Source organism: Macrosteles quadrilineatus, unplaced genomic scaffold, assembly GCF_028750875.1.
Source record: "Macrosteles quadrilineatus isolate MER2022 unplaced genomic scaffold, UCM_ALF_1.0 Scaffold_3__2_contigs__length_128488019, whole genome shotgun sequence".
Lineage (NCBI taxonomy): Eukaryota > Metazoa > Arthropoda > Insecta > Hemiptera > Cicadellidae > Macrosteles > Macrosteles quadrilineatus.
The window spans coordinates 106,082,696-106,305,812 of NW_026542596.1; the positions used below are offsets into that span (position 1 = coordinate 106,082,696).

Here is a 223,117-nt window from a genome sequence, read left to right on the forward strand (position 1 = left end):
TTGCAATACATTGGACAACATTGGTATTCCTTATTGTATTCTATTGTAGAAAATGTTCCATTAATCATGTTACACATAAATAAATATTGTTACTTAATATTAAATTACAATTTTCTAACAATTATCATTTTTTATCATATTTATGATAGTCAACCTTTTGTCCATTATCGCCGATTTAATAATGTATTGAAATTAAAGTTAATTTTCAAGCTTAAGAAATGGATGTGAAAGCTTCCATAAGCTATGATATCTTTCATAAATAGAAAAAATACAATCAATATGTACATCAGATTTAGATCCCATAGTCAACAGTTTGTTATAGAATGTTACCACTTTGGAGTCAAAAGTGTACATTGTTAATTGAGCGGAGCGAAACGAAGCTCTTATGGATCGGCTTCAATACAAACTAACCAAATAATATCACTCAATAATAATAAACATTTTTCAGTCGAATTTACCAAAGTTGTTAAGATGAAACCATCACAATTTTTAACGATGCTTATATAGATTAAAAGTGCTAGTTAAAGTTTCTAAATTTTAACATTGGCCTTATGGGCTGTCATAATGGTTACAAAATAATGACGTAAATGTAAACTAATAATCATAGAACACTTGCTTGAAAACGATGTGTTTCATTATGTTAAACATCTGGTAATCAATTGGATCCATGCAGTATTATTTCTGCGTGAATTTGACCAAATTTGGCCAAGTTTGGGAAAATGTCGATTAGTCGGGTTAAACCAGAACTGTTGGTTCACCAGACATTATCAAGCAAGCATAGAAAAACTACCGATACAAAGTATATGTGTGTGAAGTCTACATCATCTTAACTTATGAAACTTGTTATGGATTTTGATTGTTGTGAAACAAACTAAAAAATTAAATTGATTAAATAGTTGTATTGTATCCATAAACATTGTTTTAATTTACTGTATTACTTTAATAAAAACCTTGAAACATGATCGCTCCGCTCAACTGGCTTTCACTGATATGAAAGCAATCTTAGTTTATTTATGTTTAACTTTTTTTTATTGTTTCATAACACCCTGAATGTTTCAAATATTTGAATAAATTATTGACTTTAAAATACATCCAAATATTTTTATTTAATTCATTCCCTTATGTTTTTTTTCACACTATAGATCAACCAACAATTCAATTATTATCAATTGATTTATCAATCAATCGAGATGGGGACGCCACCTAGGTGCGTATTTTAACACAAATCAGTGGAGGATGAGTGTAGAATTGTGTAAGATGATCTGTGTAGCTTTGTTACTTATTAAGATCAGCTGTTTCATTAGCTGGATCATTTATAAGTAAGGATCAGGAACAGCTGGGTCCAGTTTCGAAACATCAAAAAGCTACTGGCTTTTATCAGTATTGAACCGGTGACCTAAAATAACTTGTCTATTATCTTCTTTTTTTCACATAAGTAATTTAATATATTTAAACGTACATGACTATAAGGTTTTGAAGTAGCCTATTCAATTATTTACATGAAAACAGGATCATTTCAACAACCTTGTTCAAGCTATCCAACATTAGTTTGCAAAGCACTCGACGAGTCCATTGTAAACTGACTAAGCTAAATTACTGGGTTCAGTCTCGCTCCAAAACAAGTAATCCTTCGCACCATCAGCTGTGTAAAACCACCAATTTACATTCTGACATTGTACTGGAATCTGTTTCATCTTTGTTGAAAACATAGACATATTAACTGAAAAAATACATGTGAAAACTAGTTTATCCACAATTAAATATAGCTGTCGGCTACTATCTCATAATCTTTAAAATAAAGGGGTTTCACAATAATTATAGTATGTTGAGGTTCAAGAATGTGCAGGAACCTTACTCAGGTAACTTACTAAGAGCAAAGTAGGTTTGAATCAAATGATATTTTAGTCAGTTTTCAAATTTAAATTATTCTAATACTGTATCGCCTTAGCATGTAAAGCATGTCGTACTTCTTGACTAATATATTTTGAGATTGAGAAAATAGTGTTGGGGAGAGATGCCTTGATTATCATAATTTACAATTCTCAAGTGGTTTTCTGTGTCACACTTACAAGAAAATAAACGCAGCCACATCACTTATACAGTTGTAACGTTAGCTACATGACCCTCTGAGGCTAATGAGGCTGACAGGTTCACGGTAAAAGTTCTAGTTACCACAGACAATCCAATTTCTTGTGCAATACCGTTTCGGTAGCTTCACATTTTCTCGTTAAACGTTATTTCCCTTCTAGCCCTGGCCCATTGAATAATAATCATTCATTTGAATACAATATTTTATAAATACATACTATAAATTCAACAACCGTTTTGATCCCGTACCTAATGAATATTGCTGAGAATAATTTGAAAACAACATAATATATTTAGCTATTTGCACTATTCAGGTCAAGTGAATTTAGTGATAATTAGCTGAAAGTTGTCAATCCCACATAACATTTCAGTGTAAAAAATATGCTTTGCAATGAATAAATTATTAGTAATACATTTGCAGAATAAGCATTATTCACGTATAAAATTGTAGTACCGGTACCTACGTTGGTTTTAACCCCAATCACATAACATCATAATCCCGACGTAAGAAATAATTTACTTTAATTTTTTGTCAAAACAATACCTATAATATGTTATAAAGGAAATTAATTACAATAGAAAACACTTATTGATTAGTAAAATTTTTATAAAATAATTGTGGGCATATTAGCAAAAACATATTTTTATTCTTCAATAAGCCTGTGTTTCTGTAATTCTTTATACGCTTGGTTAAATAACTATTTTTACCCAAATACTTATCTTTAGAGGAGGTAAAGGGAAAACCAAAAGAAATTTACGGTTGAATCTAGAAGTCTTAAGTTAAACGGGAACGCCCTCATTGTTTAAAACTTAGGAAGAAAATATTTGCGGATTCTGGTTAAGAAATTTAGAATTGAATAACCACCTCTGTTTTATCTTCCTGACATTAATTATTTGAACTCAAGATTCTAACCATAATTTTCCTGTATGATGAATAGGCCTAGACACCGGAAAAGTTAGTGTTTTCCTTAGTGTTTTACATAGAAAAGTTGGTAGTATATTTTTAAAATTGCATGTAAACTTACTAGTGTTAAATGTTAAAACTACGATCACAATTTCTGATTATCATACTGTATTTTACCCAAATTATATTAATGTACATCCTATATTAATAGGCAAGCATGTTTCTTGAAAGCCTTTTTTCTCAACTTATGTGCATCACAAGGAAAATCTAAGCATACTGTTAGAAAGCTATTTACTTGTAGATGTACAGAATCTCTTTATAAATTATAATAAGCTAAAAAATAAGCATAAAAATAAACTATACACTTAAAAAATAATAACATTGGCCTTATGGGTTGTTATGCTGGTGACGAAATAACATAAAAAATAAACAGAAAATCAAAACAAATTAAAAACAATCCAATCACATGTTTTATTTACAGTGTAGGGTATCAATAGAGAGGTTTACACAATACTTACATACATCAAGTCATATGAATGTGTTCTTGACCTCGGGGCGACCTCTAGTTTATTTTAATACCTTGCAATTAATTGATTAATTAATTGCAAGACAGCAGTGAATTTGCGAATTTTTTTGTTCGAGGGATCCGCGTCGTTTGTCCAGGTATATTATTAAAATTGGCAAAAATGCATGAAACTTGTCCTTTAACATGACAGAAGAATTGAGTCAATATTAGCACACTTTAAATGTTATAGTGAAACACGTCATAATTGAGACCGGCTTCTGCTGTTACAATACGTTTTCCATAGTAACAAATTTTATATTCTGACATCACACCTCATTGTCGACATTGATCAAACTACTGTGCACTAAAGATGAACAAATTTCAGCTCTGGTTCTCGATTCTAATGAGTGCCAGATCATCGTGGACTGATGAATAAGAAGAAGAAGTTGTACATTTCCGTAACAAACCACTGAATGTTAAATGGACTGGATAACTCCCGGAGCTGTACAGTTGGCATAGTTAGAGTTACATCACTTCCAAGCCTTCAGATACAACTGTAATATGGCCTACACTGATTTGTTAGACTGGAAATTGGGATGTTCCGTTTTTGACCCTATAAAAACAAAACTTTGCAATTTATTTACAAAAATTTTAGAGTTTAAAAAACTAAAGCGGCCCACACACTAGCGCGCATGTGTATTGCGTGGCTCGTGGTGAGGTGACTGCGAGCGGCTCTAGGCACATGTGCGATTCAATTGGTAACCACACACTAAAGACACATGCGCGCGCACCACCGTCTTTGGCGATTCAAAAAGTGGGCTATAACAGCAAATTCAACATATATTATATGTTTTATTGAAATCATTCTAATAAACCCCTTTGTACCACCCCCATGTAATTTTTACCTACTATTTGTTTTTCATTTTGGATTTTTCTTAACAAGGAAATTTTTTTTAAGTTGCAAGCAAAGTCACTAAAGAATCAAATTTGCCTTCAAATAATACATTAGACGTGATTATACTTCAATTGATAGGGTGAGTTATTAGTTGTATGTACTGTATTATGGTTTTTGTGTTTACAATAAGCTTATGGGCCTAAAAAAGTGAGAAATAAGGTATTAAAGAATATGAGGGTTGTATTATTTAATATAAGGGTATAAGGGTCGTATTTAGAGTAGCCTATTAGGGTTATAGACTTAGATTTAATTAGTTTAATTAGTTCTAATTAATTGGTTCACATCGATATGAAGCTCTCAAAGAGTTGATTTCAGTCTCCACAAACGTATCGCCACTGTCAGGAAACACCCCCTTGCATTTTGTTATTAATAACTCCTTAATTTCTTTTCTCATGTATTTGTTTCAAAAGTTTACACTTTTCACGTCCCAATAACACGTTTGTGATCTATAAAGCTCTATAAACTCAGACCAAAACTTTCTTATGTCATTACAGGACATCTTAACCGCACAACAAAGAAGTTCATAACCTAAAAACAAGGACAAATAAAATACAACACGTGGGGCAGTTAATGTTACACTGTGCCACTCAGGCGCAGACCTTGTATTTCCCGATTTACAGTATATGCAGCTATGGTTAGTACTGCTAGCTTGCGAACATATGCCTCGGTTTCCCACAGACTGGCGCGCATCATATCTCGCGCACTTGTGACGATGCTCGAAGGTCCGGCGGCAGGCACCAGGCACCTCGCATGCGCGTCGCGAGCATGGGCACATTTACCCACACATTGAGGCGCATGTGCGTAGAGCTGTTCGCGCGTCACATGTGCGCGCACAAGCGCCCCAGTGTGTGGGCCGCTTTAGTTATTGTATTGACGCCTTTAGATGTACTTGATGTACAACAAACATCAATTCTTTATCTTGATCTATAGTCTAGGCATATTAGTGGCAGTTAGCGGAAAGTTTAGGTACAGTCTTAATCATCACTTTTCTTTATGTTTTTTGGGTCGCTGAACACGAATATGAGGTTTGCTGACAGATATTATGCCCAGAACAATGTTTATTTTGTAAAAAACCTAAAAGTTTGGGCACTTTTTTAGGTTTTTGGGGTAAATGTCAGTAATTTTTTATTTTTGAGGAGAACCTGCTTTGTAAAATTAAAGAGGACAAAATTTACTACAAGTTTCCTATATAATATTTGTTTCTACGACGAACTGTTACGCCACTAGAGCACGCTAAAAATGGCCAGAAGAACAAAAAATGAAAATAACCCTAACCGTTTTACAAAGGTTTTACATTAGGTTCCCATAGAAACAACCCATGTTAAGATAATTTTAACTATTTATTCATGATAATGAACTGAAACACACTTGTATATTTCTGCCAAGATGTATGACTGGCTGCTGGAACATTTCCCGTTCCCACAAAACCCCAATTTATTTTCTCTCAGCACAGGGATGTTGCTGGCCAAGGGGTTTACTGCTATAGTGTTTAAGAAAAAAGGATGAAAGACATTGAAAGAGTTGTAGATAACTTTAACTTTGGTAACGTCAAACTCAAACGAGCAGACCGTGTCCAGCCACTTGCCATAATAAACAACGCGATGAAAGTAGAGAATTCCTACCCGTAAACCCCACTACATTGTTTCAACGTATCAGCGTCGCTAAGAATTCTGATGAAGAACTAAAACACGTCTTGTCCTATGACCTGGGTCCATACTCTTTCTCGTTGTTTGATGATAAAGGTTTGCGCAAAAAACCAAATCAAATATTTATAGGCCTAAAGCACTTGTCCCCATTGAAAACAAGCACTTCCATAGTCAAGTGCAGTATGTTACTGATGGTGGGTTCCTACTACACACAAGTTATGGCCAGAGCATCAACCTTTCTCTAAAATATGTAACAGATACATTGACAACATTATAACCAAATATAGGGCTCAGACAAGTTGTTTTTGATGGCTACCCTGAATACCTGCAAGGTGGAACAAAAAGTTCCAAACGACTGAAAAGAGCAATAACAACTACTTCTGTAGAGATTCTCTTTGATGAAACTATGACCCCAACCACAACGAAAGAAAAAATCTAGCTAACCCTAATAACAAGGAAAGGATAATTTCCATGATAACAAGTAAGACGATCTCTTAAAATATATCTTGGAAACAACATCTGAAAATGGGGACATTGGTAGTGACAGATGCCCTGTCATTGGCTACCACTAATGAGAACGTTGTCGTTGTTGGAGAGGATGTTGACTTATTGATTATTCTAATCAGATTGTGTAAGGAAAAAAGTTTTCTTCTTGAATCCAGGAAAGGGATAAACTTAATCGACAACATACCCTCCACTCCTTGCTGTAACGAAGAAAACTGTAGAATATTCAAAGAAAAACTTGGTCCTCAGTTTCTTACCCTTGAGGAAGCCTTATAAGCAAATGAGGATGTGGAAGAAGATGCTTTTTCTCTCCTCTTGGGCCCACCAAAAAGGGATGGATGGAATGCCAACCTTCAATTGAACCCAAAGAGAATGAATTACATGATCCTACCAATCAACCTATTGCTATTCATGAGATTATTACCATTATAAAAACAAATATTGTCACCATTTTCTCCAATTTAATTTTAAAAGACGGACATTTCTTTAAGGTGGAGGCTAGTGGTCAGTGGACACACTAGTTTCTTTATTTTTAAGTGTTTTCAATTATTATCATGAATAAATAGTTAAAATTATCGAAACATGGGTTGTTTCCATGGAAACCTAATGTAAAACGGCAGCATTTAGCGATTGTTTTAATTTTTTGTTCTTCTGGCCATTTTTAGCGTGCTCTAGTGGCGTAACGGTTCGTCGTAGAAACAAATATTATATAGGAAACTTGTAGTAAAATTTGTCCTCTTTAATTTTACAAAGCAAGTTCTTCTCAAAAACCAAAAATTACCGAGATTTACCCCAAAAACCTAAAAAAGTGCCCAAATTTTTAGGTTTTTTACAAAATAAACATTGTTCCGGGCATAATATCTGTCAGCAAACCTCATATTCGTGTTCAGCGACCCAAAAAACATAAAGAAAAGTGATGATTAGGACTGTACCTAAACTTTCCGCTAACTGCCACTAATTTTCCTAATATGCCTAGCCTACTATATTTTTATATGATTTTTTAATTTTTGTGTGAAGCAAATCGACCCCTATATATTTATTTTTATAGTCATATTGGGTATAATTTTAAAGCTCTTTTCCTTTAGATGTGCCTTTTGCAGGTTTGGATGATATCCCGTGAAAGCCCTGTTGTCCTATGGGCGTTTAAAATGCATAGTTTGTGCTAAATTCTGTTGTCAATCATATCTGAATTTTTTTCAAGTTTACAAAACAGATGGCCATGATATAGTTTAGTTTATGATGAAATCAGTGAATTCAAGTAAAATTTTGAAATGCTATTTGTGTAAATGTAAAGAAGAAAATTACTTACCCGTACCCCGTACGTTAGATTTTGTGTTTTCATTGTATGTTTCATTGGTGTTTCTGATTTTTCCAAGATTCTGAAGATATCGCGCACGCAATGAAAATAATAGGGCTCGCAATGCAAAAAATAGGGATATGATGAGACATAATAGTTTTCACCCTTATATCAACTATATCAAATATATCACAGATTTTGAAGTCACGTGACGCTGGTTGCTAGTATGAAATAAAGATTTTTTTATTTGATTTGCTTGTTTGTGAACATGTTGATCAAATTTGAAAAATACATTAATTTCATACTATAACATTTCAGGTTCATTGTTTTCCCTGTAGCAGCAAACCTAAGTACTAGATGAACGAATGATATTTAAATAGGAAATAAATAATGACGTTTAAAAAAAGATTTTTGCGAAAATTCAATCAAGCAAATTGAAATTCTCTTAGTCTGCAGGTTTGCTGTGGCAGGATATTTTTCATAATAGTGTGCTTATTACTAATTATTTTACTGTACAAGAATCGTCTTTGCTTAAGAAGAACTTTAAGCAAAACTCACTGGTCTCGTTAAATTAAAATATATTTCCCACTTACCCTCCGAGACTATTGTAAATATTCAAAGGAAGAGTTTTGCCCTTCCTTAAGGACTTAACAACTTTTAATTGGGTGCTTTACCTAAAATCTTATAAGAAAGTTTTCGATTCTGGTTGTTTGTGGTTTCTTTGTTATAGCTTGTGGGAATAATTTTAAACATGATCAAACTACCTCTTTTCAGTAAGAAAGACTTGTGGGTTTTTTTTAATAACATCAAAGTATTTATAGTTGCAATGTAGAGAAATATTCATAATTTCCTGTGGTTGATTGGATATAACAATCTTTAGTTAAATTGTATAAACCAATTGTCCGTGCAGATTAAAAACTGGGGGAGGAGCTATTTACTAAACCCTGACACCCTGGAACCGCAATAACAAGCAGCTCATGGGAATTATCAAGTAAGACTTGTTATGGGTTATCAAAGTCGCTTCTTATAGAGGTAACATAAACATATTATTAGGGGTAACATGAAATCAAGGTAATTAGACAATAACTCTCATCAAGGGTGACTTATAATTGAAGGTCTTGTTTTGTAGTTCCACTTAACTAGAATAATAATTGCACAATTGATTAGTTAAACCTCGAGGATAAGAAGAATAGCTCTTACCAGCTATTTTTGTTTAGATTAAATATTTCAAAATCATAAAGATTCACAAAGTTAAAATGGTATATTATTTGCATTTTAAAAGTTCTGGTGTCTACTAAGTATGAACACAGACCTTTTTGAAAGTTAACTGTCAGAATACTATTAGGTTTTTTTCATATTTAGAATTTATAGTTATTGTAATAATCACAATAAAATTGCAACTTCTTAATTAATGCACCTATAATTATTTGGGACAATAATATTCATAATAAATTATATTTCAAAAAGTGACTTAAACCTTAGTGTAAAAGTACATTAATTAGCTCTGGGCAGTCATAAATATTCAAACGCAGATTTGCACCTTTCTGGCGACTTAATTGGCACCTTTAACGGCAGCGTGATAAGTCTTTTTAGTTTTCTCGTTCACTAATCAAAACTCTCCTTTGAGGGAGCTTTTAAAAGACTTTCAAAGCGATAATTTCTTAGGTAATTAGAATCAAATGTAGTGGCCCAAACTAATTTAAACTTAAATCTAGTACCTAAATTGTGATTAAATGTAATAAATTTTAATTTATACAACTTATTTTTTAACTGTTACCTGGCATGTGAAATAGTTACTATATCCTTAATGTTTTGTGTATTATTGAAAAATGCTTTTTAGTACTGTAATTATTGCTGAACATAATACTAAATTTATATTTGGTAATCATACCTCAGATGGTAGTTTTTATTAAATTATTCTCACACAAAGAGGAGTAATAAAGCATCATAAATGTGTCCATCAAGGTATTAGAACTTTTTCAACCTTTTTATAAGTTAACAGTCCAATCCAAGAACATCCCTAATAGCGACCTATTACACGATTTCCTACATTAGTAACAGTAAAGATATTTGTTAACCTATAAAGACCACTTTGAACTTTGCTATCAGAAAGTTGGATATTTAAAATAAAATTAAAGCAATAGAAATTAAAGTAGAGGTCTGCTTTGCTTTGAGATATACAAACTACAACAAATTGCCAATTTAATAAATATTCCTTTTCTATTATCTTCCCTGTAGATCCTATCATTAATTAGAAAGGAGTTTTGAAAGTTGTTGATTGCTACTGTATTTGAACTTTTATGAGTTAATTTGATAGGAAAAAGGATTATTTCTCTAATTTGCATAATGCCTTGTTCAATTAAGTTATCCAAAATTAGTTTGCAAAGCTATCCATGAGTCCATTGTAAACTGACTAAGCTAAATTACTGGGTTCAGTTTTGCTCCAAAACAAGTAATCCTTCTTAAGTGGTTACTTAAGTACTGTGTGTACACCAATAAGTCCTGGCCTCGTAAAGGAGAGAAAATGTCCAGGTAGCCCCATCCAGGCCTAATCAGCTGTTGTCAAAACATAGCTACATTTTTTTTTTTTTTTTTTTTTTTTTTTGTTCTAGGACGCTAGGCACTAGCCTGGGATTGTTTTCACATTACTTCAGGCTAGACCTAGGGGTTGCGGCATTATCACATAGATAAAATCCATTGGTGACTTGGCGGGGATCGAACCCGGGACATCAGGGACTGAAGTCCCGCGCTCTAACCACTACGCCAGCTCGCTCCCCAAAGTTACAACATAGCTACATATACTGTGAAGCCGAGGGGCACGCTACATGTGCTCCTGCGAGCTCCGAACCCAAATATGTCCCACCATATCCGAATTCTTGAGTGACCCTTGTAGTCCCCGGGTGGACCTGAACTGCGCCAAAAATCCAGGCCTTGTCTAGGACACGGTGCAACTGCGCAGGTGATTAAGAAATTAGTAATCGGATTACTTTTGGGCCTCGAGGTGTCGGTTATGCACGGTTGAACGGTTGTTCGCCCCTTGTGCCGTAAATGGGCTTTTCGTCACTCTTGGTCAGTCTGGGTTGAACATGAAAAGGGATTGTGTGATACAACATTTATACAGGGTGGCTGAAAAGTAACTTGCACCCCTCACCTTAACTTTTCAACCATTTGAGATATTTGAAATCTGTTTGCAGCAACCGTCATTTTCAAAACTGACCCTAATATTTGTAGCCCTTCATATCCAAACAAGTTGCCACAAACCGATTTCAAATATCTCAAATAGTTAAAAAGTTAAAGGGGGTGCAAGTTAATTTTCAGCCACCCTCATGGTTATTTGGATTTGAAACGTTTTAGGGCGCCATTTTGTTATTAGTGGGCTGATTTTGGTTTTCTTTATGTCAATTTTTATGTTTCCCCAAGACCTGTAAAATGATACCAAACTCGACTATACTTGTTATTTGAAATTTTTGAGCTACCCCCTACCCCCACTACCCCTATGGGCACAATTTTTAAAATTGACCATAATTATTGTAGCCCCTCAATCTAAGAAGGTTGCCGTAAACAGATTTCAAATATCTCAAATGGTTGAAAAGTTAAGGGGGGGTGCAAGTTACTTTTCAGCCACCCTGTATAATTGATATTTAATTTTATATATATTTTTAAAATTGTTAAAGGAGTGTAATTTTTTGCCTAAGTTTTGCCAATGCGAACACGATTGTTAATCTGGATCAATAAATGACACCCTGAATAAAGTGCGAGTGTATACGGTTGGGAATGAAAATATTACACCTACTAGCCGGTTTTAAGCACTGAAATCTTACTTATTATGTATTCTGTGTTTTAAGTCACCTCTAAGAACGGCAGTTTCATGTTGTATGGTAAGGACCGCAAAGATTTTACTTAACACATTCTTAAAAATTGCCTATATTATAACAAATCTCTATCCCTATATTCTATATTCTTATTTTGATACGAGTAAGGTTTGCGCAGACAACAAAAAAAAAAACTGCTATGCCCAAAAAGTACTTCATAAAATGCCATAAAGGTGTGCACGGGTGTGTTATATATGTGTCCGTTAGCGTGATAACTAGAGCAAAAATGATCCGACTTTGATGAAATTTGGTACAAATGTGTAAACCTATGTTTATCTTAACGAGCTCGCAAACCAGCATAATCGGAACATGGGAACGGGGGTTAAATGGGGGTAAAAATGGATTTTTTCAATTTTTGACCCTAAAACACAAAATGTTATAATTTCTTTCCAAACCATTTTGTAGAGCTTAAAAAAAGAAATAATTTTGTATATTGAAGCGTTGTTGAATGCCTAACGATTATGGAGATAATTAAAAAAATTTTAAATTTAAAATGCCCATGTTATTTTTATGGAGAATAAATAAATAAATCTAAAAATTTGAAGGGAATGTTTTAGTAGAAATCCAACTAGGTAAATGGAAATACGCTTAGTCTGCAGGTTTGCTGCGGCGGGGGTATTTTGCATTCATGACAACAGCTACTGTAATTTGAACTGAGAGCAACAAAAAGCTGTAATATACAATGAGAACTGTCAAAGTAGGATTTTTTACAGTTATGTTTATGTTTTAATGTAATAATTGGCGACAAGCATTCAACATAGATACTTCGATACTTGGAGTGTGTTTGAAAATGATGCAATGGAATACCACACAACATTAGACTGTTTAGACAATACAAATTATTTAAAATATATCAAATAGACAGAGCACACTGCGTGTACTGCAGAGCTTTTAAACGGAAATATGAGCCTGCTGGAATGTTTTGTTTCGGTGGAAAAGTTTCTTTACCTGTATTAGAAATGCCGATACAGCACAGCTATGAAAGAACTATACTTGGAGAAGCTGAAGAGTCATGGCATTTTCAGGTTTAAAGATTTTATATTGTAGTGTTTTGTAGTCGGAGATTAAACAAATGGATTTAATATAGTTTTTAATTTTAATTTAATCGCTGTAGAATTTTTAATCGTAACATGATTTTTTTTTTTTACATTGCAAGTTGCATTGAATAATGATAATATCTTATTTTTTTGGTGATCGTTTGCAAAGCCAATATGGATGATTATTGTGATACTCTGTTTATTTCTTATTCTGTAGGTATATTATTTATGGTAAAACCATAGCAGGCGAAGCCGGGGATGCAAGCTAGTAATTTATAAGTTAAACAAACAAAAGTTATAGTTGGGTTGTTGAATAAAACTGAAGGCTTTTATGCTATTTTAGTTTTATGCAGATATTTTACCTAAGTTTCAAATCAATCAATTCATATAATTTATTGCCGTAAAAAATTTACAAAACATTTGTATGGCATTGTCATACTTTACAATAAATTGCTATTTACATAACTGGACACCTTTAAGTGATAAATTTGTCAACATCATATACCTACAAACGTAATTCTATCAGTGGAGATTTCAAATGCACTTTGATTTTTTTATCATCTAAACATTTATGCATTATGTGGCAGCAAATTAAAGATTTTCTTACTGAATTCAAAAGTAGATTTATTGGTAGTCTGATAATTACATTGGTGAATTCTGATAAAATGGCTCTTTCTGGTAAAATATGAATGCACTGAATTGTTAGCAGGAATATTATTAAAATTTTCTTTAATGTACAACAAAGAATCCAGTAAATATAATGAAGGTACACACCAAGTTTTCTAAACAAAGGTTTTTAATGAGTTTTTCTTTTTACTTAACATATGATTCTTAAAGGTTTCTTCTGCAAAATCAGTAACTTTTTAACGGTGCTGTCATATCCCGACACTACAATTACATACAATAGGTGACTATGAATGTGAGCAAAGTATATTGACAGCAGAACATCAAAATCAACAATCAACCTGCGAGACGTCTAATCATAAAAATACCTTTATACAATTTTTTGCACACACTGACAACATGATTCATGAAGCAAAGAATAAGTGTGCAATCAGTATTGCACTAACCCACGACATTACAGCATGCCTCAATTGACTGTAATGAAGATAAGATTAAATGTCGGTAGATTTCAAGTAAAAATATAAATATAAAACAGCTATTATAGATCTAAACATGAGGTAAATTAATTTTCCAAATGGTTAACAAAGGGTGGCGCAAAAAGGATGGTCGGATTCAAACTGCGTAGTATTAGTAATTGGGGGAGGTTTGGGTCCACTTCCGGCCGTCTGCAAAGTCGACCATGGTACCCAATTTGCAGCAATATATGGTGCAGTGGACGGTCGAACACTGCATTTTAGCTGTGGAACAGTTTTTTTTTTCTTCAGAAACAGTGAATCTTTTTTTTCTTCGTAACGGCTGTTTCGACAACATTTTGGCGTAGCCCATATGGAACTGGTTCCTGATCGCAGATCATATCACGTTGGGTGACTGCATTTCGGACAACAGGGTCCGTCGTGGTAAATCTACTGGACGGCAGTTACTCCACAAAACATGGAGACCGTATGAGCGTCAGTACTTCAAAGTCCGCTACGTTCTATTTATTAATTTTTTAATTTTTTTATGGTTTTATCAACATAGCCTACTTTGCAAATTTGTAACTTACAAGGTTATATTTTGTAATAGGGAGTTTAAAACCGACCATCCTTTTTGCCCCACCCTGTATAACCGCACGTATATTGAACCAATATTATCAACTAGGCAATTTCCATAATTAACACTTAGGGGCTAACTTCTTAGCCACTTATAGTCGTGAGTGAGAAGTTATGCTGAAGTTCTGATCAGATACAGACATTTGTATTGCAAATTAACTCTCACAACAGTTTTTTCAATGACACCAGAAACTGGGGGTATCCTGCGAGTAAGTATTGCAAATTAACTCTCACAACAGTTTTTTCAATGACACCAGAAACTGGGGGTATCCTGCGAGTAAGATGACTACTGAAAACTAATAATTAGTTTTCAGTAGTATATTAACCACCATATTGTCTAACCATATGGTTAGATATTTTTTCAAAGATCCTTCAACCCTTTAAAGTGCAGTTTAACATTTGTATATGCCTACTCTTATTGTGTGTATTTTAATTTGAAAATAGATTAAGGTGAAGTGTAAAAAGAATCAGATGATTAATTGTTACTGACCAAGACCAGCTGGTCCTATGATCCCCAACCAACAAAATATTACCATTATGAAAAACTATTTTTGTTGGAACAACCTAAAACAACCCGTGTGAAACTGTACTTAAAAGGCTCTACAACCTCAAGCTTCTAACTACCACACTAGGGGCATTTCAAAATTTGACAGTGGTACCTTTGACTTTTAATACAACTTCAGTATCCAATAGTCAATGGTAGTGTATATGGTATTAGAAGCGCTCCAGAGTAAAGGCATTCGACTGATTGATTGATTAGTAGCGTTTGAAAAGAAAGAGGTTGGCACCTTTGGCGGCAAGGAGTGAGCTGGTACAGTACAAGGGTGAACTAACTGTACCGATATCAAAGTAGTGGCAGGTTTGGCAGGTACCAGGTACCAGATTTGGACTGCACACAGCATCACTGCCTTTGCCCCCCTGTGTTATCGACGCTATTGATTGACTGAGCATCTACCCACGTATAACCTGGTTTATAAACCTATAGATCTTTAGTTCAGATTAATGTCCTAACGGTACGTCCAGAGTGGGCGCCGATTCAGATTCAGATTTTCGGCAGCAGGAATGGCACATGCATTTAAATGGATGTGTCCATAGTGGCCGCCGGTTTCCGAGACGGCGCGCAGGCACCTGCTTACCGGAATGAATTCTTCATTCTGGTTTCAGATTCAGATTCAGATTTTGCTCGTACGCAAATACTATTTAGTTATATAAATTATACTATTTAGTTAAATTAATTATGTTTTATAGTCAAATATTTATTTTTTTTTATTCTTACTTTTAGAGCTACCACTAAACGGTCTTCAGGATTTTTTTTGTTTATGTAGGATACTCCAGTTTCTTACAATACGATGTCCAATTTTAATAATACGTTTCAGTATGGTTCCCACTCAACGCAATATAGAAAGAAGCTATATATCATTTCTAGCTATAGTAAAAGAGATATATAATATCATGAACACCATTTTTCACTGGCTGTACTGCACCATTTTTCACTGGCTGTACTGTAACTTCACAAAAGTTTGAGACGCTATAATTTCACACGTTAATTTCTCATCTGACAATTCCATAACGATGACTGACTTGTTTCTTTGCTACCGAGTCAGTACCGGTGGCGTATTTATTCCTGCTTCCACTGTGGCCACCAACAAAATATCTGACTCAGATTAACCAAGCGCCGAAAATCTGAATCTGAATCTGCTTGCACTCTGGCCGTAGTGTAACAGTGGCAGCATGCATTGCAGCTTGAGGGCTCTCAAATGCTGTTCTGATCAGGTCTGACTGGTGTGCAAGTCATTAGAAAGTGATCGGTCTGTCAGTGGTAGAGCTTGGCGTGAGAGGCCCACCTAAGCCCCTGTCACACGGAGCTGGTTCCAGCAGCTGGTTCTCGCTGCGAGATCCAGCAGCTTTAAGGTGCATTGTCCCTGAAGCGACTCTTGCGATAGTAGCTGAGCGATAGTAGCTCAGCGATAGTAGCTGAGCACTGGTTAGCGTTGTTTCAAATGGGACCATTGTCCTTGACGCGACTGCGACTGGAGCGGCTAGCGGCTGAACACAGCGACTGTAGCGGGTCTGCTCTGAGGGCAGTCAGAGTCGCAGTCGCTGAGCGATTCGTGTTGTGTGTAGACTTGTTTTGCTCGTAATGTCTTCAAAGAAAACAAAACTGTTTTTTACCCATAAAGAAGATATCAGATATGTACGTAATATTAAATCGCTACTATTATAAATTATAAATGAAAATACTTTTTAAAAATGCAACGTTTTTAAACGCACTATAAAGTAAAAAATAATTTATAAATATGTGGGGAGAATAAATACTTGTAAGATTAAAAAAAAAACGTGGGCGCATGCTGATTTACAATTATCTTTACCTATTGAACTATTACTAGTGAACCTGTGCGGCTCAATGCCCCGCAAAATTACATATGAATTTAGAAAACAAATGCATCGTGTTTATATTGGCTCAACGTTAAAAATTAAATACAGTAATAATAAATTATTATTATCAATTATCAATTATTTAAATCCTTAGAAGAGAAGCAGTCCAGCCATTTCAGCAGTTCTAGCTGTATGTGTATTTTATTTAGTAAATTAATAAATGTTCAAGTATGTTATAGAGCTGTTATTTTTAAAGATTTTTAAAAACACATTTAACAAAACTTTTTATCATATCAAACCAATAGGCCTGTGTAGCGTATTTTGAGGGTCATAAAAATGCTGCTTGAAGAAAACACTTTTAAAAATAAACACTAAAAAACAATATTTTAACCACAACAGCACTTCCATGAACACTACGATTTTAGTCTTGAAGTTACCTTCAGGAATATTACCCTCGTCAAAATTTCCCATAATGAATATGTGTAACCTATTAAAAGATGTAGCCTTATTTAAAACAACATATAATATAGTTGCTCATGACTGAAATTGGTCTGGGTGCTGATCTTTAATTAAAGTGCTTAAGTTACTTGGCTTGGTGCTTCATAACTGCAAACCCACAAGTAAAAAAGAATCAAGTTATTGGTTGTGTAACCTACATTTTTATAACCTACTATTTTTGTGTAACAGCATTATTCACATGAAGTAGATGATTTGTTTGATTTGTCGATCAGCTGTTTTGTTTCAAATGAATTAATAATGTCAAATATTTGTGATTTTAAATACATAAATTATTATAGTAAAGTTTTCTAAATCGTGGTAACTTAATCTCAACTAAATTTTACTATTCCCGGAATTAAAATAAAGTAGTAATATCCATTATGATTAAACTTTAAGGTATACAATCCTTGATTGAAATGTAGTATACATTAACAGTCATAATTCACAGCAATTATTATGTAGTAGACTTTGACTATGTTCAAGTAACAAACATATGTTTCTGTAAATAAAAATTATCTCCTATGTTATCCTTATGGGGAAATACAAAACTTTAAAGGGCGCCAGGGCCTCACTCTCTAATTATTTCCCTAAAAAGAAAGTTTCTTGCACAACTTCACGTTACGCCCTTTCCAATGACACCAAAAACATGTCAATCGGTTCAGTAGTTTAGGAGGAGTAATTGTCACAAAAAACCTGCTTGCGTATTAAATAAGTATAGATTATCTATTGCATGCACCCCACGTTTTTAGTTTTAAATATTTTAAGTATTTCCCTCCACATATTTATAAATTATTTTTACTTTTTAGTGCGTTTAAAAACGTGGCATTTAAAAAAAGGATTTTTATTTATAATTTATTTTCTACTTTTTAGTCTTTAATGTGTAAATATGTTAAATCTATTTTATATGGCCTGTTAATACATACCAAACCCTTATTATCTGAAGTCATATGTTTTATATTTCCTTTGAACTGCTTATTTTATATTTAGAATCTCTCGGGAGCAGAACCTGTACCTCTAAGCTTTTCGAACTGTCGAATTTAAGTATTCACTCGCTTCCGCTCGTTGCACAACATTCACCTGCGTGATGTAAATGCGCTCTTACTACACTTGTAAGGTAAATAGCTATTACATTCATTTTTCTGATTGCGAGAACTAGCACGATACTGTCAGACAGAGCTGGAATGATGCTAGAGACTACAGCTGGGTGGTCACATGACCTGCTAGTGACTGTTCAAGCGCTTGTAATATTAAACTGTTTAAAACCTCCAGCGGCTGGAGATACCAGCTCATGCGAGTGTTACTAGCGGCTGGAGAGTCAGTCACACGATGCTGGTTTTCCGCTGGTTCTAGCTGCTAGTTACTAGCGGCTAGAAAACCAGCTCCGTGTGACAGTGGCTTAACAGACAGTTTAGTGGTAGAGCTTGACGTGAGAGACAGTTTAGCTGGAGATTGACAAGATGGATGGATTATGGATGGATATTTTGTGATTTGCACATCTCATCAAGCATTTCACTATTTGTTCCCATCCTTCCTGAGTGTGTGTCCACCAAAAGTTCTTTGAAGAGAATTATGTTTTTTTTCTCGTAGGTAAGTTAGGAGAAAGCATTACAAAAGTAAGCATGGCTATAGGTTGGACATAGTTAAATATTAGAATTATTATAATTCATGGGTCTCAGAGTTCATAGGATTAATTATAAGCATAACTTTATAAACACGAATTAGACATTAGACAAAATTCTTTATCAGTAATTTCCTCGAGAAATACTTATACTTTTCAATGAAATGGTAACCATACAAAGTAGGTAAGCCAAGTATGAATGGAGATGAGTAATACAATGGCGTCAGGTTTGTTTCGATCTATTGCTTCACAATTCAAAGTCATTACCCTTTATTCTGTTTAGTTGGACGATTTTCCAATGAGAAGTATCGTTTAAACTGTTTTTTACTGGAGTTTTCTACAGTTACCATCATAGACCAAATTATTTCAATATATTAGTGAAAATCAACTTTTATGAAAATCCTAACTTAAAACCTTAAATCTTTACTTTTATGAAAAACCAATTTAAAAATAAATTTTTATCAGGGTACAAAAGAAAATATTTGTTACATCAAAATTATTTTTTATTTATAGCTCTAACTTACACTTAACATTAATTAATAATACAACATAAAAAAGCACTTAATAAATAATACTCTTTGGTTAACAATGCCGTGTTATGTGTTCACTTCTTGCTGGTAAGAAAGTCGACCATCCCTTTGAATGCTTCAACCCCCTGTTGGTTGACTTCGTAGCCGGGAAGGGTAGTCTTGGACTTGGCAAGCCACGCTGCTACATTGGGGTACTTGCTGACTTCATAGCCAACCACCTGAGAATAAAGTTCTTATTAGACCTTTGAGCTCAAATAGCCGAAATATCGGACAAAATAATCTCTTAACCAATTTTTCCTTACACTAATTTGAGCAAAACTATTTTTTTTTACTTATAGGTAGACTGGTATGTGCTGCAATCTATGAGTTTAAGTTTAGATCCACCATGCTTGTGCTTTAGGTCAACCAGGGTATACTGTACAGTACTGATATTGTCCACCACTTAGTCTTGTGAATAGTGAATGTAATGCAAGATTTTAGTACATGTCTGCATTGTCTGCGATGTTTACAATATTGTTAGGTTTACAATTTCAACTACTTTTTTATTTCACCCTGCCTCACAACTGGTTAAAAATAAATTAAGTAGAATATTTTGGGAATCTAAATTCTTCCCATTTAAAGTTTATTTAACTTTAGATTTTAAAGTTATTTAATCATGAAAAAATAACAAATTGTTTAAGCAATGAAGGCAGTTGTAGCTGTGTTTTTGTGCAGCTTTAAGAGGATATTTTTTTAGCTTCACACCGCGTTGCAAATTTAAAAGATACTATTTGAACATGAAAATAGGTTTCCAAATAAAACTCTTGAAGCATTTTCTGAAATAAGACATGAGCAATTTGCAACTTTATTGTTATCATATAGTATCTTACCTCAGCAGTGGAGACAGTGACAGCTATGGCGATGTCTGCAATAGTGATGTCATCTCCAGCAACCCAGCGGGTCTTTTCCAAGAACTGGTCCAGGAAACTGAAGGCCTCATCCAACTTCTTTTTCTTCTCCTCGTCAAATGGCACGCCGGCGAAGAAATTTGGGTACTGTAAGAGATAAAGGATAGTCAAAATTTACAGGTTTATTATTAACATTTCTTAAGTTTATATTTGTCAACATGTTTTCAAACTTAAAGAGGTAAGGTAGGAACACATTAGGTGTTCAAGCAACTTTTAAAGGCAGATGATGAGAGAAACACTTTGCAAATTAACGGTTCTTTAAAGGATTAGTTTGGAAAAGTGTGGGAAATTATTCAGTATCTTAAACAATGAACATCCCTGCAAGACCTAATAATATTCCACCGCCGTCTGTCCTTTAACAACTTGACTGTGCCACCGAAAAATTAAAACTTAATATTTGACTGACCTCAATCCTACTACAACTTTATTCATTTCTCAAGCAAATGCATAAGAACCTACTTACATAGTAGTCAGCGAATCTCTGGAAAAGAGTTCCGGCATCAAAATACAGCCTCTGGTTGACAACGGCTCGCTTCTTGATGCAGCGAGGGTAGAGAGAGTCATCTTTGCCGTACTTGTCTGCCAGGTATGTGATGATTGCTCGACTACAAAAGGAAAACTTTGATTAGTTTGAATTAAAAAACACCAACTTTAGTCCATCCTCATCTCTCAATATGCTCAATAGGACAAATTGATGGGTGAATAAATTATTGCACAGTGATGTAATTGTGGCAAATGTCTTTTGTCAACTATGTGGCTTATGGCATATGTTGTGGTTTTGAAAAATTATTTTTTGCCGTGAAATTTTCTATATTTAAATTCACTGCAGCTGAGTTAAACAAACTGCAGCCTGGTGTTTTGTGTTTTCCTATGTACAATCCTCTATAAACATGTTGAAGATTAAAGAAAGAGATAATCCCAAAGAACATGTTAAGACATATCAAAAAGATAATTCTGCTAATCCTATAAAGAATTATCTTATCAAGCCTATTTTCCGCAAAATAGGTAACACAACTCATTTTGATCATTCACGGGTCAACTTTATCAACTTTTATCTAACAAAAGCCTCAAGTGGTAGGTTTAACAGCCAACATATTCAGACATAACCATAGCTATCAATTACCTCAGTATTTGGTTATGCAATTTACTCACCTTTCATTTAGTGTGATATCATTGTCAACAATGGCAGGGACTGTGTGTTGAGGGTTAATCTGAAAAAGAAAAAAAATTTAAACATTTAGTTTTGTTTATTTTATCAAAATAGTACATTCCATTAGAAGTACCAAAAGTGACATTTTCCGGTGTGCTCAAGTTTCGTGTGTGAGGCAAAGCCTTACACAGGAGCACAACATATCACTGCGGGGGGCTGTTAGATGTACTTACGCCACTGTGTTTTTTAATAAATAGATTCTGTTATGATAACTCCAAAAAAACTATGATCTTCTTATATCTGACAGGTTCTTGGCCCTATATATTGGACTTCCAAAATACCCTGTATTCAGTACCAATGCAAAGTATTATTAAAACAGATTGAATTTTAAAACTATAATCTTGATATTTTAATGTTTAACGCTTTAAAAGTCTTCAAACTATTTCATTCGCAGATGGAACTTCTGAATTGAACATTATTTGATATTGGTTACAAAAACCAAACTTAGTAATATTTGACAGAAAAAATCTAATGCATTATCAAATAAAGTATAGCTTAACATAAAACTTTTATCTCGTTTTCGATCAATTTTCTTTTTTTACATCAGTACCAAACAATATTTCACAAAGCTAAGCAACTTGGTACTAATTGAAAGCACTACAGTAGTTGTTTTTGTTGGTTATATTTGACAATTTCAACACAAGTTGAATACTTTAGTTTATTAGGTATCTAGTTGACTCGATACTTTTTCTCTGATAATCTTAGTACTGGATTTATGGTCATCAGTTATGAATTCTTAGCGCTGCAATCGAGAGTAGGGTTTATGTGTTTAATGCTCATGCATGGTTCTCAGAATCGCCAGTACACATAAACAACTCTATATGTATTGGAGTCTGAGTGTAAACGGACAGAGACGAGTTAAAATAGTACTCTGAGTTATTACTTTGAGTCAAAAGCACCACAGACCAGGCCCGTTTTTGACCCTGTCAGTGCCCTAGGCACAACTAATAGTAGCGCCCCTTTGCAATATATATACAGGGTGTCCACCAACCAGGAAAACCGGGAATCCGTGAATTATGCATAAGGTTTTTGAACCAGGAATTATGCGTGAATTTTGTATATCCACCTGGAATTTTCAATTTAGGCCTACCGTCATCGCGAATGACAACAGTGACGTTTCAGTCACCGCGGGAGATGACAATATGTTTACACACAGCTGCGAGGGATTATCAGAATTTTCCCTCATTCACGGTAGACAATGATAATCTCCTCACGACTTTGGGATATGTTCATATATTGCCGAGATCATGGAAGGCAATAATTATGTCTACACGACCAAAAATAGTCAGAATTTTGCCTCAATCGCGGGAGACGGTTACGATGTCTACACGGCTGCGAGGGATTATCAGAAGTTTACTGCATCATGCAAATACAACCGCCAATTTTTTTTTTAATTTTTCAATATTTTGGCGCCCCCAAAAAAGCTAATTGCCTCGCGCCCTAGGCACGTGCCTACCGTGCCTATTCGGTACATCGGCCCTGCCACAGACGAGTAAAGTAATCGAATACTAAATGGATTCAGAGCAGAATTGAGCAAATATTCTAGCAAACTAAATACTTGTACTCGTCACACAGTACTACTCAAATGTGTAGGACATCTCACCTGCAGATACTGAGGTTCCATGTGCTCTCCCTTGGCCAGGTCTACAATGCGGGGCTCCACTGGGACACCGAGGGCCTTAGCAGTCATCAGCACCACTCGGCTAGGAGGGCTGGCCGGAGCGTAGTATACCTTGATGGGAGTAGTCATCTTCAACTGTAACATGAACAATAACCAATTGAGATTAAGTTTTCAGTGATAAAAAGTAAGTGAGGTAGCACATCATCAATCAGTGTAAGCGCTTTTCAATGAAATGTCAAAAGATTATACTCGTTTTCTACTGAATTTGCTTTCCTGCCGTTGTTGCATTGTTACAGTATCTAGTTTGATTATTGACTGATAAAATCTATGAATGTGTATACTCCCAGGGACATTAATTATTAGATGGTGCAAGGTTTTGTTTTTATAAGGTTCAATTACCTGCTTCGACATAATCATAAGTCAGTTAACTGAATTAATACAGTGTTAAACATGGGGTCAGCTACTTTCTTTTAAAAATTGAAAATGTAACTAAATATAACCATATTTGAGTAAATAACTATCCAGTAATGTAAATCATTTACAAAATTATTAGCATACATATTTTTATCATTTTTTATTTGACACTTTAAACCTGTGAATGATGCAGCATTTTTAAGAACAGTTTCATCGCACCAAAAATATATCCAAATTTAGTATCAATAAATCTTCAATAGCTCAATAATGTAGACAAGTTCAAGCTGTACATTTAGTCTGCTATCATATTTAAGATAGCTGTTTATCTATAACAAGGTGTGTGTTTGTTTAATAGATGAGTCAACAATATAACTCCATTACCTGAAATGAGTATATCTGGACTAACTCATGTTTGATAATGATAGTGGGAAATCGTTGTTACAGTAAAACTTCACTTACTCCACAATTTGTGGACCCAGAGTTTGTCGAGTTTGAGGTTGTCGACTTATTCAGAACATTGAAATTTTTTATTGTTTTTATAAATGATTACCAAAAAAGAGACTAATTTTACATAGGTGGGCCTATAAATGTATTACTTATATGAGTATTTTAAAAAATCGTGGGAAGAATCTTCAGAGAAATGTTGAATATTTAACAATAAATCTAACTAACAGTCTTTTTTTATGCAACCTGTCAGGTGTTGACTTTTGAGTTACCGGAAGTCGAGTTATTGAATTTTTAATATTAGGCCTATATGTTCAATTTTATCCATGACAAATACTATTACAGTAGTACAGTGCAATTAATTAGTCGAAAACAGCACAACCTCAATCCAAAGTGAAAACCATCTTTGACTCCAAACTATTCAATATAGTCCCTAAATTATAAAGTAAAAAGTTACACCGAGCATCTGGTTTGAAAGGAAAAGGGGGGTTGAAGTAGAAAAATTTTAATATTTTAGTATTTTACTTTATGAACTGTACTCCAAAAAATACACCACGCTGTATAGCTCATCAATCATCATAAAGTTCTGAACTTTTAAAGAATATTTTATGAACCCAAACTCTGTTGGTCATTAGATTGTATATGTATAAACTTTGACTTAGGAGCTAGTGACAAGCAGAAGTTGATGAAGAATGTAATACAAATATGTACTTGCTTATTATAATAGCAAGCAGCAGCAAGTAGACATACCCAAACCCCTTAGCTATTGAGTGTTTTCAACAGCTACAATTATTACTTTATCAATGTTTTTTTAATATAGATTGAATTAATTCATATATACAGTATATTGTATGAATTAAAATGGGTAACTAAAAAATATTCTTAATGGGGTAGGTAAATCGAACTATACCGATATCTACTTCAAAATACTCAACCATAGAATTTTACTACATTTTAGTTCACATTCAATTTAAATTAATTAAAATAATGTCCCAAGTAATAGCAACAAGTAAGAATGCATGATGGAGGGTAAATATGTTTTAATTCAAATAAATATTTATTGTAGGTAAATTAAAATCATAGACTTGACTTGTGATACTGCAAGTAAACTTCTCAACCTATTGTGGACTGGGGCTACTTGACTGCATTTGTATTATGTTCAGTGTATTGATGAGACTATAATATTAATAAATATGATTTATTATTCTCTTTTATTTTTATGTAAATTAGACCTACAGTTTAGGGACTCATTATCAGTTTAGTTAGGTAAAATTGTCATTATGAATGCAATTTTCCGACATACCCTGGCCTACAACGATGTCAAGTTAGTAAAATAACAATAGATAAAATCTATAGGCCTACATACAAAAAATAACACTTTCTTTCAATATTTCAATAGCTATTGTGTAACCTAGCCGACTTCTTCAATAACATGAAAATGCCTAGATAAAATTAAATCATTTTTTTTTAGATTAAAATCTAATAAGCCAAATTGACTAATCTTATTCTTAAAAGAAGCTAAAACCACCATTCCTTACCTGATCAAACTTGAACTAGATAACAAACACAACACACTGACTGAAGCCAACGATGCTCTGTTCTGGAATGAAGCGGTGAGAAGGTGCGTCGTAGTTTTATGTGGCGTCGTTGTGTCGGCCAATCAGAAACGGTGGGTATGACATCATCGTGGGTATTCCCAAGGTCCTTTCCTCACACACCGGCCAGCCGACCGTGGCGCTACGAGTGAGTCATCTACGCACTACTGAGAGGACTTCTTGGTATTGTTGTGGTGTATTGTTGGAAAGTTACATTCATTCCAGCTCTCGGCGCTAGAACTGAAGAGGGGAGGTTGTCGAAAACCCATGACGTCAAACCTGTTGAGTGGGCTTGGGTCTTCGTTACTTTGTGGGATGAACCGGTGTGTAGGACTTCGTCTTTGGATACTCAATTAGACATCTCATCTAAATGGTCAAGCCCAAGCTGTGTAGCCAATTCTTTAGTCAAAGGGTGACCTTTTCCGTGTTAAAAATAACTGACAAAGCGCAGTTGTGGTATTCAGTTTTTCGTCTTAAACCTGTACCACAGACAATATAATACTTTAATTTGTTTGTTTAATTTGAGGGTTGAAGTATTATATTGTCTGTGCCTGTACGCTATATATTTAGTCAAAAAAATATGTCATGATGTTTTACGCACCACACCAATGTTAGCCATCAAATTGTTATACCGCTACGTATTGTTTAGTTAATTACAGCATATTATAAATGGTTGTTACCGTCAAATAAATAAATTATAGAAATTGCACGGTTTGGAAGAGGACCCAGCTCTCTCTCATAGATAAAATTGGGCTTTAAGTAAATAAACATAAATAGTTCTTGTAAGATATAGCTTATTAGTCAGCAACAAATCCATCATCCCATTAATTCCACCACAGATCTTTTTATTCATATTCTCCTTGAAATATGTACTCTTGTCCTAATTGTGGTAAATAAAACAACATAATATTGTTCAGGATCGAAGCCTCTGATATATGTGAGCATAATCAATTTAGCACCCAACTAAACAGCTGTTTTTTGACCATGTTGTATTCTAAACAGCAAAGGTGAATCGTACCATTGAGTCATTAGTTGTACCACATAATATATACAGTAATTGTATGCGTGTGTTGGTGGGGGAGAGGAGGGGGGCTAGCGCGACTTATTGGGCTGAAAAATAGCTAATAAATAGTGTGAGGATTGTCTAAAGAACATTAACTAATGCCATAGATAAAAACATAATGGGTTTAATAACACGAGCCGTTGGTTTAAGAGTACTTGCAAAACTATTATTAGTGCAAGAATGCTGCAATTTTAATTTTGACACCATATCCACGTATATTAGAACAGAAGAACGAATGTTGGAACAGAAAGGTGTTGATCATTAACATTAACAATGACGTCACTGGACCGATAGTAAACAGTTTGTATTATTACTTGAATAAGAACTGTAAAAAACTTCAAAAATATTGTTAATGTCATTGGTATAAAACTCGGTCTAGTGGCGTTACTGTATTTTGTTTCTGGTGATTCATTCCGTTTCTGTTCTAATACCCTTGACTTTATCGTTATCATACGATGATATCAGCTGTTTTTAGTTACGTCATTTGATAAACGAAAATGGCGTTCGCACCTCGCATGAAACTGAAAGCGTTTTCGCAGCTAATTCCTAGTTCTCGACTTTCAGCCTAAGAAAATATTTGTTCACACATCCCTTTGACATTTTTCGACACAAATATAAAATAAAGTATAGGTTTTAGTTTTTCAAACAAATCAAGGTTTAAAGATGATAATGTAATTCGTCTGGTTAATGCTTGTGTCTGTTGACCTTAAACTGAATATCTGCTTGAAGTCACATGGAAATAATGTACCAGTGTTTAAAATGGATAATAGAGTACCTACCATTAACACTGTACCATATACTTTCCTTATTCTGTTAGTTGAGAAACTGTTGACGACAGCGACATAAGGAAAATAGAAAACAAAAATATCCAAAGAGAATAATTCCAGAAATACTACTTAGAAAGGGTTACTATAAGTCAAACTACAATTAGTTCCGTAAATGGAACCGTTATTCTTGAGGTCGTCAGTCCAATGATTCCAGAAACGGATATTTTCTGATCTTTATATAGAATAGTTTACTCCCGCATGAACAACTACAATAAATCTGGTATTAAATCTGTATCATAATTATGTTTCTACCCACCGGTTCATAGCTAAAATAATTGATTTTTATTGCTATTTTCTTATTCTTAGTGTTTCTAAGTTGCCTAAACTACATTTGTTAAGAATTCTTAACTATTTTCCAATCATATTTTCTCTCGAATCTATTTACTGGATTGTTATTTTCTTATTCTTATTGTTTCTAAGTTGCCTAAATTACCTTTGTTAAGAATTCTTAACTATTTTCCAATCGTATTTTATCTCGAATCTATTTACTGGATTGTTATTTTCCTATAAATCCAAATATACGTAACTACAGTACTTACTTAACCATAATGACATTATGTAATCAATTTTTTACTACTCTAATATGAAGGGCATAGTGTTTTTCATTGCTAGTTATAGAGTCTAGGCCTATAGTTATAGTTTTTTTAAACAATGCCTAATATTTTAATTAGACGTAAGAATTAAGGAAATTACCTTAGTCAATGATGTGAAGAAGCCACGTTTATGTTGTTTTTAAATTACATTTAAATGACATCAAATTCACATTCAAATTACGGTTATATGTGTAGTATAACTGTGGTACACTGATTCCGGCCAGGCACTCTCTACCCTACTATACTGAGTTTGTGTAAGATTCAAAAAATATAGATCCCGCACAGGTTTTATAACCTCAGGGCTTTATTGCTCAATGAATCCTTTTATTCTATTTTCATGTTTAGTAAACAGTTAAGGTTAAAAAAATTCTGTTTAAGTATATAGGCATATTTGTATAAATACTATAACCAGAATTGTGTTCAATACTGATTGTTTACAACTATTATGTATATTGAGGAATAAAGAATTTTTCCGTTCAATTCAATTCAATTCAACACTTGGCTTGCTTTAACACCGTTTATCATTGTCAATGAATGTTTTTATTGCTATAGATTATTAGTTCTTATTTTTTTAAGATTCAATAATTTTAAGATTAAGTTTTAATTTTGTTTGTTCTCGTAGGCCTACATTGTTTTTATTTATGTAGCGTTTGGTTTTGTACGATGTAGTGAAGCCAAAACGATCCTCGATCTATGTCCGTCTGTTGATCTGACAAGCGTGTTCAAAACTGTAACTCACTTGCATCGCCAGCAAAGTTGTAACTACTGTACAGCTATTAACTGAATGAGTCATAATCACAGTAGGCTAGGGACTCTCCTGATGTTTCCTTATTTTGTCCACCAATGAAATGTGGTGCACATTGCACCATAGACAAAAAGAATTAAATATAGACCGTCAGCTGCGCTGAGGGTTACCATTCTGGCGCACACCGCTTGGAGCGCCATGTAGTTACGGCGTACGCGCTACGTCTACACGGCGCTCCCAGCGATGTGCGCCAGAACATATGGTAACCACAGCACGGCTGACAGTCTATATTTAATCCTTTTTGTTTATTATTGCAGGCTACCCTGTCCATTTCACTTCCAACGATTCTGACGTCAGCGATGACACGTGCGTCTCGCTGTATTACCGGTAGTTTCTAGACGCTTCTACGCTTCCAGTGTAGCATTCCACTACAACTTACAACACTCCAGGGTATCCACTACAACTTAGGATAGGGCAATTGTTCCAAAAGTATATACAGTATTTCTAGTTGTGAAACATTTTATTCAATCAAAAGACCAATCGTACCATATCTCAATTAAGTTTTTGCTTTAGCATGGATCAAACAGACTCTTTTTTAAATGTATCAATATAGATTATCTTAAGACAATTTTAAGGTATTTTTCTGTCCGGTTTGCGTGGAGAGCGTTGTAGTTTAATATTGTCTGTTATAACATTATTTTAACCAGTGGCGGATCTATGGGGAGAAGGGGAATGAAAGGGAAAACTCCCTAAAAATATCCAAACAAATTCTAATCCTAACTGAACTGATAACTAATTACATGCACACACCTTTGTCATTTAGTTAGTAAGATTTTTAAAAACCCTCTTTTTTCTTAACATTCAAATTTAAAAATTTCCCCGGGCACTCTTTCCCTGGCCAGACCCCCGGTGTCCTCCATATGTTATCTCTGTGCCCCCTTAGCTACCCCTTGATTTTAACTAGGTATGTAACAATTTAATCGTTAATTATTGTTTGTCATCTGGTTCAAATAGAAAATCAAGAATTGTAAAATATGGCCCAAAATAAGGGCGACACAATTATTCGACATCAGCCAAAACGTAAAAATTATCGGGGTTTTAACATTGACTATATATATATATATACAGGGTGTTTTTTTTTAAACTTGCATCTTTATTTATGTAAAAACCGCAATAGATAGAAATATGCAGTTTGCGGGAATCATCTATTGACGTAGGGGGACCAATTGTTTTGAATTCAACGTTACATTCACATTCCCCCCCTTTCCCCCCCTGCCCCCAACTTAGTTCTTTTAAATAGCAAGGTACCCCTTGTGACATATCAAATAAAAGAGCATGAAAAAAGAAAATTTTTGATTAAAAAAAATTGAAAATCGGTTCATAAATTTGTGAGATATTTCCCCCCTCACCCCCCCGGAACTAAATTTTTTTAATAGCAAAGTACCCCTTGTGACATATCAAATGAAAGAGCATGAAAAAAGAAAAATTTTGGCGAAATTTATTTTTCATTTGATATGTCACAAGGGCGGGTACCCTGCTATTAAAAAACAAGTTATGGGTAGGGGAAAAGGGGGGTGATTATCTCACAAATTCATGAGCCGATTTTAAATTTTTTTTCACCAAAAATTTTCTTTTTTCATGCTCTTTCATTTGATATGTCACAAGGGGTACTTTGCTATTAAAAAAAAATTAAGTTCGGGGGGGGGGATGAGGGGGGAATATCTCACAAATTTATGAACCGATTTTCAATTTTTTTTCATCAAACATTTTCTTTTTTTATGCTCTTTTATTTGATATGTCACAAGGGGTACCTTGCTATTTAAAAAAAATAAGTTGGTAGCAGGGGGGGAAAGGGGGGGAATGTGAATGTAACGTTGAATTCAAAACAATTGGTCCCCCTACGTAAATAGATGATTCCCGCAAACTGCATATTTCTATCTATTGCGGTTTTTACATAAATAAAGATGCAAGTTTTTAAAAAAACACCCTGTATATATATATATATATATATATATATATATATATATATATATATATATATATATATAGTCCATGGTTTTAACGTCTGTGGAACTGTTCTGAGAAAAGTAAAACATTTCGTACTGGTTCACGCACGCAACTGGTGGCCTAGCTCAGTGTTGTGAACATTCGTTAAAACAGAGTTGATTGTTGCAACTAATTGGTGGTCGTATTCATTGCAACGAAAACCATCCCCCGTTGGAGTGAGGAATTTATAAACACTGCGTCATTTTAAAAGCTAAGTGGGCTGAACTCAGAAGCAGACGAAATGGTGGGAAACAAATAGTTTCAAACAGTTAAAAACTGACCAAGAATAATGGAAGTCTGTAAAGCAACACAAAATTTACCTAAATTTAATGTTTAACAATGTTACTTACTCCCTATTGAGTAAAAGTGCTAAATTTTATACCCGCAACGCATGCATTAAAAACAGCTGTTTTTGCTGCAGTATGACGAAAAATATCATAGTTCCTCCCACCATGCTTTCCCATGGATGGATAAAGGTTGTTGATAAGCTAGTGGGCGAAAGTATGTGTCACTTTGCTGATACCGTTTATTTAGCAATAGACGATTCCCTTGCAGATAGTCACTAACCAAGAAGGGAAACATTTTTATCTCCGTTCGATCTCTGTCTTGAACTTGAAGAGTGAAGAGATAAAGAATTGAAACCCATCCGCTTTATGTTTAATTTAACAAAATATCCCGTAGAATTGCAGGCCCGTGTTTTCAATAAGAAGGTCGCCACTTTTTTATGACAATTTTCTCTACGGCATTTAGTTTATGTTTATGCTAGATTAAAACAAGATAGAGTTTATAAAATTTTGCTTTTTCTAAATAAATGAAAAAAGAGAACTCAAATGCAAATGTAGGATTATATCTTTGTTAATTATCCTTTTAAAGCACAATATAACAACTTTTGTTTATGAAAGTGATTGTTAAATTTTGTCATTATTTCAAACAAATCCAAACTAACCTAACCGAAGATTTGCTTTGTAAAACAGTGGACCCAAAGGATCTTCCATGTTGCTGCGGTATGGCACCAAAGTGAGCTTCTGTAGTCAAATTTTTGTCCTAAACAAATACAATGGTCAGCCTGAGGCTCGCTGGTGATGGTATTGTTGTAGGTGTGGGGTCGGGGGGGGGGGGGGTTGCTCGGTGCTGTATCGTGTGGTTTTGACCTTGACTGGGCTACAATTATACTTATCTCCACTCACACCCAAACTAAAATCGATGTGACCAATGACAACTAACACACGTCTTAGGATCAATGCTAACTGAATAACTCATAGGCACCCAGTGGAAACTTCTTAATACCGTACTGTACAGCTGAAGGCATCATGATTAAAACGTTTTACTAGCTCGCTTTCTTGTCTGTTCGGTACAACTTCTGCAATAGATTTTAAACCAACTTCCCGATGATGACTTGAAACTTGAAACGTAGCTCATAAATGGATGACAATGCAATATTAAATCATTGTATTTTCATATTTCCCTTGGGCTACGCCCAAGTTCAATGTTTACATTTAGGAATAATGTAAATATATCAATTGAAGTCAGTGAAATACTTTAATTTGACAGTTTGTTTGTAGTGGGCTGCCAGATTTATCAGCTAACAGATGTTTTTGGTTACTAGGAAGAAAAAATAAACAAGAGGATTCTTTTAGGCCTTTCTAACAAAAGTGGTTCATTTGTATTTGTACTAAACAACAATTAATTGTTATTTAATTTTAAAAATATGTTACAAAACAATCATATTTAGTAAAAAAACTCTAGACTTTATTTCAAGGGCGTCATTTGGGGAGGGGGGGCAGAGGAGGCATTCCCCCCTAGTTCCTGGGCTAGAGAAAAAAATATGCTGTACTAGGTAATAAACAAATATTTTCTCCTGTCAAATCCTAAAAAGGATGGCAGACAAAAATCTGTCTATTCTTTTATGGTAATTTTAAACAAATTATTATTTTTTAGTGTCTCAGTAGCACATTTTGAGTTAACATAAATTAGTAGTTTTGTTATTACTTTACTTTTTCTGTTTGGTTCTGTACGATCAACCACTTACTTCTAGTTTATATACATAAACCTTCAGATTTTTTAGAAGCTTTGCTTTGTCATTTATTTTTATAAATTATTCAAGAATTAAAATTATACACTTGTATCAATTTTACGCCATTTATTTTGAACATTGTAGACTACAAGTTTAATATAGTTAAATAGAACCTTTTGTACTTTTGTGTCAAACTGTTTTATTTATGATAAAATTTGGTTTTATTTTAAGTACTTAAATACTTGTATTTTATTTAAAAACCAAAATAAACTGTTATAAACTACAGGCTATGAATACAACCGTATTCATGGCTCAATGTCTAAAAAGAGAAATTGGTCATGAATGTAATAACAAACATAATATTAATACATCATGGAACTATTGATCACGTTTATTAGATGACTAATTACCAACATATTATTATGTTTCTGTCTGTTGTTGAATAAATTGTTAGTTTCATTAATTTTCTGCCTAAATTTAAATAAATTTAACTAATGAATTTGTTTTTATTCAAAGTGCTTTTCACAATTTAAATAAGCTTAAACTCCTCTTTTTTGTTGTGTTTGTCCCCCCCCCCCCCCCCACCAAGTATTTTCTGAAATGACGCCACTGCTTTATTTCAGGTATTTCTCCTATTTAATGGTTCTTACCACTAAATGTTTAAAGACCAGAGGAAGAGTTACAGCATTGACTTTGTTACAGGCTCTGCTCCTGAGAGATTCTTAAGTTTTATGATATGAGAATATAGTAGTAATGACATCTGATTACAGTTAATAGGCTTACTTGTTAATACATAAGTAATCAAAAGGTTTTGGTTACCTATGTTATGTATTAACAAGCCAAATAAAATATATTTTTGACATATTTACAGATTAAAGACTAAATGCCCCTGCTGCAGCAAACCTGCTAAGCGAATTTCCATTTGCCCCATTGGATTTACACTAAAATGTCTCCTTAAAATATCACATTTATTACTTATATAAATAGCATTAGTTTAACGAGTAAGGTTTGCTGCAATGGGGAGGGTAAAAAGGTGATTTTTATGTAAAATATTAATGTTTTAGTATGAAATTAATATGCTCATAAAAAAAGAAACTACGACAGTTTACAATTTTGTCCATTAAAATAACATATGGCAATTTTAAATTTATATTTTTTTTTTCCTTAGCCATTAGGCGCATAATAACGCTTCAATATACTATATTAATTGTTTTTTTAAGCTCTACAAAATGGTTTGGAGAGAAGTTGCTAAATTTTATGTTTTTAGGGTCAAAATGGGAAAACCCAATTTTTGCCCCATAAAACCCCCCATAAACACCTGTTTCCATAGTCCGATCATGTTGATTCGCGTAATCGTTTGAATAAACGTAGGTTTACGCGTTTGTACCAAATTTAATCAAAATCATATGATTTTTGTTTGAGTTATCGCGCTAACGGACACATAAATAAATATGTACAGTAGAGCCTCTTTAATCCGAACCCCTGTAATCCGAACGTCCACTAATCTGAACGCCTCATTGCTGTACTCTATGCACAGTACAGTAGTTTTTAATTGTATACTGTATTTATTGATATATGCATTGTAATTATTTCAATTGTAATGTACAGTACTGTTGTTTATTCCCTATGTTTACTATGTATTAAATAAACACTGTATTTTACTTTATAAAGTATTTTTCACTTTTCCCTAGCTATTGTTATGTAAAAACAACAATATGTTCTGTAATCCGAACTATTCAATAGTCGAACTACCCCTGGTGCCAATTAGTTCGGATTAAAGAGGTTCTATTGTATGTATGTATATTATGTATGAATTTGAACGGATGGTGTTTTTGTCTTCTAGGGTCCTCAAAACGAAAAAGTTAATCGGTCCCCGGTCCAGATCTTACCATGAGTAGTACGGTAATAGCATATTCCTTATATGGAAAATTCGCTAATTTCCCTATATGGGAAATTTTCTAATATTCCCTATAATATAGGGAATTAAATTTAGCGCCCCACGTTTTAGTTTGAAATCTTACAAGTTTATTCTCTCCACAAAAAAATGTTTTTTTATCTATAAGTTATTTTGATCAGTGATAGTTGTGTCTATTGTCATCAGTGAAACTATAATATCTAAACTTTATGTGTATGTAAAGATTTTTTAACTTTTAATATTGTCATGATATTCTAAGATGGACTGATTTGCTGATTACTGTAGGTTTTTGTAGCAATTTTAAAACATTCTGATGATTATTATGAGGTCTCCAGAATAAGTAAAAAAATGGTGAATAGGAAAATAAAATTTAAAAAGCAAGATAAGTGTAATTTGAACAGATGGAAAGTGAAGGTCAAAGTCTAACATAGAACAGGTTTTAATTTGCATATTTGAAAAATCGCCAAGAATAGAAAAACGCATACAAATTGTAGCCAAAGAGAAGTAATCCGATTCCCTGTGGTGCAGGATAGTTGTTGGAATCACATTGTGTCAGTTTCTTCCTGTCAATATATAGATTATTACATCCAAAATGTGAGAAAATTAGTGTGATAATTTACAGATCTTGGGCTTTTTTGAATTTATCTTTATCTCAGACTGTTAAGTACTCTCACTGTTTTATTCTGAAGAGGGCCATAATTTGCTTTTAAGCTCTTGTCTTAAGCCTACCTATATTTTTATGTCCAAGCTCTTTCTTTTGAAAAAAAAAAAAAAAAACTTCTGGGGAGAGCAGTGCCATGTCAATGAATTCTTCCACAGGTTTGGCATGTCATATTGGTTTTGGTTAACAGGGTCAGGCCATAGGCCAAGAATCAACCTTGGATTGTTTACCATATACTACCTTACTGAGAAATATGAAGGCTGTTTTTATATGTGTTTATGTTGATAAAATTTGAATGTGCTGATGTATTCTAAATTAATGTTCCTCTGTTTATTTTTTTGGTAATTTTATTTTAAGAAGTCTGGAAGTTTTCTTTGGTAGGAATATTTTAGTCATGTAAAGTTTTTACTACCCCTATATTAAATGGACCTAATTCACAACTTAGCAAAAAGTCTATGGGTATATATTTTATCATTACTTCAGTCTATTCCATCTTGATTTCAGTTTTACATATTATAAATTCAAGATCAACACTAGCTGAAATATAATGTGATTTTTTGTTATCGGTCCTTTCTTAGTTGTAAATAAATTAATAAAATATACATCTTTTACTATTATGTGATCATGGTGTTTAGTTAAAGGCAATGACTGAAGGATGATGACATAATTGAGCAAATACTGGTCAGTCTGAGTAGCTTGAAAGTAAAGTAGTGTCAATCTTTTGTGATGCAGAATTTACAATAGATAAAAGCCTTACACTGCTGTAATAAAGGTGATTAAGCTACACAGAATTGTACTGTTTTACTCCCAGTACTTTACCACTAGTGTCCCACTTTTCACCCAGGTATAAATTTTCTTAACACAATGTGCTGGAGAAGGAGCTCAGTACCAGGGCCAGGTACTGAGTACTCCCCCCCCCCATTCTTTGGGGGTAAAATCTTTGCTTATAAGGGAGGGGCCCGGATGGGTGTGTTGAGCCCCTAGTAATTTTTCCTTCTTCCCAGTACAGGACGGGCATGTTGAGCTCCAAGCTATCCTTTGAATCATTTCCTCCTTCCACTTCTCCTTTCAGTGGACAGTATATAATTTTTGTTTTAGAGGAGTTGGAGCCAGGCAGCTGACCGAGTAGGGTCAGCGGAAAACCATGCTACGTTAGGAGACGTCACTACAGGGACATCTGTGAAAGCACGGGGCATAACCACGTTGCTGAGTTCTGCTACCCAATGAGTCTACTTTGCGGTTTGAAGGCTGGGCAGTTGGAGACAGACAACCGATGAGAGGTTTCAGCAGATTGAAATCAACAGACTGCACTACAATACCTTAGTCACTAACAAGACTACAACATCGCGCCACTCATCCTATACTCATCTCCATTCATACTTGGCTTAAATACCTACCATTGTATGGTCACCATTTCGAAGAAAAAATATTAAAAAGACCTATTTCATTGGGAGATGTTGTTACATCTATAGGAACACCTAGAATCAATACGGTGTTGAGGTTTGATACCCTGCAAGTCTGCCTTCAGTGTTTCAAGGCACAATCATTACCTCGGAAGCCAAAAGTATTGTAAATAGTGTAAATAGAAAGGGGCAATAAATCAGACAAATTTTTATGTTAGTCACCGATTTGTCACTTAACCCAGGAGGACAAACCCCTAGATGAGTAAGGAAATAGGAGTATGAAGGAACTTTTCTCTATCAAAGGGAAAACTTCCTTACACTACTCAAGTTGTTAAATCTGAGAGTTGGAGTACAAACTTTGTTCCAATGCAGGTAAAGGTTGAATATAGGTTTATTAAAAATTATTAGATAATTTGATTTGTATGTGACTTTGAACACAATTTGCCATGTCGTTCGTAAAACTAAATCAAAGATTAGGAAATTTAATTCATGAAGTGGTTTGGATGGTGATTTGAGCGAGTCCAGTTTATAGCAGTGACTAACATTTTAAGATGAGGGAGATAAACAGCTGTAAAATTGCAGTGCAAAATAAACAAGTTTATACCCCTACACAAACCAACATGGTTGACAAAAACTTTGTAACAAATTGTTAGCTTTATCCTAGCTAAAGAAGAATACTGTACATTTGCAAATTAAACTGTTGTGACTAAACCTACTTTCTGTAAAATCTCAAAATCCCACTTGATGACAGAAAAGGCAAGTGAGTAAGATAACAGGTCTGTGACTGTACAAAGTGTTTTGAAGTTAGATTGGATTAGGAAGTTTAAGTTAACACGTTCGCTGCTACGGGCGTTCCGGAACGTCAGCCGGGCCACGGCGCCAGGAGCTAGGAAAGTTCCGGAAGTCAGAACGTCACCGTTCATTGTTGTTTAATGTTCCCATGGATAAGCCAGCTCGTCACAAGAGTCCTATATTTCTTTGCAGCTCGTGGGGACGTACTTTTCTGACAATAAAAATATAGTTTCCCAAAATTAAGACCAGGGTCGTTTGGAACAGGGCTTTGTCCCACCTCTTTCCTAATAAATAGCGACACTACTTTACCGACTGCAACCTGGGTAGTTCTGCTATCTATCAGAATCACTTAGTATTATGTCCAAAGCCAGTTTTATTGCAGAACATTGCCATCCAGTATAACTACTGTTGTACTCATTTCCTAGCCTGCACATGATTGTACATGAAATCATAAACTGATTTTGTTTTAGCGAATTTCCCTATATGGAAGTAGCTATTACCGTAGGTGGCATGGTAAGACCTAGGCCCGGGACCGATTAACTTTTTCATTTTGATGTCTCCAGAGGCCAAAAACACCATTCGTTAAAATTGTTATATATGTATATATATATGTGTGTGTGTGTCCGTGAACTTGAGTAATTTTTGTCCGATTTTGATGAAATTTGGTTTAAAGGTGTAAGGCGGGATAAACTTGAATGAGATGGTGAACCAGCATGATCGGACCATGGGAACGGAGTTTTACGGGGGGTTTTATGGCGTAAAAATTGGTTTTTCTCATTTTTGACCCAAAAACACAAAATTTCCCAATTGCTCTCTAGACCTTTTTAAAGAGCTTAAAAAAACAAATAATACAAAAGTGTTGTTAGTGTTAGTGTGTGTGTGGTTATTGGTAACGGAGAAAATTCAAAAATTTCCAATGAAAATTTCCATGATATTCTTATGGTAAATATTGTAAAATGTTATAGTTTGCTTGTATATGGATATATTTTTATCAAACTTGGCAATATTATTTATTTTATACTAAGCTATTAACATTTTACTAGAAAACTCACTTTATTAAATCCCTTGTTGCAGCAAACCTAGGTAGTATAAAATAGGTTTACGTACCTTACGTCGTCAATCCTTGAACAGTCTTACAAGCGACTAGTTTCAAGCTTTGTCGTCAAACATAAAATTATTGGAACATAATGTCGTCGTCAAAATACACAAATAAAACATTTAACACGCACAAATCCATTAAATTACAGAAAGATGCGCGGCCGGCCATAACACGCACGATGGACAAGACTCAACTACCGACTCAGTCGCTTGTAAGACTATTCAAGGATTGACGACGTAAGGTACGTAAACCTATTTTATACTGTCATAAATCAATCCTGGAGGCAATGCTGAATAAAGGTACTCGTAAAACCTAATGTTAAATAGATTTAATTGAAAATCATTTCAGACGAATGGAAATTCGCTTAGTCGGCAGGTTTGCTGCGGCGGGGGTATTTTGGGCTCTTTCCGTCTTGAATTTTTGTTTTCAGCACAAAATAAATAAGTAGATAGACAGATAAAACTTAAATGGTAATTTAATACGGTGAAACCATGCAACATTTGCTCTAATGTTACCAATACTTCACACTAATCTTCAGTACTGTGACTTAAAACTGAGAAATTGTTGAAATGAAATAGCTTTTAAATTAAAACTAACAGAAGTAAAATACAGTAAAATATGTGTGTTGAATTTAGGCACCCTTATCTATTTAGACCAACTGTAGTTGTCAAAAATTACAATTCCTTGTGTACGTACAGAATTTAAAACATTGCCAATGAGAAGGAGTTTGAAACAGTATTGTTCTGAATCGTGTGTTAACCATCAAGGTCGGCTGTATTGACATACGTGCCTCTGCAAGGTTTGTTTGTCTGAGATGTTTACAATACCAGAGTACTGATAACTAACTGTTTGTCACAATTCTTTAACGTAAAACAATAGCCTTTGTGTACTAGACAGTAACATATCTTCACCTTACTCTCCATTGTTGGAGCGAAGCACGAGTACTAGAAAAATACCGGTATGGATCATAAACATAAACAAATGACGTTTTTGGCCCAAAAATAAACATTATTTAACATTGCTTAAATGGAACTGCCAAAACATATGTTCAATGATATTAGTATAGGATTCGGGCCGACAACGTCATTTGTTTATGTTTATGATCAATACCGGTATTTTTCTAGTAATCGTGGAGCAAAGTAAACAGAATAATCTGATAAATATAAACACAACATTAGTAGGTAGCTTTGCATAGGGAATAAACAAAACTGTTCGTTCTTTGGAAACACAGTCTTCGAGTTTGAATTGAAGAAGTTTGTTTGATTAGTTTAACTGTAAAAAAATTTACAAATTAGGTTAAGCTAACATAAAACAAGTTGTATGTGTTTGATCAATGTAAATATAATTAAATTTTTAACTACTAGAGATGAGGACATTTTTAATCCTAGCACAAACGTAGTTTCTTGTTTTACATACAGAAACAATTTGTTTGCAAAATGGAATTCACATGCACAGGCATGAAACTCGAGGCATGCATGATGAGATAACTCTGTTCATTCAAGTACTTCATTATACAAGTATTCCAAGAAGTTTCTCAAGTAGGCCTACTTCGTGAAACAAAATGGTTACCTCTTTGATATATATAGTTGATAATTATTTGAAATTGTAAATTAGGCCTATACAAACTATTTTCTTGGATTAAAAAAAATTGAATATTTAGAATAATCATTATCCTGAAAACCACACACAATAACATGGTGTCTACTAAACCTGGTTTGAAAAATTCAAGGAGTTTTCCAGGAGAATTCAAGACAAATTCCTGAATTTTAAGGAGCTACTATCGGAACCCGTTTAACTAATCGCAACCAGCTAATAAATGAAAATGATTATTATTAGGCTATTATTATTATTAATAATGATTATTATTATTTGAAACAAAACATTTCCAAAGAATAATATTTTATACAACATAATAAAACAGTATAACTGGTAGGTAAGGCGACACCAGTTATCATCTCCCGCGATTGTGGGAATATCAGTGAGCATATCTTGCAGTATCTTCAACATCAGCGACAAAACGTCACACCGTCAACGATCACGGCAACACCCGTATTCATATTTTGCGGTTTGGGCGACACCGATAACCGTCTCTCGCGATCGCGGCAATTCCCGTAGGCATATCTTGCGGTTTTAGCAACACCGATAATCGTTTCCCGCGATCGCGGCAACACCCGTAGGCATCTCACGCGTCTCTCGCGATCGCGGCAATTCCCGTAGGCATATCTTGCGGTTTCGGCAACACCGATAATCGCCTACCGCGATCGCGGCAACACCCGTGGGCATATCTCGTGGTTTCGGCGACACCGATAATCGTCTCTCGCGATCGCGGCAATACCCGTGTTGAGCATATCTTGCGGTTTTAGCAACACCGATAATCGTCTCTCACGATCGCGGCAATACCCGTGTTGAGCATATCTTGCGGTTTTAGCAACACCGATAATCGTTTCCCGCGATCGCGGCAACACCCGTAGGCATCTCACGTGGTTTCGGCGACACCGATAATCGTCTCCCGCGATCGCGGCAATACCCGTGAGCATATCTTGCGGGTTTAGCAACACCGATAATCGTTTCCCGCGATCGCGGCAACACCCGTAGGCATCTCACGTGGTTTCGGCGACACCGATAATCGTCTCTCGCGATCGCGGCAATACCCGTAGGCATCTCACGTGGTTTCGGCGACACCGATAATCGTCTCTGGCGATCGCGGCAATACCCGTGAGCATATCTTGCGGTTTTAGCAACACCGATAATCGTTTCCCGCGATCGCGGCAACACCCGTAGGCATCTCACGTGGTTTCGGCGACACCGATAATCGTCTCTCGCGATCGCGGCAATACCCGTGAGCATATCTTGCGGTTTCGGCAACACCGATAATCGTCTCCCGCGATCGCGGCAATACCCGTGAGCATATCTTGCGGCTTTAGCAACACCGATAATCGTCTCCCGCGATCGCGGCAATACCCGTGCGCATATCACGGCAACGCCCGTAGGCATCTCACGTGGTTTCGGCGACACCGATAATCGTCTCCCGCAATCGCGGCAATACCCGTGAGCATATCTTGCGGTTTTAGCAACATCGACAATCGTGTTCCGCGATCGCGGCAACACCCGTAGGCATATCTCGTGGTTTCAGCGACACCGATAATCGTCACTCGCGATCGCGGCAATACCCGTGAGCATATCTTGCGGTTTCGGCAACACCGATAATCGTTTCCCGCGATCGTGGCAACAAAAGCGGTAGTGTTTCGGTTAGGCGACGATTCCGATGACTGGGCTCCGGATTCCCGGAGGTTTGGGTGGATTCCTGGAGTTTTCCAGGACATTTCAAGGTAAGATAAAATTCCCGGAGGTTTCCCGGTTTTCCCGAATTTCCCGGAGAGTAGACACCATGAATAAAATAGTAACTATATTGGGAAGATTCTAGACGGTAATTTTTACTAGGTAGGTACCAACTTTCCCATGAATGTTGAAGTTAGTTTTTTCCCAATGCTAAATAGAGTTAAGAAAGTTATTATGGATACCATAAATCTTAAGTCAGATTAAGGGTAGGCTAAATATTATTTATTCTTTTTTTGAATTACTATATGAAAATTTGCCTATTTAGAAAACTAATTAGAGGATATGGTAAAACACAGTTAGGTCAAAACATTAGTGTATTTTATACTTTTATTTACAGAATAAGATTATTTTAGCATTCACAAATATTTCGTACAAACTAAGTTTAGTAACAAAATATTCTTTGCTGGATTAAAAATCGAATCCAAAAGGACGATAACATTGTCATGCGACCACTAAAACTTCAGTAAAATATAGAATATAAATATAAACAATAGAAATAATCCGAGGCTTTATACGAGTGTAGGGCGCTTAGGAATGCATAATAAGGAATATTAACAAACTCGATGCAAAGTGATGAACGATTGCACCTGAATTAATCTTGACGATTTAATGGTGGAATTACGCTTCGTATATTTACCAAACGAGTTTGCTGTACAAAACACTCTTTAGAAATATGGGTAGAAGTGATGTGGATGGCCTAAGTCTCCCGGTGGGTTCCCAAGAAGGCACCACAGTTAGGGCAGTAGTGGTTGGTGTCTTGACAGGCATCCGTGCAGTAAGGACACAGCGCACACGGCCAGAACCTGTTAACACAATGACAGGCGACACATTATATATTTGTGGTCTTCACATATAGCTCTTCCTGGTGAAATTCCAGTCTTCCCAGTAAGAGTGGAGCTGGACTATGGATTGGGAATGTAGCTGTATGTAGGGGAAATATCCCTTTTGTTTTTATATTGTATATCCTAACATAAAACAGTCTAAAAAACTTCGACGAAACCATATGAGATTAACACAGTAACAAAATGTATTACCTTCAACGTTCCCAATCCTCAAGAAATACAACATACACTTTTTTAAATCAAACTTATACTAAGTAATTTATATTTAAACTGTCTAGAAGAAAATAGTGAATTATGGCTCAGTTGGTATTTGTGGAGTGTGGACTGTAAAAGCAAGGCAGCAATGTCTTGGGTTCACCACATTAAAGTTAGTTCTTGTACTAGCTCAACCTCTTGAGATGCTAGATATTTGAATCTGTTTCATCTATATAAATAAAATTAGAGTTTTGTCTGTACATTGCTCAGAATTATATATTTTTAGGTTATTTTTACGTCTTATACATTAAATAAGCAGAAACGAGTCTTATCTCAATTTCTGTCTGTCTGTCTGTCTGTCTGTCTGTCTTTCCCTTTGTCTGTAACACTCAAGATGGCATTTTACGCTATCTTCTCCTGGAAAACGAGAGTACCTATCAAGATCCAAGTCATTTTAATGTATTCACTGGATTGACGAGATTGTCTTTAGCCATTAAAATATGGCCTCACTACTTTTTAAATAATATTACGAACGTTCAAAAATGTAGTTTTGTGCGATTTATGTCAAGTTTTCGTCCAATTTTTATTGCATAATCATCTATGAAATAACGAACAGATGTTCAAATCAAGATTATTTTTTCTAGCTGTCACTGATATGTTTACAAATGTTGTTTACAAATACCGCAACCTTTTTCAATCACGTTTTGAATGTAAATCCCAAGTGATTAAAAACGGTTTTCTTACATAACGGATTTAATTAATCGAAAGTGCAATAATATAGTGTAATAGTGTAACCGTGTAAATGAAATTAAATAACTAGGCATCATCCAGTTCAGGAACCAGAGATTCTTTGTGTATAAATTGTTCTTGAGTTTTGATAACCAAAAAGAAGACCTTGAATCAGTGTTGTATACGGCTGGGAAACTTTAAATTTAATAATGATCGTCGCCAAATGGCTTAGAAATATGGTTTCCACTCATTGACACGGCGCTTCAATGGCGGTTGTGTAAAGTGTAAAGTAAAAAATCACAACTGCAGTGGGTGATTGTAACAGAGGTTTACGGATGATGCTAAACTCGCTTTTCTAATGTGTTATTTTCTGTTCCTACCATTGACTATATATATATAGTCAATAGTACCTACTCACCGTGTGATGCAATCGCTGGACCATACAGCCAATAGGCCCATAGCCCATCTCTTGGGTACGTACGCCTACCCAATTATTCATAACAAACTGTTCGACGACGATCCTTGATACCGGTACTTTTCCCTAGAATACACGCCTACCTACTTAAGAAATAAAATTACAAACGTCCAAAAACCCAACGTTGTGTGATTTTTGTCACATTTCCTTCTAATGTTATTAGATAGCCTTTACCAATCATTGTTTAGAGACTAGGTACGTAATCTATTAAATAACAAAAAGTTGTTTGTATGAGGTTGTTTTTTTTTTCAAACTGACACCGATAAGTTTACATTAAAAGTTGTTTACAATAAAGCAATTAATGGCAAATAACTTTGATTGCCGTTTTAAAACGTTTTACGAGAAAATCCAAAACCAAGAGATCAATAACCTCGGGACTCGATTAACTCATTTAATTGGTCGGCTGTACTATAGTTCTCAACTGTGAACGTTGGTTTTTGGTACCGGTTCTATTCCTTAGAACCGTTGGTACTGTTGGTAGTAGCAAGAATCATTTTTAAGTACCAACACATCACTGTACTTTACAAATTAGTTATCGTTGGTGTTGCACCTTATTTATTATTACAGGCGTATTAAATTTAATTGATGTCTTAACTGTACAATTTTTGCTTTTTCTTTCTTGATTCCAAAATGTTAGTTTATGCTAAGAAAACGATGACGCATTTTAGTAAAACATTTATTCAGCAAACCATAATGAATTGTTTAAATGCTTTACGTTGTTTATGTATCAATAGTTCGTGGCCTATTTTGGTAATATTTACTATAAATTACCAATCGTCTATAGTACTTCATTTCATATAGTAAGCCGTCATTTCGGGTCATCATCGGTCCAAGCAAATATACATTGTTATGATGAAATTTGATGACATTAACAAAATATTTCAGATACTAATTTTACAAGTACTTTGTTATGCTTAAAGCGTAGCAAATCCCCTAATTAAGTTCTGTATTTTTGTGTGTATGTCTGTTAGTAAAGCATTAATGTCCTTTCTCAGTGTTTCACGGAAAGGACAAAAGTACCTTTAGGCTATAATGAAAATGTCAACACGAATAAAGTGTTAAATTGGGAGGTTGAGGTAGTAGCCTACCTTAAATACTTTTAACCATTGTGGAAGGAAACTTTCAATTATAGGCCTACATTAGGGCTATGCCTCATAGATCTATAAAGCATTTTTTAGTTTAATCATTGGATTTAACATATGGACCAACACGACCCAGGTTACATTTAATTTCGAAGCATTTGTTTTGGCTTGGAACTGTCAGATACTGTATTTGCGAAGGTTTATATATAATAGTTTTGCCAGCATATCTGAAAATATGCAAACCAAATTCTGTTCTTAATAAAAAGGTTTCAATAACTGACTACAATAAGATCCCCGTGCGTAGAACGGCACACAGCTAGTTCAGTATAAAAAAATAGGTTATCTGTATGAGGGCTAATCTCCTCACTACAACAACGCAATCTGCCTGGGTCCCACAACATACTCACAGGAACAGAAGTAGCAAGGCCATCAGATGAGTGTGGGTGTTCGGTTTGTGTTCCACCCGAGTTGTAATGTCTGCGTGACATGAGGTGCAGATTGTCCTAGCAGGGAACGGGCCATAGGAGGGCATCACAATCACTGTTCGGGTCACATTAATGCTGGGACCTGCACAAATAAACAAATCTTCATAAACAGTTAGTTTTTATCTGCCTAAAAACTCTGGCTAATCCTATGATGTAAAAAGGGCACAAGTAAGCTTTGTACACATGGAATTAAAAAGTTTAGCCTAATTTAAGTGCAATCCTATATGGCTAGGGGGGTCAAAACTGCAGGGTGTTACAAATCTGAAAGACTAGGTTTTCTCATTCCAAAACTGAAAAAATCTTTCTCCTGTAAGGCCTAACCTACAGTGTTATTCTATACCAAACTTTTACCAGGTCATCTGATTCCATTTAGGAATTGAAAATTATAAAAAAACTAAATTTAAACTAAAGTTGCATCAAATTAAAGCACAATCAGCAGAACCTCAATAAAAATTCTCTTGGATTAAAAATAAAAATGTTGTCAATGTTAAATTCTTATCAAGTTTTGTAATAACATGTGATTAGGAGGTATAGCCTACTAAATAAAGGGTATTTAAAAATTAAACTCGTAATTGTTATCAAAATCACGGATGACTTGTTATCAAGGGTCTTGTTAATGAGATTTCACATTATAAAGTAATAGTAGGTGTTACTTTTTCCAAAGCTTTGTCCCTCTAGAGTCTAGAGCATGTTTGTTTTCCCTAAGAATGCAAGACTTGGGATCTTTTTACTCATAATAAGCTGGCACTATGCTTTTAGTCTTATATCCTATCCATATATAATTTCTTAACTGTCCAAGTAATAACTATTGGAAAATTTTAGACATCTAAATATATTTCTTCATAAAAACCAAAGTATACGCTACCATACAGTAGACTCCCTATTATCCGGACTCCTTGGGATCGTGGCCAGTCCGGATAACGGGTTTTTCGGTTAAACCGATGTCCCAAAAAACTCGTTAAAACACACCGTTTACTGTGATATTCGACTTAAATTTAGGAGAGCACTGTATTTGGACACGTGATCACTGGTCTCAAATCTTTCCCACGAGAACAGTCGTTTCAGTACCGCCCACTCCCTGCTGATCTAGTCCGGTTAAACCACTGTGCTAATAAAAATTGTCCGGTCAAAGAGATGGCATTTCTGCCGAGTGTGGTACGGTTAAAGAGATGTCCGGTTAAAAGGTGTCCGGATAAGAGGGAGTCTACTGTATATTACAATGGTTTTATACACTGATAACCTATGTGACCTAGTTTGTTAAGTTATCAATTATCAATCATTGAGATGGGGACGCCACCTAGGTGCGTATTTTAACCCAAATATGAGTGAAGGATGAGTGTAGAATGGTGTGTGATGACCTGTGTAGCTTTGTTACTGACTAAGATCAGCTGTTTTATTAGTCAGGATCATTTATTTAAAGCCCAATGATCAGGAACAGCTGGGTCCAGTTTCGATCCATCAAAAAGCTACTGACTTTTTTCAGGATCGAACCAGCGACCTTTTGATTACTAGGCGAGCACTATAACCACTCAGCTACCCAGCCAGTTAAGTAGTAATATGAACTTACAAGAGGCATTGTTAGATAAAATTATGAATTAGGTTTTCAAGAAAAAGGACATAAACTACATAGGCTAATTAAATATGACCATCAGTAGGTCTAAATAGTAATTTCTTTAAGAATAATTGACTCTAGGTGTCTAGCATGACTTGGCAGCCCGTGACATAAACTACAGTATTGTCAGTACACAGTCAAACAAAACAAGACTTCAGTGTGGGAGGAACAGGTTCGATTCCTGGCACATCCACAACTCATGGGTTTGGACAGCTTTTCCTAAAAGCATTCAGTACTTCCTCTTGTAATTCCTCATGTAAAAATGCTCCTGACATAAACGTTAAGAAAGAAAGCAACTCAGGAACTTAACATCTAATCAATATAGACCAGCAAGTGTAGCCTATTTGTTTATTAAAATAGAACTAATTAAATTAGCCACTCACAGAATGTGCTACGGGGATGGAATGTCAGTGAAAGGTTTCACTCACCAGCAGGAGGATACTGAGGCCCGGCAGACTGTTGGTGAGCGTCATACTTGGGCGCAGGCCCTTGGTTTGTCGGGTTGTACGGAGGCTGTTTGATAGCCTCACTGTAGGGCGGGGGGTTCTCCATGTTGTTACTAGCCATAATCTAGACAACTCTGCAAAGAAAACACATATACGTTTTACTTGTGGTAGCCTATAGCATCGTAAATATATAATTGAATCTATATTTACTAATTAAAACATATTGTCGCCATTTTATATTGATGCCTACATTACTAACTTACCAATGTATTATTCAGACACAAAAACTCCTTCTGTAAACATATTTTTGGGGACACCCAGATAGTAATGATAGATAAAATGTAGCAAAATTCTTGATGGAACTGCAACTCTTAAAGAATCCAGACCAATCCCATCAACGTCCACCCAACTGTTTATGTTACCTTAGGTGGGCCTCTTCTGCAAAAGTAAGCTTCTCTAGTTGAGAGCTATGCTCACCCGACGTGATTCAAGGCATTACCATCAATCTACAGAGCTGCCCCCTAGCGAAAGAAGAATGTGACCTTAGACCATTAGACCTACCGCTCTACCAGATTAGTAACATTCAACCGCAAAAAAACCCAGCCGTAGGTACTAACTTGACTACCAGGGTACTGTTAGTAAGTTAACTTCGCCTACCTACCAGTCCTAGGTTGATGTTTAGAACAAGCTCCTAGAATGTGTTAATTTTTCCTTAAATGTGCCTTAAACAGGCCTTGTTAACTTAGTTGAACCTCTGTAAGACAAATTTCAAGGGGTAGGCAAGGGAAAAATTTGTATTATCGAGATACGGTATTCATAATAACTTAAGAAGTTCGTTTTATCGAGGTTTAGCCTAATACTGCCGTTATGCTTCTTATAGGCCTAACGACCTAATAAGGATGTTCACTCTTACATGACCAGAAATCCTTCAAATGTACATATAAGTAAAGTAGGCCTAATAGATGAAGTAAATCACAAAACTGTTTTCCTGTTAAGGTATTAGGTTTTTCAATGCCCTCCCTGGCATTGTCCGTTCCCAGAGGAGATCAAAATTATTTATTTATTTATTCATACGGTAAACACCATTTTTACAATCAATTTGTATCCATTGTGAAAAATTGGCTTGAGTTAAACCCATATTACAAATTTGATGACTTTTTTGATGCCATGAAGGCTGTACAAAACTTAAATAGTTAATATGTTGAATGTATGTGACTGAAAGGTGTGTTTGTTTGACAATTATATTTTGCATGGTTTGCTGTGTGAAGTTTTGACAGAAGTGCAAAACCTTTAATCTGTTAGTTTTGTTTGCAGTTTGGATTATTAAAACGTTTTTATTAGCTCGCTTTCTTGTCCGGTACAAATTTTGCAATCAATTTTACACTAACTTCCCGATGAGCTAGAGACTTGAAACTTAAAACATGGCTCACAAATGGAAGACAATGCAATATTATATCATTTAATTTTCATATTTCCCTTGGGCTACGCCCCATGGGCTTGTTTTTAATAACTCGCTTTCTTGCAAATTTTGATACTTCCCGATGAGCTAGAGACTTGAAACATAGCTCAAAAATGGATGACAATGCAATATTATATCATTTAATTTTCATATTTTCCTTGGGCTACGCCCCATGGGCTTGTTTTTATTAGCTCGCTTTCCTACAAAATTTGATATCAATTTTAAACAAAGTTCCCGATGAGCTAGAGACTTGAAATTTGAAACATAGCTCACAAATGGATGACAATGCAATATTATATAATTTAAATTTCATATTTCCCTTGAGCTACGCCCCATGGGCTTCCACATTTTCCATGTTTACATCTTGAAAGAATGTAAATATATCAATTAATTTAAGTCAGCTGTAAATACTTAAATTTGACAGTTCTAAGAGCAGAGGTTAAGAGGTACAGGTTATGCTCCCAACGAAACGGCACACGGAAGATTTCTCAGGTGCCGTTTGACCTCACTAACTGCTGAAGACGTCACTTTGAGGGAACACCAATACCGCAACGATACAATTCTGAGCCATCGGTGGTGCAGTGGATAGCGTTACGGGCTGATAATCCGAATGTTCCGGGTTCGAATCCCGCCGGCGGCACTGACTTTTTTTTATCAACAATTTTTTCATATCAGCAAGTTTGGTTGGTTTGGTTAGGTTATGACAGTTTAATTTTATAATTTTTTTTTTTTTTTTTTTTTTTTTTTTTTAAAGAGGTTGGCGGCCTCTTTTAACCTTGCATTTGCCCGTCCACATAGACTACAGATCTGTGCGTGGAACGTATCCAGCAAAGCAAGGGGTGAGCCGGTACAGTACAAAGGTGAACTGTACTGATAAAAGTTTGTGGCAGTGACCAGGATCCGAACCCACGACACTTCTGCCTTGGGCCCAAAGTCCGCGACCCTACCAACTGAGCCACCGACTCACCGAATTAAAAAATTATTAAAAAATTAATTTTATTAAAAAATTAAAAAATTATAAAATTTAATTTTAGGCAATTATAATTTTATTTTATGAACAAAACTATTTTTTAGATTAGTAAACCTTTAATCGATTTTTCCATTATCAGCACGTTTGGTTAGTTTGGTTAGGTTATGACAGTTTAATTTAATAATAGAAAATTATAAAATTGTTTGTTCCTTCAGACGCAGCAATTAGTGACGTCAGCAGTTAGTGACGTCAAACGGCACCTGAGAAATCTTCCGTGTGCCCTACCGTGCTCCCAAGAGATTCTTTATTCAAACAAACGTTTCAAAATAAAGATAACCAATCTGATTGCAGATATAAAGGTGTTTGTTAATAATGTCAATTGTTATTTATTTAGTATTCTATAAAGTAAACAATAAATTAAATAGATTGATATATGTATAGTTAGTAGGTAGGCCATACATTCAATGTAATACATAATTATATGAAAAAGAAACTCAAATAAACCTTAGATCTCCCACATGCCTCTGTCTTAATCTGATATAGATGCTTGAAATAGATTTAACATCCACAACATTTAACATCCAGCCGTAAAACGAAGGTTAGGATTACGAATCTAAGGATAATTGAGCGGTATTGAAGGTAATGGTAATATGGCGTGGTCTGGACTGGACGGGTCCGTACTGAGTGAGGAGTGAGAAGGACTGAGTGAGAAGAGCAAACAACTGTTTAAATACTTGATCTAATATAGAATGAAATCAAATCAATTCGTTTTGATTTTTGAAACCAATTAATCAGTTCTTATTTAGGCATGTGAGGAAGGTAGGTCGGGTTTTATGCGGATTCGTGACTGTATTAAGTGTTTTGAAGTGAGGTTAGATTAGGAAGGTAATTAATGAGTCGGTTCATTGTAACCTAACCTTTAACTTACCTAATCTAACCTCACTTCAAAGGACTTAACCCTCCGAGTGTCCATAGTTTAGGCCTTAATGTCCGCCTATTTTTGGCGCATTTGCAAGGTTTTATTAAAACCGATCTGAAAAGCTTAAAACAATGTTAATTCTACTGTTCCATATACCATTTTGTTTGGAAAATCATGGGCTTCAATATTATACATAAAACATAAGGAACATTTGTTTCGACAAAATTTTTTAGGTAAAAAAAAAATATTTTGGAAAATTTTCAAAAAAAAAATAAGTTCTTGCTCAATGAAATTGGATAAATTATAGGCCTATAAATATTTGAAAATAGCCACTTTGTTCTAAATTTTATGAGAATTACAAATATATAATAATATAAGGAAGTAGATTTGCAAATAAATAAGTTATGGGCAAAAAACAGATTTCAGTACATAGTGTTTAGCTAAGAATGCATAGCCTAACCATAGCTAGGAATCTGGCTGATAATTTACATCAATATCACTACCTACTTCTTCACGATCATCAACCAGCCCTTCAAAATCACTTAAATCTTCTTATAATGCACCACGTATATCACTACTTTTGATTTTTAACACTAAAACAATGATAAACGTAATAAAACACATCAGTCATCGGTCCGAGGGTAACCTAGCTATTTACAAGTACGCACGTCAGCTGTCTGCTACAATTACGATCGGCTCGGAGAACATACAGCGCTGAGACAGACCTCTGGAGAAAGCTTAGAATATAACGAGAAGAATATACCTAACTCGAACCTTAGATACCTAACTCGATCCAGTTCAATCCGATTCAGTCAGTCATAGAGCCTTCGCCGTAAACGATGTTCGCGCGTCGAAAAATTGACGTGTGACACTACACAAAGTGTGTCACGCGTCGATTTTTCGACGAGTGACATTCGGAGGGTTAATATAGTCACGAATCCGCATAAAGTCCGACCTATCTTCCTCACATGCCTTTTCTGACATAAACTGCGATTTAAACATTAATATTAAGGTTGGGTTGGGTTAGGTTAGATTAGGTTATGTAACATCATTTATTAGTTGCTCATACATTAAATTATGCACTGTGGCACGTTTTCACTTTTAGACACAATGGGATTATGTACTATGGGATTATGCACTATGGCACGTTCATTAACAGACGTTGAGGCATTAGCCAATGGTTGAGGATTGGAATGAGGACGATGATACATGATCATCGTCCTCATTCCAATCCTCAACTATTGGCTAATGGCAGTGGCCTAAATTCTATTAGGTACTGATATTTTACGTGAATTAATTGAATTTTGTTTGATATTTTATGTTCATGTGATTAATAAGTTAGTTTATGTATCGTAGTTGATTTATTGTATTTTCTTAACAGCACCAAAGTCCATTTTCTTTGAAAAATCTAGTTATTGCATATTGTAACTCTGATTTTGCTCGCTCATGGCGTCGTGTGTGGTTTTGTCTGTTTAGTACCGGTAGTTTAGTATTGAATGTAAACAACTGACAGCTGTTTCCACTCCACAAACCTTCCACCCCTTTTAGTGTTAGTCGCCACTAGAACTGGGACTCGTCCATACCACAAATATGTTAATAAATCTACAAAACTGAAGCTTAAGTTTAATATTAATTATTTAACTGTACGCCCACTTAGGAATCTCTAATAACAAGGGCCAACTCTTTGAACACTTTTAAAAAAAGGTTAAAGGAATATTTGTTTGCTAAAAGTAATTGTCTAAAGTAAATGTATGTTTTTATTGTTAATTGGTCTAGTCCTAGTATTGCAGATTCTGGTTATTTTAAGTAATGTTTGTTATAGATTTTTTTTTAAATTTTAAGATTGTTCAATAGATTGTTGGTATGGATTGTTTTACATTGTTTTCATAGATTTTTTATATATTGTTTTATAGTTAGTTTTTATGAATTGTTTATTAGTATTAAGGACAAGAGTTGTTTTGAAAAGCAGAAATATTGTATCTGAAAAACGCTTGCTAAATAAAGACATTATTATTATTATTATTATTATTATTATTATTATCTCTCCGACCAAAACTGATTGCATTTTTGGGTTCAGCGTTAAAAAGGCACTATCCTGTTAAAAAATCTGGTACCTGCAAAAAAATTCTTTCCTGTTATCTGGTACCTGGTTGTACTTTGGTTAGGTTAGGTTAGGTTAGTTTATCAATAACATGAGTATTGTAAGTAAACGAACCTAACCTAACCAAACCTAACCTAAACGGTAGTATGTGCTCTGGACTCTGGATCGACGAAGTTGTACTTGTGGTTAAAGAATTTTTTTGCAGGTACCAGATAACAGGAAAGTACCGATTTTCCTCCGTTAACTTAAAAATACTGTAAGTAGACATACCTATCAAAATTACATCATATCCCAATGTAAATACGGTAAATAATTACCGATGTTTTTAGCATTGACCTTTATGAATGTAGATATATTTAAAAGTAAGTATCGATTATTGATAAATATTTTGAATTTGATAGTTTCAATCGATATTAGCATAGCCCAGGGGTACAGTTTCTTAACTGGGCTAAGGTACCTAGCCTATGCTAATATCGATTGAAACTATCGAATTGAAAATATTGATTAATAATCGATATTTTAAAATATATTTATTATCAAATTAAACTATCTTAACCTAACCTAACCAACCAAACTTGCTGATGGTAAAAAAATCGCATGAAGGTTTACTAATCGAATCGATAGTTTCAATCGATATTAGCATAGCCCAGTTAAGAAACTGTACCCCCGAGGTTATTACTAACGAGGTTCGACTGTATTAATTTAAAACCAAATCCACGAAAAAGCAATATGGTAGGCCTTAGGCTGTCTAACTTGGATTCTGTTGTGCAATTTTGATTGTTTTAAATAAAGCCAATGTTAAATACACAGTTTGAGTTTAAATACACAACTTATTCAAAATGCAATATTAATAAACAACACGAAGTAAACGAGCAAAATATGGACAATGAAAGTGTACAATCATACCAAAGTTATATCACTTTCATTAGCCTACATACAGTAGATTGTGGCCTGGCATAAGTTAAAAGAAGATAGATTTACCGAAGTAACTTAATATCTAAGAACTTAATTTGAATGTACTAAACTTACATGAAATATGTTGTGAGATGTGATGTCACCACAACGAAGATAATGAAACTAATTAGATTGCCAAATCACTTAATGAAAAAGTGAGATAACTCAAATAACACAAAATGCGCAGGACTACTGTGTGACAAAGCACTTGATTTGACACTTTAGTTAGATACTTCTAGTTCAGTAGTTCAGTCTTCTTCTCCCTTCTCGACGTAGTCCGTTGTTTCGTTTCGTTTCAGTTTCACTGCCACTGCTATGTAGACTGAACTAAAGGATGTGGAGCTGCATTTCTATTTCACCACTTAGTCCAGGAGCTGAGGGGGGTTGAGCATGCATGAAAGTAGTACGCAATGTTATTGCTGATTATTGTAATATGGACTGTGGTGATCAAAATTACGTATGTCGCCTATTTCAAAAGTGGTCGATAAGGTGGGGGGGAGGGGGCAAACATGGCGGTTTGCGCTATACGTTAAAACGCTGATAGTTCGAAAACGGTAAAAGATAGAACATCGGTTAAAACGTCGTTGTAATCCTAAAAATGTGGACAACAATAATGGTTATTGGGTCCGAGGTCGTATCTCTATAAATAAACAAGTTATTGTATAAAATATGTAAAAATGGACTTTTCGTGTAGTTTTTTTACCGAAAGTAGAATTAATTTGTGAGTGTCGCAAAGAAGTAATATCAAATATCTTTGCTGATAGTTGTAATATGGACTGTGGTGATACAAAATACGCATGTCGCCTACTTTTCAGGTGGTCGAGAACTTGGGGGGAGGGGGGCAAAGATGGCGGAACGCGCTATACATCGAAATGACTGTAGCTCGAGAACGGTACGAGATAGGACATCGGTTAAAACGTAGTTTTAATCCAAAAAATATTACCAATAGAAAAGTTCAATGGGTAAAAAGTCGTATCTTAACTAATAAAAAAGTTATAACAATAATAAGTTTAACAAAATCTACATCGTACAGCTATTTTTTCGAAAATCTTATGGATTGTTGATAAATAATAGTGTAATTACTTAATTACTCGGCTAAATATTAACTAGATGCATTTTCTTATAAGGAAAAAATATATTATTACGAATACATATGGTTTAAAATGTAAAACACGGCCTCTAAACGCCTTGGGGTTCGTCCATTAGGTTGCGTTATAATTGCTGCTGTTTTAAAAATAATGATTGCTTGTATTTTGTATTTCATTATACACTGAGTATATAAATTGAATAATGATAAATAAATAATCAAACAAATTAGATAATAATTAAATATGAAATATAATATATAGTAGTTTAATTCCATTGTAAATATAAACACCATAAACTTTTAATTTCTTGACCGCTCTCATGCATTAATTATATATAGATGTATATACATTTGTATCAAAGAAAATATTTACAATTTTTTATTTGTATTACAGGTGCTAAGAGAAATTAAAAAGGTACCTATTTAAATTCAACAAATAATATGAACAACCAGTGTAATTGTTATGGATAGAATGGAGAGATTTGCCGTATTTTTTTTTATAAGGTATTTACTTTTGTAGTAATGTTTTTTATTTCATATAACTGTATTAAATAAGAATCTGTTACATAATCATATTGTAATAACCTACAACATTATAATAATTAAAATTGGATTTGTAGTGGTAGTCTGTATTATGCATTTGATTGCGGCCAAACCCCAAGTATTATATGTAGTTTGGAGGCCGTGTTTTACATTTTAAACCAAATGTATTCGTAATAATATATTTTTTTCTTATAAGAAAATGCATCTAGTTAATATTTAGCCGAGTAATTAAGTAATTACACTATTATTTATCAACAATCCATAAGATTTTCGAAAAAAATAGCTGTACGATGTAGATTTTGTTAAACTTATTATTATTATAACTTTTTTATTAGTTAAGATACGACTTTTTACCCAATGATCTTTTCTATTGGTAATATTTTTTGGATTAAAACTACGTGTTAACCGATGTCCTATCTCGTACCGTTCTCGAGCTACAGTCATTTCGATGTATAGCGCGTTCCGCCATCTTTGCCACCCTCCCCCCAAGTTCTCGACCACCTGAAAAGTAGGCGACATGCGTATTTTGTATCACCACAGTCCATATTACAACTATCAGCAAAGATATTTGATATTACTTCTTTGCGACACTCACAAATTAATTCTACTTTCGGTAAAAAATCTACACGAAAAGTCCATTTTTACATATTTTATACAATAACTTGTTTATTTATAGAGATACGACCTCGGACCCAATGACCATTATTGTTGTCCACATTTTTAGGATTACAACGACGTTTTAACCGATGTTCTATCTTTTACCGTTTTCGAACTATCAGCGTTTTAACGCATAGCGCAAACCGTCATGTTTGCCCCCTCCCCCCCACCTTATCGACCACTTTTGAAATAGGCGACATACGTAATTTTGATCACCACAGTCCATATTACAATAATCAGCAATAACATTGCGTACTACTTTCATGCATGCTCAACCCCCCTCAGCTCCTGGACTAACTTGAAAGTCAAAAAACCTAGTTAGTTGTTATAATCTGACGTCACAATGACGCACGTCATGCAGACCAACAATAATGACTCATTCTCTACTTCCATACTAATTAGTCATGACTAAACAAACTGTTCAGGAATTCGCATACTGATAAATCTTACGCAAGAATAACTTTGTTGTTTTCTCTTTCTTTAGCATAACAGTACTCATTGTTTACAACATTACAACATAAACTAGGGTTGCTTTCAGTGAGGTGAAAGCCAGTTGAGCGGAACATACGTAATATTGATATTTGTATAAGTAACTAAATGTAAAAAGGTCAATAGATTTATTTACTAATGCTGGTTTTAAAGATTAAAATTATAATAATTCAAATTTACCTCTTCGAGAAGTGCATTATGGTAGTTTTGACCAGGAAAATATTACAGTAGTTGGAATCTGATATTAACATCCAAAAAGGGCATTAAAGTATAAAAAAGAGAAAGGAAATTTAACATTCAAATTTAACTGTAGCCTACAACAAAAACATCGGACTTCATTTTTCACCCTTACAATTGGTTAAAGTATTTAAGAATAAAAAAAACAGTACCTATTAAAAACGAGTATTGTATAACAACAGGAGAGGAAATGTGACATTTAAATTCAACTGTGCAGCATAAACATCGGTTAAACTCAGCTTTCTTTGCTGGAAATAATTTATGATTGTTAATACCAAGTATTCTTGATGGAGGATATGATTGTAATGTAACTGGAATGTAGGTCTTCTGCCATTATTAGGACGATTTAGCGACGGCATTTTAACACTGGCCTTAATAATACCATTGGCCATTGAATACAGTAGATTTTGATGAAAAAGCTGGCTACAAATTCAACATGGGGATGGAATGTCTAGTTGTATTGATAGTCAAAGATAAAACATAGGCCTACGAAAAATGTAGGGCTATTTTAATGTAAGACTCTAATCTAAAACGCCTTTAAAAGACTAAAATAAACTGAATTATCAGTCATGTATTTCAATGTGTAAAAACGTAAAAACTGCAAAAAGACTTACTTATTGAACAATAAAATAAGATGGCTGAAATGTAGGCATAAACATAAGTAAGAAGTAAACATCGCATTCAGCTGATTTAAGTGAAAACAGAATAATATAATAAGTAGAGAAGATATACAATGTAGATAATACAATTAGAAATTAGTAGCCTACTTCTGGACAGGCCTAGACAATTATCCATACCGTGGTTAAAAATGTACTTCTATAAGCCCAGGTTTACTTATTACGGTTGTAACTGGACGTATGTATAGTCCGTGGCTTGGCAATCAAATAACTGTATTTATATAGGATAGGCTACTGTTATCAACATTTGAAATGACTGAATTGTTACCAAATTACTGTTTCACAAAATGCAGATTCCATTTTCAGCCGAGCCATTAAAATGAGGATTTGCCGAACAATTATTAATATTACAGAATAGTATATAATGATATACAACTTTTCACATTCCATAAATTATATGTTAGTTTTGCTATGGTCAAAGGTCCAAATCCAAATGTTCTCTTTTCTTTTGGTCAGTATGTAATAATTTGCTAGAATCATTGACTTTATATAAAGTCAAAGCTAGAATACTGTAGATGGTTTGTTAAGTTAAAAGACCATATGCAAGCATTTTTGAAATCGTTTCCCCGTTTATCCTTAACCAACTATTCCATTCCAAAAGATAAAAATTATATGGTGCAACACAAATAAACAACCCGATCACCTACCTATAACCTACACTTTACCTTCTTAATCTAACCTTACTTCAAAACACTTAATGTAGTCACGAATGCTCATAAACCCCGACCTACCTTCCCCACATGCCTAAATTAGATCAGTGTTCAATCTGCGTTTTATCATAGATAAAACATACAAGTGTAATAACTTACTGTAACCGTCGATGTAATTCAACATAATATAACCTATGAGGTATTATCGGATTAAATACCGATTTCGATGCGGTTCGATATATCGCTTATTAAATCCTGATTTCTAACATCGGCTGTTTCTAATCAGCTGGCAACACAAATAGGTTCCCAAGAAAGTAGTTACCGGTCCGTATCCCTCCGCTCCTTGTTTATGCTCCGCGCATTGAGAAAGTAGTTCTGTATATTTTCTCGATTTTCAGTGAATTCCGCGCCTTAAAAAAGTGTTTTAATGGCATTATCTTGTTTATTAAAATCATAGGAATGGTTTAAAAACGTTTAAAAGAAAAGTATAGAAAGTTCAGAAATACCTTATGATTCTCTTGTTTACATTTTTCTTGTAAACAAAAAAACTGTCATAGCTACTTTAGTCCCATAAGCCTAATGTTAAAAATTTGAAATTTTAAGTCCGTTTTAAATTGCATTAGCATTATCTAATTGAAATTTGTTTGTTTACAAACCATCTCATTATTAGTCTAAGTAGTCTTGTTAAGTTTGGCTGAAATGTGTTCAGCCGTTATTGAGTGATGGTGTTATATTGTTTGCATTGAAGTTGATCCCAAAGAGCTTCGCTCGCTTCGCTCGCTCCGCTCAATAAATAAGTCATTAAACTTATTTCCCGCAATTTACATTTACCTTGATATATGAAATGGATGGTATAGTATAGATAAGGTAGGCAAGGTGTATTGGAAGGTAGGTACCTACGTGGTACCTACCGTACCAAAAAATGACCATACAACAGTACAGTCATTAATTTTATGTACCGGTAGCCTACTATTACTATTACCATTGACTTTATATTTACACCTATCACTTTCTCCCCCTAGTACTAGCAGAGTACCCGTCCTTCGTACGGGGTTGGCGTATAAGTATAAAATGTTTATTGCAATTTAATAATAAGAAATAGCTGAAATATTACGGTTTTTAGTTGTAATGGGTTAGAATAAGGCAGAAGCTAGTCAGGTTTGCCCCATTTTACATCTAAATATAGTAATATTTCAGCTATTTCGTATTTGATCTGATAGGGAATTGAAAATGCTAAATAAAAGTGTTCATGACATTTTTTAATATAATCAGCCATTTTTTAATAATTAAAGTTTAAAATATTAAAATGGTCGCCATTTTGATATATTGACTTGAATCAAGATGATTTTTTTCTAACTAACATTCATCTCTTTGACCTTTACATACACACCAAGTTACATGAAGATCGGTTGAAAAACTGCAAAGACAAAAAATATTATGTAAAAAATACAAAATATCTGGTTTAACCAAGCAATTTTGAAAAAAATGTTATTCTTGATTTCCTCTTTATTTTGGCACAAGGAATCACTAGTAAATTATGTCCCCAATTTTTTTTTAAAACCCTGTATATAGATATACTGGGTGTTTCCAAATTGTCTTGACATACAGGGTGAATAAAAAGTCAAGACCCCCCATCTAATATTTTTCCAAGTAAATATACAGAGATATCCTTTTGGGTGTCGTGCAATCTTAGCAGGAAGTTTCATTTTATGATTTTGAAATTTTTGAGTGTCCCCCCAAAAGGGGGATTTGGGGCGCAACTCAAATATTTTAAACGTAAACCCCCTTCAAGTGGCATCTCATTTTGAAGTTTTTACAAAAACTTAAAGAATGGTGAAAACTAGAGGTCGCTATGTCTTCCCTATCCAAAATGGTAGCCCATCAAATGTTGTGGAAAATCAATGGTAAACTTGGTTCGTAATGGTAATATTGGCTCCCATTTTGGATAGAGAAGGGATAGGGAACTAATGGGGGACACTCAAAAATTTTAAATGTAAACCCCCATTTAGTGACACCTCATTTTGAAGTGTTAACAAAAACTTAAAGAATGGTGAAAACTAGAGGTCGCTATGTCTTCCCTATCCAAAATGGTAGCCCATCAAATGTTGTGGAAAATCAATGGTAAACTTGGTTCGTAATGGTAATATTGGCTACCATTTTGGATAGAGAAGAGATAGGGATCTCTGGTTTTCACCATTCTTTAAGTTTTTGTTAACACTTCAAAATGAGGTGTCACTAAATTGGGGTTTACATTTAAAATTTTTGAGTGTCCCTTTAGGGAAAGGGGGGATTTGGGGGGTAACTCAAATATTTTAAATGCAAAGCCCCTTCAAGTGACACATCATTTTAAAGTGTTTACAAAAACTTAAAGAATGGTGAAAACCAGTTCGCTATCTCTTCTCTATCCAAAGTGGGAGCCAATATTACCATTACGAACCAATATTAACCATTGATTTTCCACAACATTTGACAGGCTACCATTCAAATCAAATCAAATCAAATAAAAAAATCCTTTATTCAAACAGTACATTTCTATACATGAATTGTGTCAAGTCAAGAATAAACATAACTATACATTTGGCAAATTTACTACACTAATTAATTAAGAGCTATAATCTATATGTATACACTTTCTCCCCTACAACTACTTACTGTTCAACAGTTCAACCATTACAACTAACTATTGATTTGACATAGATTTTGGATAGAAAAGAGATAGCGACCTCTAGTTTTCACCATTCTTTAAGTTTTTGTAAACACTTTAAAATGATGTGTCACTTGAAGTGGCTTTACATTTAAAATATTTGAGTTACCCCCCAAATCCCCCCTTTTGGGGGGACACTCAAAAATTTCAAAATTATAAAATGAAACTTCCTGCTAAGATTGCACGACCCCCACAAGGATATCTCTGTATATTTACTTGGAAAAATATTAAATGGGGGGGTCTTGACTTTTTATTCACCCTGTATTTTGTGGACTTGTTCCTTGGGCTGAGACAAACTTAAAATGCAATAAGTTACGGGTCTAAAATGCTTGGATTTCTGTTTGTCGGTCTGTTTGATATTTTTAAGAATTATTTTATATTTTGGGCATTTTTTAAGATAGTAATTTCAAAATTGGTAAATGTGTAGCTTAGAAAGTAAAAAGAGCTTAGGCTTACAAAGTTTTGTTTCAATATCTCAAGCCATTTCAATATGGCAGTCATTTAAAATCTAAAATGGAAAATTTCATGAAAACGGTATAAACATAAAAATACCCCCGCCGCAGCAAACCTGCCGACTAAGCGAATTTCCATTTGTCTGAATTGATTTTCAGTTAAATATATTTTAATAACATTAGGTTTAACGAGTACCTAGGTTTGCTGCTACAAGGAAACTAGTAAAGTGTGTTTTTGAGTAAAATATTAATAGCTTAGTAGAAAATAAATAAATTTGCCAAGTTTGATCAAAATATATCCATAAAGAAGCAAACTACAACATTTGACAATATTCTCCATAAGAATAACATGGGAATTTTAAATTTAAAATTTTTTAAATTTTCTCCGTTACTAATAATCGAATAAAAATACTTTTATATACTAAATTATTTGTTTTTTTAAGCTCTTTAAAAAGGTCTCAAGAGAAATCGGGAAATTTTGTGTTTTGAGGGTCAAAAATGAGAAAAACCAATTTTTACCCCATAAAACCCTCCGTAAAGCCCCGTTCCCATGGTCTGATCGTGCTGGTTTGCGAACTCATTCAAGTTTATCCCGCTTTACACCTTTAAACCAAATTTCATCAAAATCGGACAAAAATTACTCAAGTTATCGCGTTCACGGACGTATATATATATATATATATAAGTCTATATATATATATATATATATATATATATATACATATATACAAATTTGAACGAATGGTGTTTTTGGCCTCTGGGGATATCAAAATGAAAAAGTAAATCGGTCCCGGGTCTAGGTCTTACCGTGCCACCTACGGTAATAGCTACTTCCCTATAGGGAAATTCGCTAAAAAAGGTTTTTAAGATCAAAAAGACAGAGGAATTTAAATCCAAATCATATCCTTATCTGTTAAAATTGTACGATAAACAACTGAGTTCTCAGTTTTCTTTCTACATTCGGTTACACAATTTATAGAACTACTGTTTATTATTTGTTATTTTACAGAGCATCAGTATGGCAGTTCTATAATGTTGCGTAATCGAATGTAGAAAAAAACTGAGAACTCGGTTGTTTGTCATCAGATTTTATCAAATAAGGTCTCATTTGATTTGGATTTAAACTCTCCTATTTATGATCTTAAAAACAAATTTGTTAATTTTTACGGTTTTCATGAAATTTGGCATTAAAGACTGTAAATGGTCGCCAAATTGAAACAGCTTGAGGTATTGAAACAAAAAGCTTTTAAGCTCAAATATTGAAAAAGTATTAACTCTATTAATTTAGTTAGTTAATTATTTTACAATAACCATTCTGGAGACAAGATGACTGTAATTTAAAACAAGCAGTTAATATAAACAAGGGGGCATACTGGTGCATCTGTGCTTTGCAAAAGAGAAGGTAATGGCGTCAGCCTTTCCATGGGAGTTCACTTGACAGTTTTTCAAGCGGAGATCACCGCTATCTTGATTTGTGCTCAAGAAAATCTTAGTAAAGAGATTAGAGATAAAACAAAATGAATATCTACACTGATAGTCAAGCTACCTTAATAGCACTTAACTCATATAAATTTATTTCAAAGCTCGTGTGGGACTGTCTTGCCCCTGTGTCTGAATCTTAATAATCAATAGCTCATATGAAGCTGGTATTTCACTGAAGGTTCTTAGACCAAAACATACATAATAGGATAATGTAATCAAAACTGGTAAAATACATTATTAATTGAGGTGGGAATTCTAAAAAAAATAAATTTATGTTTTTTAGTTAAGTAGTTAGTAGATAAACAAATGATGATGCTTTGTGGCAAATCTGTGCGTGTATACCTTTAATTTAAGAGCAAAATTATGAAAACCGGTCGGGTAGAAGAGCCAAACGAACTTGGAAAAGAAAAACCAAATTTAACTCCCATAAAGAAAGGAAAAACCAATTCTTAGATATAGGGCCTATAGATTAGATTAATTATTTGGAATTAGATAAGTCACGTTAACAACAAAATGTTTAAGACTTTAATGACATAACCTTATGATGTTCCGGGGCTGTTTTTTGGTTTTTAAAAACCTTCACCTGCTTAATAGCTACTATATTTTTTATTTACATTATGTGACGATAAAGAGATGAATGCTTATTTATTGAGATCTAAACATTACTATAGTACTTATTTTGATCTACCAAAAATCTTGGCCCTTATGGAATTCTGCGTCAATTTCATTATTATTAGGTAACATTGAAACACACATTAAATGTTAATTTTTAATAAACATGAAATTATAAGTTTTTTTTGTGGAGATCAACAATTAATTTAACTTCAACAGATGATCTCCTCCAATGATACCATGGCAGGAAGTAGAAGTAGAATATCCTGCGGAAGTCATCAAATGTGTTTAAACATACAAATCCCAAGCATAAGGTGAACGTAAAAGAGAAGGCAAACATGCGTAATGGAGTGGTCAAGTATTTAAGACTTCCTTCTGGTATTTGCCCTGGTAAAAAATCATAATGTGTTAATTGGTTAACATTTTAGTCTTTACCTATTCATTAAATTACGTATGTCTTTTGAAAATTGAGGAAATTCACCGATACGGTGACAGTTCTTCCTTTGTAAGAGAGCTAGTTTTGTTTATTATCAATAATGTTGAACTTTCAGCTTAGGTATGGACTCTGAGCCATATGTACATGATCCTGATACCACCCTACCCCTGATACCCCGTGTATCTAAAAAGCATTGATTTGAACACAAAAGCAATAATAGTCTGAAGAGCAAGATTTGAACCGAGTGCTCTAATATTTATACCAGTGCCCTCAGTCAGTTGTCTTACTCAAAAACATGGCTGGTTAGTATTATGGCACTATTGTATAAGAGATCGATAGAGTATTGAACAACAGAGGAATCAGAATTGCATAATCGTTGAATTGGTTTTGGACAGATAACAAATACATTATTGATTGCAAGTAAATCTTTTTTATCAAAATTTGATAGTCTGTTGTTTATCAATCAAAATTTGCATGCTTCAAAATAATTGTTTTGATAAGTATGTACCCAAAACATTCCCCTACTCCCTTTTGTTTTGATTACAATTTTTATAAATGAACTAGCATGAAAAATACTTCTCATAGTTGAAATACAGTATTAGCCAAAATAAACAGTACTGAAATACTTTTAATGGTAATACTTTTATTTTATGTATAAATTTTAACAATACATATAAGTCAAAGGAAGCAAAATCGGCTAAACACGGGTAATAACATGTTCAATATGAGCCCCGTTCAGTTTGAGGCAACACTCGTACCGTTCTTGTAGGTTTTGCACCATTTTTATGAATAGGGGTTGTTCCATTCTCCTAATACACATGGTTATTTTTTCTTTGAGTTGAACGATGGTAGATGGTGGGTCCTCACGGGAGATGTTTTCTTTCAACATTCCCCACACGTAAGCATCCGGTGTTGTAAGATCGGGGGAGTGGGCTGGGTAAGGAAAGTTTGTTCTAAGGGAGATGAGACGGTTGCCAAAGGTTTGTCGGAGGAAAGCAATGTTGTTAACGGCAGTGTGACTGGTTGCGCCATCCTGCTGGAACCACTGTGAACCTAACGGCAGGTTTCGTGCACGACAAAATCTCCTGAGGTCACTCACAAAACGATCAAGAATGGCCCTATATCGATCCCTATTCACAGTAACAGTCTCTCCATTATTGCCTTCAAAAAAGTATGGTCCCACTATACCCCTCCCTGACACAGCGCACCAAATGGTTACACGTTTACTATGCTGTGGCCTCTCTACAACAATGTCAGGACGTTCAAATCCAAGGAAACGTGTTGTCTGCTTGTTTATGTAACCATTAAGGTGCACATGACATTCATCTGTAAACCATACATCACTCAGAAAATCAGGTTCTTCATAGTATATTGCTAACATTGAAGCACAGTACTGAACTCTGGCTAGTTTGTTTATACGATCCAATGGTTGTCCAGTTTGTATCCTGTAGGGAAAACCACCAATATTTTTGAACATTCTTCTCATTGACGTATTGCTAATATTCAGTTTAAGAGAAGCTCGCATTAGACTTCTTTTCGGTGACTGTAACACTTGCTGCAACACTCTTCCGTGGTTTTCATTTGTACAGACAGTAACTGGGAGACCTGAAAAAGCCCTTTCGCTGTGTCAAAACACTACCAGTTCTTCGAAATTTTTCGACGACACTAAGAATCACAGCATTACTAGGCGGGTTTTTGTGGAAATGTTCCTGAAAACGTAAAGCAGTGTGTGACAAGCTTGGACCACCCGCACGTCCAATTCCGTATGAGCGAAAATAATGCTCTACGATAAAAGTTTTTTCTAAAGTTGTTAGCACCATGTTAACAAAAACTAACCTCAAATAAGAAAGAAGTAATGAACGCAAAGCCGTGGCAACAATCACCTATTGAATCAGCTGATCGAGAAGGCAACTACAGCTGATTCAGTTTCAGTACTGTTTATTTTGGCTAATACTGTAATTAATTAAATTACCAAAACTAATAGCACCATCCGGTTTGCAATATAAATGAGACTATAAGATGGTAGCAATATGGTAGGTAGATGGTTGTTGGTTATACCATAGACAAATAGAATGAATATAGACGGTCAGCTATGCTGCGGTTCGCACAAAATCTGGCGTCCACCGCTAGGATTGCCGTGTAGTTACGGCGCACACCGCTGCAGCGTCTGCTGGTAGCATACGGCAAGGAACCAACGATGGCAGCGAATCGAACACCGAGCGGCACATCACGGAACCTTCCTTTGACAGTCTATTTATTCTATTTGTATATGGTTGTACCTACCTAAAAGTTAGAATGTCGACAGGTGAATCCATAGAGCTATCCTTTACCAAGTCTTAAAATACAGAAATTGAACTCTGGCTTAAGAAACAGCTGATCTTAGCCAGCAATGAAGCTACATAGATCATCTCCTTCCATTCTACACTCATAATACCCTGCAGTCCCATTCATCTCAAAACACATACAGTCTTAGTGAAGGTGATTAAATAACAAATGAGTGGTAGGAGATATATATACTCACGATCATCAGTATTTCCTTCCATTATAACAACTAAATCGTTGAGTATATAAGCAAGCCACATATACATGAGAATGCAGGTGTTAATCAGTGACACTGCCAGGAAGAACAAGTCTCGTAGGAGTCGCAGTATACTGATCCGAGTAGTAAGGAATATTCTGAGGGATTCAAAATATCCGTATTTGGGTATCCTTACAACAGTGAAGGGGAAGGAACAAAGTTCACAAGAATCTCGGACTGACCCTGTCAACCACTCTTCTAAACATGTAACATGTACCCAGCCCAACGTACCTGCTCGAATAGAAACATAGTAAATCATTGTTGTTGATCAGTAAAAAATAGCTTACCAACAGGGCGTGTTACAAAACATTTATTTTATTGTATAATATACAACTAAGATGAAGATGCATGATATTTTAGTGCCTATAAGGTGACACACCAACCTCACTGTAAATTTCATGAGGAATTGAATAATATCTTAACCAATGTTTTTTTACTTTTTGTTTTTGCCTGTAAGTGAGTTTTAAAACAGTTTTCATAGAATCTTATTTGATAAAATAATTCTTTTGTAATTGAAATTTTTTACTAATGCAGAATGACTGAGCAACAATCTTCTGTTTTAGGTAAGAAGTGAAAAATGTAAATGAAAAAGTGTTCATATTAAGACCTTGTCTTGTCAAGCAAAGTTGATCAACATCATCTATATCTGTATAACAACAGTTTGACGTGTATATACTCAACTCAATAGTAAAATAGGCCTATCCCTTTATAAATGTTGGAAAATTCTTCAAGAGTATAGTGTTGGCTGATATAAATAAAAATGCCATAAGGGTGGTGAAAAGTAACTGTATACCCAATTCTAATACTAGTTGTAAATTATAGGGGGTACGATACTTAACCCTTTAAGACTCAAAGGCTGATATATTAAACATAAAGTAGTATTAGTAGTAAACCACTGATCGAACCAATTAATGGTAGTCAGCTCAGCAGTGGAAGTTGATGATATCGGACAGTACACAAGTAGGGTTTGAAAATGTCATTACAAATCTGATATTAGTTTTACTACTTAATGCTATTTTTGTGTCCACCTAAAAACTTATTTTAGAATTACCTATTTTTATTTTTAGGTTCATCAAAATATGAATGATTAAATCCTTGGAGTTTGCATTAGTGCGTATAGCTGCATATAGTGGCAGAATATTTCAGTTCTGGCGGAGAGGCTGCAATTTTAGGTGGTTACAGTATACAAGTTTCTGAACCTAAAACCGCCCAGACCCCAATTTTTAAGGACCTCGGTCGTCCGTAATGACGTCATCAAAATGGCGGCCGTAAGAGGATGTTGGGTCCCCATGAATTGGCTATAACGACCGAATGCCTGAACCGATTTTCATTAAATTTGGCGCGCAAGTGCTTGAATACATTATCTCGGCCTGGGTTGAAAATGGTAAAGTTTCATCAAGTCATTTCAAAATGGCGGCTGTTCAAAAGTAAAAAAATTATGAGGAAAATAATTGTGAACTGTTTTATACAGGGTGAGTTTTAAATGAGTTCCCCACCCCCTACTTTTTTATACATTTCTTAAGATATCAACTCCGAACCACGTAAGATCATTGTAGAGTAGCAAGTACTTAATTTTGAATGGGTTTAAATGTTTAGCCGCCATCTTGGATACAATGTTATTTTTTCAAATGTAAAGGTAGGGTCGTGACCCACCGTTTCAAACAAGACTTTTACGCTGAATACGATGCTGCAATCCGCTTTAAAAAATGTTGATCCATTCTAAAGTTATGAAAACTTTTTATAACTTTATTTTAGTCCATTATAACATTGTGCATTTACAAACTAAGGCCATAATCTCAAAATAGTGCTAGATAAAGATAAGTGGACACCACCATTCATTGTTGACCTATTTTCACTCGGTTATGACGGATGTATTTTTTTCTGCCGCCATCTTGGATCCGCCATTTTGAAATGTGATAAATTATTTTAAATATGAAGGTGGTGTTGTGACCCATCATTTTGAACTACTTTTTTATGCTGAATTCAATGCCGCAATCCGTTTTTCATTGTCATATTTGATTTTTGAAATATTGACATTTTAAATAAAAATAATTGTAATATTTTATCAAGAAAGCTTGATAACAAAAATGGATAAAATAGTTTATCACATTTCAAAATGGCGGATCCAAGATGGCGGCTGAAAAAATACATCCGTCATAACCGAGTGAAAATAGGTCAACAATGAATGGTGGTGTCCACTTATCTTTATCTAGCACTATTTTGAGATTATGGCCTTAGTTTGTAAATGCACAATGTTAAAATGGACTAAAAATAAAGTTATATAAAGTTCTCATTACTTTAGAATGGATCAACATTTTTTTAAACGGATTGCAGCATCGTTTTTCGTATTCAGCGTAAAAGTCTTGTATGAGACGGTGGGTCACAACCCTACCTTTACGTTTGAAAAAATAACTTTGTATCAAATATGGCGAATCCAAGATGGCGGCCAAAAATTTAAACCCAGTCAAAATGAAGTACTTGCTACTCTACAATGATCTGATGTGATTCCGAGTTGATATCTTAAGAAATGTATAAAAAAGTAGGGGGGGGGGGACTCATTAAAAACTCACCCTGTATAAAACAGTTCACAATTATTTTCCTCATTTTTTTTCCTCATAGACAAATAGAATAAATATAGACTGGCGGCAGTGCTGTAGTTAGCATATGTTCCGGCACCCACAGCTAGGAGTGCCGTGTAGTTACGGCGCACGCCGCTGCAGCGTCTGCTGGTAGCATACGGCTCCTGTGCTCCTCGCCTGCAGCGGTGTGCGATGTAACTACATGGCACTTTAATACTTTTCAATGAAATAGGTATTTTAAGCAAAGTATGAATGGAGATGAGTGTAGGATGAGTGACGCGATCTTTTAGTCTTGTTAGTGACTAAGACCGACATATTCCTTAGACACAGCTGTTAATTAGTAGCCTATACAGCTAATGGCAACTAAGGGACTTTATTTGTAATTTACATCAATAAAATACCTTTACAGTGACATGGAGAAGATATTAAATCAGTTCCTGCGTTGAACTTGAAGCATATTCTACAAGAGACGGAACTTTCACTGCTAACTGCATTAGTTATTGGAGTATCTGACAGGTTTACATCAGAGAGCCTATCCACCCCTTGTGGATATTCGGGCAAAGCAGTTACACTTGCATCAGCCATGACTTAAATTTACTTGTTAACTGGATCCAAAAATGTTGGGTTATTTATATCAACTTTGTTTCTATGGTTAACAAACTTTATTCCAAGTTCCCCAAAAATATTACTACTATAAGTTTATTTTAAGTCTGCAGCTGTGTTTATTAAATTGTCAATTATTATCAAAGTCAAAATAAGAATAGTCAATTTCAGTACAACATTTCCATCACTATTTATTTACTCATTTTAACAATATTAAAACAGAAACATAAAGATTAATCAATGGTCATACATATATATGAAATTAGTCATTAACAGTGTTTGAAATTTTAAAAATTGGTTTTTAGGTTGAGTGTGCCCTGCGGCTTTAGCAGAAAAATTATAGAATTTGAGGGGGGAAAGAATTTAACCATTATCAAAATATATTTTACAATAAGAACTACAATCCTCTTGCTACCTGGTCAAACTATACGGATGTTGTACAGATATTGCAAACACTATAATTTCTTACCACAAAGTGAGATTTCATAATCTACCTACTACTCTTGATAAACAATAAAAACCTATATTTTCACCTTATGATAGAAACACGAACATTAACAAAACTTTTACAATTCATAGGTTTCACATATTGGTAACACCTGGCATCTTGATCCTTTATCTTGTAAATTTACAAGTAAAATGGTGGTTTAAAATAAGTTGAAATGTAACATATTGAGCTACGCTTCTAGTGGAGCGCTTATATAAAATCAAAAAAACAATGTAAAAATAATACCATCTGTTTTTGCAAGGATAGTACACAGGCACAGTGGCGGTTCCAAGAGGGCTATAGGGGCTTAAGCCCCACCCCCCACCCCATTGGACCCTAAAATATAAATTTAACTATGTACATTTTGTATTAAAAACGTGAGGTTTTTGGACACAGTTCTAGACATTAAAATGGCTTTAAAAAGTCGCCAAATGGCTTAAGCTTTCAAAATAGCAAATTTTCTGGGGGAGAGACGCTCCTTTTTGTGTGGAGCACCCCTGTTAGCCCCCCACCCTCTTGACAAGGTCCTAGAAGTGCCACTGCACACCAGGGTTGCCACCGGTCCCGATTCTGCCGGGACAGTCCCGATTTTGGTTCCCTATGCCCGTAATATGATCCTATGTTAATCCGGGGGGGAGGGAGGCAATGTCCCTATTTTTCCCTAACGTAAGGTGGCAACCCTGCACTGCACAGGCCACAGGCACAATGAATCAATTCGGGTAGGTTCTTTTAATATTAAAACCAAGCAAACCATTAAATAAACAGACGTTTATTTATACATTTTATTTACAAATGTTCTGTTCATTTGTACACAGAATTACACTAATATTTACAGATTGTGAAAAAAAAAAACTACAACGAGTAGCAAAGTTTAAGGCCACAAACTTATAAAACGCTTTGGAAAAATTAACCCATTGACTGTAGATAAACCTTGAGATGAGACTGACAATTGAGTTAGGGGATTCAATCTTGAAACAGGGGGCATATTTATAACAAAATAATTGTTTAAATAATAAATAATCATTGAAAATGTTGCTCATTTTTGTTAATTGTAATTTAATAGCCATTTTGTTCAGTCTTTTATTTTTGTCGTAAAGTGGGTTTGGGTTTATATCTTTTAATTGGATGATTGTAATCTATTCAAAAAGAGTACATACAGCCAATGGTTCAACCACGGAGGTGTATTTTAAAACTAGACAGTTGTTGAATAAAATTAAATGCATAAGAAGATTGTTTTTTAAATTTAGTAACTTAGTTATGAAAAACGATAGTGGAACAAAACAACTTTTATAACAAATTTAAAGTTGTGCTTCTTTGTGCAATGATATCAGTCAATGCTAAATTAGTTTGTGGTTGGGGTGGTTGCATCACGGTGTGTTAATTTAACAATGGAAAAAGCTAATTTTACTAAGAGATTTTGTTTGCTTTTATCACTGTTACAATTGAATACAAGCACAATAAACTTTCCTGGAGGTTGGTGTGTAGTGTGAGTAAATTAATAAGTTACCGGTAATGAAATGTGAGATATAATAATTGTCATTGAATTTGAACGGGGTTTATGAAGGCCATTGCATGGAAAAGAAGACATGTTCAACATGTTAATGTATAAAATTAATTAGTAAAGTGCTCAATTAGAATCTTTTTACCTGGTTGATAAAACAGACGGATAAAAACCTCTAACTAAATAGAAATAAAGATTAATTCATGATAAATGGCTGATTAATTTGGTAACCAACAAAAACTTGGAACTTAACTAATGTTTCTTGAATGAGGACTAGATTTACACCACTAAAGGCACAAACAGTATATAACATCCCACTTCAAACTATACATTAAACAACGCATGGCTTAAGACAAATAAACAACTTAATATTAAAAAACAATATCGTATTATTTACAAAACAATAGGAATCAACAACTATTAACGGGGAGTTTACACGTTCAAACTTACGATTCCCTTATTTTACAAAAATAAGGAAAGTAGTTTCACCGGCAAATATACCTAATTACATCTAACGTGATCAAGGCCTCTTCTCCGTAATTGGTCCCAGGGCTGGAACAGGTTGTGACTATGTCACGGGCCCTCGGCAATGAAATGTAAACAACGCTAACACGTGTCACCGATCGGTGTGAAAAATGTCGTTAAAACTCCAACCAAAACACTGTTTAACTTGTTAAAAAGTTTCATCAAATTTTAAGAACACCAAGTCAATTTAGTAATTCACTTGTCAATTTTGCTTTCAAAAATGGAAAATTTATTTTAAAAACTATGTTTCCGATAACAATCGCAACACGACTGCGATGAGATTCAAACAGTTGGAAGTTAGCTCCGTGAGGAGCCGAGTTGAGCTCACGCGACCTTTGGCGGCTGTTGGAAGCCGTAGATGAGGAAGACGGTGTACATGACGAAGGCGAGAGTAATGGCGATCAAAGCGTACATGAAGAGATTCAGCTCAGGTTGTCTGTAGCGATTCTTGCGCAACCACTCTAGCACATCCAGCTCGTTCTCAAACCCACCTGAAAAATAGTAAACGTTGTTGGAAAATGAATAGTGTAATTTCAGAGTTCAGAGTGTCTATGGCTCAATTTGGGAAGGGACACGGTGGAACTGCAATCCAAAACCTAAAAAATATATTTACGCTTTTAAGGTTAATAGTTTTGTCTACAAAAATTCCTAAATGTTGCATATTGGTTTACAGTTTTGTTTTTTGTTTTTTGCTGTACAGAGACAAAGTTGTAATAAAATAAGAGCGATTGTCTAAGGAGTTAGAACTGAAAGTAAGTAAAAGAAAATACCAAAAATTGGTCATATCTTTGAGATTGAGGATTAAGTGACCATCAGCAAGCGCAAGTGCTAAACTGTAATGTAGGCCTCGTTGTTTTCTCTTTACTCAATGAACAACTGAGTATGCATAAAGGAAATGTTGAAAATTGTTTTATAAAATCTTAAAAATTGAAAATGTTTAACATGCAAAGAGAATACTTAAGTCAGACAACTTCTAATCTTTTTGAGTAACTGACTTATATAGTTAAACCTGTTATACTGATTTTAAAACAAATGGCTTTGTGTGGAGGGAGATTTCTGAAGTTCTCCTTAATTACCTAAAGGAATTACCATTTTGGTCTTCTGGATTTATGGACCAAAATATTAAGAGGGCTCCAAACCATTGTATTACAACACCACTACAAGCCATTGATAATTGGATTTATGGAACCCGGACCCCTAGCCTGAAGTCCTACAAGCTAACCAATGTACCAGGCACTTCTTTTGTACTCACAAGAGTCTTTTTAAATAAATATATTTTAATTGAGGTGACCTAAATATCCATTGATTGTGGTAGAGGCGTTACAGTACCTCTGTAGATGCTGGGGAATCGGTTGCGGAAATAGACGACCGAGGGAAGTTTGGTGACGCCCCACTTGCGGGCATAGCGAGGGTCGCCCATCTTGACTATCGTCACATCCATGTTGTCTGTCTCACTGTCGATCTTCTCCAACCGTTCCAACACATCCATACTCTCATCATTGTCAACTTCATCTGGACCACAGTTTAATGTGTTATTGACATTAAATAGCACTGTTATGGTCTTTAGAGTAGAACTATGTCACATCACTATTATAGTAGACTGCCTTTTCGGTCTCATTGCAGTTGGTCAGTAACCAATCCCATTACTGCTCTGTAAATGGCCAACTGCATTCTGCTATGTGTTTGAAAACATCAGCCTAATCAGTCTACCATGATAGTGATGTGACATGGTTCCATCTTGCAGAAAATGAGTGTATTAAATAAATGGGATTGTAATTCCATCAACCTTATTTATAGAATTAGTGACGTAAATAATTAAATGTAACAGCAATTTTTTTAGTTGACTGTACAAGATAACAAAAGTGATGGTGGTGGCAGAAGAGTTCAAATGTGCATGCGCTTCCTGCTAGCCACACTAAAAAAATCTACACATACTATTGAACTATTTGAAATTGACTAAGCTAGATAATACCCAATTAATTCAATGTAACAGCAGTTTTTTATGTAACTATACAAGATAACAAAGTGATGGTGGTGGAAAAGTTCAAATGAGCATACGCTTCCTTGTGTGGCTAGCAACACTAATAGAATTATAAGTCATATACTGTGACATTGCCTAACCATAGAGGTTATTGAGGTCGTAATATACAGTACTGTGACATTAACTAACCATAGAGGTTATTGAGGTTGTAATATACAGTAGAACCCCAGTTAACCAAAACCGGGTTAACCGAAACCCGGGTTATCCGAAACGGTTCTATAAATTAATACAGGGCTAAAATATAAGTACAATAAGTAATATGTAAACAGAGAGGCCATTTTCTCTATAGTTTTGACTATGTTCTGACCCATTAGAACATTTTTGTAGCTGAAATAAAACACTGTATTATATAGACATTGTTTTAAATTCATTTTTCCTACACACCGTGGTTATATATTGGTTATTTTAGCATTTGACGGGTTAACCGAAAAATTGGTTTTTTCGAAATGGCTCTTCCCCCTTTATTTCGGTTAACCGGGGTTCTACTGTACAGTACTGTGACATTAACTAACCATAGAGGTTATTGTCGTCGTGGTGGTTAACTGGTTAAAAATGTAAAATTGTTCCTATTCCATTCTTGCTTTTTAATTACTATAAGCCCATCCACTTGTAACTATTTTTGGGACTCGAGATTCGAAGATTCGAGGTTAGGCTTTTTTAGGATTCAAGATTCAAAATTCCTGGATTTGACCAGACTACACATACTATTGAACTATATGAAATTGACTAAGCTAGATAATATACAATCACTACGCTTTTACTAATTTCTAAAGGTGCAAAAACACACATATTGAAACTGAAATAGCTGTATATAAAATATAAAATTAAACAAAAAAAACAATAATATTGAATAACTTACAGAAGTAAACTGCCAGGAACTCATTCTCATCTAGCAGCTTATCAAGCATTTTTCTATTAACTTCTTCAATTTCATTTTTTAGTTCAAATATCTCCTGTGATGTCAACCAGGCTAAAAGCTTTTCTTCGTCCAGTAAATCACCTAAAATTAAATAATAGAGATTAACACCAAAGAAATAATCTATCACAAAACTAAAATACTTTAGGTAATGTATAAGTATTAAAATGTATGTCAATTAAGAAGATTATCGATCAATCTCAACGTTAGACAAAACTACTGACATCTTTTCCAGCATTGTTTTCTATGAATTGGAATAATTACAGGTTCCTTCATTGTAAGCATAAATCCTAGGAGCAAAATAATAAAAATTGTAAATGTAAAACAAAAAATTCGAAATCTGGTTGCTTTTGACCCTCTTGTGAAATTGTGGAAACAATTTTAGATACAATTTCTAAAAGGACAAACTATGAAAAACCTGGTTTCATCTGGCAAAAATGGTTCGTTTTGTAGAACCCTTATCATAAAGCAGAACCATGAATGAATAAATAATTCAACAAAAATATTAACAAACGGCTTAATCAATCACCACCATTAAAGTAATAAAAACTCAAATTATGTCACGCAACCTTTTTCTATGCAATTCTTTGTCCACTAACATAAGATAGTGGTTACAGGGAGTGATATAACTAAATCTAGAATATTGCTTGTAGATTCTATAAAAAAAAATTATTTACACCATTTCACATAAATGGTAATCAATCTATATCTATATAAAAATTACTGATACACTACATGAAACTTGGTAGGTACCGTAAACAATAAGGCTTTTTTGTTCTAAAATTTAACCCCACATATTATATAAAAAATGTTCGTCTATACGTGTAGATTTGCAGAATGACCTTAGATTTTTGAAAAAATCCCTTTGGCTCTGCCCCAGTGGCTTTTAAAGTTCCCATGTTATCCTTATGAAGAACATATTTGTTTACATTATGATCAGCCGGGTAATTTAATTTGTGTTAATATTTTAGTTGCAATTTAAGGAAATGTGTGCTACAAAGAATATATTTTTAACATATTTCTAGATTTAATAGTACCAAGGTATGTGTACATCTATGAAAACAGAAAAGATTAATTTTATAACCACTAACTATACATTGTATATTTTTACCCGGCAAAGCCGGGATTTGCTGCTAGTATGAATTGAATGAATGAATGAGATCCACACACTACACTGGTTGAATGGATATTCCACGCATGGATTTAGTCATATTCATTTGAATCATTCATATTCACAGGAATAACAAACTAGTAAACATGAACATTACTCATAACATTGCCACCTGTAATTAAAGGCCGCGGTGTTGATGTGTGGCAACGTCGCACCAGGATGGCTATTAAACATTGCTCATACGTTCCATTATAAATTAGTGCAACAGCTGTTTCAGAATGGCAAACTGCGGTGTTGCCACTTGTGTCTCGCCGCAGCCTTGTATTAGAGGTGGCTATGACGGTACATAACAAGGCGTGTATGATGTCACCCGCCGACCCGGCCGGTGCTGTTTTTAATTCACACAGCTGCCACCTGTCAAATTCTTTGTTATTGTCGTTTGTTTTTTTGTAAGTTCTGTGAAAATAAATAAATGAAAAACAAACAACAATAACAAAGAATTTGACAGATGGCAGCTGTGTGAATTGAGAGCAAAACCACAATGGTCGGCGGGTGACGTCACACGCGCAACTGAGGCAACACCTCAGATATTTCATAAACATAAATAATTATCAACATAACAAACTTTACAAATGAAATAAGAAGTTATTATATTGTTGCACAGAATTGATTGTATAATAGGGTCAAAATTCCTATAAAAAAAACTTAATCTTAAACAACACACTTGACTATAATAATGGCACAATACCTCGTCAAGTAATCCAAATGTTGATTGAGGTTAACAACCTACATGTTTTGCCGTAAATACGGCATCGTCAGGGTTACAAAAATGAAGACATCGATGTCACACGCACACAATAAATAAACGAATACAAACATTTAATTACGGAAAGACAAAGTAAACATTTAATTGACATTGATAGGCCTAAACACACTTGTTTACATTAATGGTATTAAACTTACAAATCATGTTTAGCCCATACAACTTTACACATTAAACTTATTTCTAATATTCTAATGGCAGTGAGTGATTTCAAACCATAACATAATCTCTCAGATAAGTTATGAGTAAAGTGATTGTTAGGCCCATCAGTGGGAACATTTTAACGGTTTTGACAGTTGTTTTATTGTTAGGTTAGTTTAGGATTAGTAATGGCAAAAATTACTGTACGTCACAAAATGTTACTGTACTTGCATGATTATCCCATACGGACAGGAAATAAAAAGGAACAACCACACTTGTCCGGTAACCACCTATTTTCTAGACTAGTAACGTAATATACTATTTTATTGAATTGAAAAATAGGACCACATGGTCCTTTTTTTACAGTTACACCCTCGTAAACATAATATAAGCTAAACAATTCATTTGAACAAAAAACATTTTAATTCTGAATTTATGGTGGGAAAAAATAATAGTCATTATTTGAACAGTTTACATTTCAACAGTTCATGATCATAAATGCAGCAAATTTAAATACTCATCTTCAGTAAAGTATTTAATTAAGTGTTTAAAATCAATAGTTTCAATGTTTAAAACAAATTACCATCATAAGCTAGAGGAACTCTCTTGCGGAAGTAGATCAGTGAAGGCGTGTGGATGATATTGTATCTAGCAGATGCTTCTGGATCTGAGATTTTCACCATGTCAATACCTGGAGGGAAAACATTGTCAATAAATAAATTGTATACAATATACAATGACAGATTGTCATGTCCAACTTAAAACACCAATATTTTCCATACCTGTGGGGATAACTAGGTTCAAGTAAAGGGTGCGGAGGGGTGATAACCAGTAAGGATGAGGGATGTGCATTACTACCCCATGTGTAAAGGGAGTGTCTACTAAGAAATTTTTTTTAATTTTAAGTGAATTTCAAGGTATTCTAATAGGAGTTTTGTAGTGGATAAGTCCTTATCAATTAGTTGAATCAAAGGATGCAGATAATATGTTTGTACAATTTTAACCTTAATTGTTTTTTTTACCCAATACCAAGCAGTAAACTATCAGTATAATGAGTGATAAATTTTCCTTTATATTAATTTGAGTACTTTCTTTGGAATAAATCTTTCACAAGTGGAAATGACGACTTGTTGGCAAATACTCTAACGTGGTATTCAGCCAGTGCCGTGATTGCCCTAGTACTTATTCAAATTTAAAACAAAATCAACTCACCATACAGATCTGCCTCATCATCAATCATTTCCAGTTCTTCCAGAATCTCATCACATTCAGGACAATCTTCATCATCTAGAAAAAAAACCATTGTTATGATTTAGTCCCCAGCATGTCACAAGTACATTTTATTTATAATAGCTGTGGTGATTTCAATGTTAAGGTTGATAATGGATCTTGGGAAGCTTAGATTATACACACGGTAACAAACTCAACTTCAAAGGAATACAGAAGTCTATCAGTAATTTAGGGTAGGCCTACTTGCAGCACTTGGCCAAATTAACTCGAGGGAGGGAATTTAAATTGTTATTGCAATGTATTGTTTTTTTTTCTTATTGAGCTTATTTTTTGTCTGTAAAATTTAGGCATAACATATTTGTAATGTTTATCTGTTATTACAATAATACAATTTCTATATGGTTTTCCTGCTTATTCTAGACTTTTTAAATTACTATTGAAGTAATCTTGTGACTATTTGGGTACCTATGATAAAATTCAGGCATTAAATAAATACAAATTCTTCTTGATTGAAAACATCTGAAAACTGTTTTAACCTTTTAGTGATGGAGGAGTTCTACAATTCCTCCCATAACGAGAAAACTCTTCAAATCTTTTAAGACACCTGAGTTTTGTATTTTAGAAGATATAAATGAGGAAAGCAATAACAGAACACTTACAGAAAAATACAGCGAGATAGAGAGACTGGTCAAGAAGACGTTCCAGCATTCTGTTGTTGACCTGTTCTATCTCGTCTGCTAGTTCTCTGTTGTCATCGTCTACCAGCCACTCCAGCACAGACTCTTCATTTTGGAGGTCACCTTAAATACAGTGTACTCTCAGCAATCTCCTAGTGCCATAACCCATGCTACTTTACCTCTCATTACTTTCCCCTCATAGACTCACCGACCGAAAACACTTTATTGAAAACCCTTTGACCTCTAGGTCAACGGTATTAAGTAATTTCACGTGAGCAATATATAATTTATTTCATATATATATATGTCTCTCCCACTGAGCTACAGACAGTTCAGCTACTCAGTTACACAACACTTGACCGAGATGGGATTCGGAGCCTTGATCAATGGTGTTGTATGGTCAGACATTGCTTAGGCCTAACTGTAAACCGCACTAACAACAATAAAACATCTGTGATATATCGCCCATTAGAGCTCAAATGGTAAAATTCATTCCACGAGAGTTATACAGATTTTGTTCCTAATCTTCACATCTTAAAAATAACTTGAATTCACATTTATCAACGTAACTGACATCAGATAGCAATTCTCCTCAATCAAATCTTCCAGTTCGCTTATTTTTTTAATCAAATAAAACATAGAACATTATTTAAGGTAAAACATAATCTGAAGTACCTTCAAAGAGCAGGGGGTTTCCGTTGCGGAAGTACACCATGGCGGGGAATGTTTTGATGGAGTATCGCTTGGCGAGTTGCGGATCCTGTATCTTCACCATGTGGATACCGAACACGTCACACTCATCGTCAATTTTCTCCAGCCCTTCTAGAATCTCATCACAGATGTGGCAGTTGAGCTTGTCTGAAAAATAAAAGCAAGTTAAAATTGATTGCTTCAGTGTGTGCCTTATGAAAATAACGATCAACTTTCAATGGAAATTTAATTATTTGTGAACCATTTTTTATTTGGTTTAAATATTTGATGAATTCATTGATCAGGTCTTTGAGTGGTTGGGTTTTACCCTCAAATTAGATGGTTAGTTTTGCTTTGAAGTAGTATTGATTGTGGAAAAGGCCCTAATTCTATTGCATCTGTATTGTGTAATGAGAAATACAATTTCTAATACTTTTGATCAAATTAAAGATTTTTCCAACTAAGGAATTTTTGACGACCATTTTTGTGTTTCAATCTTGAAATGTATTTCCTCTGTTATTTTCTAGAGGTGGTTTGGAAGTAGGTTGAATGTTTAAGTAAGTTTTTTTTAATTTTTAGGGTGTTCTAAACACCCTGGATTTTACTGTCAAAACTTAAGTTATAATTTTACACTAACATACATTAGTGTAAAAAAATTCCTTCAATATCTAGTTGATTACATTGACTATACAATGTTTATGTCATATTTAACACCAGTGCAACTCACAGAAGTACACAGCCAGGTACTGAGTTCCCTCCACCATCTCCTCCAGCATTACTCTTGTTATCAGTTCAATTCTGTCCTCGGTCCTCTGAGTTATCAACCATTGCAACACTTCCTCCTCCTCGGTCAGGATACCTATAGTTCAGAGATACAGTACATCTTTGATAAACCAAACCTTCGATGAATCAACATTTTGATAAGTCAAATGTCACTAACGCCTTTTAACTTTTTTACTTAACATACTGTTAGTTATTCTAAACAAACAGTTTATCAAGATCACATTGAGTACCTAATCAAAATGATTGGATATTTCTAGTTTTTACATTACATTTTAAATCAAAACTTAAGACTATGCAATTATAAAACCAGTATGCATTTAAATGTTTTAACTGAAACCTATGCTGTAGATAAATTGAAGGAGAATGTTGCTGAAAAAATGTTGTTAAGTTAGAATGCATGGGTTAAGATAAAAATATTTGAAATAAAATGTATTTGACTGAATTTTTTTATTGTACATGTACATAGTGTTACAAAACTATGCATACCTCACAACACGAGCTATTTCTTTTACTTCTAAAGAGTTAATAATGAGGCTCTGCATTAAAATATGAAGTGTATTTACTAAATAATGGTGTAAATACCTGCATTCATGTGATCAATTTGTTGCTAAATTAGCAACAAATTGATCACATGAATGCAGGTATTTACACCATTATTTAGTATTTAACTGTGATCAGGAGGCTAAAATTCAATATAATGAAGTGTATTTACCTTCAAACACGTTTGGCACTTGATGTTCAAAATAGACTAGCGATGGAAAATCACTCACACCAAAATCCATGGCCACCTTAAAGTCCTGTTGAAATTAAAGTTTTATCAACAACAGAAAAAAAGCCTCATTTGAGTCTGAATTATTTTGTATAGCTCATATTGATTTCTTAATTCTAAAAGGTCTAAAATATATAAGCTTTAAAAGAAATATTAATTACAAAAATGAATATATTATACAGTGACATTATTATTTCATCTATAAATTTTCAAAAAGCATCAGAGGCATAGGGGTAATGGAAAAATACACGTTGTTGTCAAACATTATGAAAAGTCACAAATTAAACAGGGGACCCAGGGGGCCCTATTGGGGACACAGGGACCCTGCATAGGAAGGACTATCTTACCCCTTGCAAATTTAAACATAAAATCAAACTATGAAGTTTATCATTAATCCGTAGTAGGCTACTATTAATAACAAATATTTATATTGAACTACAAGTATGTAAACAAGTGGAACCTGTGTTTTGACGAAGGTGATTCCGTGACGATCACAATCATCGTCAATGTTCTCCAACTCTTCCAAGATCTCCTTGCATTGGTCACATTCGTCACTTTTGTCTGGAGGATGAAACAAAATGATCTAAGTACAGCACTTGTACACACAGCTTAATTGAAAACGATATAAGTTATTTGTTAATATAGTAATATTTAATGCATTTTTATGTATTTTAAATACTTTTGATTGAAAACTGTTATATTCTTTTCTAATTATATTTTATTAATTTTTGCGTCCAGGATTCATAGAATCAAACTATAGTAGTACAGGTAACATAATCCTATTTTTAAATCAGTATTAAGTTTATTTTAAACTTTTTTAAAAAAGGTAAAATTTGAGTCTTGAGAAAGTAATACCGACTAATGAATGTAATACTCTTCAGTAATTTTATTAAGTGAGTCTGTGGCTCGATCGATAGCGTGACGGCTGGGGTTCGGCTCCTTATGGCAGCCATATACAGTTGACTCTCTCATACTGCACATCCCTTGTTTTGCTGAGTAGTATGGTTACGCTTGAGTTCTCTGATGGTAACTAAATATTGATCTCTTTTGAGGATAAATTTTACAGTGTCGTGTACTCTTTTGTTACAATTCCATTTCAAGCACTATGGATTGTTTTAATTTGTTTTAATGGAGTTCAATAATAACTCAAAATAAACAGTAAAAAAAATACACACTCTACATAGAGAAAAAAAAACACTCTGTCTCCAGTTGATCCATAGGGGTTAGAAACACACATACAGCGATTGGGAGCGGAGCGGCGCGATTTAGAGCGACAAAATCAAATCCATACAATCAAGTAGTAACGCGCACACAAACAGCTGTTGGGAGCATAGCGATTAACTTTTGAACAATCTTGTTTGTTTTTCGAGCGCTTAAGAGCAGAGCGGGAAACTGCTTTGTTAAAGTCCTTTATTAAGCCAGATTGCTGATATAAGTCAGTCTGCTCAAGTCCCTGTGTGGAGGTCATTTCCATATATAGGCTACATTATCTATTATGCTGTCTGACCATTGTAACAGGACCCTACTTTTGATAATTAATTTAGATTTAATTCAAAGTAATTTAGGTTAGCTAAGGAGTTTGAAATTAAGCTTGTCTCAAATACTGGGGTCTCGGGTGGGGTTGAATATGTTTTGAATGATCAGAAACCAGTTATAGTTATAGATATAGATAGACTAATTTTGATAAATTTTGATAGTTCATTGAGCAATTCAATTCAAGGAGGTTAAGTTACAGAAGTTTAACATGAGCCGATAGACATACGCATGTACAGCACGAATCGTGATTCATGCTTCTTAAGAACTGGAAACGAATAGTGATATTCACCATTCATCTCCCTTCATTCACTTTATGCACCGACTCCAACAAGTTTGAAGCTCGCAAAATGAATATGTTATTGTTTTCGCTGTGCTGCAAATTGTGTGCAAACTTAACTATCCAGTACTATGTCTATGTGACATCTTGGAACTGATCAAGTTCCCGTTTGTGTCGCTCTCACTAGTCGCTGTATGTGTGTGATGTCAGTCGCTCTCAGTCGCCTCGCTTTAGCTCGCTCTTGCTCCCAATTGCCGTATGTGTGTTTCTGCCCTAAGGGTGGCAGTGAAAAAAATTAAATGTAGGTTCACTAAACACATTTTAGATTATATTATACATGTAGGCCTATTATATAATTTGTTTTACATTACACACTATAATATGTATTACTCATCTCTGACTACTTTAACATGATTCTACTCCATGCATTATAACTCCAAATTTTACACGTAAAACACAAAAAAAATCACAATTAGTAGAGTAAATAATAATGTACAAACAGTTGTATACAGGGTGAGTTTTAATTGTCCCCCCCCCTAACTTTTTTCTACACTTTTTTAAATATCAATCCCAGACCACTTCCAAACATTGTTGGGTAAAAAGTACTTCATTTTGACAAGGTGATCATTTCCGGCCGCCATCATGGATCCGCCATATTGGATGCAAAATATTTTTTTCAAAAGTAAAGGTGGGGTTGTGACCCATTATTTCAAATTAGATTTTTACCCTGATTACAATGCCATAAACCGTTTTTAAAAATCTTGATTCATTCAAAAGTTATGAGGGCTTTTTAAAACTTCATTTTCAGCCCATTTTAACATTACGTATTTACAAACTAAGACCATAATCTCAAAAAAGTGCTAGATAAAGATAAGTATACACTACCAGTCATTGTCAACATATTTTCCCTTCGTTATGATTGATGTATTTTTTTCGGCCGCCATCTTGGATCCGCCATTTTGAAATGTGATATATTATTTTAAATATGAAGGGTGTGTTGTGACCCATCATTTCGAACTACTTTTTTAAGCTTAACTTAATGCCGCAATCATTTTTTAGTTATCAAGTTTTATTTATGAGATATTGCATTTTTTTTGTTAAAAATGTGAATATTTCAAAATCAAAATATGAAAATGAAAAACGGATCATGGAATTGAGTTCAGCTTAAAAAAGTAATCCGAAATGATGGGTCACAACACCCCCGTCATATTTAAAATAATTTATCATATTTCAAAATGGCGGATCCAAGATGGCGGCCGAAAAAATTCTATCAGTCATAACCAAGTGAAAATAAGTCGACAATGACTGGTAGTGTATACTTGTCTTTATCTAGCACTATTTTGAGATTATGGTCCTTAGTTTGTAAATGCACAATGTTAAAATGGGCTAAAAATAAAGTTTTAAAAAGCCCTCATAACTTTTGAATGAATCAAGATTTTTTTAAACGGTTTGTGGCATTGTAATCAGGGTAAAAATTTAGTTCAAAATAATGGGTCACAACCCCACCTTTACATTTGAAAAAAAAATTTTGCATCCAATATGGCGGATCCAAGATGGCGGCCGGAAATGACCACCTTGTCAAAATGAAGTACTTACTACCCAACAATGTTTGGAAGTGGTCTGGGATTGATATTTGAAAAAATGTAGAAAAAAGTTGGGGGGGGGACATTTAAAACTCACCCTGTATATTAAATTAAATAGAGCAGCTGTAAAGCCTTGGCAGTCTAAAACTACTTAGCTAAGAAATTTTCTTAAAAAGAATAGAGAGAGAAGGGGTTGTTGCAAGCAAAGAAGCCAAACTAATGAACTAAGAATGATCGGAATCCACAATATTCATTCAGGTAAATGATATTACATGAAAGCCAATACAATGGGGTGAAAGTAGGGTGATAAAACATTTTGGAAAACTAGGGAAAATGATTTACCAGCACCATTTCCTAAGTTGTCCAATCTTACAGTCTCTGGCTGGTCTGATGAAAAATTTTCATCTTATCTTGACTTTCACAACACAATTTTTTTATAAAAGCAAAACATTATACGTAAAATCAAAATGATTATGAAAAATAATTGCAAACTTCTGCAATAAAATATAAAAATGGGTTGACAAAAAATTAAAAAAAAAATCAAACCCCTTTACTAAAACGTATAGCTAATTTAATAACTATAATTTAATAATTATTTAAAAGAAATTGTGTTACTTTACCTATCAAATTGCCAAGCTTATTGAAAATTGCAATGATTATACAGGGTGTTTATAAAGGAATGCCGGGATTCTAAACGGTCATTGCTCGATGACTATTCAAGATAATTAAATGGTTTGAATATCAAATTGAAGGGAAAAGAACAAAGTTTTTTCTCAAACTTTGATGCGATTTGGAATAATTTAATAAAATTCAGATATTAATTAATCTTATATCAGCGTAAAAATGGCTAAGTCTGTACGCTTAGGGCGATCGGTGGGTTAATCTCATGTCTTAACTGAACCTTTTTTTAGGCAGAAAGACTATATTTTACAGATATCATCATGAAGTGTTGATTTAGGTATGTTAAACTAAAGACTTTGTCGGGCAATCGATGTTTTGGGGCTTCAAATGCAGAATTGTCGGATTTCTTAGACTATATGTCATCGCTTGTTTTTAGGCGGCCAGTTGAATGTCTTTTCAAAACACTACGGTGCCACAAAACTCATTAAATCAGCGTCAAATTTCTTTATCATCAAATAGATTTAAATTTAGTTTAATTTAGCAATCGATATGAACTATGTGGAGCGCAGATTACACTCTGTGCCGTCTGTTGCGCTGTAAATATTGCACCGCGACTGGCGTCAGACGTGTGAGTTGCAATAGCGGCCTACCACCCTGCACCGGTTTTGCGCATGCCAAGGTTAAAGTTTCCTCCCTTGCTACACGGGAAACAAAACTTAGTTATTTTAGCTTAAATGTGTCGTATAAAACATTTTGTTATCTTGAATAGTATCCAAGCAATTGCCATTTAAAATTCCAGCACTCTTTTATAAACACCCTGTATATAAATACAAATTTAAAGTATAAAAAATATAAAAACTTACTTGTAACTATTGTAATTTTTGAAGAATTTAATAATAAATACATTATTGACTTTGAATAAAATATTAAATGATATCAATAATCATACAAAAAATTAAATAGTAAATTTTTGTATGTTTAAGTTCAATCCCATCTTTTATTCATTCAAGTTAACACAAAAATTAATTTAAATTTCAAGATTTCATAAATGTTTAGGGTATTCCACCACTTTTAAAATTTACCACACCTATCCACTTACTCCAGATTCTTACAACCAAAACTAACCACCCATCTAATAAGCACTATATATTATTTACTGAAAAACACATTTAAAAACATGTTATGATTCTTACCCAACATACATGTATCTTTTTACTTACAATTACTCAAAGCTGATAAATAAAATGTTAAACTTTACGGGAAAAGTAAAAGAGATTTGTTTTAATTTAAAACCTCACTAAAAATAAAAATCAAAAATATCACAAAAATCAAAAATTTCTCTAGGCCTATCGTGAAGTGGTGCTAAACTACAGGAACGCCACTCGCAGTCAAGGAATCTACCAGGGTTATGATCATTCAAGGAGTCTGCCTCACTATCTTCCGTGTCTTCCTCCACTGCCGGATCCACCTCCAGATGTTTCTTAGCCTGTTGCTTGCGATACGCCTTGGAATTGCATAGGTCGCAAAGAGTCTTGTTCCCTACCGACACACCACTCCCTTACTTAACCGCACTTAGACATATGTGTTAGAGTTTAACTGAAGATCGGTTAAAATTGTTTAACATTCTCTACAATTATTTTTGATTTTTTTGAGTGAGGCATATGCAACAAGATTGGGGAAATCAACCTAGGGACATGCATTTTTCATTCAAAACTATGTGAGATTTATTTATTTTCTTTTCAGCATTTTAAGGAATTTTTGGAGGTCGGTAGACTTTGTTACAAGTTATTCCTACAGAGATAATGGGATTTATGTTTGTCTTTTATCTTATGAATCCTACAACTTGAATCCATTTAAACATACATTATTTTAAACACTTAAAGTGAATCCAAACCCAAGACGTTGTAATATACTTCAGAAGTCTATCAGCTAGAATTTTTTTTTAAACTTGTGCAGCTACTCTTAATTTTACGACCTAGGCCTACCATGTTTTTTTAGCGACTTCTTAATGGTATATGGGAGAATGGTATGGTATGGCTATACAGCATAAACACTATGATTTAAATATTAAAATCTACATGTCTATACCCAAATAATACAGGTTCCTTAATTCTTTCAATCTTTTTGAAAACAAAACATTCTGAGATTTAATATTTTCAAATGGGTTCAACAGCTTGCAAATTTTACACACCAAACAACTATTGCTTTCGTGTTATTTTTTATGAGTATAATATACTAACATTTTACTCCTTTGGGACAATAATAATAGACAAAAATTTTAAAGTGGCAAAAGTTAATCACTGATGGAATGACGACTTACTGAATGTTACAATCAACAAAGCGCAAGCTGATATACACAAATGACATCGGTGTTAGGCTACAGACAGACAAAAGCTGTGTGAAGCCCTCCGTACTCACTAAGACAGGGGTTGATGGCTGAACTATTACCAGAATATAAACTGTCTTGGCCTGTAGTGTCAAACAGAAGGTCATTTGTAAGCAAACAGAAGTGAAGGTTTTGGATTGAAGTTTTACAGTTAAATAACATCTCATATACCAGAAAGCAATTTGTCAGGCTTATGCCCATTACAAAACAACGACAAATCCTATAACTTAAAAACAAAATCATTTTTAGTTGTCACTCTATTTTAGTTTTAAGTCGTGTGTTTGAAAGTGTAAAGTAAAGCATTTGCAAAATGTTAACATAACGAGTTTAAACATCGTAACTTTCTTATCATTTCCAAGCAAATTAAATAATTCTGATAAACCTTAACATGGTGATTTTGGAAGCCCAGAGGCAGAGTTTTAGGATTAGCAATAAAACAGAAAACTTCACAGGTACAAACCTTAACGGCAATGGGATGGACGGTGTGGTAATGTAAAGGAAAAGGACATACCGTAAATTGCATTTGATATATTAGATATTGAGAAACATAGACAATATTTTAAAAATGACAATCGATTGACAGCTAATATCTTTTGATTTGTAGGTTGTTTGCATGAATACTTTTGTTGAGGAATTAAACTGAGAGTTAGAATAAATTCCACTTTTAGTAGTGGCAAAAGGGGAACAATATTCAATGCAACCAAAAACCACCACTAGTTTAATTTTATACTAGTTCAGGAAGACCTGCTATAGTTTACCTGATTGTTTTAATGGTGAGATTTTTTTAACCTATAGCAACTTAAACTAAAAATGTATGACCATTTAAAATTACTTGTATTTTCTTTTTTGGACATCACAACACCAAAAGCACCAAAGACAGCCAAGTTATCAGGGTTAAAAAGCCGGCCATTCTTACCTTAATTGACATAGGTGTATATACATTAAAATGAAGACAAAATGTTGAAAAATAAGTGTGTTTTACTTATAGTTGACTTACCTCCTTAAATGGTTAATTAACATGGAGTTCATGTGTGTAGCCAAGCCACCATAAACATATTTTGGGCCAATCAACAAAAATGTTAACAAAACCTTGCTGGTGACCCCTATGTAAGACCTTTAAATAAAAAAAATATTTACTGAAAATAATTAATTGGGACCCGAAACTGTTAAAATAATACACTGGTTTTTAAGTTCACTTGTTGTGAATTAAGTTTTTATAGGGTTTTATAAACTGCAAGAGTTAGTTGTACTTGTTGTGCTTTTGTTTTTTAGTATTAAAAACCACATTCATTGTTTTTATTGTAAAAAGGTTATAGTATTTTAAAAAAAAAAGCACATAATATTTGTTTTATTACAAATTGTTTATTTTTTTTTGTTACTCAAGCATATACTAAACTCTTAACTGTGTCAAGCGTACATCAAATTTGTCTACAGTTTACTCAGCAAAAACAGATAGTAAATTGAAAATTTGTCTTACAGAAATAAACTGCCAAGGCCTCAGATTCCTGAATTGTTTTCAAGAGCTCGTCTCCGTTGACTTCATCGATGACATCGCCTGACGGATCCTTCTGTGTGAGCAGCCAGTTCAGAATGTCTTGTTCTTCGTATAGGTCACCTGGAAAAGATTTTTGTTTTCCAAATACTATTGCCAATATACATTTTGAGAGATTATTTGCTGGCTCGTGAAAATAACAAGATTAGACTGCTTGAGGGTCCAGAATGAGGACAAAGCATTTAAGTATTGTCAATTTTATTACATTCTATCACCTAGCTTGACTGCACAGAGCTTACTGAGGTGAGGAAATTCACCTTTATGTTGAGAGGCAGACCCATGCTTAGGTGGGCTCATAGATGATGTAGTTTGGTTTGAAATTCTACCTTTAGTGTGATGAAATTGAACGCAAAAAGATCTTTGTGGCTGACTCTCAAAGGAACAGTCAAGGGGCTATTAATTCAATTAAATTCAATAATTTATTTTCACAAAATGTTTGCAGATCTAGCATAGCTGGAAAACAGGTAAAATGTTGGATAATTAATGTATGGATAATTAAAATAAATAAAACTATAATAACTAAAAAATATGCTAATAAATTGAATAAATACATCATTTGAAAAATCATCTACATAGTGTTTGTAATACACCCCATCAAGCAGCAATTTGGTATCTTCTTTTATAGTTTGATGTAGATACAGTCAGAGAGACAGTAGAGTCTTGATTATCTAACCTAAGGTGCCTAAAAGAAGTCCTTAGAATTACTTTTAATGAATCAGCCTCACCAGCATAGATGACGGGTTCCTTGGAGCTCATTTTGAAAAACAGTACAGCGGGCAGAGCAAAGACTCCGAACTCCTTAGCCATCTGCTTGTCGTCAATCTTGACAAAGTCTATTCCTGCACCCTCGGCCTCGTCATCAATGTGTTCTATCTCGGCCAGCACTCGGTCGCACTGCTTGCAGTCGTCACTGTCTAGACAGAACACCTCAAACACTTCTACTCATCCGACACACTAGTGGTAAAGTCAGTCAAACCCAAATAGTTAACAAGCTTATTCAGAAATATTCATTGAGAGATGGATAAGTGTTTATCCCTGATGGATATGACTATGGCTTAACAAGAGCCGAGACCCGGGTCATCCACTGTAATGGAAGCTAAAATTTTATCAACTTATTCCACTTTTCCAATAATAGTGTATCCGCTATAAGAACTAAAAAATATAATTAAATACAATTTCTTTGAAATTTTTGTAAAATCAAAATGTGAAAGTTGTCATGAAATTTAAATAAGAAGTGAAAGACTCACAGAAGAATGCTGCGATGTAATCAGATGTCTGCCGTATTTTGTTGAACATTTTCCGGTTGACTTTCTCTATGTGTTCCGTCAGCTCCATGTTTTGTGGATCTGTCAGCCAATCAAGAAGCTCTTCGTCATCATCAATGTCTCCTGAAAAAACAAGGATACATAGTTAGTAACAGTTCAACAGAATGAAGTGGTGTTAAAACTGTAGGAACCATTAACTGTCCGACTCAATGGCAAAGGTAGGCAGGGTCCTTCCTCAGTACGGGACAGCTCAATTGTTTTCTGACTGGGATAGGTTAGGTAGGAATGATTATTAGGCGTTCAAATGCGGACAGAATATGATAAGTCTTGTGGACATGGAGCAGAATCAAACTATGTAGCACACAGTGTTGATGAGTGTTGTCTGTTTTGATTGTTCAAGGAAATTCTTTAGTCAGCATAACACATTTTCTTCTCTTTTTCTTCTTCTCATAACACAAATTGCCTTACCATCGTAGTTGATGTATTTCCCTTTGCGGAAGTACGTGACACCAGGAGGGTTGCGATAGCCGTACTTCTTGGCCATGAGTCGGTCAGAACACTTGACGATCTTGATCCCGTACTCGGACGCTTCGTCATCAATCAACTCAACATGACGCAGCACTTTGACTGTGAACGGGTCCTCTTCCAAGTCTGCAAACAACCGTTACAAATAAAGGTTCGTGACTTGAAATAGTTGGTTAAATTGGTTAACAATATTATTTACTAGCCACTATACCCGTGCTTCACAACAAGAAGAGAATGAGGAAGGGAATACTGTAGACGATCTCTTATACATAAAATAACTCAAATAACTCTCATACTTAAAAATGTATGGACATTGATCATACAGTACGCTAAGCATACTATAATGTGTGAGTGAATATGAAAAGTCACGAAAATAGAGAAAACAAGAAATTTGACAATGATGCACCTTAACCCTTGAAACTAAAGTCATGGAAACACTATAAGGATTGAGGGCGGTGGAAAGAATAGGTACCCTTAGAATTTTAATTGGTTTCAATCTAGGAGGCAAATAATATGAATACATACGCTTGATAGTGTTTCAAAATAGTCAGATATTAACAATCTTAGAGTTTACAAAATATATCTAGAGTTTATAATATTTTAACTATCTGTTGTACAAGTTTACTCACAAAACACCACTGCCAGGAACTCCTTAGTGTCGATGTACTCAAACAACGTTTCTCTATCAATGTCTTCAATACTCTCGTCAGTCTTCTGCTTGATCATCCAATGTAGTACCTCGTCTTCATCAAACAGATTACCTGAAACATTCTCTTGTCTTTTACTTCACTAGAGTGGTAAACTTTAGAAAAAAAGAGTTTCAACATTCACTTTGCTATTTTAGAATATTTAATTTTGAAAATTAATAACCATTATTAAATTTTAATACTGTGATGAATTACAGTTTCTTTTTGGGAAACCTAATTTTTTATCCAATTTCACCAGTCAAATGGATTTACTATAAATGATACTGTAGTTTCAAAAAGACTTAAGAAAATTTATGAACAAAACTGTTTAGAAAACACAAAATAGGAACCAAAGAGGTAATAGGGAAGTGGGAGAAAATCCAGTCATTGGAAGGATTTTAAAAAGATTTCCACTTATCTCCTTGGATTTTCACCATGAGTAAATACTTGGAAAATAGGGGAAATAGAAAAGGTTCAAATCTCAACTGAAGAGCTGCACTTAAAACAGGGATGAAACTGGTGGGGAAGTTCTTAAGAGTTGAACATTAAAAGATAACGGGGAGTTCAAACCTTTGAAAAAAGTAACAGACTCCAACCAAATCCTACAGATAAAGAACTACAGGGTGCAAAATGAACACCACAAACTCTACCATTTCTGGCACCAACATCTCTAACTCACCTTCTTCTGCTGTGGCTATGTTTACAGATCTGTATTTTCCTGAAATTCACAACATTGATACTTACCATAATAACAATAACAATTTAAGAGGTTTTAAGAAATCACCCTATAAGTGCAAAAAGTCTAAACATTTTTATTTGCCTTTGTCTTTTATTAGAATTCCAATATTTAAACTGAAATAAATATTTGAACATGAACAATATTAGACTAAGGTAAAAGGCTCAAGAACAGTTTAGTGCTTGAGCCTCTTGTTTGGATTCCAATAGGTAAACTGAAATAAGAATTTTTAAACTAAGGCTAGACGACATTTGATCAGAACAATTTGCGACACAATGTAATAATTGTTAAAAGCAATGAATAAATAAATAATCAACTTAATTTTATTGGAATTTATTCTTATTGTTCTAATATGTTGTTAAAATGTCTACATTTGAGCTGATAAAAGCGTTTGGACTAGAACAAAAATTAGAATAAGGCAAAATGCAATTGCTTTTATGTCTTATTAAAATTCTAATATTTAAACTGAGATAAATATTTTGACTGAAACAATCACACTTGCCTACTTTTCTCTATTTTAAGTACATATTTTAAATTATAAAAATTCTGAATTAAAGCACTTATAAATTCAAAAAGTAACTAGAAACGAAAATTATAAATTGAAAATTAAAAGGACCAATTGAGTTTACTGAATTCTACAACTCTTCCATCTCACATTTAATTTATTTAGAGTAGTTCACCTAAAAAGAATTTCATCTTAAGTTCTCCTTCCACCATTTGACATGTCCATCTGACCAAAATCATGTTGGTTGGTTGTCACATATTTTAAACCCTTATTGTGATTATAAAATACAATTGCTGGCAATTATCAGTAAAACTGAAGTCATGTACTGAAAAACTAATGTACCTAGTTAAAAAAATGAACTAATTGAAGCAATGCAAATTGATTGGAATAGTACACCCCTTAAAATATGTCATAACTGACACTTTGATAATCACAAATCATATAAAAAGTATAAAAAGTTAGTAAAATTCACTAAATTTGTAGGTTAGATAATAAGCAACAATTTAAGTTGGGATTTACATATTGAACACGTAGCTAAAAAAGTCCCCTCTAGTTTGTATGCATTGTATAAACTAGCCAATCTTTGTAATCACAAAACACTAAAAATTATATATTTTGCCTATATGTACCGTAGTCATTAAAATATAAATTTTTGTGTTTGCATCTACGGTGCTACAAGAAAAAAAATCTGGCCAGGCTTTTGATCCTGCAAAAAAGGAGCATTAAGAATAACTAGTGGCATGTAGGGACAAATGTCCCTCAAAAGCTCAAAATGTAAAACAACTTATTGTATAATTGAACAAACTACGAATCAAATTATTTATTTGTCAAGATGGATATTCCTGTACACCATATCTTTGTGTAAAAAGGTCTCTCTGTTTGATTTTTACACATTGACTGTTTAAAATTAACATATGTTCATCTTGTCACTTTCAATTTCTGACAACAGCTGGAGTTTCATAACAATGTTTGTTTCCCATGTTAATCTTATGGAGAAATATGAAACTTTGAAGGGCCCTAGGGCCTCACTATCATTTAACTAAAAATAAAGTTTCCTGCACAACTTCACGTTACGCTCTTTCCAATGACACCAAAAACATGTCAAATGTACAGTAGTTTCGGAGGAGTAATTGTCACAAAAACCTGCTTGGGTATTAAATAAGTATAGATAGATATGAGATATCATATTGAGAGACACTGTCAAAGAGGAATTTTAAAACCTGGTTATAATGACCATTTATACAGCATGTATATTTACAAAGTAATTATTTATTGCAGGCAAAATTTATTAGTTTTACATTTATTAATTGAATGCCACAATTATAATACAATAAATCGTGATATAATATCAACTCCTGCCCACAGATTAGGCTTGTATTTAAAAATTCCACTTATGCTGAAGCTAAATTTTAAATAAGGCTGCCATAGCACATAAATAAAATCATTTTTACAAATCATAAAAAAAAACTGTTTAAGCGTCACCTGTTGTTTTTGCTATTATATACTCTAGAAGAATATTCTATTCAGTAGGCCTAATGTTTTATTTCATAGAGGCTTGTGTCTTTTAAAGTCTTATAGTATTAATACCATTTGATGTACTTGATGTACAATATGAAATAAAGAATTGAAGAAGATGAAGAAGATGATATGAAGAATATTTTAATTGAATTGTAAGTCAATATGCAGACAACAGTTTTGGTCAAGATGTAGAAATATATAATTTTACCATAGTAGTTTGATGTTAAAATTGGTATTGTTAAATGTCTTCACAAAATATAATATCTTTAACAGTAATCTGTTCTGCTGATGCATTAAAAAAATGTTCAACTTATCAACCACAAGTTTTCTAGATGAATATAGTTTTTAATGTGTGCTATAAGGAATTAAACTCATATGTCAACTTTAATAGTTAGATTACATTAAAAGAGTTGACAGGTAAATTTTCACAAATCAATCATACTATGGGCTGGATAAAAATTTTACAGCTCAGGATTCCTTTAAACCTTAAAAATGCCAATGGTATAAAGAAATAAAAGTAAAACTGGTAAGCTTGCTCTAAAAAGGTAAATTATCGCATTTGAAAAATATGGTCCCTGGAATTCCTTATTCAACAATAAAGTACAAAATTTACCGTATAGGTCTAATTATAATTTGAACATAAAAGCTCCGAAAAACTGTAAAGCACTTTTTTCTGTCCTAATATGAGCGAGCATGGAATGAAAGTTCATTTACTACTGTTTAGGAATTGCTAAAACTATTATGTCATTTAGATAGTAGTACAGCAAGGTTTGATTTGTTACGTTAGGCATACAGAGATGAAAACTATAGTTTTGAAAAAAAAATTAAATAATTCCTCCTGGTTTTCAGGTGTTTCAAAATATTTCCACAGAAATGTCTCCAGGTTTTGCATTACTACAATACAATGTCCTGTTGTTTGCCGAGTTTGTCTCCTCCCTATTTATGTATACTTTATATTCCCATACAGTGGCCAGCTATTGGTAAGGCCAGAATTGAAAAAAAATACTGAAGTATTAAAAAAGTTGATAAGTATTGGACAGTTCATATCAATGTTTTCAAAATAAATGTGTAAACCGGTGTTCAATCTATTTGTGGAATAGGGTGGTAAGAGAGTAACATGAACATAAAAAAATGTGTTGAGCAATTCACTTAGCTCCAGTGTCTATTTCCAAAACAAAGAAAACAGTCAAACCAAAACAAGAATTTGTAATATAAAAATGGTTTATTTTACCTTTTTGCGTCGAACGATCCGTGTGTAGTTAGTACAACTACAGCTGTTTCATACCACTAGGGTACATCATCAGGTTGTTGGCAGAACGTTAGATAAAACAGCATTCATTCATAGATGAACTTGTCGAAATAAATATGTCTATATACACATAATACACGAAAAACATTTAAAAAACACGAATTTACGAACTTGGCCAAGTAACGAACACACGAGACTGGCGCCGATGGATGTTGCGTCATGACTGCAGTCGTGTGTCCAAGCATCAGCTGTTACCCCTCCCCCCCAACTCCTTTATCAGGACCAGTTTTGTTTTGGTTTAAATGAATGGCAGTATTGTAGATGATATTAGATCTGAATGAAATTTGTTCGTTCAATATATGGTCAGGGTGTTCTTTGGATGCCTTGTATATTTCGAACTCCTCTATTGTGTCCATGTATCTGCCTTTAGTACATAAATGCATAATTTCTAGATTACTATGTATGTCCTTGTAGTTGTGGTTTGCGTTAATTATGTGGTTGGCGAATGCTGATTTCGAGTTCTTTTTGGGTAGGTGTTCTTTAAACCTAGTGGCGAAAGAGCGAGCAGTTTGGCCGATGTAAAAGCTCGGGCAATCGTTACATGTCATTTTGTAAATACCTGTGCTGTTTACTTTATCGGAATGTGTTTTATTTTTTTCTTTAAGCATAGTAGATAACTTGTTAGATGTTTTGTATGCAACGTGTACATCGTTCTTTGCCATTTCTTTTCTCAAGGTGTTATTGAGTACTACTCCAAATTCAGCACATACATACTTTTTGTTTCTGGGTTCTAGAATCTCTTTTGTTTTATTTTTCTGTTTTCTGATAAGTTTATCAATGAGGGAGCTTTCATATCCATTGGCAACGGCAATGTGCTTCAAAATGTTTATTTCATTGTTGTAGTTTTCTGTGGTAAGGGGTATGGATAATAGTCTGTGAACGAAACTATTGTAAGCAGCTGTCTTGTGGTTGAAAGGATGGTGTGATGACGAATGGATGGTCTGGTCAGTTGTTGTTGGTTTCCTGTAGATTTTGAATTCCATGATGTGATCAGTTCTTGTTATTGTTACGTCTAAGAAATTAATTGATTTGTTAGCTTCGGTTTCGGTTAATTTAGCTTCGGTTAAGAAACAAATCAATTAATTTCTTAGACGTAACAATAACAAGAACTGATCACATCATGGAATTCAAAATCTACAGGAAACCAACAACAACTGACCAGACCATCCATTCGTCATCACACCATCCTTTCAACCACAAGACAGCTGCTTACAATAGTTTCGTTCACAGACTATTATCCATACCCCTTACCACAGAAAACTACAACAATGAAATAAACATTTTGAAGCACATTGCCGTTGCCAATGGATATGAAAGCTCCCTCATTGATAAACTTATCAGAAAACAGAAAAATAAAACAAAAGAGATTCTAGAACCCAGAAACAAAAAGTATGTATGTGCTGAATTTGGAGTAGTACTCAATAACACCTTGAGAAAAGAAATGGCAAAGAACGATGTACACGTTGCATACAAAACATCTAACAAGTTATCTACTATGCTTAAAGAAAAAAATAAAACACATTCCGATAAAGTAAACAGCACAGGTATTTACAAAATGACATGTAACGATTGCCCGAGCTTTTACATCGGCCAAACTGCTCGCTCTTTCGCCACTAGGTTTAAAGAACACCTACCCAAAAAGAACTCGAAATCAGCATTCGCCAACCACATAATTAACGCAAACCACAACTACAAGGACATACATAGTAATCTAGAAATTATGCATTTATGTACTAAAGGCAGATACATGGACACAATAGAGGAGTTCGAAATATACAAGGCATCCAAAGAACACCCTGACCATATATTGAACGAACAAATTTCATTCAGATCTAATATCATCTACAATACTGCCATTCATTTAAACCAAAACAAAACTGGTCCTGATAAAGGAGTTGGGGGGGAGGGGTAACAGCTGATGCTTGGACACACGACTGCAGTCATGACGCAACATCCATCGGCACCAGTCTCGTGTGTTCGTTACTTGGCCAAGTTCGTAAATTCGTGTTTTTTAAATGTTTTTCGTGTATTATGTGTATATAGACATATTTATTTCGACAAGTTCATCTATGAATGAATGCTGTTTTATCTAACGTTCTGCCAACAACCTGATGATGTACCCTAGTGGTATGAAACAGCTGTAGTTGTACTAACTACACACGGATCGTTCGACGCAAAAAGGTAAAATAAACCATTTTTATATTGCAATTTACGATCCAGAGGCTAACCCATCATGAAAGAATTTGTAGAAAAATACAAGAGTATTTTATCTACATAATACTTTTGATGGAAATATATATCATACTTAACCCTTAATATTTATCATTTAAAATGTGTAACTGTTCGTTTTTACCCCAGTACCAGTTATTTTCATTATTTTGATCAGTCTTAAATGTCCATAAAGATTGTAGGCACAAAAAATTATAGTATAAAAATGAGAATCTTGTGTTTTATCATAGACAAATAGAATGAATATAGACCGGCAGCAGTGCTGCGGTTAGCATATGTTCCGGCGCCCACCGCTAGGAGTGTCGTGTTGTTATGGCACACACCGCTGCAGCGTCTGCTGGCAGAATACGGCTCTGCGCTCTTTGTCTGCAGTGGTCTGCGCCGTTACTACACGGCACTCCTAGCGGTTGGCGTCAGAAGCTTCCCTTGACAGTCTAAATTTATGCTATTCGTCTATGATTTTATGCAGCCTATATTAATATATTTTCAAACTTTTTGTATTGATATTTTTGTACATGAGGGCATTTTACCCAGCCACTGGAAAAAACAAAAAAGGTACTACTTTGCCTGAAAAATATCCTGTGTGAAATAACCTTGTGCAGTGTGGACTATCGACAAAAACAAACACATTACTTACAATAACAAATCAAACAGAAGTGTAGAACTGGGAACTGTGAGTCGGCCAAAGTTAACAAATAAAAGAAACTGTTGGTTTTTAAAAATATCAGCTTTATTCAGAATCACATTGAATCACCATGTAAATACATCATGTTGGCATTTGTAAAAGGACGTAAAAATAAATTGAGAACACATTCGGTTTGAAGGACTTTGCTATCTAGCTTGAAACCTGGTTGTCATGATTAGATATGCCTTAGATTACTATACTCATACTGCTAGACTACCAGCACCGGTTGGCTGAGCTAAAACTGTAATCTACAATAGACCCTTTACTTTTGACAGAAGGCAAACGTTTTTACATTGCAACCTTCAGGAACAACTGTTTACTTTCTTTATTTACACAACATAGGTGAAGCGTATGATGTTTATGTACATTAACATTATACATAATTATTTGTTTATTTACAAAACAAATTCTACAGCTAGAGTGCCTATGGAGCAGCTAAGCTTGTTCAGTCTGACATTAAGTGTACAATTTACAGGAAATTTAACAATATCAATATATATATAGATGATAACAACAACAACCAAATGTAAACTAAAGTATGTACATCAAGGCAAACTGCTGTAAAAGCATGGGATGGTAGTAACATTTTGAAGGCACGGAAACCATAAAACAATAAACCGTAACAAAAATAAAAAGTACTTAAACAAGTTTACAAGCTTGAGACAACTGACATGTGAAATCAATTAGAATGTATAATTATTCAGTTTGAACCCTGACATTATTGCTGTGTCAAGTTATAGTATTTGTTTTGTTAAAAGTATCTAGTTGGACTAATTCACTTACTTAATTGGTTCATCTACACTTTAACAAATCAAATTGTTGATTAATAACAAGGGTCTAATATACTGTATTCACAAAAATAGAAAGCAAAGGCAGTGAGTGTTGTTTTATAAGAATATTTTTAGCAACTATACTTTATAAAAAGAATATTTAAGCTAATTTGGTGCATTTTGCAACTGTAACTGATCTAACTTTTTTACTTGTGGTAACGAAGGTTTATAGAATTATTACATCCAAATCTACTTTAATGACTACAGTAATTGTTCAACTTCCAAATAAGCCAATTGTTTTGTAGTATTTTTAATTTTTTACCTGTAACTCAAGTTAGTAATATTAGCTATGTCAAAACACATTAATCAGACATCTGACATTCGTGGCTCATACAAACATACACTCAGACGTTTCACATCTTTTGTACCTACGAGAGATCGCAAATATACCACACACACATACATATAGTTACATAAATAATTTGAATCGACTGTACCATTTTACTGAATCAGATATAATAGAGAATTTTTTTAATATTGATAAATAAAATGACTTTAGAAGGGTATAAATGTTTTAAAAGTATTCAACTATTTTTTAATATCATACCGACAAAAATTGATGTTTATCTTTTGGAACCCCTCTGCATTAGTCTTGATAAAATTATAAAATAAATAAACAAATGTAATTTCTATAATCCCCCCAAAAAAAGACAAAATGAGTGCTGAAATCAAATGAGTTGGTAAGACTTAACATTGTCATTAGTAAGTTTGCTTTAGTTATGATGAGAATGTGGAATCGCAAGTGTGAGTCGCTCTCAGGGTGAGCCACCCTATCCTGGGTCTGGGTTTACCACCACCAGATATACTTCTGCAGTCCTTTCTTGACTTTTGATGACTTATCTGCAACACCTGACTTGTCCTTCTTGTCCTTCTCTTTTTTCGATTCCTTTCCTCCACCCTTGGCCTTCTTGGGCTTCTGGTCATCATCCTTTGCCGGCGACATTTTGGCCACTTTGGTTCCCTTCTTGACTGTCGTGGGGCAGCACTTGTAGGGCTCATAGGAGGGGTTTAGAACTTCGTTTTTGCCACCGAGTCCGATGACGAAACAGCCATCGCCTGCAGCAAAAGTAATTCAAACAGTATTTCCGTACTTAATTGTTTTTACGTGTGCTACCTAACTGTGTTGTTAAGTGACAATTGACAACCGACTGCAGACAAAACAACAAGAATGGCAATACTCGAGTGTTACGTTACACTCGTGACACACCGCCCGAGGGCCGAACGTCACGAGTCTGAAGCTAACAACTTTCTGTTATTTCTCATGAGATATGTAATGGATGTTTCCAAAATATTAAGAGATAAATTCTTGCTGCAGACGATATAACTGTTTGGTTAGTTACACAAAAATTAGTCGGTTAATAAAAGAGACATTTTAAGGGTAAACATGCAAACTATGTTAGTAACAAATGGAACTGACATACACTAACCCCTAGCTTTTTCATACACATATAAAACTTAAACTTAAATCAACAAAAATCTGTAAAATTTGGTAATTTTGAATTAAGAAATACAAATGACAAAATGTAATTGTTATGAAAAACGGTACAATGTGTTTGACTAGAGTTGAGCAAAATAGTATATAGCCTATCCTCTTAAAACTGTAAGAAACATATATAGAAAAAAACAATAAATAAACATTGTTAATAAACGCACATTATTGAGAACATATTTCTTAGGTGTATAAGTGAAATATATATGGTAATATTAGACCGTTTTAGCATATACATAAAATAACATGTAAATCCTAATATGTTTTTGAAATTTTAAGCAATGTAACTAAATAAGCTATTTCATAGATTAATCTCATACATGAATCCTCCTAACTTAACTTAACTAACATAACTGTTAAAAGAGGAACTTTAATATGAAAAGTCAGATATGAAGACTATCTAGTGATCAATTGTAAATGAAAATTTCATAAGGCTAAATAATTTACAGAGAAATGAATAATTTTCTAGTCGGACTAAAATTTCTACCAGAACTAAGATAAGAAAACCAAAACATAAAGAAGAGAAGAGTGTTTTGGTGGCTCGTCGACAGAGAGGTCACCATTTGTAGTCTGTGATCCAAGCATTTTTATCCTCATTTCCGAGTTTTCAGTTTTCTGAGCTTTTTCGTCTTGAGCTTCTTCCCTACAACGGAAAAAGAATCCCCGTCAGGATTTGTAGTGTAATGTTTGTCAGTTCACTATGAAACTATGGAATTGAATGTCATAAATACATGTTACAAGCGATGCAGTCTCCAAATGATCCGACATTCACGCAAAATAATTTGTGGTTTTGTATTTAACTGCTCGGGTCCTATGATTACACTACATTAATGCTATAATAGGTGAGGATTTTGTAAGTAACAACCCAATATTACAATTTTGTCTAAGAGAAGGGAAGAATGTTTTACAATGTTTAACATAAAATTAAGAATTTTTCTTTACTATCACGGATAAAAGGAATAACGTTGTTGGTGTGGTTTACGTCATGTGAAAAGTGCTCAAGTATATGTGGAGAAAAGTGCTTTAAACAAAAACAGCATTGAATACTCATTCAACAATCCACTACAGTTTTAAAAGCACTACTTGTTCACAGACTACTCAAAAGAAAGGGGGATAAGAAAGCTGACTAAACTGGAATATTGGAATGATTTCGGAATTAATCAGGCAATCTATTATTTTCTACCTGATAATGCTCTTTCATCATCATCATTATCCCCATCATCATCATTATCATCATCATTATCCCCATCATCATCATTATCATCATCATTATCCTCATCATCTTCCTCATCATCATTCAAATCATCATCATCATCGTCGTCTTCATCATTTCCGTCTTCGTCGTCATCATTATCTGTTTAAATGTTACTTTATTTAAGCAAATTTAAAGTAGGAAGTTAAAAATTTGTATTTTGTAGTGTGGTTGCAAGGATCAATGCAAGGATACATAAACAATTGCAAATGTTATTTCATGATTATTGTATGAAGCACATTCACTGCTAGAGACTTCAATGTTGAATCCAAGCATAAAAGAGCCAATTTTACAGAAGAAGATTTCTAAAAAAAATGTAATTGATTTGAAATTCCATTGGAGGCAAACCGATATCTATTATATATGTTTCTTTATACTATATATTACCTCAACTAAAAAATAAAATGCAAAGAACTCTCTACAAGTTTTAGCAATTTTACATTTTATTTTTAAAGATGGATGGCCTCTGGATTACCAAGATGTAAAGAATCTTTAATTGCAAACACTTTTATCTTGCTAACAGGTACTAAAATATGTTTTTAACGTAATTCTGGTTTCAGCAGCATTTTAATTTGCTGAAAATATTAAATATAAAATAATATATAAACCTTAAAATAATGTGCACAAATATATAACCAGATAATTACTTGTTCGACAACCACCAGACAAGACCAGGGTTTTGTTTGGTGATAAATGAACCTAAATTGAAATGTTTTTCTTTGATAAATAACCACAAACTTTATTTCATTTAATGTCGCGATAGTCAACTATTTGTTTGGAGACTGCATTTCTTTTTTCTCACTTTAATTGAAACAATCTAGTATACAAAAAGGTTAAAGTTTTCAATACAAATTTATCACTATCATTTTTATAATATAACAAATTTCACATTATGAAAATAAAAACAAGATAATTAAGAGATATGAAAAATTAGTAAACTTATTATTTTATTAATTTGTTGGAAAAAGCTTAAGAATCAGTATTGCGATATGTGTAGCTTGTAGCGATTTTTAAATTGGAGAAACTTAACTGTGTAACTAAACAAAAGCATTTAAAGGAAAAATATTAGCAGGGCTAACTTAAAAACTGTTTTTTCAAACTCCTTTGTTAAGACACTTCCTTCTTTTGAATGATTGACATCTTTGTAAATGTGTATTTTACCAAACAAAATTATATACTCATTAATAGTTGTTGGTAAAATAGTTGCGAAAAAGAAAAGATTCACTAATGCTGATAGGTACCTTACTTTTTAGGCCTACAGGGTTTCTAATTTTTCAAAAAAAGTTCAATGCTTTTTTTCTTGAAGTCTCTAGCAACTTGAGAAAAGTAAACATGCATTTAAAAAAAGACTTACAGACATTTTACTACACCATTTGTGACCACTTTGTTAACATTAATAACAGTAATTGTATTGAAGTAATACAAGCCTAAATGTTATAAAAATAAATATGCATCACTCATATTGTTGGAATGAATAATTGGAATGTAAGTTTTACAATATGTAAATGCAATAATTATAATGATAAGCAAATTGATCCTCCTTTGTGCTGAATTCAAACTATTTTTTGTACAGTTACTAAAGTAGAAAAGTAAAAATAAAAAAGATACACCACAAAATATTTGCGTAAAAGATAATAATTCAACTTTTTTTAAAGTAGCTTTATAAAATGTTGCAAATACAATGATGCAATTGGCATTTGGCAGGTTTTTTAATATTTCAATAATATGGGTTACAACGTAGCGTAGAACGTTTGACAAAACGCTAGTTCAAGGCAAAATGCATCACAACATATTTTAATGTCAAGATCCAATTTAATTCTCGAATGTTTTCTTTCTCAAATCGACGTATAAACATCGGTGACATTCACACATTACAGACATTGTTTCATGGTTGGTAAAAGCATTTTAAATTTTATTTAAGTGTTTAGAAAAATATGCAAACAAATGGATTATTGTTGTAATTTGTTGGCTAGTTTACAGCAACAGGTACACAACTTACAGGGAGAGGAATGCCAATTGCACTATTGTAGTGACATAACTTCAACAATATGGATAGTTTTGGTTTTTTGAATAATTTCTTAGAATTCTGCTCATGAGGAAAAATTTTAGTTACAATTATATGTTAATTTGACATTGTTCAAGTAGAGATTTCAAACTCAAAATGTAATGTAATATACATTAGAGAAATTCTAATCTCTATTTGAGTAATAAAAACATCTTCAAATTAAAGTAAGAGCTTAAATAGATAAATGGGTTAACAGTGAGTTTACTTATCGGATACTTAAATCCAAAGCATAAAAAGGAACAGACACATAAAAACAATAATATATTTCCTTACTTTTTTGATCAACTAACCACTGAAGAACCTTCTTCTCGTTTTTAAGATTTCCTATAAAAATAATTTGACATTTTAATCAAATAATTACAATTCATAAATGTCTTAACAGTTCAATATATATAACAAATAACATAACTCGTTTACTTAACTAGAACTTACTAAATACGATTAGCATGTAAAATATGACAACCAGGTTTGAAGACTGTATAGCTTTTCAATGTTAGGAGTATAGAAATATGATATGGAAATGTTTGGCTGAAAAGGTTTTCTATTTAAATAAAGTGTTAAGATTATAGCCAAACCTATACATTTATTTAAGAGTAAGGAAATCATTTCATCATAATTAGCGGCAGTTGTGAATTATTAGAAAACGTTTGTATTATTTGTTTTAGGCATGTAATTCTTTTATGCTCGACATTGCTATTTATTTATTTATTTGAAAACAATGATTAACAACAGTTTTATTATTTCGTGCAGAGTAGCCCATCACACACTCTTTAATATTTGAGGTCAGCAAAGAGCATATTTGTGTTTTGAAGGAATATTTCTATAAAGGATACTGAAAAAAATATTAAACCTTGACCTTTCAAAATGGCTGTTGACAATAAAAATTACATTTAACGTTGTGGCACTTTTGGTTTTATATTATTTGGTTGGTGGTTTATTTAAGCTAAAATACTAATTACCCATGTAGCACAGATGGTTGGGCCAACGTTGGCCAACTGTGGGACAGTTGGTCGATGGTTGGTTGGAGCTTCCACAACCAACCAACCGTTGTCCAACTGTATATCTCGTAGTTGGGCCAACCAATATTTACAACTGTGGACCAACATTGGTTCATTGTTAATGAAATACATTAATATGAATTGCTGGGTATCATACATCAAGCCAACCGTTGTCCAACCGTTTTTCACTCCGTTGGACCAACAAAAGATACTTTTGTTGGACCAACGATGGTCCATAGTTGAGTTTACACGACTTTCATTCTCTGGGTCTAGCTTTCACAACATAATTATAATAAAATATCTGGTTTTACAATACCTTTATCAGTTCCAAAAGTTTCCAAAAGTTTTTGGAACTGATAAAGGTATTGTAAAACCAGATATTTTATATATTACAGTTCCGGGGCTACAACAATGAATTTTAATAATTATAATAATGCCAATATTTTTTAAATTAATATTCTTTAACTTATTTGCAACAATTTAAGGGGAAAGAGTAATTAATCATATAACAGTCAATTATAATAGCATTAATAATCTAACGGTAATTAATTAATCTATATTCAGATACCAGTATCCTCTTTAACTCCAAAAAAAAAATAACTACTTATAATCATATTATACTGTGTAGTATCAAAAATGTTTGAAGTATTGCGACTATTGCAACTGTCGGCTACTCTTTCACCACTTGAAAACTCTCTATATCAACAATCACAGATAGCTCAGTGGTAAGGTAAGAGGCTCATAAGTCGAAGGACCCGGGTTCGAGACCCGTCTGGGCCAAAAAAATTTTGTTCTAGCTTTTTTTCAAAATTTGTTTTTATCAACTATTTTAATCAATTTACTCAACTAATAATTATGCTTTTCGTACTAAATCTTTATTATTTTGTGTGAAATAAAACGGTTGGTTGGATATTAGTTGTGTTATGGTTAGTTGGCCATCAGTATTTTTGGATGGTTGGGCCATTGTTGGACAATGGTTGGCTGGAAAACAGTTTAAAGAGGTGACATTTCTACCGTTGGCCAACTGTGTGGCTCCACAATTTACCAACGTTGGCCCAACCATCTGTGCTACATGGGTACTTATTGCTATTTCAGTCTATACCTAATAAATAGAAACCAAATTCATCTACCTCAAGATAAATATATTTTTAGGGTGTGTTTTGACAAAAGAAAATGTCTTTTAAGAATTAAATAAAAAATATAGATAAGTAATGGTAGAAGAGATAGGGTTTAGGGTGGAACTAATTCCAACAAAAACGGAGTTCGGTTTTTTTAGTTCCTTGGTGGTGTCTGTTTGACATACTAAAAGTCATATTGGAAAAACTTGAAAATTTTGAAAAATCCAAAAAAGCCATCCTTTATAACAAATTAAAGGGGTTTTTTGTTGCAAAAGAATGTGAAATTTGTTTTAAAATTGAGTTTTCTTAATTCCTTGCTACAAAAACCTTTGTACAATATCATGCGAAATGTATTTTTTTTCCCTAACTTATCTATCTATATTAATATGTACGCACATACACTAGTATATAGTTATGCGATTTTGTTTCCCAGGTAGTATTGATAACGGCACCTCCAAACTGATCCAGAACTATATGACCATGTTACAGATGACCAAACAATTTTAATTAGTTTTCAAACCTAAGGGCTGCACCCCATTGAGATCAAAAGTTGCTACGCTATTCTTATGGAGGAACAGATTTTCCCAAGTGGCTCAAAAACGGCATTTCAATTATGCTCCCAGACCTACCATAATTTTAGGGGACTAAGGGTCTTCGGAAAACTTCTTCGTGGCCTCAGGGGCTCCGCCCCACTGGCACCTTTTATCACTTACCGACGTCTAACTTGTACGTGTGATTGTGCTTTGACTTTATTTGATAAAGCCGCATGTCTAGATCTTGAATGATGTCCTAACGTTGGACACGTCTCCCTTGCCAACCTTAGGGCTCCGCCCACCAGGCAAAATTCTAGCCAATAGTCATTGATCCATAATACTTGGGTGACATTAGGGCCCACCCCAGTGCTATGTGACTAATGTATCACACATTATCAGTGAACATGTCCTGTGCAAGAAAATCACAAAATCTGGAGGGTTTCCAAACATTACTTCAATTTTCTGAGGTTCACAATCCACAATTCACAATTCACAATTCACCTGATTCACAATGTGTTGAGCTACATATTGTTTTCAGTGGGCTAGCAAAAAAAAAAACACGTATTTTTTTGGATACTAGGTTACTGCTGGTGAGGCTAAATCAATTGAACTGCGATCCATTCAAAAATCTTTGTAAAATCTTTTCTTTCATAAGAATAACATAGCAGCTTTTTATGCCAATGGGGTGTAGCCCTAAGGTTTGAACAAAAAATTAAAATTGTTTGGTCATCTGTAACGTGGTATAGTACTGGATCAGTTTAGAGGTGCTGTTATCAATTATGGGAAACACACACGCACAACTAGTTAGTATATACGGCTACATATGTATCTAGATAAGATAGAAAAGATTTAAAAAACAATTTGTTTAAGAAAACTCGATTTTAAAACAAATTTCACACTGTTTTGCAGCAAAAATCACTTTTAACTTGATGTCAATGATGGCTTTTTTTAAATTGTCAAGTTTTTTCCAATATAGCGTCCAACAAACACATTTTGCATGGTCAGATTTTTCTAGACTTTTAGTATGTCAAACAGGCACCATCAAGGAACTAAAATAATCAAACTCCGTTTTTGTGGGAATTAGTTCCACGTAGGGCCCTTTTTTTCCTTTGATCTCCTCTACAATAAATTAAATTTCAAATTTATTTTCTTTTGAAAATCCTCCTTTGATTGAAATATTATTTTAAATAATAGTTCGATTGTATTTAAACAAATTACACATATTCTAAACCCACAGAATCTAGGTACCCTTAAACTACCAAAAACAAGCCATAACTAAAAAGACACTTGATTCAAAAGCCGAAGTCAGATCAAACTGAATTATTATGAGATGAAAAAAAGATTTTAAAAAATGTTAATTTCTATCGGAGAAGTGTGCAAGTTTGTGCTTTATCCTTTTTTGAGATTTTTTTACTTGACATTAGTTGTATGATGGAAAGAACATCAGATTTGGTTTTTGACAAGTAACTGTCAAAGAAGAGTTTGGTATTGTATGGCAAGATTAACAAAAAATTATGTAAATTTATGTTTACAATTGAATTAAAATTGTTTTGATTTGTACTTAGTTGAAAAACAGACATGTCATACGCTGGTAACGTTTTTCTAAAATTTTCCCCTGAAATCATAAAAAAGGAAATGGTCTTATCAAATAAGTCAAGAAAATTCTAAAAGGGCATGCAATAAAATTTAGCATTATATTCTTTTGATGAGTTTTCCACCTCACAGAAATACAAATAGTATTTTTATTTGATGTATTTTGACACTATTTACTGCACTACCAATGTATGTGAAGTATGATGAAAAAGATGTTTGAATATGAATATGTCTATTACAGTGACACCTAGATTGAGGTTATTTTTCTAAACCATTTTCTATATTATCCACCGAGAGCATTAAGTCCAGAGGTCCATGAAAGTTTGGAATGAATGACTACTCGCATATCATAAGCTTATACTAACAATAGTGTTTAATAGAGGTTTAAAAAAAATATTAAACTTATTAAAAATAAAAAATGACATCCTCAATGCCTAAAAATCACTTCTTGTACACCCCATCAATTTGCACACCCTTTAATTCCCAAACAAAATGCCTTGTAACTAAAAGCAGCAAACTAGTAAAGACTGACTGACCGTCATACATGATGGGGACTCCTGTCTCGTAGTATACTAGCGCAGGGAAGCTGAAGATGCCCAATTCTGACGCCAACTTGGAGTCTTTGCTCTTGACAAACTGAATGCCGTGTTCGTCCGTATCATCGTCTATTGTCTCCAACTCCTCGAGAATCTGTTCACAAGACTCGCAATCATCGTCATCTGCAACAAAAATTCACCCCCACTGTTCCGTTTAGTGACGTACTACACAAATCTAGCCAAAGCTGGAAAATCATAAAGTAACCACAGAGAGTACTCTAGTAAGATCCTTCCTAGAATTACAGTAGATCAAACAGAAATAAAAGAGGCAGGTGGTCATTATAGGTAACCAAAATTTCAATTAAATATTCCAGCCGCAGAAAAACTTCAGACTAAGCAAATTTCTATTTACCTGGTTGAATTTTCACTAAAATATCTTCTTAAAATAATAATATTTATTTTGTATTTAAGTAGCATTAATTTCAATGAGTACTTAGGTTTGCTGCTGAAGAAAATTAGGTGTGCAACATTGCTTTAACATACTAAATTATTTTTACTTTTTAGCTCTAGAAAATAGTTTGTGAAGAAATTGATTTTTTTTTTGTTTAGAGTGTAAAAAATTGGAAATACTTATTTTTAAACTATAAAATTCCCAATAAAACCTCTTTCTCATTGTCAGATCATGCTGGTTTGCGAACTCATTTGAACAAATGTATGTTTAAAAGTTAAACAAACATTTGTGACAAATTTAATCAAATAACTTCTTGATCAGCATTGTAAGTGTTATTAAATTTACAGAAAGTAAATAAAAGAAACGTCTTATAACACCTAAAACATATATTTACGCTTATACTGTTACTCACAAGACGGTAAATATACATAAAAGATGGTAAGTGGTTACACCTCTTTAGCAGACAGACTGTAGGCAGCAGCATTCACAGTCTTAACTCTAAATCACCCCTCTTTGTCAGTCACTTGACTTACCTTCCTTTGTCTAAAATGCATTTCTTTGTGTTATTAGCTTATGCCGTTTCAGTTAATTATTATTATGGTTGAAAATTTTTTTTAGAGATATCCTACTGAGTATTTACATTTTATTTTTGTTTGGAACACACTGCGTTTAATTTGATTTGATAATGTGTAACATTAAGGTTTCAGAAGCTACTTACAAAAGAATACCGCCAAGTGTTCAACATCATTTATCAACATTTGAAGAGTCTTGCGATCCACACTCTCAATGACGTCTGGACTTGACTCAGACAGCTCCAGAACCCACTCCAAGATGGCCTCCTCTTGCATCAAATCACCTCAAATAGACAAACATTTCGTTTACTAATCACATCTTACAGAAATCAATGTAACAGACTACAATTGAAAAGTGATGGGTCGGTTGCTGATTTTATTGGTTTGGTTTCATTTCATTTTTTTGAAAACCGGTTTTCGGTTGATGGTTTTTGGTTTTCCCCCTTCAATCGCTTATTTAAATACAAATTTTCTCTTAACTCATCGAAAGGTAGAACACTTGTTTAAAAGTTTAAACTAAAAACTATAACTTAATTCATGCGATGCAAGATTAAATTTTCAAGCAAGATTAGATAAGACAACGTACCATAAGCACAATTCAAAATTGTCTTATTTTTAAATTTAAGGTTACAATTTAAGGATGTTTCACCTAATTATATTAGGTTGAAATATTATTGAAAACTGTAATATGATAGATATTGGAAATACCAGTATTGTCTACAAATTCATATTTAAGAATACCAACATCTTCACTCATTCAGGATCTAATCTGTTTGCATTTAATACTGGGACAACAATTATTTTTTTAAGAAATGCAACAAAAGATAAGTTAACAGGAGTAATTGAAAGAAGTAAATATAGTATATTTCGTACCTAAACCAAAAATTAGGTTTTGCCGGCTCGATATAGTTTTTAAATTTGAGGCGAAGTCGAGAACTTTAAACGATCGAGAGCTGCAAAACCATTTTGGTCCGTTGTACAAACGCTATTTTTCACCACACTATTCCCTATTACCACTATTCGTCACAATAATAATGCACACTGATAGTCACACAACTACAACTTTAAGGTTTTGTGTAGAAATAATGTGAGGAATCAGCAAAATTAATAATAAATAGTTGCTAGGCAGCGATGACAATAAAACAATTCTATGGATACTGATTGTGTATTTAGTATGCATTTTTTAAAGAAAGTAAGCGGGCAGCTGATTTTGCGGCCCTAGGGATGTAAAAACCTGCTCGGTCCCCAAATGACGATGACAGCTGGCATGGCCAACAAAACGTAACTTTCAGCCACCAATTAACGTATGTAAAAAAGCTAAATACATCATAGTGTGGTGAAAAATAATTTACAACCAAAAAAGTCATAGTCATATAGTAATAGGGAAGTGTATGGTAAGTAAATAATTTATTAGTAGAGTAAACTATTGGAATCAACAAGTCTAATTACTGAACAATACAGGGTGTTTAAAAAGAATCATCCAATTTCGTAGGTTTATAGTTTGAAAATTAATAATCATATGGACCTGAGGTTAATTTTACATTAAAGAGTAACTAATCAAGTTTTTTTACATACCATTTACAGGTGCTCAATATGGCCTCCTTTAGATGCACAGCATATGTGCAACTTGCAATAAACATTTACTTACGTACAAAAAAGTTGTGAAAACGATTGAAAATTTGAAAATAAATGCCAATTTTTGAAAGTAGAGCGTTTTTTTTTTTTTTTTTTTTTTTTTGTGAAGGGGTGCGATTATTGGAAAACCCCTAAGGATATCTTGTAGAAAATTTAATTTCTGACCATGAAAATTCTTTCAAATCTTTGCTTGCTCTTACCGCTCTCTAGTTATAGCGGTTTAAAAAAACCTGTTTTCTCGTCTTCAGATGTCTGCCATTTTGGATTTTTGAAGGGGGTTAAAATTTGAAAAAGGGACTTTTGGATGTTTTCTGGATAATTTAAGGTGAGTTATGAATGCCGTAAACTAACATCTGATAAACCTTTTATGTCCTCCCAATCATCTACCACTGGCAAAACCAAAACCGACTTTTTATGTCAATTCTCGGTTTCGGATTTTTTTCCTAAAAACGGGTAAAACCTACAACCGACCCATCCCTAATTTAAACCGTTTTAGTTTTATTTTAATGACTTTCAGAATAAGTTTCTAAATCATTCTTCTATTATTTAATAACATGATTTTTAAGGTACCTACAAAGGAACAACTAATTTGGAAAGTTAAAGCTGTATTAATCAACAGCTAAAAAACATAAGTTTAACATGGTATCTGAATATTGGATACTGAAGTAGACGGCACCATCTATATGGACCAGCTGTAGAATTTTTTTTTTTTAAAGAACATAGTTGTGTGAGCTAGTCACAGAATGTGCTAGTGACTAAAACTCTATTTTCTACCTTATTTTTTGTAGCTGGCCAAGTTAATGGGTCATAACAGTTGTTATAGCTCACAAGAAATCATTTCATTAGTTTGAATTGGTAAAAAAATATTGTGTATTTGTCAGAAATCAATCATTTAGATCAGCACAATCTGTCGGTTGGTTCACATAAACTACAATTTTGGTTAACAGGCTACAAATTTAACACGGGGATGGGTGGTATTCTCTGATAATACCCTGCTCCAAATTAAGCTTTGTGATTTACCTGGGTAGATCTTCCTAAACTTGTTTCTGTAGAAGGCCAGAGTTGGTAGTGATGGAAGATCGTACTCTTTGTCGACTCCTTCGTCCGAAGTCTTCACAAAGTCAATCTCTTTCTCCTCACACTCATCATCAATGTTTTCAAGTTCCTGGATGATCTTTTGACTCTTTTTGTCAGCTTCTTTATCTAAAACCAACATTATATTGATTGTATTTATTAAATTTAGTGTGAATATTGCACATTCTGTAGTTTCTGGTCAAATAGCTGTGCAGCTGATTGGTTATAGTAGGTACTGAACTAGTAATCAGAAGATGCTGATTAGATCATCATAAAATTCAATAGTTATTTGTTTAAAATTGAACCCACCTGCTCTTAAACATTGAATCAATGGTTTTGATAAATCCAATACAATAGCTCCAGGATTACCAGGTGACAAAACCTTCAATGAACTCACAGAATCCTTTAACAACTGTCTTGAGCCTTCCCCTAGCATGATCAGCTAGCTAATCAACATAAATTTGTTTGCAAGGTTCAAGATCCTGGAGATTTTCAAGTGTGGTTCAAGGCCAATGGTCTTAAATTAAATAGTAGCAAAACTAATGTAATCAATTTTAGCACTAGACGTAGACACAAACAAAATCTTAATCAAATAATACTAAACTAGAGGACCCATGCTGCTCCGTGGTGTTAGTAAAATAAAATAAAATAAATATAATATCAGAGAAACAATCACAATGATTATTTTTGATTGAGTAATATAGTATCTTGGGCTTAACTGATTCAAACAATAAATAGCTAAATTTAAAGCCTATAATTTACTAACTATTTTGAGTCTAAAACATATAAAAAAACATGAACAATACTGGAGCTATTGATTTTTAATCACAGAAAAACCTTATGAAAAATAATTTTTATGTTGGTTGTTCACCTTGCGTTTGCTTGGACCTCATCCGATTTGAATAACTAATTGCTTAAAAGCTTTCACTTAAGGTTCATAGACCAATACATGGGTTAACCAATACACCCAATTTACCAAGTAAGTTTAGGTCTCCCGGTACTTAATATTAAAATAACTAACAAATGGACTATAAAATAAGCATTTGGGGATATAGTATTCATACTAATAAAGATTTCTGGACTAAAATTGTACGACGTTAATCAATTTCTCAGATGAGCAAACAGTTTGCCACAACCAAACAGAAACATAATTAGAAAACTCAGATTCTCAATATAGTCCAGTCAAACTAAGACAAATTACCCTTAAACCTGGGCAAAATTGCTTCACAAGCGATTTAAGTGGTATTCAACTCAGAAAATGTTGCTTTATAACATATCCAAAATCCGACAAAATCCATCCATGGGAAAGTGACTAAAATCAGAATTTAAAATGGCGGCTTTTTCCAACATTGGACAATCTAAAAAAACATATTTCACATGCATTTGTTATGCACATTTTTCGAGATATTGACTTGGGACCACCGCCTGTATTTATTGGGTGGTTAGTACTTCATTTTTATAAGGAACATGTTTTTGGCCGCCATCTTGGACCCGCCATATTGGACATAGATAATTTTTTTTCAATGTAATGATAGTGTTGTGACACATCATTACCAACTACATTTTTACACTGATTTCAATGCCGAAATCCGTTTTTAAATATCTTTATTCATTTAGAAGATCTATTCAAACGAAAACTCTCCACCATACATTTCTTATGGACGTTTCGTATTTTGATAATTTTTGTAAAACTATTTTTCTTATATCTCCAGTTCTTATTGATGCTTGTAGTTCGTTCTAGGCTTAAAATATTCAGTAATGTAAGGGCTTTCATTTGAGCTCTTGATCATTAAAATCAGACGAGTTGAAGACCAGCGACGAACCTCAGAACAATATTAAATTTAACTTTTTAGAAATATATTTTTATTAAAAGATTTATAACTCGGGTTGTTAATACGTCACAAAGTTATTTATGGTCTCAAATTACTCAGTAAATGTATGGCTTTAATTTTATTGATCATTAAACAAAATCTGACAATTTTAAAATGAGTCATGGACCATAATTTAACATTAAAATGTATTTATATTGAAATTTGTCTTTAGTTAAAGACGTATATCCCCAATTCTAAATAACTCCCAAAATTCTTTACAGTCTTAAATAATTCACCAAATTATTGACTTTTATTTTAGCTATGGATTACTTTCCGGGAGTTATTAGGGTTTGGGATATATGTCCTTAACTAAAGACAAATTTCAAAATAAATACATTTTAATGTTAAATTAAAAATTATGACTCATTTTAAAATTCTTAGATTTTGTTTAGTGATTAATAAAATTAAAGCTAAACATTCACTGAGTAATTTGAGACCAGAAAGAACTTGGTGACGTATTAAAAACCCGAGTTATAAATCTTTTAATAAAAATATATTTCTAAAAAGTTAAATTTAATATTGTTCTGAGGTTCGTAGCTGGTCTTTAACTGGTCTGATTTTGATGATCAAGAGCTCAAATGAAAGCCCTTTTATTACTAAATATTTTAAGCCTAGAACGAACTACAAGCGTCAATAAGAACTGGAGATATAGGAAAAATAGTCTTTAAAAAATTATCAAAATACGAAACGTCCATAAGAAATGTATGGTGGAGATTTTTCGTTTGAATATATCTTCTAAATGAATAAAGATATTTAAAAACGGATTTCGGCATTGAAATCAGTGTAAAAATGTAGTTGGTAATGATGTGTCACAACACTATCATTACATTGAAGAAAAATTATCTATGTCCAATATGGCGGATCCAAGATGGCGGCCAAAAACATGTTCCCTATCAAAATGAAGTACTAACCACCCAATAAATACAGGCGGTGGTCCCAAGTCAATATCTCGAAAAATGTGCATAACAAATGCATGTGAAATATGTTTTTTTAATTTGTCCAATGTTGGGAAAAGCCGCCATTTTAAATTCTGATTTTAGTCACTTTCCCATGGTCGGATTTTGTCGGATTTTGGATATGTTGTAAAGTGACATTTGTTGAGTCGAATACCACTTCAATCGCTTATGAAGCAATTTTACCCAAGTCAAATCATAATTTTACTAGTCATTGCATGAAAAGTGCTTTTATAAATTTTCTGGCGAAGTAGGACAAAAGGGTATAAAAATTTTCTGTATGACAATCTGAATTTGTTGGCAAAAATATCTCATCGCTACTCTATGTTGTATTATCTTACTAATATTATAAATATGAAAGTTTGTGTGTTTGTTTGAAGTTCAATCACGCATTAACTACTGGTCGGATCGGGTTGAAATTTGGCATGATGGTAGCTTACATTCCCGATTAACATATAGACCTATTCTTATCTCAAAAATCCTTTCGGGCTCCGCCCCAGTGGCTATAGAGTTTTCATGTTAACCTTATGAGTATTCAAATTTAAAAGGAATTAAATAATTTTGTCAGCTATTCTAACTAAACAATTTGGTTCTATGATATTCAATAGCATTAAAACGTTATAAGGTTTACCAACAGGGTGCAACACTATTAATTGTTTTGCATTTATGACAACAGCTTATGAACTAAGTAACAAAAAGCTGTGATACACAATGGGAACTGTCAAAGTAGGATATTTTACAGTTATATTTATGTTTTAACTTAATAAATAATTTGTGATATTATGGGAATGTTTGATAGCATGCCGTTAATTTAAAGAACCAAATTTTCTCAAACCGTGTCTTCCCCCACTGCAAAAAGAATTTTATAATTATACGCCAACCCCGTATGAAGGACGGGTACTCTACTAGTTATATATATAACTGTAATCTAGTGATAAAGATAAGTAGCCTAATGGATTGGTACATTGCTTTGCACATAGGATAATTTGATTTGTAATGTTGGTAGTCCAGCTGTTGGTTGCTGAATGTTGATGTACTGAATGTGAAGACTGAAGAATTTCTGTGGTGGTGTCTCAAATATAATCTGTTTGGATTTTAATGTGTTTAAATCTTTTACCACAGATCAAACGAATAAAACTGCAAGTCTCTAAACATAAATCATAGGCTATAAAGTGAACTTTTATCTTCCATGTGAATTGTAAAATGACTTACACTAATTTCAAGTCTACAAGTTACTTACAGAAGAACACAACAACGTTCTCATTTTCAGACAAGATCTTTTCCAACATCCTGGTGTTGACTTCCTCGATGCGTCCCGGGATCTCTAGAGTCTCTTCATCAGTGAGCCATGTCAATACTTCGTCTTCGTCCTCAATATCCCCTGCAAACAGAAACTATGTACCTAGGTTACCCAACGATGCTGCGATAAAAATGTCATTGGGATTCAGGGTCTCAAGCTAGGGAACCCAGCTGATTAACACCTAGAGATTGTGGAACTGTGAGGATTAAAAATATTAAAATTTCAGTTTTCTTTCCAGTTTTGTGAAATAAAACTGAAAATAATAACATTTTCATAAAAAAGGCTTAAAATATCCAGGTATTGAGATATGTTGTAAAGTGATAACCAAACCAGTATAAATAATCTTTTTATGTAATTTTTTTTACAACAGTTAGCAACATTTTGTTAGTGTGCATTTATTATGAGAACCAATTCGTCTAGTTCTTCTTTAGTTCAAGCAAACACATCAGCAAGATCTTAGATCCCAAATATTGATAATGCAAAAGCATGTGGCTGTCAGTTTGGGGGTTTTCCTTATTGAAAAATTAGTAAAGAAACTATTTTTCTATGCGAATCATGCACCACAGAATATATTGTTTACTGCAAATGCAAACATTGGTGGTATGTCAGGTAGCTCAACAATGTAAATATTGAATTTATTCAATCAAGGTTTATGAACAATAACCAACAACCTTTATCATCGATAAATGTTGCTTTGATAAGCAAAGGTAAATGATCTGGTCATGCAAGATTAGCAAAATGCATCATAGGTACAAAGCTAGACAATAAAGGTTTTTTAAGTTCATCAATGACTTGAAATACCAGGGTTGGATTTTCAGGGATTCAATCTCTTACTAATTTTTCAAGAAGCCTACCTTTGTAAGTTAGAGGTTCCTTGTTCCGGAAGAAGATCAGTGATGGGAAGGTTTTTATGCCTTGTTTCTTGGCAAAGCCTGTGTCCTCGGTGGTGACAAAGATGATTCCTGTCTCATCAAGCTCATCGTCAATGTTTTCCAACTCTTCTAAGATATTATCACATTCCTGGCCCTCCTCGCAGCGGCCACCTGCAATTCAAAATCACCTCTAGATGCTTGACTCCTTTAAAACCATCAATAGGTGATACCACATTTACAAACTCACCAGAAGATTACAAACATCCTTTAAACCCACTTTGGGTTTTAAAACTTCCTTAACATTAGGTTGACAAACCCTGTTTTAACTAACCCTGAATATGGGTTTTCTCACTGAAATAATTGCAATGGCGGGTTTAAATTATTTATCTCAGACTAGTTTCCTACATGACTACTCACTGTTACTGCGAGTAGGTCTACCTTATCATTGCTGCTGGTTTACATATTTTGAAGTAAAAGATAAGTATAGTTGGAGAAGAATGTCAAGTACAAAGATGATCTGTCAGCTTGATTTAGCTACTGAACTTAGTTTCAAACATATCAAATTATCTAAATTGATAATCTGTAGATATAAACTGTATATGTAGATTAAATTTGTCTTGTAATTTACTACAAGCTCTCCAATGAAAAAGATTAACTATGTTGACGTTGTAATACTTGCTAGCAAACAAATACTTACTAAAGTATACAACTACGTATTCATGTTCTTCAATCAGGTCTTTGAGAATTTCATCAGTTACTTCTTCAATAGTTGCAGTCTCCTTCTGCTCTATTAGCCATTCAAGCACTTCATTCTCATTCAGAAGATCACCTGAAAGTGAAACCTCTTTCAACTACCAGGTGACAAGGTCTCTCACAGGACAGTGGAATGTGAGAGCTGATAGGCAACGTTAATATTTCTATAATTATAAAAGTATAAGTATAAAGTATAAAACATGAGTCAAATGCTGAAAGGTGTAGCCTTTAATGCTCTGAATTTTGTTTTGTTTTGACAACATACATAATTTGTTTTACTTTATCCCCTATACTGTAGTATATGGAGAAAGTATTGGTTTCCTCAAAATTTTGGAGTTTGAGTGGATATATCCGTTTTGGGTCCCCCTGAACCCAAAAAAGTGGTTTTCGAAGTGATGTCTGTGTCTGTGTTTGTGGATGTGTACAGAGCTACAGACACCTGTCCACCGATTTCAATGAGATTTGGTACGTAGGTTCTAATCCATATATATCCAGGCATTTTTTTAATTTTTTCAAAATTTTTTTTAATGGTGATTTTTTTTATAAAAACCCTTAAAATATAGGAAAGATCAGATTTTCTCGACAACTACCCGAAATGATTTCGATAAAAATTTAGTATGTTATAGTCCTTTAAATTCTGAACAAAATTGAACAAATTCCATTTCTGTAAAAAATATGGTTCCAAAGTTATTGTAATTTATGTTATTTTCCCATAACATAACAAAATATTATACTCCTTTTACGTTGTTTAGCATTGTTTAAATGGAGAAAAGTGGTCATACATTACGAAAACAACACGTTTCTCTGTTACTATTTATCCAATCTTAACAAATAAAGTATCATTGAAAACTACATAAAATCTGCAAACTTTTTTGTCTCTTGCAATTTTTTTTTAGTAAATCTAACGGTTTTCCTGAAATTTGGCATCAAATATTTTAAATGGCCGCCATTTTTAAACGGTTAATGATTTTTTAGTATAATTTCTAACAATAATAGGTCTTAATAAGATTAACATTTTTGCAAAATATCAAAGCTGTATCTCAAACCTTTTAGGAGTTATTAATGTTTATGTAAAAAACACATAAATGCCGACAGTCGGTAAACTAGACACCACAGACCCATGTTCCTATGGTCAAATGTGTTTGTCTTGACCTAAGGAATAACGCTATATACAAGTGTCCAGAGAGTTACGGGACACCCTGTATAAAGAATTTTAGGGGAAAAGCCGGTTTTGATTAAAATTAATGTGTTATGGCCCTTATAATTTGAAACAAAAATAATGCAACCCCCCTTGCTGTAACAATTACGGTTCAAAAGTTATTGCAACTGTTGTGATTTATCCCTATAGAATATCATTGTTAGTCCCACTGCTTAGTGCTTACCCATGATAAAGGTTGTTTACAAGCTTATGGGAGAAAGTATTCGTCAGTTTGCTGATACCGTCTATATATAGAGTACACTTTATTGCTTTCCCCTTTGATGCTACTAATTTTATTGGGGGGAAAGAAAAAGGTTTAACTACTTCTTGTTGTGAGCTTGATAGAAATATTTTATTTTTTGAATTTTCAGTGATTTCTACGAACCTCTTATAATATCATTAAAGTTTCATTTTCAAAGACTTCTGTGACCCCCTAGAAAATGCATTAACTTTTCTGAGACTTTTGTGACTCCCTAGTAAAATCAGTGACTTCTGTAACCAGTAGACAGTCTGTGCTCTAATCCTCAACCTCAACTAAGCGTATGTAACTTACCCTCGTATATGGCAGGTATCTTGTTCTCAAAGTACAGCAGTGTAGGCAGGTGGTCGATGCCGTACTGCTTCGCCTCCTCCAGGTTGTCCAACCTGACCATGGTGATCCCTTCCTTGTCCAAGTCATCATCAATATTCTCCAGCTCATTCAAAACTCGGATGTCCTGTTTGTCTTCCTTGTCGTCTGTAACATCATGTTGATAACAGATAGTAAATCATTTAATGATTTTAAGATGTACTGTGTTGCACTGAAAACCTTCACACAATCTGAATATATATGTTATTGTTTAACTGTTTAGAGATAAGAAAACAAATACCCCCGCCGTAGCAAACATGCAGAATAAGCGAATTTCCTTCTACTTGGCTGGATTTCCACGAAATGATTCCTTTAAAATTGTCATATTTCTTTCCTATGTAAGAATCATTAATTATAATGAGTACTTAGGTTTCCTGCTACAGGGAAGACAGTAAGGTGCGTTTTTTATTGAAATATTGATAGCTTAGTATGAAGTAAACAAATTTTCCAAATTTCATAAAAATATGTCCATAGGCAGCTACTGTATAACAGTTTATATATTCTCCATAACTATAACATGGTTCAAATATATATGAATTTGAACGAATGGTGTTTTTTGCCTCTGGGGACCTCAAAACGAAAAAGTAAATCGGTCCCATATCCAGGTCTTACCATAAGACCTATGGTACCTAATAGCTTTTTCCCTATATGGGAAATTCGTAAAATATTCCCTATATGGGAAATTCGTAAATAGCCTATTCCCTATATGGGAAATTCGTAAATATTCTCTATAGGCCTATGGGAAATTTGCAAATATTTCCGCTAAAAATTCGCTAAAAACCTATCAAGGCTTGAGCAAACCTTAGAAAAGTCAAAGAAAAATGAACCGTGTACTTACAAAACAGGACGGCGAGGTAGTCCACAGATTCAATTAGTTTGTCTAGGATTTCGTCGGTGATGTCGGCAATCTCACTGTGACGTTTCTGGTGGATCAGCCAACTAAGGAGATCCTCCTCCTTGGTCAGATCACCTGCAACATCACTTTGAACAGTTACAACACTAGCCACCTTTACAGCAATAGTACTTACTATATAATGATATTACCTTGGTAATACAGGGTGACACACGGGAGACAGGCGGTTTTCATCTGCGCAGTACTGAAAGTGCGGTGGTAGGAGGTGGTAGTTGGCGTAGAGTGTGTAAAAATCACCCAAACTGTGAGTGTAAGTTATGTTTTTTATTCTCAATGACTTGTGTTGTGGCATAGTCAGCTGGCCAACAATGGACCTTTGTACACCAGCTGTGGCGAATCAAACCTTAAAACTGACTTAAGTAACAAAATTACTAGTGTGCAATAAAAAGCAAAGTCTTTGGTTTCATGAAAGCAAATCTGTAATAACTGTTTGAAGAAAGCTTCGTTTAGATTATGGCTGTAATTCTCCATGTAACAATTCTATTAAATGATGGTACAAGCAGTTCGAACGACTGAGAAGTCATCATATTGTCTAAAGGGTCCTCACCTCAGAAGAAACATAACTTACAACATCAGTTTAGGTGATTTTTACAGTATTTTCATAACAACTTTTCATAATTGATGACATTTTTCAAATTATTTGTTTGCAGTTACTGTATAAACTGTTTTAAATATTCTATTTAATGAAACAATTCCCATGTTTCTAAGTTTCTTGTTATTTATTTGTTTAATCTTTAAAAAATGTGTACAATAATTTATGACCACCCTGTGCATTTGAACATCAAGATACTTAAATAACTAAGAAAACAAATGTGAAATAATTAAATGGCTTACCATCATACAAATATGGAATGCGTTTTTCAAAATAAATAAGGGCGGGTAAGGTGTCAATGCCATATTCCTTGGCTTCGGCGTCATTGTCAATCTTTACGAAAGCAATGTCGTTTTGATCACATTCGTCGTCAATGTTCTCCAGCTCAGCCAGCACCTTCTGGCTCTTCTTTTGGTCTTTATCGTCTGGAATAAACATTTTAATCAGTAAGATATGATAAGAACAGCAAGAATTAAATATTCTGCTTCATTGAAAAATACAACATTATTTTGTTCTTAACGTTTGTATTACAATTAAACCATCCATACATAACTTGGAAGTTAAATTCTAATGTCAATAATCAAATTTAAGAACAAAATGTTAGATAGTTCAATGAAATTTTAAAATCATGCTGTACTAGAGTATGTTAATAGAATCTTAGTTCATATGGGAAGCATACAAATTATTTACTTTTTAGGATTGATGTTAAAAATGCTCAATGAACATTTTATAGAAAAATATAACATTGAAAGTTTGCTGAACTAATCTTTTGGCATGTCACTAAAAATAATGTAATCATAGGTCCACCATAACCACTATGTCTTTGGTGACGAGCAGTTGAGGTTAAAAAAACTGAGAGGGATGAAACCAGTAAGATCAAACCAAATCTAATACAATAATGTTAGTTACAATTGGAAAAATAATTAAAAAAACTATATCTTTAATGATCTTTGGCAATGTCACATAAATGATCTAACACTCAAGAATACTTGAATGATAACTGATACTTGGAACCATTCGGACAATCATTCACACTACCCTATATGTTATCATTTTTTATTGTTATCTACAAGAAGAACAATGTTCTGTGATAGTGTTGAACACTCAGGCAGTTTACAAGATGATGGCAAATCTTACAAAAGAGAGCAGCAACGTGTGACATCTTGGAGATGAGCATATCCAGCATCTCATCCGTCACATCCTCAATCTCATCATTGCTCTGTTGGTGTTCCAACCACTTGAGCACCTTCTCCTCCTCCTCCAGGTTACCTACAGGTTAACAACAAACACATAGCAATGAAATAAAACAACATTAAAATCAAATTTTTGACAATATTCCTCATCTCTTCTTTCCTGATGTTTCAGTGGGTGATGTACCTATAGTACGGCGGATTAGCTAACCTATTGTGCACTTTATGATAAAAGCACCAAATTTGGCACAGAGGTAAACCGATGTAATATGATCAAATTTAGATGTGGAGCCATCGGCCAACTGCCCCTAGCGGCCGTGGCGGCCATTTTCCAAAATGGCCGCTACTGTATAGAAAAATACAATAGAAGTAGGATAAAATTGTCAAAAAAAGTCCGATTTTGATGAAATTTGGCACAAACATGTAGGATAGCATCAGTGAGCTTGAACTAAAAGATCAGAATGATCGGACCATTGGATGCGATAGCACCACAAGTTTTATGGGAGTTGACATTTTTCAAAAATCGGGTTTTTGCATTTTTTACAATAAAATCTTTGAATGATGAAATTAGGACTTATTCCATGTTAAAGAGCTTAAAAAACAAACAATTTAGTTTTTTTGGATCATCAGCGTAGGTTAGATGGTTGTGGAGAAAATGTAAAATAATTACCTTAAAATTCCTCATGCTATTCTTATGGATACGTTGTCCTATTTTATTCTTATGGAGAATATATAAAATTACATATGAAGCTTATTTATGAATATATTTCGATGAAACTTGGTATTTGGCTTTATGTGGTTATAGTAAATAGATATTTGTTTAAAATACCCCAGTTGCAGCAAACCTGCATACTCAGCACAATGTGAAACCTGGCAATATATCAGCTACAATAGTAAAATGAATATATTTTAAGTTAGTGATTTTATCACTTTCTTGATAAAAATCGGTTAGACATTCACTGAGTACGTAGGTGTTCTGTTACAGGGGTACTTTTCGACATTTTTGCTTTTTGTTCCTGACTTTTGTATCTGTTATAAAAACGTCGTATCCGAGAAGTCAACGGTTTCCTTGGTCACAAGATGAGGGTTAAAATAAATGGACGGTGGCAGGACCAGAGGTTGCAAGGCTCATTGAAGAGTTTAAGTAATCTAACCAAGACCAGTCACAAAACACAAAGCATCACAACCAGTCCTCAAGTGTACAGACATCTTTCCAAAAAGACGTCCAGTCCATGATAAAAGTGATGAAAGACTTTGGGAATACATTTAAAGAAAATAGTCAAGATCTGTTGGTACTCAACACCAATGAAATCACACTACCTCAAGCTGTAGCTGACATGAACCTCTTCTCTCGTCTGTACATCGGATGCCAGAACCGAGATGGGAATCTAGACGAATTCTTCAGTTATGAAAACCAAGCTTTCCCTCCTGCACTATCGGATAGGGTTAGCATCCGGTTTGGTGTGAAGAGTGATCTTCTCGCATGTCTAGAAGACTTCAGTCCGCCTAGGTCTGAGATTCCTTCATCAAACTGCATTGTCCTAGACGGAGCAGTCATAATCCAACTGCTGAAGCCTGCTATGGCAAAGACCTTCAATGATTATGCCCAATAAGTATTTGTGCTTCACATACTCTCAAAGCTTCATCGCGCCAAACGAGGGCAGCCCTAGAGCAGCACTTTCGAAGAGCAGTAAACCAAGGCGGACATGTCTGGGGTCAGGCCCTGGTTCCTGCGCAAACACCGCCATCACCAATTGTTTTTCTTCAAAAACATTTTCCGACGCCCCTTGTTGATATCGTTGTCCGTGCCTGTTCTGTCATATAGTGGTATGACAAACCTTTCAATGGAGTGCATGGCGTCTTCAGTTACATGTTCTGGTGCAGTTGAGAGCTACGTGAGCGTCTGGAAGCTCAGGTAGCACTTCCACACTGCCCATGCTGTCCTCCTTCCACGTACGGCGAAGCAAGAGACCGTTTCATAGCCCGTCAACGCTTGGAACATCGGTAGAGCATCTGCCTTGTCAGGACCCAGAGCCCAAGCAGTCTCATGGGCCGCAAAGAAGCGGAAAGTCTTAACCCAGCCGAAGGACACCCACACATCAACTTCCGTTTTCAAGGTACTTGCCAGTGCCACTGCCAGGACAACAACATCGGTGTCAACTGTGCAGATGTGCATCGTCTTGTGGCCATTGTGAGCAGCGTGAGCGGCATGCAACACAATGCGGGTGTCGGCCACCGCGTGGTTGCAAGGAGCCAGTGATGAAGTATCCACAAGCGATGACTTTCTCAAGACATCATCTCCTTTAGTGATGAACAGCTCCTTGTGTGCAAGATGTAATGAGTCGTAGAGGACGTCAGAGAGGAAAGCGAACTGTTCTGTCTTGTTTTCTTCAACTCTGAGGAAGCTGGCCCAGTTGTTGGGTTTAGTTGAACCACCCACCACTCGTCTACCCCACTTCCCCGCCTGGCTCTTGCTGTACATTTCAACAAGTTGTTAATGTAGCTGTCCCACACTAGATCCAGTCGCGTGGTGTGATGAAGCTTTGAGAGTATGTGAGTATGTGAGGCACAAATACTTATTGGGCATAATCGTTGAAGGTCTTTGTCGTAGCAGGCTTCAGCAGTTGGATTATGACTGCTCCGTCTAGGACAATGCAGCTTGATGAAGGAATCTCAGACCTAGGCGGACTGAAGTCTTCTAGACATGCAAGAAGATCACTCTTCACACCAAACCGGATGCTAACCCTATCCGATAGTGCAGGAGGGAAATCTTGGTTTTCATGTCTGAAGAATTCGTCTAGATTCCCCTCCCGGTTCTGGCATCCAATGTACAGACGAGAGAAGATTGAGATGCTTTGTATTTTGTGACTGATCTTGGTTAGATTACTTAAACTCTTCAATGAGCCTTGCAACCTCTGGTCCTGCCACCGTCCATTTATTTTAACCCTCATCTTGTGACCAAGGAAACCGTTGACTTCTCGGATACGACGTTTTTATAACAGATACAAAAGTCAGGAACAAAAAACAAAAACGTCGAAAAGTACCCCTGTAACCGAACACCTACGTACTCAGTGAATGTCTAACCGATTTTTATCAAGAAAGTAATAAAATCACTAACTTAAAATATATTCATTTTACTACTGTAGCTAATATATTGCCAGGTTTCACATTGTGCTGAGTATGCAGGTTTGCTGCAACTGGGGTATTTTAAACAAATATTTATTTACTATAACCACATAAAGCCAAATACCAAGTTTCATCGAAATATATTCATAAATAAGCTTCATATGTAATTTTATATATTCTTCATAAGAATAACATAGGACAACGTATCCATAAGAATAGCATAAGGAATTTTAAGGTAATTGTTTTACATTTTCTCCACAACCATCTAACCTACGCTGATGATCCAAAAAACTAAATTGTTTGTTTTTCAAGCTCTTTAACATGGAATAAGTCCTAATTTCATCATTCAAAGATTTTATTGTAAAAAATGCAAAAACCCGATTTTGAAAAATGTCAACTCCCATAAAACTTGTGGTGCTATCGCATCCAATGGTCCGATCATTCTGATTTTTTAGTTCAAGCTCACTGATGCTATCCTACACGTTTGTGCCAAATATCATCAAAATCGGACGTTTTTTTGACAATTTTATCTTACTTCTATTGTATTTTGTCTATACAGTAGCGGCCATTTTGAGAAATGGCCGCCACGGCCGCTAGGGGGCAGTTGGCCGATGGCTCCACATCTAAGTTTGATCATATTACATCGGTTTACATCTGTGCCAAATTTGGTGCTTTTATCATAAAGTGCACAATAGTTTATAATATCCTAGCTAAACCGCCGTACTACTAGGACTTTGTCCTCTTTAACCATGTAAATTAAAAGCTTTGACTGGTACTGAGTACAGTCTATTGTGAATGTCGTGTATTACGAGTTTTAGCGACCTGTCGCAACTGTTTGTGAGGTTAAGGTTGTTTGGTTAGGAGGTGGGTTTGTCGAAGGCTGACGGTAGTTGATGTATCAGTTGATTGATTGTTGAGGGTTTGGTATATCAGAAATCTTTTCTATCCTGAGCATTTGTTATATATAAGTTTCACTAGCATCTGTTTCATTATAAGTTTAAAATATTTTTTGTCTGCCTTTTTCCTTGTATCAATGACTGCCTTTCCTATGACAATGATTGTTAAGCAACAATTATTTTGGTGGTCATGATCCTGTCACTGAATAAATCACATGTTTAAAGGAAATTAAATCACAACATTGATTTGAGGGGTTAGTTATATAGTTAGTCTCCAAAGGTAATTTAGTTCCTAAAACTTAGTTTTTCTACATGTTTATCTTCCATAATATGGCGTCCAACCTCTGACAAAAATAACACGTTCACAACCGCAATAGTACTAAATTTGTCATTCATATGGACCAGCGACGGCCGGTTTCTACCAATAGACCGGGGCTATAGAATGCCCTGTGGGCTGGCTCACGTCAACGAGCAAAGTGGTTCCACTGCCGTGTGGCTGTGACGTTCCGCGCAGACTCCAAGGGTCGAGCTAGTGCGTGGCCCATGTACAAACTGCTCATTTACACGCTTCCCTACAATTACACAATTCAGTTGTCCGTATGAAACTTATATCGTTGTAATCTGCATTAACTACAGAGTCTAATGGTGAACAAATATTTTAGTTATGATCAATAATAAATTTTTTTAAGCGAAAAACCCATAAGGATTACAAACTTGTAAATTTTGTTTTGTGATAGGAACAAACTTTGAGCAAGAAAATTGTTTATTAATAGTTCTACTTCAATAAATAGTCTTCAAATTCTCAATAAAACCAACGGGTCGTTTATAATTTCATCCCGAAGTGGCGAGTGACACAACTTCACGTTCCATCGCTCATGCCCACACCATGCTGATTGTAGCATGATATTCAAAAAATGTTAGTCTATATTAAAGAATACATTATTTTTGTAATTATTGTAAAAAATGATTATCTTAAAAATTGAGTAGAGTAGGCCTATAGGGTATGGGCTTGGAATATTACCATGGATAAAACGTACTCCCTTAGTAGATTTGTCATCCTTATGGAACAGCTGAAGCTAATTTTATTGTTAGTTCTGTATGTCTGACTGTAGAGGTTGTGTTTTGTTTACAATTAGTTTCTTGTTATTTCAGTCATTCAAAACCTCATTTAACCAAATAAAACGATATAATTATAAACAATAAATGGTCTCCTAGTTATATAACCAAATAGGAATGCACAAATCTAGAAACAACATTTTGTCTTCCCCAGCGATCAGTAGGGTTCTGCAGGTCCCTGAATTTTTCGGGCCGGGTAGGACCAGTGGAAGGCCCGTAAGACTTGGTCGGGTCAGAGATTTGTTCGGGCCAAGATCGGGTTGGGCCAAAAAAAAAAAATAATAACTTATTTTCAAAGAAACACTCTTATATTATATCTATTATTGCAGAGGACTTAAAATGTTCAAATGAAAATCAAATATTAAGTTTTCTCACGTTTAAGAATAAAAGACACAGCAAAGCAATTCAGCTCTGCCACTAGCCACTTCATAAACAATAATTGAACAAAAAATAATCTACAACTACTATAAATGATGACAACAAATAAAAAACACTTTATTAATATAAAAACCTATCCTGCATAGTTGTAGTATCATTCCACAGTATGCAGAATAGGCCTATGTGTTAATTAAAATAAGTTTCTCATTTTGAGCCATCGTATGTGTATGCCTTGCGTATTTTTATGTTAAAACTATTGCCAATAAACCAAGCTAGTACTGTTTAATTTTGATAATAATTAATGACATAGTGTTTTGAAACTAAGACCTAAACAGGTTTTAAACACTGATCTGCTTGTTGGATAAATATGTAACAGATTTTGGATCGCCAGAAACAATTTTCTAAGATTGAAACTCAAAATTTAAAATCTAAACCCATCAGAAAACTTTTGCTTAGCATATTAAGTCTTCATAAAAAAAATTAAGCTAATTTTACAGAACATTCTCCCTCTACAGTGGTTAAAAAACTAAAATATCTAATTAAACTTGTTATAGTGTACCTAAAAGATATATTTAACCCTTTGAGCCCTAGCCTCTGATATATCAGATGCAAAACCATAGACAAATAGAATAAATATAGACCGTCAGCTGTGCTGGGGTTAGCGTAAGTTCCGGCGTCCACCGCAAGGTTTGCCTTGTAGTTACGGCGCACACCGCTGCAGCATCTGCTGGTCGCATACGGCTCCTGCGCTCCTGGCCTGTAGCGGTGTGTGCCGTAATTACACGGCAAACCTAGCAGTGGGTGCCGGAACCTTCCTTTGACAGTCTATATTTATTCTATTTGTCTATGGCAAAACTAACATAACTTTTACAACTCATCAATACCTGATAAGAGCTGAAACCTAGGATTTAGGATTTAAGTTTGGAACTATCACACTTGGTCATAGACAGCACCTCAAAGTTGAAGTCGGAAGTTGATGGGAAGTTGCACCTCAAGTCAGGCATTTTACTTCTATTTGCCAATCTTTACTGAACACCGGTTACAGCCTTTTTTCATTTTTATGTCCATAAGATGAGTGAAAAGCATACCGTAAAAAAATAGGCAAGATTAAATCACCGAATAATTCACGGAGTTCAAAGGGTTAAACAGCATTCAGTTACTAGTTTATAACTTTGGTGGTCAGAGTGTGTAAGTGTGTTGTGCCCAATTTGCTTACTGCACCTTCATACATCATTGGAATGCCCTTCTCGAAGTACATGAGGGCCGGGATTTTCTCAATGCCGTATTCCTTTGCCTCCTCTGTGTTGTCGATCTTGACGAACACAATGCCCAACTTGTCGCATTCGTCATCAATGTTCTCCAACTCGTTGAGAACACGCTGAGACTTGCGATCGTTATTGTCGTCTGCAATGAAAGGGAAAGTTATAAACAATTACTTGTCATACTGCAGCAAAAATAGCCGTTTTCATGCGTGTTGCGGGTCTAAAGTAGCTCTTTTTTTTCCTAAGGGGATAAAAAATCTGATGGAGTCGATAAATTTAAGCAGTACTTTGCTCACTTGTTAACTTCAATTGTGAGCAATGGATTGTATTGAAAATGTAGGTTACATCTAATGTAGATCATTGTTGCATTGTTCCGGAGCGCATTCAATTTTGTTTACATTGAATCTAGAATCTAAGAAGATGGATGACGCGGGGAAACAGTTTAATGCACTGAAAGCTAAGGAAATTTAAGAAAACTATAAATATATCAATATCAATAGTTTGACCAATAGATATCTATCTATAGTACAATGAACACAAACAAAATCAAAATAGAAAAAAATATTCAATGTCTTACTTAACACCTGCTTGCCACAGTAGCAATATAAAAAATAATAATAGGAGTAATTTTGGGAGCTTACCTTTACACACAAAGTATTTTATTCATCTAGTAACTTAATTTGCTTAAATAATTATGTAATATGACTAACTTATATATGAAATACTTAGAGAGATATGAAAAACTTAATTCATCACACAGACTAAAAGTGTCTTTCCAACCCACACTCATTTTTCGAGTTTAATTTGAGCTTGTATTGAAAAGATGTTGCACCGATTTACGCCCTAGTAATGAAATATACTATTTTTGACTCTGCACAGATAACAGCAGTTTTTATGGGTTTGGGGCTGAGTCCTAAAAAATCTACAAATTAATAATGCCTATTCTATTCTATGGTATTCTATAAATGCCTAGGGCATAAAATAGTAAGGTTGAGTCAAAGACATCAGCTGTATATATCTTCTTTTGCAAACAGATTTTGACAAAGATAATACTTCTAGTAAAAATATGCATGATCATGTTGATACTCAAGTTTGCTTGTGTCATGTTAAAATGTATATTTTATTATAATAAATTTAAGTTGATGAAGTGATACCTAATAAGCGGTTTGTGTTGTTGGAAACCTTTTTTAGAGCTAATTATAAGACAAGCAATATTTGAAATGTTCAGTTTGTGAGGTTTCTGAGCTTAAAGAAGGGTGGAAAAAACACCAGAAGCTAAAATTTGTTTTGACCCTCCAGGATACTGGAGCCTTGGATTAGCCTTGGCTGTTAAAATAGAGCTAATGTCGTAATGAATCAATCTAAATATCCTCGTGGTGAAATATACTTTTTTTATATAGAGCTGTCTGATGTGCATTCGGATGGTTACAAATGCTAAGTATTAAATGTGATATTATATAAAAAAGTAAATAAGCCTAAAACACTTACAAAACAATACAGTGAGGGTCTTTCCCTCCTTGACCAGCCGGTCGAGCATTTCGTCCGTCACATCCTCAATCTCATCACGCTCCAGCTGATCTACCAACCACTCCAAGATCTCATCCTCATTCTCAATGTCACCTGCAGTAGGAACACAGCATGAAAACACACAAATACAAAATGTCACAGGAACTTGGCAATAATAACATATGCAAGTAAGTAACCAAAATTGCTAGACAGAAATGGCGAGTGTTTGTTTACATGAATATGGACGAAGTGTAAAGTATAGTGAGCAAATGTGTTGTGAGTTATATGAAGTTTGAACATGAAAATGTCAAAACAGAATGGATCAAAACCAGAGATTATATTTTACAATTTGTATGTATAAAATGCAGGTTAAAGCTCACACCTACAAACAATACAATAAAAACCATTTTCTTTACTTACCATCATAAACGTTCGGAATCTGTTTCTCAAAGTAGACGATGGAGGGGATCTCGTCAATACCAAAGTCTTTGGCTGCTTTGACATCGTCAATCTTAACGAACTGGATGCCGTGCTTGTCACAATCATCATCGATCTTCTCTAGCTCTCCCAGCACCTGCATCGATTCTTCATCATCATTGTCATCTGGAAATCGTTCACTGCTAAACACCTGGTGGATAAATTTCAACTCAACTGTGAGCAAGAGTCAGATCCACTATTTTTGTATCCTAACAATTTCATTGCTCGGTGGCTTTCATTGATTAAGTGGTTAAAGTTTTGTTACATTTTTTAAATTTATTTTTTGGAGGGAAAGTCTCTTGACTTAGGAATATAGGCATAATCACAATGAATTCAGCTTCCATCCTACTACAGTACTTCATTCTGATGAAGCACCTTTGGAGGGACGAAATATTGAAACAAATGTGAGTTAAACTTTGTTGTGTGCTTTCAACGGCCTAAAACTCGTTTCTGAACTGAGTTAGTTGTGTATAAATAAATTCCTTCTTCCTAGAACACACAAACTTCAGTGACAGTTTCAATCAGGAATCAGTAGTAAATTTTAAGTAAAGAAACAGCTCAATGTTAAGAAACTAATTTAAATCATATACTGTATGACCTAAACCTAAACGGATTATGGTTATTTGGCCTTTGGGTATGATGAGTTGTAATGTTACAACAAATGAACACACCTTTTTCTTTGCTGTTTTTCTCCCCACTAGGTCCTTTCTTTAATTTAAACTCATACCCATTGCAAAGTACGGATTAAGCTTCAGGTATAAAAGATATAAATGTTTAGTTGTAGGTACCGTAGTTTAATGACAAAAGTTGACAAAAAAAGAGTTTTATTCGTTTTCGTAATTTCTTCGTCTGTCTATGTGTGTTTATGTATGTACTTTTAGTAGGAAACAATGACAAGGATTTCACCATCCAACTGCGATGTTTTGACAATGGCCGATACAAGCCGAAACATGTAGACCACCTTCAATAAAAATTAGCTGTTTGTCGGATTTATAACGTATGTAACCTATTTATCATACAAAAGTTGTTCTGAAAAACTTATATATTTTAGAGATACGCTAAGTAATAAAGACATTTTTATTTATTTATTTATTTATTTACCGGTACACTAGTTTCCAAATACTCACAGAAGAGGACAACAAGATTATCGATGGATCCAATGAGAGTTTCCAGAGTTTTGGCGGTCACATCCTCGATGACGTCTTCCTCGTCTCCGGTTGATTTGTTCTGTACAAGCCACTCCAGCACATCTTCCTCACGGGTCAGCTCACCTACAATCAACAACAATATAAAACAATTTTGTTGGATATTTTCAGTTGAGATACAGTAAAAGGTTTATAAAACGCAACTTCTTACTTTTTACGTAAAATTAAATTTTCCATAATTCATTCACACAGAAAAACCAAGGGCCACAAGACACCTACTCACGCTTAACCTCTAATTTATAATACGCCATTTACAAAAATAATTTTTTAAACAAATCCGGTAATGGTAAATAGTTTTGTAAAACAGGTTTTTCAAAAGTTTTTGCTTTGCTCACCACGTTTTATCCAGAACCCTTCTATCGGGGATAGAACGTACTAAATGTATAGCAATCAAAGCAGTTTTAATTTGTCTACCAAACTTCTTACCTTCATATATGATGGGTATCTGATGTCGGTAGTAGACCAGTTTCGGCAGCTCTCCTAGGTTGTATTCGTCTGCTAGGTCTTCATCGCAGATCTTCACGAAGCCAATGCCCAGTTGATCCGCCTCGTCATCGATGTTCTCCAGTTCTTGCAACGCCTTCTGACACTTCTTGCACTGTGGTTTGTCTAAAATAAATATTGTGTAATAATACACAATGTAAACAACAAGAGCCCATCTGTGGCCTGTAAACACCCGAGAGCGAGATTCTGAAATATCATGATATTATCAAATGATACACCACTATGGTAATTTTTGAATTTTAATGTTTAATGATTTGCCTATTTCAAGATGTAGTTCATTGTATATATATGAGTTTAAGTTGAGATGACTGAAATGCTAATGACATTCACTTGATTCAAGACTAGCAAAGATTTTCTTGTTTAAGAAAATTTTAAAACTTGAAAAATATTTGTATAGTCCACTGTCAAATGTACACCCGTGTGCTCCTTGATGAGGCAGGTGTGGAAGTAGTCTTAATCTCTTCGTTTGACCTTTGAGAAATACAATTTCGATGGTGGCACTCTTGGAAATGGTGCGTTTGGACGCTGTGGGTAAAAACAAAATGGCCGCCATTTAAAATGTTTAAAGTCAAATTCCATGAAAACCAGGTATTAAAACAAAATTTTGCAACACATTATTTAAAGTCCTTTTTATTACAAATCGAATGACACTTTATTTGCGAAAATCGGATAATAAATAAAAAAGTTATGTAACTTTTATTATAAATAGTAGTTATCAAAATGGCAGTCATTTTGAAATCACAAAGTTAAATTCCATAGAAACTAGTGACAAAAACATAATAAAAGTAACATAACTTTTTTATTTATAATCCGATTTTCGCAAATAAAGTGTCGTTCGATTTGTAATAAAAAGGACTTAACATATTGTGTTTCAAAGTCTTGTTTCAATTGCTGGTTTTCATGGAATTTGACTATAAAGAATTTTAATGGCCGCCAATTTGAAATTCCAAGAGCCTGATCAAAGATTTTTTCGGAGAATGTTTATAGTTGTAGACTTAAAGTTTATACCAAGTTTCATAAAAATATCTCTAAGGGCTTTTGAGTTATGAATTATTTTCAAAAAATACAAAATGGCGGAATTCGGCTTAACTAAGCCGAAATCGAAACAATGTTATACAACATTTTCTTCTTATTTTTGCACATAGAATCTGAATCTGCATAGCCCATCACGCTTTACTGAAACACCCTTTATTACTTTTTGAAATATTTAACTGTCCTGGGACATTACATCCACCCTGATTAATTTTATTTATGAAAAATATAAAATTATGTTTTATGAAAGAATGGTTGATCCTACATAAAAACTGTAATAATCTTTTTTGTGCAGATTTAAAATAGCTACATTTTGGTATCAACAATTTTCATAACTCTAACGGTTACTGATATAAGTAAGAAAACAAGTTTGCGATGGCGGCCATTTTGTTTTTTACCCACAGCGTTCAAACGCACTATTTTCAAGAGTGCCACCATCGAAATTGTATTTCTCCAAGGTCAAACGAAGAGATTAAGACTACTCCCACACCTGCCTCATTAAGGAGCACACGGGAGCCTGTATATGTACATTTGACAGGGGACTAGTAGAGAAAAGCATTCTTTATAAAAAATGTGGTACAATTTGTATGGATTCCACAGGATTGCGGTTAAACAAAAAATACAGTCTAACACAAAAGTAATTTTATATTAAATATTATTAACAAAACTCAAATATACTTAGGCACCAACATAATATCATTGCTGTTCATGATATATTTTTTAATGTCAAATAATGTTAAATTTTACTACTAAACAAATTAGAACATCGTTAATATTTAAAAATCTTTGTGATTTTACAGCTTATTAGCAGAGATTATCAAACTCATTGAGTAAAAAATGGTATTTTAAAAATCAAAAATACTGTTAAAGCAAAATTGATAAAATAATAATCCAAAAGAGAAGAAAAAATTATTAATACTTTGCAAATATAGCAGTAGGGCACAAGCGATTTGCACAAGCAGAAGATCACCAAATATGTGATTTGAAGTATTGAAAATAAAAACTAAAGATTTAAATTTGAAATAGATGCGTGGTCAGATCATAGCATACAATATCAACTTTAAAAACCAAACCAAAATTAAAATAAGTCATGAACTGCTTTGCCAGCGAGTATTGCAGCCTTCCTCACACATCAATTTTGGCCTCAGTTCCTACGAAGTATTGAATACGACCTTTTCATGCTAAAACTGAATCCCACCATTCGCTGCATCCAGTTTGCCCAAGCTACTCAACAGGTGCTAAATCCAAATACAGGATGAAAGTGATAAGTCAGAGTGATATGTAGGAACGTACAGGAACTACTGAGGACTACTAGTGACTACTTCTACGGAGACAAGAGACGCAAGCAAGAGAGCAAAAGAGACAGAGAGAGTGAGAAAGAGAGAACCATGAAGAGAGCTTACTTACTAGAGCCAGGGCCAGGACCACACATGTCTGGACCTAAACATGTAATGGTTAGAACAAGCTGTGTACATAGCCAACACCTAACAACTTTCTGGAACTGTGCACATATAAATTGATTTTCAAGCCCTTTCCAAAATGAAAATAGTAAAAATCAGAATATATATTTATTTTTTTTTAATAGGCATGTTTCAAAACCAAATGTTATGTGTGTGCAAAATGTGTAAACTGTACTAACTACAGTATAACATTTAAATAAAGGATAATAAAATAATACAGCAATAAAATCTGTACAGTAATAGTTGAAGAGGCTGTGCGGGTTTAGTAGTGCCATGACTTTTCGCCGTGACAAAGTCGCCAAATTACTCGTAATTTTCAAACAGGGAAAACTATTAATTTAGCAACAGGAGTAAAGAATTAACATGTATCCGTTTGGAAGATCATAAGTCCAGAAGGATTGAATATTTAAAAAAAACCAGTACCTGCTACCTGTTAGAAAATGTCAATTAATCTTTAAGTTTATCACAGTTCCAAGAAAGAAACTAATTTTCAGTTTTGCTAATAATAAAACAAACATATAAAATTATTTACATTCTAAACTAAAAAGTAAAAACCATACTACCATGATGACAAAATTCTAAACACTAGATTAAATTAGAGACTGCTAATTCAAGTTGTAAACTACAAGTTGTAAATTTGAATACACAGAACTAAAAACAGTATACCAGTGTTCAGAATTGGCTTTTCACAGCATGGGAGTTTGTGGTCAGAACAAATTGGTTTATCAAAACTTACTGCGCGATTAAATAGGGTTGTGCGATGCAGGTTTTTTTTTCGATTCAAAGAACTTCGATTCGAATCGATGGGATTTTATGCAGCACGGCATGATTTTCTTTCAAAATTATTTACAACTTGTGATTCTGTAATGGAATATTTACCTTAGAAAAAGGTCAAAGTAAAAAAAAATACTAAATAAAATGTTTTATGAACTATCCTCTAAGTTGCTGACCTAACCTTCTGCTGATGGACACTGCTAATTTTATGGTTGGCCTAAGAAAATCCAGACTTCACTAACAATTTAGAATATCTATTTGATAGGTAGATCCATGATATTATGTAATAAATAAATATGAAATAAAAATTAAAAATAAAAATGTTGTAATTAATAAAAGTGTGTGTTAAACATAAAAAAATACAGAGATCAGTAAGAAGGCTTACCAAAAAGTTAAAACTTATTAATTAAAACTTAAAATTGAACACTTTATAATAAAACATTACTTGATAAATTAACTGTGAAATAAATACATTTTTAAATAGTCTAAAATTATAAATTAGTATTATATATGCATCGGGATGTAATCGATGCATCAGGACCAAATCGATGCATCGAATCAAATTGAATCGGATAAAGGTTGGATCAGCATGCCATGATGCCGTAGCGTGTCGCCAGTCGACAAATGTTGCAAACCGACAAATGCTTATGCCTAAACTTGCTTTAGAAGCTAATCCATCAATATACTTGAGCATTGTACATAATTTAGTGTAGGCCTACATTAGATGATGATTTATAAAATGTCAAGAGATTAATTTTGGTCTTAAAATAGCCAACACCTAAGTTAACCAACATTTGTTAAAAAGTTGAATATACTAATAAAAGTTTGATAATAATTTGTCTCTTTACTGAGATCTTCTTGCTAAATAAAAAAATGTAATCGTTTTCAGTCGGAAAGTCCCGAGTGTTCGGAAAATTGTAACTTATTACATTTTAAGTTCCGGTTCTGGTTTCGGAGCGAGTCCAAGTTCTTGCAGTGACTAATACTTCAAAGGAAGGAAGGTGAGGAGATTTTCTTACTGCTGATAGCCTTTTTTGAATTCAGCGTGAAAAATACTGGGTATTTTCTATAGTTTGGGCCGTTTAGGGGAACCAAACAAATTGTTATAAACTCTTCCTTCTCATAATTTCAGTAAACTATGATACTATTATTTTAATAGAAGTTAAATAGATGTCAAGAAAAAATAGACTACAAATTACCTTTAAATAAGTCCATAGAGACACATAAAACCTGTCAATTTCCTTAATAATTCCTGGCAAATGCCCTATCTTTTTATAAGACTACAAATTAATATTTTTGGGATAGATTTACATTGACCAAAGAATACTCTCCAAGTATAGTGTAGTGATAAAGTTTCCCGAGCAAAGCTCGGTCTTTAGGTACTATAGTATTTAATTTTGAACTGAAACTGAATCATAGAGTTGAGATGGAACTCAAATTTAGGTATAAGCAGCAAGAACTTGCTAGAGTAGGAAATCTTTATTAAATAAAAAAATATACTTTAGCACAAGTAAATTAATTTGAACAGATACAATTCATAGATTAAAATTGAGATATTGGATTTACACAAATGTCGTTTTTTAATGGTTTTTATGTAGTTTTAATGGACCAGTTTTACCTCCTTGCTGCTATATTTTAAGCAGTTTTATTCTTGAATGATTATAACACACTAGTTAGTTGTCAAAGGAAACTAAATATCTGTCAAGAAAATCATATAACACAAGTCACAACTAAACTATACACTATTGAAGTCAGTATACACTATACACTAAACTAAACCTTGTACTTACTAATCAGCACTAACACAGAGAATACATTCCACTATTCGGTAGTTCCAATAGCTGCAAAGCTTCCCTAAATCTGTTTGTTTAAATATATTGTTAGCAAGTTTTGAAATATGTTTGCTACCCAGTATAAAGAGTAGTGGGGTGGGAGTTAATTTCAAAAGAATGATTCTAATTTTAGTCAGATGAAATGATATTTTGTTTTCAATTTTAGTTTTGGCTCCAGATTAGAATGAACTTAAAACTGACAAAAGAATATTGAGAAGTAGTCTAAGCTAGTCAGCCAAAAAGGAGAAATGTAGAGTCATTCCAATAATAAGAACATAATATTACCTCAAACTTGGCAAATTGTATTTAGTGATTTAAATTATTGTCGGTCAGGGTAAAGTTTCTGTTATAAAATAATTTGAACCTGTTAACATGACAATAGACAGATAGCAACATTTTATCCTTAAATTATCTGAAAACAAATGTTATTTGGAATGATAGCGGTTTTATTTCGAGCTTATTTATTTAAAATGTGAATATACTCTAGGGATTGCTAATATTATGACAAAAGCTGAGAATCAATCAGCAATCCTATTGCAATTGCTCGTATTGTATACGTGTTTTTTGACCTAAATCGCATCACGAGCTGTCTGCAACATGTAACGGCTATTTTGCTTGTAATAATTTCCTCAAGCTCTTAAAAACTCTTCTCTAAAAACTAAACATATCTTACTGCTTCATTGTTTCAACCTTTTATAGCGTAATTATTATTATTTTTCTCTGCCTTTGTGTTTAGTAATTTAAATGTCCCATTGATCAAATTTGGTATTTCATTGTTCAAACCTTGTTTGAGGGAGTGAGAACACTCTTATTTGTGAAAATTAGTAGGGGAAAACTAGAGTAGTTATAGTGCTCGCTGGTTCGATCCTGAGTAAAGTGTGTAGCTTTTTGATGGTTTGAAACTGGGTCCAACTGTAATTGATCATTGGGATTTCAATTAAATTGTCCTGACTAATGAAACAGCTGATCTTAGTCAATAACAAAGCTACACAAGGCATCATAATTGGGTTAAATACGCACAAAGGTGATGAGCCCATCTCAAATGAATATGAATAGAGATTATGTTTGACAAAATAATAGTCAACATGTAGGAAGTGTCTGACAAATTTAAAACTGTACAAGACAATTGCTTATCCCAGAAAATCACATAAGCCAGCTGATTATATATTTTTTACCCAAACAGGAATGTTCCCTCTTCAGTGGGCCAAGAATGATTAAAATATCCATCTCTTCAAGGCAATCCTATTACATGATTTTTTTAACAAAAGTGCTAACAGCTCCACCAAACAAAAAGACTCACAAAATAGAACAGCGACGTAGTCAGTGTCCTCTACAATCTTCAAGAGGATTCTGGCGTTGACGTCCTCTATCCTGTCGGGTAGATCCATCGCTTCCAGACTTGTCAGGAAGTCCAGGACACCCTCCTCGTCCATTAGATCACCTAGGAAAATGAACAGGAATAGTTAGTACTATCATATTTGTGAAAACATCTGCAAACTAGTACCTTGTACACGTTGTGTCAGCGCTGTCTTTCTACTGTGGGCGGGGCAATGTTTCATCAAACTAACAAGAACCCCAATGATATATGTAAAAATATTTCTGCATATACTGGAAGTATTCTGTAGTATTCTGTATATACTAATTTTAATCTATCATGATTTTTTTCTATTAAACAAGGAAACATCAATAAAGGTGATGAAGAGTTTCTTTAAATAGAGCTTTTATACATTCATCTCTAAAAAATATTTTCCACTTAAACCTTTAATGGAAACCCCGAGACAGATACTAGTTGTGATTGGAAAGGTTCACGATTAACGTAATTTCTACAAAAAGTTAAATTGATCTGACACAGATTTAGTAGGACTAACCTTATCCACAACGGCACACCGAAATTCCCCCACATACCATCTCGACCAAAAGGGTTTACTAATCCCCTAATCAAAACTCCCCTGCGAGGGTGGCAGGTACCTGAGCCCACCTGAGGTTTGTTATACCGCGTAATTACTCAGGAATGCTCCAACCCCACCCTTTAAACGACATAACAAAGAGAACTACAAAATATTTTACCCAAAAATATGTATTTCAGTTTTGCTTAGGGTTTCAAACCGAGTATTACTCTGTGACTCTGTGGGGGAAAAATTTGTATTTGTAAATAAAATCCTCCATTGAGTATACCAGTCTTGCTGATTTCCAACCTTTGATTGTCACTTTACATGTTCTTTTGAGGTAATTTTAGTTTGTGTTCCTTAAGGGGCCTAATGAAAAAATAAAGTGGTCCTGGGCTTATGTCTTATGTCTTCCCTTACAGGGTAATAACTTCTTTCCCTACTCGATAATAAAATTAGTAAATATCTTATCGCAAGCGGATGCCCCCCCCTTTTGGATCCTTTCAGCGGGTTGAATGAAAAAAGTACAGGTTTTTCAACGGGCGACTTCATCATTTTATAACAAAAATACTACCGGTACTGATGCAGTCGTCACAAAATTTTGATAGCTTTTAGAACATATATTTGTTAAGCATATTTATAAGATCAGTAATTTTAACATTCTCCTTGTCATCCTATTGTTGATAATTACAGTGTGTTCCGCCAGATGGCAGTGTATGCTAAAGTTTTCGGTTAAAATGACTGAACTTTGACAACCTGTTGTAGCAGAACGACTGAACCGATTTTAATCACTTTAACGTCATTCGACGTGGAATTTAATGTTCGTTTGAAAAGTATGGAAACACTTTGAGTTATAAGCAAAAAACTAAAATATGAGCAAAATCGCCCTAGTTTTTGCCTCCCATACACTAAGCTCACTTCAGAATCCGTCACAAACTCATTTTTAGCTTGTTTAGGATCTGCAGAGCAGATTAAAACAATTGCCAGCTTTCCCCCAATTTTTAGGAGCTAGCTACAAGTCTAATTTGCCTGGGCTAATCTCCAGCAGAATCAGTCATAATACTAAAACAAACAGCTGCTAGACAGTTACGGTTGTAACAGAAACATGTGAATGTATGTCATGTGGCAGTTTGCCCAATCTGCAGTTTAACGTTTGACATTTGTACACGGATCAAATTAATAGTTTTTCTTCCGCTTGGCACTGATGTAAAATGTGCAATGTCATATGTGTTTGTTGCTTTCAAATTGCTTTATCTTTTCATCTACCTGTACACTTTTTATTGATTTGGCATGTTTATAGAGCCTCTATAGTGAATGGGCCCAGACTTAGGTCTTATGGGAGTGAAAGGAAGAGAAAGATTCCCTAGCAAGGAATGTGGGAGAGTCTAAATACCTCTTGGGCCCATAGTCACGTGCAAACTGTCATGTATTCTTAGAATTGTTATGTTAGGATTAAGTATGTGGTTGGCAAAAAAAACTAAATGATTTATACTTAGTGTAAAAATAAAAATATTATATTAAAATCAATAAATTTTATTTTATCAGCAATGATGTTATCAAGTTTTGGTTATGACAGCATAGGCCTACACATGCTATAAAAGATGAGTTGAGTGATGCTTGCTTGTATTAAGGAATAAACAAACATTGAACACATCTGACTACACTAGCCATAAAAACATTCTATGTTTAGCTGTTCAACCAAAAGTTCCAATGTGCTAATCAAAGAATGCCATGGATAGCAAAATAGAACCAAACCCAAGAAATGAAATGAAATGAAATGAAATGCTTGAAATGAAATGAAATGCTTGAAATGAAGAAATGAAATGAAATCAAAGAATGCCATGGATAGCAAAACAGAACCAAACCCAAGAGCTGTATGCACAATCATAACTGAATTAAAGAAACTGAGGACTTCAAATAAGTGTTGTAGTATATGTACCAACTGTTAATATTTCAAATGCCAAGCTAGACTGTTTATTTCACATGCATCATTAGAATGGTTGGTCATAAAGTTCACCCAAAGCAAAGGTTTTTACTGTATTCAGGGAGACAATTATTCAAAAATTAAAAGTTTTGCAATTCTTGTAAGGTATGTAACGGGTATTCCAAAATGGTAGAGTCTCGATTATATTACCTTTGGTTACCCAACCATCTTTGTTATTTAGGCCTTTCTTTACCGTGATATCACCTTGCTCTGACTTTATTTTCTTATTGTTTTAGCACACTGCATATCATACAAACAAAACTCATCATACCTGCATACTAGTCTTTTACCTTATTAGTTTTAGTCTCATTACATTACAACCATAAGAACTGTAGCTGAGTAAACGATTATTGATTTTCCTTTTATTTTAGTTACAAAAGTGGTGTTTTTACTTTATTAGTTATGTTTTTAAGTTATTTGCGAAGATAGTTACAAAGTGTTACAAAGTTAGGAACATAAAAGAGTTGTAAAGAGAGTAAGTAGTATCAATGAAAGACAAACTTGAAGCCTTGTATAAGTTTATCAGGAGAAAAATCTTATTCAATTAAAGATGTTAATATCTTTACCTAGGTTTTTTTATTACAATCTGCATCATCTGATGTTTCCGCTTATCCAACCTTGCCAATAATCAAGACTTTACCATATTAACTATACCGGGTGTTTCAAAAATCAGTTTACCGAATAAGTGTATTTGTTTGAAGCAAATAATAAACTAGGTATTCAATGCAGTTGTCTGCTTGCAATATTGAGCAGAGCTAGCATATTAATCCAAAACATTTCTAAAGTCAATGCTACCGGTTTCTCGTAAATGAGATATATACTTGCAGTATCCAATGTCAATGGTATATTTGGTTCACATAAATAGAATGTCTATTTGCAGTATTCAAAGTCAATTATAAGTCTGGTTCACGTAAATTAATTGTCATGACAACCAATTAACCCATAAGGCCCATGTTAAATTTTCAAAAGTTTAAATTCACGTAGGGAAAAGGCCTGTGGTGCGATTTGTACCATTTCAGATTTATACCTTCCTATGGTTGGTTACTATGATCCGCTTCAATCAATTGTATTTATATTATAATTTTATTGAAACTGAATTTACACTACACATAGAATGTCTACACAACAAAAGTTTAAATTCACGTAGGGAAAAGGCCTGTGGTGCGATTTGTACCATTTCAGATTTATACCTTCCTATGGTTGGTTACTATGATCCGCTCAATCAATTGTATTTATATTATAATTTTATTGAAACTGAATTTACACTACACATAGGTTGTAAACTTAAATGTTTTCCACTAACTTCAATGCATTTTTCACAGGGTTTTTTTTACACTTGAAACTATCTTTTTGCATAGATTTTTATTGTTGTTTAAGGCTTCAAATTCCCTTGCAATGGCTGCTCTCAATTGCAGAACAACTAAGGACTGTTCGGCAAAAACTTTATTTTTAATGATCCCCCAAATAGAAAAGTCTAATGGTGTAAGATTGCAGGACCTTGGTGGCCAATCAATTCACAAGAGAATTTGAAGCCTTAAACAACAATAAAAATCTATGCAAAAATTGTGTTAAAAGTGTAAAAAAAAAAAAACACTGTGAAAAATGGAAAAATGCATTGAAGTTAGTGAAAAGCATTTTGAACAATTATTTTAAGTTAACAACCTATGTAATGTAATATTACATGTCATTCATTCATCATTAACATTAATTTCTCTTTTATTTTGTATATTTTCTCCCATAATGTCTGTTAATGCCCCTGATAATGTGTTATCAGTTATTTAATATGTTCCTCCTTGTTAATGTGTTATTTTATCCAATTTTGTTCAATGTTATATAATATCCCATCACCCCACAGAAACATCATCCTATTTTATGTTACAATATAATATTTATGCAAATTCTCTCCATACCTATTAAGTACTCATCAAAAACCAACAATAATCATTTATTTAGAATAACATACAATTGTAAGAAAATTGCAATATAGTAATAACATCTTAAATATAGTATTACTTTTCAAAATTATCCAAAGAAAATCAAAATTACTGTGGCAAGTGTCATTCATGTAAATTAACCAGCTGTACATCACTTCAACAATGGACATGGACTTCCTGGGCTTCTACCATTGCCTCTCCCCAGATCCTGCCAACTCTTCACAGTGTGAACATCATTCTATTGGAAATTGTGTTTAATTTAAACTAAAATTCATAATCCCAAAGTAAAACCTAAAATTTAAATTTCTCATCATCCAAAAGTATTGGACAAGTGCATTGAAGAGTACCAATTTATAAGAAGACAGACACTCCAGATTTGGTAACCATCATCCATCTTATTTAACTAAGGACACATTTAATCTTCATTGGACATTTAATCAGTATAGCCTACTAGGCCCAAAACTCAACTCATCAAGATATATACATATTTCAAATTGAACTTTTATTCAAAATTTAATCTTCAAATTCTATTTTATTTCATTAAATTCAGTGAAACCATTTGGAATCTTTCTTTGGACATTAACATTATTATATTAATAGCATCATGAACCTAGCTTAACTTATTTCAGAACAATAACTAAATTAAATTATTTGCATTTTCAAGAAGCCTAATATATCATTCGAACCGGCACGACCACCCCTCCCTGAGATTAAGAGCTCATATTCAAATAGTATTAGTACTGTACTTTAGAAGAAACCAACCCAATAAGCCTAGAATAATATCATCCACTTTGGAAACCCCACCATTTTGAAAATTTACCATTGTTAACTTACCCTGTAGCTAATTCAACCAACAACTTATCTAATATTTGTATTTCATTAATAAATTTTATATTGTAACTTATCAAATCTATTTATTCTTAAAATAATTCATAATTATAAGATTAAGACAAAGACTTACCTTATTAGACAGAAATAAAACACAAATTAGGAATTATCTTTATTAGGAAAGAAATGACTTTGGGTTCAATGTGGGCTAACTTATTAGCCAAAGGAATTTTGTAGGCCTAAGTTAATGAAAAGTCTATAGAAAGCTTTATGGTCTGTAGCAGTAAATTTAGTTTCAATAAAATTATACCGTATTGTGAATACAATTTATTTATTATTTGCTTCAAACAAATACACTTACTCGGGAAACTTATTTTTGAAACATCCGGTATATTAACTTGTATTTGCCTCGAGGTAACTGGGCTTAATTCTCAGGGAAGCTAGACTGAACTCAATCCCTTTACTAATCATTTCTACTAAAATTCATTTTCATAGCCCCAGGATTGCGTTAATATGACAAAAAATGGTTAATACTCTGACGAGGTATGTTTAACCATTATTTGTCATTACTAATAAAGTATTTTCTAAAATCTTGAATTTAAAAATCCCTTTAATTGTTGGTTATTAAACTCAAGCTAACATACCTTCATAGATGATGGGTTCTTTCTCGCGGAAATAGGTGAGAGCGGGGAAGTTCTTGATCCCGTAGTGCTTGGCCAGTCTTTTGTCGTTGATCTTGACAAAGTCCACACCGAATGAGTCCGTGTCATCGTCAATCTTCTCTAATTCTTCTAACACTTTATCACATGTTATACAACTTCTCGCATCTGAAACAGCACAGGATAATGTTACAAAGTGTAATTTTTATTGCAAATCCCTTTGAAATAGAAATTTAGTAGCAATTAATTTCCTTACAGTTTATCTTGTGAACCTAGTGATTTTAAGGATTCAGTTGGTGTTGATACAAAAAAAGGCTGATATCTCGCTAACGAGGTATTTATACTCCGCGCCAAAGCTGGTGGCGGCTAAGGGATTAGGACGGCCAGGTCGGTGAGCAGGTCTGACATATGTAGTCCTACCTGGCGGTCATAATCCCTCAGCCGCCACCAGCTTTGGCGCGGAGTATAACAAAAATTTACTATTTAAGCAGCTACTGTCATGACAGAAAGGTCATATTCCTTTTCTAGATCACATTATCCTTTATAAGATACGTTGATTAACAATGCATGTAAACGTCAATATCTACTTAACAGCCAATTTGCAGTATGTTTTTTTCCTACCACATTGCTATTTCATTTGCATTATTTGTTGCCAATCAAGCCACACGACCATATAAACGAGGAGGCCCCTAACCGTCGATTTCGACGGGTTTCACCTAGTATAATCTAATGGGAAATTTGCTATAGCTAAATATAATGGAATAATATTAGGCTATATCATATGTCTCCAAACTCAGTGGCTAAATTATAACAATGTCTTTTTTTATTTTACTTAGAAATTACAAATAATAACAGAGTTTATAAATTTTTTATGCAATTCATCAATGATTTATTTGAAATCCTAATCCTGTTCCAGAAAGATTGCTACTGTTAAGCAATGCAGGTAAATGATGGACTTCATAAAACAGAATGTGTGTGGTTTTATTTATTTACCAGGGAAGTTTACTGGTGTTCCAAAAATAGTTAGTACCGTAACCAAGAGCTGGCTCTTCTCGTAGCTATAAATCTAGACAACCTCTCACAACTTTAAGATCTTGTATTGTCGAATCTGTATCATAATTGTATCTGTCTGTATGTCAAAAAAATGTTTTTATTACTTTAAAGTAAAAGTAAAATAGTGAGTATTTATTTTATTATTTCAAAATTTCTTTTAAGAATTGGCTAATTAAAATACGACTGTATTCATCAAAAATTTCAGACTTAAACCCCAATTTGGCATAACAATTTGGAAGAACTTACATTTTGAGTGATCTAAGTTGATCTCAGGTATTCTTATTGTTTTTTATATTAACTAAAATTGTATTTTTTTATTTTAGGTCTATTTGAAACTGACTTTTGTCTATATGTTTATGGACAATAAATGATTTGATTTGATTTAAATGATATTCAACCAATAAATTATTAATTTTGTTTCAGTATACAAATACAGTACAGAACCACCATATTTTGTAATTTTTTCCTATTTAAATTACCAATTAAGTGTAGATCAAAGATTTACATAAAAAAATCTAACTGCTTTGTTAAAAATGCATTATTTTTCAATCTCACAAAAATTTATAAATTGTAGCATTATCATACTTATAAGTGTTTTTTTTCTAAAATCTTTTATAGTAAGGTCAAGAAAAGTAACTACACTTTGCTGGAATACGAGATCAACATTTAATTGCAATAATTAATTTCCACTATCTTTTAAAGGTGGTTTTAATAAGAGATTCGGTTTTTTTTATTTTAAGCTTAGTCAAGATTTTTTAATGGACTAGTTAGCCAAGTAGAAAAATTGCTGTCTAATATTTTCCTTCCAAAAGGTTGCTAGTTATATCCCTGACAGAAAAAAAATATAATTTGTACACTAAAATGCCATTTTTGTAATTGATCTTTCCATTCATGGGGTTTTCTAAAGATTGATTTTAGGAAGTGATATTTTTGCAATTTATATGTTATAATAAAAATATTTAACTGTCCATAAGCATTTAAACACACAAAATTAAAATTAAAAACAGGAGGTGTTGTGGAAACTTATTAGATAAGATTAATTTTTATACCCTGTGTTGGTGCATGATGTTTGGTTAATTTTCTTTGCTCTCCTTCTTGAAAGTTAGAGGGTACTTTAGGTACTTATAAGCTATGTGAAGTTTATACATATTTAAAACTAATTATATCAAAAACATAGAGATTGGTCCAAAAATGTAACGGGCATCTTTTTGTCATTTAACTGATAACTAATATGTCTTCTAGTATAGGCAATGAGCTGTGAAATCACATTACAAATGTTATTTTTAGCCTTGGCAGCCCAGATTGAAAACATGCGTTACTCTATGTTTGCTTGACTATAAAAATTAATGTTATAGACTACTTTCCTCAGCTGTGTACGAGACTATTTAATTTTTCAATAATGGTTGGAAATGTATGCTTGAGATTAAATATATTATTTACTTTCACATCTCGCATTACAAGTAAAAACTACCATGAAACATAAGCATTTAGAGATTGATTTTTGAGTTTTTTTCTTGCGTGGTTTAAAGAGATTTTGGATTTTTGCTGAACCCTAACTAGACAATCAATTTAAGGTCAATTTTGATGTTAAATCGAGGAGATGTATACTGTACTAAACATATGTAAATAAGCATTTTTATTTACCGTAAAAATGTGACAGTTGCAAACTTTTTTTAAATTTAGCACTTCGATGAAATGAAATGGCAATCATGATAAAAAACATTCCCTTATCAATATCGTCAACAGACCAATACTAATACGATTCGCCAAAGTACAAAAATTTAAATATGAAACAATACAGGAGAAAAATATGTGAAGAAATATATGTTTGCAGAATGGATAGTAGCGAGCCACGGCTGCCGAAGAGCAGTCACCTCCTAGCTATTCCTAGTGTGCCATCTCCAAAAATGGACGGCCGGGCAAGATTTCAAGATGGCGACGATCGCGGATAGAAAGCGAACTGAAGGCTTAGTCCCTGTAGCGAGGTAGACCATCACGGGAAAGAGCTGGAGTCCCAACATCTTGAAGTCAATCTCAGTTTAGGGCAGAGGTGAAATCAGCTTTCAAGTTAAATTTTTCTATTTCTCGTAATTAAGTTAAAGTAAAAAAATTTAGGTTAGTTAATTTTATGTGTAGCCTATTGATGGGTTTGTTCATTAAGAATATGAAAAAATATACCGAAGGTAATAGCTGTGTGTACAACATAATAAACAAATAGACCTATACCGGCGAAATATTACAAATATATTCAAAATGAGTAATCAAGTCGAAAACCTGACGCCGATGAGTACCTACGTAATTTGCAATAACAAATTCAAATGGCGATTGTATTATAGCTGATATACCGACTACCTAACATAACCAAACCTTCTACATGCAACTATACATCATACACAGAGTTCCACTCAACAATGGGATTTGTATCATTTTGTTCAGAATTTAAAGGACTCTAACATACTAATTTTTTTCAAATTAGTTCATGCCATTTCCGAGAAATTTTTATGTTACCGTTATGTATAAGGAAATCACCATTAAAAATCTTAATTTCAAAAAAGTAAAAATAGGCCTGGAGAGTGGAGATAAGGTTGACTACATAACACCGGTTGACATTTTCATAAGGCTACTAACCAAAATTTTGGTTCAAACATCAAGAAAATGAATTAACAACATGTAAACCACTTATATCTTAAACAATTATGCGACAGTTTGCTGGAAAAATATTTTCCCAAACATGAGTTTTAATTTTCATGGCATAAACCTATACTTGCAGAGATTGCATTTACGATACAACATTTCCTGATAACGCAGATCGCAGATCCTTTACGGTATCAAAGAAAAACCACATTTTAAAGTGAAACAGAATGTAGACAAACACCGACCAATATTTTTTTTAAACTTGTAACATAAACATTTCAGTGACAGTTTGAAACCAGCTGTTAGTTAAACCAGCACTGAAACTACTTTAATTGTTAGAGTCGGCTGCTAGACTTTTTGATGATTAAAACTTAATTTCTGAAAAACTGAAACCCTAAAATAAAATTATGGCTTTGATATTCCCTTCCTTTCAACACGATAATTATGAAAATCTGTCAAGAGGTTGATTCAGAATCGTGAAATTTAAAAAACCTTGTAACGTTTTAATAAGATAGATAATGTACAATGTGTACATGTAATGGAATTATGTTAGTGTATACATATCATTCAGACAGATTTATTTATATTACCAGCTGGTACTAGAATGTTGTCCATGAGAATAATAAAAATAAAGTGCAATGTATTAAACCATATTGTACAAAAATAAGTAAATGTTGTACGCTTTTACAATACAAAGACCAAACTATACAAATGCTACCACTGAAGGAGTGAATGAAATAAATGTTGGCACTTTGCCAAACAAAACAGTGTCAAAATAACCTCTTCGAGAACACTAGCAGGTGTTTTCTGATAGAATGAAAACCAATTTGATTTGATTTTCCGCTAACTGCTATATACCCGTGCTTCATAAAGTGAAGAGGACACGGATGAGTATACTGTGGTTCTTTAGATTATTGTGAAATAATTTTACATCCATCAATCATTTTAAAAAGACAACTGGATTTAACTGCTTATATTAATACAATTATTTTTCTTGTAATTCAAGCTTGATTTAATTTGATAATACTCTTAGTTTGAAGTGTATTTACTTTTAAAACCCTTCTTACATTTTACGTCCATAGATATACAAGAATCTAACATAAAATACAAATGTTACTCACTGATTATTAGGAAATAGTCAAACCTATTTACTTGTCTTCATTACTTAAATTTCACAGAAAACAGTAAGCAAATTATCACAAAACTTAAACTATCTTCCATTAATGATACATAACCCTATCATTAAATACCACACCATTTTCCACAATGCAAATAAGCATCAACCCAAATATTTAGGTACAAATGTATGGTTTAAATCAATATGCTAACTCCAATAGTATGAAGTCTATTCATAAGAATAGCGTGGCAACTTTGGAAGCCTTGGGGGTCGAGTCCTAATAGAATAAAAACAAAAATGTGGCAAAATTGATCTGTGACATATTGGCCATTTCCTGCAAAATGTCAGCTCAATTGGTCCAGTAGTGTTAAAGTGAATGGCAATGTAACACATTAAAATTCATGATGTAGCCCTTGAACTGTATAATTAGACTAATATGAGGTACATACCTTTACGTCAACAGTCCAATTGTAGTAAGTGTACAACTCACAACATGTTTTGCCTATTCAGGCATCGTCGGGTGGTATCCTAGCACGAATGCTTTGTCTTCATCCATGATGGGGTCGTCAAGAAACATTTAAATAAACACACACACATTACGCACGAAAACAATTAAACAATTGTTAAATGTTTTCGTGCGTAATGTGTGTGTGTTTATTTAAATGTTTCTTGACGACCCTATCATGGATGAAGACAAAGCATTCTTGCTAGGATACCACCTGACGATGCCTGAATAGGCAAAACATGTTGTGAGTTGTACACTTACTACAATTGAACTGTTGACGTAAAGGTATGTACCTCATATTAATGTAACACACTCACAAACAAAAAAAAGACGCTAATATGATTTCCTATGATGCAAAGATTTTACTCCTATTTCATTAAGATTGATTAAAAGTATAGTAGATAAATTATAATGTACTCTTATAGAGTATTGGTACTGCAGAATCCCTCATAACTGTCATATGGGTCCATGCTGTGGTTGAAATACGAAAAATATCAAATAATCAAAGGGGCAACACACAACAGTTGAAAGATAAATACAAATTTTGCTGTGAAAACACTCCTGAAAATAATTTGAACATGACACATTTAAAATGAATACTATGGATCAGAAGTGCCCATCCCACCCACTGTCAGGAGCACCTCCCCCCTATTTCGTACAACTACTTTCTTCACCACCCCCCATAGCCTAGCCACTCCCACACCGAAATCAAAATTTGAAGGATTTACTAGAGTATAAAAGGAGGTAATCAATCAGCTAAGTGTAAACACAACATTTGTAGTCACAAGTGTCCAAAAAAATAGTCATAATATTTGAATAATTTTAAAATGATGAAATTGCATTAAAGGCAATGAGGGAGGATCTCTTCTTTCAACCAGAAATGATGAAATAGCTGCCCATGAACAAACGCAAGACCAGGTACAGGACTGGAGAAAATAGAACTATTTTTATTTCTGTCTCTTATATGAGACTGTGGTGTTCTATCTGCTTAGTCATATGTTGTTATGACAATAATCCGTGATGGCGGCTCATTAATAAAGAGATCATCTCCCACTACCGCAGCCACATTTTTAACAACTCCTGCCATCGGGGCAAAATGTAGAACATCTCCTAGTCCCTCAATATCACCATTATCTTCCGTGATTGCGATATCTTGACAATCCTCCACGGTCGCGAAGACCGTATCATCGTATCCCACGTACGCAACAAAATGAAGAGTGTCTTGCAATCGCAAAGACATTATGTGGTTGGGGGTCAAATGTTAATGTTGTAAGTGGTTTTAATAGAGTGTATGAATTTAACAAAAAAGCTCTTTTCGGCTTATTATACAAAAAATCATAAATCTAAATCATCAATGGCATAAAATGAATGAGCCTCACTTCATGCTTCACTCATACCATGGATAAAACCACGGCCGCCTTTAACTCCAGGCTGCGGCCTTCGAAGTGGCAACGTCGCAAGTAGGGTTGTATCAGCTGTTTTGTTTGGAAGCAGCTAATGATATTTGTGTACTTACGAAAGCTTGGTTACTGGACTATGAAAATATTGACTCTGCTTTAAATGTACATATAGATTTTCAATTCATATTGTTTTGGTTTTCAATTCTGTATGTTTTATTTTCAATATTTTAATAAATTTATGCTCATAAATTTAAATTTAAATCAATAAAGTGCAAATAAGCTGACGTCACCTATCTGCCATGTTATCTTATGGGACATCTGACACTTAACAACCCTACTTGCGACGTTGCCAAATCTACCAGGCCGCGGCCAGCGAGTTAATGTCGGCCGTGGAAAAAAAACCTACTCCCTTAGTAGATTTGTTAATGTACTTGTTAGTAGATTTGGATCCTTATGGAGCTGAAGACAATTTAATTGTTGGTTCCGTCCAGGCCTGCTAAGATTGTGTTTTTTGGTTTACAATTTATTTCTTGTTATTTCAGTTATTAAAAACCTCGTTTGGTTCAGCCAAATAAAATAATCAAATCATAAACAATAACTCGTCCCCTATTTATATAACCAAACAGTAAAGCAAAAATCATTAAATTAACCCTAAAATAATAATCAAGATTTTGTCGACACTAGAACCCAGTGTCACGATCATGAGACACAAAAGCGAGCTTCAAATTTTACAATGGGATGAGAAGACTACTAGTGTTGGTTAGTCTGTGCTCATACTCAGATTTAATTAGGCCTACACATCAATGTGTCCCTCTGTAAATGTCTGGATAATGATACCATAACACTCCTTCATGAACTTCAATAGTAAAACTATGATGGTTAACAGAAAAGATGTGAAGAAATGTACAGGAGTATGGAATGCAATGTCGACATCCAAGAACATCTTTAAGATACTGACCCTGGAATTTGGAAACATGGAAAACTCTTAGTAATTGTTCTCTCACTCACTCTTGCTAAAAACCGTAAAAATGCCAATATTGTGAGAAATATTGTGGCGGGGAGATACATTCATAGTTATGTCTGGGCATCTACTGGTTGTAGAACAATACTGGTTGCAGCCCATTTCACACTGCACTGCTCCCTGATATGAGTCATGTACTTCTATTCTAGCTCCACCCGCCAAGCCAACACCGATCTGGTCTGCTACACCTGTATGGCACTAATCATGCATGCTTATGCTTTTGGTCTTGCTATCAACCAATCAAGCACAGATATTTATCAGATTGTTTATGAATCGAGTGTTTATGTTTATGGTAAGTTTCTATTGTTATAAATATGTTTTTGTGGGGCTGTGAGTAGTCTTAATTATCCACCTGTTTCACAGCTGCAACACTGGTCATGCTCACTTGCTACCATCTGTATTGTTTCTGAACTACATAGATTTAGGACAGACATTTTAATTGTCATATATATTTTTTTCTGTAACAGTCAACTCCCTGGCTTTGCCAGTTGAATATAGGATTTTAATTTTTATTTGATTTAATTATAGGTTTTTTTTTATTAATTTGACTTCAAAACTAAATAAAACAATGACAAATTATTTGCATTACCACATTAATACATTTATATACACACCAGAAAATTTTATTTTGGGCATAATGGTACTATAGCATGCTTGTATGAAGCAAAGTCTGAAAATGCAATATTTGAACACTCTTTGGAACAGATGGTGCGTAATTCAAAATACAGTAAATGGAAACCGCTATCAAGCAATAGTAAAATACCCCCGCCGCAGCAAACCTGCCGACTAAGCGAATTTCTGTTTGTCTGAATTGATTTTCAGTTAAATATATTTTAATAACATTAGGTTTAACGAGTACCTAGGTTTACTGCTACAAGAAAACTAATAAAGTGTGTTTTTGAGTACCGGTAAAATATTGATAGCTTAGTACAAAATAAATAAATTTGCCAAGTTTGATCAAAATATATCCATAAACAAGCAAACTACAACTATTCTCCATAAGAATAACATGGGAATTTTAAATTTACAATTTTTTAAATTTTCTCCGTTACTAATGACCGAACAAAAATACTTTTATATACTAAATTATTTGTTTTTTTTAAGCTCTTTAAATAGGTGTAAAGAGAAATCGGGAAATTTTGTGTTTTGAGGGTCAAAAGTGAGAAAAAACAATTTTTACCCCATAAAACCCCCCGTAAAGCCCCGTTCCCATGGTCCGATCGTGCTGGTTCGCGAACTCATTCAAGTTTATCCCGCTTTACACCTTTAAACCAAATTTGATCAAAATCGGACAAAAATTACTCAAGTTATCGCGTTCACGGACGTATATATATGTATATATATATATAAGTCTATATATATATATACATAGATAAAAATTTGAACGAATGGTGTTTTTGGCCTCTGGGGACATCAAAATGAAAAAGTAAATCGGTCCCGGGTCTAGGTCTTACCGTGCCACCTACGGTAATAGCTACTTCCCTATAGGGAAATTCGCTAAAACTTGTTGCACAACTTAACAAAATTAATGTAAATTTAGATGTTTAGCAAGATTGCTCATTGCCACACAGCTGACAACACAATTAGCCTTTAGAGAGGTCAGTTTCTACAAGCACGCGAGAGTGTCCTTAGGCCCAAAATAATGTTTGAACACAAATGACACAACGATGTTGTTTAGATAACCATAGTAACGTATTTTCGGTGGATTATGTGAAGTAAGCGTTTTGAAGTTAATTACAAATGTTTTGTTCATGGAGAAATGTATGCAAAATTTGGAAATGAAAGATTTGAAGTTGGAATAATCTCCTACTGTATTTTATATTTAATAGTCCAGCATGAACTTTGTGATAATTGTTTTGAATTGGTTACGGAACCGATCACCTTGTCCAAGGTGTCTTTGGATAGGTTGTGGCACGTAGATTTACCATCATTTTACCAGATCTTTTTTGTCACCGTAGATATGGAGGAATATTACGTCAAAACTGCAATTTTTCCCATTGACATAACATTGGGTGAAAAAGGCGTGTGCTTTAGACAACGGTTCTCTGTTGCTGACACTTTAGACAGACCCTACCAGTGTCACCTCAAACTAGCAAGAGTGGAACGATAGAGCAATGCATTAAATCTTTCACAGCATGGCATGAGATCAAGCAATTCACATTGACAAAGGATATGTTAGCTTTGGCATCCAAACAAGAATTCATGGCTTTCCTTGAGCGTCTCAGGGATGGTGGAAACTCGCTTAGAATTCGGAAATTATGTGATTGATATTCTAAAAAAATGTATCAGTTTGAAGAATCCTGCTTACGATATTCACGGGAATATCAATGCAATCATTACGAATAACGACATAGGCTAATAACTGACCACGTAATTGTTCCCAAAAATTAAGACTGCTACGAAACCAATAGCGCAATCATGGACAATCTTCTTCAACAGTACTAACAATATCCAAACAACGATCGAGTGTGGGGGGTTAACAAGCTCATTGTCTAGCAAGAAAAAACTGATTTCTAGGATCAAAATGTGACCATCTATTTCTCTCCTTCCCTTTTTATTTTCAAAGAACTCAGTTCCCAGCTTTTTCTTAGTTATTTACGCCCATCAGTAAATTTCAGTGACGATCTCCAGGTTTTGTTGGTGTAGTGCTAAAAGAACCCGTCTTTGGTCATGGAATACAAACGTGGTTTACGCCGGCACACTTACATGCTGATTCACAAACATGGTGCACGTGTGGCACCATTTTCAAACCAACCGAAATCAAGATTTTACTGCATAGAAAAACAAATTAAATCCAAAAGAACCATTTAGTGAAAAATTTATTAATCTAAGAGAATTGTTTACCGACTTTCAAATAAAAACCCAAAAGATGGTACATAAACTACAAAAGCAAATTGGCCTTCCACCAGCACCTCCATCTTTACCAACAAAACTAAAATACCCAAAAACACAACATTTCAAAAAATTATCAATAAAAAGTCCTTCTACTCTTATAAACTGTGCCTGTGCACTAGGTTCGCTAATCTTCTATTTAATCTCCTGTTCATTGGATTAACACAGGAATGTGACATTATCCCTGTTTACCATCTGGTCTTAATCAAGAATGTTGGCAAGAGTTTTTGAACCCTGCACTATTTGCCTTATTGTCATGGGTGAAAGTAAACTTAATCCATTAAGGATTTGAATTCAATACAAGGCATCAAACTTGGATAATCAGTCATATAGGTCTGTTTGCTTTAATAAAATAAAAACATACTAGTTATATACAGATTTATATTTAATACCCCTGCCGCATCGAACCTGCAGACTAAGCAAATTTCTATTTTATTGGATTTTTACTCAAATATTTCCATAAACAAGACATATTTATTCCCCATTAGTTATTCCGGAGTGTGGGAACTGTTTATGACGATTAGATTAAGGTATCTGCAATCCTAAAATGCTATGGGAAGGGAAGAAAATCGGTCCGCGACGTAAGAAGTGGTGAAGGAAGTAGTAAAGGCGAGCTGTCCGGAGTGAGGTAACTGTTTATAACGATTAGATTAAGGTATTTGCAATCATAAAATGCAATGGAAAGGGAGGGAAACAGGTCCGCGACGTAAGAAGTGATGAAGGAAGTAGTAAAGGCGAGTAGTCCGGAGTGTGGCAACTGTTTATGACGATTAGAGTAAGGTATCTGCAATCCTAAAATGCTATGGGAAGGGAAGGAAACCGGTCCGCAACGTAGGAAGTGGTGAAGGAAGTAGTAAAGGCGAGCTATGCAGAATTTGGGAACTGTTTATGACGATTAGATGAAATTATCTACTAGTAGGACGATTAGATGAAAGTATCTGCAATCCTAAAATGCTATGGAAAGAGAAGGTAACAGGTCCACGACGTAGGAAGTGGTGAAGGAAGGAAGGTAGTAAGGGTAGTGAAGGAAGTAGTAAAGGCGAGTGGTCCGGATAGTGGGAACTGTTTATGACGATTAAATTAAGGTATCTGCATTCCTAAAATGCTACGGGAAGGCAGGGAAACAGGTCTAAAATGTAGGAAGTAGTAAAGGCGAGCAGTCCGGAGTGTGGGAACTGTTTATGACGATTAGATTAAGGTATCTGCAATCGTAAAATGCAATGGGAAGGGAGGGAAACAGGTACGCGACGTAGGAAGTGGTGAAGGAAGTAGTACAGGCAAGTAGTCCGGAGTGTGGGAACTGTTTATGACGACTAGATAAGGGTATCTGCAATCCTAAAATGCTATGGGAAGGGAAGGAAACAGGTCTGAGACGTAGGAAGTGGTGAAGGAAGTTTAGTCAAGGCGAGTGGTCTGGAGTGTAGGAACTGTTTATGACGATTAGATTAAGGTATCTGCAACCCTAAAATGCCATGAGAAGGGAGGGAAACAGGTCCGCGACGTAGGAAGAGGTGAAGGAAGTAGTAAAGGTGAGCAGTGTGAAGTGTGGGAACTGGAAACTGTTTGTAGCATTTAGATTAATGTATCTGCAATACTGAAATGCTATGAGAAGGGATGGATCTGCACAGATTTGCCATCAAGCATCGGCATATATTTATCTATAATCCCACTCGGCTAATACGTAAAACGAAATTTGCTCCCCATGTACTTCTTATGGGAGTTAAATTTGGTTTTTCTTTTCCGAGTTCGTTTGGCTCTTATACCTTACCGATTTTCATGATTGAGGTCTCAAATTGAAGGTATGCACACACAAGTTTGCCATCAAGCATCGGCATATATTTATCTATAATTCCACTCGGCTTATATATAAACGAAATTTGCTCCCCATGTATGTCTTATGGGAGTTGAATTTGGTTTTCCTTTTCCGAGTTTGTTTTGCTCTTCTACCCGACCGATTTTCATAATTGAGGTCTCAAATTGATGGTCACGCACATATTTGCCATCAAGCTTCGGTATATATTTACCTACTGTATTACTCGACCAAAAAACATAATTTGATTCATTTTTGAATTCTTACTTTAATTTAAGATGTATTTCACCAGTTATTATTATTATAATCCTATATATTTTGGCCTAAGCACCTTCATTGAAATACCGACTTTCATTTAAGCTATTAGTTATTCAAATCGGACGAGTGTCAAGCAAACGCAAGGTGAACAACCAACATAAAAATTATTATTTATAAGGTTTTTCTATGATTAAAAATCAATCTCTCCAGTATTATTAATGTTTTTTTATATGTTTTAGACTCAAAATAATCAGTAAATTATAGGCTTTAATTTGAGCTATTGGTCGTTTGAATCAGTATACTGAATCAAGATACTGGATTACTAAATCAAAAATCATAAATTTGATTATTTCTCGGACATTATTTATTTTAACGCTGCGGAGCAGCATGGGTCCTCTAGTACTGTAAGAAACTAATTTTGCTTCTTCAGGAATCTTATTAAAAAACTTTTTACAGTAGACTCCCTCTTATTCGGAATTCTCGGGACCGATGCCAGTCCGGATAACGGGTTTTCCGGTTAAACCGATGTCTCCAAAAACTCGTTTATGCATACTGTATACACTATTTGACTTAAATTTAGAAGAACATCGTATTTAGAGACATGATCACTGGACTCAAATCTATCCCACAAGAACAGTTGTTTCAGTACCGCCCACTTCCTGTCGATCTAGTCCGGTTAAACCGATATGCTGATAAAAATTGTCCGGTTAAAGAGATGTAATTTCCGCCAAGTGTAGTCCGGTTAAAAGGTGTCAGGATAAGAGGGAGTCTACTGTACAATTTAATTTATGTGAAAGTTTGGTTTTTTGCCAATGTGTGCTGCAATACATCAATTTTATATAGTGGTTTATATGTCTTTCCTGAAAGAGAATTGGTATAAGTTTGACTTTGTATATATTAGAATTTGGAATATATAAAGATGTACTATGGTTGGTATCCTGAAATTAATGAAAAGAGGTTTACAGTTTGTAGCTGAGCATTCTCCAGCAATGCTTCGAACCGCCTTTTTTGGATTAAAAGGACGTCATTAATATGTGGAGAGTGGCCCCAATAAAAAATACCATATAGTATGTGTGATTGAAAGAGTCCAAAATACGCCAATCTTGAAAATAAAATAAAATAAATATGTTCCATGTTCAACACCATAAACATATTACTGTATCCATATTATTTTACTGTATCTACATTATTTTTAACATCTATATTATTGAAAGAATTTTTAGGATTTTTGTGTGCAGCAAATCAACCACTAAATATTTACTTTTATAGGCATATTGGGTATGAATTTTAAGCTCTTATCCTCTAGATGTGCATTTTGCGGATTTGGATAATATCCCATGAAAGCCCTTTGTCCTATAGGGTTTTAAAATTTCATAGTTTGTGCTGAGTTCTATTGTTAATTATCTGAACTTTTTCAAGTTTACATTTATTTACATCAAAACAGATAGCCGTGATACAATTTTGTTTACATCCTTATGAAAATGGGGTCATCTGTAGTTGGTGATGTTCGAGTGAATTCAAATAAAATAATGTAATTTTATTTGTATAAAATTTAAAGAAGAAAATGTCTTATGTTCGATTTTGTGTTTTGAAAGTTTGTTTTATTGATGTTTTAGGGAATTCAAGTAAAATATTGTAATGTTATTTGTGTAAAATGTAAAGAAGAAAATGACTAACGTTATTAGATAGCTTATTAAATTTTCTGTTAACATTGTATGTTTCATTAGTATTTGTAATTTTTATAAGATACCTCAAAGAGATCGTGCATGCAATGAGAATAATAGGGCTCACAATGCAAATAATAGGGATATGATAAGACATAATCGTTTTCGCCCTTATCAAATATATATCAAATATATAAATCACAGACTTTGAAGTCACAAAGTGACGCAGGCTGCTAGTATTATTATAAAATATTTTCACTAAGATTTTTATTCCAGATTTTTGAAAAGTTTCTTTTTGACAATCAGGTGAATAAAATAATTTATTGTATTTATAAATCTTGGGATCATCCTCCCCAACCCCTTACCCTGTAACACCGCCTATGGTTTCACTGTCATCATTCAAAGAGCTAGGACAAGTATACCATTTAATTGGCAGATAATTTCTGTTGCCCGATAATTAATCTCAATTTTTACAGCTATAGTTGGAATATGATGAATTTAGGTAACAAAAATTTGCCCAAGTGAAGAGCAGGCCAAAAACTAGTTAAATATATAGATAAATTTGAATAGACAGGCGATTGTGGCTTCTGGAACCTCAAAACAACAAAAATTGGTCCCAAGTCTAGGTGTTACCATGAGACCTACCTATGGTTATAACTTATTCCTAATATGGGGAATTTGCTAAATAATTGACAGGGTAGTTTGATTTTTAAAGAGCTATGTACCTTGAATCAGACATTCCATTACTTTTATGTGTAAACTGAAAACTTCAGCGAAAGACACAATAAAAACCGACATAACCGAATCAAAAAGTGCCATGGGGTTCAGGGGGTTAAGAATTCTATTCTATTTACCACCTGCAAAGCTATAGCTTACAAACTCAAACATTGTTTAGTTAATTTGTTTTTCTTTGTAAAAAGAACTAGCAACACAGAAGTCTTCCAATTCCTATTTGAGCAATAGTTTATCCCTCTTGTCTGAATTAATAGATGATTTAATACATAGGCACATTGTGACACATTGTATGAAGAGTTTCAGGACATGTTTAAATGGCAGAAGAGCCCTTGGCACAGTTATTAACTATGACCAGTAGGCACTCTGCCAGATATTGGGCGCCGCCACTGTTATAAACAACTGTTCTATTGATAGTAGAATATTGACCAATTCTAATTAAACTGTCTCTGCAGTTTAACAAATTCAACCTACAATTAGTCGTCTTAACATATGCATACGTGTAGAATCCTTTTTTCAACTGGAATATTTATGGTCAGACGGCCCATATAAACTGTATAAATACAATACAGAAACAGTCCATACTCTATGTACGCACACACACACACACACACTGAACTGTATACAAACACACTAATAAGAAAATTAATTTATCTGTACTTATGTAATTGAACTTGAGTTAGGTTGATGGAGCTAAATGTAAATGACACTACATATAAAAGTTACAGTAAACTGTTCATAATTCTAATGTTTCAATGGAAGTTAAATGAATGAATGAATAATAACGGTGTAAAATTTAAGACTTGTAAATTAAATTAAAATATGATCGACATGAAAAAATGCCCAAGGGAGACGATTGACAGTATTCAAAAGCAATTTTTCTAGTGCCACCACACACTAGGAATGATATCACGTACGTTAATAGGTAAGATAAGAATCCAAGAAAAACTCTGTCATTTGCTGCCCTCCTGTCAATAAGGGAATTTTAAATGGTCAATCTGCATTTCATTTATTCAGAATATTTTTTACGAAACTAGTTTCTGATAGACAAACACACTTTATAGGCCTATATACATAAAATGTATTATGGAAAAGTAGCAAATGTCTGATAACATAAATCAGATATGTAAATTTCAAAAAAATCATTGCATCCCCATTCAACATTCTGACTCGAAGATAAAATGCACATTAGACATGACTAAATACCCCTACCACAGCGGAATATATCTCGCGTTGTTCACGTCACCAAGTTCTTTGTGGTCTCAAATTACTCATTTATTGTTTGGCTTTAATTTTATTAATTACTAGCTGTAACCCGCGGGCTTTGCCCCGTTTAACTTATCCCCAATTATAAATAACTCCCAAAACTCTTTATGGTCTAAAATAATTTGTCAAAGTATTGACTTTTATTTTAGCTAAAGATTACTTATTGATTGTTATTTATAATTGGGTATATATGTCTTAAACCAAAGACAAATTTCTAGATAAAAATAATTTAATATTAAATGAAGGTCCAAGACTCACTTTAGATTAGTAAGATTTTATATAGTGATAAATAAAATTAAAGCCAAACATTTACTAAGTAATTCAAAATCAGAAAGAACTTGGTGACGTATTACAAATTGAGATATAAATCTTTTAATAAAAAAAGATTTTTTAAAAGTTAAATTTAATATATTGTTTTGGGGATTGTAGCTCGTCGCTAACTTGTTCGATTTGAATGATCATTAGGTCAAATGAAAGCCCTTACATCACAGAATATTTAAAGGCTAGACTGAACTGCAATCGTTGATAAAACTGATATATAAGAAAAATTATCTTTAAAAATCTTTAAAGTACGAAACATCCATAAGAAATGTATGTGGGAGAATTTTCGTTTGAATATATCTTCAAAACATAAACAGATATTTAAAAACGGATTTCGGCATTGAAATCAGTGTGAAAATCTAGTTTATAATGATGTGTCACAACGTTATCATTACATTTAATTTTTTTATTTGTATCCAATATGGCGGATCCAAGATGGCGGCCAAAAATGAGTTCCCTATCGAGATGAAGTACTAACCCAATAAACATCGGTGGTCGTCCCAAGTCAATATCTCAAATATTTTTGAATAAAATATGCATGTGGTATATTTTTTTCAAATTTGTCCAATGTTGGGAAAAGCCACCATTTTTAATTGTGATTTTAGGAGTTTTTATGTGGACCGATTTTTGGCAACTTTTAGTATGTCACTCTGCAGACCCAACACTACAAAATCTATATCTATAAAAGAGGAACTATGTATGTATGTATGTATGTGTGTGTGTGTGTATATACGTTATGGACTCCGAAACCGCTCGACAGATTGTAATGAAACTTTCAGGCATTATTAAGCATCTTGCAAAGATGGTTCGAGTGAAGTTTGGTGCAGATCCGTCAAAAGGGCTCTGCCCCAGAGGGTTTTAAGTGGGCCAATGTCAGACTTTTTGATCTACACTGTTTACAAATAAATATAATTTAAAAGCAGATGTTTACTTTCACCAACTGTTTTGTAGGTTTGAATAATCACGACATTCTGTATTAGCATTAGTCATGATTTGAAATAATGCCACAGTGTTTCTACAGAGTGCAGCACATAAAACTATTTTACTCTTGAATAAGTCCAAATGTATTAAACCCCAATCGCAGCACACCTGTGCACTTAACAACGTTTAAATTCTCCAATGTTAAATATTAAAACATAAAAACCTTTATAAAAGTACTGTATTATAAACAATAAAAGGGATGACTTTTTAAATTTATGACAACAGCTAATTTGCAACCAAAAGGTGAGTGAGCGTAGCGAACGAACATCAACCTGGAGGCGAGTAAGCGTAGCGAACGAGCTAACCTGAAAACAAGTGAGCGCAGCGAACGATTTCCAACCTGAAGGTGAGTGAGCGTAGCGAACGAACTTCAACCAGGACGTGATTGAGCCATGCGAATACTTATGAAGTTAAGCGGGGCAAAGCCCGCGGGTACAGCTAGTAAAACCATAAAACGTTTTCTTTCCATTTTTTCAATGTTCCCTGTGTCAGTTTTTTTAGTTTGCTGGGACTATACTGCTATAGGGAAGGTAACAAGGTGTGTTTTTGTGTCACATTTTCATAGCTTAGGGTGAATTAAACAAATTTTTCAAATTTCGTCAAAATATATCCATTAACATAGAAAACACAAACATTGATATTGTGTGCTTGAACAAGGCCCCACTAGAAAAACAGACCATGCTGCAGGATCCATGACGTCACGCTAGTGGATAGATTTCATTGATAAATTCATTGCCATCACCATTCCCATATGTTTTAGGTAAATAAACAAGCTGACTGTTTGTAAGACTTTAATGATAAGAGTTTAGTACAACTATCCACACTGTGACGTAGTGTTACGCTGCCCGTGCTGCAGCATGGCCTGTTTTTTCTAGTGGGGCCTTGTCTTAAATGAGAATTTTCTGGATACAGCTAATTTTAACCTCCTGAATACATTGGTGAATTATAGGCTAGCAACATACTTTTGTAGATCACAGGGTACTCATGGTGGTAAATGTATCCTTATTCGGGGTAATTTAGCTTTTTTAAACAATAACCAGAGATTAACCGACTTCCCCACTACCAACAAAAGGAGGAGGTTCTCAATTCATTTGTGGCAATGTTTTTTCTCTATGTGTGTTCACCAATTTCTCTGTGATTCTTTTACCGATCAGCGTGGTTCTACCACCAAAATAACCAGGAGAGTTTCCCTTCGGTACCATATATAATATGTCTAAGTGTAATATTTGTTTCAGTGAAAAATACTGAAAACCTCAAATATTCAACATTAATTTTGTATATAATTTTGCAGAGAAGACAATATCCAATAAATTTTGTCTCGGTAAATCGGTCTAATTTCGGTACATTGCAGTCAAGAATGTAAGTTACTGTAGATCAGGCTGTGGTGGACTTAGGAAAGGTAGAATTTTATTTTTACTTACGTAGCATTGTCAAGAGTTAGAACAATCCAGGGCTTGCTTATTTGAGCCATTTTCAATAGAGAGAATCAAAAGCATAAATAAGAGAAGCAAATGGTAAGTAAAGAAAAAGAGAGATGGCAATTGCTTATAACGATGGGTTAAAATCAAGAGGCTTATTGATCAATAAACATTTACTTATTTTTTTATGTTGTAATCTATATTTTTTATAAAAAATTGTATTTGTAAATAAGTTTATTTGTTTATATCGATGCTCACTCCGCTGAATTGGCAGACATGAGGCCGCATACCTAATATACAATACCGAATTGTGGATATTTATAGGCATGCACTGTGAATGCGATACTCCCTGGTGCAGATTAACGTCCGCACAAGTGAGTACTACGACTATCCGCAGTATTATCCCGATAATTAGACCAATGGTTCGGATTCCACTATAAACTGTTGGTCCCTTAGTTGCCATTAGCTGTATGAGCTATTACTTAGCAGCTGTGTCTAAGGAATGTCGGCCTTAGTCACTAACAAGATCGCGCAACTCATCCTACACTCATCTCGATCCATTCACACTTGGCTTAAAATACCTACTTTGTATGGTCGCCATTTAATAAGAAAGTATTAAAGTATTGCAGAATTGACTGGCAAATAAGTAATCCAAATGTTAATATTGCATACTGGCTTAATGATAAATCATGATCAGCTGTAAGCCTATTGAGGTAAGCAAAAATCTGTAGTAAATGGCTTCTTATGCTATTCTTATGGAGAACATTATACGTTATCTCCTTTTCTGGTAACTTTATGGGAATTCTGTTATTTTTCCCGAGTCCATGGGGTCAAGACCTTTAATTTAAAACTTCTCCCACTTTTCTGCAACTTACCAGACATCCACAATTTTCTGGTAAAGATTTTGACTTACAGAATTAAGGGTGTTTTTAACAAGTACTTAGGTTTGCTACAACAGGGAGGGTAAAAAAGTGTTTTTTGTTGTAAAATTTTGATTGTTTAGTAAAAAATAAAGATATTTTCCAAATTCAATCCAAATATGTTCATAAACAAGCAAACTACAACAAATTGACTTATTTTTCATAAGAATAACATGGGGATTTTAAATTTACAATTTTTTGGAATTTTCTCCGTAACCATTAGGCGCATAATAACGCTTCAATATACTTAATTATTTTTTTAAGCTCTACAAAATGGTTTGGAAAGAAATTGAGAAATTTTTTGTTTTTAGGGTCAAAAATGGGAAAAACCTATTTTTACCCCATAAACTATAAACCCCCGTTCCCATAGTCCGATCATGCTGGTTCGCGAACTCGTTTGAACAAATGTAGGTTTACACATTTATACCAAATTTCATCAAAATCAGATCATTTTTGCTTGAGTTATCGTGCTAACGGACGATATATATATATATATTTATGAATTTGAACGGATGGTGTTTTCGGCCTCTAGAGACCTCAAAACAAAAAAGTAAATCGGTCCCCGGGTCCAGGTCTTACCATGAGTACTACGTCAATAGCTTATATTCCCTATATGGGAAATTCGCTAAAAGTAAAAGCAAAATATATAAATTAAAAGTTTACAACTTCGCTTCTTCCACATTATCTTGGATTAAGTGTTACTTATCTGGTAGACACCATAGAACTGTTATAAAAAAATTACACGGTCTTTAAATCTGAATGGAGGAAAGGAACGTGGGGCATGCCCCAGGGTTCAATTCTTGGTCCTATTCTGTTTTTAATCTAGTAACGATTTAGCACAAATTTTGATTTCAAAATTGTTCTGTATGCAGATGATGCTATAGTCATTCTTAAATCAAACAACATTTTAGATTAATAACAAATTATTCGGAACTCCCTCCTATCCCTCAATTACCTCACATAAAGAATTCCCTCACAGATTTGCAAGTGTAGTTCAAGACCAATGGACTTAAATTAAATAGTAGCAAAAATGATGTAATCAACCTCAGCACTACGCGAAGACAGGAACAAAATATTAATCAAATAATATTCAATGATGATGATTTGTCTATTGTAAAGTCAACAAAGTTCATGGGTCTCTAGGTTGATGACAAACTAAACTAAAAACATATTTTGACAGAAAAAATTAAATTTTTTGCTTTTAGTTTTTAAGATGTTGATATGCCATCTGTTTTGCTAGCTGTGCTGGAGAAAATGTATTGTCCTGAATCTGAACCTGACATCCAAGGTGTTAGAAACCTGAGAGTGTGGTGACGTATCGCTAAACATATTGGATGGCATGGCGTTTATTGCAGTATTTTGGGATTCAGTCAGGATTTCAAAAACTGTTTATGTTGGCATCAGATATGTGGGTCACTGTTTGACACCTTCTTGGATCATCTGTCTGTATATTTTTACCAACCATTAATTCATTTGGACTGTTATTGACGCACAGATTGTCTATGGCCATTGTGCTTTATTTATACTGAGCACATAGACCTAAGTACAAACCCTCTATTGAAAATGTAGACTGAAATTATTTATGTTTTGATGGAGGGGAGCTCACTAGAATTTAGTATGATTTAATGGAGCACACTTCAAACTATTAGCTGTTACAAAACTAAAAGTGAAGTTGATTGGAATTCTTTTAAAAGTATGTTTATTATAATTAATAATAAAATATGGACTTTTGCATAGTCAAAATTTATCATACATCATGGCAAACATAACTAGTCTTAGAACGTGTTTTGTGTTAAGTGTATACTAACAATTACAAAATCTTACATCTGATGTTGACGATGATTTTGGAATAAGAAATACATGATCTAAGTCACTGACAAAATGCTATCATTTAACATTAATTCAATAATCATTTTTACCTTAGACCATGAACCCTGGTTTATTGGCATTATGTCTTACTTAGAACCGATTTTAGATTTGTAGAACTTGAGTCACGCTGGGTAGGTAGGTGGTGTTATAGTGCTCGCCTACCAATATTGAAAAGTCGCCGGTTCGATCATGAGAAAAGTCAGTAGTTTTTTGATGGTTCGAAACTGGACCCAGCTGTTCCTGATCATTGGGCTTAAATAAATAATCCTGACTGATGAAACAGCTGATCTTCATCAGTAACAAAGCTACACAGATCATCTCACTCCGTTCCTCTCCTGCTAGTATGGTGGTTAATGCTTTGGACTTGGAGGTGAGTCTGATACAAAGCTTAGTAGTAACAAAGCTACACAGACCATCTCACTCCATTCCTCTCCTGCTAGTATGGTGGTCAATGCCTTGGACTTGTAGGCATGAGTCTGATCCACTCCACGGCATATCCGCAAAGATTTGAAGGGTTACAGTATACATACACCATACATTTCAATGAAATGGCGACCATACAATGTAGGTATTTTAAGCCAAGTATGAATGGAGATGAGTGTAGGATGAGTGGCGCGATCTTGTAGTCTTGTTAGTGACTAAGGCCGACATATTCCTTAAACCGCTTTCCCATCAAAGTGTTTAAAATACTTTCTTGAAAAATGTCACTGGCGTACGGATTAAAAAAGGTGAAGAGTAGTAAAACTGTATGTAGAATTGATATGTTTAGAACTTTTTTAACTTTTGGAGACTGCAAAACTTGTCTGAAGAAATATGTTTCAGAACATTGTTCTGCTACATTTCACCCCAAAATCAAGCCCTGTCTACATCCAACAACCAAAAACCAAACCTGTGATAGCAGCATGCCACTTATACACTTTTGTTTTCAGGATAGCATTAAAGGAAGTTTCTAGTTGAGTTAATTATAAAAACAGGTTTAAATCTTAGTAAACAGTAACAGGAAAAATATCAAAAACCTTTCATATTATTATTATTATAGGTTGATGCTTTTAAAATAGTTAAAATACTTTAATTATTCACTTTCACCTATTGCTGCATTTGCTTTAATCCACCAATTGATTGATTAGTTGAATAATCTTTAATTTACTGCTCACAGCCAAAAGTTTGAGTGTACGAAATATTACAGAGAGAGGAAATAGGAATTTGACACTCATAAGTAGTCTAGAGAAGTAGGAAAATCATGTAGACAGTGGCAGAAATAGAGCGATAGGTGGAGGGGGCAAATACTCGCTATAAACAGTCTCAGCGGCCTTCTCATCACTACTCCAGCTGCCCTTGGTCTACACAGTGTTCCCAGATTGGCCGTAGTCAAATATCGTACACGCGGTCCTAAATTATCGTATTTCACGAAAAATTATCGTACAATTTTAAATAACAATCGTAACTGGCTTGAGTATTGAAATACCTAATAGACTTATATATTTTTTTATTATAAATCTCAAAATCCCCATAAAACCATATTATTTTTAGTTTTGCACGTTGTAATCATAGTAGGTAACTGATATTATGTGAATATTTCTCAACCTCAACACAAACACTACACCAGTATTTTCCTTCCACCATGCACTCACGGCCACCTTTAACTACAGGCCGCGGCCTGGTAGAATTGGCATCTCCACAAGTGGTATGTTGTTCAGTGACAGACGTCCCATAAGATAACATGGCAGACAGGTGATATCAGCTCATTAATTCACACTTTATTGATTTCAATTTAAATTTATAAACATAAATTTATTAAAATATTGAAAAAAAGACATACAGAATTGAAAACCGAAACAATATGAATTAAAAATCTAATTATGTACATTTTAAGCGGAGTCAATATTGTCATAGTCCAGTAACCAATATTTCGTTAATACACAAATACCATTAGCTCATTAGCTGCTTCACTTCCAAACAAAACAGCTGTTACAACACCTCTTGTGATGTTGCCACTTTGAAGGCCGAGGCCTGGAGTTAAAGGCGGCCGTGCGTGCACCCGTGCACCATCGATCTCTAAAATAGAGATCGATATGGCGTGCACTACTACACCAATAATTCGCCAAATGGGCGAGATTATGTACGGAAGGTCTGTTCTTATGGTAACAGACTTTCTCGTGGTGTAGGAGAAGCAGAAGAAGCGAAGCAGAAGCATTCAAGCAGTTTAGAAGCACATTTCATGGAAATGGTTTCGTTTTAATTTTATTCATACTAACAGTTAACTTATAGTTTTCATAAGATTGATTTTTGATGTATTGATTTTTATATCCTATCTCTAATAAATACTGAGTTTTGATTTAAAACAGCAAAAATGTTTCCAAATTTTTGGGTATAACCTCCCAAACCAATTTTGTAAAAGAGTACTATTCAATTGCCCAAATTATCGTACAAATAGCATTATCGTACGGTGACGTATCGTACATCGTACGGGAGGCTAAATTATCGTACAAAACGATAATTATCGTACGTCTGAGAACACTGGGTCTACACCATTGTTGCCACATCTCTTGCACAGTGGTACCAACGTAAGGCAATACAGTGCTGCCCCTGCTGCCAATACAAGTCCAAAACAATAACTCACTGTCTACTTCAGTTTTACCACAGCCTCACATTGTAATACTATTCTAACCATAAAAATAATAAGAATTGTCTAGAGTTTACTTCCGCCAAATCACACCTTGTCTTCTTTACCAGCTTTTAGATTTGTATTTAGTTATCTGTTAAATGTCTGTGTGTTTAATGTTTGTTTGTCTATGTGTGATTAATTTATTATTTGTGTTTATGACCTTCAAATGAAGCTACTGCACAAGACATTCAGTACTGAGCCTGATGACTTAGGATAGTTGCACTATGGCAATATGTTAGGCATATATGAAGTTACTTACACCATTTTGAGAATTTAAATACAATTATCACTGAAATATTAACTATGGAACGATTGATGAATGTGGTCATAAGCCCGCACACACCGAACGTGGGAAGCGGGAGCGGCGTGAATTTAGTTCTAGGAAGTTCCCGCGCGGGACTGTAAAAGAACGGCGGGATATGAGATGATGCACACCAAAACAAATCGTTCGCGCGGGATCGTTTCACAGCATCGTCCCGCCTGGTTCGCTGCGGGAACCGTACAGTCAACCGTCACTCACTAGTCACAATATCGTGTGACTGTCTTAATATCACCGCTGATTAACAAGTAGCTCATAAAAGCAGGCATATGTTATCCGAAAGTAAATTTAGGCCCTAAAAGCTATTTTCATCTATTTGGATATGCGGCATCAGCGTGTAATATTCCCCTCTCTCCTTATTAATGGTGTGTACCCGCACGTATTCTTACAAATATCAACCTCAGACAAGGCGAACAGCAACAAAGCTTCTTCTTCATCAGATGACATTGCGAGCGACAAACGATGGGAAGGTTTGACAACTGACCACAACACTGTCACCTTACCAACTGAGTTTGAGTTTGACACAAAACTTCCCGCGTTGTGTGTGCGCCACCATAGATCCCACACAAACAGTTCCCGCGACTGAATTTCTAGGAAATAGAAAATTTGCGTCGCTCCCGCTTCCCGCGTTTGGTGTGCACAGGCCTTATATAGTGTTACTGATGTGAATCTAAAGAATAATATACAGGGTGAATTTTAAATGAGTTCCCCCCCTACTTTTTTCTACATTTCTTAAGATATCATCTCCGGACCACGTCAGATCATTGTTTAGTAGTAAGTACTTCATTTTGACTGGGTATACATTTTTGGCCGCCATCTTGGATCCGCCATATTGGATACAAAGTTTTTTTTTCAAATGTAAAGGTAGGGTTGTGACCCATTATTTCAAACTAGAATTTTACGCTGATTACAATGCCGCAATTAGTTTTTAAAAATCTTGATTCGTTCTAAAGTTATGAGGACTTTTTATAACTTTATTTTTAGCGCATTTTAACATTGTGCATTTACAAACTAAGACCATAATCTCAAAATAGTGCTAGATAAAGATAAGTATACACCACCATTCATTGTCGACATATTTTCACTTGGTTATGACGGATGTAGTTTTTTCAGCCGCCATCTTGGATCCGCCATTTTGAAATGTGATCAATTAATTTAAATATGAAGGTGGTGTTGTGACCCATCATTTTGAGTTACTTTTTTATGCTGAACTCAATGCCGCAATCTGTTTTTCATTTGCATCTTTGGATTTTGAAATATTGAAATTTTAAATAAGAGTATTTTAATATTTCATCAAGAAAGCTTGATAACCAAAAACGGATTGCAGCATTGAGTCCAGTATAAAAAAGTTGTTCAAAATGATGGGTCACAACACCACCTTCATATTTAAATTAATTGATCACATTTCAAAATGGCGGCTCCAAGATGGCGGCTGAAAAAACTACATCCGTTGTTAAAAGTCAAAAATGGAAAGAGAAATAGACTAGATACTGGGCAGAAAATAATTTAATTATTCACAAAAGAAAAGTTACTCAATCATAGTAAAATGCTACCAAACTAATATTTCTGTAATCACAACATAACAATTCATCCAAAAATCATATGTCTCAAAATTATTAAAGTTCATTTTTATAGCAGCTGGAAAAAGTCAAAATATAATATAAACCATAGATTATTAATGAAATGTTTGACTACTATATCCAACATTCTCCCACCTTTTGACTTGCAAAGTCAAAATATTAATTATTAATTCAGGTATCTTTGTGGGGGTATAATTTTTCTTCCTCTTTGTGTGTAAACAGGTTGATCATTTTCACGTTCTACTCCTTCAGCCCCTTGTTCATCTTCCATTTTCGAATGTTTCATGGTACCATCTTGACTGTCTTTCTGGTGATTTTTGTTTTTAGCCTGAATGCATCACTGTCTTCAAACGGACACAATGAGCTCAATTTTTCATCCTTGATACTGTGGAAAGCGTCTTTCTGAATAAGTTTAAACACTTTATTTTGAGCCTTAATTAATTCATCAACCGACAATCCTCCTGATATCTTTTGTTTAGACATATTTGTGTTACAATAAAATCTCAAAATCCAGCCTACCAACCTGACGATTTTATCAAATCTGGAGAAATATCTGTAATACCAACAATCTGGTTCAGGTTTTGAATTAATCAGAATGTTTGTAGTTGATTTGATCTTCCTAAGTTCAGAATTTACTTCTTTCTCATCACAATCATCACTGAAATTTTGGTTAGGCCACAAGTTTGATGAGTTTCTTAGCCATTGTGGTCCCTCCCACCATTTCGACTCCACTAGCTGCTTAGGAGAACATCCACGTGACGGCAAATCAGCCGGATTCATATGGCCTGGAACATGATTCCAAGATTCAATGTTACTAAGGGATCTTATTTCCTTTACTCGGTTCCAAACAAACACTCCCCAGTAATCTTCTCGACGAATCCATGAAAAAACGGTGGTTGAGTCGGTCCAATAAAATGTTTTGACATTTTCAAATCCAATACTCTTTAAGACGTTGTCAGTTAGACGAGCGCCAATGGTAGCCTCCAGTAACTCCAGCCGATGAATAGCCATCTTCTTGACAGGAGCAACTCTACTCTTCGCTTGAACTAATTGAACTGTGACAAGTCCATTAGATTCACCCCTCAGGAAAACCACGGCCGCATAAGCGTCCTGGCTTGCATCACAAAAACAGTGAACTGTCCAAGAAATATTCCCTCCGATTTCATTTCCAAAATATCTTGGAATTTTCAAATTTGAAAAAATCTTAAGTTGCTTTGCCCAATCTAAAAACAAAAGTTTTATCTCTTCTAAAACCTTGTCATCCCATCCAATTTTACTTTCCCACGTTTTCTGCAGCAATATCTTAGGCAAGAGTGTAGCAGGACAAGTTATACCTATGGGGTCAAACAACTTGTGAGCAAAAGACAAAATAGATCTCTTCGTGACTATGTCAGGTTCTTTAAAAACAAAGTTTTCTAAATTCAACTCAATCATGTCAGTATTTTTGTTCCAATTTAAACCTAAGATAGGTGTCAAGGTAGAATCATTTTTGAAACTCTGAATTTCTGTGTACTCCCAACTCCGAAGACAGAATCTAGCATCTTTCATTACAGAAGTCGCTTGATCTACAAATTGATTCAATTCTGAAAAGTCATCAAAACTTGCCATACAATTATCTACATAGAAACTTCTCGACAGTGTCTCTACTACTTTTCTTGAGTAGTTTAACGATCCAGAATCTATCAAGTCTAATGTTTTTTCTAAATGAAGTTTTATTACTGCACTTAGCATAAATGGGCTACAGGTAACTCCAAAGACCACTCTAGCGTGTCTGTAAACAACCAATTGACCATCTTCATTAATCCACAAAAAACGAAGAAAATCTCTATCGTCCCTATATACACCAATCTGAAGAAAAGCCTTCTCAATGTCAGCAACAACTCCATATCTGTGTAGTCTAAAACGATTTAATATGGACGGAATCAATTCAATTAGGTTGTCACCTTTTTCTAGACAATCGTTCAACGAGGGCTGATTCTTTTCTTTAGCAGATGCATCAAATACAGGTCTCAATTTCGTGGTAAGACTGTTTTCTTTTATCACATGTCGATGCGGTAGATAGTGACCAATTTCCAAATCGGCATCGTTAACCTTCTCTATGATACCTAATTCCTCCCAGTCAGACAACACCTGTTGATATGAACTAAGATATCCACTAGAATTAAGTTTATTTGTAAGATTACTGAGTCTCTTCTGTGCTACTTTTAAATTAGTGGGTAACGGCGGGTGATCTTCAACCCATGGCAATTTGACCTGATATCTGCCATCATTTTCCACTGAAACAGATTCTACAAAATGTTCCATTGTTCTACTTTTAACTGAAGATTCACTCTTTACCTCCACTGGATCCTTGATTCCTAAAACATCCAAACTCCACATATCTGAAATGGATTTATTATCAATAGGAGAAAGTAAAGAAGTTACTGCCATAGAACTGGACCTGTCATTCCCTTCAACTGCAGTTCTTCCCATTAAAGTCCAGCCCAACAAAGTTTGCATCGCAACTAACCCGTTGGAAAGCAGATATCGTTTCTCAGTGTAAAGTTTCCCGGCAACGTCTGCACCTATCAGAACTTCAATAGGTCCGTCTCCATCTGTTACATTAATTCCCAATGCTCCAAGCTCAATGGACCAAGGACCAGGCTTAACTGTTGTAACATCGTTACAAATTATATCTTGATCAAGAACGTCAAAATTGCAGGCATAACTGTTATTTAAGTCACTTAGTCTAACCTTATAACACGCATGTTGAATTGTTTCAGTACTAGTGCCACCAAATAAAGCATGAGCTAGCTTCTCCTTCTGACTATGTCGTAGCCAAATTCCTTTGCTGTATTTTTCAAAATATAAGACCGTTGTGATCCCGTATCTATTAAAGCACGTGCTGTTCGCTCTCGATTTTGGTTTCTAATTTTTACTAAAAAGGTTTGTAAAAACACTTCTGTGTGAACATTGTTTGCTAGAGAACTTTCTTTGCCTGGTTGTTCACTCAATGAACTTCCTTCAGCAGCAGATGCCCTACACATAACAGCAGTGTGCCTCTTTCCACAGATGGGACATTTTACTCTAACTTTACATTGCGCACTCCTATGACCATACTTCAAGCAAGTAAAACAACAACCATTTTTTCCAACGATTTTCACCTTCTCATCTACTGTCAATTTACTGTCTTTACAGTTTTCAGCTAAGTGGTTAGAACCACAAAACATACATTTAGCGTCTTTAGTATTAAAATTATCAGACATCGTTGGATTTACTAAACCAGCAGCTGTCGGCATCATTTCAGTATGTCTGGCGTAACTAGGCTTAGGTCGAAATACAGTAGATTTACTTACTTTAGGCTGTAGGTTAGGTCGCTTACTATTTTCAAAACCAGATGCGGCTATAGTAATCCTTTCCTCGTTAGCAACCTCCTTTTGCAGAAACTTCATCAAGCCATCAAGTCTATCCTTAAGTTCAGCATCAACTTCATAGCCAGAGTGACGCTGCCAAGCTCTCAACAGATCCTCAGGCAAACAAGACTCTATAAGAGGATATAACATAGCAGAACATTTGTCAGTTGTTACTCCTAATGTCTCCAATGCTCTTAGCTGGGTTTCCAGCTTATCGTAAATGCAACAAACTTCTACCTTACTGTTTAAATTAGTCAGCACTAACTTTAAAAGCTCTCTAATATACACTTCTATGAGAAGGTCATCTCTACCAAAACGACTTTTAAGACTTTGCAAAGCTTTTGAATAGTTCTCAGCGGTAGCAGGATAGCTTTCGACCAGCTGACGAGCCCTAGAATTAGCTAAAGTAGCCTGCACAAGATAATGATATTTATCAATATCGTCAATATTCTCGTCATCATCTATTCTTTTGAATTGTGCCCAAAAAGGTAGCCAATCCTTCAAATCCCCGCTAAACTTTGTGAATTCAATAGTAGGTAGCCTCAGCTTAGTCCTAACAGCAGTAGATTTACTCATTACAGACCCATTGGAATTAGGTGAAGTGGCCCTAGACCTAATCAATCTACTCTGTACAGCTAAACTAATTCGACTAAACTTCTCTACATATTCATCTGCTAGCCTAACTTCTTCATTTAACTCTTCTTCATCTGCTTCAGAATCTAGCAAGAAATCAAAAATTTCCCTGTCCAAAGTTTTTAGTTCTTCTATCTTACCTTCCAGAGAACTCATTTTACCCTGTATATTGTGTAGGTCTTGCTCATCTTTGCATAGCTCCTCATTTATCCCATTATAAATTCTGGTAAATGATGTTCTGAAGGTTTTTCTTAGTTTCCTATTTCTTTCCATTATCTCAATAGTGACTATCTGTTTAAGAACTCATACAGTCCTGTCACGGTCGCCAAATGTTAAAAGTCAAAAATGGAAAGAGAAATAGACTAGATACTGGGCAGAAAATAATTTAATTATTCACAAAAGAAAAGTTACTCAATCATAGTAAAATGCTACCAAACTAATATTTCTGTAATCACAACATAACAATTCATCCAAAAATCATATGTCTCAAAATTATTAAAGTTCATTTTTATAGCAGCTGGAAAAAGTCAAAATATAATATAAACCATAGATTATTAATGAAATGTTTGACTACTATATCCAACATTCGTCATAACCAAGTGAAAATATGTCGACAATGAATGGTGGTGTATACTTATGTTTATCTAGCACTATTTTGAGATTATGGTCTTAGTTTGTTAATACACAATGTTAAAATGGGCTAAAAATAAAGTTATAAAAAGTCCTCATAACTTTAGAACGAATCAAGATTTTTAAAAACGAATTGCGGCATTGTAATCAACGTAAAATTCTAGTTCGAAATAATGGGTCACAACCCTACCTTTACATTTGAAAAAAAAACTTTGTATCCAATATGGCGGATCCAAGATGGCGGCCAAAAATGTATACCTAGTCAAAATGAAGTACTTACTACTCAACAATGATCTGACGTGGTCCGGAGATAATATCTTAAGAAATGTAGAAAAAAGTAGGGGGGGAACTCATTTAAAATTCACCCTGTATACAGTTGCAACATTACTAATGCAGTTACCTACTAAATTATTTTAATCTTTCAGAGGAGGATGACCTGCAAAATAATCAGTTTTTCTCACATTCGAGACCTTTTACTTCCTCTAAATGTGCCCCACAGCTTAAAAAGGGTTCAATACCACTGGGCCATGACAATATCATATCTAGCAATTAATTACCATGGGTGATGGGTAGATAATAGAATTTTAAACTTAGGGCCCCAATCTCAATCTGTAAGCAGGAATCCCAAGTAGGTGACAGCTCTGCTCTGCACACAGCTGCCAATACACTTGCGAACAGAAAATAAACTATGATAAATCACAGCCTGATATACAGTCACAAGTGTTGTAATAGAATGATTTTATTAGTAGGATAAAAGAAATGTAAGAACTGTTAGAGAACCATTTAAAAGACTAGTAGTTTGTTTTCATAACAACTTAAACAAAACAAACATTACAATAATAAGAATTTCATATACAGCTGTTACAGGACTGAGTAAATCATTTTTCATCTCAACACTTCCCCTAAAAAATTACACTTTACTCAGACAAGAAAACTGCTGCTCATGTATCCTTACATCTTGAAGTATTCTCTTGAGCCACACTGCTTCCCCTACAGAAGGGCACAATCAGCAAGTTTCACAGGAGGCTTCAATTTTGATCGTGTCTCTGAAACTATACCTCTGTCCTTCTTCGTCAGGTAAACTTGCAGTTGTTGAAGAGTTGGTTTCAGTTGTAGGAAACTTTTTGTTTTGTTCCACAGGCTCCTTGAAGTCAACAAAATATTGATTGCCACCAAATGATAACACAGGCATTGGGCCACAAACATCAACATTTATGCGATCACCAGGTTGATTAACAAGTATTTTGCGAGTACCAAAACTCAACCGATGCATTTTTCCAACAATACAAGCGTCATATATCTCAGACTTGGTACCTGAATTTGAGAATTCAATACCATTGTTCTTTAGGTTGGTCAAAACATAACGCTTATTTTGATGCCCTAATCTCTCATGCCACAGTTGTAAATCATCTCTCAAAGCAACTTGAGCTTCAGCATCTTTAATAGGAATAACTTTCATATTCATAATGAAAAATCCATTCTTTCTATGTGATTGAGCAACCAAAACACCATTCTTGAAAAAATTACATTTGTCCTTGCTGAAAGTAGAAATTATACCTTTGTCCAACGTAGAGGAAATTGAAAATAAGTGTTTGCCTACTTCAGGAACATACCAAACATCTTCCAAATGATTTCTCTGGCATTTTCCTCCCACAATCATCTCTACAATTATGTTTCCCTTGCCGAGTGCTTCCATGGTTTGACCATTTCCAACTCCAACATGCTTAACTGTTGAAAATGCCTCGTACGTCACAAACCATGATCTGTTCATTGTCATGTGCTGCGTAGCTCCAGAATCTGCAATCCAATTACATTCTTCGATGCATTCTTGTGAGCGATCACAATGTCTAACAAAAGCACTTCCAGGTTTAAGTGACTTTTTGACATTAGGACAATCCCTCTTCATGTGACCAAGCTGGTTACATGAAAAGCATTTAGGTCTCCATTTCTTTTCTTATTTTCAGCTCCAACATCACTGACGGTAATTATGATTGATGTTGATTTCACACGGTTAGAGTTAGGTTGTGAGAAAGATTTATGTTTTGAACTAGTGTAAAATGCAGCATTAGACTCCTTTACACCTCCAACTTCTTGCTCCTTCATTCTCATTTCAACCGTACACAGTCTCTCTCTCAGTAATGACAGTGTCCTCTGATCCTTGGGTACAGACTCCCAAGCGTTAATGAATTCACTATATTCACAGGGCAAGGTATTCAACACCCTATTTAGGAATAATGAATCAGGAAGCTTAACTTTATCTTCTTTCCAAGTTTCATCCTGTAGCTAAACCTACAATTTTTCCAGCTTTGCTATATGTTTTGCTTCACTGTCAAGTGAGTCCTTTTCCTTAATTCCAAAGAATTCATTAAACAGACGGTCTTGTCTCTGTTCAGTTCTCTGTTCAAAAATACTCAAAAGTTTCCCCCACATTTCCTGTGCAGTTGAACACATATTATAAGCTGTCTTACTTGACTGCTAACAGATGAAACAATGATATTCTGTGCCGAAAATTCTTTCTTTTCAAGTACAGCAACCTGTTTCTGATATTTGTCCATCTTTGAAGCATCTTCATCTTCACCTGGTTTCTCAGGGTATACAAGCTTTCCTTCAACAGCTTCCATTACACCATGAACTCGAAACTGTATGACTACTTGAAATTTCCAATCTATCCAATTGGATTGACCCTTCAGTTTATCAACTACATAAAATTTAGAAATTTCCATGGTAGACAAAACACTTGAAGACAACTGAACAAGATTTTTCAAGACAAATAACAATCAATCACAGGTTCTTTCACATAAATATCCTACTAACAAATACATAAACACAGTTATTTGCAAATCTGGGCCACCATAACCTGTTGTAATAAACTGATTTTATTAGTAGGATAAAAGAAATGTAAAGAACTGTTATAAGACTAGTAGTTTGTTTTCATAACAACTTAAACAAAACAAACATTACAATAATTAGAATTTCATATACAGCTGTTACAGGACTGAGTAAATCATTTTTTACCTAACCCGCCATGTTAAACTTCCCTATCCCAAGCGTGATGTATACAGCTTCCTTACTTCTCGAGTGATGTAAAGTTGAAAAAAACTCACTCGGTGATGTAATGAAACCCATTTAAATAACATTGAGTGCTTAACTTAAAAAATATACCTCTATGGAGGCATCGACGTTCAACGATAGAAATCAGCTGTGCGCTTGAATGTTATTGTTATGCTTTAAAGTATTTTCCTAACCTAGCTTTTGTTTGTAAAAGAACGTTACTGTTAGACGATGAGTGAAATGGATAGTGAAAACTATTGTACGTAAACCCTATTGTCGAGTCAGGTAAAATCTTGTACGTTACACGTTACGCAAGAGCGTGTTTACATCACTTAGGTAAATTATGCAACTCGCTTCCGCTCGTTGCACAACATTCACCTGCGTGATGTATAAACGCTCTTACTACCCTTGTAATGTAAATAGCTATTATCTCAACAACAAGGTACATCAAAATGTTCTTAAATGTTTAAAGAAGAACACAATCTTGTAAACTAATGCTGACCCTCAATCATGATATTGTAAACCAACATGCGGCTAGCCGACAACATCAAGTAATGCTGCCAACACGAGTATGTCAACATTTACCCTTGGCTTGACAAAATGATGATTAGTTTAAGAGCCTAGTTAACAAGTATTTTCTTGTAAATGCCAAAAGTTGGATGGTCATTACTGTACATTGCATACTATTTTTTGTTTCTACACTAAGCTCCATTCTAGAATGAAATTCTTTCAAAATTTTCAAATTCTTTTACTGACGGTTCAAACATAGCCGCTGAGTATGACACCCCACAGAGAGTGCAACAGGTCGCTAGTGAATTTGATCTGAATACACAGTCACTGCAAAAATCAACAAATTCTGACACCAGCTGCAAAATCCAAAAGCAAATATATTAATATTTACTAATCTATCTATTTACTTATTTAATACGCAAGCAGGTTTTTTGTGACAATTACTCCTCCGAAACAACTGAACCGATTTACATGTTCTTGGTGTCATTGGAAAAAGCATAACGTGAAGTTGTGCAGGAAACTTTCTTTTTAGGGAAATAATTAGAGGGTGAGGCCCTGGGGCCCTTTAAAGTTTCGTATTTCTCCATAAGATTAACATGGGAAACAAATATTGTTATGAAACTCCAGCTGTTGTCAGAAATTCAAAGTGAGAAGAAGAACATATGTTAATTGTAAACAGTCAATAAGTTTGCTAATTTAACAGTTAGTTTGCCACAAACATTTACTTACTCGGTTGAAATGAAATAGTTACTATTTGAATTTGGGTTGGCGTAATTATTACAATGGAAAAAACGAGAGAGCCTGGATAAATTGATATACTAAAAAGAAAACTGAATTTACACTGTGCTGCATTTCTTAGTAATCATTGAAAGAGACGATTTGCAAACTATGGAAACATAGGAAAGTCATAGAACACCACCAAGGGGAAGAAATATAAATAATGTGTGTTATAAACACTAAAAAACAAAATCAGCTTTTGAAAAATGATAAGATATTTACAAGAAATGTTGATTCGATCTGTTATGTACATCTTGGTATTCCATAATCTTTGAGTCAAATCTTTTATAGTCATAAAAAAATATGACTGTTATTCGTTTTAAAATAATGCCTGCAATTGCTCGATTTCGAGCAACAGGGATACTAGTCTATACTTATTTAATACGCAAGCAGGATTTTTGTGACAATTACTCCTCCGAAACTACTGAACCGATTGACATGTTTTTGGTGTCATTGGAAAGAGCGTAACGTGAAGCTGTGCAGGAAACTTTCTTTTTAGGGAAATAATTCAAGAGTGAGGCCCTGGGGCCCTTTTAAGTTTCGTATTTCTCCATAAGATTAACATGGGAAACAAATATTGTTTTGAAACTCCAGCTGTTTAAGAAATTAAATATTAATAATTGGTCTCCATGGAAGCGTGAGAAAATTCACAATGTTTACATTTGCTTTAACATTTAAATGTAAACAACCAGAACTGTCAAATGCCTATTTCACAATTTTAGACAGCTGATAAAAAAAATTAAAACAACTATGTGGTAGGTTTATTTAATCTTAAACTTTATGATAGATTATTTATTATAAATCTATTTCAATGATTATGAAACTGATTTTTCCCATTGCGAAGGAAAAATTAATAGTGAGAAGAAAAACATACGTTAATTGTAAACAGTCAATGTGTAAATTATCTACGTTGTATTAAAAATGTGTATAGTTTTGGATGTTGGTTTCTGTTTAATGATATAAGTTATTAGTAAAATTTTTACTTAATTGGTACTTTATAACTATCTCAGTCATAAACCATCAGCCAGTCTACCATTCTCAGTCAGTCATTGCCATTAGCTGACAGCTTTTTTACGTTGACTTAAATTGTAAGCAATTCCCGTCCATGGGCAGTTTGATTATTAAAAATTTACCCTTTAAACGGGAATAGGACTGTTATGTAAATTGTGAGTATTTCCATTGATTAATAATCTTTTAGTTGGCTCTTTTAAAATCATTGGAAATTATGACTATTCTTAGTTTTTAAACAAGTAATTTGTTTATAAATAACTCCTGTACTTCTTTGCAATTGCTCGATTTCGAGCAACATGTACACTAGTACTTATTTAATACGCAAGCAAGTTTTTTGTGACAATTACTCCTCCGAAACTACTGAACCGATTGACATGATTTTGGTGTCACTGGAAAGAGCGTAACGTAAAGTTGTGCAGGAAACTTTCTTTTTAGCTAAATAATTAAAGAATGAGGCCCTGAGGCCCTTTAAAGTTTCATATTTCTCCATAAGATTAACATGGGGAACAAACATTGTTATGAAACTCCAGCTGTTGTCAGAAATGCTGTTCTGCTATTTAATTTAATTGGTTTACAAGGAGAATTAATTGTTTCTTGGTGCCATGTGGTTAATGAATTTTACTTTAGCATATATATTTTAAATGCTATACACTATATAAAATGATAGTATTGTAATACATTGAGAGATCTTCATTTGAATAATCAATAAGCACGATTGAGCCTTTGCCTATATGTTTCCTATTAAGTGTGTTGTAACTGTTTCTTATAGTATATTATTGTATCTCAAAGTAAACCCGAATTATTCTTTTCTGTATTCTCACCCCGTAGCAAAGCACGGGTAGAGCAACTAGTACTTATTTAATACGCAAGCAGGATTTTTGTGACAATTACTCCTCCGAAACTACTGAACCGATTAACATGTTTTTGGTCTCATTGGAAAGAGCGTAACGTGAAGATGTGCAGGAAACTTTGTTTTTAGGGAAATAATTAGAGAGTGAGGCCCTGGAGCCCTTTAAAGTTTCGTATTTCTCAATAAGATTAACATGGGAAACAAAAGTTGTTATGAAACTCCAGCTGTTGTCAGAAATTAAAAGTGAGAAGAAGAACATATGTTAATTTTGTGAACAGTCAATAGGTTTGCTAATTTAACAGTTTGTTACAAACATTTACTGACTTGGTTGAAATGAAATGTTTACTATTTGAATTTGGGTTGACGTAAATATTACAATGGAAAAAAGCGAGAGCGCCTAGATAAATTGATATCTTAAAAATAAAACTGAATTAACACTGTGCTGCATATTCTGATTAATCATTGAAAGAGCCCATTTGCAAACTATGGAAACATAGGAAAGTCATAGTACACCACCAAGGAGAAGAAATAGAATTTTTTTTTATCTATCATGTTATTATGGGCAACCTAATGCGGCTATGAGTAAGGCTATTTGTAGAAAACACAAAAAAAACAAGATCAGCTTAAAAAAAATGATAAAATATTTACAAGAAATTGTGATTATATCGATCTGTTATGTACCTACATTATGAGTGTTTCCAAAATCTTTGAGTCAAATCTTTCAAAGTCATCAGAAATTATGACTGTTATTCGTTTTAAAATAACGCCTTTAATACTTAGCAATTGCTCGATGAGTTTCTCAGGAGCATGTCCATTTATGGCACTCTAGCTCTCCCTTAATAAGTATTAAAAATAATAAATTAAAATCTATAAAGAGAAAACTAATTTGGTACAACAATAAATTTTAAAAACTCTAAATTTGAAAAAAAATTATTAATGAGAAATTGCAGCTAGAGAATTCATTGTTTAGGATTTCCTGTAAAAATTCTAAAAAATATTAATAATAAAAGCTATAAACCCCAATGAGAAGTTAACTATATTATCCAAGTGCTAGATTCGGAGCAGACAAAAGGTTTCAATCCATAGTGAACGGTGAGCTCGTAAATAGCAAAAATAAAAATAGACTCAAAGCGAAATTAACCATATTTTGGCCAGACAAATTTACGTACCGACATCAGTTGATGAGGCGTCGGTCGCTATACCCGTCGAACACTTGTGATCTATTGTCTTTTGAAGTTACAGACCAGGTCTATGTAATGGCTCGTAAGCGAAAAAGTATTTGGGCCGGCTGTTAAAATAAAGTCAAACAGAATTAGCAGAGACGTGTGTGGTGGCTTGGAGCCAAAGTCCAATGTCGCAAGCCTAACACATTGTCTGGGGCTCATTGTCTCATGTGCAGTTGCCGTTCACTTCAGAAAACCAGTAAACGTTACGTTACAAATTATCTGCAAACACAATAACAATCACCTGGTCTATAACAAGTGTGTGATTTCAGGGGTTGGCTAGTAATAATGTTTCATACTCATGTATGAGTCAGTTTTGAACATGAATTGTCTCATTACCTTACATTCTGAACATTTACTTTGGCCTGTTTTCTACATGCTATAACCTAATCAAATCCTATCCTATAATCTAAAAAAGCGCATGTACAGGCTAACTTTTTTTCTGTCCGAGGATTTTTTTCTATATGGGGTATTTTGCCACAAGAAATCGATTAGAGTTGGTCACAAGGATAGAAAAAATCAAGTTTCCGTTCTACAGACCATGTTATGATGAATACCTTTTTGTAGCTGAAGTTAACGAAAATAGCTGATACAGATTATTTTTACTGTCATCATTTTGATTAAGGTGTAAACAAAAATAGGCTAACTGTATTGGTTAGTTTGAACTAAACGTTTTAATGGATAATTATATTCAGTTAGGTTTAAATACATATTACAGTACTGTTAAATGTTTTCAAGGTTAATTTACAAGATTTATGAATGAAAAACGGAAGACTTCCAAAGCGAATATAAATAATCCGAAAGGGAGAGAAGCTACAATCGATTCTCAAAAAACAAATTTCACCACCTCGTCTACAAGTGAGCCAGTTCCAACCAGCTCATACTTCTCACCAAATGTCTCAAAACCTCGGTGAAGTCGCACATTGGAGAATAAAAGGAGAGAAATAATCTTATGGCGGTGCAAAATAATGAACAACAGGCCGATAATCTTGAGCAGGAGTGTTGACAAATCACTGTTCGACGTTTGGAACGTCAGCGCACTGCAATTCCTCAAGCCTCTAAAGTCGCCATGTCAGCGGATTTTGGATATTCACAATTGGAACCGTTTGACGTGTCATAAATGCACACGACGTGTGTCCGGGCTAGACATGTAGCAAAGCTTAAATAAAAATGGAGTTACATAACATTGATTGCAGATAAGTGCTAAAATAATAATAATCTATATATTTGATACGCTAGGCATATTTTTGTCATAATTGTTTTGGAGCGGTGGTGCTACCGATCCCCATGTCCAAGGTGTCGTTAGAAAGGTCTTAGCATGTAGTTTAGCCATCAAACAAAAAAACTTTGGAATTCCATCATGGCTCTGCCCCAGTGGCCTTCACAGTTCCCATGTTATTCTTAGGGAGAAAATGTTTGTTTACATTTGAACAGATGAATACTTTGAAATTGACACTAATATTTGAAACAGATGGTTATACTAAAATTGGAGACATTTATTAGATTAGTTGAAAAGATTGATGTTTCAGTGTTTTAAACCAGTTTCTATTTGCACAAAATCAAAACATAACCATAAAAAGTTCGACATAATGGAGACTATAAGACGTTGACCAGGACAGCCAATAGGAGGAGGCCGACGAACTTTAACTGGTTTTTTTTTTTTTTTTTTTGTCCTAAGGACGCTAGGCACGAGCCTGGGATTGTTTTTCACATTACTTCAGGCTAGACCTAGGGGTTGCGGCATTATCACTTTACTTTAACTGGTAGACGCGAACAAAATACAAATAATAATATTGTCGTTGATAGCCGAATACAGCAAGCACTCTTCAATGCTGGAAAATAAATTTTAAGACCTCAAAATAAATAGAATTGACTAAGTTTCATTTAAGTTGAATGATGAATAAAACTTAAAATTTAGCAGGATTTTGTTTATTTTTAGTACCGTACCGGTATATATATAATTAGTTTTTGGGTACAAAGTTTAAGTTAAAAATCTGTTTTGGATTTTTTAATATGTACATTAAGATAAGTTTACATTAAATAAAATAATTACCTACACCTACAAATTAATCTTTAAGCTACCTACAGTACTAGCCGCGAACCATAAGGGAGGTTTTTGGTAAAAATTTCAAATTTTTAAACTTTGTCGTAACAAAGATATTGAGACTCAAAATTTGAATTTTTCAAAAAATTTCAGTTTTTGAAAAATTATAACTTTTAAAGGAATTAAGTCTCATGGTTGATATTTGAAATACAAACAGTTCTACTGAGTTGCTACACACACACAAAAATCAAGTCTAAAAATTTAATTCATTCCAATGGTAATACGCCTTCAAAAGTTGAAATTTTTCCGTTTTCTTATGAAATGTTGAAATGGGTTGAAAACTGTTTTTGATACACATTTCAATAAATATGTATTGAACATAATATTTAGGCTGTTTCTTTCAGATTAAAATGCTTTTTGTTTCATCACTCTAGTGTTCATGGTTACTGAGTTATGCAAGTTAACGCAAACCCTTACAAGAGCAAAAATTTGTGTGTTCCGCAAAACAAATACCCCCGCCGCAGCAAACCTGCAGACTAAGCGAATTTCCATTTGACTGATTGGATTTACACTGAAATGTCTACTTAAAAATATAACATTTATTCCCTATTTAAATATAATTAGTTTAACAAGTACTTAGGTTTGCTGCATCAGGGAGGGTAAAACTGTTTTTTTTTTGTTTTTTTTTTTGTAAAATGTGAATAGTTAGTAAGAAATGAAAACATTTTCCAAATTCGATCAAAATATGTTCACAAACAAGCAAACTACAACAGTTGACTTATTCTCCTTAAGAATAACATAAGAATTTTAAATTTACAATTTTTTTGAATTTTCTCCGTAACCATTAGGCGCATAATAACGCTTCAATATACTAAATTATTTGTTTTTTTAAGCTCTACAAAATGGTTTGGAAAGAAATTGCTAAATGTTATGTTTTTTGGGTCAAAAATGGGAAAAACCTATTTTTACCCCATAAAACCCCCCGTAAACCCCCGTTCCCATGGTCCGATCATGCTGGATCGCGAACTCGTTTGAATAAACGTACGTTTACACGTTTGTACCAAATTTCATAAAAATCGGATCATTTTTGCTTGAGTTATCGTGCTGATGGACATATATATATATATATATATATATATATGAATTTGAACGGATGGTGTTTTTGGCCTCTAGGGACCTCAAAATGAAAAAAAAAATCGGTCCCGGGTCCAGGTCTTACCATGAGTACTACGGTAATAGCTTATTCCCTATATGGGAAATTCGCTAAAATGGCCGCCGTAGAAGCAACAAAAGAGATCAAAAAAATTTTAAATCAGTATTGAACCCAGAATTGATAGAGGTATATAGGATAAAAATATTATTTATTTAAAAAATGGTCAAGCAACCCCTGTTGGATCACTTGATATGGATTGACCCTAAGTTAACATTTAAGTCGCAATAATAAATACAAAACATAACCACTTTAGATTTTAAATTTTTGGCAAAAAAATAGTTAAGCTCCAGCCCTTCAATTAATTTAGCCCTGAAAGGGTTAAGAACCCAATGATTAAATACAGCTGGGCCCAGTTTTCAATACAAAACAAAGAGATTATTATTTAAATCTTTAGAACTGTGTTCCAGAGTTCAAAAATCACAAATTATCCACCCATATGAATAACGCACTGTATCACAAGTTACAAGGAAACCGTAATAACTTTGAAACTTCTAAAGTAATTTTTTTTTATAGCAAACAGCAACACTAAATCCCACATTCACAGACTCCATTAAGCTTTACGATGGAATCTACTTGCTAAAGATAAGCTGGGGAGCCGAAGCTCTCGTAATGAGATAGCACCGAGACAGTCTTGCCAACACACCTCGGCAAAAATCGCCAGACTGTAACAGAATCTGGCAACGGCCTCCTGAATTATTGTAGCATCATTTATGACAACAGTCATTGTTATGTTATAATTTTGTTGAACAATTTACAATTTCTTGGTGCGGCCATTTTTTATTTTCACTTAAAACATTATTAAATAGGTAGTCTTTATCAAATTCATTTCCTACTAGTGTACATGTTGTTTGAGGTCGAGCAATTGCAAAGAAGTAAAGTAGTTACAGTATTTAAAAACAAATAACTTATTTAAAAACGAATAAAAGTCATAATTTCCTATGAGTTTAAAAGACTCAACTCATAGATTAGGTACCTAAGAGTTCCATATAATCAACATTTCTTTTAAATATGTTATCATTTTTCAAAAGCTGATCTGGTTTTTTAGTGTATTCTACAAATCTTTCCCACTTATAGACACATTAGGTTGTCCATGTTGATCTTCGTCAATGATAATGTAGTCTGCATAGTACTACCCGTGGTCGCCAGTAAGTTTACAAATTTCAGTCGTTTTTTATAGTGATAACATTTTGTTTACATTACTTTTAAGAACTGTCTGATTTTCTGCATAACGTCGCTGTCACAATTTTATTTGCTTCCTATGGCATTAATTTGGCTAGTTACTGTTATAACGTAAGTTATATTTACCTGAAAAAATGCAGAGTTGAAAGGCCTAATGTTGTTCAGATGTTTTTTTGTTTGCCTAAATGTGAAACAACCCTGACCGGGGGACCTATTTACTAAATAAAATAGGATAGTGCGTTTTTAGTGACTAAAGCCGCGTTTACACCGGAGTTTCAAACAAAAAGTTGCAAACTTTTATTGCAAACAGCAGTTGCAAACAGTAGTTTCAAATAAAAGTTTGCAATTCTTATTTCATGGTTTTGTTTCCATGTTTCATGAAATTGTTTGAAATAATTTTGACCTTGATTGAAACATCATTGATTGAAAAAAACTCCCACTTGGTTTTCACATCGTCGGCCTCCGATCCAGACTTATTGCCCTTTTTAGATTATCTGTTAAATTTAATTATGAGGTTCCTCGTCTTATTTTGGACCTCTGCCTTGCTTAAGTTAATTTCCCGTAAAATGTCATCATAAATAAGGCTAATTAATAACTGATACTCAACTAAGGAGTTAGTTGTCACTTTTAAGTAATGGTCACATTATTTTGAATAACCCATTCAGCGACCAACAAATAGGATAGTAATTAATAGACTGCCAGGCTGCACTTTATTTAGGTCCTACCCGCATTTGAATAAAAATATCGATTGTTCGATTGTTTCATTCGATATATCGTTTGGTTAGTTAGGTTAGGTTAACCTTACCTAACTAACCAAACGGTATATCGAACGAAACAATCGATTAATCGATCGATATTTTCGTTCGAATGAGTGTAGGACCTAAAGTAAAGTGCAGCCGACTGCCAGCATAAAGGTACCTTATTGGCCTACTTGTTATGGTATCAGTAGGCTATCATAGAAAGCCTACCAGTTGGGTAGGCCTACACATTTTTCATTCTACATTTTTATATAGGCCTACTAAACTTAGATAGGGCTTAGCACAAAGATAAACACAGGTTGCAACAACATAAAAGTTACTTACTTCATTCCACCGATTGATTTTCCAATAAATAACTTTAAAAACACTTTAAAAATTTTAAACTACGGCATTCTCAAAATAATTTACAATGTTACAATATAAACATAAACAACAGTGTCAACAGTCAACAGTGATCACATGGCATGGCACTCCACTCCGCTGTCCACTCCAATCCATTCTTCTTGAGGTGCGTATAAAGTTAGTCCGTTTTAGCTGTCATGTAGCTGCGTTAATAACATTTCAAATCTTATAAAGTAATTTGATTCACTGGATGTTACCCAAGGTTGGATTTGGATACCGTACCCATACGTCTAGTCTACACAACAGCAATTTATTTCATTATTTCAGTGAATCAAAGTGCTTCACAGCCCAACAAACATCCCCCACAGCACACAGTTCCCATAGCCCTGACCTGAGCCGTGACTACTTTCCCCCAACGAATGTCACGACTCATTTTCTGTTTCTGTGCCCAAGTTATTTTATATTTCGGACATACCTTCACATGAACTTTTTTCTTCCTTTTAGTATGTGGATTCATTTCCTAAAGTCCTAAAACGTGTTTTATGGACACTCTGTATACCCATGTCGTTGCCAACATGCAGACCAATTGAATGACGATCAAGTGTGTTGCCAACACGGGCATCGTTTAAAATATTTCAAAAGCTACTTCTGAAAAGAATAATATAATATTCAAAGATCAACATGGATTTGTCAAAAGCAAAAATACTACAATTGCAATATTTTCCTTATTGAACCAAGTGGTGCAAGATTTGGATGCAAAGCAACGCTCAATGGGTATTTTCTTTGATTTGAGTAAGGCGTTTGACATGGTTGACCATGACCCCCTACTAGCTAAATTAAACAACATGGGAGTCCGAGGAGTTGCATCAGAGTGGTTTTCGTCATTTTTAAAAGGCAGGAGAGGCAATGTGTCGAAATACAATCCACAGATCACACCGGGCTACAAAGTAAATTTAAGTCTTCAGAAACTCCTGTAACGAGAGGTGTGCCTCAGGGATCCGTTCTTGGCCCTGTGCTATTCCTCCTCTTCATAAATGACCTCCCCTCATGCACAACCCAGGGTAAACTGTGCCTTTTTGCAGATGATACTTCCCTAGCCTTATCCAGCCCCTCCCTAGAGTCACTCGAGCAAATGGCATTCATAGAGGCAAATACCTTGCTTCAGTGGTTTGATGACAACCTTCTGAAAACCAACACTGCAAAGACCCAGCTGATTAACTTTCGAGTCTCAAACAGATCCCACAAAGATCCGTATCTGTCACTTCTTCTTGATCAAACCTTCATTCATCCTGTACAGTCTGTTAAATTCTTAGGCATCCACTTAAGACGAATGTTTAAACTTCAAATCTCATGTTGATTACGTGATAAAACGTGTAAGTATGCATTTTTGTACTACGAACATTGGCCACAACAGTCTCGTCGGAAGTACTTCTTTCTGTTTATTACGGCTTAATATTTCCATATCTAGTTTATGCTCTGCCTGTTTGGGGATATGAAAATAATTATACCTCCTTTCTTTTTAAAATGCAAAAAACGGCTATTCGTGTTATATTTTCTCTTTTCAGGAGACGATCTTGTAAGGAATCATTCAGGTCAGATGCAATTAATTTGGACTCTTCCCTCACTATACATCCTTGAGACCCTTTCATTTGTAAAACACATCAGTCATTATTTACCACCAACATTAACTCCAGTACATATAACTTACGCACACATTCCCGTCCATTCAACCTCATTTTTCCAACATCATCTTCTGTACAATGGAATTAAACTTTTTAACCAACTTCCTCAACATCTAAAGCTGGAGACTGATTTGCTCAGGTTCAGGAGAAAACTTAAAAAACAAATTTTGGTTGAAAATGCTTGCTACAGAGTCCGCGATTTTTCCACTGTCATGTATAGTCAGTGATTTCTGTCCTGTTAGATTTACTAGAAGGTCAAATTGTTTTAGTTAGTAGAGTTTTTATATTTTATCTTGTGTACATTTCATTCTAAACTTGACTATTCCAATGCAATGTAATTTTGTAATTCTGGAATAAAAAACTTATGACTTTATGACTTAGGTTAGGTTGAGAAGTAAAGAATGCGTTGTTCAAACTCAGTGTTATACCGCGTGTGTTGTAGATAATAGATAACATAGAAAAAACATGTCTACCTGTGATGCCATTTTTGCCCTTTTAAAGGAAGTGTATAACCACCTTGACATATCTGACAGCTTACTATGTCTCTTTTACGACATGACAAAGGCTTTTGATCTTCTTGACCACAGGATCCTTCTGGATAAGCTGCGAACGCTTGGCATTTCTGGAAACCCACTGCGATGGATTTCATCGTATCTTAAAGATCGGCACATGATTGTATCCTTGAAGCACAGAGGCCCTGACAACATCCTTCGGACATATAAATCGTCTCCATCACCAGCTCTGAACATCGGTGTCCCCCAGGGATCAAACCTTGGGCCCATCCTATTCCTGTTATACGTGAATGACTTGCCTGGCTCCATATCATCTGGAAATTTATGGCTTTTTGCCGATGACGCCTGTCACCTAGTCCCAAGCCCAAATCGGAACATCACGATTGAAAACGCCCAAACTGGCTTGCTTGAAATGTCAACTTGGTGTAGCAAAAATCATCTGGTCCTTAATTCTAGTAAAACTAAATTAATGGAATTTTATAACAGGAAGAAGCCTGAACCACCTCCGATATTGACCTTGGACGGGGTGCTACTTGAAACCTGTAGTGAAACCAAATACTTGGGCCTACACATTACGGAGAACCTTAATTGGGGAACACATGTCGATGCAATAGCGCCCAGACTGTCATCTGTCACCTACCTGCTGTTTAGACTTCAAAAGCTGGTTGACATCGAGATTCTCCTTAAGGTTTATTATGGCTGTTTTCATAGCATAATCTCATATGGTTTGGTATTTTGGGGTGGTTGTAGTGAGGCAAAACGCATCTTCATCCTTCAAAAGCGTGCAATTAGAAGAATATGTGGAGTCCATAGACGGACACACTGTAAACCTTTGTTCCAAGAACTGAACATCCTCACACTTCCGTCCCTCTTTATATTGGAATCCGCATTGCTTGTTAAGAAGAACCCCAATATTTTTGTAACAAACAGCATGGTCCACAATTACAATACAAGAAGAGCAACAAATCCACATGTACCTCAAGTAAATTCCACCCTTGCAAGCAAGAGCCCTTACTTCAATAGTATAAAAATTTACAATAAATTGCCTCAGTACATCACACAAGAGCCCTCTGTCAACAAATTCAAGAACCTGCTAAAAACATTCTTAAGTCAAGTGGCCTACTACAGTGTTGATGAGATATATGTCTAGGCCATGTACAATCTTGAAGAGGAAATGAATCCATCTATATAAATATATATGAAGAAATGTATAAAAACCTGACGACCACGTCGCTGATGCGATACCAGTGGGAATTCTCCAAGTATCCAAGTATCCAAGTATCCAAGTAAACATTAATTCAACAATAAGCTTTACTAGTTAAAAACAGCGTACATTTACATAACATCAATATTATCTCTTAACCCAGATACTTCCCGGATGCCTGAAGAGAAAGTGCCTATTGTGAGCCTATACGCCCATGCCTACTGCCACGGCCACCCTTAACTACAGGCCGTGGCCTGGTAGAATTGGCAACATTGCAAGTGGTGTTGTTTAGTGACAGACGTCCCATAAGATAACATGGCAGACAGAGGTGACATCAGCTCATTAATTCGCTTTTTATTGATTTAAATTCATGAACATAAATTTAATAAAACATTGATTGCCGAAACAATATGAATTAAAAATCTATATCTGTACATTTTAAGTGGAGTCAATATTGTCATAGTCCAGTAATAACAATCTTTCGTAAATACAAAAATACCATTAGCTGCTTCAAACAAAACAGCTGTTACAATACCACTTGCGATGTTGCCACTTCGAAGGCCGCGGCCTGGAGTGAAAGGCGGCCGTGCTACTGGTGCTACTACCCAAAACGGAGTATGTTTTATCTATGCCAAAACTAAGCATCCGACCAATGTCAGACCTATATCAGTAATGCCAACATTATCATAGGTTCTAGAGAAAATTATAGTTAAGCAGATTTAATAATTATTGAAAAGGAACAACATTTTACCAAAACAACAATCAGGTTTCAGAAAACACCATAGCACTTGAACTTTACTTCTAAATTTGTATAGTGACCTCTCTGAAACGAAAGATAATAGTAAATGTAGCTCTGTAAGGTTGTATTCGAGGGTTTGATTCATAACTCATAAATTGCCAAGCTACACTATTCCGGATTTGATGACACAGCATTAAAATGGGTTGAATCTTCAAAAATAGAACTCAGGTAACAAATATTATTAGTAAAGTATCGCCCCTGTTAAAAGAAAGAGGAATTCCCCAAGGAACATGCATAGGACCAATTTTGTACAATATACATTGATGCTGACATCACAAGAAATGTATAAAAACGTGAAATTCACATTTATATGCTGATGATTGCCAGATACATCTATCCTATGATAAAAAATCTTACGCTAAAGCCTTTGATGCCATTAATAATAAACTGAATGCTATATCTGTATGGTCAAAGAGACATGGATTGAAACTGAAAATGATAGTTCAGTTCTCCATATTGGGCCGCAAGACATATTAAACGAAATTAGGAAGGACATGGTCAGTACAATTAAAATAAATGGGTCAGCGATCAATAAATACACAAAAACAAAACACGCTTGGAGTATTCTTGACGAAGACCTGACGATATCTGGCCATGTAAACCTCATGTGTCAGCGGGGCTCCGTGTTTAGCCCGGACGTGTTTGACGCGGACACCCTCAAAATGGTGGTGCACGCGGACGGACGCTTTAGAAATCCCCGCGCCAAGGCCGGGTGGGTAATTCGGCACCTTTCGCCCCCATTATCGAGTAAGGAAGCTCGGTGGCGTTTCCCTCACAACACAGGGATTTATAATTATCGTAACCAGAACTGGCCCGTAGCTACCAGTGGGAGAAAAAACTTTTATTTATTATTAATTCCATTCGGATTTCAAAAATGAAACATTATTACTATAAGACCTGTATAATTGCAAGCACGTTGCAATGTGCAACGGAATCTATACTATTATAAATTATCGAGCGAAGCGAGCGGAGCGAGCGTTGCTCACTTTCCCTCACTTTGTAACTTCTTTGTAAGAGCATCAGAATGTAATGGCTTGACCAATTGATATGAAATTTGTGGCGGAAGAAGCTGATAATGATAGGCAGTTAGCTAATCAATTCCAACATGAATTAGATGCACAATTTTATACTTGCAATAACTGTCATCGTCAACAACTAACAGCTTCAAACCAATCACCGATTTGTTCGCGTTGTCGTTCAAATGCAACTAAATTCACGGTGTTAAATAATATGGATGAGTCAAGTGTCCCGAACGAATTAACTGACCTGACGATTGTAGAACAAATGTTGATTGCACGAGTACATCCTGCTATGCCCATTTACAAAGTACAAGCAAATAGTCAGGATGGCCAGTTTCACTAAAAAGGTACAGTATGAACTATCAGATAAATTTGTCATTCTTTAGAACTTAAATAATATCGGGCAAATAAACGGTGAATCTGTTGAATGGGAACATATTATAGGGTGTTAGCTGCTTTAACCATTGACAATCTTTAAATAATGCTTCGCTCATTTATGCGTCTAAAGTGTACGGCAGACCACCCTAGTAAATATTGGTTCTAGTAATCACTTTTAAATTTAACAATAAAATTTAAAAAAATTGAAAGTAAAGCCTCTACATTTTAGTATTACATCAAACTAGTGGCTTGTAGGGGCAGTTAGTAGCCCCTATATATATATTCTAGTAATTATTTTGTACAAATTATTAGTCCCATGGGTTACCCTACCTTGATTATCGTTTAACATTATTGTATATTATAATATGTATAATAGTTATTACATACCTGCATAATGCATTTTGAGGTCTGCTCTGTTAAAAATAAAAATTACAAAGGATTTTTCATGCGGTGTGTTTATAGTATAAACTTTCTAATCATAATACAACTAAGGATAATTTTCAATGATAATCTTCATGACTATTAATTAAATGTATATACATTTCTTTGAATATAGACAAATTCACTTAGATAAAATACATGGAGATAAATTTTTCAAATAAATGCCAATTTTTGTGAAAATTTTCCTTGTAAACTTAAACGGCATAATAGGATCTGTGGATATTAGTATTATTTTTGGCATGGAAAATACGTTTCCTTTGCCTACTCCAGTAATTACTACTAACTTTACACTTTTTCCAGTAATACCTAACACAACCAATCGTACTCCATTAACTAATCCAGACCCTAGCTTCATATTTCTAATGAGCATCACTATTGAACCAACTTTTAAAACTAATTTGTGTGGTGGCATTCCAGATCGTGCAATTAAATTAATATAGTCAATTGGTAGGTTCAACCTCTCGGGTTAGTATACATATTACAGTGCATATTACATATTACCATATGCTTTAAATAAAGTTAAACCACATGTTTTAATGTAAACAAAGCAAACATGACCTAGATTCCCATGTTATTTAAATGTGAATTATTTTATTCTGTCACAACCTTTTGGTGCATAATTAAGAAAAATGAATAATTTTCCCCAAAATTTCATGCCCAGACCTTTAAAATGAGACCCCTCCCAGCTTTCTACGCCCTCCGGTTCGCTCACAATTTCATTGTAAAATTTTGGGCTTACGGAATTAGATATACGAGAGGTCGTCCAGTGGTCGAAACTCGACCAAAAATATGTAATGTACTCACTTCTCTATTTTCACCCCACACTGTAAATAAAACATGTGATTGGAGTTTCTTCCATTTGTTTTGATTTTCTGTTTATATTTCGTTGTTATTTCGTCACCAGCATGGCAACGCATAACATCCATGTTAATTTTTTCAAATTTTTAAACTCATTTTTTGTGCTTATCTTTGAGCCTATTTAAATTTACAAAGGGATTCTGCACACCTACAGGAAAATTGCTTTCTAACGGTATGCGCAGATTTACCCCACGATGCACACAACCTGAGAAAAAAGGTTTTAAAGAAACATGCTTGCCTATTAATATATAGATAGATAGATAGATATTGCACATGCTTATGAACAATGAACCTGAGCATGTTCCATAACAATTTACTTGATAATGATTACTTAGGTATCTATTTTACAATCAAAATTTAAACTTCACTTTTAGTCCTGAACCACGGATGGGAACAAGACTGTTTCATGATTCTCAGCCTGTATTTTATATACTGCTTTACTGCGGTTCCAGATTCTTTTAATTATTACACATCTATATACTGTATATTAACTAGGTGGCGTTTGCAGAGGCATTTACAAAATTGAGCGGAGTCATCAGGGTTCCATATATAGTATATTGTTATTGACCTACACCATTGAGCTTCATAATTATTTTTACCAACAATTTTAAGTGAATGAAGAGAACGTTTGAGTAAAGATGAATTTGTCATTCTTTAGAACTTAAATAATATCAGATAAATTTGTCATTCTTTAGAACTTAAATAATATCGGGCAAATAAACGGTGAATCTGTTGAATGGGAACATATTATAGGGTGTTAGCTGCTTTAACCATTGACAATCTTTAAATAATGGCTACTGATCACATAGACCACAGCCCACGGTCCTCCTAGATAGAAAAGGAGTTTTTGTGACCGTATTTGTTCTTTATGCAGAAGGACGGTCTCAACTGCTTTGTTAAGAAGCCGACTAATTGCCCTAGCAGAACGAATGAGTGTTATTGGTGCAATTAGATACACGTTGTTCGTAATGAAGGGGAGTAAAAAACACAGATAGAGATGTAATTTTAGACATTTTCTGAGACCTGAATTTACATGTTGATTAAAAACCGTCAGGATTGGTCATGAACTTATTCTAAAACAGAGCGGTACAGTTCTAGCTAGCTATTACCTAGAAATAAATCCTTAACAGTTTCGGATTCCACCATTTTGGCTACTAATTACTGCATAAGAGGACATGATGGTGAGTATATCAGCGAAACAACGAAATATATACAAAAAATAGCGTTAAAAAAGTTATATTGACATTCACATTTGCATTGATTCAAGCGTTTAAACCATAACCCATGTGTTCCATGTTAATAGTTGTATAGGCAATCGGAACTGGGCTATAATGCCGTTATTTTAAATACAAAATTAATGTAGGTTAAGATAAGGTTTCCGTCATAAATATGACATATTTAAGTAAATAAAATATATATGTTGATCTTTAGCTTATGTTCTTTATTTTCATACCTACTAATAATTGTTGCGGCACGTGATGCGCCAATGTTTTGGTAATAATACAAACTTAACACTTTCAACTATGATTTTATTGATGTAGATATGATATAAACAAATTATATCAGTGGACTGTATAGTGAAACTGTAATAAATTAATTTCTATAACGAAACTACTAAATGTGGATTAAGAGTCATAATTTAAGACTAATGAAATACGTGAGATGCTGAAAGAAATCAATGTTACTCGGCTGACACGATAATCAGTAGGCTACTGATCACATAGACCACAGCCCACGGTCCTCCTAGATAGAAAAGGAGTTTTTGTGACCGTATTTGTTCTTTACGCAGAAGGACGGTCTCAACTGCTTTGTTAAGAAGCCGACTAATTGCCCTAGCAGAACGAATGAGTGTTTACGAAACGATCGTAAACAACTCTAGATGTTTGACAATATTTGAAATTTAGAAACGTAACTATCTCCTAACAGCATAAATATAAAGATAAGATGTATTACAGTCATTTTTCTTCTTTGAATAAGGGATTGATAATTAGATTCCTATTAAATGTATTTTATAGTTACATAAAACCGTAATATAAATTTAATAAACAGCTTCAAACAATTGTACCAGTTTAAAAAGAAACATATGCAGGAACACCTTTTTCATTACACCTACTGTGAAATAGCCTATTTTCGATATACGTTTATCATCTGTAAAAATTCATGATTACATTTTCTACTACGGAAAAAGAAAGTTTACTGTGCAAAATCAATATTTACTATCTTATTTGGATTTTTCCGGCGTAAACAAACAATGTTTTTATTGTTTCATCAACTGTTTCAATTTGTAACAACAAAAACTGTACAATTAATGTAAATTTAGATTTTAAAATGCTATAAGTTTGTTAGTGTTCCTAACTGCAATTTAGAAATATCCAATGCATATTTAAATTAAGAAAATAATTAGTCTTTGTAGTGTAGGGAAAAGTAACGTTGAAAACACGAAAGTGGGCCTATACATATTCTCGAACGTATTTACGGCTCCATAAATCTCGCACTTAAACAAATATGGGCTCATATATGTAATGAATCACATTTTACGCCTGTTCTGAAATATAATATTATCATAGATAAAACATACTCCCTTAGTAGATTTCTCATCCTTATGGAACAGCTGAAGACAATTTTATTGTTAGTTCATGTACGGTTTATGTAGAGGTCGTGTTTTGTTTACAATTTATTTCCCGTTATTACAGCCATTTAAAACCTCGTTTAACCAAATAATACGATCTAATCATAAACAATAACTTGTCCCCTAGTTATTTAACCAAACAGTAAAGCACAAATCAAGAAATTAACCCTAAAATAATAGAAACAAAGTTTCGTCAACACTAGCGCACAGTGTCGCGTACATGAACTAGACACGAAAAACGTGCTTCAAAATTAAGTCTACTTGTGTTAGCTAGTCTATGATATTATGCTTTATGGTTAAATAAATTTAGTAAATCAGTATATTATATTAGTATATAAAATAAACAATAAATATGGCATTGCAAATTTAAAAACTTTTTGGATTAAATAGTATTCTAACAAAACTAAAAATTATAAATATTTTTAAGAACATTTACCCAGTAGTTGCAATAGAGATACTATTATAAAGACGAGGTGGTGTCTGTGTGTTTGTATGAGATAATCCCAAAAACTACTGAACCGACTGGGCTCAAATTGCACACAACTGTAGCTACAGCTCCGAGGATACATATAGAACTATTCCCGCTTCGATATTGTCCTAGGGCTCTGCCCCGTGGGCTTTCAAAAATTTGAGGTGAGAGATTTAAAAGTAAATATTGATTGATGGTATCCATGGTAACAAAGAACAAACCTACAAAGTTTAAAAAAGGAAACAAGCAGAACTAACAAACTGTCAAATGAATTTTGATTTCACAATGCCACACAGCTGGTTCAAACAAATTAAATACTGCACGAATGTTAGAACAGGAGAGGGTAAGGATTATAAATTTAAAATAATGATGTCACTAGCCCTATTGTAAACATTATTTAACATTACTTAAATGGAGCTGTCAAACCATAATATGTTAATGTAATTTCATAAGTATATGATTCTTTCAGATACTTCATTTGTTTATGTTTATGATCTATTATACTGAGTCTGTTCTAATATTTGTGAAATGCTGTATAAAGTTTTACTGGGAAAAATTTGCTGTAAAAAATCATTTATAGATACCGGTATAGGAACTAATTAATATTCTATAATCATTGCCGTATCAACCTAGGCCCTTATCGTGAGTTTTATGAGGTTTATTTCTTTGAATTATTTTTGTGTAAACCAGTAATATATAATCCCCCTGCCGTAGCAAATCTATAGACTGAGCGAATTTCCATTTGCCTGATTATAATTTCAAAAAAATATGTTAGAAAATTACCCATAATTTTCCATATTTATTTATATTTTCCTTTTTTTCTATTTTTTGGTTTGGAACTATTGTGATAGCTTTTCGTTTACAGTGCAAACCATTAAACACATTCTTTTATTATACCTTTAAATCCATCATTGGTTTTGTATCGTAGGTAGGCCGAGCCTAAATAAGTATTAACAGTATGAGTTAACAAAAACGTACTATTCAAGTTAAGTAATACAGTTAAATTTTGTTTCTAAATTAAATGGTAGGAGTGAAACCATTTGGCATTTTCAAAGAACCTATGTGTATCTTTTGCATACTGACCCCGTTGCAAGGCACGGGTATAGCTGCTAGCAAATACGAATAGTAGCGCTGATTTGCAGTAGTAGTTCAATAAAATAACAAGCGACCGGGCTGACCGGCACAACTAATTGTGACCAACGGGATTGAGTTATTTAGTATCTAATAATGCATTAGAAATCATGTACTACCACAAAGTCTTCTTTCTACATCAATTACAATTCCATAATACCCCCACCGCAGCAAACCTGCAGCCAAAGCAAATTTCCATTTGTGGGGCTTTATTTTCAATTCAATCTAATTCAATAACGTTAGGTTTAACGAGTACCTAGGTTTGCTGCCTAAGGGAGGGTAACGAAGTGTGATTTTTAGAAAAATATTATTAGCTTAGTATGAAATAAATAACATGAAGGGTAGCCTCTGGACCATACAGCAACAATAATAATGGTTTAATTTACCTCTGTCAATAAAGAAAAAAATAAATTTGCCAAGTTTAAAGAAAATCTATTCATAAACGAGCAATATTACAACAGTTTATTTATCCGACTAAATATTATAAGTAAGAAAGTTTGGATGTATATGGATTTATGGATGGATGGATGGATGTTTGTGACAAGTAAATGCGAAGAATACTAAACTGACAAGGTTGAAATTTGGTATGACGATAGCTGGCATTCCCGATTAACATATAGTCATATTCTTACCTCAAAAATCCTTTCAGGCTCCGCCCCAGTGGCTCTGGCCATGGAGTGTCTCATGTTAACCTTATGAGTATTCATATTTAAAGAAATTAAAGAATTTTGTCAGCCTTTCCAACTGCACAAGTTGGTTCTATGATATTAAATAGCATTAAAAAGTTATAAGGCTTGCCAATAGGGTGCAGCACTATTATGTTTTTACTTTCTCCCCCTATACCATAGTATATGGAGAAAGTATTGTTTTCGTCAAAATTTTCGAGTTTGAGTTTTGAGTGGATATATTCGTTTTGGGTCCCCCTAGACCCAAAAAAGTGGTTTTCGAAGTGATGTCTGTGTGTGTGTGTGTGTGTGTCTGGATGTGTACAGAGCTAGATACTACACCTGTGGTCCGATTTCGACGAAATTTGGTATGTAGGTTCTAAACGATGGTATATCCAGGCGTTTTTTTTTCATTTTTTTGAAATTTTGATTTTTAATGAGGATTTTCCCATAAAAACCCATAAAAAACCGGAAAAATCGGATTTTTTCAAAAATGGCCCGAACAATTTTGATAAAAATGTAGTATGTTGTAGCCCTTTAAATTATGAATAAAATTGTACAAATCCCATTTCTGTAAAAATTACGGTTCAAAATGTATGGTCAAATATGTTATTTTCCCATAAAACCCCTATAAAAAATAGGATTTTAGAAAAAAAATCCGGTTTTGATTTAACATAGTATGTTATAGTCCTTACAGTTTTGATGTTTTTTTATTTTTTAGACATTTTTTTCAATTGGGATTTTCCCATAAAACCCCATAAAATAACGGAAAAATAGGATTTTCCCAAAAATGGCCCGAACGATTTTGATAATAATTTAGCATGTTATAGTCCTTTAAATTCTGAACAAAATTGTACAAATCCCATTTCCATATATTTACTCTCACCGCTTACACATGATAAAGGTTGTTGACAAACTTATGGGAGAAAGTATGTGTCAGAATGCTGATACCGTTTATTTGCATTTATGATCACAGCTAATTTGAACCAACTAGCAACAAAAAGTTGTGGTACACAATGAGAACTTTACTTTTTCCCATGGTTTAGGTGAAGTGGTACAACATTAGGGATATGGTAGATGTGTGTTACACTATAGGATACCGTATAAATTAAAAGACCAAATTGTCTTAAACCGCGTCTTCTCCCATAACTGCAATTAACATTTATATATGCAAACCCCGTACGAAGGACGGGTACTCTGCTAGTTATAGATAAAACATAGTCTCTTAGCTATTAACCTACAAAATCAGAGCTATATTGCTTCGGTAGTTTAGGTGTGGTTGAAAGAACTGGGCGCTGGGAGGCAAAACGCGATAATTCCTCGGACGATTCGGTAACGGGGATATTCCCCGCGAGCCGGGTAGATGCAGGGAGACGTCCGCTCAATTACCCACCCGAACCAGTTTTGTCCGGCTCACGCACTGTCCGCCTCACGCACGTCCGGGGGAAACACGGCACCGTCAGCGGAGCCCTTGGCCGGCTGCGAGGTCTATATAGATTGAAAGGGATTTTACCTGAGAACACCAAAATAAAGACTTTTTAAGAGGTTGGTGGCCTCTTTTAACCTCACATTTGCCCTTCCACATATACTACACATCTGTGCGTGGAACGTATCCAGCAAAGCAAGGGGTGAGCCGGTACAGTACGAAGGAACTGTAATGTTTGCGGCAGTGACCACGAAAGATCGCTACTTTTGGGCCCCAAGTTCGTGACGCTACCAGCTGAGCCACCGACTCACCCCTTGTGGTGTGACAACAGAACTGAATTTGACCTGGTCCAGCCTAGGTCCGCATGGGTATCCATGCGAACAATTTCAGGGGTGCGACTGCGACAATAGGACTGAGAGAAATCTCCCTCGTCGCGTCGGTTTCTTTCCGTTCTCCCGCGGCCAGCTCCGTTCTCCCTATATACATACACACAGGCAAGATAACTGGATCACCAAATGTTGTCGTTCACTAGGTCGCTGGGAACGGATCACCTCAGGGAATCTTTCACCGAATTGCTGCGCCGTGTTTTCGAAGAGTTCAAACATAGCTGTCAGGCATAATTTTTCACATCAAGAAATAAATATCCTATCCTAACCTAACCTAACCCAGCCTAACCTAACCTTACCTAGCCTAACCTTAGACCATAAAAATTTTTACTACAATATTATTATTATATAAAAAACAATTACACAAGTTTAAATTACTTTAATAAAAACAAGTCAGTGCTGACAAATCTGCACGGAGTAAATATATGGAGTAAACGACTCCACGAGCCGATCCGTTCAATATCCCACAATAGTTCACTTAAGTATCTAGGGGTAGGGTGATGGGAATTAGGCAAGGGGAACGGGGAGATTCCATTCAGTCCTAATATGTCGCACCCTCGGAAAATACCGCATGGCTCGGGCTGGCCCAGGTCAGATTCGGTCCTGTTGTCGCTTTACCACTACTAACTACCCCCCGAAATCCGTGAGGTTGGCGAAGGACTCTTAAGGGATTACACCCCTCACACACAGAGAGACACACCTACACACACACGCATGGGTCAAGTGCCGTGGGGTAGGTAGGGCCCTGCTTGCGGGTGCCGTGTTTCCCCCGGACGTGCGTGAGGCGGACAGTGCGTGAGCCGGACAAAACTGGTTCGGGTGGGTAATTGAGCGGACGTCTCCCTGCATCTACCCGGCTCGCGGGGAATATCCCCGTTACCGAATCGTCCGAGGAATTACTGTATCGCGTTTTGCCTCCCATCGCCCAGTTCTTTCAACCACACCTAAACTGCCGAAGCAATATAGCTCTGATTTTGTAGGTTAATAGCTAAGAGACTATGTTTTATCTATAACTAGCAGAGTACCCGTCCTTCGTACGGGGTTTGCATATAAGTATAAATGTTTATTGCAGTTATGGGAGAAGACGCGGTTTAAGACAATTTGGTCTTTTAATTCATACGGTATCCTATAGTGTAACACACATCTACCATAGCCCTAATGTTCTACCACTGCACCTAAACCATGGAAAAAAGTAAGGTTCTCATTGTGTACCACAACTTTTTGTTGCTAGTTGGTTCAAATTAGCTGTGGTCATAATTGCAAAAAAACATAATAGTGCTGCACCCTATCGGCAAGCCTTATAACTTTTTAATGCTATTTAATATCATAGAACCAACTTGTGCAGTTGAAAAGGCTGACAAAATTCTGTAATTTCTTTAAATATGAATACTCATAAGGTTAACATGAGACACTCCATGGCCAGAGCCACTGGGGCGGAGCCTGAAAGGATTTTTGAGGTAAGAATATGTCTATATGTTAATCGGGAATGTCAGCTATCGTCATACCAAATTTCAACCTTGTCGGTTTAGTATTCTTCGGGTTTACTTGTCACAAACATCCATCCATCCATCCATCCATACATCCATATACATCCAAACTTTCTTACTTATAATATTTAGTCGGATAAGTAAACTGTTGTAATATTGCTCGTTTATGAATAGATTTTCTTTAAACTTGGCAAATTTATTTATTTCATACCGGTACTAAGCTAATAATATTTTTCTAAAAATCGCACTTCGTTACCCTCCCTGTAGGCAGCAAACCTAGGTACTCGTTAAACCTAACGTTATTGAATTAGATTGAATTGAAAATAAAGCCACACAAATGGAAATTTGCTTTGGCTGCAGGTTTGCTGCGGTGGGGGTATAATGGAATTGTAATTGATGTAGAAAGAAGACTTTGTGGTAGTACATGATTTCTAATGCATATAAGATACTAAATAAATCAATCCCGTTGGTCACAATTAGTTGTGCCGGTCAGCCGGTCGCTTGTTATTTTATTGAACTACTACTGCAAATCAGCGCTACTATTCGTATTTGCTAGCAGCTATACCCGTGCCTTGCAACGGGGTCAGTATGCAAAAGATACACATCGGTTCTTTGAAAATGCCAAATGGTTTCACTCCTACCATTTAATTTAGAAACAAAATTTAACTGTATTACTTAACTTGATAATAGTACGTTTTTGTTAACTCATACTGTTAATACTTATTTAGGCTCGGCCTACTTACGATACAAAACCAATGATGGATTTAAAGGTATAATAAAAGAATGTGTTTAATGGTCTGCACCGTAAACGAAACGCTATCACAATAGTTCCAAACCAAAAAATATAAAAAAAGGAAAATATAAATAAATATGGAAAATTATGGGTAATTTTCTAACATATTTTTGTGAAGATAAACATAAACAAATGAAGTAACTGAAAGAATCATATACTTATGAAATTACATTAACATATTATGGTTTGACAGCTCCATTTAAGTAACGTTAAATAATGTTTACTATAGGGCTAGTGACATCATTATTTTAAATTTATAATTCTTACCCTCTCTGTTCTAACATTCGTGCAGTATTTAATTTGTTTGAACCAGCTGTGTGGCATTGTGAAATCAAAATTCATTTGACAGTTTGTTAGTTCTGCTTGTTTACATTTTTAAACTTTGTAGGTTTGTTCTTTGTTACCATGGATACCATCAATCAATATTTACTTTTAAATCTCTCACCTCAAATTTTTGAAATAGTCGGGCAAATATAGGATATGACAACAAAACAAAATCTGACAATTTTAAAATGAGCCATGGACCATAATTTAACATTAGAATGTATTTATATTGAAATTTGTCTTTAGTTAAAGACGTATATTCCTAATTCTAAATAACTCCCAAAACTCTTTATAGTCTTAAATAATTCGCCAAAATATTGACTTTTATTTTAGCTATGGATTACTTTCCAGGAGTTATTAGGGTTTGGGATATATGTCCTTAACTAAAGACAAATTTCAAAATAAATACATTTTAATGTTAAATTATGGTCCATGGCTCATTTTAAAATTGTCAGATTTTGTTTAGTGATTAATAAAATCAAAGCTAAACATTCAGATTTGTTTACATTGCGACTATATGGATAATTTTACACTACTTTTAATGAACCAGCTGTTAATATTAAAATTGTATTCAAAGGTCTACTGAAACTGTCAAAATTAAATGTTTACATTATTATTTATTATTATAAATGGATTCTCCACTGCATGGCAAGTTTTTTATAGTTTCACCAAAATGATGAATTTATGATACGTTTGAAATGTTTTGTTGAAAAATCAATGCTTTATTGCTTTTAGAGAATTTTGGGTTGAAAATTGTGTCATCGATGAGTACGTTGAGGATGAGAGCTGTGTTCAAGTTTTGGAATAGACACGGAATAGATACGGAGTCTATGGTTTTGGTAAAGTAGGTGAACTGAGTCAATTCAAGGTATTTAAAAAAAAATGTGTACACAGTTTTTACTTTGATGTACACATGTAGCTAGGTCGAACAACGCAGATGCGCAGATGTTAGATAAACCTCACTACATACAAACCATTCGGAAACTCATCAGTGTCATCACATCTCATCGCATTTGCATAATTTGTTACCAAGGCTGGACTAGGTTATGGATTTGGCTCCGTAAATGTTCAAGATTTGTGATAAAATTTCCTACAATTATGGTTCATTCCAATCCACGAAATACATGCACAGCTTTATGTGTTCTATATGGCCAAGGCAAAACTACCCCATAAGTTAATGAATTATCAAGTAAGAACAGGATGATTAAATACATGGGTCGATGTGGCAAGAGAAGGAATTAAAATTGCTGAGATCGAAGTAAGAATGTTACTGCTTTCTGGAGAATCAGATATTTTTATCAAACAAAAAAACTGATTTAATATGCTGATAGAATTCTGTATTTTTATGACCAAAGATGAAGATTGCATATAATTTAGGATACAATCTGAATGATTTTCCTAAAGCAGATGGAATTAGTGGTTAGTAATAAAATTGACTCTTTCCGTAACATGATGAATTATATGAACTCATTCTCCCATATAGTGAAAGTGGCTTTGGTATGAAACAAACTCATGAACAAACAATTATAAGGCTCCTAAAAACCCCTTAGGGCAACCTAAAGCTGATAAAAAGGTAGGAAATATTGTGTTCAACGAATTCATCAATCACGTTTTTTAGGGAACACAATCGTTATACTTATTATTATGTTTATCCTCCCTTCATTTAACTAAGATTTTAATGACTTCACTCTATCCATCGCAGTTAGCTGAATTTACATAAAACCTCAAGATTAACCGTCGATTTCGACGGGGTTCCACTAGTATGTATAATACGTGAAGGCAATTTCTACGAAACACTACTCCTCCGTTAATAATGGACGGATTTTTACAAACGACGTGTCAAAATAAAGTATTTTTTGTGTAGACACCCCGTTCACCAATACCTGTAATAAAAGTCCTCGAGCTTTTCCCCACAGGCCATCAATGTTGGAGTTTCTCCCATAAGATTAACATGGGTGAATCTAAATATTTAATTGGAAACTTTGTCCCCACTAATTTGAGAGAACGGCTCGGCGTAGAAACTTGGTAGAGGTGTCCAAAGAAAGGTCTAGGTCTGTACATGAGTTATCAAAAGAAAAACTAAGCACAATCGCTTAGGACTCTGCCCCAGAAGCCTTTAAAGATCCCTCCACAGAGTTGTTTACATTTTGGCCATGTGAATAATATTTTAATGAAACAGCTGTTCATTTTTAAATTGTATTTCAAACAACACACATTTATTGGGAGTTACTGAATTCTACCAAATTAAGTAGCCTATTTGCAATGTTATTTTCTGATTAAACAAAAATTTATTTTCTTCTTTATCATGTCATGTTTTGCAACGTTCCATTACGAAATCAGTGGAAAATCCTTTTATCACAGCAATTCTTAAATTATTTCTTATTGAACTATCTTATATCTATTGTACGGGTAGGTGTCTGCTTTTTCACCATTTTTGCCTACATTACATTTTATCATATTATTCTACACATATCAAATATTTATGTGGAAATATCTGCTCTTATCGTGTCTAATAAAATCCAAACATAGAAACCTTGCCTAAAATGGTACCCATCTTGAAAAAATATTTGCACCTTTTTTTTTTTTTTTTTTTTTTTAAAGAGGTTGGCGGCCTCTTTTAACCTTGCATCTGCCCGTCCACATAGACTAAGCGCCCGTGCGTGGATCGTTTACAGCAAAGCAAGGAGTGAGCCGGTACAGTACAAAGGTGAACTGTACTGATAAAATGTTATCGGCAGTGACCAGGATCCGAACCCACGACATCGCTGCCTTGGGCCCGAAGTCCGCGACGCTACCGACTGAGCCACCGACTCACTAAACCTGCCTTTATTACGGACTTTGGCACACTGGTTTGGTAACATTATTGAAAAAAACACGAAGTTTTGGCTGTAAAATATGGCACAAAGAGAAAATACTATTTAAGCAGCTACTCTCATGACAGAAAGGTCATATTCCTTTTAAACTAGATCACATAATCCTTTATAAGATACTTTGATTAACAATATGTAAACGTCAATATACGTAACAGCCAATTTACAGTATTTTTGCTTTTTGGAAATGTCCCATTGCTATGTCATTTGCATTATTTGTTGTCAATGAAGCCGCATGACCATATGCACTAGGAGGCCCCTAACAGTCCAAGAATAAAAGCCAACTTCACTTCAAGTATTCCAATACACCTAACATTCCGTAGATAGATTATATTATATTGACAACTTTACTTTATGGATAAGGCTGAGACAACTAACTGACATCCCCCATGTCAAGGAATTCCAGCAGTAACCCACAATCAATTTCTCAAAAATATGCTAGAGGGTTCATTCATTAGCACAGAAGTACGATATGAACTGACGCGACGTGACGAAGGAAAAATCAAACTTACACTGTAACGGATTAACGGATATACCCCTTTGAAGTTAGAATATGTCTTCCCAAACATTATTTTCTTTTGAAATAAAACCATGTTACAAATCACGGAAGTGTTTAGCTACAAAAGATCCACCAATACGATTTTAATACTGTTTAAAAGTTATTCATAAGAAAGAGATACAATATAACATACTAATGATAACACCGATGACGTACGGTATGGGGAATATGTTATTCATTGAATGATCAACCAAATTTGGCAACTAACGCAATTAATATCATTATTGTTTTGTTACACTTATTACTCTTTAAACAATGCTAAATGCTCAAAATATGTATATTTCACCCAATTTATTGCAGTTAGATGAATTAAGGTAAGCCTTGAAGAAAGTAACCGCCGATTTCGACGGGTTTAACCTAGTAAATTTCTAATAACCCAATTACAGTAACATGTAGGCCTATTCACCTCTGGTTACTCCCCGTGGACGTCCAAATTTTAAATGTTAACATTTTAGAAGGGTTAGACAAATCATGAAACTCTAAAATTCTGTGGAGTCCAACCAAAAATAAGGTAGAAAATAGAATTTAAGACAAACATTCGGTGATTGGCTCACACATCTACATGTTTTTTTAGTTAAAAAATGGCGACAGCTGGTCCATATAGATGGGATGTTTACTTCAGTACCCAATAGTGAATACGGTGTACATTACATGTTTTGGTCGAGTTTTCGACCACCGGACGACCACTAGTATTATTTAATTTATAGATCACTTGACTTGATTAAAGTAAAGCCATAGATAAAACATACTCCCCTAGTAGATTTCTCATCCCGTATGGAACAGCTGAAGCCGGTGCATAACCAAACAGTAAATCACAAATCCTTAAATTAACCCTAAAATAATAAAAAAAATCCGTCGACACTAACACACGCAGTGTCGCCGAACATGAACTAGACACGAAAGACGAGCTTCAATAATTACAATGGGATAATAAGTCTACTAGTGGTTGGTTAGTCAATGGTTTCACCTAGAACAAAATGAGCCTTACGCGCAAAACTGGGGTTTTGAGTGTTCGTATATTTTATTTCCAATGGACATAGGCACGTTTCAAGTAATTATATCAAGTAATTATTTCAAAGTTTAGGAAACGTTTAAAAAATGATCTAATTAGCTTCTCATGTTACAGTGTCAAGGAGTTTTTTTCAACCTGTAATAAAGAATGATAAGCTCAATTAGTTTTTGTAAATAGATGGTAAGCATATTTATAAATATTATTTGTAAGCCTTGAGTTGTACTTTTTTTCTGACTTAGCTAATGCAATAAATTTTTTGTTAATTTTAGCTGAATAAACGAATTTTGATTTTGATTTTTTTGAATTAAAAGCCTTCTCAAGCTTGTAGAGAATACATCAAAATAGTTTCATCGTGATCTGTTTGTTCGTTTTCCCGTCGAAGAGAGCGTAAAATAACATCTTGTGCGTCGCAGACAGACAGGCAGAAATTGAGTTAGCACGCGTTTCTGCTTTCCTATCGTATGACTCGTTCCATACGATGAAACTAACCGAAACATTTATCATTCTAAGCCATGTACAGACAAAACTCTAATTTTAGCGAATTTCCCATATATTCCATATAGCAATTACAGTAGGTCTCATGGTAAGACTAGATCCAGGACCGATTTACTTTTTCGTTTTGATAGGGTGTTTTACGGGGTGAAAATTGATTTTTCCTATGTTTGACCCTAAAAACACAAAGTTTTATAATTTCCCTCCAAGCCATTTTGTAGAGCTTACAATTTTTTATGAATATCTATACTTATTTAATACGCAAGCAGTTTTTTTGTGACAATTACTCCTCCGAAACTACTGAACCGATTGTCATGTTTTTGGTGTCATTGGAAAGAGAGTAACGTGAAGTTGTGCAGGAAACTTTCTTTTTAGGGAAATACTGAGAGAGTGAGGCCCTGAAGCCCTTTAAAGATTTGAATTTCTCCATAAGATTAACATTGGAAACAAATATTGTTATGAAACTCCAGCTGTTGTCAGAAATCAATAGTGAGAAGAAGAGCATGTTAATAAACAGTTAATAAGTTTGCTAATTTAACAGTACAGTACATGCTGACTTGGTTGAAATTCGTTTTAAAATAACGACTGTAATATTGCCAGCAATTGCTCGAATTCGAGCAACAGGGACACTAGTTTTAGTAAAAATCGAACCCGGTAAATGAAAATTCTGGGAAAGTCTGCAGGTTTGTTGCGGCGGGGGTATTATTTACATAGATTTTTGGTTATTATGTCACTGAATTGTATTCACAGCATTAGTCATCAACATAAATTTCTGTGTATTCAAAATATACTGAACTAATAAGTAAACAATTGAAACATTATTCAAAGATTTGAATATAGTCGAGTAAATCCGTAAGACAACCCTAAGAAAATTGCTTGGTTATTTTGACTAAGAATTGTGTGCATTTACTAGTGAAACGGTGTAAAGAAATCGGAGTCTCTGAAGTCCAAAATTAAAGATGGCGTAAACGATTTTTGTCAAATACTTGTATACTGTTCATTCAAACATTTTTTATTTATGAGTATTTTTTGCTTGAAACAATCATTGTTGGGGAGAGTGTATTTAATTAACCTGTTGGGTATCTTTATATTTATGCTGTTAGGAGATAGTTACGTTTCTAAATTTCAAATATTGTCAAACATCTAGAGTTGTTTACGATCGCATAAACCACTCATTCGTTCTGCTAGGGTAATTAGTCGGCTTCTTAACATAGCAGTTGAGACCGTCCTTCTGCGTAAAGAACAAATACGGTCACAAAAACTCCTTTTATATCTAGGAGGACCGTGGGTTAAGGGTGGTCTGTGGTCTATGTGATCAGTAGCCTACTGATTGTCGTGTCAGCCGAGTAACATTGTTTTCTTTCACATCTCACGTATTTCATTAGTCTTAAATTATGACTCTTAATCCACATTTAGTAGTTTCGTTATAGGAATTAATTTATTACAGTTTCACTATACAGTCCACTGATATAATTTGTTTATATCATATCTACATCAATAAAATCATAGTTTACTTGAAAGTGTTAGTTTGTATTATTACCAAAACATTGGCGCATCACGTGCCGCAACAATTATTAGTAGGTATGAAAATAAAGAACATAAGCTAAAGATCAACATATATATTTTATTTACTTAAATATGTCATATTTATGACGGAAACCTTATCTTAACCTACATTAATTTTGTATTTAAAATAACGGCATTATTGCCCAATTCCGATTGCTTATACAATTATTAACGTGGAACACATGGGTTATGGTTTAAACGCTTGAATCAATGCAAATGTGAATGTCAATATAACTTTTTTAACGATATTTTTCGTATATATTTCGTGCGTGGTTTCGCTGATATACTCACCATCATGTCCTCTTATGTAGTAATTAGTAGCCAAAATGGCGGAATCCGAAACTGTTAAGGATTTATTTCTAGGTTATAGCTAGCTAGAACTGTACCGCTCTGTTTTAGAATAAGTTCATGACCAATCCTGAGGGTTTTTAATTAACATGTAAATTCAGGTCTCCGAAAATGTCTAAAATTACATCTCTATCTGTGTTTTTTACTTCCCTTCATTACGAACAACGTGTATCTAATTACACCAATACTTATCTTTACACAAACGTTCTCTTCCTTCACTTAAAATTGTTGGTAAAAATAATTATGAAGCTCAATGGTGAAGGTCAATAACAATATACTATATGGAACCCTGATGACTCCGCTCAATTTTGTAAATGCCTCTGCAAACGCCACCTAGTTAATATACAGTATATAGATGTGTCATAATTAAAAGAATCCGGAACCGCTGTAAAGCAGTATATAAAATACAGGCTGAGAATCATGAAACAGTCTTGTTCCCATCCGTGGTTCAGGACTAAAAGTGGAGTTTAAATTTTGATTGTAAAATAGACACCTGAGTAATCATTATCAAGTAAATTGTTAAGGAACATGCTCAGGTTCATTGTTCATAAGCATGTGTAATATTTGATGTAATACTAAAATTTAAAGGCTTTACTTTCATTTTTTTTTATTTTATTGTTAAATTTAAAAGTGATTACTAGCATATGTAATCTTTGCTAGAACCAATATTTATAATTTATAATAGTATAGATTCCGTTGCACATTGCAACGTGCTTGCAATTATACAGGTCTTATAATAATAATGTTTCATTTTTGAAATCCGAATGGAATTAATAATAAATAAAAGTTTTTTCTCCCACTGGTAGCTACGGGCCAGTTCTAGTTACGATAATTATAAATCCCTGTGTTGTGAGGGAAACGCCACCGAGCGTCCTTACTCGATAATGGGGGCGAAAGGTGCCGAATTACCCACCCGGCCTTGGCGTGGGGATTTCTAAAGCGTCCGTCCGCGCGAACCACCATTTTGAGGGTGTCCGCGTCAAACACGTCCGGGCTAAACACGGAGCCTGCTTGCGAGTGCGCGTGCGTTGGTGGTTAATCCCTCAGAGTCTTTCGCCAACCTCACGGACTTTAGTAAGGGCCTTGGTATTATCAGTTTGTGATCATTGTCTTCCAGCATACGGAAATAGCATTACAAAAGGCGACCTAAATAAAATCCATGACTACAAAACGCATTACTTAAATTAATTTATAATTGCACGAGAAGAGATCACATAACATCCATACAGAAACGCTGCACACGTTATGCAAATTAAAGATAATTGTGTACACCTAACCTGCATCCTGAGGTTAACTGTAAGAAAGGACCATGAGGCCATGAGGTCCAAAGTTCGCCTCAATAAAGAAGCATTTTCATTTTCATTTCATATTTATTTCATCCTGATGCGAAAAGCTATAGAGCACGGCCAGCTTGAGTACCTGTGTGAGAAACTTCTCTCTTGCCGAGATGTCTCTGTCCGCAGCACGAGGCAGGACAAGTTGTTGCACTTTCCTATGCACAATGATTAGTTATTCTAATCATTGAAGTTTTTAGCTTTCGCACGTGACGTTTACATAGTAATACAAAAGTCCCTCTTTCAAAACATCACTTATATCAATTATTATAAAAGTATTATTTAATTTTTTATAAAAAATTGCAAGAACCAGAACATTATCAAACTAAACTATATTAGCTATAATTATTGTCTGCACGAGTAACAACATGACGTGAGCAACATTAACCCCATGTTGCCACAATAACATTGACTAGTGATAATTGGGGTAAAACTGAAATATAGCTGCCGGATTTATTGGAATGCCATACTCGTTTTAGACATTCATTTGCCAGTTTCAAGTTATACAGAAATAATACTAAATTAGGCTCCATATTTTGTTAGACTTCAGACTTTGTTTGTGTTTATAGTTAATTTTTAGTGCGTGTGCGTGAGTGTGAGTGTATTTGACTTTTAGCGAATTTCCCTATAGGGAAGTAGCTATTACCGTAGGTGGTACGGTAAGACCTAGACCCAGGACCAATTTACTTTTTCATTTTGATGTCCCCAGAGGCCAAAAACACCATTCATTCAAATTTTTATATATGTATATATATATATAGACTTATATATATATATATATATATATATACGTCCGTGAACGCGATAACTTGAGTAATTTTTGTCCGATTTTGATGAAATTTGGGTTAAAGGTGTAAAGCGAGATAAACTTGAATGAGTTCGCGAACCAGCACGATCGGACCATGGGAACGGGGCTTTACGGGGGGTTTTATGGGGTAAAAATTGGTTTTTCTCACTTTTGACCTTCAAAACACAAAATTTCCCGATTTCTCTTTAGACCTTTTTAAAGAGCTTAAAAAAACAAATAATTTAGTATATAAAAGTATTTTTGTTCGATTATTAGTAACGGAGAAAATTTAAAAAATTGTAAATTTAAAATTCCCATGTTATTCTTATGGAGAATATTGTCAAATGTTGTAGTTTGCTTGTTTATGGATATATTTTGATCAAACTTGGCAAATTTATTTATTTTGTACTAAGCTATCAATATTTTACTCAAAAACACACTTTTTTAGTTTCCTTGTAGCAGCAAACCTAGGTACTCGTTAAACCTATTATTAAAATATATCTAACTGAAAATCAATTCAGACAAATGGAAATTCGCTTAGTCGGCAGGTTTGCTGCGGCGGGGGTATTTAGTTTATTGATTGACAGACAGACTGACTCAATTAATTTATTTCACGAAGAAAAGTTATGTTGTGTTGCAGTTAATTAGACCTGAATGACATCTGTTTAACAAATCAACATTTTTTTATGTAAATAAATATGCACTCGTGTTACACATTATATTTTTCCTACAGTCACTATAAAGCATATAAATAATTAGTCTTTCAAACACTATACAACACGCTTTTAGGTTCAGCTGGCAACCCAAATAGGTGCCCTAGAGAAAGTAGAACCCGGTCCGTATCACTCCACTATTTTTCCCCGACAAGAAATGTGCTCCGCGACTTGAGAATATAGTTTTTGTAATTAGAAGTGGTTTACGTGCCTAAAAAAATGCTTTAAAGGTATTTTCTTGTTTATTAAGATCGTAGGAATGTTTAAGAACGTTTAAAAGAAAAGTCAAGAAAGTTCAGAAATACCGAAACTATAAACACGAAATGACAGGTTAAATCGTAGTTATAATAGTCAATCAGCTGCTCATAGTATTATTATCTTTAAGTGTTGCCAACCTATTTCCAAGCGTACACGGATTAAGTGCATAATAGAACCACGCTGTTTTGTGTTGTTTCGTTTGAATCCTGATGTGCGCCAAAGTATAAACCGTATGACAAAGTATAAACCGTACGACAAAGTATAAATATGCAGCAATAAGCAGCTTTCTGTACTATAAACAGTACAAGGAAGCCAACTTTGTCGGGTGACTGTAGGAAATAAATATTTGATCTAGCAATTCTATTTGAATTTAAGAAATAACCAATAGAATATTTAGGTTTTGTTAAAATTGTATATGATTTTAGTTAAAAATGCAATTAATCGTTTAATTTTTTTATTTATATTTTATATATTTATGTTCATATTTATTTACACGAATTATAAAATAATTATTCATATTTGCTCTTATTGGCTTATAAAATACTGGACTATTAAAATTAATTTTAATAAATAATTGAATAATAACAGTAATTAAATAGGAAAACATCTTAAGGAGTTAAGTAGCAATTCATAGCAAAACCCTTGTATTATTTTTTTTTTTTGTCACAATACCTCTTACTTCATTTCAGAAAGATTTCTGGAGAAAAAAAACTAGCAATTTTAAACATGCATAAACTTCGTTGTTGTAAAAATTCAAAACAAATTTCCAAAATTGATTACTAGAAGTGAAGTTGAAAAAACAATTATGACAATCAAAGCTGATGGATGTTGTTTAGCTTAATCCGTTGAGGTGAAATAAATAAATACTTCGTGTAAGTACATCTGTTATGGAACAAGAGTTTATAACATGTAAAGGAAATATTCATCGTTTCATTCCATCGAACTTGGAAAGTTCATTACACGTCCGCCAGTGACTCATCGTCATGATCATGAAGAGGAAACCTCAGAGCTGCACTGGGTATATAACACACGCTATTGACTGGCAGGTGGTTCGTTAGGCCTTATGTAACAGAGCCCATTGTTACTGGGCCGGCTTAAAATAAATTGGCGACCACAACTATATTTAAAAACCGTCGATTCGCCCGAGCCTCAATGAATGTAACATAACTTTTACAGCTCGGTTTCAAAACACATAGAAGACACTTGTAAGCTACATTTTAGATCGTAAACTAACGAATGGTAGAGTACGCGTCGTCCGATGATAAAATTACACCTGACTATAACATCTCGGTTTCTAACACATGGAAGACACTTGGCAGGTTTAGATTCACGAAAGGTTAAGTAGAGGAGCAGCGACATCCGCTCCAACGTAGAATGAACCATACTTAGCCTAACAACACGACACAACACACTCGACTTACACCAAAACACCGCCACGAAGTCTTTCTCGTTGAGAACTCGTTCGAGTTGCTTCGCGGTCACTTCCTCGATCACGGGTTCGGAATGCTTCTTCTCCTTGGCCGCCGGCGGTGCAGGTTCGGCAGCCTTCTTAGCGGCGAGGACGGGCACACAGTCGCACAGCAATAGCAGGAGTACTGTCCATAGACAGCACCTCGCTAGCACTCCCATCGTTACTCCCGCGACCCCGCGAGTGAAGCCGACGATCCACCGACCAGGAGGCGACTAAAAATAGGGCTCGTAGCGCGGCGACCGCTAGTAGAGCAGCGGACCGGTAGAGGCGCCCCTAGCTCGCTGATATGAAACTGTAGCCTTCAGTAGGCGGTTCTAACCACTGACCTTTCGCTACTATTCTCACTTGAAAACATTGTACGAAATCGAGTAGGTATGTAGCCACTTATCTGTCTCTAAGACCGCTAAAGCTTGTGTAGAGGATAAACATTAGTTTTGTAATATTTTAATTCGTACAATAATTCCAAGCAAATTCGTCTGAAACATGTGCAGTACACCTCATTATTAGCTTAACAGCACCAGATAATATACATTGAAAAATTCAAAGTGGTTGAAATATGTCTAAAGATATCTACATGTAATTAAATAAACTGTATATCTTATCTAAGAAATATGTAAAATATCCGTTAAGATATTCCTTAGATATTTAATACATATTAAAAGTTTCACTATAAATTTAAATGAAATCTTTTTTGACTTAGATAATAATATTCAATAAATCTTGAATGGATAAATAGTATATATTTGTGTAATGTTTCGATGCAATATCCTAAAAATATTGTACATATATTCAGTACTAATACTTTAATACTTTATTATTAAATGGCGACCATACAAAGTAGGTATTTTAAGCCAAGTATGAATGGAGATGAGTGTAGGATGAGTGGCGCGATCTTGTAGTCTTGTTAGTGACTAAGGCCGACATTCCTTAGACACAGCTGTTAATTAATAGCCCCTACTGCTAATGGCAACTAAGGGACCTACAGTTTATTGTGGAATCCGAACCACATTTTTGCCTTGGTATATTACGAATTGGTCTACTTATCAGGAAAGTACGGCGGATAGTCGTAGTACTCACTCGTGCTATCTATCTATATCTATACACTAGCTAGGTATCTACGAACATATATCCTGTAAATATCAATCCTACATTGACGAATGGAGATTGATCATTAAGACGATAAATGCTGATAAGTGCATTATTGTTTCATCAAGAATATTGGATGTTACAGTTAGCCTTATTAAAACGCAGGATCTAAATTCATCCAACAAATCAACAAACTCTAATCAAACTAAAAATTGTAGTTTTTATATGGTTATTTTGGTAGGATAAAAATTAGTGTATGTCGTCTCCGTTACCCTAATCCGTGCTACGCGTTAAAAAAATCAAATAATTTTTTATTCAGCCCAAAGTGGACAATAAACTGCATTAGCGATGTTTACAAGAATGACTTTACTTTTCCAAAGGGACTGTTTCATTAAAGTCAAACTCTTTTAGTCAGAAGGGAACAAATCTGCATTACACCAGGTAAATAGCATAAGTCTCACCCAATCAAAAAGGTGTAAAAAAACCCCCAAAAAAAACTGTTGAGCAGTTCCGTAACATTATAGGATCCTACCATTGTCTTTGAATGTATGATTAAACACTTTTTTATAATAATAATAACAAAATAACAATAATGCAAATATTTTCTTTTTAATTAAAATTCTTTTACTTATTTGAGAAAATGTATTAGTTTAACAAATAAGGGGAAATATCAATTAATCATATAACAATTATAATAACATTACTAATGGTAATTAATTAATCTATATGCAAATACCACCAGTACTCTCTCTAACTCACAGAAAAAATTCAACAACTTGATGCATAAGGAGAATCATAGTACCAAAAATATTTAAGTATTGGACCATTGCAGCTGTTGGCTCCTCTTTAACCACTTGAAAACTAGTATCATCAACAATCACAGATAAAAAAAAGTTGAAAGTATTTGGTTGGAGACCCCTGAGGGAAAAATTGTTCTAGTTTCTTTTTCCAAAATTTGTTTTTATGAACTATTTAATACAGATACTCGAATGATAGATGTGCTTTTCAGACTAAATCTTTATTATTTTGAGTTTTTGTTTCAGTATTTATCATAATATTATATTATTTTAGTGATCTGGCAGCAGATTTCCGTATGCCATTCAGTTTTAGAAGTTTGATTCTAATATCTGTTGAAAATTGAAATTAGTGACATTTAACCTTCTTCACAATATTTAACAAATATAAATATCTGGATATAGATATCTTAAATGCTTATAAGATATTCTATAGATACCTCTGTGCTGTTAGTGTAGGAACAAATAGGAAAGCACTGTTTTCCATAAAACATAGAACAGTATAGATTATAGGTGTGCCAAAAATTAACTAATAAAAAAACTCATTCATGGTTCATTTTAAACCTCTATTAAATTTCCATATTGCAGTAATGATAAAACTTATATATTTGTATTCAGTATCCTCTCATGTACACAGAAGTATTGGTATTGACCAGATTTACACAAATGCAGATTTTCAATACGAGAAATAAACTTAAGAATAACTTAAAACAATATAAATAAAGCAGTTGACAAAAATCTGTATCCGATAATTGATAATTATTAATAATTAAATAATGATAATTCAATTAGGCTTTACAGATCTGTTCCACGAGTTTTGAAATCCCTTTCTCAAGAGCTAAAGCAAATATTAAAATTTGAATGTTTAAACAATACTGATGATCTTTTAAAACCTAAACTAGAAACTTCATACTATTGTAAGTTTTGTTTTATTTTAGTTGTTTTTATTTTTATCCTTGACTATCAATCACATAGCCTATTTATATTAAAGTTGTTATATTCTGTATGACAATAGTAATTTAGTAGTTTTGAATAATTTACTATCCTGTGTTCATGAAACACATACTACTAGTCTATATTTAATTATTTTTGTCTATGATAAAACATACTCCCTTAAGATTTCTCATTTTCATGGAACAGTTGAAGGCAATTATAATGTTAGTTCTGTCCGGTACATGTAGAAGTCGTGTTTTGTTTAAATTTGTTTCTTTTTATTTCTTTAATTTAAAACCACACCATAGACTAACCAACCACAATAATTCGTCCCCTAGTTATTAACCAGTAAAGCCCAAGTTTGTACCCAAACAGTAAAGAACAAATCATTAAATTAACTTTCAAATAATAGAAACAAAATTGTGTCGTCACCATCAGACACAAAACGAGCTCCAAAAATTTACAATGGGATGAGAAGTCTTCATGTGTTGGTTAGTCTATGCCACAAGTCAGTGAAAATAGATCAGCTTTTAAACTGTTTTATGTTTACGCTAAGTTGTCAAGCGGACCAACACTGTTTATGTCTATTGTGACAATGTGAAAGGAACAAATAACACCACCGCAGGAAACCTGCAGTCCAAGCGAATTTTCATTTACCTAAATTTCTACTAAAATATTCCCTTAAAATTGTCAGATTTATTACCTACTAGGGCTTTCCCTGACTATCGTCGGTTTAAATGTAGGAAAAACATGCTTTTCACACAGATGTATTTTGTTAACGCAGCAACGCGCACCGGGCAACTGCTAGTAGTAAATAAATGTACCTACTCAATGCGTTTCATTGAATTGAAAAATAAATAACAGCAGTTAAATTATACAGTTGATCAAAATGTAAACAATGTTCTTAATAGGGATAACATGGGAACTTTCAAAGCCACTGGGGCAGAGCCCGAGGGACTTTTTAAAATCGGTTTAGAAAAGGCGGAGGAGTTCAACCAACAAAGTTTCATGTAGCGTATTAATTATATAGATTTAAATAAAATTAATTTTAATGAGTGCTTAGGTTTGCTGCTACAGGGAAGGTATTGGGGTGTTTTTTGTTGAAAGCTTAGAATGAAATAAAAAAAAAATTACAAATTAAAATAAATCCATAAACAAGCAAACTACAAGTTTGTTTATTCTCCATAACAATAACATGGGAATTTTTAATTCAAGATTTTTTAAAATTATCTCCGTAACCGTTAGGCATACAACGCTTCATTATACAATATTATTTATTTTTTTCTAGCTCTCAGCTCTACAAAATGGTTTGGAAAGAAATTGTGAAATTTTGTGTTTGTGTGTCAAAAATGAGAAAAACAAATTTTTACCCCATAAAACCCCCCATTCCCATAGTCCGATCATGCCTTTTCTCGTGAACATGACAAATGTATGGAAATAGTCATATGAAGACTAAGAGTAATAATTTTAAAATATAAACTTTTTTTAAATATAACGTTTTTAAACACACTAAAAAGTAAAGAATAATTTATAAATATGGGAAGAGAATAAATACTTGTAAGATTAAAAACGAAAAACTTTGGGCGCATGAAATAGCTTATTTTTAGTGCGTTTGAAAACGTGGTATTTTAAGGTTTTTTTTACTTATTTTCTACTTTTTGGTCTTAAATGTGTAACTATGTTTACCCCATGTATGCCTCAAATGGTACCATCTTTTATCAAATAGTAAGATTGTAGGTTTCATTCACTGTTATTACGGTACTAGTCCTGAAAATAGGTGTTTACCGGACGAGTGTGGTTGTTCCCGAGCGAGATGAAGTCGAGTATGGGATTACCATACGAGTCTGGTAAACACATTTTGGACGAGTGATGTACGATAGTTTGCGCCATACTACTATCTGTTCAAATCCTTATAAATTGCTAGAATTACTACCAACTAAATGACT

The 223,117-nt window shown here is 34.2% G+C and overlaps 4 protein-coding genes across 13 annotated transcripts; all 4 read right to left on the minus strand.

The window, feature by feature from the left end:
- Nucleotides 1–19,493: 19,493 nt before the first annotated feature.
- On the minus strand, nucleotides 19,494–25,849 carry LOC128988775 (glutathione S-transferase 1-1-like). Its single transcript, XM_054410398.1, has 6 exons — nucleotides 25,717–25,849; nucleotides 23,303–23,455; nucleotides 21,642–21,700; nucleotides 20,953–21,094; nucleotides 20,412–20,576; nucleotides 19,494–19,760 (listed from the first exon to the last, which is right to left on the minus strand). Exons 2-6 carry the CDS (start codon nucleotides 23,447–23,449, stop codon nucleotides 19,617–19,619), a joined length of 657 nt encoding a protein of 218 aa, XP_054266373.1. The 5' UTR covers nucleotides 23,450–23,455; nucleotides 25,717–25,849; the 3' UTR covers nucleotides 19,494–19,616.
- A 16,730-nt stretch (nucleotides 25,850–42,579) lies between these two features.
- LOC128990270 (lipopolysaccharide-induced tumor necrosis factor-alpha factor homolog) lies at nucleotides 42,580–54,756 on the minus strand. Its single transcript, XM_054412586.1, has 4 exons — nucleotides 54,615–54,756; nucleotides 48,119–48,270; nucleotides 46,001–46,160; nucleotides 42,580–43,073 (listed from the first exon to the last, which is right to left on the minus strand). Exons 2-4 carry the CDS (start codon nucleotides 48,255–48,257, stop codon nucleotides 42,968–42,970), a joined length of 405 nt encoding a protein of 134 aa, XP_054268561.1. The 5' UTR covers nucleotides 48,258–48,270; nucleotides 54,615–54,756; the 3' UTR covers nucleotides 42,580–42,967.
- Nucleotides 54,757–64,272: 9,516 nt separating this feature from the next.
- LOC128990509 (E3 ubiquitin-protein ligase MARCHF3-like) lies at nucleotides 64,273–70,437 on the minus strand. Of its 2 annotated transcripts, none has more exons than XM_054412885.1 (3): nucleotides 70,124–70,437; nucleotides 67,087–67,374; nucleotides 64,273–64,395 (listed from the first exon to the last, which is right to left on the minus strand). In XM_054412885.1, exons 1-3 carry the CDS (start codon nucleotides 70,305–70,307, stop codon nucleotides 64,331–64,333), a joined length of 537 nt encoding a protein of 178 aa, XP_054268860.1. In that variant the 5' UTR covers nucleotides 70,308–70,437; the 3' UTR covers nucleotides 64,273–64,330. The 2 variants fall into 2 exon arrangements, with proteins under 2 accessions (XP_054268860.1, XP_054268859.1); XM_054412884.1 differs by having other exon boundaries at nucleotides 64,273–64,516.
- Nucleotides 70,438–71,560: 1,123 nt separating this feature from the next.
- Nucleotides 71,561–218,584, minus strand: LOC128989922 (uncharacterized). Of its 9 annotated transcripts, none has more exons than XM_054412058.1 (36): nucleotides 218,309–218,584; nucleotides 146,693–146,875; nucleotides 140,717–140,857; nucleotides 136,758–136,790; nucleotides 134,241–134,423; nucleotides 133,737–133,880; nucleotides 132,553–132,735; nucleotides 132,115–132,246; nucleotides 130,586–130,768; nucleotides 123,796–123,927; nucleotides 122,901–123,083; nucleotides 121,992–122,123; nucleotides 121,079–121,261; nucleotides 119,272–119,403; nucleotides 118,557–118,745; nucleotides 117,643–117,783; nucleotides 113,525–113,707; nucleotides 111,016–111,153; nucleotides 109,847–110,029; nucleotides 93,130–93,168; nucleotides 92,394–92,525; nucleotides 91,708–91,890; nucleotides 91,222–91,362; nucleotides 90,700–90,888; nucleotides 89,900–90,037; nucleotides 87,471–87,575; nucleotides 82,480–82,580; nucleotides 81,963–82,047; nucleotides 81,195–81,326; nucleotides 80,453–80,635; nucleotides 79,760–79,900; nucleotides 79,083–79,157; nucleotides 78,454–78,561; nucleotides 75,739–75,879; nucleotides 74,168–74,350; nucleotides 71,561–73,329 (listed from the first exon to the last, which is right to left on the minus strand). In XM_054412058.1, exons 1-36 carry the CDS (start codon nucleotides 218,514–218,516, stop codon nucleotides 73,163–73,165), a joined length of 5,229 nt encoding a protein of 1,742 aa, XP_054268033.1. In that variant the 5' UTR covers nucleotides 218,517–218,584; the 3' UTR covers nucleotides 71,561–73,162. The 9 variants fall into 9 exon arrangements, with proteins under 9 accessions (XP_054268033.1, XP_054268032.1, XP_054268034.1 ...); XM_054412057.1 differs by having other exon boundaries at nucleotides 87,438–87,575; XM_054412059.1 differs by lacking the exon at nucleotides 136,758–136,790 and having other exon boundaries at nucleotides 87,438–87,575.
- Nucleotides 218,585–223,117: the final 4,533 nt, after the last annotated feature.

What these genes read in the sequence shown, in the direction of transcription:
- LOC128989922 (XM_054412057.1), bottom strand. Translation starts at nt 218,516, where the DNA reads ATGGGAGTGCTAGCGAGGTGCTGTCTATGGACAGTACTCCTGCTATTG. An exon ending in GTTCCTGGCAGTGGTGTTTT is followed by an intron (nt 91,891 to 92,393) that starts GTGAGTAAACTT and finishes GGTTGTTTGCAG; the next exon opens with ACTTGGAAGAGGACCCGTTC. An exon ending in GAAATACATCAACTACGATG is followed by an intron (nt 91,363 to 91,707) that starts GTAAGGCAATTT and finishes TTGTTTTTTCAG; the next exon opens with GAGACATTGATGATGACGAA.
- LOC128990509 (XM_054412884.1), bottom strand. Translation starts at nt 70,307, where the DNA reads ATGGCTGATGCAAGTGTAACTGCTTTGCCCGAATATCCACAAGGGGTG. An exon ending in TTCTCCATGTCACTGTAAAG is followed by an intron (nt 67,375 to 70,123) that starts GTATTTTATTGA and finishes CTATTCGAGCAG; the next exon opens with GTACGTTGGGCTGGGTACAT. An exon ending in GGAAGGAAATACTGATGATC is followed by an intron (nt 64,517 to 67,086) that starts GTGAGTATATAT and finishes ATTTTTTACCAG; the next exon opens with GGCAAATACCAGAAGGAAGT.
- LOC128988775 (XM_054410398.1), bottom strand. Translation starts at nt 23,449, where the DNA reads ATGACTACTCCCATCAAGGTATACTACGCTCCGGCCAGCCCTCCTAGC. An exon ending in TGGAACCTCAGTATCTGCAG is followed by an intron (nt 21,701 to 23,302) that starts GTGAGATGTCCT and finishes TTTCTTTTTCAG; the next exon opens with ATTAACCCTCAACACACAGT. An exon ending in TCACTGTCTCCACTGCTGAG is followed by an intron (nt 19,761 to 20,411) that starts GTAAGATACTAT and finishes CTTTATTCTCAG; the next exon opens with GTGGTTGGCTATGAAGTCAG.
- LOC128990270 (XM_054412586.1), bottom strand. Translation starts at nt 48,257, where the DNA reads ATGGCTAGTAACAACATGGAGAACCCCCCGCCCTACAGTGAGGCTATC. An exon ending in GCCTCAGTATCCTCCTGCTG is followed by an intron (nt 46,161 to 48,118) that starts GTGAGTGAAACC and finishes TTATTTGTGCAG; the next exon opens with GTCCCAGCATTAATGTGACC. An exon ending in GCCTTGCTACTTCTGTTCCT is followed by an intron (nt 43,074 to 46,000) that starts GTGAGTATGTTG and finishes TTGTGTTAACAG; the next exon opens with GTTCTGGCCGTGTGCGCTGT.